This window comes from Aquarana catesbeiana, linkage group LG01 (genome assembly GCF_042186555.1).
Source record: "Aquarana catesbeiana isolate 2022-GZ linkage group LG01, ASM4218655v1, whole genome shotgun sequence".
NCBI classification, from domain to species: domain Eukaryota; kingdom Metazoa; phylum Chordata; class Amphibia; order Anura; family Ranidae; genus Aquarana; species Aquarana catesbeiana.
Genome location: NC_133324.1, coordinates 172,048,173 through 172,336,530, shown reverse-complemented (window position 1 = coordinate 172,336,530; position 288,358 = coordinate 172,048,173). Strand labels below are relative to the sequence as shown.

The following is a 288,358-nucleotide window of genomic DNA, read 5'->3' as shown; positions in this document are numbered from 1 at the left end:
TTAGTGATCTACAGTATGTTGATGTGTACAGTTTCAGACATTGCATGGATGGTATACTAAGCTGCTTCATTGCAATAAGGGCAATCTCATTTGTAAAAATAATGACAAAGAAGGGTGTAGATCATTGAATCTGGCATCTGAAGACAGGTCATATACCTTTGATATATGTATGGAGGAGCCACCATTCACAGGTTCAAAGGGTGTTTCTTTCTGCTAAATATGTGTCAGTAAAAACAATATTTCAAACATATCTGTGTGGGTATTTTTACTATTTAAAAACATAAAGATTAGACTAAAAGCATTTTAATAGGATTAAGAAATATGCACATTATTATTATTATACAGGATTTATATAGCATCAACAGTCTGCGCAACGCTTAACAAAATAAAGCAGACATTACAGTTACACTACAATTTGGTACATGAAGAGGGAACTTAAAGTGGTTGTAAACCAGTGGTGACTGGTGCTCTAATATTTGGAGGGGCGGCAAACAAACCACCCCGCCAACCCCACCCCCCCACCAGGTCCGCACTTACCCCATCCAGGTCGTGGGCGGCTTCCCTGGCTTCTTCTCCCAGCCAATCTGGTCTTAAGACCCGCTTCCTGTCCTGATTGGCCAGGAGGAGAAGCAGGAGGACAACAGCTAATGTTGATTCACTAATGGCACAAGTGGGTGGGCTCGGGGGTGCAGTGCTCTGCGCTCCGAGTCAAACCTTTTTGAAGCCAATTAGAGCCTCAGGCTCTACTCAAGTGCTTAAAAAAAAAGCTTGTGGAAAAATCTATGCGTCCAACGCACCACATGGAGATTAGGGGGGGCTGCGCCCCTGTGCCCCTTATGGACCGGCTGCCGCTGGAAGGGACTATCTTCAGTTTTTACACAGAGATGACAGAAATCCTCCTATATAAGTTATGTCTGTCTATCTGCAGTTTTCTCTTCTCTACATCCCTTCAAAGTGCAATTTATAACCTTGTCTAAGAGTTCAGAAAAAGTGGGTGCAGAGCTGAAGTTACACTTTGCAAAGCTCAGTGAGGGGAGAGCACACAGCAACAGAGCTGAGGCTGTCAAACACCTGGTGATCCCTCCCCTGTCACCATTTTCCTCTTGGTGTCAGGGACAATTGTCAGAAGTGATTCAAATGAAGGAATGAAGCAGCAAACAGAAATGACACTTTACACACTATAGAAGGATATGCTTTGTTCATATTTCATGTTTGAGGTTTACAACCACTTAAAAGCCAAACTCTGTGCTCCATGCCCAAACCCCAAAAATGACCCCCTTTGTGCCCTGCCAGTGTTTATAGTTTTTTTTCTTTCACCCCCAAAAGAGACACTGAGTTGGACAGGCTCTTTTGTCCTGCTCCAGCAATGACCTACCCAGAACTGACCCAGGACTCACTGACTCACCTTGTGGGTTTCAATGGGCTTTATTAAAGAACAAGGCCAGTATAATACTACAATATAATGCAGTGTAAATGTAAATAACCATTATGTAAACAGTCAATTTTACCAAGAAAGCCTAACTCAAGGATACCAAGCCCCTTGATACCCTACTGGCCAGTAGTACTAAACCCAGTACAGCTGGCATTGGGGCTTACAACAATAGCATTGCCAGGGCAGCAGCAGCCAGTGTTATTCAACAGCACTACCAGCACACCACTGGTCTCAGAGCAGCAGCCTGTCTCTCATCAGCACCACTTTCTGCAGGCTTTATGGTGCTCTCTCTCTCCTCTCTCTCTCCCAGCTGATCCCTCCTCTTTCTAGCCATTTGACAGATGTAGTCCTCATCTGCCTCTCTCCCTGGGCCATGCTCATCTAGTGGTTACATCCCCCATCAGTCCCTGCGTTTCTTTCCATTCTTGGATGCAGCATTGTCCAGTGGCAGTTCTCTCCATCTCTCTTCTATTGCGCAGCCACCCAGTCTCACAGCAGCAGCAGAGATGCTGCTCTTGAAAGCTGAAGCTGTGTGACAGCCACATCCTTAAAGTGCCAGTGGTTGAGCTTCATTTACTTTTTTCCTGTTATCTTTAGGCTGATCACCTAATACCACAGGTTCCACTTAATCTTTTGTCAGCTGGGTGGTCCTCGCTGATGCAGAAAGCAATGATGACATGCAGATGTCAGCACAGCTCTCTGTATCAATACACAAGGAATGAAGGGCACCCAGTTGATGACCTCTCAGGGGGCTGGCCCATGAGACACTGTCATCTCAGTACGTCCTCAGTCTTCCCAGCATGACTAGACCTGGAGCACTAAGGTGCTGTGGGGGACAGCTCCAAATTAAAGATAAGTACTGCAGCCTGATCTGTCTGCTTTTAAGAAAAAACATTTGTCTGGAGTTAGGCTTTTACATAATCTTATAGCATAGAATTTATGGTGAACAAAACATTGCACATTGTGAAGAGAGGTACAAAGTTGTAAAATACTTGTATACTTTAAACCCAAATATTGATCTGAGGTGGTCAATTTATTATTAGTAGCAGTCTAAGGAGAGTGTGGTAACAAGGAACAGATGCCAATGTATGTAATTCTGTTTTAACACTTTTCATGTGCCAAGATATTGTCGAAGGGCTGTCTGTTGTCCATCTTACAAAATCACTAAATTTGTTATTCATTTCACAGAACAAATGTGATTTGAAATGTCTCTCCTGGACACAATGCAGCGTAAGTCGTTTCTATGGAAACATACATCACATGGAGCAGATCAACATGATAGAATGGCTTTATTTACTGATATATGTTTTTATTCTCTGATTACAAAGTGGATCCATGTAGTTCTGTCTTATTTGTAACACCCTTAGTGGTTCCTTTTACTGTATATGCACATTTGTTTTGTCTAATGAAAACGGTGGTTTAAAAAGAACTCTTCTACCAAGGACAATTTGCATCTAAACTAACAGGCCCCCTGTGTTACTTCACAAAAAAACAACAACTCTTTCTGTGAATAAGCACTTGAGCCTCTTAGCTATCACACACGGAATATTTGAAACAGGTCTTCCAATGGTATCACACCTCCTCATTATGATTCCATAGCCGTAAATGGTGGGGATGGGCATAGACATCCCATACCTTCAATACATCCCAGTGATCTTAAACCTAAACTTCAGTCATGGAATCTGAACAAAGCACAAAGCTCTAGGTGTTGTTTCTCTCTGGTGCTTTGTTTCTCTGTTATCAGCATGAGTCACTTCTAAGAAGTTTTCCTGACACATGAGATAAATTTGTGTCAGGGGGGAGCTCAGAACAGAGCTTGTCTATTCAGAACACAGTTTTTCTGCTGAATGAACGGGGGGGGGTGTCTTTCCTCCAATCAGCTCTTACATAGTGTAACTGCAGTCTCCCCGTCCCCTCCTCTGTGCTCCTGAGAGATCAAGAAAGGTTTTTAACACTTTTCTATCCTTTTGAAGGGTCGTAAAGAGGAGAATAAACAAATAAAACCTATGTAGGAGGATTTGTTTCATCTCTGTGTATCACTTCACTGGGTATATGTGAGGGTTTGCATCCACTTTATTCATATGCAAGTAAAATAAATAAACAGCATTTTTGCTTGTACATGATTGGATGATAGAAGTCAGCAGAGCTTCTACTCAGATCTACAACAAATGCACTTGCAGTATATTTGCCTTTAGAAAAACAACCTCCCATGATAACAGAGGGGAGTTCAGGCACTTCAGAAAAATCACCCAACTGCTCCTAAAAGTCAGTTTAGCAGCTGCAGTGTTTACTTCACTGGGTTTACAGTATGTAAGGGTTTACAACCACTTTAACCACTTCAGCCTCGGAAGGATTTGCCGCCTTCCTGACCAGGCCATTTTTTGCGATACGGCACTGCGTCGCTTTAACTGACAATTATGCGGTCATGCGACGTTGTACCCAAATAAAATGTATGCCCTCTTTTCCCCACAAATAGAGCTTTCTTTTAGTGGCATTTGATCACCTCTGTGGGTTTTATTTTTGCACTATAAACAAAAAAAGACTGACAATTTTGAAAAGAAAAACAATATTTTGTACTTTTTGCTATAATAAATATAAAAAAAAAAACTCTTCATCAGTTTAGGCCGATATATATTCTTCTACATTTTTTTGTAAGAAAAAAATCACAATAAGCGTATATTGATTGGTTTGCGCAAAAGTTATAGCATCTACAAAATAGGGGATAGATTTATGTAATTTTTATTATTATTTTTTTTTTTGCTAGTAATGGCAGCAATCTGCGATTTTTATCAGGACTGCGACAGATCAGACACTTTTGACACTATTTTGAGACCAGTAACATTTATACAGCTATCAGAGCTTATAATAGCCACTGATTACTGTATAAATGTCACTGGCAGGGAAGGGATTAACACTAGGGGGTGATCAAGGGGTTAACTGTGTTCCCTAGGTGTGTTCTAATTGTAGGGGGATGGGACTGACTAGGAGAGGAGACCGATCAGTGTTCCTACTTAGTATGAACACACCATCTGTCTCCTCTCCCCTGAGAGAACCGGGATTTGTGCGTTTACACACACACAACCCCGTTCTTGTTCTGTCACGAGCGATCGTGGGTGCCCGGTGGATATCACGCCACCAGGCATGCACATCGGCTCCGGGGACACGCGGCAGGTGTGTGTGCGAGCCTCCGGTGGCGCGTACGCCTACTATGACATCTTAAAGGTGCGACGTATAGCTATGGCGATTTGCTCAACCGTGCCAAGCTGCTGCAGTATAACTGCGGCGCTGGTCGGCTAGCGGTTAAAGTAAGATGGGTACAATTAAAAAATTATTCTGGTTGTCTGCTTAGGGAGATCAGTTAAACTATTTAACAGCTATTCTTCCAATATCAAAATATGACACGTAATTGTCAGTATGTTGTATTTCGATATGTGAACATCCCTGCAGTTAGAAACATAGCACATGACAGCTTGTTCAATAAAGCTTTAATAATAAAACCTATCAGCTAATTGGTTACTATGCACAACTGCACCAGATTCTGTGTGCACCAGTTTTAGTAAGTCTCCCCAATGATGTACTGCCCCGTACACACGGTCGGATTTTCCGACGGAAAGTGTTCAATGGGAGCTTGTTGTCAGAAATTCCAACCGTCGGACATTTTCCATCGGAATTTTCGTCACACAAAATTTGAGATCTGGATCTCAAATTTTCCGACAACAAAATCCGTTGTCGTAAATTCCGATCGTGTGTACACAATTCCGATGCAGAAAGTTCCACGCATGCTCAGAATCAAGCAGAAGAGCCGCACTGGCTATTGAACTTTTTCTCGGCTCGTCGTACGTGTTGTACGTCACCACGTTCTTGACGTTCGGAATTTCCGACAAGATTTGTGTGACCGTGTATATGCAAGACAAGTTTGAGCCAACATCCGTTGGAAAAAATCCATGGATATTGTTGTCGGAATGTCCGATCGTGTGTACGCGGCATACGAGATTATGAATGGGGCTGTTTTTCCCAGTGGTAACCTGTGCAGGGATATTGCTTCTTAAATTGATGTTTTGGATAATAACATCCAGGTAATGAAAATATGCAAGTGAAAATTTAAATCGTATACAGTATATTATACAGCTAATTTCATAATGACAAAGTATATATCAGATATAAAGCAATATACAAGTCCTACAGAAAGGTGAATGTCATTAGATTTCATGTGACTAATGTACCTGACATCTACAGTATATTTATTAAAATATTAAAACCTGCTTGGTACAGCCGAACGCATGAAACAATGTTTGGTGTTTTATTAATTTAAATTCAGACACTAGAGAATTCACTAAAGTTTATAAAGAAACAGTTCTTCCCCAAGGCGTTCACATTCAAGCATGAAGTGTGCCAGTTGTTCAGGAGCTGCAAAGCACACTTGAGTAACAAAAATTTCACATGTTTAAATAACTAATTTTAATGTACTTTTTTTTGCTTGCTATTTATATACTTGATATTAATTTATATTCCTTTCCATAGAAACTACAACCTATACAGTAAAGTATTATAGGTTTTGGAAGTATGTTATGACTAACTAGTGCAACTTTTCCAAATATATATATACAGCTGTGCTCATAAGTTTGCATACCCTGGCAGAATTTATGATTTCTTAGACATTTTTCAGAGAGTATGAATGATAACACAAATACTTTTCTTTCACTCATGGTTAGTGTTTGGCTGAAGCCATTTATTATCAATCAACTGTGTTTACTCTTTTCTAACTTTATGGAGTTTAATTCTTTATTCCCTTTTTATTTATTTTTTCATCATGGTATTTATAGTTTGGGGAATTCCCCCTCTGATGGTTCTTTTTCCATGTATTATTTATTTTCCAGACGATCCCTACATTCTCCCTCCCCATCATCCTTTAGGGTTGGGATTTTTCTGTTTCATCCTGAATGGTTTGAATTTTGCCCCTCTTTTGGAGCAAATGCTGCCATATACTCCTTAATTGGGAGGTCGCAATTTGCAAAATTTCTTGTAAGTTTTTTTTTTTTTTTTTTTACCATGCTTTAGCACATGCTGTGCATTTCTCTCGTAGATTCCCACATTATTGCTGCTTTCAGTTTCGATAAGGCAGTTCTCTGCCTTTCTAATTTGGTGCCTCTCTTGGATCATAATATCCAGGGGTTCCTTTGCATGATAAAAGGCTTATACAGACCGAGTGGATGTCCAATGGAGCATTGGAAATTCTTATTTCAATCACTATTTTTGTAAGTTTTTTGTATATTTCAGTACAGGCTTCAGATGCATGTTATGAGATATATGTATATTTATATTATATTTTGTACTTTTCAGAAATGTAAAAATTGTCCCTGAGGAAGATTATATATTTAACTATTTCGAAACGCGTTGGATTCTCACTCATGGATAAGGAGCATCTGTGTAGTGGGATTTTTTGCCATCACTGTAATACACTGTAATTGTGCTATCTTGATGTTTGTTTTTTGTACAAAATTGTTTTTAATCTTTTTGTATGATAAAGTCTGTGTTTTTTAATCAATATAATTTTTTCAATTCAATTCGATTTTGCCTTTAAAATCCCATTTGTCTGAGGTTCTTCTTGTAATGACAACACAAACTACCCAAATGACCCTGATCAAAAGTGTACATACCCTGGTGATTTTGGCCTGATAACATGCACACAGTTGACAGAAAGGGGTTTGAATGGCTATTAAAGGTAACCATCCTCACCTGTGATCTGTTTGCTTGTTATTAGTGTGTGTGTATAAAAGGTTGATGAGTTTCTGGACTCCTAACAGACCCTTGCATCTTTCATCCAGTGCTACACTAACATTTCTGGATTCTGAGTCATGGGGAAAGCAAAAGAATTGTCAAAAGATCTGCAGGAAAAGGTAGTTGAACTGTATAAAACAGGAAAGGGATATAAAAAGATATCCAAGGAATTGAGAATGCCAATCAGCAGTGTTCAAACTCTAATCAAGAAGTGGAAAATGAGGGGTTCTGTTGAAACCAAACCACTGTCAGGTAGACCAACTAAAATTTCAGCCACAAATACCAGGAAAATTGTTCGGGATGCAAAGAAAAACCCACAAATAGCTTCAGGTGAAATACAGGACTCTCTGAAAACATGTGGTATGGCTGTTTCAAGATGCACAATAAGGAGGCACTTGAAGAAAAATGGGCTGCATGGTTGAGTCACCAGAAGAAAGCCATTACAATGCAAATGCCACAAAATATCCAGCTTACAATATGCCAAACAGCACAGAGACAAGCCTCAATCCTTCTGGCACAAAGTAATTTGGAGCGATGAGACCAAAATTTAGCTTTTTGGCCACAACCATAAATGCTTCATTTGGAGAGGAGTCAACAAAGCCTTTGATGAAAGGTACACCATTCCTACTGTGAAACACGGAGGTGGATCGCTGATGTTTTGGGGATGTGTGAGCTACAAAAGGCACAGGAAATTTGGTCAAAATTGATGGCAAGATGAATGCAGTATGTTATCAAAAAATACTGGAGGAACATTTGCATTCATCAGCCAGGAAGCTGCACATGAGACGTACTTGGACATTCCAACATAACAATGATCCAAAACACAAGGCCAAGTCAACCTGTCATTGGCTACAGCATAATAAATTGAAGGTTCTGGAGTGGCCATCTCAGTCTCCTGACCTCAATATCATTGAGCCACTCTGGGGAGATCTCAAACGTGCAGTTCAAGACAGCCCAAGTATTTACAGGAACTGGAGGCTTTTTGCCAAGAGGAATGGGCAGCTTTACCATCTGAGAAGATGAAGAGCCTCATCCACAAATACCACAAAATACTTGGTATTATGAACTGGGGTATGTAAACTTTTGATCAGGGTCATTTGGGTAGTTTGTGTTGTCATTATGATTTAAAAAGAGTAAACACAGTTGATTAATAATACATGGCTTCAGCCAAACACTAACCATGAGTGAAAGAAAAGTTTTTGTGTTATCATTCATATTCTCTGAAAAATGGCCAAGAAATCATATGTCAGAAATCAGGGTATGTAAACTTATGAGCACAAAGCACAACTGTATATATATATATATATATATATATATATATACAAGTGGTGAACATCAGCAATCTCCCAGTGCAATGCAATCAGACCATCCCAAGCGGTCATATATAGAAAATAAGTTCAGTGGATTGCTGCACAAAAATTTATTGAAATGAAAAACATACAAAGAACATACAAAAAATGTATCAAAAACGTTCCATAGTTACAGTTTCGAGCTATATTGATAGCACCCTTCCTCAGACTGGAACATGTCACAATTGAGTATTCTTTTCACATGTCAACCTGTCAACATGTCAACCTGTCAACCTGTAATATAAAATAGAAAAAATAGAAAAAATAAAAAACAAACTTACTAAACTTCTACTAGCTGTAGACAGTATTTTGGAAAAAAATCTACCAAAAGCTTTGCAAGGATCATCTTCATCTGTAGAAGAAGAGATATTGCCAACCTTGCAGTGAAAGATATTCTATTATCCTATCCTGCTTCTGACTCCTAAGGCAGGGCTAAACCCAGGGTCCAATAAGCCCTCTGCTCTTGGCTTCAGACTATTTATGGGCTCTCCAGTCATCTTCTGGACATACTTTCCTAGGGATTGGCAGATTGGCTGAAAAGTTAAACAGCTTTAATATACTATAACTAATGTAGTGATTATTATACATGACCTGGAAAAAAGCTCTTGTATAGCAGTCCGAAGGGTATATCGACAACAGCATGAAGTTGATTAGATAATACCAACATATGCCTAAATCACATTCTACAATCTGCTATAAAGCAAACTCCATGAAGTAGTATCTTTATATGAATGCAGGCAAAATCTCTATATAGATAAAACTAAGGGCAGAGTGGTCAGAATGGCAAAGGAAGGTGGTCACAATAGCTGAGGAACAAAATATGATGGTGACATTTGACATAAACTTTGGTGTGCAACGATGAAAGCACCAAAAGCAGAATGTATAAAGTTTATAGTTCCTCCTTTATTGAAATTTTGTATTGAACAAAGTTTGTACTGAATTGTAGTGAATTGAACTGAAATAACACCAATTGTTCTGACTCAACTACAAAGCAATAAACTTTATCTGCAGCTTCATATAAAGCTTACATGACCTGGTGTTCTATTTATCCCTTGCATCAATTCAGACAGCTTAACTCAATGAATAACTCACTGTTAGAGAGACAGACAATGTATCCTTTTGAATGTTCCGTTTAATGATGGATATTCATAGATAGAAAAACGTTGGTGTTGTAAGCCACATGTAAAGATGTTACAGCATGAGGTATACTGAGCACAATGAATAAGAGAGAGGAAGGGGAGGGGAAATACAGAACTACAGTGGAAGAGAGAGTTCAGCTAGACAGAAGGGAACAAAGCTTAAAGACATAGAGCATAATAAATAATAGTGTAATACAACACTCCCCATATGAAATCTTTAGATTTCATAACCATAAACTACATATATATATTCAATAAGTTCAATACTGTTAAATGTCCTGGAACCTGTAATGAAAAACATGCAACAAGCAAGCATAAAGTCCAACAGGATTGAAGAACATGTAGTCCGACGTCTTCAAGAATTCCAAAGTTCCGAGTAGAACCTGAAGATAGCAGCAATGTACTCCCTGCCGTGCCAACAGCATGGCTAGTCCTTGCATAAGTCCCTCACCTAGCAAAAGGAGTACTAACTCTGTAACTGGTTGAGTAAAGGTACGTGTCGATCCTCCCTTGGTTACCTTGACTTCTACCTTCCGGACCTTGTTATCGTCACTGGGCATAACTTTAGTAATAAGACTCATAGGCCACTCATTCCGACAAACTTCCTTGTCTTTTAGAAGGATGAGATCTCCAACCTTAAGATTAGGCTTAGATGTTTGCCATTTGTTACGACCTTGAAGGTGATGAAGATACTCCTTCCTCCAACGATGCCAAAACACATTGGCTAGATGCTGCACCTGCTTCCATTGACGCCTGTAGATATCCTTGGGTTCAATCTCACTTGAAGATATTATAGCAGTCCCAATATTTTGCATAAGAAGCGAAGCTGGAGTAAGGATCACTGTAGCATCAGGATCTGAAGATACTGGCACTAAAGATCTTGCATTCACTATGGCCGACACTTCAGCAAGAAAGTTAGACAAAGTATCATGGGTGAGTGGTAAAAACTTGTGAGTCTGCAACATGGAGTCAACAGGGGGTGAGTAGGACTCCTCACACAAAAACCTTGGACTTGACAGCCATAAGCTGTCCTGAAGAACAGCAGATGACACGGCTCTGGTCCCACAGTCAGCTGGGTTGAGTTCGGTAGGAACATGATGCCATTGACTTGGTAAAGAGAATCTCTTAATATGTTCAACCCTGTTGCTGACGTATACATAAAACTGTTTTGTTTGGTTGTATATGTAACCAAGTACTATCTTACTGTCTGTATATAAGGTGAAAGAATCAATTCTAGTGTCCATTTCACTTTGTATGACTTCGGCAATTTCATACTCCTAGCACGGCTGCACAAAGTTCAAGTCTTGGTATGGTATGTGCAGGTTTGGGAGTGAGTTTTGCCTTGCCTAGGACGAAACTACAGTGTGATTCTCCATTTATTTCAGAGGTCTTCAAATAGGCTACTGTAGCAATAGCTATAACTGATGCATCAGAGAAAATATGAATTTCTGTCCGGTTAACAGATGAAATGGAACCTGGAACATAGCTACGGGAGATCTGAAGTTTTTCTAATGACTTCAAAGAATATCCCCACCTTTCCCACTTGTGTTGATTCCCACTAGGTAAGGGAGTATCCCAGTCTATGTTCTCAGTAGATAACTGTCTTAGTAGAATCTTTCCTTGAATGGTAACTGGAGTAAGGAAACCTAGTGGGTCATAGATGCTATTCACCACCGACAGGACTCCTCTCTTAGAGAAGGGTTTGTCACAAGTTGACACTTGGAAGGTGAATGTGTCTTGTTTGATGTTACACAACAAACCCAGACTTCGCTGTACAGGAGGCACATTTGTACTCAAATCGAGGTTTTTTAGACTTAATGGCATAGTCCTCAGAGTGAAAGGCATTCATAAGTTCCTGGCTGTTGGATATAATCTTGTGCAGTCTAAGGTTTGCTATAGACAGTATCTCCTTTGTTCTGGTGAGGAGTTCAATCCCTTCTTTAGCAGTTGGAAAAGACTTGAGTGCGTTGTCAACGTAGAAGTTTCTTTAAACAAATTGATGGGCATGAGATCCATATTCTTTTTCTCCAGTCTGAGCTGTTCTCCTTAGTCCATAAGTTGCCACTGCAGGGGAAGGACTGTTACTGAAAACATGTACCTTCATTCGATAGTCTATAACTTCCTTGATGATGTCATTGTCTTTGTGCCATAGAAACCTGAGGTAGTTTCTGTTGTCTTCTCTGACAATGAAGCAGTGAAACATCTGTTGAATGTCTGCCATTACTGCTACAAGCTCTTGTCTGAAGCAAATCAAGACTCCTATTAGACTGTTGTTCAAGTTGGGCCCTGTAAGGAGCATGTTGTTAAGAGAAACACCTTCATGCTGAGCACTGGAATCAAAGACAACTCTGATTTGGTCTGGTTTGCGTGGGTGATACACGGCAAAGAATGGAAGGTACCAGCATTCTTTTCCATCCTTTAGTGGGGGTGCAGGCTCTGCATGATCTCTGTCAAATATATTTTGCATAAAGTCCACAAACTGCTTTTGCATCTCTGAATTTCTGCTTAAGTTTCACTTTAAGAAGGAGAATCTACTGATGGCCTGCTGCAATTTGTTGGGCAATCTCTCTCTTGGGAGACGAAAAGGTTGGGGTGCTACCCAGTTATTGGAGTCATCTTGAAAGAACTCATTGTCCATTACCTTGATGAATTCTTTGTCTTCCATTGAAGGAGCCAGTATGTCATCTTCACTGGTTGTAATAAACACTGTAGAGCCGAAGTCGTCATCGTGGCAGGAGAAAGAGCTTGTGTTACCTGAGATACCATGTTGCCATCCGTGGCTGGCTATCTTCTCTTTCACCCAGTAGTGATGTGGGCATGGCTCAAAGTAAGTGTTTCGGCCATTTGGCAGAACATTTGTCTTGAATAACGAAATGTTGGTAGGTCTCTTAATTTTGCCTATACAGACATTGCCTATGATGACCCAACCTAGATCCATGCGCTGGGCAAATGGGGCATCTGGGGGTCCACTGACTTGTCTGTTTACCTTGTGAACTCTTATGCCCCGTACACACTGTCGGACATTGATCGGACATTCCAACAACAATATCCATGGATTTTTTCTGACGGATGTTGGCTCAAACTTGTCTTGCATACACATGGTCACACAAAGTTATCGGAAAATCCAATCATTCTGAACACGGTGACGTAAAACACGTACGTCGGGACTATAAACGGGGCAGTAGCCAACAGCTTTCGTCTCTTAATTTATTCTGAGCATGCGTGGCACTTTGTCCGTCGGATTTGTGTACACACGATCGGAATTTCCAACAACGGATTTTGTTGTCGGAAAATTTTATAGCAAGCTCTCAAACTTTCTGTGTCGGGAATTCCGATGGAAAATGTGTGATGGAGCCCACACACGGTCGGAATTTCCGACAACAAGGTCCTATCACACATTTTCCATCGGAAAATTCGTCCGTGTGTACAGGGCATAAGAATGTCTCTTCCTAACAGAAGAAGGATCTGAGCATCTTTGTCAAGCAGCGGTATCTCATTTGCTATTACCTTCAGGTGAGGGTGGTGGAAAGCAGCAGCTGGAGTAGGGATTTCTTCCCTGTTAGCAGGTATCTGATTGCACTCCACAAGTGTCGGTAGGGGTAATTGCAAGTTACCTTTGAGAGAATATACCATGAGTCCATAAGCTCTTCTTCCAGAAACCTCTGTATTTCCACTACAGGTACCCAAGGTGTAAGGATGAGCTTCTCCTTTTATTTCCAATAGATTAAACAGTTCTGATTTTGCAAGCGATCTATTGCTCTGATTGTCTAAGATAGCATATGCCTTTAGAGTCTTTTCTGGTTGGTCTTTGTGGTATATGTTCACCAAGCATATTTTAGCACAGGATTTATCACAGCTGTCTTCTCCACAAACTTCAGTGCAGGATGAAGAAATTATGGTAGAATTAGGCACTTGGTCTGTATTCTCCCCGCCATGCATTAACCTGGGAGGAGAGTTAGCAGGTTGTGCGGAGCTGGGCTTAAGCGGATGGAGTGCTTGCACATGTTCTTCGAAGCCACACTATATGCACTTGATGGATACATTACAGTCCCTTGCAAAATGTTCTGTAGAAGCACAACACCTGAAACATACCCTAAATGTCTTTAAAAGCTCCTTACGCTCTTCAAGAGGCTTTTTCCTAAAGCCGATACATTTTTTGAGGGGATGTGGCTTCTTGTGAATGGGACACTCTCTGTTAGGGTTTTCAATCTTCCTACTTTGTCCGTGGCCACAACTGTGGTAGGAGTGGGAAAGATGTCAGTCTTTTTCATGGATACTGGGCCTCTACGGCTTCTATAGTTGCCCTGAAGACTGGTACTCTTAGGAAAGGGTGAGAAGAGACTGTACTCACTGTAGGAAAAACTTGGAACGTTCTTGGTCTCTGCAATTTTCCTGATGAATTTGCAGAAAAAAGAAAATGGAGGGAAGGAAACCATGTTCTCTTTTTGTATGATGACCCTAGTGCAGACCAATTCTCTTGTAAACCATACGGGAGCTTGGAGACGCTTGGGCTTACCCCTCTTGCAGTGTCAAAGTAACTGAGTCCAGGTAATTTTGGGTCTGCCTTGGCTAGCTGAAGCTCAAGAAGAAGGTCACTCAGTCTCTAGAACTTCTTGTTGTCCTTACCAGATATCTTTGGGAAAGTTTCCAGACGCATGAACAAGGCATTTTCTATAGCCTCTGGACTGCCACAACTTTGCTCTAGTCACTCCCATGCAGCTGTGAGGCCTGCTGTAGGATTGTCCATGATAACTGATCTTAATGGCTTAACACGTGCAGCAGATAGAGGATCAAGCCATCTAATCAGCAGATCCAATTCTTCAGCATCTGTAATGCCAAGATCGCTGATTGCAGTTCTGAAAGCACATTTCCAACTTCTGTAGTTCTCAGGTTGGTCATCAAAACTTGTAAGACCAGTCTTTGTGAGCTCTCTGCGAAGTATGTACCTCACATACTCTGCTGTCTCAGTTGTCTCTGCCTTTATGCGAGATGATGTTGGCTGAATGGTGCTGATTGCGCTATCTTTGACGTTGTTAAAGGACACAGGGAAATATGGTGCAGTAGATGCATTCAGGCAAGTTGCTTGCTTGAAGTCGGTTGTTCCAATGGTACGTTGATTCAAGGCTGTACCGATGACCGAAGATTGATGACTTGCTTGCAGCTCGCTCTGATGCTCCATGACGTAAGAAGGAAGGTTAGGTAGGCAGACAGGAAATGCATATGAGTGATTTTGCGTGCAGGAAGTTGCTAGAACCTCTTTAACTTGAAGCTGTGAAGGAGTCTCTATGTTGTCAGGAGCATTGCAGATGATGGAGTGTACACTGCAGTGGCTTAGGATGTAGTCTTTAGTGCATTTGAGGGGATCTTCCATATCTGCTAAGTTTAGGTTGATGCTGTCTTTCTCACTTGCACCTTCGTCTGCACTGATAGCTTGCTCTAGGACCCTTAGCTTTGCCATAGCTGCATCATGTTTACACTGTTCGTTTAAGATTTCTATTGTCGCTCTTTGATTTTTGGTCTGAGCTTCCAATTCTGCTCTCTTTTCTGCATATGCGACCTGCTCCTTGCTGGCTTCCATTTCAGCGCGGACACTAATAAGTCGCTTACTGAGTGTTGAATATTTTGAACTATAACTTCTAGAAGACTTTTTAGAATGTCTGGTGGAAACAGATCTGTGAATGCAGTGTCCTGTAGCAGTTCTATCTTTGCTTCTGCCTTTAATTTGGTTTGCTGGATGAAACTGTCTCTTTCTAGATTAAGAGCCTTGAAATTCTTTAATTCCTCCAGCGAACCTGCTGTGTTCATATTTTGTAAGACAAAGAGGGGGGCTTCCATCACAACAAGTGTAGAGCATGGAGGTCCCATCCCTTTCATAGTAGACCATAGAAAAAGAATCCCCCTAGGATTAGGACTTTGACAGACCACCAGGTCTTAGAATAAAAACTATGTTTTATTGGTATACTTAAAAAAGACGTGAAAGCGTCTATAACATACAAAATAAAAAATCATTCCATACAAAATTGATACAAAATCAAAACAGAGAATATATACAAGGTGAAAATGGTAAATGTACTCTCATGGGGGTAGTGTACCCCAATACCCGACGCGTTTCCAGTATTCTGGTACCTTCATCAGGGGTTTGAGAGTTGTAAGTGTTTTATGCATGTATGGATTCCCATGGAAAGACTCTGTGTTCAAGAAGCACCCATGGCCCCTAAGATCAATAGCGTATTTTCATATGCGCCAGACCAAGATCGTATGAGAATAGTACGTGTATTGTATTGCCGATATCAAAGAACAGTAAGTGACCCAACTGGGGAAGAGCGTTCGTTAGAACCTGTAATAAGCCGGCTGCATACCGAAAGGATCAATATCCAGAGACAGTCCCATAATGGTTGGCTCCTACGTGTGCCCCCTAAAGTATTCGGGTCCAGTGAGGGGTGCTTTCCCCTACTTGTGCTCAATCTTCTCCCAAAATAGTTTCAAGCTATTAAACAATTCAGTTCTTAAAGCTTGATAATTCTCCATTACTTTCCAAGTTGGTTTGACTGAGCGTTTGAGGAACTCAGTTGGCTCAGGATCTTGCGCTGGGTTTGCTGTGTGTTCATATTCAGAGCTGGGGTGACTCAAGGCAGACAATGACTGAGTGATAAGCAGGCAGGATCTGTGTGCTGTAATATGACACCATGCAGCCTGGACTCAGGTTATGAGGATTCCACGTGTCTGTATTAGTACTGTCATGCAGAAATCTTGTAATTATGCTGTGGAACTCTGTTTTTCTTCTGTTCTGACTCAACTACAAAGCAATAAACTTTATCTCCAGCTTCATATAGAGCTTACATGACCTGGTGTTCTATTTATCCCTTGCATCCATTCAGACAGCTTAACTTAATGAATAACTCACTGTTAGAGAGACAGACGATGTATCCTTTCTAATGTTCCATTTAATGATGGATATTCATAGGTAGAAAAATGTTGGTGTTGTAAGCCACAGGTAAAGATCTTACAGCATGAGGTATACTGAGCACAATGAATCAGAGAGAGGAAGGGGAGAGGAAAATAAAGAACTACGGCGGGAGAGAGAGTTCAGTTAGACAGAAGGGAACAAAGCTTAAAGACACAGAGCATTATAAATCACATAGTGTAACACAACACCAATCTTCCAAGCTAAAATAAAAATTCCTCTGCCCCCTATAATGAAGATGAAAAGAATAAGATGTGGTTGTAGTCCAAATCAGGAAAGCAGCCTAGGATGACAATCATGGCACCCACCACAGATACAATAGTGTAGCCACCCTAGGACAGGAAATGTGTTATTTTCAGGATTACAAACAGAAAATAAACAGGATTGGTAAACTGCAAACGATTTATTCAGTTAAACCCGCCCCTGTGCTTTCCAGCAACCTTTAGCCCTTTTAATATCTAATGTAAGCAAACAGTAAGTGCTCTCAAGGGGGGACCAGGGTAAGCTGAGTTGCTAAGAGAATGCCTTGAATTAATCCATCACCTGAAGCTACTGAGGGTATTTAGGCCTTGTTAAAAAGTGAATCTACTTTCTGCCACTAAAATCAAATAAGCCTAAAAATTTCTCCCACTGCCCGTGCTACTGATTGCCACCCGAGTGATGAGATCAGTGAAACTGACGCTTATGGGAGTGTAAATTTCTTGATTCCCCACTGCACTCAGGGGCTCCTCCCACCAACATGTCATTATTATATCCTGTAGTAACCCAGGGGTCAGCAGAAGGAGCCACTGAAAACATTGGGGGAACAATGGATTGACTCTCCTAAAAGTGTTTCTGAAGAGGCCCTGAGAGGTTTTTGGAAAGTCAAGTAGCTTGCTTCCTATGTCTCAGAGACAAATTTGGGGCAATCTGGCTGTGACAGATTTGTTTAAATATACATATAAATATAGCCTGGTCACAAGTTCAGTTTAAAGCAAATAATTGTACATAATTTTGTGCAAATCAGTTTTTATTAGTAGGAGGCAAACAAGAAAAAAAATGTCCAGTACAGGTCATGTCTGAAAACACTGGGAATGCATCAGCATTATAAAAACAAGAAGGTACAAAAGATTATAAATAAAACAGATAACCTATGAAATAACCTATGAAATACATACGACATGGTATCTCAGTGGAAGGACCTGAAATAAAATGTAATCTCAAAGGAACCTCCACATGTCAAACGGCAGTGTTAGAGAAGGGAAGCAGAGAAAACAAAAGTTGGAAAGAAGAGAGAATAGAGGGGGAAAAAAGGGGAGGCTGAAAGAGGGGGGAAAGGGGGAACATCCAGCTTAGGTCCCATGATCGCATCCAAAGGCAAACCAACCTTACAAGAGAACAGAGTGTTTAAAGCGGTTGTAAAGGTAATTTTTTTAAAAAAAAAAAATAACAAACATATCATACTTACCTTCACTGTGCAGCTCGTTCTGCACAGAGTGGCCCTGAACCTAGTCTTCTGGGGTCCCTCGGCGGCTGTTTCAGCTCCTCCCCGCAAGCATTCACCACCTTAATGCGAGCTCCCTCGCATGGTGGTGAGTGCTTGCGGGCGCGCTCCCGTGATACAGCCGGCGGCTATAGCCGCTGGCTGTATCACTCGGCCCCGCCCCCCGGCGCGCCGCGTCATCGGATGTGATTGACAGCAGCGCGAGCCAATGGCTGCGCTGCTTTCAATCCATCCACTGCAGCCAATCAGCGACCAGGCTGAGCTGCAGCGAAGATGACAAGAACGTGCAGCGAAGATTCGAGGCGTCAGGTAAGTAAAACGGGGGGGCTGGGGGCGGCGGTACTGTCAAAAGTTTTTTCACCTTAATGCATAGAATGCATTAAGGTGAAAAAATTTTTACCTTTACAACCCCTTTTAAGAAAAATATTGTTTCAATTTAGGCGTTTCAACAAACACTCACCAAGCCATCCATGCTGCACTAAACTGCTTTGTTGTACCAGTATCTTGAGCAATCATACATTCCATCAGTATAAGTTAGCTCAAAATTTCAAACCATTCTACCAGTGAAGGGCCAACCTGTGCCTTCCAATGCAGAGGGATAAGTTTCCGGGCAGCAATTAGAAAAGAGTCGAAAATCTGAGCATTTCACCGATTTCCCTGTACCAAGAATCATAGTCAGCAATGCTGCCTTTGGGGTATTTTGATAATTTGTGAGTTAACAATCATTATACAGATCAAAATAAAATAAATGAAAAAATAGAAGTCTTTTCCCAGAAGGGGCAGGCAACTCCACTAAAACATGGATAAAAGTACCCTCATGTCTATTGCACCGACAGCAGATATTTGTTATAGTTGGAAACATCTTTGAGAGTGTAGATGGAGAATAATACCAATGTGTTAAAATGTTGTAATTACGTTCCTGTGCATTGCAGGGCATAGAAAGGTAATGCGTCAGATTGAATGCCTTTAAGGATAAGTTCACTTTTTCTAACATGTTACACTCGTATTCAGGGTGTAACATGTAACATGTTACTGCTGCAACTGCGTACCCCCCCCCGAGTCCCCGCTGTGATAGCAGATCGGGAATCTTCTCCCTGTGTCTGTTGTCACAATTCAAAAAAGACATGGCTATGCGGGGCTCCACCCAGCCACGTCATTCATTCACAGAGTTCTGTGGATGTCAAACTACAACTACCGACAGCCTTTGCAGATGTCGGGTTGTAGTTCTCCATGAACTACCAGGGCGCTGTTGAGCACTCTAGGTAGTTCATTGAGGCTTCCTGTTAGTGTGTAACTGCCTGCCCATACGAGGTACAAGCAGACAGCTTACACACAGAGTCTGCAAGAGCCCTGCATAGCACCCACCATCTGCTCATCGTGGGTACAATGCTTTACAGGCTCCCAAAAAAATAATAAATTGACACTTTTACTAAAGATGCGTATGTAATATTTTTTTGAAACGGTGAACTTATTCTTTAAGCCAATCCTCCGCTGCAAAGTATGCATCACAGTCACACTCCCATTGGGCCAAAAATGGGAATTTCTTACATGTGGTCAAACTGGAATGCTTTGTCCTAGGGTGAGTGTTATGCCAGATGAACCTAGAAACCATGTCAGGAAAGAGGCAAGTACTCCGGCGCATCCCTGGGCACAATACAGCGAAACGGCTAATGTTTGTGTGCACCTCAGCGAAACGGCTAATGCGCATGCACGATTCAGCGGAACGGCGAACGCATGTACGCAATAGCACGCACAACATGAGCCTCCCACTGGCCTATAAAAGCCACTCTGTGCCATGACCAGATTGCTGGTTTGTCTTTCAGCTCCCCATGTGTTTCCTGCTTGTTTCCTGATTCTTGATTACCTGTTGTGACCCGGATTGACCTTGACCTGCTCTGATCTCTACCTGCATCTGACCCTCGGCTTGCCTCCCAGAATTCTCCACTTGCTTACTGTGTTTGACCCTTGGCCTGTCTACGGATATTTCTTCCTGTCTCCAGTGATTGACCCTAAGCCTGCTCCTGGACTTTGCTACTGTCTTCAGTGCTCGACCACTGGCTTGTTCACAGACTTTGCTTCCAGTTACCTGTGTTTGACCCTCTGCCTGTTTTACGGACTTTGCTATCAATCTTCTGTACTAAGTCATCAGCCTGCTGACAGACCTGCTAACAGTCCTTTGCACTAGACTGTTTTTGCCTATCTAGAGACTCTTACTAGTCAACGGTGTTTGACCCCCAGCCTGTTGTTGGATCAGCTGTTCATCCTCCTTCTTGAGCTTCAGCATCTTCCAGTCCTGCACAGCTGTCTCCCTGCCGGTGACCTTCACGCAAGACCTGCCCAGCCTGCTGGTGACTCGTGCCTCTTTGTGCCCTTCACCCCCTGTAGCATCTCCAGGAGTGGCGTGCGCTTAGTCACAAGAGGTTACCGCTCTCAGCATCTCGGCCTCGGTGAGTACCCTTATCTGACAAACCAGATGTTGTCATTTTATGCAAATAAGCCTTCAGAAGAAGGATAGATACCGTCTGCACCGCATACAAAAACGTGGGTAAAACATCAATTTTGATGTCTAGAAATATAAGAAAATGTTCACTGTTCTACAAATGATCATTTGAAATCATAATTAAAAAAAAGATTTTAAAGCAAATATTCTTCAAGCTGAGGAATAATCCCCACGTTTATACTGGTCAGGAGAAAATGCCTTTGGCCTTATTTGTTATTTTTTTATTACATTTCTTATTTTTTATAGGTGTATTTTATTGTCCTTTAGATCCACTCATGAAAGCTGTTTATTGATAGTGTAAATAGGATATAGCTTTATCACACCTCAAACAGTTTTGTCATTTTTCTTTATTATACAATGCGTCTGTAGAAGATTTTCTTGACCGTGCATTTTATCATGGCGTCTATTTCTTTTATTCCTCTGGATGGTAAATATTCTAAGCAAAAACAGCACTGTGCTTTGCTTAATTATGATTATAAAGATACATGGAAACCATAATCATTTTGTACATTGTAGGAATTAAAACTTTTAAATGTGATGTTTCTCTTTTCTTTTTTTTTTTAACACTATGAGGTTGATTTAATAATGCCAAATAGGCTGTTCGCTTTGCAAGAAAACGTTTCAGCAGCTTAGTGAATGAGCTGAAGCTCTGCTGACTTCCATCATCCAATCATGTGCAAACATAATCACTATTTTCTTTTTTCCTTTGCACGGGATTGTGTATTTTGTTAATTTTCACCACATTCCATAGTAACAATGTTCTTGCAAAGTGAATAGCCTATTGTCCTTTAGTGAATTGACCTATATTTGTTTTGTTTTTTTTCTATCAGCCAAGAATACTAACATTTTCTCAGGTAATTTAAAAATAAAAACATAAATGGTAAATTTATAATTTTCTGGCGATGTGTGAACAGTGTGCAGACAATACAATTTCATATTCATATCAGCCTCCAACTGTAATCTCTGGAGTCTTAGTTGGGAAATAAAACAGTTGCTGACTGGTTACTATGGGTAAAAAGAAACTACCTTTTTTGAACACTTTTTATACATCTGTCCCTTGGTTTATGTTAAAAGGAACAATTAAGAACAATGACATAGTAGAGAGCAAAGTAAAGTCAAAGAGGATTCGATTACTTGAAAGGTATGTGGATAGTATTCTAAATTCTATTTCAGTAGTTTTCATAAATGTCCCATATTCACTATTTGAGGAACCTTCTTACATAGCAAGTTTCTATATTCAACAGGAGCTCATTGGATCTGCAAGCTCTTGCTGTGTGACTCATTCTTTAAAGCTGTGCACTTATTGACATTGTGACAGCCACCTGCATTTCTCCCTATGAATTCACCAGTTCTCATAGATTCACCATTGCATACTTGTGATGTTGTGCCTCTTTTACAGACAACAGAATACTTTATTAATGCCAAAGGGAAATTGGGAAATTGGGCTCTATCCTTCTTCCACCCTCCACAATACTTTGCTGTCTCAAATTTAAAGTATGATAGAACAAGCTAGTATCAGGTATATCCTTATGCAAGATATGATAGGGTACCCACAGATTGACCGCTTAAGGACCGCCCCATGTACATATACTGTGGCAGAGTGGCCCTTATGTGCGAAATCACTTACCTGTACTCTGGGGTGCGTGTGCGCGCGCCGCCGGAGCCCCGTTCCCGCTGTGATTGGACACAGCAGGAGCCAATCAGTGGGTCCGGCGGACCCGATGTCTGCCGGAAACCCGCCGATCATTCGGAGAGAGGCAGAACAGCGGTTTGCCTTTGTAAACAAGTAAGGAAGACAGAGATATTGGGGGAGAGATATTTACGAAAGCCAAATCCACTTTGCACTACAAATGCAAAGTGAACTTGAAATTGCACTGAAAGTGCACTTGGAAGTGCAGTCATTGTAGATCTGAGGGGGACATGCAAGGAAAATAAAAAAACAGCATTTTAGCTTGCACATGATTGGATGACAAAATCAGCAGAGCTTCCCCTCATTTCAGATCTAACCCTCAAATTTACAGCAACTGCACTTCCAAGTGCACTTTCAGTTCAATTTCAAGTGCACTTTGCACTTGTAGTTTGCACCAGGGGCGGACTGACCATTCGGGCACTCGGGCACTGCCCAAGGGCCCCATGCCACTAAGGGGCCCCATCAGGGTTGCCAGCTTCAATAAAACCAGGGACAGTATGTAAAAATCTGTGTTTTTTTTAAATCCCAAGATTATAGCTGCCCTGCCTCTCCAGTACCTTTTCAGTGTGTGTATGTGTATTCTGTGTGTGTATACTGTGTGTGTATAGTGTGTGTCTGTGTGTGTATACTGTATGTGTGTGTGTGTGTTTATACTGTGTGACCCCATCATCTATTGCCTGGGGGCCCCATAATCTCCTATTGCCTGGGGGAACCCATAATCTCCTATTGCCCAGGGCCCCATAATCTTCTCCTATTGCCCGGGGGCCCCATGAGTTGTCAGTCCACCCCTGGTTTGCACTTGTAGTGCAAAGTGGATTTGCCTTTCCGAAATAACCCCCATTTTTGTTTCTGCTAAGTTGGAACATGGATCTCTGTCTTCCTACAGTTAAACCATCCCCCGCACAGTTAGAAAGCACTCCCAGGAAACACATTTAACCCTTTGTTTGCCCCTGACATTAACCCCTTCCTTGCCAATGTCTATAGTACAGTCACAGCGCTTTTTTTTTTATCATTGATCACTGTTTTGGTGTCACTGGTCCACAAAAAGTGTCAAAATTGTCAGTTAGGTGTCCAATTTGTTCCGCCACAATGTTGTAGCTAAAAATCGCTGATCGATGCCATTGCTAGTAAAAAAAAATAAAATAAAAAGTCCATAAATCTATCCCATAGTTTGTAGACGCTAAAACTTTTGTGCAAACCAATCAATACACGCTTATTGGGATTTTTTTTTTTTTATACCAAAAACATGTAGCAGAATACATATTGGCCTAAATTGATGAAGAAATTAGATTTTTTACTTTTTTATTGCATATGTTCTATAGCAGAAAGTAAAAAATATTGTTTTTTTTTTTTTTTTATCATCAGTCTTTTTTTGTTTATATCGCAAAAAACAAAAACCGCAGAGGTGATCAAATACCACCAAAAGAAAGCTCTATTTGTGGGAAAAAAAGGACATCAATTTCATTTGGGTACAGTGTCGCACAACTGCGCAATTGTAAGTTAAAGTGCAGTATCGCAAAAAATGGCCTGGTCAGGAATGGGGTAAAACCTTCCAGAGCTGAAGTGGTTAAAGTCCAAGACTTATATGGAGTTTATTTAATGCCACAATGAATAGAGTCATTGCACTTACATAAAACTACTGGTCCAACCTACTCACACTTTTCTGACTGATTGCTGACACACTACATTATGGGATAGTACAAAGGTAGAAGCCAGAGGTTGAAATCCAATACAGTGCCTTGAAAAAGTATTCCTACCCCTTGGAATTTTCCACATTTTATCATGTTACAATCAAAAATGTAAATGTATTTTTTTGGGGTTTTGCTTTTAGGCCAAAAAAGTAAAATTTTGGTCTCATCTGACCAGAGCACCTTCTTTCATGTTTGCTGTATCCCCCACATGGCTTCTCGTAAACTTCAAACAGGACTTCTTATGGCTTTCTTTCAACAATGCCTTTCTTCTTTGCTCTCTTTCCTAAAGGCCAGATTTATTGAGTGCATGACTAATAGTTGTCAGTTTAGGTGGACGGCCATGTTTTGCAGTTGTGCCATACTCTTTCCATTTTCAGGTGATGGATTGAACAGTGCTCCATCAGATGTTCATAGCTTGGGATATTTTTGTATGACCTAACCCTGCTTTAAACTTCTCCACAACGTTATCCCTGACCTGTCTTGGCCTTTATGATGCTGTTTGTTCACTAAGGTTCTCTAACAAAGCTCTAAGGGGTTTACAGAACAGCTGTATTTTTACTGAGATTAAGTTACACACAGGTGGACTCTATTTACTAATTAGGTGACTTCTGAAAACAATTGGTTCCACTGGATTTTAGTTAGGGATATTGGAGTAAAGGGGGATGAATACAAGTGCACGTCATACTTTTCAGATATTTATTTGTAAAAAAATTTTAAACCCATATATCATTTTCCTTCCACTTCACAATTATGTGCCACTTTGTGTTGGTCTATCACATAAAATCCCAATAAAATACATTTACGCTTTTGGAACGTGACAAAATGTGGAAAATTTCAAGGGGTATGAATACTTTTTCAATGCACTGTGTGTTGCCAATACAGACCTTACCCTATGTATGCTGTACCTTACCAGCCTATATTTTATAATACAGGATCAACATTAAATGTGCACTAGCCACACAGACATCTAAAGACACTAGTAGCATTATTGAACATCTGAACATCCTCTGATGTCTTTGGTCACAGTTTGCCTGATAAAGGGGCTCTTAAACATTCTCAAACATGGTGAGATTCAATCTTCTAAAAACTGATAAGACAGATTTTTGTTTGAGTTCTGAGCTGTGGTTAACAAAATTAGCAACAAAAATCAGCAACAATTATGTAGTATGAGAGCTTACAACTAGAATCATTTTATCCTTTTAGGTAGATCCTCATATAGACAGTTTTTGGTGCATGTTAAATAGTGAATCAAAAAATGTGTCAGCGCCTAGTGGTATTCAAAAGCTGCATGCAATGAGTGAACAACCCTTACTTAACACAAATTAGAAATTTGCAGCGCTCACAAAACATATAACAACACAAAAGGATATTACACCCATGCACAAAGAATATATCCAACTTTGTAAAGTAAATTATAAGTAGTATAAATGTCCAGTGATATTAAAATCCTGAGAAAATCCTTCACCACAATAGTGGATCCACCGTGTGTTGCCTCCACCTCAGATAAGAATGCAAACTCACCAGATATTATTGCTGTCTATGAAATAGCCCAGCAAAATGCACTCATTACTGGAATGTCACCTCTTTCAGGGAATAGATTGATCCATCCGTCAAACATCCAATCAATTCAGCCAATATACCATACTTCTCTTTCCTTTATAACTATGCTTGGTCCCAAGGAACCCAACACTCCCAAGCAAAGCGAATTACCAACCATAAAGGAAAAGATCTTGTAGTGTAGTATTTATTGGTGATAACATAGTTATATAAAAACAAAAATCCATAAAAAGACTCTAAAGGACAAATGCTGCTGTTGTCACTTACATCTAATGAGGCCAATCTGGAAAAGAATGGCAGCAGAACCTTAGGCATCAAACAGGTACCTTTTGATTTGGCTTTCACCCAAGAGTCACACATTTTTATCACAATTTTAGTTAGAAAGATGGGTAAAAGTTGTGTGAATCCTAGGTGACAATGTTGATAAATAGGTCCATTTATTAATTTGCTTGATTTTAAACATTGTTTAAATCAAAACATATACTGAACATGAAATAAAAAAAATCCAGAATGTACAAAAGAATTATATTCCATTGATTTCACATAGAAGAAAAGAGGTATCAAATATTGGTTAAATAAAGCTTTGGGAAAAATATTTATATTAAATTATTCTCTATATAAACAGATCATATATAATATACCCCCCCCCCCCTTGGCATTTTTCTGGTTTTGTTGCCTCACAACCTGGAATTAACATGGATTGTTTAAGGATTTGCATCATTTAATTTACAGAACATGCCCACAACTTTGAAGATGTTTTCTTTTTTTATTGTGAAGCAAACAACAAATAGGACAAAATAACATAAAAAGTCAATGTGCATAACTATTCACCCCCCTAAAGTCAATACTTTGTAGAGCCACCTTTTGCGGCTATCACAGCTCCAAGTCGCTTTGGATAAGTCTCTATGAGCTTGGCACATCTTACCACTGGGATTTTTGCTCATTCATCCTCACAAAACTGCTCCAGCTCCTTCAAGTTGGATGGTTTGCGCTTGTGGCCAGCAATCTTTAAGTCTGACCACAGATTTTCTATTGGATTGAGGTCTGGGCTTTGACTAGGCCATTCCAACACATTTACATGTTTCCCCTTAAACTACTCAAGTGTCATTGTCCTGCTGGAAAGTGAACCTCCGTCCTAGCCTCAAATCACACACTGATACGGGTTTTGCTCAAGAATATCCCTGTATTTAGCACCATCCATCTTTCCCTCAACTCCGACCAGTTTCCCAGTCCTGACTGCTGAAAAACATCCCCACAGCATGATGCTGCCACCACTAGGTTTCCCTGTGGGGATGGTGTTCTTTGGGTGATGTGATGTGTTGGGTTTGTGCCAGACATAGCATTTTCTTTGATGGCCAAAAAGTTCAATTTTAGTTTCATCAGACCAGAGCACCTTCCTCCATACATTTTGGGAGTCTCCCACATGCCTTTTTGCAAACTCAAAACGTGCCATTTTGTTTTTTGGCTTTCTTCTGGCCACTCTGCCATAAAGCCCAACTCTATGGAGCATGCAGCTTATTGTCATCCTATGTACGGATACTCCAGTCTATGCTGTGGAACTCTGCAGGTCCACCAGGGTTATCTTAGATCTCTATGCTGCCTCTCTGATTAATGCCCTCCTTGCCCGGTCCGTGAGTTTTGGTTTGCAGCCATCTCTTGGCAGGTTTGCTGTTGTGCCATGTTCTTTCCATTTGGTTATGATAGATTTAATGGTGCTCCTAGGGATCATCAAAGATTTGGATTTTTTTTATAACCTAACCCTGACTTGTACTTCTTAACAACATTGTCCCTTACTTGTTTGGAGAGTTCCTTGGTCTTCATGGCAGTGTTTGATTAGTGGTGCCTCTTTCTTAGGTGTTGCAGTCTCTGGGGCCTTTCAAAAAGGTGTGTATATGTAATGACAGATCATGTGACACTTAGATTGCACACAGGGGGACATAATTTCACTAATTATGTGACTTCTTAAGGTAATTGGTTGCACCAGAGCTTTTTATGGGCTTCATAACAAAGAGGGTAAATACATACGCACATGCCAATTATCAGCTTTTTATTTCTGAAAAATAGTATTATTTATATATATTTCTAATTTTACTTCACCAACTTATACTATTGTGTTCTGATCCATCACATATAATTCAGATTAAAAAAACATTGAACTAAAGGCTGTAATGTAACAAAATAGGTAAAAAGCCAAGGGGGTGAATACTTTTGCAAGGCACAGTATTTTACTATATTATACTATACTATAATTATATTATATCTAATTATTTCAAAATTGAAAACAAAGTGAGGTATTTTCTCAAGGCATTTAAATTTCTCAGGGAGAATTTTTATTGGAATGCTGTACAAATAGAAAAATTTTCCTTTTCTTAAAACTTTATTTGTAAAAAAAGAAAAAACTTTTTAAAAGAATGTGCACATTTCAGCTGATGAACATTATGACTTCTATTTTGGCATGACACATAGAACAAAGCACCAAATTAACATGATGAATATTTATTAATATTCATGAAATCTAGCTACACTTAATAGAAGCGGTATGCATTTTTAAGAATCCAGAACCGTACTGATTACCATATGAAAAACGCCCATACTTGAAATAAATTTCTTTCATATTAAGCATTAACATTTTGCACTGTATCACTTACTGAACAAGTTATTTCTCATTGTGAATTCCGGCAAGATTTTTGAAGAACAAAACTTAATCTTGCCTTAAAATATTATTTAGATCTTTAAGGATGACAATGTCATGAGAGTTACAATGAAAAATACTGAAGTTTTTCTTATTATTTTTCAAAAACATACAATTAGACAAAAATTTGAAAATACAAAAAGGAGTGTCCCATCTAAAGTTGGCCATAAGCTTTAAAAAAAAAAAATTTAGCTTCACAAAGTTACAAGGTAAAAATTTGAAGGAAAGGCCCTTAGGGCTAAAAAAAAATAACTACCAAACATAACTAATATAAATTGATCCCAGTGTTGTGTAAAGAGCTTTGTCATTTTTTGGCAATGAAAACAATACACTGGAAGTAAATATATCTTCACTTATGTACCCTGGTGAAATGTATTGAATTTGATCATTTTTTTTCTAAATGACTGAGTCTTGTGGTCATTAGGGACCCTAAGCTTTACTACACAAACTAGTTCAAAACAGATTTGTTTTACTAATGGAAATCCTCTTTAAAGCAAATTTGTGGAAGCTTCCATGGTTGTGCTCTGGCCTGTCCCCTCCAAAACTGCATGTCTCCATGCTATGGGAGAAGGTCAGAATAGAACTATAAAAGAACTGTTCATAATTTATTTAAAGAGCACCCTATGTTTTGGAGCTTCCAAGGTGCTTTGGACATAAGCTTAACAGATATGCGGACAGCTGGAGTTGCTTGTTCTGCACCCTCTCAGCCATTTCACAAGACTGAAAATTATATATTCTAAGAGTCTCTTTACATGATCATAAAAAGGGAGGTAGAAGGGAAGCAAAACCAGTTGTTTTATGGGATAAGTAGCCCTCTAGCACCAACATCCATTAGGTTGCTTGTTGCGTATAGCCAGTTATTCACAGATAAAGTGTGGCTTGAACAAAAAGGCATTTTATTTAGGTATACAGTATAACAAACTGGACATGATATTTTGTATTCATCACTGTCTGTTTACATCATTAGGCATTTTGGAAATAATTGGGAATTCATTATGGGAACTATATATTTTAATTTGTAAAGATGCATAATTTGAATGATGTGGTGAGCTACTATAAATAGATATATATATATATATACATATATATATATATATATATATACACACACATTGCTGTGAAAAAGTATTTGCCCCTTCCTGTTTTTTTTTGCATATTTGTCACACATAAATGATTCAGATCATCAGACTAATTTTAATATTACACAAAGATAACCCAAGTAAATACAAATGCAGTTTTTAAATGATGATTTCAATTATTAGGGAAAAAAGCTGTCCAACCCTGCCTGGACCTATGTGAAAAAGTAATTGCCCCCTTCCCTTTGCTAAATCATGAAAGAACTGTGATTAACCACATTTTTTTTTTGGAAAGCTGAGTTTAATCTCACTTGCCACGCCTGATTATTACCAGACCTGTTAAATCACTTAAAGTAGAACTATACCCAAAACTTTTTTGTTCATTTTGTATAGAGTAAGGGAGGGTAATAACCCCTGTCGGATTTTTTTTTTCACCTCCTGTGTCCCATTGTGGAGATTTCCCTTCACTTCCTGTCCCATAGCCAAACAAGAAGTGAGAGGAAATCCATGCAAAATTTGAACTTTTTGGAAGGTGTGCGTCCTGTCACATCTGGCATAAAGCTAACACAGCATTTCATAAAAAGAACATCATACCAACAGTCAAACATGGTGGTGATAGTGTGATGATCTGGGGCTGTTTTGCAACTTGCCATAATAGATGGAACCACAAATTCTGTGCTCTACCAAAAAATCTTGAATGAGAATGTACGGCCATCACTTTGTGACCTCAACCCCAAGTGCACTTGAGTTATGCAGCAGCACAATGATCCAAAACATACAAGCAAGTCCATCTCTGAATGACTCAAAAAAACAAAATTAAGGTTTTGGAATGGCCTAGTCAAAGTCTGGACTTAAATCCGACTGAGATGCTAGGCATCCACTTAAACAGGCCAATAATGCTTGAAAACCCTCCAATGTGGCTGAATTAAAACAATTACTGTATGCAAAGAAGAGTGGGCCAAAATTCCTCCACAATAGTTATTATTGAAAATCAGCTATAAGTTTACTTGAAAAATCTTTCATGTTGTGAGTGCTGCCTGTCTGCTGACCATCTCTTTTCATAACATCATGAATTCCCTGCATTCCTTGCAATGTCACCAAACATAGGGGTACGTTTCCCAAGCATCAACCGAGTTTGTAAATTAATAAGACAGAGGTTTTACCACTATTCTAGAGGAAAAAAAAACTTTTGGCTTTACATAAACTCTAACAGCAAATATAAATACTATTTATCAGCTTGGGGCATGCATCTCTTTTGTTTTAAAGTGTATCTATGGTCAAAATACAATATATTCATTTCCACATTGTATTTCAATTAACTCCTTGGTGCCAACATAACACAAATATCCTGCCCCACTGCACTGGGCTTATTTGTGTACCACCCTCTGTGCTAAGAGCATTGACTGGGGTCTCACGAAGAGCCCTGGGCCCCGTTCTAATGATCAGGATCTGTAACGTCCGATTCCAGGTCACCTGATCGCTGTGATAGCCTCTGATTGGTGATTGGTGATCAGTCTCTGTGAAGCCCGTCCCCTTGTTTTCTGTCTCTATGAATGGACAAGAAAGATGCATTGGGGGTTATTTACAAAAGGCAAATCCACTTTGCACTGCAAGTGCACATGAAAGTGCACTGAAAGTGCACTTGGAAGTGCAGTCACTCTAAATCTAAGGGGTAGATCTGAAATGAGTGGAAGCTCTGCTGATTTTATCATCCAATCATGTGCAAGCTAAAATGCTGTTTTTATTTTCCTTACATGTCCCCCTCGGATCTACAGCGACTTTACTTCCAAGTGCACTTTCAGTGCAAAGTGGATTTTCCTTTAGTAAATAACCCCCATTGCGTGTGTCGGGAAAATAAATAAATAAATAAATAAATAAATAAATAAATAAATAAAATTTAAAAAATGTAAAAGAATACCTAGATCAAGGCTTGATCTAGGTCAATACCAGGGTTAGTGTTTGGGTCAAGGTCAGGGTCAAATATCAAGGTCAAAGGTTTTTTTATTAGTATAAGTGTCAGTTAGTGTTAGTGTCAGTGTGTTTTAGGTAGAATAAAAAAATGTGTACTATTTTTTCTGGGCTGTACTACAGTACATACAATAACTAACATACACATATACAGAGGAGAAACTGAAAAGCAAGCAGGGAATCCAGGAAGTTGTGGAAAAAGATGGTCAACAGACAGGCAGTATTGACAACACAAAAGGAGATATTTTAAATAAGCTTATGCTAGATTGTCAAAAACAACTACTGTTTGTATTGCTATTACCATGCTGTTATAATATGAAAGTGTATGCTGTGACCAAAGCGAGAGCCATTGGCTGTTGCTGTCAGTCAAAACCTGTGAGGAGGGACACACTGTATGTGTCAATACAGCCCGGCTTGGGATTGAGCTTGCACAATTGCTCCCATAGCAAAAGGCTCACTATGGGGACACTTGGAAAAGAGGAGGAGTTGAAAACACTGGCGGGAGTTCCCAGAAGAGGTGGTTCAGGGCAGCTCTGTGCAATACCATTGCACAAAGCAGGTAAGTATAACATGTTTATTACTTTAATTACAAAAAAAATAGCTTTGCAATCAGTTTAACCACTTCGTACCCGGGCCGTTTCTGACACTTTTTCTCCTACATGTAAAAATCTACTTTTTTTGCAAGAAAATTACTTAGAACCCCCAAACATTATATATTTTATTTTAGCTGAGACCCTATAGAATAAAAGTGTGGGTGTTGCAATTTTTTATGTCACACGGTATTTGCCCAGCATTTTTTAAATGCAATTTTTTGGGAAAGAAAACACTTTCATGAATTAAAAAAAAAAAGGTAAAGTTAGATGATTTTACGTCAAGTAAGTAGATACCCAACATGTCACGCTTTAAAATTGTGTCTGCCCATGAGATGACGGCAAACTACGGTGCTTAAAATTCCAGAAAAGATGTAGAAAAGGAATCATTAATGCGAACACTGGTCGTAAGGTGCTAGTATAAAGCCATGATCTGTTGGCGCTATATAAATCCTGTATAATAATAATAATAATAAATTAGGGTGGAGAGGTGGGGTTATTGTTTAGGGTGGAGAGGTGGGGTTTAATGTTTAGGGTGGAGAGGTGGTGATTATTGTTTTGGGCGGAGAAGGGGGTTATTGTTTTGGGCAGAGAGGGGGAAGGGGGGTATTTGGGAACCCAATTACTGCACTACAACACCCAGCAGACCCCCCTCCAAGATCTTCTGCAACAGCAAAGCCTGGCTCAGTGCAGGACACACTACTCACCAGGCAGGCAGATCTGTAACCCCGCAACCACACGCAGAGGAGCCCGAGGAAGAAAAGCACATCACCCGAGGACACAAAAAACCGGAGCGGGAGGGGGCGGAGTCACTTTGGGATGGGGGGTCACCGCAAGAGGGGGAGGAGCCAGGGCAAGTCCACTGCGACGAAGGGAAATCCCCACTGACAGCTGGAACGTCATTGGTTGTTAAGGATGCAGCGGCTCCACTCCTTAACAACTAATGACTGCCTGTATTCTTTTGTATACATTTCATCTGTCAGCCGGGGAATAGCGCTGACAGATAAAAGAGCCAGATCTGAAGGTATCGTTTCAGGTATCGGCGCATTTGCACGAGTACCGATGCTTGTGCAAATGCTTAGTATCGACACCGATACCAATACTAGTATCAGTGCAACCCTAATAATAATAATAATAATAATGATCTAAGACATCATATGAGTCCCTAGACCTATGTGAGTCATAGTAGTGAGGATGAAGTTCCAGTTAACTCTGTCAGAAGCTTTTCCTGCATCTGCAAAAAACAGTACAAAGGGGATGTTCTTCTTTTTAGCAGAGTGTATGGCATTTAAGACTCGCTGGTTATTGTCCCTTGCGTCTCTTTCTGGTATAAAACCTGATTGGTCTGGGGGTATGAGGAGAAGAATATGTGGTAGTAGGTGACTGGCCAAGATTTTAGTTAAAATGTTATTAAGTTAATAGGTCTATAACTTTGGCAGCAAAGAGGATCTTCACTTTCTTTAGGATTTACTGTGATCGTGGCCTGGAGAGTGTCACGTGGGACATGTTCATCTTTCAAGATGGAATTGAAAGCCAATAATAGGATCGAAATATGGAAGCTACTGAAGGGGAATCATTAAAAATAGTTCCCGTTGTGTTTTTTGTGGCATGTAATTCCTAGTTCTTATATACTGTATGTGTATGTTTACTATGTATTTTTTTGTGAATGATTAACAAGGGGTACTATATACCCTTTACCCTTTTGGAGGGTTGGAGGGGACTGCTTAATCTTTTTGGAAGTGTCCAGGTTATGATGAGTCCTTTCTCTGCCAACTCCCACATTTACCAGGCCAGGGATGTAGGGATAAGGTTTTTGTCCTCATCAACTTAGAGACAAGGTGTTTTGCCAGGGGGGGCCACATACTTGCTGCCCTTCCCATTCCTAGCCAGCCAGGTTGCATGCCTTGATAAGGGTCTGGTATATTGGAGTCCCCCTACAAATTCATACTAGATCTCTATCTAAAATAAGTGTTTGGTATGATTTTTTTTGGGTGGGGGGGGGCATTATTTGTTTTTACAAGGGGCCACCTTTAAGAATCCACATCAGACCTCTATCTAGGAAAAGGGTCTAGTATGAACTTCCTTTTACTTTGGCAGAGCATGGGACCTGGTATCGGTCAGTACAAAATAAGAGGTGGGGGCACATGCTCATGGCCTCCTCCTTTCCAGGCAATCCAGGTTGAATGGCTGGATTAGGGTCAGGTATGGGTTTTCAAGGAGCACCTCATGCAAACAAGGACATCCTCACATCTCTCCCATATTTAATGTTGTGGCATTCTGCAGGGGGGGTAACTTATTAGAAATCTTAAAAAGCCACCTTATTTAGGTGCACCAACTTTTGGGTTAATGACCTCAATCTCTTCTTTTACGGTTGAGCCTTCTGACACTGTAATCAGTATTTGTTTCCTTCACACCACAACATTTTTAACTCTCTTGTGGATTGTGGGCAAAACCTCTGCTGTGCACTCGTCCATACTTGGTCCTTCCATCTTGTGAGAGATATCTGTTGCTGCAGCAAGCGTGCTCTCGCTTATAAACTGCCCTGCATCACTGTATCTGGCACAGAAGTAATAGTCTCCACCCCACTGATAAACACAGAGACCTCTTTCAATAATTATAATACATTTTTGGCCAATGGCTCGCTAAGAGGCTGAGCCAGGTGCCAGTCCAGGGTTGTGGGCAGATCCAAACCATATTGTTGCAATCTTGTCCCAGCCTAGATCGGCTCTGTGACCTCAGCAGACAGCGGGCTTCAGCCCACTGTTAGTTGAAAACGGGTCACAGGAGTGCAGAAGTACAGCCAAACAAGCTTTGGCTGTATTTCTCCTTTAAACACAACAGATTATATTACCACAGTCTTATCACTGTGAGCTGGTGGCATTTCTTTAAACAGAAAATATTTTCATCCATTTAATTTTCAATTTTGGCAGACTGCATTAACTCCTTCCTATTATTAGTTGTAAGACACCAGCTAGGATGACACCATGTCACCTTGTCCTAGGAAATCAATTGCTCCAGCATACCAAGCTCTAGGAGGTTTCCAAGGACACATCTGCTGTCTTAGACACCACTGATATGGGATACAACACATTTTGCTTGGTCACCAATGCCACAATAATTTGGGAATGTTGTTTATATGACAAAGGTGCAGTAAACTTCACGTTGATATTTTCATAATCAGTAATAAATTTCAAGCTTGCACGTGCATCTTTAACTCTTGCTTCCCCAGTATACAGTGCACTGTGTAAAGGTAAACCTCTCTCAGAACACTTAAGCCTCATACACACGATCAGACTTTCTGATGGGAAATGTGTGATGACAGGCTGTTGGCGTTAAATCCGACAGTGTGTATGCTCCATCGGACAATTGTCAGATTTTCCTCGGACAAATGTTGGCTAGCGTGTTTTAAAATTTTCCGCAAACAAATAGCTGTTGTCCGATTTTCCAAGCGTGTGTACACAAGTCCATCGGAAAAAAGTCCAAAGTACAAACACGCATGTTCAGAAGCATGGAGGAGCCAGAAGCTGTCGGTCTTGTAAACTAGCATTCATAATGGAGAATTAACATTCACGAGGTGGCAAATTATGAAATCTCGAAATGCAGTGCACAATTCTCTTCTTCTTTAATGGGATAATAATGAAGCTGCTTTGCTGGTGATACTGATGGAGTTAATGCAAATGCATTTTCAAAGGCTTTTTTTTTCTAGTGATATCAAGAATAATATTATTATGCTTTTTTTTTTTTGGTCAAGTTACCACAACACCATTATCCCATAGTTTTTAAGATCAAAGATACAACTATGTTGGCGTCCCTTGTCAATTTTACATTGTATTTTTTTAAATGTAACTTCCTACTCCCAAACTATCATTTGAAGTAAAACACATAGCCAAGTATTATTCTCCACATTTTTGTTATTGTGCACTAAAAAAAGAAAACAAATAAAATTAGACATGCTATCTGCCAATAGAACTTAAAGCGGAGTTCCACCCAAATTTTGAACAATATCTGTATGTATTCTCTTCCTTGCCTAGATGCTGACATGCCGTTTAAAAAAATTTAAATTCCCGTAATTACCTTTTATTTTTCTATTCTTCTTTACACTTCCTGGTTCTCCTCCCGTGGGAGTAGGCGTGTTTCTAGCCTCTCCCAGACTCCTGGGAGCTAGTCTCAGGCTTCCCAGGATGCCACTGAGCATGTGCGGGAACGAGCAGTGAATGCTGGGAGCACAGCATTCACCACATCCAGGAAATAAATGCTTGTGGGCTTCAAATGCCCACAATGAAGATGGAAACCGCCTGCAGTGAATAATATAAGTTATTCTTTCCGACGGAATCTGACACAGGCGGACATATTATACACAATATGTGAGTATGTAATGCTGAGAAGAAAAGTTTGTGAATGAACTCAAAAAAAAAAAAAAAAGGATAGATAGGTGGACCCCCGCTTTAACCAAAAAGTGCATTCTATGCATCCAAAAATATAGAAAATATAACAAATCAAATCATTATTCAACCAAAAAAAAATGTCAAAGCAATAACTCCAAGGCCAATTATAAATAACACATTGGGGGTTATTTGCAAAAGGCAAATCCACTGAAAGTGCACTTGGGTGTGCAGTTGCTTTAAATCTGAGGGGGACATGCAAGGAAAATAAAAAACAGCATTTTAGCTTGCACATGATTGGATGATAAAATCAGCAGAGCTTCCCCTAATTTCAGATCTTCCCCTCAGATCTACAGCGACTGCACTTCCAAGTGCACTTGTAGTGCAAAGTGGATTTGCCTTTCATAAATAACCCCCATTATCTCCTCCGATTCCGCAACATGGCTGGTTGACGTCCATGAAAAGAAATGAAAAGTACGAAATGAAAAGTGCAAATCAACACTCACCAAACTTCTACTAACACAAAATTAGCAGAAGGAGCCCAAAGGGTGGCACTAAAGAGCTGAAAAACAATGTAGTATGTCACTACGTTCGTATTTGTTGGCCGACAATTCCTTGTCGTTTGTATGCCAACGCCCTTCGAAAAAAAGTCCATGGTTTTGTTGGCCAACAATCCGATCATGTGTACGAGGCTTTAGTCCCAGCAAAACAACTCATTAAATTCAGGTTTATCCACCAATGTAGTAGATGTTGCCACCTCTGTTTGAATGCGTCGAGTCTGAAACATTTCTTCGACTTCTCTTGCTTCACTTGGAACTGCTGTTTCACCCATCCATGTGGTGAAACATTAGCAGGCACAATATGCATTTTTGCAACCCCTGCAGGCTCAACCGTAACATGCAGGTTCTTCTAAACCACTTTTACTTTAGAGTTGCCACAATTCTTTTTAGCCCAATTTCTTGACACATGGACAGCAGGACTGGCTCTTCTGGTGTTGCTATGAGTAACCACACTCCATTTTTCCTCCTGATCATCCTTGTGCTCTCTCCTGGCACTAAGTGTGGGCTTCCCCCACTGTAACCACAACATTCTTTCAATCATTTATTTGAAGTAGTTTTTCTTTCTCAAATGTACCATATAGCACTCTTTCCATTGCACAGATCATAGCACTTGATACAGCCAAAAAATACTGTCTATACCAGACTGGTATCCTAGATGAGAGTCTGGTATATGTGTAATTGGGATGCAACACAAAAAAATAAATAATGGTGTGGGGTTATCCTGGATATGGTCCGGTATGGATTTTAAGGGAAACCCCACAAAAAATGGCATATCCCCCAAAAATAGATTTAAAGAAGGAACCTCACAATAAAACCTCAGAAAAAGCATGTCCCCCCATGCCTGCAGTCTCTCTAGTGACGAAAGGAGGTGCAGCAGCAAGCAAGCAGCAATATATTACATTTTTGCTTTTAATATTAGATATGCTTTAGAGGTTAATTTTCTCAGGAGGATGTTAGTAGAAAAAAATTATAACACCTGTTAATATTATATGTCCTGTATTTAGCTGTTTGTTAGCTGCTTATAAGAATGCTTTAAAAACCTGATTTTATTAAATGTTTGCACCTGCACTATCTAACTGGAGACAGCATCATTGGTTGTTGTGATGCCAGTGGCTGGCTGGTGGGCATTGTGCGAGATATCATTGATCAAAGGTAATAAAACATATTTAGTCAATGACATCGGACAGCAGTCATTTGCAGTGATTCTCTGTCGGGATTGTCACGCATGGTCAATATTATTTCTTTGAATTGGTCATCGTGGGGATCGTCATTAATTGTGATTGATGTGAATAAAATTGCATCGCTGGATGGTGTGATTGACAATTGGTTTGCATTTTGGGACTATTTTAAAATAAAGGAATTTGGCAAGGTTGTGTATGTTTCTTTTGTGAATGAGTAACCAGGGGTACTATTTAAGGGAGAGGGGAGATATCTGGAGCCTTCTTATTTTTAAGAAGGCTTCCAGATTTTGATAATTCCCCATCTGCTTATACCCCACAACCACCAAACCAGGGTTGTAGGGTAAAGGGGAAGAAGCCTTTGTCTTCCTTGACATAGGTGCATGGTGTTTTACCAGGCAAGGTACCCTCTCCATATTGAAGGCATATAGTCTGATTCAGGAGGATGTGTGTGGTGGGGGGGTGCATGCACAATGAAACACCTAAACAATTAATACTCAAAAAATTATATTGTTTACAGGTGTTTCATCGTATATTGTTTGCAGTAGATACATGCAACTTTATTCCCACACTAGTATATCTTTTTTGGTTGTATACCATTGCTAGTTAAATTCCATAGTTGTATGATAATTGCATATTGTTGTAAGTCTAATACTGTTTTGCTATGGTGGGGCTGATCATTGTAGTCCCACGGCTGTCAGTTTTCTATAAATAGCCCTGGAGGACCATTTCCTCCTTAGGCCTGTAGAAGGAGTTGGAACTCCGAGGACGTAGTCTGAGCCCCCAGCCTAATTTCCCAACAGCCAAGCCCGGCCATCTCTTGTCTGGTGACATAATTTCCACCCGCGTTCCATACAGGTTTGCTTCCTGGTGGCCACAGGACGCTCAGAGGACTTGGCAACAACTCACACAAACCACGTGGACGATGCCAAATCCTGAGGATGCTATGGCATGGCCTCCTACCTTCCCTGCTTTTGATGAGCCCTTTTATACTCAATGATCTTAAAGTGGTTGTAAACCCTAGGACAAAAAAAACCTGCATACTAAGCTCATTATGAATTACTTACCTGAGATCGAAGCTGTCAGGGCTGGGCTCAGCCCTTCCTTCTCTGAGCTGGCCACTCAGCTGTCAGCTAGTTGCCAGCTCCCATCTCTCTCCACAGTTACCCAGCTGTTGTTGATTCTGCTTGTCAGTCCTGCCTACTTAAAGCTGTCCAGCTCACTTGATCTCTGCCTTCGCCTTTGTCAACATCACAGAGACTTTGTTCTGCATTCCTGTTGAAGACTTGCTCGGCTGACGTCCCTTCTGGCTCCTGATCCTGCTTGCTGTACTACTACGTTCATCTCTGGCTCTCTGACATTGGCTTGTCTGACTACCCGATCCAGTTACTGAACTCTGGCTTGTTTTGACCACGCTTACTCTGTTTACCTTTTTATTATTATAATTAAACAAGTGTGATTTAACTATACTTCTGTCTCGGTCTGATTCATGGTTCCTGATAGAAGCCCCTGCAGCCGTCCTCGTACACCGCTACTGGGGCCCGATGTTGCTTCCGGAGTTACTTCCGGGTATCGCAGGCTCCCGCACTGTGATTGGCCAGAGCCGCAATGACGTCACTCCCATGCATGGGCACGGGGGCCTCCAGTAATGACACACTCACTGAAGCAACAGCACGTACATGCCATTGCTTCAGTTTGTTTCAGTGCACATGTGCCGATGATGTCGGCACATGCAAATACAGGGGATATCTCCTAAAACTGAACGGGGTCTGTAATCGGCAAGGAAATGTCACTGTAGCAGCAATTGCTGATTTGCAATTGGGTCCCCGTAAAGACGCCCAAGGGCATTCACGGGATTGTCCTATTGTGGGCTTCCTATGTGCGCCCTCTGTGAGTGGAGGGCCTTTGCGGCGTGGACTTCTAGTTTTGCATCACCCCTGTCATGCACGGAGGAGTGGCCTGTGGTCCCTGCCCCAAGGGGCGTGAGCTTCATGACGCTTTCTGTGTATGGGGTATGTGTCCCGGAACATGCACAGGCGCCGGATGTCCGGGACCTTTGCGCCGCGCGGCCACTCCCCTCTTCTTGAGTCCGCGGTGTATCATCACAGCACGACACTTCGCGCAGTGCTCTGACGCAGCGGGGAGGGGTATTTAAGGACCCACGTGGCAGTGGCCATATTGTTGGGATCCCTGGGAGCCTCACATCGAGCTACACAGGAAAATAGGTATATACATTCACTAAAATATGGATGAAATCTTTTTGTTTCTTTTCCTTTTGATAAACATCAGTAATGGGAAATTCATAATTGGATTTTCTTAAACATACACAGGCATCGTTGGTTGATTGGGGGTCCATCTTATCTCCCTTTGTCTCTTGATTGGAACATATGCCCTAACTTATGGAAGGGTTGTTTTTTAACCCACAGTTGAGGCAAGTATGTCTGGATTTTGCTTTACCTTTCTAATGCCGCGTACACACGGTCAGACTTTTCGTCTACAAAAGTCCGACAGCCTGTCCGACAGACTTCCGGCGGACTTTCGGCGGACTTGCAGCAGACTTTCTAACGAACGGACTTGCCTACACACGACCACACAAAAGTCCGACGGATTCGTACGTGATGACGTACACTGGACTAAAATAAGGAAGTTCATAGCCAGTAGCCAATAGCTGCCCTAGCATGGGTTTTTGTCCGTCGGACTAGCACACAGACGAGCGGATTTCGGGGTCCGTCGTAGTTACGACGTAAAGATTTGAAGCATGTTTCAAATCTAAAGTCCGTCGGATTTGAGGCTGAAAAAGTCTGCTGAAAGTCCGGAGAAGCCCACACACGATCGGATTACCAGCCAGCTTTAGTCCGTCGGTGTCCGTTGGACTTTTGTAGACGAAAAGTCCGACCGTGTGTACGCGGCATTAGACAATTTACTATACCATCAATATTGTATGTTAAGGTTCTCCCTTTTTTCCTTGTATGATTCCAGAGCTGTGAAATGATCTTTTTCCCTTTTGCGATACAACTTCTGTTGTCTTTTTGACGTTTGAGGCTCTCAGTTTAACAGTCCATTACTTCCAGATATACTATATTCCCAGTGAGTTAAATATAGGCTTATATCCCTGCCATGGAATTTATTCTAAAATTACTCTATTCATATTTGATATGGCTTTGATATGGCTTTATTGAGTTGAATACATATTCATATTTATTGGCAGGATACCTGTAAACATCTGATATTATATCATCTTTTCACCCCTCCCTATGGGTGACCTGGCAATATTCGGTGGTTTATGATTATGTGGATGCAGTACAGTGCCGGATCTCATTCTTCTAAATTTAACACTGTTCAGGCCCTCACACTCATAACATGAGGTAGGGCTTTTTGGTTTCTGTTTCAATGAATGTCTCTTGCCTTTGATTCAAGTGCAGCCATAAATATACAAAAGACATCATTTGTTTATAACTGATGTATTAATCTGTTTCCTTTTTTTGCTTTTGTTGCACAACCAAAGTTGTCGAATTATAGGTTCTTATATCTAAAACAAACAAACCCCCGTGTTCTTTCCTGAAGAAGCCATACGGCGAAACATGTGGAAAACATGAACATGACTACAGTAAATCATTGTCATTAATAGGATGTTTTGCACACACCTATGGCTATGATTATATTGTATGCATTGCTTTTATGATATTGTTCATCGAATAAAATTTGTATATATTTTTTACATATTGTTATTCCAATGCTTTGCACCTATAAAGTCCCATATCTCCCAAATGTTTCCCCTTATCTAAACGGGATGTTGGTGCCTTATCTTGTATAGATTCTGATACTGATCTCTGACCACATAATTTGAATTTGATTTGAGGATCCCCTTGTCACATGACTGGAGGGAGGAAGGAGACCCTTCTCACTGTCTATCATCGGAAGAGGAACCCATGTTACTGCTCGTGATCGGGGATCCATGCAAGACCCTCTACTACGGACCAAGAGTAGCCGTAACCTTACCATTAAAACAGTGTAAGCCTATACGACTCACCGCCAACGGCCTGTGAGTCCACCATGTCCGGTAAGGGCATTTTATACTATTTTCTGCCTTGTTGAATATATGAAAAGTCTACTGGGGATACGTTTGGATACCACTGTGAGATTTATATCTATGCTCCAGGATGCATTCGTCTGATTGAACGAACCGGTCAATACCCCAGAGACTCGCTACCCAATTCCACACCAATTTGTATCGCATATGCTTATTTTTGGTGGAAGTTTTGGGATCATTTTACTGTGTATATACAGTCTGTATTAACGTTTACTACATAGTAGGTTATTGCAATGTATTTTGTATACCACTAAATTTTTACATATATGGTGATAATATATTTTTACATGATTAGTAGGACCTAATATAGATGTACACACGGGTGTTTCACACAAAGGTTGTTACAACGAATTTTTTTTATATACCACTAGATTTTTGTTTATATGGTGTTATTACATTACTTTATTTAATTATTCCTGCAGGATTAGCAGGACCGAGTATAGATGTATACACGGGTGTTTGACAGGTTCACATTAATGTCCATTAGTATAATATAGCGCTACACTTTTTCTTTTTCATATTTACTTACACAATTAGTCTAATTGGTGGTGTTGGCTGCTTGATATATTGTGTGGGCGCAGCAGTTTTTCCCCCATTTTCTGTATTTAGTCTTTAAGTGGTTAAACTTCCCTCATCTACAGGCAGAAGTTCATTCTTTTGATCTAAGAAGAAATGTTACTTTGTTTATACTTATCTGCTATGTTGTGATAAAACTTGTCAGGGTGCTTGGATTTTTTATTTTTATTTTCAGCTGTGAAAACTCCTTGCACTTGTTAGGCACCTTTCACAGGAACGGACCTTTCAGGTCCGCCTGTCAGTTTTGTCGGCGGACCTGAACGGGCGCTCCACGTAAGGCTATGGAGCAACGGATGTCAAACGGATGGCCCTACGTTCACATTTGTCCCTGGCGGATCGGATCGGGTGAGATCTGACAAAAACGGACATACTGTCCGTTTTCGTCTGATCTCTCCATAGCAACCAGCGGCACTTGACAAGCCCCTCCCCGGTCAGTGAGCAGAGAGGGAACTGTCATCCACCGGCTCAGCGGAGATCAACGCAGAGATCTCCCGCTGAGCCGGTAGACAGAGGCGGACTCCGTGGCAGCGAATCCACCTCGTGGGAATGAGGGCTTAGAAAGAATCATCATCAATGCTGATTTGAAGATCAGAAAGAGAATTAACGATTAATCATGCAGCTCTAGTATGAATGTATTTATATACGCTTGATGGAAGTTGTAGGATGGATACATGCAAGTATTTTATAAACTTCAAATTTCCCTTTACAATTTGAAATATGTTAATATGCATCTAAAAAAAATACATAGCACTTTAAAATATAAAAGTACTAAAAGGAGAATGGCATTTCTCTGCAAATTAATTATCCTGAGCAAATAATCACAATAATGATACTATTCTGCAAATGCAAAATATAAGAGCTTTATCCAGGAATAAAAGATAAAACTAAAAAATCTCTCTGGTAAAGTAGTTCTCTGGTTTCATACATTTCAAAGTATATTTATTAGAGTACTTTTTTTTTTTTTTTTTTTTTTTTTTTGAGTCTTTAAACACTTTTTACATACATCTTACAATTGTTCACAAATTACTGCATATTCTTGGAAGATACTATGCTGCCATCTAGTGGCCAGTAAACATATTCATCTCATCAACGCATAGCTGTTGATTTAGGGAAGGAGTACACTAGAGGAGTACACCCTTTGTAAATAGTATCTTAACTAAACTTTTTAAATTTACTGCACATAACTAGATATTCACAGTAAACACAGATTCACTAAATGTATTAAAGTGGAACTTCACTCTCTCAATCAACATGGATTGTTTCTAATCGTTTTGCTGCTAGCATTAGTAAATAGATAGGAAAGTATACCATACTTCTTGGTTTCCATGCCTAGGCAAATGATGTCATACATCCCAGGACTTTTAAGGAGGGGAGGGAGGTTAGCCATATTGCATTGCATTAACAGAAAAAAACAGCTGCAGATTGAAAAGGAAAGGTAATTTTTAATAACACTGAATTCTAATATGACTTCTGTTGCAATTGTATATGCTATATTTTTATATATTATACTTTTTATTTATTTTCTGTATTTTCCCCCACAAAAGTGGAGTTATCCTTTAGGTAATATTATTTATTATATTGTTCTGCAACTGCAATACATAGGAGCTTTATCCAAGTTATTGGACTAAATAAAGACAAAAAAAAAACACTGGTAGTAACAATAAACATGTAAACACTGTTCCAAAGTTTTAACCACCTCAGCTCATTTTTACCTCCTTCATGACCAGGCCATTTCTTGCTATTCAGCATTGCCCTACTTTAACTGGCAGAAGATATGGGACAAATGTAGAGCAAACTCAGGACTTCAGAGAAAACAAACTTTAATGCATAAAATCCACAAGAGACATCACAAACCCATGATACAAAAACAGCAGCATGGTTAACGCATTTCATTACTTTAACTGGCGATTGTCATCATGCAACACTGTATGCAAATTTAATTTATATACATTTTTTTTACAAATATAGCTTTTATTTGGTGGTATTTGATTACCACTGTTTTTTTTATTTTATTTTTATTTTATTTGCTATATAAATGAAAAAAAGATAGAACATTTTGAAAAAAAATAAATAATATTTTTGACTTACTGTTATAAAACATATCCAAAAAAAAATCAATTTTCTTCATGAATTTAGGCCAAAAAATATTGTACTAAATGTCTTTGGTAGAAAAAAAAATTGTCTAGAAACTATGGTATACATGTATATACCGTATTTGAAAACTGATCAATCCTGATGTATTGACGGCCTTCTCTGTTTTTTAAGGCCCTTAAAATTCCAGGACAGTACAAATACCCCCAAATGACCCCTTTATGGAAAGTAGACAGTCTGAGGTATTTAGTAAGAGGCATGGTAAGTTTTCTGACGTTGTATTTTTGTCACAATTTCTTGGAAAATGAAGAAATTAAATATTTCTTTTACATACTGTCACCAGCACAGTAAAGCATGCCAGTGATCAGGGATAATGACTGGTGACAGTATGTTAAAATAAATAATTTTTTATTCATTTTTTAAAAACTTTTTTTAACATTTTATTTACTTTTTTTTTTTTTTTTTTTACATACTCTCATCAGAGTAGTTCTGTGCCACCATAGTCAAATTGTACTACTCTAGGGAGTGATCGGGATTTTGTTTTTCTTTTCTTTTACACTTTGAATGTGATTACTGATGATCATTGTAACAGCAATGTTTTGAACTGCCATGAATGGGTTACATTCATAACAGCTGGGATTACTACTGATTTGTGATTGGCTACAGCTAATCACATGGTACAGGGTGCTGTGATTGGCCCAGGCACCATGTGATAGCCGTGGGCCAATCAGAGCATTATTCAATAGGAAACACAGCTGTTATGAATGAAATTCATTCATAACAGCTTTGTTGACATGGTGATCATGTGATTGCATAGTGATCACATGATAACCTGGCCGCCAAAAGTGACCAGGTACGGGATCCGCAATCCACCGGACACAGCAGTCATGGGAGCGGCGTGCTGCATGTGCTTAACCCAGAACAGGCTGGATGACGTACATGTATGTGACCCAGCCTGCCCTTGCAAGTGGTTAAAGTTGGACCAGGGGCATTACCTACACTATATTACCAAAAGTATTGGGACACTGCCTTTACACGCATATGAGCTTTAATGGCATCCTAGTCCGTAGGGTTCAATATTGAGTTGGCCCACCCTTTGCAGCTATAACAGCTTCAACTCTTCTTTAGGAGTGTGTCTATGGGAATGTTTGACCATTCTTCCAGAAGCGTATTTGTGAGGTCATGCACTGATGTTGCACGAAAAGGCCTGGCTCTGCTCTAATTCATCCCAAAGGTGTTCTATTTGGTTGAGGTTAGGACTCTGTGCAAGCAAGCCAGTCAAGTTCCTCCACCTCAAACTCGCTCATCCATGTCTTTATGGACCTTGCTCTGTGCACTGGTCCAAATCATTTGGTGGAAGGGGGATTGTGGTGTGGGATTGTGTAGCACCCTGATGTTTAGGCTGGGTTTCTCCTAAATTTACCTGCCAGATGTATTTGCCCTGGCCAATTGTTAGGGATCAATTCAGTTCACTCTAAGTTTGGAATTGCTGCACTTCTTTTTTTCTGCCACTAGGTGGCCGGATACCTAGTGACATTATATAAGACAAGGACAAAGCAAGGGCACATTAGGAGTATATGGGGTATCTCAGCCAATGGGCAGGGGTTTTCTTAAATCCCTTGGCCTGCTGGGAGTACCTATATATTCGGGTGGAGTCAGGTGATCCATGTTCTGTGCCACCTGGACAGCTGTCTAAGTGGCCGTGTGTTGTGCTGCCCGGGCTGCTAGGCCAGAGGTCGGGCCTATCCTGGGCACATCTGGCTGCTAGGCTGTCTGAGGGCCTATCCAGAAGCAAGAGAGCAGCATAGGGTTGGGATTGCAGCTTGAAGTCCAACCAGAAGTGACGGTTCTGCTGGCTGGAGAACCTTTTGTGGTCGGAGGTAGAGGGGAAGCTCTAAAGCTCCGAAGACCTCCCAGCCCAGGACCGATAGACAGGCTGACCGGAGAAAGTGGACGGGCGGCCAGGAGGTGCAGGCAGTCAGGGACAGCAGCAAACAGATCTGCTGGATGGAGCAGCTGTGTGACCTCCTGTCCTCACCCAGCTATACGAATGGCCTGCCCACTGCATGGAAGGTACTGCGTCACATACACCTTCCCACAGGAGGGACTGCAGACAGGACTAGGATCGATCTCTCTCTCTCTCTCTCTCCCTCTCTCCCTCTCAACCCTCCCCCTCCTCCTCTCTCTCTTACCCCCTCCTCTCCCCTCTCTCTCTCTCCCTGTCCTCTCTCCCTCCCCCCTCTTTCACTCACCCTCCCCCGCCTCTCCTCTCTCTCCCCTCCCCCCTCTCTCTCCCTCCATCTCACCCCCCTTCCCCTCCATCTCTCCCCCCTCCCCCTCTCTCTCCCCCCACAACCCTGCACTCTGTACATAGCGCACCCCTCAACCCTACAATCTTTATGTAGCTCAACCCTGCACTCTGCACATAGCGCACCCTTCAAACCTGCACTCTGTATGTAGCGCACCCCTCAACCATGCACTCAGTACATAGCGCACCCCACAACCATGCACTCAGTACATAGCGCACCCCACAACCCTGCACCCAGTGCATAGCGCACTCACAATCCTGCACTCAGTATGTAGTGCACCCCACAACCCTGGACTCCATATGTAGCACAACCCTGCACTCAGTACGTAGTGCACCCCGCAACCCTGCACTCAGTACATAGCACACCCCGCAACTCTGCACTCAGTACATAGCGCAACCCTGCACCCCACAACCCTTTATTCTTTATGTAGTGCACCCTGCACCCCGCAACCCTTCACTCTTTATGTAGTGCACCCAGCAAATCTGAACTCTTTATGTAGTAAAAGAATGTAGTAAAAAATGCAGACTCCAAACACTCCTGACCCCTGCATTCTGTGCATTACACACTCCTGACCCCTGCATTATGTGCATTACACCCTCCTGACTCCTGTGTTTTATGCATTACACACTCCCAACCCCTGCGTTCCGTGCATTACACACTTCTGACCCCTGCATTCTGTGCATTCTGGGCAGCCTGACTAATCGAGTTCTGCCCTGGGCAAGCATGCGGACTGTGGCAGCAGGTGCGGGGAGTGGGACAGCACCTGGCTAAGGGCTCCAGGTGGGGACGAAGAGCCGCAAGGGCGGCCAAAACCTATTGCCCTGGAGCAGGGAGAAAAGCTCCAAAGACCTCCCAGCCTAGGACCAATGGACAGGCTGACCAGAGAAAGTGGACGGGCGGGCAGGAAATGCAGGCAGCCAGGGACAGCAGCAAACAGATCTGCTGAATGGAGCAGCTCTGTGACCTCCTGTCCTCACCCAGCTATACGAACGGGCCTGCCCACTGCATGGAAGGTACTGTATCACATACACCTTCCCACAGGAGGGACTGCAGACAGGACTAGGATCTCTCTCACTTCCCTCCCCCTTCTCCCCCCTCCCTCTCCCCCTCCTCTCTCTCTCTTTCGCTCTCTCTCTCGTGCTCTCTCTCTCTCCCCCCTCCCTCTTTCCCTCTGCCCCCTCTCTCTCACCCTCTCAACCCTCCCCCTCCTTCTCTCACTCTTACCCCCTCCTCTCCCCTCCCTCTCTGTCCCCGTCCTCTATCCCTCCCCCCCTCTCTCTCCCCCTCCCCTCCTCTTTCACTCACCCTCCCCGTCCTCTCTCCCTCTCCCCCCTCTCTCCTCTCCCTCCCCCCTCTCTCCTCTCCCTCCCCCCTCTCTCCTCTCCCTCCCCCCTCTCTCTCTCTCCCCCTCCATCTCACCCCCCTTGCCCTCATCTCTCCCCCCTACCCCTCTCTCCCCTCTCCCCCCACAACCCTGCACTCTGTACATAGCGCACCCCTCAACCCTACAATGTTTATGTAGCGCAACCCTGCACTCTGTACATAGCGCACCCTTCAACACTGCACTCTGTACATAGCGCACCCCTCAACCCTGCACTCTGTACATAGAGCACCCCTCAACCCCACACTCGTAGCACGCCCTGAAACCCTACACTCAGTACATAGCACGCCCCGCAACCTTGCACTCAGTATATAGCACACTCCACAACCCTGCGCTCAGTACGTAGTGCACCCCGCAACCTTGCACTCAATACGTAGCGCAACCCTGCTCTCAGTACATAGCACCCCGCAACCCTGCTCTCAGTATGTAGCGCAACCCTGCACTCAGTACGTAGTGCACCCCGCAACCCTTCACTCTTTATGTAGTAAAAGAATGTAGTAAAAAAAAAATGCAGATTCCAAACACTCCTGACTCTTTCATTCTGTGCATTACACATTCCCGACCCCTGCATACTGTGCGTTACACCCTCCTGACCCCTACATTTTGTGCATTACACACTCCTGACCTCTGCATTCTCTGCATTACATACTCCTGACCCCTGCATTCTGTGCATTACACCTTCCTAACCCCTGCATTCTGCGCATTACACCTTCCTAACCCCTGCATTCTGCGCATTACACTCTCCTGACCCCTGTGTTCTATGCATTACACAGTCCCGCCCCTGCGTTCTGTGCATTACACACGCCTGACCCCTGCATTCTGTGTATTATGTACTCCCAACCCTTGCATTCTTTGCACTACATACTCCTGACCCCTGCATTCTGTGCATTACACACTCCTGACCTCTGCATTCTGTGCATTACATACTGCTGACCCCTACATTCTGTGCATTGCACACTCCTGACCCTTGCATTCTGTGCATTACACCCACCCGACCCCTGCGTTCTGTGCAAAAAACCCTCCTGACCCCTGCACTCTGTACATTACACCCTCCTGACCCCTGCACTCTGTACATTACACCCTCCTAACCCCTGCTCTCTTTACATTACACCCTCCCAACCTCTGCATTCTGTGCAATGTACTTGCCTGACCCATGCATTCTGTGCATTACATACTCCTGACCCCTGCACCCTGTGAATTGCACACTGCTGACCCATGCATTCTGTGCATAACTTACTGCTGACCCCTGGATTCTGTGCATTACACCCTCCTGACCCCTGCATTTTGTGCATTACACACTCCTGACCACTGCATTCTGTGCATTATGTACTCCCAACCCCTGCATTCTTTGCATTACACACTACTGACCTCTGCATTCTCTGGATTACATACTCCTGACCCCTGCATTCTGTGCATTACACCCTCCTGACCCCTGTGTTCTATGCATTACACAGTCCCGACCCCTGTGTTCTATGCATTACACAGTCCCGACCCCTGTGTTCTATGCATTACACAGTCCCGACCCCTGTGTTCTGTGCATTACACACTCCTGACCCCTGCATTCTGAGCATTACACACTCCTGACCCCTGCATTCTGTGCATTACACACTCCTGACCTCTGCATTCTGTGCATTACATACTGCTGACCCCTGCATTCTGTGCATTACACACTCCTGACCCCTGCATTCTATGCATTACACACTCCCGACCACTGTATTCTGTGCATTATGTACTCCCGACCTCTGCATTCTTTGCATTACACACTCCTGACCTCTGCATTCTCTGCATTACATACTCCCGACCCCTGTGTTCTATGCATTACACAGTCCTGCCCCTGCGTTCTATGCATTACACACGCCTGACCCCTGCATTCTGTCTATTATGTACTCCCGACCCTTGCATTCTTTGCACTACATACTCCTGACCCCTGCATTCTGTGCATTACACCCTCCTGACCCCTGCATTCTGTGCATTACACCCTCCTGACCCCTGTGTTCTATGCATTACACAGTCCCGACCCCTGTGTTCTATGCATTACACAGTTCTGCCCCTGCATTCTGTGCATTACACACTGCTGACCCCTGCATTCTGTGCATTACACACTGCTGACCCCTGCATTCTGTGCATTACATACTGCTGACCCCTGCATTCTGTGCATTACATACTGCTGACCCCTGCATTCTGTGCATTACACCCTCCTGACCCCTGCAATCTATGCATTACACCCTCCTGACCCTTGAATTCTGTCCATTACACCCTCCTGACCCCTGCGTTCTATGCATTACACACTCCCGACCACTGCATTCTGTGCATTATGTATTCCCGACCTCTGCATTCCTTGCATTACACACTCCTGACCCCTGCATTCTGTGCATTATACACTCCTGACCCCTGCGCTCTGTGCATAAAACCCTCCTGACCCCTGCGCTTTGTACATTACACCCTCCTGACCCCTGCTCTCTGTACACTACACCCTCCCGACCCTGCATTCTGTGCAATGCACTTGCCTGACCCCTGCATTCTGTGCATTACATAATCCTGACCCCTGCATCCTGTGAATTGCACACTCCTGACCCCTGCATTCTTTGAATTACACACTTCTGACCCCTGCATTCTGTGCATTACATACTCCTGACCCCTGGATTCTGTGCATTACACCCTCCTGACCCCTGCATTTTGTGCATTACACACTCCTGACCACTGCATTCTGTGCATTATGTACTCCCGACCCCTGCATTCTTTGCATTACACACTCCTGACCTCTGCATTCTGTGCATTACACACTCCTGACCCTTGCATTCTGTGCATTACACCCTCCTGACCCCTGTGTTCTATGCATTACACACTCCTGACCCTTGCATTCTGTGCATTACACCTTCCTGACCCCTGCGTTCTATGCATTACACACTCCTGACCACTGCATTCTGTGCATTATGTACTCCCGACCTCTGCATTCTTTGCATTACACACTCCTGACCTCTGCATTCTCTGCATTACATACTCCTGACCCCTGCATTCTGTGCATTACACCCTCCTGACCCCTGTGGTCTATGCATTACACAGTCCCGACCCCTGTGTTCTGTGCATTACACATTCCTGACCCCTGCATTCTGTGCATTAAGTACTCCCAACCCCTGCATTCTTTGCACTACACACTCCTGACCCCTGCATTCTGTGCATTACACACTCCTGACCTCTGCATTCTGTGCATTACATACTGCTGACCCCTGCATTCTGTGCATTACACACTGCTGACCCTTGCATTCTGTGCATTACACCCTCCTGACCCCTGCGTTCTATGCATTACACACTCCTGACCCTTGCATTCTGTGCATTACACCCTCCTGACCCCTGCGTTCTATGCATTACACACTCCCGACCACTGCATTCTGTGCATTATGTACTCCCGACCTCTGCATTCTTTGCATTACATACTGCTGACCCCTGCATTCTGTGCATTATACACTCCTGACCCTTGCATTCTGTGCATTACACCCTCCTGACCCCTGCGTTCTATGCATTACACACTCCCGACCCCTGCATTCTGTGCATTACACACTCCCGACCCTTCCATTCTGTGCATTACACCCTCCTGACCCCTGCGTTCTATACATTACACACTCCCGACTCCTGGATTCTGTGCATTACTCCCTCCTGACCCCTGCATTCTGTGCATTATGTACTCCCAAACCCTGCATTCTTTGCATTACACACTCTTGACCTCTGCATTCTCTGCATTACATACTCCTGACCCCTGCATTCTGTGCATTACACCCTCCTGACCCCTGCATTCTGTGCATTACACCCTCCTGACCCCTGTGTTCTATGCATTACACAGTCCCGACCCCTGCATTCTGTGCATTATGTACTCCAGACCCCTGAATTCTTTGCACTACACACTCTTGACCCCTGCATTCTGTGCAATACTCACTCCTGACCTCTGCATTCTGTGCATTACACACTCCTGACCCTTGCATTCTGTGTATTACACCCTCCTGACCCCTGCGTTCTATGCATTACGCACTCCCGACCCCTGTGTTCTGTGCATTACACGCTCCTGACCCCTACGCTCTGTGCATTACACCCTCCTGACACCTCCGATCTTTGCATTACACCCTCCTGACCCCTGCGCTCTGTACATTACACCCTCCTGACCCATGCATTCTGTGCAATGCACCCTCCTGAACCCTGCATTCTGTGCATTACATACTCCTGACCCCTGCATTTTGTGAATAACACACTTCTGACCCCTGCATTCTGTGCATTACACACTCCTGACCCCTGGATTGTGTGCATTATGCACCCCTGACCCCTTCATTCTGTGCATTATGTACTCCTGGACCATGCTCTCTGTGTGTCATGTGCTCCTAAACCCAGCACTGACTACGGCACTTTGAATGTTAAATACTCCTGATCCTTAAACATGTTGCATTACACGCCCTGGGCCCCTGCAGCCCATGTTATGCATTCTAAACCCAACACTGACTGCAGCACTCTGTGAATTAGACATCCCCGACCCTTGTGCTCTGCCTCATACACTCCTACACTATGAAAACAATACTGTACATTATATAGTTCTCACCAAAGTCTTCATTGTCTCAACAGTTGCTGGTTGCTATGCAGTCCCTGACTATTTTAATGAAGTCCTTCTTTAATGTAGGCTCAGACAAAGCAATGAAAGCATATTTTATACAAGGAAGCCTGGGTTTTGATTAACCACGCCCCGTAAGCCCCTCACACTGGTAAGAGTTTGGTTACACCCACATTTTGCCACTGTGCGCGCTGCAGGTTGTCCCTTGCCCCAAGTGATCCTCATTGGGAAGTTTAAAAGTTGGGAGGTATGTAAGTGGTGCAAAGGGACACCTGTTTGGACGCACTCCCGAGCCAGGCTATATGCGTCTATACACACAGTGCCGTTAAGTCACAGAATGCACTAAGGTAAGAACATTTAGACTTTAGAACCACTTTAGGTAACAAAGCTGTCCCACAAATACAATACCTTCTGTATTAGTGCCTGCTCAGGTCTAAATGAAAGAGGAGCCGTAGCCAATGGTGGGTGTGGCCACACTGTGCTCACAGTGGTTGAAACTTAAATTGTTGAATAGAACCTGAGGCTACTTGCTGTATACACAACACATACAGTGCCTTGGAAAAGTATTCATAGCCCTTGAAATTTTCCACGTTTTGTCATGTTACAATCAAAAACGTAAATGTATTTTATTGGGATTTTATGTGATAGACCAACTCAAAGTGGTATATAATTGTGAAGTGGAAGGAAAATGATAAATGGTTTTCAAAATTATTTTACAAATAAATATCTGAAAAGTGTGTCGTGCATTTGTATTCAGCCCCCTTTACTCTGATACTCCTAACAAAAATCTAGAGTAACCAACCGCTTTCAGAAGTCACCTAATTAGTAAATAGAGTCCACCTGTGTGAAACTTATTCTTAGTATAAATACAGCTGTGTTATGAAGCCCTCAGAGGTTTGTTAGAGAACCTTAGTGAACAAACAGCATCATGAAGGCCAAGGAACACACCAGACAGGTCAGGGATAAAGTTGTGAAGAAGTTTAAATCAGGTCTAGGTTTTAAAAAAATATGCCAAGCTTTGAACATCTCACAGAGCACTGTTCAATCCATCATCAGAAAATGGAGAGTATGGCACAACTGTAAACCTACCAAGACATGGCCGTCCACCTAAACTGTCAGGCCGGGCAAGGAGAGCATAAATCAGAGAAGCAGAGGCCCATGGTAACTCTGAAGGAGCTGCAGAAATCCACAGCTCAGGTGGGAGAATCTGTCCCCCGGACAACTATTAGTCGCGCACTTCACAAATCTGCCCTTTATGGAGCAGTGGCAAAAAGAAAGCCAATGTTGAAAGAAAGCCATAAAAAATTCCTGTTTGCAGTTTGCGAGAAGCCATGTGGGGGACACAACAAACATGTGGAAGAAGGTACTCTGGTCAGATGAGACCAAAATTTAACTTTTTGGCCTAAAAGCAAAACGCTATGTTTGGTGGAAAACTAACATTGCACATCACCCTGAACACATCATACCCACCATAAAACATGGTGGTGGCAGCATCATGTTGTGGGGATGTTTTTCTACAGTAGGGACAGGGAAGCTGGTCAAAGTTGATGGGAAGATGGATGGAGCCAAATACAGGGCAATCTTAGAAGAAAACCTGTTATGCAGCGTACACACGGTCAGAATTTCGGCCCGCAAAAGACCGATGAGATTTTTTCATTGGAAAATGCGACCGTGTGTATGCTCCATCGGTCTTTGAATTCCAGCCAGCGAAAGATTGAGAGCAGGCTCTCAATTTTTCGGTCAGAAAAAGTTCCTATCCAGAATGCGATCGTCTGTGGCAATTCTGACACGCAAAATCCCTACGCATGCTCGGAAACAATTTGACGCATGCTCGGAAGCATTGAACGTCATTTTCTCAGCTCGTCGTAGTGTTGTACGTCACCGCGTTCTTGACGGTCATAATTTCAGCGAACTTTTGCATGACCGTGTGTATGCAAGGCAAACTTAAACAGAATCCCGTCGGAAAAGCCGTCATATCTTTTTCCGACAAGAAAACCGATCGTGTGTACACCGCATTAGAGTCTGTAAAAGACTTGAGACTGGGGCGGAAGTTCCCCTTCCAGCAGAGCAACGACCTTAAACATACAGCCAGAGCTACAATGGAATGGTTTAGATCAAAGCATATTCATGTGTTAGAATGGCCCAGTCAAAGTCCAGACCTAAATCCAATTGAGAATCTGTGGCAAGACTTGAAAATTGCTGTTCACAGATGCCCTCCATCCAATCTGACAGAGCTTGAGCTATTTTGCAAAGAAAATGGACAAACATTTCACTCTCTAGATGTGTAAAGCTGGTAGAGATATACCCAAAAAGACTTGCAGCTATAATTGCAGCGAAAGCTGGTTCTACAAAGTATTGACTCAGGGGGCTGAATACAAATGCACGCCATTTTCAGATATTTATTTGTAAAAAATGTTGGAAACCATTTATCATTTTCCTTCCACTTAACAATTATGTGCCACTTTGTGTTGGTCTATCACATAAAATCCCAATAAAATACATTTACATTTTTGGTTATAACATGACAATATGTGGTAAATGTCAAGGGGTATGAATACTTTTTCAAGACACTGTATATGCCACAGATCTTGTAACCACAAAATATTCTTTAATTACTGTGAGAGAGTCTCAAAGACAAATATAAACCTCAGCACCATAATTTTTAAACTGCATGTCCAACAAACCTTTTTTCTTTTTTTATATCTGGGTATGGATTAAAAATCCAGTTAGGTTTTTGGTGCTATCTGGGACTTCATGTTCTACTAACAGCATTTTAATAGACAGAAAGTGATGGAAAATCTCCAATAGCGACACAAACAGAAATTTTTAAAAAAGATTTATTTTAGTAGGGTAGAGGAAGACCAGATCCTGTAATGCAGCATACACATGGGCGGACTTTTCGACCGGACTGGTCCGACGGACCGAGTCCGGCGAACAATCCGATCATGTGTGGGCTTCATCGGACCTTCAGCGGACTTTTCCAGTCGAAAATCTGACGGACTTTAGATTTGGAACTTGCTTCAAATCTTTACGTTGCAACTCCGCCGGACCCAGAAATCCGCTCGTATATATGCTAGTCCGACGAACAAAAAAAACAAAAAAACAACGCACGCTCAGAAGCAAATACGAAACGGAAGCGCTCGGTCTGGTAAAACTAGTGTTCGTATTGTAGGTAGCACATTCCTCACGCTGCAAATTCTGTGATCATTGAATGCAGCACATTAATTGTCTTCTTTATAATGCTAGAAGAACAAAGTTGTTTTGCTGTTCATATTCACACAGAGTTCTCACAAACTGATTTCTGGATTATTTCTCTTGATCTCATGAATGATATTGTATTTGTTAAAAGCCATATCTTCATACTAATGTTTACACAATTGCTTTTTGGAGTCATCTTTTATTTCATCAAGATCTTTTTTTTTTGTTTGTAAAGTTACCACAAAGAACCATTTCTTTTTATTTGTTTCTATTTGTATTTTTTGTTGTAAATTTATCACAAAGAACCATTTCTTTTTATTTCTTTTTATTTTTTGTTGTAAATTTACCACAAAGAACCATTCATTTTTTTTTTTTGTAAAGTTACCACAAAGAACCATTTCTTTTTATTTGTTTCTATTTTTATTTTTTGCTGTAAATTTACCACAAAGAACCTTTTTTTTTTTTTTTTGTAAAGTTACCACAAAGAACCATTTCTTTTGTACATTTTTAATTTTTGTTTTGGTATAAAGTTACCACAAAGTTCCTTTTTTGGTATATTTTTTTCATTTTTTTTTTTTATAAAGTTACCAAGTTACCACAAGAACATTATATATTTTTTTGTTTTTGGAACCTCAAGGAGGTTGTTGTCTCTTGTTAATTTGACATGGTCTATAAAAAATGTATGTTAATAAAAACACAAAGTATTTTCCTAAAATAAAATATCCATTTATTTATGGTAAACAAAATAAAGATGAAGTCAACGCTGGAGAAACTTTTTGAATTTGTGAAGACTTTTGGTCCCAGGGCACACATCAAGTCTGTGGAAAAGAAAATTGGGATCTTGAGGAGTCCATATAACAGGGAGAACAATCTGGTCCAGGAATCCCAGAGATCAAGAGCAGCAGCAGATGACATATATGTCCCCAGGCTGTGATACCACACCAGCCTGCGTCTTCTGTCAGACCAGACTGAAGCCAGGTCATCACTTTCTTCTCTTCGTTGCAGTCTTCCCTCCACGCTGGCCTGCACCCTTCCCTGAAGCCTTCCTTGTAGGCTGGGGCTCTGGTGGTTGACTTGTGGCAGGAGGAGTAGGAGGGGCTTGCTCATTTATTTGTGTGTTGACAGTTAACTCTCCCTTCAGCCCCTTGTGAAGGACATCAGAAAAAAGTTTTTCACACAGGAGGCGTTGTCCCTACTCCATTTCCAGCAACCTGCTGGCTATATAGGAGCCATAGGCCTCTTTAGCTTTGGAGGGGCTCTTGAGGAAATTAGTTGCTTCTCTCATGAGGCACAGTGATGCCTCCTCTGTCACCGTCCCCTTTCTGGGCCTTTTTGTATGAAGGCGAAGGGGAGGAACCTGTGATTGTGTGAGGCTCCTACTGGGCCCGGCCACCTCCTGGCTGACACTAACCCCTGCCTCTTCCTGGATGACACTGGGCCTGGCCTCCTCCTGGATGACACTTTTCACACCTTCCCCCTGGCTGATCTCATCCTGTGTATAAAAAAGGGACATAGTTTGAGTTGTTGTTTCATCAATGACACAGAATTTTCAGCTCATGACTTGCAAATTCAGTGTTACTACATATAAAAGAGTATTAATCTGACACCAGCATTTTTTAAAGCTGGTGACAAACATTTTTGGCCACTACTGTCAATTGATATGTATACATCATTTTTTGGATAAAATCACTAATAGTTAATCAATTATAACATCTAGTTAACATCATTAATATTAGGACACTAAATATGTCTAAAAATAATTTACCTGACTCCAGATGGTTACATCTGGTTCTTCCAGGATGGAAGACCCAGCTTGGTCCTCATCAGCCTCTGCTGGGGTGGAGGGAAGTGTGGAGGGAAGGGTGCATGGAAGGGTGGAGGGAAGGGTTGAAAGCGATGCCCTGGCTTCAGTCTGGTCATCAAGAAAACGTAGTTTATCGTAGTACCACAGCCTGGGTACATATACATCATCTGCTGATGCTCTTGATCTCAGGGAATTCTGGATCTTGTTATGCTCCCTCCTATACATATTTCGCAAGATCCCAATTTTATTTTCCACAAACTTAAAGGTTGCTTCTGGGATAAAAGTGTGCACAAATGCGAGAAGTTTCTCCAGTGTTGCCTTCCTTGTTGTTTTAATATAATATGCAGGGTGTTTGACCTCCCATAAATTCCTCATCTCCCTGTATTTCTCAATAAATGGTATCAGAAATTCAGGGTCCTTAAATTTGGCATTCATGTTTTCTGTAAAACATAATACACAAGACAAAAACACTAATGTTTAGGCTAAACTCTCCTAATCTTATCCCAACATAGGCCTCATCAATCTTTAAGCTGTATAGGCTGCTACAAAGTTACAAAAATGTACCTTCGTTTTGGACGTTCGCAACTTCAGTTCCTCTATCCTCCACGCACAGAATGTATGTACGGCACATGCGTAATAGCTTTATATACACTGCGCATGCGTGAAACTCCGCCTGCATCACCCGCCCCTGATGTTCTTTTTTAACAAATATTCTCCGCCCCTTCTCTCTACGGTGCGAAGTAAGAGCAACATTGGCGGAGACACAGCAGGTGTATATTACCTCAGGTAGCGAGGAAAGCCCGGAGCCCGGAATGTCCCGATCCGGGAAGCGGAGATTTAAGGCCAACAATATGGCCTTTGAAGAGATGGTGGAGATGGTGGCAATTTTGAGAAAAAAAGATTATGATGGGAAGCATGGACCATATGCCCGGCCTAATTTAAGAAAGGCAAAAATAATGGCGAAAGTGGTGAAGACCTTGCATCTTCGTTTTGGGGTATGGCACTCTAAAGATCAGATGAGGAAACGATGGTCCGACCTCAAACTCCGGGAGCCTGATCAGTACAGACGAATCCAGAAAGTGCTTAAAAAAAGTAAGTACTTGTCGTGTGTTCATATTCTGTTTATTACCTTGCATACTGCTCCATGTGCTTTTCTTTAACGTACAAGTTTAGAACGTTTAACGATCGTAGTAAACATTAGATATATATATATATATCTATATATATTATATATAGATATATATATATATATATATATATAGATATATATATCTCTATCGATAGATAGAGATATGTATATCTATATATAGATATATATATATTTTTTTTATCATCTATTTTAGGTTATCTGGTTGGGGAAGGAGAAGAAGCAAGTACCAGCTCCACCCCCAAGGATGTGTACGAAGGAGAGGTGGAGGAAGTAGGCGACATGGACACCCCACCAGGTGAGTGTCTGACACCCCAGCTTATGGTAAGGTAATCTATGTATGCCTGCATATTTCTAAATACATCTTTTTTTCCTTAATTTTAGGTGATGTGGAAGGGGAACCATTTAGCACAGACAGTGCACAATGCTTAATTGGACAGATCGTGGCCTGGAATGGGGATATTGATGCCATGCGCACTACCTTAGACCTAATGCGTAATCGGCTGGACAATATGCAGCAGGAAATGAAGAACATGATCGATGTTTTGGGGAGAATCTATATCCCTTTTTCAGAAAAAAAAAAATTGATCGTGTTCTTCATTTCCTTGTTTGCTGACCCCATTCTGGGCCTTTGATTTTTTTATAAAGAGGGAGAGGGAGAGGGAGAGGGAGAGGGAGAGAGACCTGTCAAAATAAAAAAAAAATATTAAATAATTTTTAAACTAAAAAAAAAATATATTGTTTAAAACTAAAATATATATATTTTTCATTCTAAAATTTTACCAAACGCACATGTGAATGTGCACAGATTAAAAATTCTGTTATTAATTAACAAGATGTGTGGCTTCTTCTTTCAATGCTCAATACCAGTTTTGGAAGTTATTTGGTGTTTACAGTGACAATGGTGCTTTTTTACTAAAGGAAAATACACTTGGCACTACAAGTGCTCTAGGATAACCTAGGAGAAAGCCAAAAAAAGGCAAGCAATAAATATAATTTGAGATTTTATCTGATCAGTGTTGTTTAATAAAAAAATTATAGATTGTGTGGCATTGCAATGCCCCCCTACCAGTAAAAAAATCAACATATTGATCCCGAACTTGCAGTTGCTCCAGAGTTTAGTAAATGAGGTAAGGCTTCATGTTGCAGAGTACCCAATCACATGCAAGGAAAATTAAAAAAACAGCATTTTTGCTTGCACATGATTGGATGATGGAAAACAGCAGAGCTTCTGCTCATTTACAGAACTTATATGTACAGAACTTTTCATTGTACATAGCTGCAGGGAAATATTTTGTTTTTAAATTACTAATTTATACATTACAAGGGATTACTTTTTGGTAACAAAATGTTGTAACTGTCCTAGTGATATATCTCAGTTTATACACATAAGAATGTGAAATAACATTTGACGAATATTAACTGACATAGGCTATTGCAAAAAAAAAAAAAAAAGCACACACAGTAAAACTTTAAAACTTTTGAATCACTCAGACTTATCCCATCAGGGTTTACTTCCTCTTTAGGCTGGGTTCACACTGCTGCGGTGCGAGAACGCAGCAAATTTACTGCGGATTCCCGCATCGCACCAACTCGCACGGCAGTTCACACTGCCATATGCGAACTGCTGGGGAGTGTCATACAATGTTAATGACACCCCCCAGTTCAGCCTGCATATCGCACTGCGAACTAACAATTCGGACATGTATCGGATCGCATAGGTGTGAACACCCATGCGATCCGATTCTGGTCCGAACAAAAAAAAGGGTCCTGTGCGAGTTTGGACCGGATGCGGTGCGATATCAGCCATACTATCTGTATGGCTGATATCGCACAGCACAGACATCGCATGTGATGTGAACAGCAGTGCGCTGCGAATCACATACGATGTCTGCCACCGCAGCAGTGTGAACCCAGCCTTAAGATACAATAACATATCCCTTAGTATGGCCCCTCATGATTACATTTACATTAATCATGTAATTAATCAGTTCAATCAAACACAATGCAGTCCACTATTTTAACTTCACTTGACTGATTAAGCAATATCCAAAACATGATTACTTATAACTCTATCTGCATAATTATTTGTTCTCATTAAGGCTGCTTTCACACTGAGGCGCTTTACAGGCACTATACTGCTAAAAATAGCGCCTGCATAGCGCCTGTAAAGAGCCTCTCCTCTCACTCCAGTGTGAAAGCCCGAGTGCTTTCAAACTGAAATCAATAGGCAGCTCCCGCATAGCGCCGCAGGAGTGGCGCTTTGCGGGCGGTTTTTAAAAAAACTACTGTAAAGTGCTGCTAAAAATAGTTTAGAGTAACTTTGGAGTCGCACAAGTGTGAATGGAGCCTTATTCCCTTTGTAGCATTGGCTACAATAAGCTGTATAGAAACTTACTGTAAAGTGCTGCTAAAAATAGCAGCGCTTTACCACCGACGTCCCCAACGTCCCAGTGTGAAAGTAGCCTAAGATATTACTGATGAGTTTACTTCCTTTTTGTTTCCCTGAAAAGCTAAAGCATAATGGGCTACTATGCATCATCTGTTAGGGTTTACAACCACTTTAACTGCTACCACTTCACATATTTAATTTTATTTTTTTTTTTTTTTACAATAACATCTCAGGACATAGTACATTTTTGGCGGACATCGTATCGTCAGTACACAAGTCCGTCACACAAAAGTCGAAAGTACAAACACGCATGCTCGGAATCAATGCTCACCAAACCAAAAATTAGCAGAAGGGGCTCAAAGGGTGGCGCTCAAGTGCTGAAATTCCTCATAGTACGTCACTATGTTCGTGTTTGTTGGCCGACAATTGTGCACCGTCAGTATGCAAGACAAGTTCCTGGCACATTCCCTTTGGACAAAAGTCAGACGCTTGGTTGGCCAACAATTGTACCGCGTGTACGAGGCTTAAGTCCTTTATCCTAACATTAAAAACTCAAGTAGGACCTGTGCTTTTTTTAAGCAGACCTAAAGTCTAAAAGTAGATATTCAGTACATGCCCATGGGTGTATTAAAGATTGCAACTTCTTGTTTGTACGGGGTCATCTGGACAGGGCCGATCCTAGGGTCACAGACGCGGAAGGATGAAGAGATCTGGACAGCCACACACCGGGATAAATTGAATAAATTCTTCTTTTATTCGTGAAACAGGATCATAGGGTACATTAGACACCACTGGAGTGGTACAGCACAACAGCTGACGTGTTTCACACTTACACAACTGTGCCCATCATATGCAGCCACTGTGCCCATCATATGCAGCCAACTGTGCCCATCATATGCAGCCAACGGTGCCCATCATATGCAGCCAACGGTGCCCCATCAATTGCAGCCTCTGTGCCCATAATATGCAGCCACTGAGCCCAGCAAATTCAGCAAACTAGGCCCATCAATTGCAGCCTCTGTGCCCATAATATGCACCCAACTGTGCCCATCATATGCATTCACTGTGCCCAGCAAATGCAGCCAACTGTGGTAATCAATTGCAGCCTCTGTGCCCATAATATGCAGCCAACCGTGACCATAATATGAAGCCATTGTGCCCAGCAAATGCAGCCACTGTTCCCAGCAAATGCAGCCAACTGTGCCCCATCAATTGCAGCCTCTGTGCCCCCCGCCCGCTGTCTGCCTGGCACTTACCCCATCGTGGTGGCAGGTCAGGCAGCGGTCAGACGGCAAGCTGTGGGACGGGTAGCGCGGCGATGGCTCCTGTGTCATCTGTGCGTCTCTTCTTCCTATTCTGCTAGGCGGGCAATGGGATCGCCTCTGCCTTCAGCCAATCAGGTGACCGGTATTACATCCGCGCCTCCTGATTGGCTGAGAGGCAGTTCTGTGTTAGAAAAGCAAATATTAATTGCTTTGCTACCACACCTGCGTGGACTGCAAGCGCAATGGTTTGCGCTCGCAGTTCACCTTTTTTGAAGCCTATTAGAGCCTATGGCTCTAATAAGGTGTTTAAAAACAATCCCGCCGCTGTAATTCAGGCGCCTGGCTACAGCAGCCATGGATAAATTCATGCGATGCATGAATCTATTCATACTACACAGAGGGAGTGACTGGAGAGATGGGGCGGCACCCGTGCGCCCTTAATGGATGCACCCCACTGCACACACCTGTTTGCAGGCACAGGTCCACTCTTTAGACATGCTCTAATCTCCCTTCCCTCAGGCTCTGAGAGGCGCATGTAGCCTGGCTGGAGAAGATGGAAGGAGGAGGTGGGTGGAGCCAAAATTCACTAGACGTGGAGGAGGAAGAAGTTAAATCCTCCTCCGCTCTGAATGCTGGGACCTCCACCTCGCTCTCCTCCTCATGACGTTACTGGTTGCTAGATGCCAGGTGATCCTAGCAACCAGTCCGGGCAGCAGAGGCCAGCAGTGCAACTAGAGGGTCTCGGCTGGCCAGAACATATACTGAAGCACTGTAAGAGTAAATCAGAGCTGCTGCTGCTGAATGTAAGTAAGTGCCACTTGAGCTTTGGAGCCCCCCCACCTCAGCTTGCAACGCCTGGGCACAGTGCACCCACCCAGGATTGGCCTTACATTGGATCTACCACTTGTTTCTTATGAGTGTTCAGTGCATCAAGCTCAGTCCCAATCACTTCTCTACACAATCAGCTGTCACTTTGCCTCCTCAATCCCTGGTCCAAAGCAAGTTAGCAAATTCCCTTTCTACCTCCTCTCTCTCTCATCATCTGCCCCGTCTCTTTTTTACCCAATGGTCAGCTCCTGTTTTGTCTTCCTTCAGAATGTTCTATGCCCCACTCCCACTCCTCTCTTCCCTCCACCTTCTGCCATGCTCAGCTTACACTCTGTTTCCTGTATGCCACACTTGTGCACAGTGATTTGCAGCTCTGATTTGACAAACTTCAGACTGAGCAGCGCTATTGGTGATAACTAAATTTAAAGCTGTGAAAAAATACCTCTTCTGCAATAATGAGCCTGCCTGTTTTGCATTTTTTTTTGCATGCCTTTTCTGCAATAAAATACACTTACCTACCTGTTCATAATTCCCTGCACTCCTGTGCATGTCATCAAGACAGCCGAAGACCTGCACCTAGAAGAAGAAGTGACATTCTAGCTAATAGCCCCTGGATACCACATGTTTTACCAACACATCCAAAATTCTTTAGGTCCAGTTGGTCACAAAGACTAACACATGAACCAACACTTCAGAAATGTGGGCATCCCCTCATTGTGAGGAGCAGGCATGTACTGGCCATCGGGACTACCGGGAGTTTCCCGGTGGGCCGATGGCTCAGTGGGCAGGTTTCAGTGACAGCCAGTGGTATAGCTAGGGGGTGGCTTTTGAGGCTATACCCCTGAATATGGGGCCCATAGCCCTGAGTCCCAGGGGTTCCCAACCACAGGGCCACGGTCCACTACTGGGCCATGGCCTCTCTGCAGCCATGTGGCGGGCAGCACGGGAGAGCCAGAGAGCAGGCAGGCAGCACGGGAGAGCCGGGCTGGTGAGAGAACAGAGAGATGACATTATCTCTCACAGCCCGCCCTGCATCACCGCTGTTCCACCCTCACTGTGCAGCCGTGGGCAGCAGAGAGATTACATAATCTCTCACTGCCCGTCCTCTCTCTGGTGACCCCGATGTAGGAAGCGGCTCTCTGGGGACTCTGAGTTAAGGAGGGGCTCTCTGGGGACCCTGAAGTAAGTGGGGGGCTCTCTGGGGACCCTGATGTAAGTGGGGGGCTCTCTGGGGACCTTGATGTAAGTGGAGGCTCTCTGGGGACCCTGATGTAAGGGGGAGGCTCTCTGGGGACCCTGATGTAAGGGGGAGGCTCTCTGGGGACCCTGATGTAAGGGGGAGGCTCTCTGGGGACCCTGATGTAAGGGGGAGGCTCTCTGGGGACCCTGATGTAAGGGGGAGGCTCTCTGGGGACCCTGATGTAAGGGGGAGGCTCTCTGGGGACCCTGATGTAAGGGGGAGGCTCTCTGGGGACCCTGATGTAAGGGGAGGCTCTCTGGGGACCCAGATGTAAGGGAGAGGCTCTCTGGGGATCCTGATGTAAGTGGGAGGCTCTCTGGGGACCCGAATGCAAGACTGAGGCTCTCTGGGGACTCTGATATAAGGGGGGGCTCTCTGGGGACTCTGATGTAAGCAGGGGCTCTCTGGGGACCCTGATGTAAGGGGGGGGCTCTCTAGGGACCCTGATGCAAGACTGAGGCTCTCTGGGGACCCCGATGCAAGACTGAGGCTCTCTGATGTAAGGGGGGCTCTCTTGGGACCCTGATGCAAGACTGAGGCTCTCTGATGTAAGGGGGGTGCTCTGGAAACTCTAATGTAAGGCGGGCTCTCTGTGGACTCTGATGTAAGGGGGGCTCTGACATAAGAGGGGCTCTCTGGGGACCCTGATGTAAGAGGGAGGCTCTCTGGGGACCCTGATGTAATGGGGAGGCTCTCTGGGGACCCTGATATAAGGAGGGGCTCTCTGGGGACCCTAATGTAAGGAGGAGGCTCTCTGGGGACCCTAATGTAAGGGGGATGCTCTCTGGGGATCCTGATGTAAGAGGGAGGCTCTCTGGGGACCCTGATATAAGGAGGGGCTCTCTGGGGACCCTGATGCAAGGGGGAGGCTCTCCAGGGACCCTAATGTAAGGGGGCATCTCTGGGGACCCTGATGTAAGGGGGGCTCTCTGGGAACCCTGATGTAAGTCATTCATTCAATTCATGTAATGCTAAAGGTGTCTGTAATGTTGGAATGCATCCTTTTCTCTAAATAAAGAGTTTAAGCTGTTTATACTTACAGTGGAATGTTTTTACTTATGGTTTTTTTTTTGCAATTGCGTATAGTTTATATACTGTTTCTGTGTGTTTTTGCAAAATTAAAGTGGGACGGTCTGGATGAAGTCCAGGGCCAAATTTTTGTCCCAGTCCAGCCCTGGTGGGGAGTGCTTACTGGCAGGTTTGAGGGTCCAAGGTTTGCAATGGAACTAAGTCCCAGACTTGAGACTTTGAGATCTGGGAGAAATACTACTTCACATCAGAGGTAGCTTGCCTCAGGCTTACATTCCCTTTTTAGTTTTTTTTAGGTTTATTCCACTCTTAAGCTGGCCATATGCTTTTTCCTTTATCCTGCAGGCTGAACAAAAAAAAGTAACAGGTTCTTCCATCTATGCTACAGTATATAGTGTGGATGGACAACTCTCCCGGAGTTCCTATTGTGTATGTTAATAAATGTACAGCGACTGCATTTCATAGGATAAAGTCACATTTCATCCAACAATTTTCTGTCTGGCTCCTTTCAATTTTTCAATTGAGGGGTATTGGATGGGAGGCAGCCAACAGGGGCTCCCACCGACCGAATTCTGTACAATGTATGGCCAGTTTTAAAGGCTAAGTTCACCTTTTAGGAGAAATTTTTTTTTTTTTTCTGCAGGAAAAAGAATGTGCATCTGTTAATTTTTCCTGTACTCCTGCGTATATCAATCAAGATGGCTGAAGACTGTCACCCAGAAGAAGCTTGTGAGAAGATACCGGCGAGGGACCTTATGGGTATTGCACTGTTGGAACTAAGGTAAGTATTTTTGCCCCTTTAAGAACAAAAATTTAAAGCTAAACTCCAGCCTTACATTTTTTCCCTAAACTTGTAGCAAGTCACTTTCTGTGTTGAAACTGTTGCTTTCAATACCCTCCAAACTGCTTTTAACCCCTTCTCAACCAGGCCATTTTTTGCGACACGGCACTGTTACTTTAACTGACAATTGCATGGTCGTGCGAAGCTGTACCAAAATAAATGTTTTGTCCTTTTTTCCCCACAAATAGAGCTTTCTTTTGGTGGTATTTGATCACCTCTGTGGTTTTTATTTTTTGCGCCATAAACAAAAAAAGGCCGACAATTTAAAAAAAAAAAAACAACAATTTTTACTTTCTGCTATAAAACACACCCAATAAAATTTAAAAAAATCTAATTTCTTTATCAATTTAGGACAATATGTATTCTGCTACATATTTTTGGTAAAAAAAATACCAATAAGCTTATATTGATTGGTTTGCGCAAAAGTTATAGCGTCTACAAACTATGGGATATTTACATTTTTTTTTTTTTTTTTTTTACCAGTAATGGCGGCGATCAGTGACTTATAGCGGGACTGCGATATTGCGGCGGACAAATCGGACACCTGACACTTTCGACACCTTTTGGGGACCAATGATATTAATACAGTGATCACTGGTAAAACCTATGCACTGTCACTGTACTAATGGCTGGGAAGGGGTTAAATGTATGCCTAGGTTGTGCTTACTCACTGTGGGGGAGGTGCTTTGACTAGAGAAAGGCAAAGAACTGTGTTCCTGCTAGGGATGAGCCGATGTTCGAGTCAAACGTAAGTTCGACTCGAACATCGGGTGTTCGCCGAATAGTGAACAATTTGGGGTGTTCGCAGCAAATTCGAAAGCCGCGGAACACCCTTGAAAAGTCTATGGGAGAAATCAAAAGTGCTAATTTTAAAGGCTTATATGCATGGTATTGTCATAAAAAGTGTTTGGGGACCTGAGTCCTGCCCCAGGGGACATGTATCAATGCAAAAAAAAGTTTTAAAAGTGGCCGTTTTTTTGGGAGCAGTGATTTTAATAATGCTTAAAGTGAAACAATACAAGTGAAATATTCCTTTAAATTTCATACCTGGGGGGTGTCTATAGTATGCCTGTAAAGTGTCACATGTTTACCGTGTTTAGAACAGTCCGAGAGCAAAATTACATTTCTAAAGGAAAAAATTCATTTTAAAAGTACTTGCGGCTATAATGAATTGTTTGTCCCGGCAATACACATAAAAGACATTGAAAAAACGGTCCACAGTCCATTACCAGGCCCTTCAGGTCTGGTATGGATATTAAGGGGAACCCCACGCCAAAATTTGAAAAAAAATGGCGTGGGAGTCCCTCTTAAGATCCATACCAGACCTGAGGGTCTAGTATGGATTTTAAGGGGAACCCCGCACCAAAATTTTTGAAAAAAAATGATGTGGGGTGTCCCCCCAAAAATCCATACCAGACCCTTATCCGAGCACAGAATCTGGCAGGCTGCCACCAATCTGCCTCCATGGGAGGCACCCGCCGTAATGACTGGCCTCTCAGGTGACAGTTCTTTTATAACTGAGGGTGGGGCCATGCGGTGACATCGCCGGGAGACCCTGCCCCCCTCTGACGCACGGGGACATCCCTATGGCTTCCCCGTAGCGTCAGAGGGGGCGGGATCACTAGTTTACATCACCAGATGGCCCCGCCCTCAGTTATAAAAGGCAGATCGGTGGTGGCGTGCAGCTTTTTTTTTTTTTCGGTCCGTCGGAGCGAGAGAAGAAGATGAATGGACTTCGTGGGACACTTATTTTTTAATAAAGGACTTGTAAATAAAGCCCCAAGCCGTGTATTGTAATTTTTACCATTTGCACACTTTTTTTGTGAAATGGTAGGGGTACATTTGTACCCCGTTACCATTTCACACAGGGGGGGGGGAGGTCGGGATCTGGGGGTCCTCTTGTTAAAGGGAGCTTCCAGATTCTGCTTTGGGGGGCCGCTACCCCGAAGCACCCTCCCCATGTTGAGGGCATGTGGCCTGGTACGGTTCAGGAAGGGGGGCGCTCTCTCATCCCCCCCTCTTTTCCTGCGGCCTGCCAGGTTGCGTGCTCGGATAAGGGTCTGGTATGGATTTTTGGGGGGACCACATGACAATTTTTTTTTTAATTTTGGCACGGGGTTCCCCTTAAAATCCATACCAGTTCTGGTATGGATTTTGAGGGGGACCCCAACGCCATTTTGTTTTTAAATTTTGGCGCAGGGTTCCCCTTAATATCCATACCAGACCTGAAGGGCCTGGTATGGAATTTGGGGGGACCCCACGCAATTTAAAAAAAAAAAAAAATTTGTTTCAGGGTTCACCTCAATACTCATACCAGACCCAAAGGGCCTGGTAATGGACTGTGGGGGAATCCCATGCTGTTTTTTTCAATGACTTTTATGTGTATTGCCGGGACCGACAATTCATTATAGCCGCAAGTACTTTTAAATTACTTTTTTTTCTTTAGAAATATAATTTTGCTCTTGGACTGTTCTAAACACGGGAAACATGTGCCACTTTACAAGCATACTATAGACAACCCCCAAGTACAAAATTTAAAGGAATATTTCACTTGTATTTCACTTTAAGCATTATTAAAATCACTGCTCCCGAAAAAACGGCCACTTTTAAAACTTTTTTTTGCATTGAAACATGTCCCCTGGGGCAGGACCCAGGCCTCCAAACACTTTTTATGACAATAACTTGCATATAAGCCTTTAAAATTTAGCACTTTTGATTAATCATGTTCGTGTCCCATAGACGTTAACGGTGTTCGGCTCATCCCTAGTTCCTGCTTTGCAGAAACACAGGATCAAAGCCTTCCCCGCTGATAGAACGACAAACTACCTTGTCTACATAGGCAGACTGCGGTTCTGTTTGTGTCCTGTTCACATCTGTATGTTTTGACGCCTGTAGCATAATGCCTGTTGCTTTAAAAAATACATGAGCTTTTTTTCAGGCAGTTTGGAACATTTTGGCCCCATAAACTTTAACTATAATGCCTAAAAATGTGCGACATGAGCATTCTACGAGCATTGTGCCACGCGTTTTCTAGCCAAACAGCAGCTCTTCATCCCTTATCTCCTCCCCTTGTACTTTCTATTGGCTGAAACTAAAACACCTGAAGCTTGAATACACATGAAAAAAACGCCTGTAAAACTCTCAAATAAAAATGGCTGAAAATTGCTGTGCTCGGGTATGAATGCAGCCTTAGGAATTGGTATGTTGCAATATATAACATACAGTATACAGTGGGTAAAATAAGTATTGAGCACATCACCATTTTCCTAGGTAAATATATTTCTAAAGGTGCTACAGGCAGTCCCCTACTTACAAACGACTCCTACTTACAAACAGAGGGAGACAACAGGAAGTGAGAGGAAATAAGTTAATATGGGAAAAAGGTGTCTCCACTGATGCTTTATCACCAATCTTTCTTTCCCTAATAACCCAAAATTTTCTAAATCCAATTGTCATTGGGACAGAAAGTGAGGTGAAATCTTCTGAACAGGGGCACAGACAGCAAAACAAATGTTACATGGGTGATAACCCTTCCCTATGCTATCCAAAAAGCTTAAAAATAGTTTTTTTGGCTGGAGCTACACTTAAAAAAAATGTACCTGTTCCAACTTACAAACAGATTCAACTTAAGGCTGGGTTCACACTGCTGCGGTGGCAGACATCGCATGTGATTCGCAGCGCACTGCTGTTCACATCACATGCAATGTCTGTGCTGTGCGATATCAGCCATACAGATAGTATGGCTGATATCGCACCGCATTCGGTCCAAACTCGCACAGGACCCTTTTTTTTGTTCGGACCAGAATCGGATCGCATGGGCATTCACACCTATGCGATCCGAAAATGTCCGAATTGTCAGTTCGCAGTGCGATATGCGGGCTGAACTGGGGGTGTCATTAACATTGTATGACACTCCCCAGCAGTTCGCATATGGCAGTGTGAACTGCCGTGCGAGTTGGTGCGATGCGGGAACCCGCAGTAAATTCGCTGCGTTCCCGCACCGCAGCAGTGTGAACCCAGCCTAAGTCTCAAGCCTACAGTCCCTATCTTGTTTGTAACCCGGGGACCCGCCTGTATTGACATGAAATTTTCACCACGTCAGTAACAGCCCATGCAATCCATACATACAAAGAGATCAAAACAAATAAGTTCCAAAATTAAGTTATGTGTGATAAAAAGGAATGACATGGGGAAAAAAGTATTGAACACATGAAGAAAGGGACAACAGCTGAAATCTATCAGTAATTAGAAAGCAATCCTGCCCCTTGTCAATGCAAATTAATATCAGCTGGTACACTCTCAACTAGGGATGAGCTTCGAGTTCGAGTCGAACTCATGTTCGACTCGAACATTGGCTGTTCGCAAGTTCGCCGAACAGCGAACAATTTGGGGTGTTCGCGGCAAATTCGAATGCCGCGGAACACCCTTTAAAAGTCTATGGGAGAAATCAAAAGTGCTAATTTTAAAGGCTAATATGCAAGTTATTGTCATAAAAAGTGTTTGGGGACCCAGGTCCTGCCCCAGGGGACATGGATCAATGCAAAAAAAAGTTTTAAAAACGGCCGTTTTTTCAGGAGCAGTGATTTTAATAATGCTTAAAGTCAAACAATAAAAGTGTAATATCCCTTTAAATTTCGTACCTGGGGGGTGTCTATAGTATGCCTATAAAGGGGCGCATGTTTCCTGTGTTTAGAACAGTCTGACAGCAAAATGACATTTTGAAGGAAAAAACTCATTTAAAACTACCCGTGGCTATTGCATTGCCGACAATACACATAGAAGTTCATTGATAAAAACGGCATGGGAATTCCCCAAAGGGGAACCCCGAACCAAAATTAAAAAAAAAAAGACGTGGGAGTCCCCCTAAATTCCATACCAGGCCCTTCAGGTCTGGTATGGATTTTAAGGGGAACCCCGCGCCAAAAAAAAAAAAAAAAAACGGCGTGGGGTCCCCCCAAAAATCCATACCAGACCCTTATCCGAGCACGCAACCTGGCAGGCCGCAGGAAAAGAGGGGGGGACGAGAGTGCGGCCCCCCCCTCCTGAACCGTACCAGGCCACATGCCCTCAACATTGGGAGGGTGCTTTGGGGTAGCCCCCCAAAACACCTTGTCCCCATGTTGATGAGGACAAGGGCCTCATCCCCACAACCCTGGCCGGTGGTTGTGGGGGTCTGCGGGCGGGGGGCTTATCGGAATCTGGAAGCCCCCTTTAACAAGGGGACCCCCAGATCCCGGCCCCCCCCTGTGTGAAATGGTAAGGGGGTACAAAAGTACCCCTACCATTTCACTAAAAAACTGTCAAAAATGTTAAAAATGACAAGAGACAGTTTTTGACAATTCCTTTATTTAAATACTTCTTCTTTCTTCTATCTTCCTTCATCTTCTGGTTCTTCCTCCGGTGTTCTCGTCCAGCATCTCCTCCGCGGCGTCTTCTATCTTCTTCTCCTCGGGCCGCTCCGCACCCATGGCATGGGGGGAGGCTCCCGCTCTTCTCTTCTTCTTCTTCTTCATCTTCTTCTCTTCTTCATTTTCTTCTCCGGGCCGCTCCTCACACATGCTAGCATGGCAGGAGGCTCCCGTTGTGTGACGGCGCTCCTCGTCTGACAGTTCTTAAATAACGCGGGGCGGGGCCACCCGGTGACCTCGCCCCCCTCTGACGCACGGTGACTTGACGGGACTTCCCTGTGACGTCACGGGGAATGCCACAGGGAAGTCCCGTCATGTCCCGTGCGTCAGAGGGGGGCGGGGTCACCGGGTGGCCCCGCCCCCCGTTATTTAAGAACTGTCAGACGAGGAGCGCCGTCACACAGCGGGAGCCTCCCTTCATGCCAGCATGGATGCGGAGCGGCCCGGAGAAGAAAATGAAGAAGAGAAGAAGAGAAGAAGATGAAGAAGAAGAGAAGAGCGGGAGCCTCCCCCCATGCCATGGGTGCGGAGCGGCCCGAGGAGAAGAAGATAGAAGACGCCGCGGAGGAGATGCTGGACGAGAACGCCGGAGGAAGAACCAGAAGAGCCAGAAGATGAAGGAAGATAGAAGAAAGAAGAAGTATTTAAATAAAGGAATTGTCAAAAACTGTCTCTTGTCATTTTTAACATTTTTGACAGTTTTTTTAGTGAAATGGTAGGGGTACTTTTGTACCCCCTTACCATTTTACACAGGGGGGGGGCCGGGATCTAGGGGTCCCCTTGTTAAAGGGGGCTTCCAGATTCCGATAAGCCCCCCGCCCGCAGACCCCCACAACCACCGGCCAGGGTTGTGGGGATGAGGCCCTTGTCCTCATCAACATGGGGACAAGGTGTTTTGGGGGGCTACCCCAAAGCACCCTCCCAACGTTGAGGGCATGTGGCCTGGTACGGTTCAGGAGGGGGGGCGCACTCTCGTCCCCCCCCTCTTTTCCTGCGGCCTGCCAGGTTGCGTGCTCGGATAAGGGTCTGGTATGGATTTTTGGGGGGACCCCACGCCGGTTTTTTTTTTTTTTTTTGGCGCGGGGTTCCCCTTAAAATCCATACCAGACCTGAAGGGCCTGGTATGGAATTTAGGGGGACTCCCATGTCATTTTTTTTTTTTAAATTTTGGTTCGGGGTTCCCCTTTGGCGAATTCCCATGCCGTTTTTATCAATGAACTTCTATGTGTATTGTCGGCAATGCAATAGCCACGGGTAGTTTTAAATGAGTTTTTTCCTTCAAAATGTCATTTTGCTGTCAGACTGTTCTAAACACAGGAAACATGCGCCCCTTTACAGGCATACTATAGACACCCCCCAGGTACGAAATTTAAAGGGATATTACAGTTTTATTGTTTGACTTTAAGCATTATTAAAATCACTGCTCCTGAAAAAACGGCCGTTTTTAAAACTTTTTTTTGCATTGATCCATGTCCCCTGGGGCAGGACCCAGGTCCCCAAATACTTTTTATGACAATAACTTGCATATTAGCCTTTAAAATTAGCACTTTTGATTATTCATGTTCGTGTCCCATAGACTTTAACGGTGTTCGAACGAACTTTTTCCTGTTCGCATGTTCTGGTGCGAACCGAACAGGGGGGTGTTCGGCTCATCCCTACTCTCAACTGATGGAATATAAAAAAGGTATCTCATTACCAAGGTGACACACAAGAAACATCATATGATGAGTAAAAGCAAAGATCTCTCTCAAGACCTTAACAACTTTATTGTTGCAAAACATACTGAAGGCATTGAATGCAGAAGAATTTCTAAACATTTGAATGCTCCAGTGAGCACTGTTGGGGCCATAATCCAGAAGTGGAAAGAGCATCATTTCACCATAAACTGGCCACGACCAGGTGTTCCTCGCAAGATTTCTGACAGAGGAGTGAAAAGAATTATCAGAAGAGTTGTCCAAGAGCCAATGGCCACTCGTGGAGAGCTTCAGAAAGACCTGGAATTATCAGGTACAATTGTTTCAAAGAAAACAATAAATAATGCACTTAACCGCCATTGCCTGTATGCACGCTGACCACGCAAGACTGCATTTGCTGAAGAAAAAGCATATTGAAACTTGTTTAAATTTTGCTGTACAACATTTAGACAAGCCTGTGAAATACTGGGAGAATATAGTCTGGTCAGATATGACCAAAATTGAAATCTTTGGATGCCATAATACACATCATGTTTGGAGGTCAAATGACACTGCACATCACCCTAAAAACACTATACTAACAGTGAAGTTTGGAGATAGGAACATTATGGTGTGGGGCTGTTTTTTAGCATATGGTACTTGCAAAGTTCATATCATTAAGGGAAGGATGAATGGACAAATGTACCAAGACCTTCTTGATAAAAATCTGCTGCCATCTACCAGGATAATGAAGATGAAACGAGGTTGGACATTTCAGGAAGACAATGATCCCAAACACAATGCCAAGGAAATTCTCAATTGGTTTCAAATATAGAAAATAAAGCTGCTAGAATGCCAAAGCCAATCACCTGACTTGAATAGAAAATCTATGGAAAGAACTAAAGTTCAGAGTTCATAGAAGAGGCTCACAGAACCTTCAAGATTTGAAGACTGTGTGGAAGAATGGGTCAAGATCATACCCGAGCAATGCATGTGACTAGTTTCTCCATACAGGAGGCGTATTGAAGCTGTCATTACCAACAAAGGATTTTGTACGTGTAGCGCTACCTCTGTAAGGGCCGCTGGTGAATGTGGTCATCTCCCACCCTGCACAGCCACATGAATTTCCAGTCGCTCAGAAACAAGAAACGGTCCTTGTAGCTTTTGTTTTTTATTAGGGGATTTAAACTTGGATGGGGAAGGGTACATATGGGATGCCCATTTGATCAATGAAACTCTGTAGGGGCTTGAACTATATCCTGTTCTACCTTCAGAACACACTTGCTTGCAGATTATCACTCCCAGGACCAGCTAGCACAGGTTTCAGGGCCAACACAATCTCAGCTGGGTCTGGTTGAATGCCGTTTGCAGGCAGGGACCGTGGGCCCCTATGGTGTAGCAAAAAATTGAAAGTCTTGGTGCTAGCTGTCCTATCTGTGGCTACTGTTCTCAGTACCACCTCTTCAAGCACTGCCATCCCTCCTGGCTGCAGCTGCCTCTTTCCACTGCCCGTGCCACCACAGTTCTCCTGACTGGCTTTGCACCCATCCCAGTCCTCCCAGGCTTGCCTCCTAGTCCTCCTGACTATGTGTCATTTATCAGCCCTCTTGGCTGTTACTGTTCCTCCTGGAGACTTGCCCGGATATGTTCTCCTGCTGTACTTTTCTTGCTCCCAGTGCCCCCAGACCAGGACACCTTTGTGGGTTTTGAGAAGTTCCCGTCCGCACGCGAGCACAGGCCCTCAAAGGCCACGACAGCCTAACACTCCATCTCCAGCTTGCACGTTGGTAAGGGCCCTCAGAATACTCCAGGCATCTCCACATTACTTCCCCTCCCATTTTTCTAGAAGGTTGCAGTACATTCTAGAAATAGGAGGGAGGTCTCAGTGATGCTGCCTGTGAGTCATCCAGCTCTCCCTGGATCTCTGCCCAACCCAGGAAAAACACAGACAGGCTTGGCTGCCAGCCTGCACAAATTTACCTACACTAAACACACAAAAAAAAAAAAAAAACTAACTACACTTTTAGCACTAGAGGGTATTTTAACTATTAAATACATGTCAGTTAGCGTGTTCAATACTTGTTACCTGTGTCATTCAATTTTATTACACAGAACATAATTTCTGAACTTATTTGCTTTCTTTGTATGTGTGGATTGCATAGGTTGTTACCGACATGTGGTGAAAATTTAATGTCACTAGCAACTTTACAAATATATTTTACGTGTTGCGGGTTCCAGAATGCAGGCTACATAGGTAGGTGGGCAGGTTTAAAGTGGTTTTAAACCCTTACAGACCACTTTTTGCTACAGGTAAGCCTATAATAAGGCTTACCTGTAGCTGCACAGTTTAGGAGATATCCCCTGTATTTCAATGTGCCGACATCATCAGCAGATGCGCACTGAAGCAATGGCATGTATGTTTGCTTCAGTGGGTGTGCCATTACTGGCAGCGTGCATGAGTGACGTCATCGTGGCTCCAGGCCAATCACAGCGCTGGAGCCGCGATACCCAGAAGTAGCCCCTGGGAGTGATGTTGCCGGCCGGTGCTGTGCATGGGTACTGCAGCGAGGGCTTCGATTGCTAGCTGCCATAACCCCGGTATTTAAAATAAAAAAAAAAAAAAAAAAATAGGCGGCGGTCCTCTTAACAGCGCATTCGCCGCAAGATCACTTTTATCGGTGTCGGGAGAGGGGCCCCCCTTCTGCCATGCTCCGCGCTTACCGGAGCCATCGGTAGCGGCGGAGATGACCGCTCCCCTGTGAGGCTGGATGCTGAGTGAGGGAAAGATGGCCCCACTCGGCTCAATAGCATAAATAAAAAAATTCCCCTTTAAGAGCATTGGGCGGAAGTGACGTTTGACGTCACTTCTGCCCAATGCTCTTAAAGGGGAAATTTTTTATTTATTTTTCTTTTTATTGCATTTTAGTGTACATATAAGATCTGAGGTCTTTTTGACCCCAGATCTCACATTTAAGAGCTCCTGTCATGCTTTTTTTCTATAACAAGGGATGTTTATATTCCTTGTAGTAAAAAAAAAAGTGGATCACTTTTATTCCTAAAAGGGCAGTGTAAAAATAAAAAGTAAAATAAATAAGAAAAAAAAAAAAATTAAAGCACCTCGCAAATTAAAGCGAACGCATACGTAAGTCACGCCTGCATATGAAAGCGGTGATCAAACGACACATGTGAGGTATCGCCGCGATCGTTAGAGCAAGAGCAATAATTCTAGCCCTAGACCACCTCTGTAACTCAAAACTGGTAACCTGTAGAAATTTTTAAATGTTGCCTATGGAGATTTTTAACAGTAAAAGTTTGTCACCATTCCACGAGCGGGCGCAATTTTGAAGCATGACATGTTGGGTATCAATTTACTTGGCGTAACTATCTTTCACAATATAAAAAACTTTGGGCTACCTTTACTGTTGTCTTATTTTTTTAAGTCAAAATTGTTTTATTTTTTCCCAAAAAATTGCGCTTGTAAGACCGCTGCGCAAATACGGTGTGACAAAGTGTTGCAAGTACCCCCATTTTATTCTCTAGGGTAAAAGTATATGTGAACTCCCACGCTTATGGTATAAAACAAATGAAGAGAACTGCAGCCTCTACCAATAAATCCACCATGAGGTGAAAATAGAAAAGATTAGAGGAAGAAGGGTTAGAAGTGGCGCTGTTCTGGACTTGGGGTACTTGAAACCGCCTGCTGACGTAGTGGATTCCTAATATAGTGCCTATGCAAAAAAAATGCAATAAAAAAGTGCAAAAATGCAAATCAAGTGCAAAATATGCAAATGTTCTAAATATGTGCAAAAATTTGAATTATTACAACCTAATATGCTGTTGCTACAAAATGCTACTATGAGAACTGGCAAATGAAGCAAAAGTGCAAAAAAATGTATGATTGAGTCCACAAACTCATATGCTAATCCTAAACGACAGATTAGTGCCAACACAATGATGCGTGCCTCCTGTGCAGGTGACCACAATCTAAATCAAATTGTCCAATGTTATAATAGATCAAAAGCATAAATCATAAAAACAGTATTGGTGCACTGAAAGGTATGACTGCAAATGAAACCAATATTCTACTGTGATAAAGGTATATTGCACTGGGCTCAGCATATTATATATATATATATATATATATATATATATATATATATATATATATATATATATATATATTATATATATAGTCCTCTAATAAACTGTGCTGGTGCACTGCAAAGTCTAAATATCGTGCAAATAATAAAGTGACAAAGTGCTCTTCACAACTGTTATTTGGCACTTCTTAAAAAGGTGCCCCATAGGAAACGCACTCACCGCAATTATTCATCCCACAAGGAGGTATTTCACCTTCACAGTATTTGCTACTCTGTAGCACACGGGAAAAGCCTGTCGTACTGTATCAGCGGTTTGCTTCCATGTTTGCGGTGTAAGTGATCTCCTTGCAGCTAGCCTCTTATTGCTCCCACATGTAGAGAAGGAAAAAGCTCCATAGTGTATTACCGTAAACACTATGTGTGTTTATTCATATAGACAAAAAGGTACTCACATTTAGTCTGTAAATACAAAGCGAAAGTTTAAAGTCAGGAAGCCAGAACGATCTGCGCTCCACGGCCCAAAAAACAGAAGTGATGCAATGACGCTGTTAGCCCCGCCCTACTTTTGCTTCATTTGCCAGTTACCATAGTAGCATTTTGTAGCAACAGCATATTAGGTTGTAATAATTATTCAGATTTTTGCACAACTTGCACATATTTAGAACATTTGCATTTTGTGCACTTTTTTATTGCTTTTTTTGCATAGGCACTATATTAGGATCCCACTACGTCAGCAGAGGGTTTCAAGTACCCCAAGTCCAGAACAGCGCCACTTCTACCCCTCCGTCCTCTAATCTTATTCTCTAGGGTGTCTGTAAAAAAAATATATAATGTTTGGGGGTTCTAAGTAATTTTCTAACAAAATAAACAGATTTTAACTTGTAAACACCGAGTCTAAAAAACAGGCCAGGTCCATAAGTAGTTAATGAGCCTGTATCCTCGAAAGAGAGTTCCTCTCCCTTCGAGACTTTCGATAAGGAGGTGCCTAACTTGGGACAATTCTCCCATAGACTCGTATCCTCTTCTTTGAAAGGGACCCTCCCTTTGAGGTTTTTAGGAAGAAAGAATCTTTTTTCCACTCCTGCAACACAGTTTTTTTTAATAAAGTGTGAACTGGAAAGGCTCTGGCCTGTTTGGCTTGGAGGCCTGCATATAACAGGTCATGCACAGATAGTTCTTTATCTTCTGGCTCCTCCAACTCCAGGGTATCATATATGGCCTTTAATAACTCATCTGTCTCCTCTGAGGGAGACAGATGCGTTTTATCTGGCTTGTCCTCCTTAAACTCCTCTTCATTGGAATCCAAAGCCGACTGCGAGCTTTCCTCCAGCTCCTCCGATATACTCCCATCAGGGGTCACCTGGCTGATAGAAGGAGTTATCGCCCTTGTGCTGGCGCCAGATGTGCTGGGAATGGGATCTGCCCAGGAATCCTGTGCACAGGGTTTGAATAACTTTAGAGTCTGCTTCATCTCCTTTTTCATTAAATCCATGAAATTTTTGAATAGCGGGGTTGTTGTTTTTTTGACCAGGTTATCAATGCAATCTTGACATGTGTCCCTTTTCCAACCAGAGGGCATTTTCCTAGTACAGACTGGGCATCTCTTCCTAGAAATATCTGTCTTGCTTTCTTTGGGCTCTTGATTTTTGTCTTGGAAATAACCAAAAGGACAAACCAAACCAGTGTTACTTCAACTGAAGTACAAACTGAATGGAAAGAAAACACCCAGGTGGATAGCAGAAATTCCTGCCTTAGCATTTTTAAAAACACCCACCACCAGGACCTGTAATGCTATATGAGACTCAACCCTATAACTAGAGGGAGGTTACACCTGTGCATCTGCAAAAAGGCCCCTACAATCCCCCTGTGCCTCCACCACAGGAGGGTAAGAAAAGAAGATAGGAGCACCCTAGCCCCCCCTTTTTCTTACCTTAGGGCCAAAGTCAACTGATGGCGCCTCCAGACCTGCATTCGCAATCCCTGGCTCTTCCATGTTCACTGTCCAGGAAGTAACCCAGTGCCATCTTCTGCCAGTGCCCTTTATTTAAACTGGCACGGAGGACCTGGCACAGCGCTGTGGATCTAGCGCCATCCCTGTGGATAGCGTGCCTGCCTTCCTCTCCCTGGTACAGGCTGGGATTTCCCCCTGTGGATGTACCAAGATGACCAGTCAGCGCCCGTGAGACTGATTCGGTCACACGAGGATGCCAGGCATGAGATGTCATGAGAGGTCTACCGTGCTCCCCACGCTCCAGCAACAGTAGGAATGGCCAGGGAAAAGCAGGGTACCCCCTGCCATGAGAGACAAGCCTGCAGTCGGTACGCCACCACCAGGGATGGACTCATCTGGGCACACATCCTCCTGCAACCAAGAAGGAACCTTACACTAAAAGTGTACAAACAGGGAGATGAGAGGTGGTCCCTTCTTACTTATTCATGAGTCCCTAGCAGAAGGGCCCAGGATGACCCAAGGCAACCAGCTCCCCAGAAGCATTGCCCCTGTTAGAGGGACTCGGTCACTGGGACTTCCCTGCTACCTAGCATGTAGGTCAGGCAGAATAACAAACAACTTGCTTGAAGTTCCTGTCTGCTCGGAGGAAACACACAATACTGAGGGGACACAGCCTATGGGCAGTCTTTTATCATGTGGATCATGTGTTTCCTGTGCTAGGTGGGAGGAGCCTCTTTCTCTGTAAGCCGTCCTGGAAGATGACCGGAAAAACACTGGTTTAAGTCCACAGCGGGGATGACTGCTGACTATAACAACCAAACACATTTTATCTTTTTTTTTTCTTGGAAAAGGAAACTAGGAATGCAATAGATTGGTGCTATTTCCTTCACTTCACAGAGTAATTAAAAGGGATCAAAGCAAATCTGTCACTTGGCAGGCATAATCTCTGTGTTATTGGAGGTAATTATCTATACAGCAGTGCTTTGAGCAAGCCTAGTATTATGTTGTAACATTAATCCCAAAGGAAATTTGTTATTTTATCTAATCACTCAATTACTACACATCAAAGTATTTTATTGCTGGCTTTGGTCTGAGGAAAACTCATATATATGGGTATGACAAAAATTATCCAAATAGAATAAATGTGCTTATATTTAGGATTCCATTATTCCCCTTTTTATCTCATCAACACACTATTAATATTTTTTTTTTAAAAATCCATTATTTTATTTTATTTACTTCAGGTACCTTTGCAGTTTGCATATTCCAGGTGCATTCTGCGTTTTTTTTAATACACGTTTTTGATCTATTGAAGTCTATGGAACCAAAAACCAAAAAAAAGTTCCTGGCCCTTTCCATAAAATGCACAGATGTAAACTACATCCATAGGAAACCGTGTTACATGGACTGTAGTGTGTTTCTCACATAAACATACTGGGGCCAATTTAGACAGGATCCAATTAACCTACCAGCACGTCTTTGGAGTGTGGGAGGAACCCTGAGTACCCGCAGGAATCCCATGCAGGCACAGGGATTTTATTTAGATGCCTTATTTTAAAGCCAGTGAAATCAGTACTTGGTCTCTATGCCATATAGACAGATTAAAAGCCTAACAAGAACCTTCAGGGCTACAGTGCAAGAAACCATGAAGGGACCCCCGACCCCTGCTGGGGCCCTTCCCACTGATCCAGGGACCCTTTACTCCCGTGGCAGAGCCTTTTATTACAGCCCCACAGAGGAACCCTTTCACATGTTCTGCATCAGGCCCCCTTTCTGCCATCTTGGGGGATCCCCACAAATCCTTTGCAACCCTGGTAGTTATGCCACTGTTGTCAGTAGGACTGTGAATAATGTCAGTCAGTAGAGCAGTGGATGGTGTCATTATGGCAGTGGACTTTCTCAGTAGGGCAGTGGATGAGGTCAGTAGATTTTAATTTTTCTTACCTTATTTTTTTATATTATTTTTTTACCATTTTATTTATTTATTTTTACAATTGTATTTTTTATTATTGTAGTGGCATCCCCAACCTCCAAAGGCCCAACGGTGACCTCCATAATCGGGAAGAGCTGACATCCTTCCTGATAGTGTGGCTTATTAGGCATGGTAGGTGTATTGTAAGCTGGAAACATGGGTGCCAGTCACTTTTTGGAATGCAAGAAAAGAGATTATTGTCTCTTAAACAGAACTGGGGGAGAGAGTGTTAGGGCCAGGATACCCTTAGGCAGATGCAATAACAATTGTCAGACTCCGAGACAAAAATAAGCAGACAGGTATAGAGGTAGAGGGCCTTTAAGCTGGATGCAGCAACTGTATATGTAGAACTGCTGTCTCCTATGGCAACCGAACTTTGAACAGTCAACAGAGATCCATACACGTAACTCACAGTAACCCGTTATAGATCTTTTCTCACATCTCACAGTATCCCACTGTAGATCTTCACTTACTGAGCTTGCGGTCTCTCTCTAGACTTCAAGATCCCATTCCTCTTTGGATCCCCTAAGCTCTTCCACAGCTAAACTTCTGAATTCTCCTCAAGCGTCACCCCTGCTAACCCGCTGGGTCCCTGGCTTGGCACTCTGCTGAAGCTTTCCCACTTTCACCGTCCCTGGCTGGTGAAAAGGCTGCTCTGGTACTTCTTAAGACTTCCACACACTGGCCTCTGATAACAGGAATGGTTGTCCCTTGCTGGTGACTATTCCTCCCTTTACCTCTGGCCTTGATCATCACTTGCCCCTGGCGAAAGGAGTGGTGGTCCCTTGTGGCAACTGCTTCTCCCTCACTGCTGGCAATGGTGGTCCCCCGTCCAGTGGAACCCCTGCAACTTGGTTGGGTTTCCAGCCAAAAGCCCCAAACCCGCACTGCTTCTCTCAAACCTGGATAGGCCTCAGGCAGCCTAGCAGCCAGGTGCTCCCAGGATAGGCCTCAGGCTTCTGGCCTAGCAACCCGGAGTCTTGTATCACACGTCCACCTGGACAGAAGTCCAGGTAGCATAGAACCCCGATTACCTGACTCCTCCTGAAGAAACTCCTGCCAATTGGCTGAGACAACCCATCCACTCCTAGTCTGAATTCACTATGCCCTAGTCATTCCAATGCCACCTAGTGACAGAAGAGAGAGGTGCATCAAATCCAGGGTTAAGGAAAAGCCAATGAATTCCCTATCAGCCAGACTAGTTACCACCTGGCAAGCTACATTTGTTAGAAACCCTGCCTACTATCAGGGTGCTAAATTCTCCCCCTGCCAAGGAAAACTATGTCTCAGAGTCTGCAAATAAAAAAAGATATATATTCTCAATCCTGAGAATCAATGTCCTGGAAAAACTTGGATAGGTTGGGTAATAGGGAAAAATGAAAAATGTTAACAACACATGTGGCGTACCACATGAAATGAGTACACATAACCTATGTACAAAGGCAAGTGGCAGTTCACACAAGGGCAATAAATATAAGACAGTATTTACAGTTTTACGTGTGGCAGACCACCCAAACAAATGAGGGCAAAATGCAATAACAATAACCTTATATCCTAACTATCTATCTAATATATATACACCTATAAAGAGGAGAAAGTTTAGTGCTATCAAACAAGCTGAGGTCATGGTCTCTCCTTAACCAAGGAAGACGCCATGGGTACTGGAAAACCTGAAAGAGAAGAAAATAGACAACATAGAAAGACATCCTATTGCTACAGCAATACAGTGCAATATGTATATAAGTGAAGTTTATTTTATCTCAGTAATGCAAAAAAAAAAATGAACAGTGTTATATCTCAGTCTACATATAAACATTTAGCAATGACTATATCTAGACATATCTACAGTTGAAAATGGGCCCCACCCCCCAAGGATGCCACCCCTTTTCCATAACAATTCTAAAGAAATCTCATTTTGCAACCTATTCAGGAACTTTAGCAAAACTGAACTTAGGACTCACTCAGGCTGACACTCTCATGCCACCTGCTGGTGGGTATCAGAGAACAGTCCTTTTGTAATATTTCAGTCCAATAACCCATTTTAGGGTAAGAACTTGTCCCTTTTGCCACAGGACATGCAACCTAATTAAACACCCCATTGTCCTCGGAGCCCCAAAGTCCAACAGGCAGTTCACTAGAGGTGCAACAACTTGGTCAACAACTTTCATTTCCCATCAGCTTCCCTTCTTCACAGGGACAACTCCGGGGACAGATGCATGGCCATTTACAGGCAACACATTTAGCCATGCCAACATGCAAGGGACCATAATTCTTGAATAACTGTCCATCCTCCTGGTCAACAAGGTCCCCTTGCTTTTTAAGTATGTCTGTCTTAGCACAGCCGTGGACTGAGACAAACTTTCTTCACTGATGAAGCTCAAACATGCTGAAATTCCACAACTTCGGATCAGTATGTCACTTTTCAGAGGGAGGCACACTGGCAATTTCAGGGCAAAGATCAGCATGACTCTTTTAGGGCACTCCCTGCAAGTGCTGGGATTCACGAGCACAGTCCAGCAGAACAGTACAACAGGAAAGTCACCAACAGGGGTGTACCTAGAGCATTTGGCACCCAGGGCGGATCCTATATCTGCCCCCCCCCCCCAGGCAGGCAGGCAGCACACCGCACGTTGGCGTCAGGGTAGTATAGTAGCAGGTTAGGTGATATAGTGCCAGGTTAGAGTGGTATATAGTGCCAGGTTAGGGAGGTATATAGTGCCAGGTTAGGGAGGTATATAGTGCCAGGTTAGGTCTGCATGTAGTGACATTGTGCACTGCTCAGTCACTTACAGCATGTCATGTGATGAAGAGTCCTGGGCTGCTGTGGTCTCTCCTCTCTTTCTTCTGCCTGAGGGGAGGATTCTGTAGGAGTGGAGGAGGCAGACAGACCAACCCCTCCCACCAACTACAGCTGCCTCGGGAGATTGAGGGACAGCCTAACTTTAGGAGATGACAGGGGAGTTACAGACAGCCTCCCCCGCACCGCTGGGCTCTGTGCTGATCCAATAAACTTTTAACAAAGTTGCGATGACAGGGAAAATGCAGGGGCCTCACATGCACCCGGAGTCCCTGACACCCCAAAATGTGTGTCTCCCGGGGTGAACCGCCCCCCCCCCCTTGGTACACCACTGGTCCCCATCTCAACATTTTCTAGGGGTGGAGCAGCTTCCAGCAAACTCAAGAGAATGCAGCTGTACGGAGGAGAGTGAGAGAGCCGGTGTGACACCCTGCAGAGTCAGGGGTCTGAAACCCCTCTGTCTTCAGCGCTGGTCTCTTCATTGTCCTCAGCACAAACAGAATTAAATTCTATGGCTATCGTGTGACGAGGGAGTGGAGCGGACTCTCTAGAAGTGGAAATCTGCTTAAAGGAAAGGGCTGACCTGCCTCTGTATTTAACCTGCTGAATTCACTGCCCTGGAACGTCCGTTTGGAGGTTGTGTCCATACAGTGAACCTGTGCCTTTCTGGTTATCCCTTAAAGCTTAATTGACTCATCAGGTGTATACCTGTATGAGTTCAATCTTTCTGGTAAGCGACTGGTGCTTCTGGTGGTGGATTCTTTCATTCATGTCATTCACATTACTTTCTGAGGCAAACTCAAGATTTCAGTGACCAGGGCTGGACTGGGACAAAAATTTGGCCCTGGACTTCATGACTGGCCCACTTTAATTTTGAGTGTCCCCCAACAGCGTCCCCTTATATCAGTGTCCCAATCAGCAGCTCCCTTCACATCAGAGTCTCCACCAGCAGCTCACTTCACATCACAGTCCCCACCAGCAGCCCACTTCACATCACAGTCCCCACCAGCAGCCCACTTCACATCACAGTCCCCACCAGCAGCCCACTTCACATCACAGTCCCCACCAGCAGCTCCCTTCACATCACGCAGCCCACTTCACATCACGCAGCCCACTTCACATCACAGTCCCCACCAGCAGCCCACTTCACATCACGCAGCCCACTTCACATCACAGTCCCCACCAGCAGCCCACTTCACATCACAGTCCCCACCAGCAGCCCACTTCACATCACAGTCCCCACCAGCAGCCCACTTCACATCACAGTCCCCACCAGCAGCCCACTTCACATCATAGTCCCCACCAGCAGCCCACTTCACATCATAGTCCCCACCAGCTGCCCACTTCACATCATAGTCCCCACCAGCAGCTCCCTTCACATCACGCAGCCCACTTCACATCACGCAGCCCACTTCACATCACAGTCCCCACCAGCAGCCCACTTCACATCACGCAGCCCACTTCACATCACAGTCCCCACCAGCAGCCCACTTCACATCACAGTCCCCACCAGCAGCCCACTTCACATCACAGTCCCCACCAGCAGCCCACTTCACATCATAGTCCCCACCAGCAGCCCACTTCACATCATAGTCCCCACCAGCTGCCCACTTCACATCATAGTCCCCATCAGAGAGCCCCCATCAGCAGCCCTTCACATCATTGTCCTCCCTCTCCTCCCCCTCTCACATGTACTCACCGTTTTGAAGGCAGCTTCTCGTTCCTCTCTCCAGTCATGTGATAACAAGTGATAGGGGAGAGAGGAAGGAAAGTCTGCCGTTGGTCTATCTCCCCCTGCAGGCTGGAGGGAGCATAACGCCTAATGCTCTCTCCAGCATATGACGGAAGCTGCTCCTCCTGAAACAAGTGAAATTGCGATCACTCACTGTCAGAGAGGAGCGGCTCCAGGACCACACCTGACTGGCCCACTGAGCCAACGGCCCACTTGGAATCTACCGGTAGTTCCGATGGCCAGTACATGCCTGTCAGTGACTGTCATCCATTTTATTGGATCACATACTTTGGAACATATTAGGACCTCTCAGAGGTCCCTTATGCTTACATATGGACATTATTCTTTATTGAATATATGCTATTATATTTGTAAATATTTTTTCACAATTTCATGTTTTTGACATCAGTCATTTGTTAGCGCTGCACATTCTATTTTTCTTTTTGTTCACTTTTACACTGCCATGCTGGCTGCTTGTATGTGTTTAGACAGCGCGGTATATTTGCTTTTATAGCCTGGCAAACTCAACACACAGCCCCACTGAACTCAACATTGTAATTCACATTGGTTAGATTGGTTGAACTTGTTACAGTCTGAAGATATCACCAGTAACACCTGGGGTCAGGCAATTGCAAAAGGCTTTCCTTTTGAATCAGGGGTGGTGATATAGGGCTGTAGATACTTTTGGTTAGGCCGACGACTAATCACACAGTCAAAGTAAATGCGTCGACCGTACTCCCTGTCTGTAGGATGTTTAAATACTTCTCCACACACCGCAGTGATAACCCCTTCAATTCACCACAAAGACAGAGGTGTAATTAGCTCCAAATGGCAGCATCAATCCATTGCATTCTCTTCTCTTGAATCACCTCTTCCAAAATGGGCAGGCGCATAAGGATACAGACAGCCGTACTCTTCAGCTACCTTTTTTATGACAAATTCTCTGAAGTTTAGAGAGCCTGGGCAACATTTTGGGATCTCCACACCCAGGTAGAACCTGAGTGTCAGCAGAATGTTGGACCCAATGCCCAGCAAGAGTATCAGGCCTGCAGGGTAGTCTGACTGATATGAATGACTTAGTCTTATCAGTCTTAGGGATTTGGGCCCAGTTTGCCCATTGCTCTTCCTCGAATAATTTTGTAAGGCACAAGTGTGGTATCACACCAGCAGACAGTTCAATTTTGAAACTGGAGGCTTTAACAGGGATGATCTCATCCTTTTCCACATTACAAGGTTGCTCTTCATCACTATCAGTCCACTTTTCAGGCCAGGACAAAGTGTCTGAAAACAGTTCAAAAATCCGGTCAGACGGAATGTCTGAATCAGATATGGTGGAGCACTCTTCGGCCGGGAGCAGGTTGCGTTTAGGACTAGCAACCGCGGGCACTTCCAACTGAGCTCCCTTACTGGCCGCAGGTTTTACAGTTCCCACAAGCACACCACTTTCACCCGCATTAGGCTTACCAGTCTCTGATGTCTTCTCCCTAGGAGGCCCTGTCGTCGAGCGCAGTTGGGCCCGACTGGAGTACCTGGCCTTGGAGCAGCCACAAGGGACAGAGGAGCAGCGTCTCTGGTAGGCCAGGTGATGACGGCTGAACTTTTGGTGGTTCCTTGAACAGGGATGGCAACATTCTTGTCCCAATCCACCTCCAATGCCTGTGGGGGCAGGGCTGGCAACACTACCTCGAGTAGGGGTTCTCCGCATTGTCCGCAGACGATCCAGGGCCATACATTGGTAGTGTAGCACTGCCCCCTTGAGGACTGCTTGAATTTACTGGCTCATCTGCACCTTCATGAGCTTGGGAAATAATACAAGTTACAAAATCTGGAGATAATGTCTTATATACACGTATGTACAATGGTGTTCCACTTGAACATGACCTGAAAGGATAAGCAAGCATTAAGACATTAATTCTGGCAAGACTTCTAAAGGGGAAACCCAGGCCAGCCTTTTCATGTTTAATCCTAATGAGAGATCAATTAAACAAGAACAGTATACTGGTCCTATAAGTAATAATGACAGTAACATCCCCATTGCAGGCCTGATGATCTTCGCTAGCAGTTGGAGCTCGTTAACTATATCCAATAAGGTGCAGTAACAAGGCAATGGTATTTCTTGTAAAGGTTGATGTAATAGGTGTATATGTACAGGGTTAGAGATGCAGTAAAGTGTTTTCCCAGGGTAAAGCTGTCTGTGCATAGTGTCCCAGTGAAGCAGCAAAGAAAGGTTTGTAAAGGTGGGCAATTGCCCTCTCACCAACGACCCGGCTGATTCAATGCCTTCTGATCAGCGGTTCCACGCCCGATGATCATCCGATGGACAGGACAAAGCGCGGGTTGTCGGCTTATCAGGGTGATGCTGGATAGGTGCCTGATGAGCAAGCAGGGATCTGCCCTTCACGGCTGGGTTGAAATGTCATACACTGCGTGGTAGGCCGCGACCTCACCCTCTCAGAACAGAGAGGTCCATCACACGCCAAGCCCAGGAGGACCGCGTAGCTTGCGTCTCTAACCTTTTTATGCTCTTCCCAGCATTCTTTCTGATGATAGCAAATATCCCTGGGATATGAAGTCTGGGTGCATAGTCATACAGAGTAATTGCCATTCTGAGGAACTACTAATCCCACAATCCCTTTTGGTCGACTCACAGATATGATTTCAGTTAGTGATGCTGGGCACTAGAGGGACAAGAGTACATAAAAATGACAGGGAATCACTATGCTTTGTAATTGTAGTCCACATGGCTACAGTAGCAAGGCTGGAACATTTCTCACAGACTAGCCCAATAGCTTTATAGACCCCCCCCCGCGGTGTAGAGCATGAGGCTACCTTTGGGTGCATACCGCACTCCGGTAACGGTCAAGCTGCTTTTCGGTCGACTCAGACTGGGACCAATACTGGAACATACATCTTCCAATCTGCCATATCCTCCACGCAGTATCAACACCGCAACACGTGTTCAAGTAATGGCGGAGTTCTCAGCAGCGTCTTTCTCCTCCTCTGCAGGGCAACAACTCCTCCCCCTGCCAAGGGATTGGTTCACAGGCTCTCCTAGAACTACAGTGCCCGCCTCCTTCCTTGTGAGGCACGCCAAATCTTTAATGGAGTCTGCCTTAGCCGCTGCAGCACTGCCATAAAGTGAAAAAAGACCAGGCTGACACCCTCCCATGAGACACGTTGGTTCTTCCCCACATAGCTTAGATGGATAACAGTCTATGAGAAACAGAGATGTTAGTTGCCACCTTCCGAAGGAGCCAGGCAAAATCCCAATGTAGTTGCAGTCTGTTGCTAGGGACGACCACTGTAGGAATAACGCCTTTGCCCTACATTGGGCACCAAGTGTAGTGGCATCCCCGACCTCCAAAGGGCTAATGGTGACCTCCAGAGTCAGGGAGAGCTGACATCCTTCCTTGTAGTGTAGGTTATTAGGCATGGTGGGTGTATTGCAAGTTGGAAACATGGGTGTCAGTCACTTTTTGGAATGTAAGAAAAGAGATTTATTGTCTCTTAAGCAGAACTGGGGGAGAGAGGGTTAGGGCCAGGACACCCTTAGGCAGATGCAATAGCTATACAGGTAGAGGGCCTGCTGGATGCAGCAGCTGTATATGCAGAACTGCTGTCTCCTATGGCAACTGAACTTTGAACAGGCACCAGAGATCTATACACCTAACTCACAGTAACCCATTATAGATCTTTTCTCACATCTCACAGTATCCCACTGTGAGATGGGCCACTCATCCCCCCACAAACACCACCACCACCATTTTTCTACCAAACCCTCCACACACATTAACACACCTCCTGTATTAGCGTGCCCCCACTCTGGATGCCCTCTTTCAGTCTGGGGGGAGGGGAGTGTTAAATATAGTAGCAGATCTAAATACACCAACAAACTGAAGCCAAACTCCGGCTAACACTTTATAATCAGTTACAACAAACATTTGTTTTCCATTTGGGATAAAGGTTTTACATACATAAATAAATACTGATCATTTTAAGCACCTCTGTCAGTGGGAGATGGTTTGTCATATCCCTCTAGCTGCTACATCTGCAGTAGAGCTTGTTCTGTTGAAAAATAACAGACTTACTGGCCAGATTACCAGAAGAAAATAAAAGAAAGTCTAAAAAAGAAAGCTAATGCAGCCATCCCATTAAAGAAGGGTACCTGGGCAGTGTGACAGGAGGAGGGCAGTGTGAGAGGAGGAGGGGGGGGCACTGTGAAAAAGAGGGGAGCAGTGTGGTGAGGGAGCAATGTGACAGGAGGGGGACAGTGTAACAGGAGGGGGCAGTGTGATGGGGGAGCAGTATGACAGGAGGGGGGCAGTGTTACAGGAGGGAAGCAGTGTGATGGGGAGCAGTGTGACAGGTGGGTAGCAGTGTGATGGGGAAGCAGTATGACGGGAGGGGGGGCAGTGTGAGTGGGAGAGCAGTGTGACAGGAGAGGGCAGTGTGTTGGGGGAGCATTATGACAGGAGAGGGGCTGTGTGATAGGAGGGCAGCAGTGTGATGGGGGAGCAGTATGACAGGGGGGTAGCAGTGTGACAGGAGGGCAGCAGTGTGGTGGGGGGAGCAGTGTGAAAGGAGGTGGGCAGTATGACAAGAGGTGGGGCAGTGCAACAGGACACCTGGACACATGGTTTACTGGCTCAGGTGCTGGGCACTGCACATTCTTTCAGACTCAGGGATCGGCTGTGGCAGAGAATGTATTTGTAGGCTTGGGGCAGAAGCAGCCTGGAGGCAAGAAATGGGAGCTGGCATTGGGGGGGGGGGGGGTGGACCGATGACCTCTTGTTAATAATGTGGACCAGGGCTGCCAGAAACACTTAGCACCAGGCTGGATAGGAAGGGTGGCATATAGAAGAACTGCTTCATTTTCTCCTGGCTCCTGCAGCTGCTGAATGCGGGCAGGAGGGAGAGGAAAAGAAGTGGGCCTTCAGCAGCTGCAGGAGCCAGGAGGAAAATGGGGCGATTCTTCTATATGCTGCCCCTCCTTTCCAGAAGTAGACAAATGTGACAGGGGAGCTGCTTGGGGCCGGGTCTCAATTGTCACCCCTATAGTTGCACCCGAGATGAATCATGGCTGGTGCAAGGAGGCTGTAGGGTGCTGTACATAGCTTCTAGAAAACATCACAGCATCCTGTCTCAGTACACCTCTCAACAGCCCTCAGCCCTGATGCAAACAGAGGGCTGTAGAGTTATGTCAATACCAAAATGGATGTCAGTTTAAGAAAGTGGGTATTCATAAGCAGACTGCATAAAAGGGGTGGGCCAGGGACAGTAAAGCTAGGTAAACAAAACAGCTAGATGATGCTGGACATCCTCCGGCCAGGAAATGAGGTGGACTTTGACTTGTTGCAGCTTCTAATGCACACTATGAGTGTGCAGTGAAATCAGTGTAATGCAATTTCTGTACAGAAATCAAGCGCAGGATAGGAACCTTTTTACTGAAGGCCGAAATTGCCGCATTTTCCAGCGGCAGGCAATCAAAGTAGTTCAAGTGTACATGAAGCCTAACAGGGGTGCATACAATGATCCGTTTTTATTTATGTAAAGAAAACAAAATGCTCCATTCCCACTTGTGCGACTTGTCCTGCAACTTTGGACATCAAAGTTGCATGACAAGTTGTACCCCATTTTTTCCAATGATAACTATATATGGTTGACTTAAACTTGCAGCAACTTCAAAGTAGTATGTGCACTACTTTGGTCTGACTTTCATGCAACTTGACGGCCATAGACTTCAATATTAACCCTCAGAAGTTGCATGAAAGTCATACCCGAATGTTATACAATGCAACTCGTGTGCAACAGTTGTCCATTATCACTAGTCAAAGTCGTATCCAAGTTGCACCCATCCAAAGTTGCGTCAAAGTTCCCTTTCAAAGTCGGCATAACTGTGGCCTTCGTACAAGTGTGAATGGAGCCCAAGCTGGAGTTTGGCTACAATTTGTTAATGTATCTAAATCTGCTAGCATTTGTAACATTCCCCTCTCCCAAAACGGACAATGCTGCTGCCCAAAGGTGTCTTTATTGCTTCTTCATCCAGAGTGGGGGCACTTTAATACAAGTGTGTTACTGGTCAGATCCCCAGGAGAAAATTAATGCAGCCACCACATCTAATGATTGGTAAGCTGCACCTTAAAGCGGTATTTTTTTTAAATTTAATGCAGGGAATGTGATTGTGGTTGCCTTCCTCTCTCAAGTTTACTGCATTGCCTGTGGGTATGATTCCAGTTGTTCCCTTACTGAAGAGTTTCCCAGGTCTGTACTCTGTACATGGACAGAGGTGTAGACTGACTCCAGAAGCCTCTTGAGTTTAGCCCTTGGAGGTCTCAGCGGCGCATTCCGGTACAATGCTGGAGTCCCAAGATGGAAGTGGCTTCCGATAATGGGGCAACAATGTAAGGGGAACTCAGCTCATTTTTTCCTGTTGAGTAAAGAGAGTGAGGGGTTTGCTTTTAGGGCAGATGTACAAGCTATATACTAATTATCTATTGTGGTTTTCAGCTGAGTTCCTGGGCTTCCTCCACATATGAGGCGCACCAAAATGGCAACCAATTGTCACTTCCAGGGGTGGTACTTCTGGTTCTTGATGGGCGTCGATTCTGGGTGTGCTACCAGCTGAGTTTTTTCCACAGATGACGCACATCCGGCGCCATCTGGACATGCCAGGGGTTTCAAAAAGAGGGGCCACTGTGGAGGGAACATTCTGGTAGAAGGCCCCCCTTACAAGCATTGCCTACATCTTCTTGGAGGAAACAGCACATTTAACCCCCATCTTTGCCCTGGTATAGGAGGGGGCAATCGGTGGAGCATCACAAGATGTCACAGTATGCAGGAAGGATATGCCGTAGATATGAAAACGGTCACTCCTAAGAAAAAGAGGAGTGCATCCTCAAATAAGTCTAAAACCCCTCCCCCTAATGTCTGAAGTTAATGCAGAACTACCTCGCAAACCTAAAATGTGGAAACTGCAGCTCCAAGCTCTCAGACTCTTGCACTACAAGCAATGCAGGAAGCGTAGGTTCAGTTTTCTTAAAGCGGCGTTCCGGTCATATTTTTGTTTATGAAAAGTCTGCAGCTACAAAAAGTGTAACTGCTGACTTTTAACCACTTGACGACCGCCTCACGCCGATTTACGTCGGCAAGGTGGCACGGACAGGCAAAATCACGTACATATACGTGATTTGCCTTCCGCGGGTGGGGGGTCCGATCGGACCCCCCCCCCCCCAGTGCCCGAGGCGGTCGTCTTTTGTCCAGCGGCGATCAGAGGTGAGGGGGAGGCCATCCGTTCGTGGCCCCCCCCCTCGCGATCGCCGCCGGCCAATCACATCATTCCTTTGCTGCTGTATGCTAAACAGCAGCAAAGGAAATGATGTCATCTCTCCTCGGCTCGGTAATTTCCGTTCCGGCCCGAGGAGAGAAGACAGGTATGTGAGTGCACAACACACACACACACACAGTAGAACATGCCAGGCACACAAAACACCCCGATCCCCCCCCCCGTCACAAACTGACACCAGCAGTTTTTTTTTTCTTCTGATTACTGCATTGGTGTCAGTTTGTGACAGTTACAGTGTTGGGACAGTTAGTATTACCCCCCTGTAGGTCTAGGATACCCCCCTAACCCCCCCCCCTAATAAAGTTTTAACCCCTTGATCACCCCGTCACCAGTGTCGCTAAGCGATCATTTTTCTGATCGCTGTATTAGTGTCGCTGGTGACGCTAGTTAGGGACCTAAATATTTAGGTTCGCCGTCAGTGTTTCATAGCGACAGGGACCCCCATATACTACCGAATAAATGTTTTAACCCCTTGATTGCCCCCTAGTTAACCTTTTCACCACTGATCACCGTATAACTGTTACGGGTGACGCTGGTTAGTTTGTTTATTTTTTTATAGTGTCAGGGCACCCGCCGTTTATTACCGAATAAAGGTTTAGCCCCCTGACCGCCCGGCGGTGATATGCGTCGCCCCAGGCAGCGTCAGATTAGCGCCAGTACCGCTAACACCCACGCACGCAGCATACGCCTCCCTTAGTGGTATAGTATCTGATCGGATCGGATCAATATCTGATCCGATCAGATCTATACTAGCGTCCCCAGCAGTTTAGGGTTCCCAAAAACAGTGTTAGCGGGATCAGCCCAGATACCTGCAAGCACCTGCGTTTTGCCCCTCCGCCCGGCCCAGCCCAAGTGCAGTATCGATCGATCACTGTCACTTACAAAACACTAAACGCATAACTGCAGCGTTCGCAGAGTCAGGCCTGATCCCTGCGATTGCTAACAGTTTTTTTGGTAGCATTTTGGTGAACTGGCAAGCACCAGCCCCAGGCAGCGTCAGGTTAGCGCCAGTAGCGCTAACACCCACGCACGCACCGTACAGCTCCCTTAGTGGTATAGTATCTGATCGGATCAATATCTGATCCGATCAGATCTATACTAGCGTCCCCAGCAGTTTAGGGTTCCCAAAAACGCAGTGTTAGCGGGATCAGCCCAGATACCTGCTAGCACCTGCATTTTGCCCCTCCGCCCGGCCCAGCCCACCCAAGTGCAGTATCGATCGATCACTGTCACTTACAAAACACTAAACGCATAACTGCAGCGTTCGCAGAGTCAGGCCTGATCCCTGCGATCGCTAACAGTTTTTTTGGTAGCTTTTTATTGAACTGGCAAGCGCCAGCGGCCTAGTACACCCCGGTCGTAGTCAAACCAGCACTGCAGTAACACTTGGTGACGTGGCGAGTCCCATAAGTGCAGTTCAAGCTGGTGAGGTGGCAAGCACAAGTAGTGTCCCGCTGCCACCAAGAAGACAAACACAGGCCCGTCGTGCCCATAGTGCCCTTCCTGCTGCATTCGCCAATCCTAATTGGGAACCCACTGCTTCTGCAGCACCCGTACTTCCCCCATTCACATCCCCAACCAAATGCAGTCGGCTGCATGAGAGGCATTTTCTTTATGTCCTCCCGAGTACCCCTACCCAACGAACCCCCAAAAAAGATGTTGTGTCTGCAGCAAGCGCGAATATAGGCGTGACACCCTCTAATATTGTCCCTCCTGTCCTGACAATCCTGGTCTTTGCATTGGTGAATGTTTTGAACGCTACCATTCACTAGTTGAGTATTAGCGTAGGGTACAGCATTGCACAGACTAGGCACACTTTCACAGGGTCTCCCAAGATGCCATCGCATTTTGAGAGACCCGAACCTGGAACCGGTTACCGTTATAAAAGTTAGTTACAAAAAAAGTGTAAAAAAAAAAAAAAAAAAAAAAAAATAATATATAAAATAAAAAAAAATAGTTGTCGTTTTATTGTTCTCTCTCTCTCTATTCTCTCTCTCTTGTTCTGCTCTTTTTTACTGTATTCTATTCTGCAATGTTTTATTGTTATTATGTTTTATCATGTTTGCTTTTCAGGTATGCAATTTTTTATACTTTACCGTTTACTGTGCTTTATTGTTAACCATTTTTTTGTCTTCAGGTACGCCATTCATGACTTTGAATGGTTATACCAGAATGATGCCTGCAGGTTTAGGTATCATCTTGGTATCATTCTTTTCAGCCAGCGGTCGGCTTTCATTTAAAAGCAATTCTAGTGGCTAATTAGCCTCTAGACTGCTTTTACAAGCCGTGGGAGGGAAAGCCCCCCCCTCCGTCTTCCGTGTTTTTCTCTGGCTCTCCTGTCTCAACAGGGAACCTGAGAATGCAGCCGGTGATTCAGCCAGCTGACCATAGAGCTGATCAGAGACCAGAGTGGCTCCAAACATCTCTATGGCCTAAGAAACCGGAAGCTACGAGCATTTTATGACTTAGATTTCGCCGGATGTAAATAGCGCCATTGGGAAATTGGGGAAGCATTTTATCACACCGATCTTGGTGTCATCAGATCCTTTGAGGGCAGAGGAGAGATCTAGGGTCTAATAGACCCCAATTTTTTCAAAAAAGGAGTACCTGTCACTACCTATTGCTATCATAGGGGATATTTACATTCCCCGAGATAACAATAAAAATGAAAAAAAAAAAAAAAAATGAAAGGAACAGTTTAAAAATAAGATAAAAAAGCAAAAAAAATAATAAAGCACCCGTCGCCCCCTGCTCTCGCGCTAAGGCGAACGCAAGCGGCGGTCTGTCGTCAAACGTAAACAGCAATTGCACCATGCATGTGAGGTATCGCCGCGAAGGTCAGATCGAGGGCAGTAATTTTTGCAGTAGACCTCCTCTGTAAATCTAAAGTGGTAACCTGTAAAGGCTTTTAAAAATGTATTTATTTTGTTGCCACTGCAGGTTTCTGCGCAATTTTAAAGCATGTCATGTTTGGTATCCATGTACTCGGCCTAAGATCATCTTTTTTATTTCATCAAACATTTGGGCAATATAGTGTGTTTTAGTGCATTAAAATTTAAAAAAGTGTGTTTTTTCCCCCAAAAAATGCGTTTGAAAAATCGCTGCGCAAATACTGTGTGAAAAAAAAAAAATGAAACACCCACCATTTTAATCTGTAGGGCATTTGCTTTAAAAAAAATATATAATGTTTGGGGGTTCAAAGTAATTTTTTTGCAAAAAAAAATAACTTTTTCATGTAAACAATGAGTGTCAGAAAGGGCTTTGTCTTCAAGTGGTTAGAAGAGTTGGTGATGTGTGACATAAGCTTCTAAATGTTGTGCATAAAATGCCAGGACAGTTCAAAACCCCCCCAAATGACCCCATTTTGGAAAGTAGACACCCCAAGCTATTTGCTGAGAGGCATGTCGAGTCCATGGAATATTTTATATTGCGACACAAGTTGCGGGAAAGAGACAAATTTTTTTATTTTTTTTTTTGCACAAAGTTGTCACTAAATGATATATTGCTCAAACATGCCATGGGAATATGTGAAATTACACCCCAAAATACATTCTGCTGCTTCTCCCGAGTACGGGGATACCACATGTGTGAGACTTTTTGGGAGCCTAGCCGCGTACGGGACCCCGAAAACCAAGCACCGCCTTCAGGCTTTCTAAGGGCGTGAATTTTTGATTTCACTCTTCACTGCCTATCACAGTTTCGGAGGCCATGGAAAGCCCAGGTGGCACAAACCCCCCCCCAAATGACCCCATTTTGGAAAGTAGACACCCAAAGCTATTTGCTGAGAGGTATAGTGAGTATTTTGCAGACCTCACTTTTTGTCACAAAGTTTTGAAAAAAAAAAAAAAAGTTTTTTCTTGTCTTTCTTCATTTTCAAAAACAAATGAGAGCTGCAAAATACTCACCATGCCTCTCAGCAAATAGCTTGGGGTGTCTACTTTCCAAAATGGGGTCATTTGGGGGGGTTTTGTGCCACCTGGGCATTCCATGGCCTCCGAAACTGTGATAGGCAGTGAAGAGTGAAATCAAAAATTTTCACCCTTAGAAATCCTGAAGGCGGTGCTTGGTTTTCGGGGCCCCGTACGCGGCTAGGCTCCCAAAAAGTCCCACACATGTGGTATCCCCATACTCAGGAGAAGCAGCTAAATGTATTTTGGGGTGCAATTCCACATAGGCCCATGGCCTGTGTGAGCAATATATCATTTAGTGACAACTTTTTGTAAATATTTTTTTTTTCTTTTTTGTCATTATTCAATCACTTGGGACAAAAAAAATAAATATTCAATGAGTTCAACACGCCTCTCAGCAATTTCCTTGGGGTGTCTACTTTCCAAAATGGGGTCATTTGGGGGGGTTTTGTACTGCCCTGCCATTTTAGCACCTCAAGAAATGACATAGGCAGTCAAACTAAAAGCTGTGTAAATTACAGAAAATGTACCCTAGTTTGTAGACGCTATAACTTTTGCACAAACCAATAAATATATGCTTATTGACATTTTTTTTACCAAAGACATGTGGCCGAATACATTTTGGCCTAAATGTATGACTAAAATTTAGTTTATTGGATTTTTTTTATAACAAAAAGTAGAAAATATCATTTTTTTTCAAAATTTTCGGTCTTTTTCCGTTTATAGCGCAAAAAATAACTGCAGAGGTGATCAAATACCATCAAAAGAAAGCTCTATTTGTGGGAAGAAAAGGACGCAAATTTCGTTTAGGTACAGCATTGCTTGACTGCGCAATTAGCAGTTAAAGCGACGCAGTGCCAAATTGGAAAAAGACCTCTGGTCCTTAGGCAGCATAATGGTCCGGGGCTCAAGTGGTTAATAAACAGCCACTCACCTGTCCCAGGATCCAGAGGTGCACTTAACCTCGCTGTGTTCTCCCTCGGCCACGCCAACATCTCTACTATGGGCACCCAGTTGTGACAGCTTGCGGCTTCATAGCCAGTTGCCCACTGCGCATGTGCAGGAGGGAGAAATTCCGCTTTCAACCACCTAAGACAACCAGAACGGAAGTGGGAGCAGGTACCTGTCAAAATTTTTGGACTTTCTTTTTTTTTTTTTGTAAAAAATAAAAAACCCAGCAGCGATTAAATACCACCAAAAAAAAAACTATTTGTGTGAAGAAAATGATAAAAAAAATTTGTTTGGGTACAGTGTAGCATGGCCGCGCAATTGTCATTCAAAGTGCAACAGCGCTGAAAGCTGAAAAATGGCTTGGGCAGGAAAGGGGTGTAAGTGCCTGGTAGGCAAGTAGTTAATAGATTCCTTTTTCCCCGTTTAGGAAACTAAGGAGTTGTTAAAAGCCATTTCTGCATCTGAACATACTGAGGAGGTGCAGCCACCCCACTCAGTGCAGGACCTTATGTATAGAGGACTACCAGAAAAGAAGGGTAGAACTTTCTTTGTTCAAAAGTCCCTGAGAGATAAGATTCTAAAGAAGGGGATAGACCCAGAAGAGAAATTTCTGTCAAGAACACATAAATGTAGGTTTCCCTTCAGTTCCAAAGAAGTGCCCGAGAGTGGATGCCCCCCTATCCCAAGTCTCAAAAGAAACTGGCCTCTCTTTTGGAGAATAAGAGTTGATTAGGGACCATATGGATAGGAAGTTAATCATTGTTAAAGTGATATTAAACGCTGACATTTTTGTTTTAAAAATAGCAAACATGTTATACTTACCTGTGCAGTGGTTTTGCACAAAGCAGCCCCAATCTTCCTCTTCTCAGGTCCTCCGCCAGCGCTCCTGGCCCCTCCCTCCTTCCAACTGGCCCCACAGCAAGCAACTTGCTATGGGGGCACCCAAGCAGGCTCGCTCCCAAGCCGCTGCTCTACGTGTCCATTCACACACAGAGCCATGGCTCGGCTCCGACCCCTCTCTCTCATTGGGAGGAGGGAGTGTCCCTGGAGAGCCAAGGCTCTCATGCACATCGCTGGATTGCAATGGAGCTCAGGTAAGTATGAGGAGGCGCTTCTGCACAGAGAAGGCTTTCTACTTTCATGCATGAAAGTAAAAAACCTGGATCCTTTAGCCACTTTAAAGGGAGCTTGGGATGCTTCTGCCTCCTCCTTGGTTATGGCCTTGGCCTCCACCCACTTGGCCAGGCATCTGAATGTGTGGGTCAATAGATTAGGTGAGCTGCTTTCATCCCAAACTCCCCAAGCTCAGATTTAAGAGGCTCTTTCTCTAATATTTTATTGTTTAATTCTGGCAGATGCAACAGTGGAAAGCATTAAGGATCCTACTACTAGAACTACGACACTCATAAATTTCACCCGTAAGGCTATATGGTTTAGGCCCCTTTCACACAGAACGTATCCACTTAGTGGAGACCGCCAGCTCAGCAGGAGATCGCTCCGTTGATCTCCGCTGAGCCGGCTAATGACAGGTCCCTCTCTGCTCACTGAGCAGGGAGTGACCTGTCAGAGCCCCGCTGATCTTTGTGGGGAGAACGTACGAAAAACGGACAGCATGTCAGTTTTCATCGGTCCTCATCCAATCCGCCAAGACGGATGGCAGATGTATTGCCATACGTCTGTCTTGAGCGCATCGGATGGCAGACGGGTGTCAGCGGACACATCACCGCTGACATCCATCTTGCCCACAGGAGTCAATGGATGGCCCTCTTGGATCTGCCTGAAAAAAAAAACAAAAACAAACAGGTGGATCTGAGCGGGCTTATCGCATGAAAGGGGCCTTAAAAGTATAACTAAAAGGCAAAAAACTTTGTTTTTGTTTTGGATAGAATGGAGAGGGATAAGAACACCTGTCAGGTTTTTATTGCAGTCTGTGTCCATGTTGGGGAGATTAACCCTATTTGTCCTGTTTACCACTGAATAGAATTTTTTTTTTTTTTTTTTTTAACTTTCACAGATTTTGGGTTGTCCCCAGAACAGTAATAAGGGGGAAATCTTCCAATGGGGACACTAGTTCTGGTAATCTGGGAGACCCCAAGGCATTCCCTTAATTTTCCCAGGATTTCCTTGCACTTCTTGTTTTGGCTATGGGACAGGAAGTGAAGGTAAATCTCTGCAACGAGACACAGATGGCAGAAAAGGAAAAAAATAAAAAAATAAATAAAAAAAATAAAAAAAAAAATAAAATAAAAAATCTGACAAGGGTTATAACCCTCCCTTACTCTATCCAAGATAAAAAAAAAAAAAATAAAAAAAAATAAAAGAAAAATAAAAGTTTTGCCCACAGTTCTACTTAGAGGGGTAGGACAGAGATTTAGCTTCCAAGACCAAGCTTTGTGGCAACCTGTTTGAGGGGATTGTTTTTTTAAACCCATTCAACAGAGAAAGGTGGCAAATTCCTGTTTTAAGAAAAAAAGAGTTTTCAAAATAGGAGAACAAGTCCCTGTTTGATTCCAAGAAGGCCCAGGCAGCCAGGAAAAGCTGGTCCTTTGACAAAGGCAAGGAGGAAGGGGCAATCTATTCACTTCTAATGATCCGGCCAATAAAAGCGACAAGTGATGCCAGATCAGGGGTATGTTTTTCCTTTTTAACAGAGATTGGTAACAAATGGGCGCAAGGCTGTTTGTTCTGCAAATCATCAGGGAAGGTTACAATCTGGAGTTTGCTACATCTCCCTGACATTTTTTTGGCACAAACCTGCTGTGGGGTGGGTGAGATCAGAAGCTTTTTTGTCAATAGTTTCGCATTTGGCAGATCAGAGAGCCTTTGTGCTGGTACCAGCATGTCAATACTTCAGGAGTTATCGTCTCATGTGTTTTTGGTCGAGCGTTTGGGAATATACAGGATGGGAATATACAGCCTCCCTGGATATTCAAAATGCCTGTTTCCACATGCCCATACATGGGTCTCACCAGAAATACCTAAGATTCATGATTCAAACAAGGGAAGGGCTGCAACATTGGCATTTTCAAGCGCCCCCCCCCCCCCCCCCCCTTTGCCTTCAGGGTGTTGTGATAGATCCTTACTTACCTTTTTTATCTTTTCTCAGTCAAACGTTGTCCTCTGACCTAGAATTGGTTTTGAAAACCTTGAAGTCTCCAAGTTGGATAGTCAATTTAGAACTATCCAACCTAGGTCCATCCTAGTCTGGGGAGTTCCTAGGATAGACTATCTCACAAAGGATATTTCTCACAGAGGCAAACATGGACAGGCTTATTTCTTCAGTGCAGAATCTCACAGACCTCAGGCAGGCCTTATGCACCCTTCAGGTCTAATGACAGTGGTCATCCTAGGGGTAACCTGGGCACAGCTGCACTCAGGGAATTTTTGCTAACCAATAGGGATCACAGCCAGAAATCCCTAGATCTAGTAGTGGTCATTTCCGGAAAGAGATTTGCTGGGCCTCTCTTGGTAGAAGAATCCACTGAATTTAATGGAAGGCCATCCCTGGGCTCAAGGGGCCTCATACAAGATCACTACAAATGCCAGAACCTGAGGTTGGGGGGCTCAGGCTGGGCTACTCCAGACTCAGGGGGTCTCTTGTTTAGAGTTGGCTGGAGCCTCCTCTAGCTACTGAGAACTCCTGCTGGTAGGCTATGCCTTAAAAGGCATTTTCAGAGAGCATCTGTTTTTCTCAGATAACACCGCCACCGTGATCTAAATAAAACAAACAAGGAGGCACAAAATCTTCTGTCCTCCCTACCTTATTGCAGGAGATCTTGTTTTGGGTGGAAGAAAACTTGGGTTCTCTGAACTTCAATTCATAGGGTCAGAGAAGATTCTAGCAGAATACATTAGCTATGTTCCAGTAAGACAGGGGGAGTGGGAACCAAATGCAGAGGTCTTTGCAAAGAACTCTGAAGGTGCAGGTGGCAGCCCCGTATTTTCCTAGACTGGCGGAGGATCCCTGGTCAGAAGATGGTTGTTAGCAAGGCAATGGTACACTTCCAGAGTTTTAAAGACAGTGGCCCCCTGGGATTTGTCGCTCATCTTGAAAGCCCTGTCTACCTGTTCCCCAAAATAGTTGACCTTTAAAATGACTTTGTTAGACATACCTGCAGCCAGAAGAATAGAAGGTTTGCAGCCACAGCCAGATCCCATGTATCCACTGATGTTCACTGTTCTCAGGTAGTAGTACTCTCAGAAAAGGAGTTGCTGGTAAGTCTAACTCCACTTTTCTCCAAGCATCTTCCAGGACAGCCCATGAGACGATGTGCCAGAACTTACCAGTCTAGGGAGGGACAACTGCCTGAAAGGAACTTACGACCAAACGCCTGCTCCTGAGCTGATAGGAGATCCAGGCGATAATGTTTAATGAAGGTCGAGTAACTGGACCATGTGGCATCCCTGCAAATTTGTTCTGGTGAGGCACCAGCCCTCTCAGCCCAAGACGTAGACAAGGCTCTAGTTGAGTGCGCAGTAACAAAAGGTGGAGGAACTTCCCTAATTTTTTAAGTTTCAGAGATAGCTTGCTTTATCCATCTAGCCAGAGTGGCTTTAGATGCACTAATTCCCTTGTGAACTCCAGAAGAGAGGACAAACAAGGCATCAGTTTTTCTAAAAGGTCTTGGTGACCTCAAGATAGACTAGGAGAATCCTTCTCACGTCTTAAAAAACGAAACTTTCTTTCTAGGTCGCCTTGTGGTGAACTACAAAAAGGTTGGCAGTACAATGTCCTGAGATCAGTGGAATGTACTGGCCACCTTGGGCAAAAAACCTGGATCGGTACTTAAAACAACTCGATCCTCAAAAATCGCGAGGAAAGGCTCCCTCACTGATAGGGCCTGCAACTCACTTACCCTACAGGCTGCGGTAACAGCTACAAGAGAAAAAAAACAAACAAACAAAAAAAAAAAACACTCTGGCTATAGTGGGATTTTCCAGGAGAGAAAACTGGAGGAACACACTGATAGCTGCCGTCTGTACCTTTAAGGTATAACCGAAAGACCTTTGTCGACACTCTTGAAAAAAAATTCCAAAATTGAAGGAATATGAGTTAATCTTTGATTTTCAGATAACCATGAGTTAAATCTTTTCCAAACCTTGGAATATATGGCTCTAGTGACTGGTTTTCTGCAATTCACTAGTCTTGACTACCTTGTCAGAGAACCCCTGGGCGTTCAGTATGTTTTCTTCAGATACCAAGCCGTTAAGTTTAAGGAAACCACCCTGTGGGTGTGACACTGGACCCTGCGATAGTAAGTCTTCTCTCTTCAGAAGACTCAGTGGAGGCTCCGAGACCAGAGTCTGAAGTAGGGAAAACCATGGCCTCTTGGGCCAGAAAGGGGCGATTGGATGAGATCCGTTTCCTCTAGAAGAAACTTCCAGAGGACTTCGGGAACAAGGTCGGATCGGCGGGAAGGTGTAACTGAGGCCGAATGATTGATCTGCTGGGTTCAAGGAAAAGAACCCCTCTGTCTTGTGGTTTTTCCGATTTGCGAACAGGTCCACTTCGGGACATCCCCATCTGTTGGTGAGATCCGCAAAAACTTCGCGATGAAGGGACCAGTTGTCCCGATCTACCTGGAAGCGGCTGAGATAATCTGCCAGACAATTTTGTGTCCCCTTCAGGTGCACGGCTGAAATTGAAGCCAGGTTCCCTTCTGCCCAAAATAAAATCTCCTGAGCAATAGATTGAAGTATCCAGCTTCTCGTGCCTCCCTGTTTGTTGAGGTACGCGACTGTCGCGATATTGACGGAAAGAATTTGGAGATTGTGACCCTTGATTTCCGTGTGAAATGCCTGCAGGGCTCTCAGAACTGCAAGCAGCTCTCTCTGATTGGATGAAGCACTTGCTTCCCTTGGGGTCCACTCTCCTTGTGCCACTGCATTGCTGAGGTGAGCTCCCCATCCCCAGGAACTCGCATCCGTAGTGATTTTATGGGATATGGGAATGGACTATGGGAGACCTCTTGTTAGGTGCAGTATTGTCCTCCACCACCACAAGCTTCTCTTTACCTGGCAGATAACCAGACCCTTGACTCCAGGGACCCTGCGTCTCCGTCCCAGTTCCCTAATAGAAACAGTTGCAATGGACGTTGGTGAAATCTCACCCATGGTACTGCAGGAAAGCATGAGGTCATCAGACCCACTGCTCTTGAAACCTGTCTCAGCGATATCAACTGGTTGGTCTGTAATGCTGGCATAGTTTGGATCATTTTTGTAATTTTCTCCTGCGGAAGATCAAAACGTTTTGGTCTACTGAGCAAAAATCGTATCCCAGATGTCACTTTCTGGGCCGGAACTAAGGACGACTTCTCTACGTTTATCAACCAGCCCAGGGACTGTAGGAAGTCTTGCACCATCTGGAGATCCACCAACAACCTCTGGTATGATTCTGTCACTACAAGGAGGTCGTCCAGGTAAGGCATAATAGTTATCGCCTTTAACCTTAGCAGAGCCAGCACCTCCCCCAACACCTTTGTAAAAATGCGTGGGGCTGGAGGACAGACTGAAGGGGAGGGCTTGAAACTGAAAGTGCCGAGTCTCTGTTCCCATCTTGACTGCTAATCTCAAGAATCTCTGGCAGGATGGATGGATAGGGATGTGAAGGTAAGCATCCCTCAAATCCAAAGTGACCATGAAGCAGTTTGGGTAAAGCAGATTTCTGATTGTGAACACAGTCTCCATACGGAAATGCTTGTACCTGATTGAACGGTTTAAAGACCGGAGGTCCAGGATAAGCCGATACTTCCCTGATGGTTTTTTGATGACAAATGTATGGGAGTAAAACCCCTTGCCCTGGTCTGGCCGGGGAACAGGGATCAGGACTTTTTGATGTAGTAAGTCTCCAATTTGGAGACCCAGAGCCTTTGCTTTCTCTCGATCTTGGGGATGAAAGGTGACCAAAAACCGCTCCGGTGGTTGGCAAGAAAACTCCAGCCTGTACCCATTGGTCGCTAGGTCCAGGATGAAGGGACTTGAGGTGACTGCTGCCCATTGTGGGAGAAAGGACCTCAATCTTCCTCTCAGTGGGGGACCCGAGTCACTGTGGCTTGGCGGGTTGTTGAGGAGGATTAAACAAGACTCCCCCTTTACCTCTGCCTTTGTGTCCCAGCCAATGCTTTTTGGGCCTGTTGTGCTTTTCTTTAGGACCTTGCTGCCTATCTTGGCCACAGAAAAAAAAGGGGGGGGGGGGGGGCGGGGGCTGGGGACACTTTCTGGCCGTCAGGTTTTTCTTTTTCTCTGGAAAGGCCTTTTTCCAGTGCCTCCTGCAGTCCTGGGCCAAAAAGATGATCACCCGTAAGGGGAAGACCACAAAGGCGCAACTTGGAGGCTGAAACACCTGACCAGGTTTTAAGCCAGAGGCTTCCTCTGGCCGAATTCACTAAGGCCGAAGTCCTGGCTGTCATTCTTACCGACTCAGCGGAAAAAGGAGAGGACTTCAAAATCTGCTCTCTAGAAGTACCAGCTGACAATTGTATTTGAATCTGAGTGAACCATACCTCCAGATTTCTGGCTACACATGTGGAGGCCAGAGTGGGTTTGAGATTCCCAATAGCAGAATCCCAGGCTCTGTGGAGAAGGATATCCCCTCTTTTGTCCATCAGATCCCTAAGCGCGCCCATATCATCAAACGCTAGGTCCGAGTTTTTTGAAACCTTTGAAAGAGGTACGTCCAACTTAGGATTCTTGTTCCACAGCTGCGCTGTCCTCAAAAGGAAACCTCCTTTTTAGGTTACCAGAAAAGAAAGGTTTTCTCTCTGGATTCTGCCACTCCAGTTTGATAGCATCAATCAGGGAACTATGTACTGGAAAAACTCTAGACTTCTTATACAAACCCTTATACATAAGATCATGTTTGGATAATTGAACCCCCTCCTCTTTTTATTCAAGAGTAGTATAGATAGCCTTTAATAAGTCATCCACATCCTCTAAAGATAACTTAAACCTTGAGCCCCTTGTGGAATGTCTATCCCTGGGCTCCCTATCTGACCCGGATTCTTCCGGAGAAGAACGGGTAGATCTGACTTCAGCTTCAGTCTTCACTCTCCGCCTGCCGTGGAGTGCTACTGACTGAAGCTCTAATTGAAGATGGACCCTCAGCTGGCGTCTGAAGCTTGTCAATTAGTGTTTTAAATGAGCTGAAGGTAGACGTAAGCTCATCTCTAACAGAAAACAACATTTTCTGACAGGAGGTTACTGGGTCATCTTTTACTAGGCCTTCTATACAGGTGCGACAAACTGCTTTGCTCCATGAGGAGCTCAGTTTGTTTGCGCAAACTGCACATTTCCTTTTTTGTGGCTGCGCTTGGGCCTTGTCCTGAGTCCTGGTCTGCAAGACAAAATAAATGACCCACAATGTAATTAAAAGCCACCCAATCACTCCGTAACACCACGTGCAGGAGGGAGGAAATGCGTCCCCTTACACCGCCTACTACTGAGGGGGGAGGGAACACTCACAGGGATAGTAAGCTGGTGACAAAAACACCCCAGGCTTACCTTTGAGGTGCTGGTGTTGGGAACCGCATCCACTGCCTGTGCAGGTACTGCTGAAGGATCCATCCTGCCCCTCTTGCTCGTCCACAGCCTGGCTGCTTTAAACCAAGAGAACCAAAGCAACCAGCGTTCTCTGTTCCCGCCATTTATGGAGACTGGAACTGTGTCTCCGGCGCCCGATGATGTCATATGCCCTGGAAATAACTCCAGGCACTTCCTGTGGGCCAGCTTGGAGCGCAGTAGCTCCGCCCCCTCGAGCGCCGCGGCTTCCTCTACTCCCTGCACAGATCAGCCACGCTGTCGGCAGGGAAAGGACACCGCCGCTGAGCTTTTAGTGCAATGCACCACGCTTGGGGCCCGACATCACACTGGTCCTGGCCCTCTCCAGGCACTGAGGACAGGGAACAGCAGCACAGCCAACTTCCCCAGCGGTGCTGCTGCTTCTGGCAGAGGAAAAGGTTAGTAATATGCCCCCAAAATAGCCATACAGAGCCCCTGCTCATGAGACCTATAGGAGCAGGTTCCAGACTGACATGGGGCCTGGAGGACCGCCCTTTTATCTGGTGGTGGTAACGTGTTCTCTGTCCTGGAAGACGCTTGGAGAAAACATTTTGCTTTTATAACCACTTTAGGGTTTTTTCTCACTGCTCCATTGCAAAAATGCAGGTAAAATGCATGCGTTTTTGCCACATTTTCAGTGCCTTGTGTGTTTTTCCACGTTTATTAAATATCAAGGTGTTTTTTTTGTTTGTTTTTTTTTTTTTTTTTTTTTTAAACATAGCACCAAAAATGCAGCATGCAGGAATTTTTAAAACATAACTGACTGGTTTGAAGCGTTGCATAATATTTAATGGTCGTTCCTGCTTCTGCTTTTGAGAAGGCAAAAATGGAAGAAAAACTGATTAGTGAGAAAGGCTCCATGCACACTGGTTTCTTGTAAATGCTGTTTATCCTGACAGGAGAAAAACAGCGGTAAAAACTCACCTTATGCCCCGTACACAGCAAAAGTCCGATGCGAGCTTTTGGTCGGAAAGTCTAACCATGTGAATGCTCCATCGGAATTTCCGCCAGCAAAAGATTGAGAGCAGGTTCTCTATTTTACAGACGAAAAAAGTTCCTATCGGAAATTCCGATCGTCTGTAGCAATTCCGACGTGCAAAATTCCTACGCATGCTCGGAAGCATTGAACTTCATTTTCTCGGTTTGTCGTAGTGTTGTACGTCACCGCGTTCTTGGCGGTCAAAAGTTCAGAAAACTTGTGTGACCGTGTGTATGCAAGGCAAGCTTGAGTGGAATTCCGTCAGAAAAACCATCCAAGGTTTTTCTGACGGAAATTCCAAGCGTGTGTATGGGGCATAAGCTGCATTTTTTCAAAGCAGTTTAGCAACATTTCATAGTTTATTACATTGGTCATAATTTTTATTTATTCTGGCCATTGGAATGAATAAATGCTGCAGTGCTAAACGCGCCTAGCCTTTTAAATGCTGGTAAGCTCTTGTCCTGAACACAGTTTTTGTGCTTTCAGAGAAATGCCAGTAAACCTAACTACCTGTAAACTACTCTAAAAGGAGTATGTGTACATGGACACCAAGGATGGGCTCAGGCAACTGCACATGCCCAAGCCCACCAGGAAGTCAGCACTGCACAGCGCTATACATAGGCAGTGAGACATTTCCCGATCTGTGCAGCCACAGATCGGGAAACGTCGCACTGCCCGAGATTAGCGATGTGCAGTGGGAGCTTTCTGGTAGGTTCTGTTTACAGCTCCACATGCCCGAGCCCATCCTTAATGGACACATAGGGGTCGATTTACTGAATGAACAATATACTGTGCAGTTGCTCCTGGAGCTTGATAAATGAGGTAAAGATTCCCTTTGCCAAGAATACCCAAAGTGGTTGTAAACCTCAGTCATGGAATCTGAGCAAAGCACATACAGCTGCATCTCAAAGTTAAAAAAAAAAAAAAAAAAAAAAAAAAAAAAAGTAACATTTATTTCAGTAATTCAATTCAAAAAGTGAAACTCATTTTATATACTGTAGATGCATTACACACAGAGTGATAGGTTTCAAGCATTTCTTTATTTTAAGGATTATGGCTTACAGCTAGAGAAAACCCAAAATGCAGTATCTCAGAAAATTTGATTACATAAGACCAATAAAAAAAAAAAAAAAAAAAAAAAAAAAAAAAAGATTTTTAATACAGAAATGTTGGCTTATTGAAAATTATGTCCATGTACAGTATAGTATGCACTCAATACTTTTGCATGAATTACTGCATCAACATGGCACGTCATGGAGGCAATCAGCCTGTGGCACTGCTGAGGTGTTATGGAAGCCCAGGTTGCTTTGATAGCAGCCTTCAGCTCATCTGCATTGTTGGGTCTGGTGTCATCTTCTTTTTGACAATAACCCACAGATTCTCTATGCGAGTTTGCTGGCCAATCAAGCACAGCGATACCATGATCATTAAACCAGGTATTGGTACTTTTGGCAGTGTGGGTAGGTGCCAAGTTCTGCTGGAAAATGAAATCAGCATCTCCATAAAGCTGGTCAGCAAAGGGAAGCATGAAGTGCTCTAGATTGTCCTGGTAGAGGGCTTGGCTGACTTTGGACTTGATAAAACACAGTGGACCAACGCCAGCAGATGACATAGCTCCCCAAATGTGGAAAATGTTGCATTTCATTTGGAAATCAAGTTCACAGAATCTGAAGGAAGAGTGGAGAGGCACAGAATCCAAGTTGCATGAGGTCCAGTGTGAAGTTTCCACAGTCAGTGATGATTTGGGGAGCCATGTCCGCTGTGTTTTATAAAAGTACCAACACCTAGTTTAATGATCATGGTATCACTGTGCTTGATTTGCCAGAAAACTCACCTTACCTAAACCCTATAGAGAATCTGTGGGGTACAATCAAGAGGAAGATGAAAAACACCAGACCCAACAATGCAGATGAGCTGAAAGCCACTATCAAAGAAACCTGGGCTTCCATAACACCTCAGCAGTGCCACAGACTGATCGCCTTCATGCCACGCCGCACTGAAGCAGTAATTAATGCAAAAGGAGCCCTGACCAAGTATTTAGTGCATACTATATTGTACGTGGACATACAGAAATGTTGGCTTACTGAAAAAGTATTAAAAATCTTTTTCTATTGGTCTTACGTAATATTCAAATTTTCTGAGATACTGAATTTTGGGTTTTTACTGGCTGTAAGCCATAATCAAAATTAAAAAGAAATGCTTGAAATGTATGACCCTGTGTGTGTAACGCATCTAAAATATATGAGTTTCACTTTTTGAATTGAATTACTGAAATAAATGAAAGTGGTTGTAAAAGGCAGAATGTTTTTTATCTTAATGCATTCTATGCATTAAGATAAAAATCCTTCTGTGTGCAGCAGCCTCCCTAATACCTACCTGAGGTCCCTCTTTGTCCAGTGATGTCCACAAGTGTCTCAGCCGACCCAGATTCTTCTTCTTGATTGGCTGTGACACAGCAGCAGCGCCATTGGATATCTGACTTTGACAGCAGCGGAGCCAATCAAGGGAGAGATGGGGTGGGGCTCATATCTGAATGGACACAGGGAGCTGTGACTCGGCTCGGGTGCCCCCATAGCAAGCAGCTTGCTGTGGGGGCACTGAACAGAAGGGAGGGAGGGGCCATGAGCAGCGAAGAGGCACCCCAGAAGAGGAGAACTCGGGCTGCTCTGTGCAAATCCACTGCACAGAGGAGGCAAGTATAACATGTTTGTCATTTTATTTTTTAGGAAAAAAACAAGACTTTACAATCACTAACCTTTTGATGATATTCTAATTTTATGAGATGCACCTGTATATCTGTAGGGTTTACTTATCTCTCTCCAAAGCTCCGTTCACATCTTGGCGTATTGCACGACAATCACGGTATTAAAAAAAAAATAAAAAAATAATAAAAATCGCTCAACGGAATCGCGGGACGCCTGTCGCCCAAAAGGGCAACAGGCGTCCTGCGAGTCTGTTTGCGCGATTTTACAGCGATTGTCACCCGATGAATCGCAGCAACATTGAGCCATGTTTGGGGTGATATTGGTGACAGGGATTGCACGGGCTTCCTGTGAGTTGATGCCATTTAGAATTGCAGCAATTCCGCCTGTGATTTGGAACGCGGAGATGTAAACGGAGCCCTAGTCTCGTTTCTCTCTGGTACTTCGTTCTTTTTATCAGCGCTTCTGGAGAAGTTTTCCCAACAAATAAGATAAAAGTGTCAGGAGGGACAGCTCAAAACAGAGCTCATCTATTCACAACACAGCTCCGTCATGTGAAAGGGGGCATGTTCCTTTCCTCGAGTCAGCTCTCACACACGAACTGCAGTCTCTCCACCCCCTCCTCTCTGCTCCTGCAGATGAAGAAAGATTCTTTTAACACCATCTACCCTTTTGAAATGGTGTAGGAAAAAGAAGAAAGCAGAAAAAACATGTACAGCCTACGTAGGAGGATTTGTTTAATCTCTGTGCATCATCTGAGGCTGTTCACTTCACTGGGTATATGTGAGGGTTTACAACCACTTGACCTCCAAAAGATTTACCCGCTTTGTGACCAGGCCATTTTTTGCGATACTGCACTGCGTTACTTTAACCACTTGCCAACCACCTTTCGACGTACCTGTATGTCGGTTTGTGCACGTGGTACAGCGGGAGCTCGCCCGTGGGCTCTATGTCCGCCAGGCCACTCGCGATGTAGAGGCAGAACAGGGATCTGCCCATGTAAACAAGGCGGATCCCCGTTCTAACAGAGGAGGGAGGGAGGGAGAGCGCGCGAGAGCAGCTGTTCCTAGTGATTAGGAACAGTGATCTCTCTACTCCCAGTCAGCCGTCCCCCTGACAGTTAGAAACCCTTAACCCCTTCCCTGCCAGTGCCATTTATACAGTGATCAGAGCATTTTTATAGCAAAGATCACTGTACTGGTGTCACTGGTCAGGAAAAAGTGTGACTAAATCTTTCCCCCATTGTGTAGACGCTATAACTTTTGCGTAAACCAATCAATATATGCTTATTGCGATTTTTTTTTAACCAAAAATATGAAGCAAAATACATACTGACCTAAACTGATGAATAAAGTTTTTTTTTTTTTTTTTGGATATGTATTCTATAGCAGAAAGTAAAAAATTGATTTTTTTCCCTCAAATTGTTTATAGCAAAAAAAAAAAAAAAAAACCAGAGGTGATCAAATACCACCAAAAGAAAGCTCTATTTGTGGAGGAAAACCGGGAGTTAGATTTACCGGTAACTCTTTTTCTAGGAGTCTTCCAGGACAGCCTCTGAGACATAGGGCTCCTCCCTCCGGGACAGGAAACACATTCACCCAAATGGTTAAAAGGAGTTCCTCCAGGCCTTCCCCTTCAGTTTCCACAAGAACCGCCGGAAGGCTCTGAAAGACATAACACACTGGCATAACATTAGTACAGGGCCGATCCTAGGGTCACAGACGCCTGGGTGCAGAAATATTTCTGGCGCCCCCAACATGGGCGTGGTCATCTTACCAACTCCTCCCCTTTACAAATGATTCTGACAACGACTCAAACACAGAGCTGCTCCCCTAAGAAGTCTTTGTTACCCTAGGATCCTCCCACGATCTTTTAACAATGAAGAAAATACAGGAAGAGAGTACACTAATGAGACCTGGAGGGCAGTCTCTCTGATGCACACAGAAAGGGCTGTCTGTTAGAAAGAGTCCCCAGACATAATACAGAATGCGGTCAAAGACTGCAGACATGATACAAGAGACAGTCGGTCAGAGACTGCAGACATAATACAGGAGACGGTCAGAGACTGCAGACATAATACAGGAGACGGTCAGAGACTGCAGACATAATACAGGAGACGGTCAGAGACTGCAGACATAATACAGGAGACGGTCAGAGACTGCAGACATAATACAGGAGACGGTCAGAGACTGCAGACATAATACAGGAGACGGTCAGAGACTGCAGACATAATACAGGAGACGGTCAGAGACTGCAGTTCCTATGGACGTTAGTAGATAATGGCCGATCGGCCCTCTCACCTGACCCAGCGATACAGCAACGGTTCCTCTGATCAGGAGTCAGCTCACTCAGAATTGCCCGTGGCGACTCCGCTGGGTAGCACCCAGATCTGTATTCCGGCAATGACTCCATTCCTTTCTCCACCAGGGATGGCGCTAGGCTGTGTGTCTTTCCCTCTGGTGGTGCAGGGCAGTGGGGTTCCCTCTCTGATGGTGTTCCCTCAGCACTGCCCTCTCCCTCTGGAGTCCTGGGTGTACTTCCCTGAAAGCTTTCCCAGGCTCCTGTCTCTCTCTCTCCCATTCAGCTGAGCATGCTGTGTGGGCTGCAGTTTCCATGTTACAGTGGGGCTGTCAGTCCTCTGGACTACGTGTCCCACAATCCTCTATGCTCCTTATTCTATTGTATTTTTTCCCTGGCTGATATGAAGGCAGGGGAAAAAACATAGTGGGAGGCTGTGCCGGCCAGCACCGCTCACTAGTATAGCAGTGCACGTGCGGAGGAGAGGGAGGGGAAGGGGCAAAAGAAGAGCCCCCAGCTGCAGTGACGTCACTAAACCCCCTCCATTAGTACAGACCCCCCAGGAGAACCCCCCCCTCCACTAGTACAGACCCCCCACCAGGACAAACCCCCCTCCATTAGTACAGACCCCCCACCAGGACAAACCCCCCCCCCGACAAACACCCCCCCTCCATTAGTACAGACCCCCCCAGGACAAACCCCCTCCATTAGTACAGACCCCCCCAGGACAAATCCCCCCTCCATTAGTACAGACCCCCCCCAGGACAAATCCCCCCTCCATTAGTACAGACCCCCCCCAGGACAAATCCCCCCTCCATTAGTACAGACCCCCCCAGGACAAATCCCCCCTCCATTAGTAGGCCACCCCCCAGGACAACCCCCCCTCCATTAGTACAGACCCCCCAAGGACAAATCCCCCATTCATTAGTACAGACCCCCCCAGGACAACCCCCTTCATTAGTACAGACCCCCCCAGGACAACCCCCTTCATTAGTACAGACCCCCCCCAGGACAACCACCCTCTATTAATACAGACCCCCCCCAGGACAACCCCCCCTCCATTAGTACAGACCCCAACAGGACAAACCTCCCCTCCATTAGTACAGACCCCCCAGGATAAACCCCCCCTCCATTAGTACAGACCCCCTAGGACAAATCCCAGCCATTAGTACAGACCCCCCCCCCAGGACAACCCCCCCTCCATTAGTACAGACCCCCACCAGGACAAAACCCCCTCCATTAGTACAGACCCCCCCAGGAGAACCCCCCCTCCATTAGGACAACCCCCCCCCCCAGGACAACCCCCCCATTAGTGCAGACCCCCCCAGGACAAGATCCCTCCATTAGTACAGCCACCCCCAGGACAAATCCCCCTTCATTAGTACAGACCCCTCCCCCCAGGACAACCCCCCCTCCATTAGTACAGGCCCCCCCAGGACAAGCCCCCCTTCATTAGTACAGACCCCCCCAGGACAAACCCCCTCCATTAGTACAGACCCCCCCAGGACAATGCCCCCCCTCTATTGGTACAGACCCCCCACTAGGACAACCCCCCCCCCCCCATTAGTACAGATCCCCCAGGACAAACCCCCCTCGATTAGTACAGACCGCCCCAGAGACAAACCTCCCTCTATTAGTACTCTAGAGACCCAGTTGTGAAGAGCAGTTGTCTAGACAGGCTTGGGCGGGCCGCGGGAGTGAGAGACAGAGGAGAAGCTCTGTCAGCCTGCAGGCACGGACCGCTCTCCCCCTCAGCGAAGTCACTGAGCGGCTGCTCTCCTTCTCTGACAGGAGAAGGGGGGGGGGGGGGGGGGACGGGCTCTAGCAGCAGTGAAAAACACAGTGGCCGCTCAGCGGCCGTGACCTGCAGAGAGCCTGCTCTGGACACAGAGGAGGAGGAGGAGGGAGGGGAGCACTCTGGCGCTTCAGCGCCCCCAGCTCTCTGGCGCCCGGGTGCACTGCACCCCGTGCACCCGCCTGGGATCGGCCCTGCATTAGTTTATCCCCTTTGCACCAGCTATAAAAACTGTGGGGTGGGAAACCAGGCTGTCCTGGAAGACTCCTAGAAAAAGAGTTACCGGTAAGTCTAACGCCGGTTTTCTCTTATCGCCTTCCAGGACAGCCTATGAGATGATAAGCAAGAAACTTACTCTGTTCGGGCGGGACCACTGCCTGGGAGGACCTTTCGTCCAAATGCCTGTTCTTTAACAGCAACCAGGTCCAAGCGGTAATGCTTTGCGAACGTGGAGTAGCTTGACCACGTCGCTGCTCTGCAGATCTTCTCCAGAGTGGCACTGGCTTTCTCTGCCCACGAAGCTGAAACCGCCCTAGTTGCATGTGCCTTAACTAGAGGCGCTTGCCTCCCTGCCAACCTGTATGCCTCTAAAACTGTCATCCTTATCCATCTAGCGATGGTGGATTTTGACGCTTTGAATCCTTTGCGTGACCCTGCAAAATTCACAAAGATTCTGTCTTCCTGAAGTCTTTGCTGATATCTAAATAAACTAAAAGGCTATGGCCGACGTCAACTAAACTGAGTTCTCCTGCCTCATCAACTTCTGAGGAGGAATAAAATGTTGGCAGGATAATGTCCTGAGTTCTATGAAAAGTAGAGGACACTTTGGGGAGGAAACTAGGATCTGTTTCAAGCACAACCCTCCTCCAAAAATCAACAAAAATGGCTCTCTAATCAAGAGCGCCTGCAACTCACTCTTCTGAGCGGAGGTGACTGCAATCAGAAAAGCTGTCTTTAGAACCACCCACTTAACATCAGATTTTTCCAGAGGTTTGAAGGGATACTTTGTAAGGGTGTTGAGTACCAAGGATAAATACCATGAGGGACAGGCTCTGACCTTCACTGGCCTGGACTTGGAGAGGGCTTTAAAGAAACCCTTTACAAAGCGATCTTGCTGCAGGGAGACCTGGAGATAAATGCTCAAGGCGGCTGCCTGTACCTTCAGGGTACTGATAAAGAGCCTTAATTCCACTCCTGCCTGGAAAAAGTCCAACACTGCTGGGATTCCTTGTTCTTCCTGCCCCTGTTCCGCTAACCAGAAATTGAACCTCGTCCAGACCTTGGCGTAGATGGCCCTGGTTACTGGTTTACGACATTGCAAGAGGGTCTTAATGACTCTTTCTGAAAACCCTTGAGCCCTTAACGGCTGTTTCTCAGATACCACGCTGTAAGCTTGAGGGTCTATGAGGATGCCCGATAGGACCCTGTGTGACCAGATCCTCCCTCATTGGAAGAGGAATCGGAGGATATATGGCCAATCTCTTTAGGACTGCAAACCAGGCCCTCCTTGGCCAAAAACGGGGCTATCAAAATGAGATCAGTTTCCTGGGTCAGAAACTTTTGAAGGACCGCCGCAACTAGCCTTACTGGGGGTAAGGCATAGCAAAGATGGAAGTGCCAAGCATTGGCGAAGGCATCCACCCCCCTGGCTTGATCCAGCGAGTGCAGGTAGAAGAACTGAGCAACTTTCTTGTTGTTTTCCGAGGCAAACAGATCCACCTCTGGTATGCCGCAGGCCTTCACAACCTGCTCGAACACTTCCTGGTTGAGTAACCATTCGTCCTGCTTCACTCGCTGAGGACTGAGAAAGTCTGCCAGAGTTCTGAGTCCCCTTTAAGTGTACTGCTAAGAGAGAAGCCAAGTTTGATTCCGCCCAAGTGGAAATTTCGCCTGCTATCATCTGCAGTGCAGGGCTCCTGGTTCCACCCTGCTTGTTTATGTATGCGACTGTGGCCGCATTGTCTGACCTTACTTGAGGATGCCGTCCCTTTATATTTTGCTGGAAGGCTTCTATCGCCCTTTGGACTGCCTGTAGCTCCCTCTGATTTGAGGTCCGTCTGGCTTCCACTTGAGACCAGGATCCTTGAGCCAGATCCCTTTCCAGGTGTGCACCCCAGCCGAAAGAGCTGGCGTCTGTTGTTACCACTAAAACGTATGGTCTGGACCACAACAGACCCCTGTTCAGCTTGTGATTGGTTCGCCACCACCACAGTGTCCTTTTGACCCTGGTGGAAATAGGCATGGCTGCCATCCCAGCACTTCAGAAGGAGAGCCTGTAACGGGCGCTGGTGGAACCTTGCCCAAGGGACTGCTGGAAAACAGGCTGTCATTAAACCTATCACTCTCATGACATCTCTGACCTGGGCTTCCCGATTGGTCTAAAGCTGCGCTGCTGCTAGACCTACTTTATCCTTTCTGATGGGAGAAAGACCTTCCTCTCTACTGAAGAAATTCTGATTGATCAACCAACCAAGAGAACGCAGGAAAAACTTTGTGCCTCCTGTAGGTTTTCTTCTAGTTGCTGGTAAGACTGGGCGATAAACAGAAGATCGTCCAGATAGGGGATCACTGTAATGGCCCTGACACGCAGCAGGGCTAGGGCCTCTGCCAGGACCTTCGTGAAGATCCTCCGAGAGGAAGCCAGTCCAAAAGGGAAGTGCCCTGAATTGGAAGTGAAGAACTTCCGAATTCACCCTGACTACCAGCCTGAGGAATTTTTAGAATTCCCGGTGTATCGGCATATGCAAATATGTGTCCCTGAGGTCGATCGTCGCCATATAGCAATCGGGAAACAGGAGACTTGTTACCGTGAAGATAGACTCCATCCTGAAACGCTTGTACCTGATAAACTTGTTCAGGGGCCGGAGATTTAGAATCAACCTGAACTTGCCTGACGGCTTTCGGACTACGAACACATGGGAATATACTCCCTGTCAGTTTTCCTCCAGAGGTACTGGGCTGATGACCTGTTGATCCAACAACTCTCCCAACAGCAAACTCAGAGCTTCTGCTTTCTCCCGGTCTCTGGGTAACTAAAAAGGTAGGAGGAATGGCATTGAACTCCAACTTGTAGCCGTTTTCTATTATGTTTAATATAAACGGGCTTGAAGTTGCGTTGGTCCATTGCGGGAGGAAGTCCTCCAACCTTCCTCCCACCGGAATACAAGAGTCATTGGGACTTTGGGGTGGTTTGAGGAGGATTGAACAATATTCCTCCTCTGCCACATTCCTTGTGACCTGTCCAGTGTTTTTTTAGGACGACCTTCTCTCTCCTGTTGGATCTGTTGCCTGAAACCTTGAAAAAGACATCTACCCTCAGGTTTCTTCTTTTTCTCTGGGAAAGCCTTTTTCTTGTCCTGGGTACGTTCTAAGGCCTCCTGAAGCCCAGGTCCAAAGAGGCGATCGCCTGAGAAAGGCAATCCACACAGCCCGAGCTTTGATGCTGCATCCCCCAACCAAGCTTTCAACCATACAGCCCTTCTTGTGGCATTCGCCAAAGCTGCAGAACTGGCTACTAGTTTTACGGATTCCGCAGAAGCTTCAGCTAAGAACCAACTGCTTTAAATAATAAAGGAAAAGATTTTAGCAGCTGTTGTCGGGATGTGCCTGCAGAAATGTGAGACTTCAACTGGGTTAACCAGCACTCTAAATTTCTAGAAACACAGGTAGCTGCAAGGGCTGGTTTAAGCCCGATAGAGGAGGCATCCAAAGCCCTTTTTAGCAGCACATCACCCCTTTTGTCCATAGGGTCCTTAAGAGATCCCAGGTCATTGAAGGCCAAATCTGTCTTTTTGGAAACCTTCACCAGCGGTGCATCCAGTTTAGGAACCTTGTTCCAAGGATGGGCAGTGTCCTTTTCAAAGGGAAATCTACATTTAAGACTGCCTAAGAAGAACGGTCTTCTCTCAGGGTGCTCCCACTCCAGCAAAATCACCTCCACTACAGATTTATGCACGGGAAAAACTCTGGATTTCTGTGCAGAGACCCCCTGATACATAAGGTCATGCTTAGAAAGTTGTACTGACTCCTCTCTGATCTCTAAGGTGTCATAGATCGCCTTAAGTAAGTCCCCACATCGTCCAGAGTCAATCTGTACCTGGACCCTCTGGAGCAATCTTCCTCTTCTTCAGAATCAGACCTTGAGTCCACTCGAGAAGAGGCAAGCGATCTGGGTTCCCTCTCCCTATCCCCCTGACTAGGTTTGGATAGGGAGGGCAAACTTGCAGTTCTAGAAATGGGCACATAGGCATCCTATCCATCATGCCTCTAAATGATTTGAAAGTGGATGCAATTTCATCTTTCACAGACGTAAGCATTTTATGACACTCCGTCGTAGAATCATCCTTAGTTAAACTGCTAACACATTCTTGACAAAGAGGTTTCTCCCAATTGGAGCCTAGTTTTGTCCCACAAACGGCACACTTTCTCCTGGGAGGCTGCATCTGGGACCGTCTTGTGTTTTACCCTGAAAACAAAACAAAAGACGACAGAAAACATCCCATGAGAGCCTGTCCCAAACCCCACCACCACTGTGCTCAGGGGGAAGATAAGTGCCCAGCCCTTCACCTGTGGTTCCCCAGGGAAGGGCTCTGGCCACAAGGACCCAAACCCCCTCCCAGAGTAAGCTATGGTCTGCACTCACCATGCTTACCTGAGAGGTGCCAGAAGAACCGAAATTGACCGCCTGAACTGCTGCAGTGCTCTCCATGGCTCCTCAGCTGGATCCACACAGGCTCCGGACGCCCAACAAGCCACACGCTGCGCCTGGAGACTGGAACCTTTGTCTCATGGCGCCCCCTGAAGCCGTACCACTTCCGTTTGTTGGAACGCAGACATCCCTCCTCCTATGCCACCTTCATATACCTGGAAGAGTCGGGTAACATGCACCCCTGCAATGGACGCTGCCTGAAACAGAGAACAGAGGGTAGGATGTGCACGGTGAAATAGAGGTAGGGACCCACCGCTCTACAGGGGTCAGGCTCTCTCCGAGTCCTTAGGCAGCAGTGCTTCACTGCTCTTAGAGGGGCGCTTTGGGCAGAGGAGAGGTATTCAGAAGCTCATCCAGGACAGTCTTGGGACATAGAGCTCCCCAGGTTCCTCATATGCTTCCTTCCCGTCCGGCAGGAAACACAAAACTGAAGGGGAAGGCCTGGAGGACCTCCTTTTAACCATTTGGGTGAATGCGTTTCCTGTCTCGGAGGGAGGTGCCCTATGTCTCAGAGGCTGTCCTGGAAAACGATGAGAAAAAAGGACATCAATTTTGCTTGCGCAACACGTCGCACGACCGTGCAATTGTTAGCGCAAGCGACACAGTGCTGCATCGCAAAAAATGGCCTGGTCATTAAGGGGGTAAATCCTTCCGGGGCTAAAGTGGTTAATTGACAATTGCACAGTCATCCCACCGCTGTACCCAAATAATATGTATATATACAAATAGAGCTTTCTTTTGGTGCCATTTGATCACCACAGCATCTTTTGATTTTGTGTGCTATTTGTTTACACAAATAAAAAAAAAAGAACATTTTGAAAAAAAAAAAAATTAATAATAATATATATATTTTTTTTACTTTCTGCTCTAAAACATATCCAATAGGGAAAAAAAAAAAAATCTAATATGTATTCTGCTACATAATTTTGTTAAAATCCCAATAAGCGTACATTGATTGGTTTGAGCAAAAGTTATAGCATATACAAACTATGGGATATTTTAATTTTTTTTTACTAGTAATGGCGGCGTCCAGCGACTTATAGCAGGACTGAGATATTGCGGCGGACATTGACACTTTTTGGGGACCAGTGACACCAATACGGTGATCAGTGCTAAAAATATACACTCTCACTGTACTAATGACACTGTCTGAGAAGGGGTTAACAGCAGGGGCGAACAATAGGTTAAAGTGAGAAGTAATTTTTTTTTTTTTTTTAAACATGTATATACTTACCTGCAATGGAATTGCACAGGGCAGTCACGAACCTCCTCTTTTCGGGTCCCCTGCCAGCGCTCCTGGCCCCTTCCCTTTTTCCAGTGCCTCCATGAAAAACGCAGCTATTCAGTAACAGCGTTTTTTTAAGCTATAAGCTTTTGTGGGATTTTAGTTTTGTTAACAAATGCAGCAAGACTCATTCAACGGCTTTCTAGAGCTAACGCTACTGGCGTTTATATAACGTCCAGTGTGCATGAGGCCTAACCACTATTTATGTGAACTGTGTGAGGTGCTTTTACTAGGGGAAGAGATGACTTTTTTTCCTGTTTTGCAGGGACACAGACTCCATCCCTTCCCACCATCAGAACTGAGATCTGCCTTGTTTACATAAGCAGAACAGAGTTCTGTGTCTCTGCCTGACGACTGGTGGGTGCTGGAGGACATTGAGTCTCTGGTACCCGTCAAACAGCTCCCGCTCACAGCGGGAGTGAGCCGCAGTTAGCACGCCTCCTACCCAAGAGTCAGATCACACACACACAATCTGGCACAGAGGTGCCACCCTGTAGCAGTAAAACTGCTATAGGGTGGACCTTAAGCGCTTCCGGACCAGCCGTCGCAGTTATACTGCAGCAGGTTGGCTCCCCTGCGTGAGCCGTCGTAGCTGTACGTCGGCTCTTTAAGACGCCTCCGGTGGCATGCGCAGCGTGTCTCCAGAGTCGATGCGAGTGCCCGACGGGGACACACGATTGCTCATTACAGAACGAGAATGGGGATGTGTGTGTGTGTGTGTGTGTGTGTGTGTGTGTGTAAACACACAAATCCCAGTTCTCCCGGGGAGAGGAGACAGATCGTGTATGTAACCAAGTATGAACACTGATCTCTCTCTTCCCTTAGTCAGTCCCATTCCCCATACAGTTAGAACACACCTAGGGAACAGAGTTAATTCCTTGATCACCCCCTAGTGCTAACCCCTTCCCTGCCAGCGTCATTTATACAGTAATCAGTGCATTTTTATAGCACTGATCGCTGTATAAAAGGTCACTGGTCCCAAAATTGGCCGATTTGTCTGCTGCAATATCTCAGTCCCGATAAAAAGTGCTGATCGCCGCCATTACTAGAAAAAAAAAAAAAAAGAAGAAGAAAACTTACTAAAAATAACTTTTGCGCAAACTTATTGCGATTTTTTTTAACCAAAAATATGTAGAATACGTATCGGCCTAAACTGGGGAAAAAATTTTTTTTTTTTTTTTTTTTTTAAATTTGGGATATTTATTTATTATAGCAAAAAGAAAAAGAGATAGAGAGATTATATATATATATATATATATATATATATATATATATATCTCTTTTTTTTTTTTCCCCAAAATTGTCACTCGTTTATAGCGCAAAAAATTAAAAAAAAAAAAAAAAAATGCAGGAGGTGATCAAATGCCACCAGAAGGGCAGCACAGTGGTGTAATGGGTAGCATTCTTGCCTAGCAGTAAGAAGGGTCACTGGTTCGAATCCCAATCACGACACTACCTGCCTGGTGTTTGCATGTTCTCCCTGTGCCTGCGTGGGTTTTGGCTCTAGTATATGAATGCGAGTTAGGGACCTTAGATTGAAAGCTCTTTGAGGGTAGGGACTGATGTGAATCTATAATGTATATGTAAAAGCGCTGCATAAATTGACGGCGCTATAGAGCACCTTAAATAATAATAATAATAATAATAATAATAATAATGTCAGCTATGCTTCAATAGAGAACAATGAACATTCTCCCTCTCCCTGTGCAGCATATGGCAGGATCCATCTCATAGCTAACAGTCCCACAGAAGACCCCGGGCCTTTCCAATCCTCCTGTATTGTAGATGAGAAGCACACAACATATACATAACATAATACAGTCATCAGGGAGACATGACAGGCAGAGCTTTGTTCTCTGCAATGAACTTAAGGTGAATAACTTCTAGCTCTCTTTTGGGATGGTTGAGAATTATCCTCCCCAAACAGGATATTGCACTAATAGCAGATAAAAATAAAGATAATGGAGTTCTTCTGAATGCTTAAATTTTTGGATACCAACTGATGCGCAGTAATCGTGAAATCAAATCACAGACAGGATAATCGTAATACCAGTGAAGATGCGCACCCCCGGCAGCTATATTATGTGTAGCTGCTGACTTTATTTTTTTTGAGTCACGCTGCGCTCTCCTAGCGGACAGGCAATCTTCTGGGACCTGTGACGTGTCCCAGAAGATTGCAGCGAGAGAGGGACCGCCTAGGGGGAGAGGAGTCGCCGCCTAGGCGGCCAATCGATGGAAGTACCTGTCAAAACCAGGTACCCCCCCAAATAAATTACATGCCACATTTGGCATGTAAGAGGGTGAGGAGTGCTTAAGCGGTAGTAAACCCGCAGATTTTTTTTTTAAACCTGTAAGGCAAAAGGCATAACGAGCTAGTATGCACCGCATACTAGCTCATTATGAAATACCTTAGAACGAGGCGACGGCAGGTGATCTTGGACCATGCCGAGGGAGCAGACATTTTCCCTTGGCGTGTCTTCCGGGTATCCCGGCTCGTCTGAGTGGCCGGAGCCGCGATATCGTCACTCCCGCGCAAGCGCACAGGAAACTTCTTTCCGGCGTCTGCCGGATCTTTCAGCCAGGAAACTCAGAGTGCATGCGCCGCTGAAGTCAGTGGCTGCATGCAAAGGGAATATCTCCTAAACCATACAGGTTTAGGAGATATTCTTTTTACCTACAGGTAAGCCTCATTATAGGCTTACCTGTAGGTCAAAGTGAAAAAAAAGGTTATACAACCGCTTTAAAAGCAGAAGTCCCACTTTTGGGTGGAACTCCACTTTAAGGCTTGTACACAAGATCAGAATATTGAAAGTAATAATTTCACATGAACGGGCTGCCGATTTTCTGATCATTGGTATGGTACTTTCCACAGCCGATTCCAAATTTTCGCACGACTAAAACTGGAAGTGCAGGCTCTAAAATCTTTGTCATATGTGAACACAAACGTCCGATTTTTTGCATAATTGACAGTTTTCATCCGGGGGAAAAAAAAAACCCTAAGGAGGAAGACAAGGCATGCTCAGAAACAAAAGAATACATACAAAAACTATTCAACTACATCACTTCTGAAGTTGTATTCTGTCATACAAGAATTTTCATATATTTTAGTAATCTTTTCACTTTTAATATAAGATTAGCATGCTACAAAAAAAAAAAAAAAAAAAAACCCACGGACAAACGTTCGTCCAAAAATCTGATCGTGTGTACCCGGCTTTAGTCTTTACCTGAACAAGCTAAAAGCTGATTGGTTACTATGCACAGCTACTCTAATTTTGAAAACAGTAGAAGGAGCTCAGAGCATGGAGGGAAGGAACGTAGCACACCGAGCAGCAGCCCTCCTCATGCAGACTGTGTTCTATCCGAGACTCACACCAGGGTCCCCAGTGCTATAAAACACAAGAGCTAACCGTTAAACTGTGCACGGCCCTCCCCTCACAAGCGCCCCACGACTCCCATGTAGAGAGGCAGCGAACACAACGTGACTCACAAGCACTGCCGAGAACACAGCAGCAGACTACACCTGCATACCGCCCTGAACCTCTAACAATTTCACCGACAGCAGCCACTTCCGGCAGGCAGCTTCCATCCTCACAGCCCAGCGCGCACACAGCGGAAGTATGCAGAGCGCCTCACTTTCTAGGACTGGCCTCAAAGCCCCGCCTTCCCTACCTCACCAGCACGCTCCCGCCGCTGCGTGGGTGGGGCCGAAACCCGAGCGACCACGCCCCCCAGTTACGCTTGCTGAGTGTTGTGGGGGAAGGAGGCGGGGCTCGATGCTTTCGTCTGATTCTACGGCCCGAGTTACGCGCTCTGCAGCGCTGCCGTGACGTCACGCCCGGGGTTTCCATCCATCGTGAGGAGTTTCTGAGGAGCTCGGCGGCGTCATGGCGGCTGCCTGGAGATAAGGAGCTACTTGGTGGCCGAGGGGGATATCGAGTCACCGTGAGGCAGCCAGCGGCGGGAGGGGCGTTCACCTTCCCCGGGGCTCCGGTCGGTGTTGAGGAAAGGCAGCGCGAGGCCGGCCTGCTCCGGCGCTACTGTAAACAAAGGCACGATAGAAGTCTCCTTGAGCGGGGATAGGAGGGGGAGCCGGAAGGAGGCGCAGGCCCCGGGCCGCACGCACACAGCCAGGCCTCTATGTGAGCCGAGCGCACAGAACAGGGTAAGAGGAATGTGCGGGGAGGAGGGACACAGAAAGGAGCGGGCACGGCCAGACCCGCCGCTCTGTCTTACAGCTGCCCACACTACGAGGTGAGGGCGGCCCGTATGATGGAACAGGAGAGGCCGAGGCTTCTTCCACCATCCCCAGGCCTAGCGGGAACCAAACACCCCCCCGGGGCTTACCCACTCTATGGCTTCCCATCCCTGGGCATATCCCCCTGTGTGTGCCCCCCCATCTCACCAATGTCTGACACTTAGAATATAAACCGTCCAAATCGCTCGCCCCCCGTCCACATCGCTCGCCCCATACGTCAGCCATGTGACCGTAAGACTGCGTTCACACCTGCGCCTTCTGGGAACACTCGCAGTTTGGAATGCGTCAGCACCCAAGTGACAGCGTAGGACGACTCGCTCACCTGAATGGGCTGCCCTACGCCTGACAAACACGCCACTGTAGCTCATGTACCTTTTTTGGGGGCCAAGCGCAGTTTGCCACCCACATTTGGGGTACTATTAGGAATTAACAGCACCGCAAGCATTTTGCTGTGATTTTCTCTCTGTTCTGGAATGCTGAGGTGTGAACGTGGCCTAATTATAAGGCATCATGCACATAGGCGTATGAATTTACCAACTTCCCTCAGAAGAAGCTCCCGTACATCTTCTGGTTGAAGGGGTTATGCTGGGGCCATGGCGACTGCTGCAGTCCTGACCCAGTACAGGGGTTTTTTTTTTTCCCTGCAGGTTTAGCTCCTTTTTTATGTAAAGGCTATCCTAGCTACTAAAAAGACAGCTTTTACATGTGGCGTAAGGGGTCCCTGTCCTGCAACCTTCCCATGCTCTTCTGTTCCTCTGTGGGGCCCGGGCCTGAAGGTGGCATTTCTGAGGGCTTACCATAGAGATGACCGAGGACCATAACATCCCTGATCATCTCTATGGTCTAAGAAACCAGAAGCAATGAGTATTTTGTCACTTCCCGCTTACCATAGAGATGACCAAGGACCAGAAGATGGCTTACCATAAAGATGACCAGCTTACCATAGAGATGACCGAGGACCCGAACGTTCCTGATCATCTCTATGGTCTAAGAAACCAGAAGCAGTGAGTATTTTGTCACTTCCGTTTTCGGTCTAATGTAAATAGGCCATTACTGGCCTGTGAAAGCATCTGATCAAACCGATCTGAGTTTGATCAGATGCTTTTAAGGGCAAAGTAGAGATTTGGGGTCTAATAGACTCAGATGTCTCAGTAAAGGGTACCTGTCACTGCCCATGCTATCACAAGGGATGTTCATCCCTTGTGATAGCAATAAAGTTGATAAAAAAATGTAAAGAGACAGAGTAAAAATAGAAAAAGTAAATAAGAAAACATTTTTTAAAGCGGCCCTTCCCCCTGTGCTCACGCGTAAAGACAAACATATAGGTAGGTCACACATGAAAACTGTATTTGCAGCACACATGTGAGGTATCGTCGTGGACATTATAGTGAGAGCAATAATTCTTGCTCCAGACCTCCTGTGTAACACTAAACTGGTAACCTATAAAGGCTTATAAAGCATTGCATATGGAGATTTTTAGGTACTGTAGTTTGGTGGTGTTCCATAAGCGTGCACAGTTTTAAAGCGTGACATGTTTGGTATCTTTTTACTCGACATGACATCCATCTTTTATACTTTACCAAACAATTGGGTGTTACATTGTGTTTTTGTGCATTACAATTCACTAAAGTGTGTATTTTCCCCCCAAAAAAATACGTTTGAAAAACCTCCAAGCAAATCTGCCATTTTTTTTTCTCTAGGGCCTCTGCTTAAAAAAAAAATTATAGGTGTGAGGGTTCTAGGTAATCTTTTAGCAAAAAAAAAAAAAAAAAAAAGGGAGTGGACAGTGTTTGTGTTTTTTTTGTTTTTATTTTTTATTAATTTTCTCTTACAATTTTAACTTTTAAATGTTTATTACAATTTTTTTTTATCAGCCCTGTTAGTGGCTTTGGTGAGATATCCGGGTTCTAAACAGATCCCTGACATCTCCCCTTTGAGACAGGGAAAAGGACTGAGCACAAAGATTCCCCAGTCCCTTTCTTTGCAGCCTCAACTGCACTTAGGCTCTGTTCACACCTAGGTGTTTTTGGGCGTTTTTCTGCTGTAAGCCTCAGTTCTAAAAACACCCAACAAGTTCAAACCCATTCATTTCAATAGCCCGGGGGAGCGGCAGCGGCTGTGAGCTGCTTTACTGAAATCTATACAGGGAGATCGGTGCTTGTAACCCCCTCTACCGCCGCTCTGATCATCCCTGACTGCCCAGGTATCGAGTCAAATATCGGTGCATCCCTACCTCTAATGTCATGGTTGTGCACATATATGGCATCCTACAGGCCAGAATATTCATTTATTCTGGCCATTGGTGTACATTTGTGTTCATATGCGCACGTTTATGCTTGTTTACATGTGTACACACGTAATATATGCTCACGAGCTTCTCTCAGAATGCACCTTTGGTACGTTTTTTTTTTTTTTTTTTTTTATATGCCGCTAAATGCAGCTCTTGAAGTAGAACTAAAGATATTTGTTTTATTTTAGATAGAGTAAGGGAGGTTTATAACCTTACCAGTTTTTTTTTGCCATCTGTGTGCCATTGGGGAGATTTCCCTTCATTTCCAGTCCTGTAGCCAAAACTGGAAGTGAGCGAAAATCCCAACCCAAAATGTGGGATTTCCTTTTACTTTCACTTTCAATGATAATGGTAAACAGCACAAATGGAGAGGGTGAATCCGCCTAATGGGTGCACAGAAACAATAAAAACTGACAGGCGTTTTAATCCCTCTCCACTCTATCCAAAACAAAAAACTTCAAATACTGTTCTAAACACTTGATATAGGCTAACATAAAACTGCGTTTAGATGCTTTTAGGCTACATTCATACAAGGGTAAATCTTTTACTGATCTTATTATTGTGTTTTTTCTCTAGCACAAAAGTTCCTGTGTAATGATCATTAAATACTTGTGTATTGCTTGTAAACATTTGTCCTCAGACACAGATTTTGTGTTACAGATCTGAATGCAGTTCATGCTTAAGCACCTGTGTGAAAGTCTCTGTTGAAAGCAATGTAGCTGCGTTCAGATTTGTAATGGAAAAAAAAACGCTTGTAAATGCGCTTTTTTTATGTAACAGAATATGCTGAATACCTGTAAAAGTGGATTTTTTTATGCCTGTGTGCATGGGGCAATAATGGCTAGCAAATGCATAGTGCTCAGTGCTGGAAAGGGTCCTGAGGCTTCTTTTGATGCATCTAGGGAACCCCAATAAAATGAATTGTTTGCCCTGTACTGCTGCATAAAAAATGTGCAAAAAAAGCACAAATGCAGCAGTGTGAATGGTAGGGCTGCGCATCTTCACTGGTCTCACGATTCGATTACGATTATCTGGTCAACGATTCGATTCGATTCCGCGATGCATCACGATTACCGACGAGCTCCCACTTCCGCTTGGGCCGCCTAGGTGGCCCTTCCACCCTGCAATCTTCTAGGACACATCACAGTTCCCAAAAGATTGCCCGGCTATGCAGGACAGCGCAGTGAGACATGCGCACCCGGCTGTGAAGCTGCAAGCTGTCACAGCCGGATGCCCACAGTAGTATTGCCAGCGCTGTGGACAGGTGGGGGAGAGAAGGGAGGGTTTGGGTGGCCACGTCGCTGGATTGTGGGACAGGTGAGTGTCTTTTTATTAAAAGTCAGAAGATGCACTTTTTTTGTAGCTGCTGACTTCTAATAAACAAAAAATTGACTGGAACTCCGCTTTGAATTAAAAATAACCTCACTCCCTAAAAAAGTGCACTAATCCGGTGCACTACAGGGTAGTGCCCGCCCGCCAAACGCAGCCACCTGTGCCCAAATGCAGCCACCTGTGCCCAAACACAGCCACCTGTGCCCGCCAAACGCAGCCATCACTGACCCCCCCCCCCCCATTACTTTCTTTTAATAAATATATTACAAAGGATGGTGTGCCCCCGCTGTATGTGCTTTTAAAAAACGATGTCACTTCATACCAAATTTTGCCGGTATACGATCATGTGACTCCCGGCCGTCCCGCCCCTCTCCGCTCTCCTCTTCCCTCTCCGCTCTCCGCTCACGTGTCTCCTGAGTCCTGACGTCAGCGGGGAATTCTCAGTCCCGCCCGCTGACTATAGTTATCGTATCAGAAGAGAGGCGGGCGGGACTGAGAAATCCCCGCTGACGTCAGGACTCAGGAGGCGGAAGCGGAGAGCGAAGAAAAGAGCGGAGAGGGGCGGGGCGGGCCGGGAGTCACATGATCGTATACTGGCGAAGTTCGGTATGAAGTGACATTGTTTTTTAAAAAAGCACATACAGCGGGGGCACACCATCCTTTGTAATATATTTATTAAAATAAAGACGGTTTAAAAATTTTCTCGAGCGCTTTCCCGGGAGGGGCGGGGCTACTAATGACGTCACCAAACATCGATTTTTGGGGTTTTATGCATCGATGCCGCCTCGGGGACACCCGAATCGCGATGCATCGATGCAACGATTAATTTCAGCACCCCTAGTGAATGGGGTCTCGCGGCTAATTTTAGACCTGTGCGTGTGTCTTTTGGTGTGTTTTTGCAGTGCATGTTCATGCATTTTTTTTTTTTTTTTTTTACTGGAGGAGGAGACCCAATTGTTAAAATTTGTAACTTATTATTTAAGGTACTTCTATAGCGCCATCAGTTTACGCAGTGCTTTACATATATATATTGTACATTCACCTTGCTACCCTCAAGGAGCTTACAATCTAAGGTCCCTAACTCACATTCATATACTAGGGCCAATTTAGACAGAAGCCAATTAACCTACCAACATGTCTTTGGAGTGTGGGAGGAAACCGGAGTACCCGGAGGAAACCCTTGCAGGCACAGGGAGAACATGCAAACTCCAGGCAGGTGGTGTCGTGAATGGGAATCGAACCAGCGACCCTTTTTACTGCAAGGCGAAAGTGCTATCCACTACACCATTGTGCCGCCCTGCTACAAATTTGTCTATGCTTAGGTTCCCCACTGGCGCTCTTGGCTTCTCCTTTCTTGATGATGCCTCTAATAGGAAGCCGATCCCTATTGGGGCGCTTGGGCAGCCTCACTCCCAAGACCTGCTGCTGCGTCCATTGACACAGATAGTGGGATTTGGCCCCCCCCTCTCATCGCTGGAGTTGATTGACAGGAGCTGCTATTGAATTGCCCGTGGAGGAGGGACAAACACATTAGAGCTGCAGCTCTCATGCACAGCGGTGGATCGGGATGGGGCTCAGGTAAGTATAAAGGTGGGTGTCTGTGACCCAGAAGCATTTTTACCTTAATGCATAGAATGCATTAACCTTGAGGCTTTAGAATCACAAAACTCTACCAAAAACGCACATACATGCATTATTCACGTGCTTCCATTGAAGCCTATGAACCCAAAAAACGCACCTTCCTGAATGAAAAAAATCCCTACACACTGCAGGAAGCTACATAGATGTAGGCCAAGCGGCAAAAGTGATCAATTCCTATTTTAGCACTGTAAAGAAAAAAATCTTGCCGGGTGTTTTGGGGAGTGCTGCTTGACATGACTTGAACATCTGTGCAATGCGTTCCGAAAGGCACATTAACGCTATAGGCATTGTAATGTGCTTTAAGGGCCAGTTCACACCACATGCAGTCCAGTGTGTTTTTTTTTCTGCATCAGAAACGCATGGAAAGTAGGTTATATGGTTTTCAATGGCATAGTTCACACCAGTGCTTGCAGTTCCAGAAAAAATAGTAGAACATGCTGCATTTTTCCTGCACTGTACTGGAACGCAGTAAAACACACACCACAAATGCACTGGAACACACATCCTCATTTAAGGTTCAGAAAAAAGGGGGGAAAAAATGCTGAACTGCACCAAAAACGCACTGGAATGCGTCCAAAACGCGCATGCATCCGGAATGGATCTGAAGGATGTTTTTGTGGTGTGAACTAGCCTTAAGGCTCCGTTCACATCTTGGCGTATCAGGCGTCAATCGCAGTAAACTCGCACAGACAGAATCGAGGAATGTTGGGCAACAGGCATCCCACGATTCTGTTTGCGTGATTTTACCGCGATTGTCGCCCGACGAATCGAAACATCGAGCTGCGTTTGGAGTGCTATTAAACTTGACAAGGAATGCATGGGCGGCCCACGATTTTCTGCTATTGACGCCGGCAGATCAGGTTCACTTGTATATGGACAATGTTGGGAGAAGGCTGTCGGCGAGGTGTGGGATTTGTTTGGCTGGTTTGCCTCCCTAAAGGACAAGTTCAGCCAAAGCTTGTTTGCCTGGGTTTCTCCTAAGGGTCACAGGAGTGCAGTTAGTTTTGCACTTCTGTCCGCTCACTGCTGACGTCACTGATATCAGTCCAGGTACCGCGTCATCCCGACAATGCAAGTCTTGATCCGCCAGGTGCCTGGACTGATACCCCTCTCAGCGAGCCGCTGAGATGGCCGCTCCCTGCCCCTCCACAGCTCAGCGCTCCATGGAGCGTGGAGGAGCGGAGAGCTGCTGATTGACAGCAGCTCTCTGCTCAGGGAGCTGTGCGAACCGAGCCATCAGCGGTGTTCGATCGCTCGGCTCTCAGTGCAGAGGCGCCAGGGGACAGATGCAGCATCGGGCCAATCCTGCATCCGTCTAGGTAAATATGATTGAGGAAAGAACCCAAAACCCATAATTCTTCTTTAAGCGGTTCCACCATTCTTCTGGACGCACACTATTTGATTAGCAAAATAAACCCCAGTGATGATCAAATACCACCAAAAGAAAGCTCTATTTGTGGGAAAAAATTATAAAAATGTTGTTTGTGTACAATGTTGCATGACCGCGCAATTGTCATTCAAAGCGCGACAGCGATGAAAGCTGAAAATTGGTCTGGGCAGGAAGGGGGGAGAGTGCCCTGTATTAAAGTGGTTAAGCACACGGGAGCAGGCCCCATCCTCCATAAAAAAGAAAGTTCTTGTCTTGTTTTGTAATTGTACTTTCTCGCTTTTATTTTGTGAAGCCCCACACAAACTGTTTGCACCATAAGGTTCTGTATAGTATGAGTAAGCTTGAATTTACCCATGCGCCTTTTCGTGTCATTTCAGATCTTTTATTCTGTACCGTTATGTATGATTTTTAGGTGCTCACATTAAAACGTGTGATCATGTCCCAAAGCAGCTCCTGCACTTTTTCTGAACGTTGAGTAACATTATATCATTTAGATATGAACAGGCACAATAAAATATAGAAATCTGTTGCCTTGCATTGAAGCTTCTCTGGAAATGCACTGCAAATCACTCAGGTGTGACTTGGGCCCCTAAGCACAATATTCTAGCATACATTGCATATCAGCACATTAAGCAGATCTGTCAGACAATGCTTTCTGTTCTCACGGGTGCGTTCATTTTCTGGTCTTTCAGGTTCGGTCTGTTCAACCACTTGAATGGCCAGGCTGCGATGGCGTCACTAATGTTTAAAGCCAAACTCCAGACAATATTTTTTTTTTTTCACAAGTTTTGAAATTTAAAGAAGTACAGCCACATCTCGTTTGGCTGTACTTCCCCTGTAGATCCGTTTTCAGTAAAGGGTGGGCTGAAGCCTGCTGTCGGCTAATATCACAGAGCTGGTCCAGGCTCAGGAGGGATCGCGACTATGTGGTCGGGATCCACCCACATACCTGGACAGAGCCTGGCCCAGCCAGCTTATGAGAGCCTGAGCCATCTGCTCCCGCCCCCTCCACAGCCCAGCACTCCAGTGAGTAAAGGGGGGGGGAGCAGAGAGCTGCTGACTGATCATCACCAGCTTTCTGCTCAGGGAGCTCTGAGAACCAAGCGATTAGCGGTGTTTGATCACTCTTTTCTCAGTGATAAGACCGCTGAGCAAATACAGTATGACAAACTATTGCAATTACTGCCATTTTATTCTCTATGGTCTCTGCTAAAAAATATATATATATATATATATATATATATATATATATATATATATATATATATATAATGTTTGGGAGTTCTAAGTAATTTTCTAGCAAAAAATACTGATTTTAACTTGTAAGCGACAAGTATCAGAAAAAGGCTTAGTCTTTTAACTACTTAAGGACCAGCAGCCGCAGTTGTACTGCGGCAGGTTAGCTCTTCTAGGCGAATCACCGCCATTGTACGCTGCCCGCTTTAAAACCACTAGGGGGTGCACGGGCCCCCGACACTGGAGCCAATGCACGCCAATGTCCGCTGGCCACCCGCGATCGCTCCTGACAGAACGGCGATCTGTCAATGTAAACGGACAGATCTCCATTCTGTCAGGGGAGGAGATTAGGAACAGGGATCTGTCTCCTCCTGTCAATACACTGCCCCCACAGTTAGAGACACTCCCTAGGGAACACTTAACCCCTTGATCGCGCCCTAGTGTTAACTCCTTCCCCGCCAGTGACATTTATACAGTAATCAGTGGATATTTTTAGCACTGATCGCTGTATAAATGTCACTGGTCCCAAAAGTGTCCGATCTGTCTGCTGCAATGTTGCAGTTCCGCTAAAAATCGTTGATCACCGATCATTACTAGTAAAAAAATAAATAAAATAAAAAATGCCACAAATATATTCCCATTTTGTAGACACTATATATAACCTTTGTGCAAACCAAGATTGCGATTTTTATACCAAAAATATGTAGAAGAATGCATATCGGCCTAAACTGATGAAGACAAAAGAAAGCTCTATTTGTGGGGGGAAAAAAAGGACATACATTTTGTTTGAGTACAACGTCGCACGACTACGCAATTGTCAGTTAAAGCGACGTAGTGCTGTATCGCAAAAAATGGCCTGGTCATTAAGGGGCAAAAATCATTTGGGTCCTTAATCACTTCAATAACCGACCATAGTAAAATGACGTCCTCTACTTTGTGCAGGGATATCTGAATGATGCCTGTAGCTACAGGCATCATTCGGATATCATTCTAGTCAGCCGGCGATTCTGTGCACGATAAGAACGATCATAGCGGCAGTTCCGCCGCTTGATCGTCCTTATAGGCGTCAGGAGGGGACACCACCCCCTCCTGCCGCTGTCCAGTGCTTCTCCGGGCTCTCCTGTGCTACGGGGGGCCCGGAGAAAGAATCGGCTGACGCCGGATCACGACAGAGATTTCCAGTGACCAGATGGTCACCAGTCATCTCTATGATCGTCGGAGGCCCACGTTATGACGTCACGTCCGGGTTCCCGGATGTCAACAAAGCCGCGATCGCAGCTGTCAGCATGAGATCGGTGAATTTTTTTTTTTCTCGATCTCATGCTTTCCAGCCTGGAGGAGAGATGCGGGGTCTTATTGACCCCCACATCTCTCCATAAAGAGGACCTGTCACAATAGATTCTTATTACAAGGGATGTTTACATTCTTTGTAATAGGAATAAAAGTGATAAAAAAAGTAAAAGTGTAAAAATAAAAACAAGTAAAAAAAAAAAATTTTAAACGCCCCTGTCCCCGGTAGCTGGCACTCAGAAACGAACGCACACGCAAGTCCTGCCCACATATGTAAACGCTGTTCAAACCACACGTGAGGTATTGCTGCGTGCGTTAAGAGTGTGTGCAATAATTCTAGCACTAGACCACCTCTGTAACTCTAAACTGTTAACCTGTAATTTTCGCCTATGGAGATTTTTAAGTACCAAAGTTTGGCGCCATTCCATGACTGCGCAATTTTAAAGCGTGACATGTTAGGTATCTATTTATTCGGCGTAACATCATCTTTCACATTCTACAAAAAAATTGGGCAAACTTTACTGTTTTGTTAAAAAAAAAAAAAAAGGCGTTTGAAAAATTATTGCGCAAATACCGTGCGAGATAAAAAGTTGCAATGACCTCCATTTTATTACCCAGGGCACAGGTGTCAAACACAAGGCCCCGCGGGCTGAATCCGGCCCTCCAGACCATTTCATGTGGCCCTCGCACCTCTGCTGCAGCTGCAGGAGAGCTCCAGCCCTCCTCTGGTCCTCCTCCAGACCCTTACTTTCTGCTTTCAAGCAATGCATCCAGCTTATTCCCAGCAGCAGCATAAGGAAAGGGGGGGTGCACTGTGATGTTAGAGAGGGTGGGGCACTCAACTTCTGATGGTGGGGTGGCTTTTGACATCTAATGTAAGGGGAGGGGATGTGCTGGACATCTAATCTTACAGATATAACTGGCCCTTTTGAGGGCAATCATAATGCTGATGCGGGCCCACAATGAAATTGAGTTTGACACCCCTGCCCTAGGGTGTCTGCTAAAAAAATATATATATAATGTTTGGGGGTTCTGAGTAATTTTCTAGCAAAAAAATGATGATTTTTACATGTAGGAGAGAATTCCCAGAATAGGCCCGGTATTGAAGTGGTTAAAATGACTGTAAAGTCTTTGTTTTTTTTCCCCCAGTAAGAATAACAAACATTTTATACTTGCCTGCTCCATTGCAGTGGATTTGCACAGAGCAGCTCTGATCCTCCTCTTTTCTGGTCTCTCTTCTGTGCTCCTGGCCCCTCCCTCCCGTTGAGTGCTCCCACAGCAAGCAGCTTGCTATGGGGCAGCCGAGTCGCAACTCCCTGTGTCCATTCAGACATGAAGCCCATACCTGGCCCCACCCCCCCTCTCCCCTGGTTGGCTAGCTGACTTTGACAGCAGCGGCAGCAAAATGGCTCCACTGCTATGCCTCAGCCAATCAGGAGGGAGAATCTTGGATGGCTGAGACACTCGTGGACATCGCTGGACAGAGAAGGGGCCTCAGGTAAGAATGCATTAATGCATTAAGATAAAAAACCTTCTGCCTTTACAACCCCTTTAAGTGGTTAAAATGACCTCATTTACCTAAGTTCATCCCTTTGACCTGTAAATGAACAGAAAGATGGTGTGTTTTTTTTTTTTTTTATCTCTCTTGCTGTCTGCTTTTTTTTTTTTTTTTTTTTTTTTTTTTTTTTTTTTTTGTCGTCTTGTTTTTTGACAGCTGTGAGCAGGGAACTGCTCTGCACTTGTTACATGAATCGTGGAAATGCTTGATTAAGATCATGGGGGGGGGGGGTTAAATTGATATTGCAATTTATTTATTTTTTTTTTTTTTAAACGATTAATCATGCAGTTCTGCTACATGCTCAAATGTGCCAACATCCTAAAAATCTCACCCGAACTTTCTTCTGCATTATAGATTCATGGAAAGTAATGCATTCAAGAATACTATAGTGAATGGTTTTGATTAAGAATGTATTTTATAAAAAGGCATACTATGTTCTAGATCAGTGGTTCTCAAATACCCTCCAACAGGTCATGGTTTCAGGTTTTCCTTTACTTTGCACAGCTGCTTTAAATCAAAATCCATGACATGGTATGGATAAGAGCTATTTTATCTAAGGGAAGTTCCCAAAACATTGCCCGTTGGGGATACTTGAGGACTGTGGTTGGGAACCACTGCTCTAGATAATCTACCATTTGTATTCCTAAAGAAGGCAATTGTTCGAAATGCATTGGGTTACTCCACATGCATTCTGCCATTCTGAGGCAAGAGATATTTGTGATCTATCTCATATGTGGAGAATATAATATCACAAATCGTTGGTTTAGGACATTAATACAAAATTAGCCATGTGATTGTGATTTTAATTTGTTATATCTATCCATGCAGTGCCTATGAAAATTCTAGCTACATGTATTAAGTTGATGCTGTTGAGTATCCTGATAAAAGTTACAACTATAATCCATTTTAGGAAATGGGAAAATGAGAAGAAATCTCTCCAGTGGGGTCACAGTCCATAGTTAAAACATGACAGGACTTCTCTCACCTTCTCGCTCTGTGGTAAATGTGTGTAAGTTGGGCTTGAATACTTCTCAGGATTGTCACAAGTGATGCTGTAATCTGTTACCTCAGTAGCAAAACACGTACTTTATGACTGGCATAAAACAGTCCTACAAACATAAAATACAAATAAACTAGTCTGAAGATGATAGTTTTGCATGCTTTTTTTTCTACATGGTAATACATGCAGTTTGACCCTGTTGCACTTTCCAGGCTCTATTTTTAACATTAGTATAGTACTGTATTGTTTTTTTGTTTTTTGTATAACTGGTCATCCAGTAGTTATCTGCTTGCCTCCCGCCTCATGTAGGAGTACAACGGCAGAGCAGCTCTACTGTGCTGGATCATATATCTAGTACGTGATCCAGCACTTCCGAGTAGGAGGTGCGCGCGTTGGCTGTGCTGTTATTGGTCACAACACAAGCTGATCAGCGGTTCCTGGCCAATGATTGACTGCCGGCATCAGCTGATTGGTGAAGAGGATGATGGGACAGAGCTCTGTAAATGTAAACAATATAGAGCTCTGTCTGGTCAGCGGGGAAGTGCTGTTTTTTTTTTTTTTTTTTGTTTGTTTCCCTGCAAAGCAGTGAGAAAAAAAACAACAGATCCGCTAGTAAAAACACCACACAGTGAATGCACTAATCACTGTTAGGCACACACTTTAACCATTTCATCGCCCTAGATATTAACCCCTTCCCAGCCAGTGTCAGTACAGTGACAGTGCATATTTTTAGCACTGATCACTGTATTTGTGTCACTGGTTCCTGCAAATTGTCAGATTGCCCACCATACTATTAGCCCCTCTACAAGTTGCTGATTGTGCCATTACTAGAATAAAAAACAATAAATAAAAATTCCAGTGTGTGTGTCTCTCATAGTTTGTAGACACTATAATTTTCACACTAACCAATCATTATACGCTTATTGGGATTTTTTTTCTACTGAAAACATGTGGCAGAACACATATTGGCCCGAATTTATGAAGAAATTTGATTGATTACATTTTTTTAATTTGATATGTTTTATAGCAGAAAGTGAAAAAAATTATAATGTATTTATTTTCATTTTCCTCCTTTTTTTTTATTTTTGTTTGTTTGTTTTGTTTTATAGCGTAAAAAAATAAAAACCTCCAATTGTGATCAAGTGGCACCAAAAGAAAGCTATATTTGTGGGGAAAAAAATTATATAAATTTAATTTTCTACAGCATTACCTGTCCGCAATTGTCAGTTAAAGTAACAAAGTAACAGTGCCAAAAAGCAAGAAATGACCTGGTCATGGGGGGAGGGGGGGATCTTCCGGGGGTCAGGTAGTTACGTTACCTAATTAGTGCTTCAGTTGCTTTACAAGTGTTTAGTAACTGATGGATTACATTGAAGCAGCTGCCTGCATTTGAGACATATTTGCATTGATCTTAAACCAGCAAACAGTTCTTATATTTGCATGTCATGCTCTGGCTTTCACACTGGTGGCTCTAGTAGTTTTGAGGAATCTCTATTTCTAGTATGAGGCAAGTAGTGAAGGTGTTCTACATTTCTGAAACTTTGAGGTGCAATTATTTTTTTTTTCTGGTTTATCATGAACTGGCATAGGCTTAGTTCACACCTTGGCATCTGCATTGTCACCTGTTTTGAATGTTTTCAATGCAGGTTTTTCATGGTTTTTGTGTGCCTCCCATTGAAGTCTGTATGGCCCAAAATGTGCATTGATGCACCAGAAAAGCACCTGTATTTTCCCAGATGTACGGGTGGGAACAGGCCCCCATAGCAGCGCTTTCACCGTTACTTTTTTCAACTTCCTATTAGAGAACTACAGTATAGGTAAATGGCCAATAGACATTTGAAATATATGCATATTGTTTTTAAAGCGTTACTCGTTTGTAAGTTTATTAAAAGTCAACAGCTACTAAGTGTAGCTGCTGACTTTTAATAAACAGATGCTTACCTGTCTCACAGTCTAGCGCAGGGCTTGACAAATTTGCTTGGAATCTAGGAGCCAGCTAAAAAAGTTAGGAGCCAGGTTTTTTTTTTTTTTTTTTTTTTTAAACGACCGACAAAGCTTTATTTTCAATATAAAAATTAACCAATCTTAAATTTACACAGAGACGACTAGAACGAATGTGACTGCTTTTATTTCCTGCCATGCAGGGACACAAGACCGCCATATTCCCGCTAAGGAGCCAATCAGGTCCGCCTGAAAAACTGACAGGTAGACTGACCGCCGCGCTTCGGTGCCCTTCACCGCTTACCGTGGCCGTCGGTAACGGCGGAGGCGATCCGGATCTATCCCTGGCCTGACATGGAGACGAGTGAGAGGAAGATGGCCCTGCCCATCTCCAAGTCATTGCAGGGCGGAAACGACGTCAAATCGTCACTTCCACCCATAGCTCTTAAAGGGACATTTTATTATTTTTTTTTTTCAAATGACAATTTTTTTTTATTTTTTTTTTTTTAATGCATTTTAGTGTAAATTATGAGATGTGAGGTCTTTTTGACCCCCAGATCTCATATTTAAGAGGTCCTGTCATGTTTTTTTTCTATTACAAGGGATTTTTACATTCCTTGTAATAGGAATAAAAGTGACTTTTTTTTTTTTTTTTTAAAAGAACAGTGAAAAAAAAAGTTAAAATAAGAAAAAAAAAAAAATTTAAATGTGCCTCATCCCTTGTAATAGAAATAAAAGTGACACCATTTTTTTTTTTTTTTTAAACAGTGTAAAAATACAAAATAAAAAGTAAAATATATAAGAAAAAAAAAAAATTTTTGTAAACGCGCCCTGTCCCTCCGAGCTCGTTTGCAGAAGCAAAACGCATATGTGAGTAGCGCCCGCATATGAAAGTGGTGTTCAAACCACACGTGAGGTATCGCCACGATCGTTAAAGCGAGAGCAATAATCCTAGTCCTGGACCTCCTCTGTAACTCAAAACATGCAACCTGTAGAATTTTTTTAAACGTCGCCTATGGAGATTTTAAAGGGTAAAAGTTTGTCGCCATTCCACGAGCGGGCGCAATTTTGAAGCGTGACATGTTGGGAATCAATTTACTCGGCGTAACATTATCTTTCACAATATAAAAAAAATTGGGCTAACTTTACTGTTTTCTTATTTTTTAATTAAAAAAAGTATTTTTTCCCAAAAAAGTGCGCTTGTAAATCCGCTGCGCAAATACGGTGTGACAGAAAGTATTGCAATGACCGCCATTTTATTCTCTAGGGTGTTAGAATAAAAAATATAATGTTTGAGGGTTCTAAGTAAAGGGAAGGAGATGAGCAGGCAGTGAAAACAGGCAGGGGAAGCTCCATTAGCATTGGTGGATGTCTTGTCATACCAACGGCCACCACCAGAGGGCGCCCGATTACAGAAGGAACCATAGGACTGCAGTAGGCCGCAAAGCCGGGGCCTCAATTACCGGCGCGGCCCAACGCGATCGCCGGGAGGTGGGGGGGGTGTCGAACGGACACAGGACACCCCAGCTGTGCCGCCCCAGGCGCCAGGTCGCTAATTCTAGTCGCAAATGCGACCTGGCGCCCGGGGTTTGTCGAGCCCTGGTCTAGCGATGCACCTGTCTGAATCCTTGATCCTCTCTGCGGCGCCGGCATTGCAAGTTTGGGCATTCATAGCTGGATGCACATGCGCGAGTTGTGGCCAGGCAATCTAGGTACTTGCACGCCCCCCCACAAAAAAATTACTTGCCAAATGTGGCATGTAAGGGGGGGCGAGGAGTGCTTAAAGCGGAAGTCTCACTTTTGGGTGGAACTCCGCTTTAAATAATTTTTAAATTCAGTTAGTGCTAACCCAAAAAAAAAAAGTTTCTTTAACCACTTCAGCCCTGGAATTTACCCCCTTCCTGCCCGGGCCATTTTTTGCGATACGTCACTGCGTCGCTTTAACTGACAATTGCGTGGTCCTGCAACGTTGTACCCAAACAAATTTGCTTTCTTTTGGTGGTATTTGATCATCTCTGTGGTTTTTATTTTTTGCGCTATAAACAAAAAAAGAGCGATAATTTTGAAAAAAACACAATTTTTTTGCTGTTTTGCTATAAAGAATATCCCAATTTTTAGAAAAAAAAAAAATTTCCTCAGTCTAGGCCAATATGTATTCCTCTACATACTTTTGGTTAATAAAAAATCGCAAAAAGTATTAGTTGATTGGTTTGTGCAAAAGTTATAGCACCTACAAAATAGGTTATTGACTTATGGCTTTTTTATTTATCCGGCGGACAGATCACACTTTTTTTTAAACCATTGACATTTATACAGCGATCAGAGCTATAAATATGCACTGATTGCTGTGTAAATGTCACTGGCAGGGAAGGGGTTAACGTGGCGATCAAGGGATTAATTGTTCCTTCATTGTGTGTTCTAACGGGGGGGGGGGGGTGGTACTTGTAGAGGAGTGTTCCTATACACTAGGAACACACGATCCATCTCCTCTCCCCTGACAGGACGTGGATCTGTGTGTTTACACACACAGATCCCTGTTCCTGCTCTGTCACAAACGATCGCGGGTGCCCGGCGGCCGTCGGGCAAGCGCATCGGCTCCTCGGACGTCATATGATGCCCGCCCAGGATGGGAGATCCCACCTGCGGCAACCTTGAAAAAGTCACGTGGCTGTGACGTAACGCGTAGGGAGGAGGAGCCTGTGACGTTCCCAGCACTTGCAGTGTGTGAGCAGTGGCGATGGATGAATAGCCTCAGCGATGAGCTCCGTGCAGCTGATCAATGTAAATGCGTTCGTGTGGAGTTGGAAATGTGAGTGAAACTGAGTAGTCTGACACTTAGTATTCAACTGGTATGATCTCTGCGCAATGGATGTATATTTTTTTATCTTTTCATGTCCTGGATATGAGCGGATTAGCCGAGTAAAACGAAACGAGAGAAGGAGTGAAAGTAAAACTTTTTGTTGACACTATTTATTGATTCACATTTTGTTACATTGAAACCGGCACTGATTGAACTCATTATATGCACAAAATACTAGATGGATTCTGAGCACTATATGCTGATGATTTTTTCACTTATTCAGTCACCTGTTTATATATTGATTCAAGTTTATGATATATTTTTAGCAAAATTGGCACTGAATATATTCACACTTTTATATAACTCAGCAGATATAATTTTGAGCATTTTATGTTAATAGTCTTAATTCATTTATTTATTCACGTTTATGATGGTGGGGTAATTTTAATTTTGGCAATTGTATTCAATTTTCAGTAATTTTAAGATTTCTTAGATCACTTTGAGGTGTTCATACATGATATATTATTAATTAGGAGGATTGATTTAGCCAATCACTGATTTAAGTATTCACATTGATGTAGTAATAAGAGGATAATAGCGCAATTAACCACTTAAATTATTTACTGATCCAATCACTCATTTCGTTGCAGCTATATTATTTGGCCATCTCTTGTTAAATATTAAGTATCAGCATTGAGTTTATCCACGTCAGCGCTTTAGTATCCTACAATCATTTGTTTATATCTTTCTCCCCTGCATGGAGAGAAAGATGCAATGTATTTTTCTCTTTCTTCAGAAGAGGGAAAAAAAACACATGAGCAGGCTGCACCGTGATTGATCACTGCGATAGCCACTTAGAGGTTATCACAGCGATCAGGTGACTGGGAACCAGCATTCTTAGTACAAGTACCAGGGCTCTTGATGAGAGGCCTCTGTGCTGTGTGGCATTCAGTCTCACTGATGATGATCCACTTCAATGAGGACACATATAGGCATCGGCGGGAAGGGTTCACTTTTGTACCTGGAGATTTGCCAGTAACCCGCATCCTATCCCCTCACTGCACTGTTTCTATGGAGGAGGAGCATTGTTGACATAGCCTGCTATTCTGTTTTGGGCAACAAACACCACCTTCCTTCTCATCTTTATTACATTATGTAGAGTAGTGGGAAGGCATGTTGTGCTAAAGGTTAAATTTGGCTATAACCCGCTGTCCTCCTCTGTCCCCCTCCATGTCCCCCTCCATGTCCCCCTCCATGTCCTCCTCCTTCCTTTGTAAATGGACAGTCAGCTGACTCTGTCCATTCACATAACTGAAACATTGTAATCTCCTGTGATTACGATGTCTCCGTTTATGAATGGAGAGGAGCCGTTGTCTTTTCTCCATTCGTTCTCAGTGCAGCTGAGGCTGCAGAGAAAGGGACTGGAAAATGTCTATCCTCTGTCTCTTTCTCTGTCCCCCAACAGGGCTGATTAAAAAAAAAAAAACACATATTGCAATAAATAATAAAAAAAAATATTATTGTAAAAAATAATAAAAATGTAAATAAACACACCGTTCACCCCCCCCCCCCAAAAAAAAGAAAAAAAAGAAAGCATTGTTAAAAAAAAAAAAAAAAAAAACACTGTCACGTGACATTAAAAAAAAAAAAAAAAAGTATCGGTAATCGATATCGGCGAGTACTTGAAAAAAAGTATTGGTACTTGTACTCGGTCCTAAAAAAGTGGTATCGGGACAACTCTAGTATCCACTTGCCTACTCAATGAGCCTGTTTTTAGAACAGTTTCCCAAGTCGGCATGACCTACCTTTTGTTTGCCGGTCTTTTAAAAGAGAAGTATGTTTCCTTTTTTTAAGAGTTATACTTACCTAGGTAGATGCTGCAGCTGTCCCCCAGTGTGTCTGCACTGAGAACCGAGCCACCGAACATCGCCAATGACTCGGTTCTCACTCCTCCCCAAGCGTAGAGATGCTTACTGTCAGTCGGCATCTCTCCTGCACTGTTCCTCCACACTCATTGGAGCGCTGAGGCGGGGAGCGGCCATCTTGGCAGCTCGCTGAGATTGCCATCAGTCAAGGCAGCTGGCAGATCCGGACTTCTGAAGTTGGGATGACGCGCTGCCTCGACTGATTGCAGTGACGTCAGCGGAGAGTGGACTTCAGACCGCTCTCCGCTGAAAACGGGTCACAGGAGTGCAAAATGAATTGCACTCCTGTGACCCATAGGAGAAGCCCACCCTAAAAAAACTCAGGCTGAACTTCTCCTTTAGGCCCCTTTCACACTACTGTAACTTCAAACTTGCCCGATTTTTGCTGTGACTTCGCAGCTGCAATTGTGACACAATTTTTGCTACGATTTCAGGGAATGCCTGTGTAACTCATATCAAAGTCAGACCAAAGTACTGCAGGGACTACTTTGAAGTCGGCATGACTTGAAGTTGTACTAATATGAATGGTAGTCATTGGAAATCATGGGGAACGACTTGTCGTGCGACTTTACAGTCCCAAGTCGTAGGACAAGTCTTGCAAGTGTGAAAGAGGCCCTGATCTTACCAGGCCTTTGTCGGACCATGTTATTGGAAGATACTGTACAGTAGAGCTGCACGATTCTGGGAAAAATGAGATTCACAATTTTTTTTGCTTAGACTAAAGATCACAATTCTCATGGCGTAACATCTTTCACATTATACAAAAAAATTGGGCTAACTTTACTGATGAGTTTTTTTTAATATATTAAAGTGTATGTTTTTCCCAAAATATTGCATTTGAAAGACTGTTGCGCAAATACACTGTGACATAAAATATTGCAGTGACCACCATTTTATTCTCTAGGGTCTCTGCTAAAAAACGTATATAATGTTTGGGGGTTCTAAGTAATCTAGCAAAAATAATGATTTTTAAATTGAAACCAACAAGTGTCAGAAAAAGGTTTAGTCTTCAAGTGGTTAAACTTCCCTCATTTACAGACCAAGTTTATTCCTTTGGGCTCTTTCACACTTGCGGATCCGTATTCAGCCATCCGCTTGCTCAGCAGGGATCGCTCCGTTGATCCCCGCTGAGCCGGCAGATGACAAGTCTGTCTGTGCACGCTGTGCAGGGACGGACCTGTCAGATCTCTGCTGTCCTCTATGGGGGATCGGATGATTACAGACCGCCTGTCCGTTTTCATCCGATCCGCCAGACGGCTGGAAAATAGAGTTTCAATATGTCTGGATTTTGTGGATCGGATGTCAGCGGACATGTCACCGCTGACATCCGTCGCTCCACAGAGATGTATGGAGCGACCTTTCAGATCCGCTGAAAAAACGGAAAGGCAGATCTGAACGGTCCGCATGTGTGAAAGAGCCCTATGATCTAAAGAACAAATGTTACAATGTTTATAGTTGGCTCAGGGCTGAGGAATGTTGTGAAACTTGGCAGACTGCCTGTGTGTGTTTTTTTTTTTTTTTTTGTTTGTTTTTGACAGCTGTCAGCTTGAGCAGAGAACTCTGCATAGAATTCGGGAAAATGCTTTAAGATCGTGAGGGGGAAAGAATCGCGATCTCGATTCTTAACGATTATTCGTGCAGCTCTACTGTACAATGGAGATAAAAAGTCTACACACCCCTGTTTAAATGTCAGTTTTCTGTGATGTAAAAAAATAAGACCAAGGTAAATCATTTCAGAACTTTTTCCATCTTTTAACCTCCCTGGTGGTATGATTGTCAGATATTTGCGTCTCAAAGCGGTACATTTGTTTCGCAGGAAAATTTTGCCGTCTACAGGCCTGTAATTCTTAGGAATAACTTAAATCTGTCCAAACAAGAGTCTAGTATACATTCCGGGTATGATAAAGGTTGAACCACGAAATCATAAATTATAATAACTATAATTATAACAAATAATATAATTTTATTATTAAATGTAATCAAATCACTGAAGTTTGCTCAGTTGCAGAATTGTCGCTGTCGTTACTTTCAGTGTTTGATGAATTTCCCCACGAATTACTATCGCTCAATTCTGCAAGTGTTTCTAATTTACGATCGCTGTTTTCTAGCTGGTCTAAAATCGCTTTTGACGTAAAGGGACGCTTTTTGGTTGCCATGGAGAATCTCACGTTTCCAGGCAGAAAGAGCAGTATATATAATATAAAACTGCATGCAGGGCACTGGACAAAACATTAGGGACAAAAGGGATGTGAAATAATTTGATACAGTAATGTAATCTGTAGATTACAGTGTACTGTATGTTTTGTTTTTATAGCGCTTTTTGAATTTGGTGCCGGGGTCTGTCCCCATGCGTCGCGACGCTCGCAGGGAACGGAGCCCAGCACACAGTACATCGGTCAGAGGACACAGCCCGCGCACACAGTGGGAGAACATCGAAGGATCCTGGGGACAAGGTAAGTAACTTTCCCAGGTTACTGCATCGCAATCCCGAGTGTGGTTCGGGGTTACCGCTTTTGGGAATGAAAATTCACTCTGAGCCAGACTTGAGATTACCGCCAGGGAGGTTAATGTGACCTATATAAACGGTACAACAAACCTGAAATCTTTTAGGTGGAGGGAAGTAAAAATAAACTAAAATAATATGGTTGCATAAGTGTGCACACCTTTAAACTAATACTTTGTTGAGGTACCTTTTGATTTTATTGCAGCACTCAGTCTTTTTGGGTATGCGTCTATCAGCATGGGACATCTTGATTTGGCAAATTTTGTCCACTCTTCTTTGCAAAAACCCTCCAAATCTGTCAGTTTGCAAGGGCATCTCCTGTGCAAAGCCCTCTTGAGATCACCCTACAGATTTTCAATCTGATTCAGGTCTGGGCTCTGGCTGTGCCATTCCAAAACTTAAATTTTCTTCTGGTGAAGCCATTCGTTTGTTGATTTGGATGTATGCTTTGGGTCGTTGTCATGCTGAAAGATGAAGTTCCTCTTCATGTTCAGCTTTCTAGCAGAAGTCTGAAGGTTTTTTGCCAATATTGACCGGTATTTGGAACTGTCCATAATTCCCTCTACCTTGACTAAGGCCCCTGTTCCAGCTGAAGAAAAACAGCTCAAAGCATGATGTTGCCACCACCTTGCTTCATTGTGGGTACGATGGTGTTTTTACGCCAAACATATCTTTTGGAATTATGGCCAAAAAGTTCAACCTTGGTTTTATCAGACCATAACACGTTTTCCCGCATGCTTTTGGGAGACTTCAGATGTGTTTTTGAAAAATGTATCCAGGCTTGGATGTTTTTCTTTGTAAGAAAAAACACTCTACCCCATAGCCCAGACATATGAAGAATACAGGTGATTGTTGTCTCATGTACCACACAGCCAGTACTTGCCAGATATTCCTGCAGCTCCTTTAATGTTGCTGTAGGTCTCTTGGCAGTCTCCCTGACCAGTTTTCTTCTTGTCTTTTCATCAGTTTTGGAGGGACGTTCAGTTCTTGGTAATGTCACTGTTGTGCCATATTTTCTCCACTTGATGATGACTGTCTTCACTGTGTTCCATGGTATATCTAACGCCTTGGAAATTCTTTTGTACCCTTCTCCTGACTGATACCCTTTAACAATGAGATCCCTCTGATGCTTTGGAAGTTGTCTGCGGACAATCTCTTTGGCTGTAGGATGCGACTAAGAAAATGTCAGAAAAGGCCTACTAGAACAGCTGGACTTTATTTGGGGTTATTTGGAAACATAAATAAATGATGGCAGGTGTGTACTGACTACTATTTAACATGAGTTTGAATGTGATTGCTGTATTCTGAACACAGCTACATCCCTAGTTATAAGAGGGTGTGCACACTTATGCAACCACATTATTTTAGTTTTTAAAAGATTTCAGTTTTGTATTTAAACTGAGTTGCTCAGTTTATAGGTCACATTAAAGGTGGAAAAATAAAGTTCTCAGATTCTTTTTATATTAAATTTAAATACTGTTGCTTGAGGGACAATAAATAGCAGGATCAACCAGGTTTTTTTTTTGCAGTATACAGAAAATGAATGCTCTAGTGGTAAAGTGAGTATGAACACAATGTAATAGAACATGTATTGACAGTCTATGATTTGGGTTTAATGACACTTTTAGCCCACATTCACATTGGGAGGATTTGGTATGCGATTTGACATTTCCTGTAATACTTTTGGCAACTTCAGGGGCGAATTCAATAGACATCTGTGCATGAATCCACACAGATGTCTCTTCTCAAATCGCCTCAAGTCGGACTGCATTGCCAGTTCAGCTGAACTTGTACAATTTCAAACCCGCATCACTGTAAACCTAGGCTAAATCAGAAAGCGATTTAAAAAAAAAAAAAGCAGAATAAAACTTAATAGCGGTTTCTCTCTTTGACCTGGTAAGCATCAGTGTGTCAATACGTAGCCATGAGAAATTGTTTTGTAAAGCTGCATCTAGCACAACCCATTAGTTTCCTAGGTGTGGAATTGCTGGAATTTGTTAAAGTATTACTTTATGATCTATGCAGCAGAAAATAATTGTAATTTTTTTTTTTTTGCAGGTTTTCTGGAAATTGTCACTCTTCTAGCAGTGTTTTTCTTAACAAACAAGCATTCTAATGATCAAGTATTAACGCCTGGATTTGTACATATTTCATTTAAACCTGTGAATATTTGACAATGAACGGGCACAGTGATGAAGAAAGTAATAGCAGTGGAAAATCAAGGTATGAATTTGTGTTTTTTGTTTTTTTTTCTTCTTTAACTGCTTCCCGATCTGCCGCCGCAGGTATACTGCGGCATGTTGGCTCCCCTGGGCGAGCCGTCATAGCTGTACGTCAGGCACTTTAAGACCAGGTCAATGTAAATAGACAGATCTCCGTTATGTCAGGGGAGAGGAGACTGATCAGTTGTTTCTAATGCTTAGGAACAACAATCTGTCTCCTCCCCCAGGCAGCCCCATCCCCCCTACAGTTAGAACACACTGAGGGAACGCATTTAACCCCTTGATCGCCCCCCCCCCCCCTTAATGTTATCCCCTTCCCTGCCAATGACATTTATACAGTAGTCAGTGCTAAAAAATAGCTAATGATTACTATATAAATGTCAGTGGTCCCAAAAAAGTGTCAGAAGTGCCCGATCTGTCCACCGCAATATTGCAGTCCTGATAAAAATCGCAGGTCACCGCCATTACTAGTAAAAAAAAAAAATAACAATAATAAAAATGCCACAAATCTATTCCCTATTTGTAGACGCTATAACTTTTGTGCAAACCAGTCAATATACGCTTATTGCAATATTTTTAGGGGAAAAAAAAATGTAGAATACATAAACTGAGGAAGAAATCTTTTTTTTTTTTTTTTTTTTTTTTTTTTTTAATTGGGGGATATTTATTATAGCAAAAAGTAAAAAAAATTGTATTTTTTTTTTTTTTTAATTGTCTTTTTTTTGTTTATAGCGCAAAAAATTAAAATCGCAGAGGTGACCTTCCTGACCAGAGCACTTTTTGCGATTCGGCACTGCGTTGCTTTACCTGAGAATTGCGTGGTCGTGCGACATTACGCACAAACAAAATTGATGTCCTTTTTTTTCACCACAAATAGAGCTTTCTTTTGGTGGTATTTGTTCTCCCCTGCGATTTTAATTTTTTGCGATATAAACAAAAAAAGCGTCAATTTTGAAAAAAATGCACGATTTCGTTTTTGCTATAATATCCCCCAAAAATATGTAAAAAAAACAATTTATTTTCCTCAGTTTAGGCCGATTATTTATTTATTCTTCTACATATTTTTGGTAAAAAAAAATATCGCAATAAGCGTATATTGATTGGTTTGCGCAAACGTTATAGCGGCTACAAAACAGGGGATAGTTTTATGGCATATTATTATTATTTTTTTTTCTGCCGCAGTAAAACTGCCGCGGCTGGTCGGCAAGTGGTTAAGGGGCCAAATCTTCCGGGGCATAAGTGGTTAAAATAGAGCTATAGCACAGGGGTAGATTCACATTTGAGATACAAATGTATAAACTTTGTTGAACACATAAGTTAGAATTCTGTGTTGTGACCTGGGCACCCTGCCAGAGAATATATTCACATCCCTGATCTTGGTCAATGCTCCTCTACAGCTCATGATTGGGCAGTGAGGGACTTTCAGCTCACTGGTAAAGTCATCCTTTTGCTCTCCTTCTTTCAGCATGTTATCACTGCTAGATTAATAACACTGTGGAATACAGTAGGACCTGATTGTCTCCTCTTGTGATCCACTGTGCAGGGGATTACAGAAGGTTATTCTATAGACTGACTATTGTACTGGCTATATTTTGAAATATAAGGGTTTGTTTTTTTTTTTTTTGTTTATGAATACATAACAATATTAAAGGTGAACTCCAGTCTTAGTGGAAAAATTAAATGCAGCATGCTGCCTGCTGAGTAGGTCCATTTTTTTTTTTTTTTAGTCAAATATTACCTGTCAATGGTATAGTAAGATGGGGGAGGGGTAAGTGGCTCTGTCAAAAAATGTTATAGAAAAGTGTATGGTGCCTTACATAAGAGTACTGTACATGCTCATGTGATATAAATTCATGCAAAATCATCAAATACAAATATTGACAAATGTGAAAAGTGCAATGTGCTTAATAGTGCAAAAATTGACCATCAAATAATTCCAATCAAGCTAGAGTAAACTTCATAGGGTTAAAATATATATGCTCTGGTGCAAATAATTCACAGTCCAAAAACCACTTCAGCCCCGGAAGATTTGGCTGCTCAATGACCAGGCCATTTTTTTTTGCAATACATCACTGCATCGTTTTAATTGACAATTGCGCGGTCGTGCAACACTGTACCCAAACTAAATTTACGTCCTTTTTTTTTCTTTATCGTACATCATGGGACACAGAGCCTTAAGTAATTAATGGGTTATGGGCTACCTTCAGGTTTCGACACTGGTATACCCAATCAAAGAAGTTCACTCCCCTATTTAACACCTCCTCCTTCCAGGAGCACATCAGTTTTTTCGCTAGTGTCTAAGGTGTTGGTCATGAGTGAAGATGTGCTCTGAGGAGCTCCAGGAGGGATCAATGCTGGATTTAAAAAGCCTCCACAACTGGATCCATCCATGCCACTGCGGCCACAGGTTGGTACCCGGGCCTCGCATAGAAGAACGAGGTTTTGCCTGTAACTCTTCTCTTTGAGAGCTGGACCCTAGGAACCAGGGCTCTTTTTGGTCTTGCTACATTACCTAAAGTTGTCCTGAGGGGTGCTATACAGGTCCAAAGGAGTGGAACCCCTATTAAAAGGGACCCGGTCTTTGATGGTTTAACTACGCTGCCCGCCGTCATGGGTGAAATTTGGATCTGTCTGTTTACAGCAGTATCCTGCAGCGAGGAAAAGGTAGGAGAAAAGCTTAGGAACTGCAAAGTCCACCTATGACTTTTCTTTTAACATATGTTGTAATGCCTTAAGACTCCTCTAGAGGGAGTAAGAATGTGTGTACCCTGTTGAATCTGTGCTACAAACAAGCGTGTTTTCTTGCAGCTGGAGGGGGGTTCTCCTCTCCCCCCAATTGGGGAAACTGAGTGGCTGGGGGTACAGGTACTATGTACATTAATTTATAACAGTATTATACATGCTTATAAAACAGTGTGATAAACACTAAAAAGCTAAACTGCTGAGTGCGCCCAACCCCCCCCCCCTTGGGGTGCGGGATGGCGTTTTCAGCTAAAAAAGCATTTACTTGCAATAAAGTGTAAAGCGAGGGGGTGATCAGGAGACACGCCACATGGCGACCGCAGCCTCTTCTCCTCCTGGCTGTGTCCGAAGCCGTTCGCTTGCGCACGAGGCTGACAATTTTCATTGAAGGGGGAGGGAGGTTCGGGCAAGGGACGTGGCATAAACAATGGCGCCGTGTGCGGACTCAGCGTCCTAAGAAAGCATACAGCGAACAAACAATCGGGTTCACACCCGAGGGGCTTTAAAGCTAACACTCTGAGAACACAAAGCTGTTTACCAGAACAGCTGAAGCAAGGCTGTCACAGGACACAGGAACGCTGGAGCATGTGAGGGGTTTACACAGGCATTGTCAGTACAGGAAAAGACATTGTTTAGCATTAGTTTAATCTATTCTGTCATTGTTTTTACTACTATTGCTCAGTAAATAGAACAGTTCTTAGAGTACCTCTGCTTTTGTGCTTAGCACTATGGCTTTCAAGGTTACTACTAAGGCACCAAAAGTTCCACCCCCCAGGCACTTGGAACTCCAGTTATGCCCCCACACTGTCATCCTCTCCGGAGATGCATGACATGGCAAGCCAGGGTGAGTCTTTGGAACCGATTGGTGGTGCAACTGCTTTTCACACTTCAGTTCCTGTATACGTGACTGAAGATGCATTTTCCTCTGCCTTGCAAGGCTTAGAAGGAAGATTAGCGGCTTTAATCGCATCTTCCATCCAAGGGGATAGGAAGCGTGCTAGATCCCCCTTCCCCACCTCAAACCCTTTACAAGGGAAAAGTGGGCACAGGATGAGGTATTGCCCTCAGGCGATCACGTAGAAAAATAAGCCAATTTTTCCACTGCGGAGGAAACAATTGATGAACCTTATGCAACCTTGCAATCTGAGAGATTGATGGTACAAACTCTTACGGAGTTGGTTCATGCCACTTTCATGCTACCCTTAAGAGTCAGCTGAAAGTTTGGTCCCTTCCTTGGGTTCTTTAAAACCTTTCAGATTTTTCATACATTACTAGAAAAGCTTTTTTATGCCGAATGGGATCATCCGAATAAGCATTTTTTCCCTCCAAAGAGTTTTTCAGTTCTCTATCCCATGGAGGAGAAATTCACAAAAGATGGAAAGTACCAGCAATAGGTGCTGCGATTTCCAGCATAACTTGTCCAGTAGACAATGCACAAATGCTTAAAGATAAGAAGTCGTTTTTTTTTGTTAAAATTCTCTTTTTCCTGGCAGGTACTGTTCTCAGCCTGCAATCGCTGCAACAGGCACCTTTCAGCAAGGACCAGTTCAAGAGGCCCTTAGTGAGGTCCCTGCACAACAGGCCCATGACTAGCCAAACTACCAAGGGCGCTATGTTTTGCCATAGATGCCATAAAGGGACTCTATCCACCTAGCGTTCCGCTTTGCGCTTGTGCTACTACACATGAGTAGGACCCTGTGGTTAAGGGGTTGGTAAACCTAAGCATCTTGCAAAAAACTTCTTTCCCCTTTCATGGGGAGCGACTATTTGGGGAGAATTTGGTCAAATACATCCAAATGATTTCTAGCAGGAAAGGTATTCTTTTGCCCAAAAAGAAGGTATAAACGTCCTTTTATTTAAAACGGACTCGTTCCCCTGCGCCAGGGGCAGCTGCCTCTAGGCAGTGGCGACGGCCTCCACCGTCAGACTCTAGAGGAGAAAAACATTCAGCCCCTCTATACATGATTGAAAATGCGTTTTTCCTCCGCCCTGCATGGTCTAGAAGAAAAATTAGCGACTTTAACCGCATCCACTATCCAAGGATAGGAAGCGTGTTAGATCCCCCTCCCCCACCTAGATCCCTTATCAAGGGAACAGTGGGTAGAGGATGAAGGGTTACCCTCAGGTGATCAGGAAAGAAAGTCAAACCGATTACTCCTCTGCGGAGGAGACAACTGGAGTTAAACCATTTTTCAGCCTTGCAATCTGAGAAATTGCTGGTACAAATCTCTTACAGAGATGATTCATGCCACTTTCAAGCTACCTCCTAGTAGAGTCAGCTGATCTGTTATTTGTTTGGTTCCTTAAAACCTTCACTGCCTTTTTCATGCGTTTCCTGTACAGATCCATGCAGAAATTCAACAGATCCATTCTAGATCTAAAAGAATCTAAATCAGTCCTGAATATCCTCTCCTTTCTAGGGAATCGATCAGGTCAATAGTTGCTATCCTACAAGGAGGAAAACTTCTAGCGCCTATCGGCATCTGGGATGCATATCTGCATGTCTAGATATTTCCCCTCACCAAAGGTTTCTGCAGTTCGAAGTAGAACAGCAGCATTTCAGTTTGTAGCCTTGCCCTTCGGGCCAGCTACAGCGCCCCGAGTGTTCACAAAAGTGCTAGCCCCACCTCTAGCCAGGTCTAGGGCACCGGACTTAAACAGTCTTGGCATACCTAGAAGATCTATTGCTAATAGACCAATCTGTGTTTGAAGTAAGGTGTACGCATTACAACCAGTTACCTGGAAAAGTCTGGGTTGCGTTCTCAACCTAGTTAAGTCTCCCTTAACCACTTCAGCCCCGGAAGAATTTACCCCCTTCTTGACCAGTGCGTTTTTTGTGATTCGGCACTGCATCCCTTTAACTGACAATTGCGCGGTCGTGCGACGTGGCTCCCAAACAAAATCGACGTTCTTTTTTCCCACAAATAGAGCTTTCTTTTGGTGGTATTTGATCACCTCTGTGGTTTTTATTTTTTGCGCTATAAACAAAAAAAGCGACAATTTTGGAAAAAAAACGCATTTTTACTTTTTGCTATAATAAATATCCCCCAAAAATATAAAAAAAAAAAAAAAAACATTTTTTTTCCTCAGTTTAGGCCGATATGTATTCTTCTTCTACATATTTTTGGTAAAAAAAAAATCGCAATAAGCGTTTGATTGGTTTGCGCAAAAGTTATAGCGTTTACAAAATAGGGGTTAGTTTTATGGCATTTTTATTAATAATTATTTTTTTTTTTTTTATTTTTTTTTTACTACTAATGGTGGCGTTCAGCGATTTATATTGTGACTGCGACATGGTGGACATGTCGGACATTTTTGACACATTTTTGGGACCATTGTCATTTATACAGCAATCAATGCTATAAAAAAACGCACTGATTCCTGTGAAAATGTCACTGGCAGTGAAGGGGTTAACCACTAGGGGGCGGGGAGGGGTTAAGTCAGTACTAGGGATGTTCTAACTGTAGGGGGATGGGCTGTGTGTGACACGTCACTGATCTCTGCTCCCGATGACAGGGAGCAGAGATCAGTGACACTGTCACTAGGCAGAACGGGGAGATGCTTGTTTACATCAGCATCTCCCCTTTCGTCCTCTCCGTGAGGTGATCGCAGGTATCCCTGCAGCGATCGGGACCCTACTCACGGAGCTCGCGGCAGGCGCGTGCACACGGTGGCAAATTCAGAGTAACGTACGGGTACGTTACTTTGCACAGTCGTGCCATTCTGCCGACGTATATCTACAGGAGCTGGTCGGGAAGCGGTTAAAACAGCTAAAAAAAAAAGCTGGAGTATTTGGGTCTGATCATAGATACAGCCCAGAAAAGGGTGTGTTCTTTCCCAGGCAAAAGATAACTCCATAACAGAGTTGGTGTGGATGGTCAGGTTAAAAGGAGATCCCTCCATTCACCTTTGCATGAGGTTGTTAGAAAGGATGGTGGCTTCATTCGATGCAGTTCCCTATGCCCAGTTCCATTCGAGACTGTTACAAAACAGTATTCTATCTGCTAACAAGACTAACCAAGCTTTTGGACTTGCCAATACGGCTGTCCTCAAGGGTGTCTCAAAGCCTCAATTGCTGGTTACTAACCAGGATCTGCTGAAAGGAAAATCCTTCAGACCTGTTATCTGACAAGTGGTAACGACAGATGCCGGCCTTTCAAGCTGGGGAGCAGTACTAAAGTAGACAACTGTCCAAGGACAGTGGTCAAGAACCGAAAGAGCCTTGCCCATCAACATCCTAGAGATTCGGGCAGTGCGTCTGGCTCTAAAGACCTGGACTTCCAGGTTAAGGGATTGTCCTGTCAGGATCCAATCCGTCAATGCTGTGGCCTATATCAATCACCAAGGGGGCACCAAGAGTCTCTCGGCACAGAGAGAGGTGAACCATATTCTAACTTGGGCAGAAAGAAATATTCCGTGCCTATCGGCAGTCTTCATTCTCGGAATAGAAGATTGGCATGCGGATTACTTACGTCGCCAGCAGATTATTCCCAGGGGAATGGTTTCTTCACCACGACGTGTTTGGGCTGTTTGTCAAAGATGGGGTACTCCGGACTTAGATCTTCTAGCGTCCAGTTCAACATAAAGTTAGTTAATCTTGTGTCCAGAACAAAGTATCCAGTCGCATGCAGAACAGATGCGTTGGTGTTACCGTGGGATCAGTTCTCTCTGATCTATGCATTTCCCTTTTATTCAATTTCTGCCTCGACTTCTTTTCAGGATCAAGCTGGAAAGAAAAACGGTAATTCTGGCAGCACCAGCATGGCCCAGAAGGTCATGGTATGCAGAAATCGTAAAGATGGTAGTGGAGGATCCATGGTCCCTTCCACTAAGGCCAGACCTGCTCTCACAGGGGCCGATATTCCATCCTACTTTACGAGCGCTAAATTTAATGGTTTGACTATTGAAACCCACATTCTGAGGAAATGTGGGCTTTCAGGGTCCGTTATCTCTACTTTGATTAATGCAAGGAAACCAGCTTCCAGAACTATATATTATAGAGTCTGGGCGGCTTATGTTTCCTGGTGTGAATCCAAGAGTTGACACCCACGGAGATCTATCATAGGCCAAATTCTTGCCTTTCTACAAATAGGCATAGAGATGAAATTAGCCCCGAGTACTTTTAAGGGCCAAGTCTCAGCCTTATCGATCTTATTTCAAAGACAGCTTGCTATGCCTTCTTTAGTCTGGGGTTTTCTAGGGAGGTGCTTTATCTGTCAGGGGGACGGACTGACGGGAAGTAGAGAGATTGCTGTTCCTGATCACTAGATCAATGATCTCTTTGTCTGTCTCTCTCTCAGAACGGGAATCCGCCTTGTTTACATAGGTACATAGGCAGGTCCCTGTTCTGCCTCTTTTTACTGCGATCATGGGTGGCCAGCGAACATAGTCTGTCAGACCCAGGGGCTACCAGCTACAAAAACTGTAGTTGCTGACTTTTAATAGGATGCTCACCTACCCCAGGAACCAGCGATCTCATCACCCAGCTAGTTTCTTCATGGGGCTTTGATCGCCGGAATACAAACTCTGGGAAGCTGGCTGCTTACTGTGCATGCACGAGCTGCACTGCGCTATTTGATTGGTCCCGCAGCTTTCATGGACCCGTAACATATCACAGAAAGCTGCAAGGGAACGAGGGGGGCCGAATTTAAGCTCAGATCACCATGGTGATCTGACCGGAAGTGGGGGAGCGGGTAGCTGTCAAAACCAGGTGACCGCTCCCAACCCCCAAAAAAATGTCCCAAATGTTAAGCAGGGGGGGGGGGGGGGGGGGGGGGGTGTGAAGGAGTGGAACTTTCCCTTTTGGGTGAAGTTCCGCTCTAAGTTACACCATGCAGGCTAAAGGGAATATACTTTTACTTGATCCATGTGTGTGGTTATTCCGTACGGGATTATGAAGAACTCAGATTCTGATAAATTGAGCCAGTTTTTTGACTTGTTACTGTATTTATTGGATTGAATTAGTAGCTCACTGAATGCTTTCAATTCATCTGGTGTTGCTCTTATAATGGAATCCTTGTATATCTACCTACAGTTCTGTCTCAAACAAATGTAAGCATGATGCACACAACCATCTACAGCAGTGGTTCTCAATCTGGGGGTCAAATTATGATTTGCCAGGGGTCACCAAATCCTGGGCTGTTCCTGAAGCCAGCACTGCTGTCCCAGCCTTTTCGTGGCCTCCCAGCAGGGCTGTCCCTGGAGCCTGTGGCCGCCCAGCTGGGCTGTTCCTGGTGCCCACGGCCGCCCACTCAGCCGCCCTTTCAGTTCATGGCATGACTGGGGGGCAGAGACTAGAGGTCAGCTGACTGGTGAGGAATGTGAAGTGGGAGGGGCTGGAGGAGACCCTATCTCCTGATTTCGGCATAGTTGTCACTGCTCCGAGACACCACAAAGTTGGAGAGACAGTGAGTAACACTACCTGTGATTATAGTTGCCAATAAAAGTCCCCACTACAGTTCTCAGATCAGCAGATGACCTTGATCAAGGCTGAAGTTGGCTTATCGGAACTCCCCCCAGCACTGCCAATCATTTCAACTCCCCGCCAGCACTGCCACTCATCCCATTCCCCCCACCAAGGAGTAAGAGATGGAATAAAAATAGAGAATACATGGAAGGGAGAGGGAAAGAGGGGGAGGAACAAAGAAAAAGGGGGAGAAGGAATAAGAGAACAAGAAAGATGGCTAGAGAGAGGGATGGGGGAAAAAAACAAAATTAGAATAGAGAGATAAAATGGAAAGAAAGGAGAAAAAAGAGAGAGTGGTACATCCTAAAATGTACCATAAGGGGTTTTAATACTGTACGAGTGGAAGCGTCTCAGGGAGCGCTAAATTTCCGTTGGTTAGGGGTGCAAATTACTTGTCTTGCCTTGGGTGCTGAAAACCCATGCTACAAAAATAATTTTACTGTTAGGGGCCCCCACAACTTGGGAAATTTTATCATGGGGTCACGACACTAGTAAGGTTGAGAACCACTGATTTACAGCATACTAGAATATTATTGGTTTTATTTGCATAGCAACATGTTTTGTCATGCTGTCATTGTTTTCCTAAAATTTAAAACGGATATTATTACATTGTTAGGAATAACAACCCTGTCATCTTTTTATTTTTTCTTATTTCTTTTTTATTATTTCTGCAGTAGCCGATCAGATGATGAATCTGGTTCTGGCTCAGGGTCCTCCTCTGGCAGCAGCGATGGAAGCAGTAGCCAGTCTGGGAGCAGTGATTCTGATAGTGGTTCAGAATCTGGAAGCCAGTCTGACTCTGAATCGGACAGTTCAGAACAAAAGCCAACTGTTCAGTCAAAGCCACTAAGGATGGATGGGGCTGAGGTAATGTACCATTATAAAAGAAACGCCGAAGTTTGTATAAGTCCTGTGTGCTGAGGTAAAAAATCCCAGGTGTGCCACATACAGCTGCCAAGCAAATGGTTGTACACTTGTGTGCTTGTTTAACCACTTCCCGACCGCTGCACGACTATGTACGTCCTAATTTTGAACGGGGATATTGTTGTTATGGCAGCAGCTAGCTGCCATAACCCCGGTATCCCCGTTTTCTTGCGGCAGCCGGCTTTTAGATAAAAGTGGTCCCTGCGGCGGATTCGCCACGAGATCACTTTTATTGGTGGCGGGAGAGGGCCCCCTCCCGCCGCGATCCGGTGCCCTCCGCCGCTTACCGGAGCCGTCGAGAGCGGCGGAGGCGATTGCGTCCTGTTCTCTGGTGTGTCTGGAGACGAGTGAGGCCAAGATGGCGCTCACTCGTCTCCATGACACTGCTGGGTGGAAGAGACGTCAAAACGTCACTTCTGTCCACGCCTCTTAAAGGCATATTTTTTCAAATGTCATTTTTCTAAATGACTTTTTTTTTTTTTTTTTTTTTTTTTTTTTTTTTATTGCATTTTAGTGTAAATATGAGATCTGAGGTCTTTTTGACCCCAGATCTCATATTTAAGAGGTCCTGCCATGCTTTTTTCTATTACAAGGGATGTTTACATTCCTTGTAATAGGAATAAAAGTGACACTTTTTTTTTTTTTTTTTAACAGTGTAAAAATTAATAAAATATTGTAAAATAAATAATAAAAATAAAAAAAAAAATTTTTAAAAACCCCCTGTCCCGACGAGCTCGCGCGCAGAAGCGAACGCATACGCGAGTAGCGCCCGCATATGAAAACGGTGGTCAAACCACACATGTGAGGTATCACAGTGACCGGTAGAGCGAGAGCAATAATTCTAGCCCTAGACCTCCTCTGTAGCGCAAAATATGCAACCTGTAGAATTTTTTAAACGTCGCCTATGGAGATTTTTGAGGGTAAAAGTTTGACGCCATTCCACAAGCGGCCGCAATTTTCAAGCATGACATGTTGGGTATCAATTTACTTGGCGTAACAAATTATATTTCACAATATAAAAAAAAATTGGGATAACTTTACTGTTTTATTTTTTTATTCAAAAAAGTGAATTTTTTCCAAAAAAAGTGCGCTTATAAGACCGCTGCGCAAATACGGTGCAAAAAAAAGTATTGCAATGACCGCCATTGTATTCTCTAGGGTGTTAGAAGAAAAACCATATATAATGTTTGGGGGTTCTAAGTAATTTTCTAGCAGAAAAACCTGTTTTAAACATGTAAACACCTAAAATCCAAAACGAGGCTGGTCCTTAAGTGGTTAAATGCCAGTCGCTTCTGCGTTTGTGTTTACAGGTGCATGCACATAGGGGGCTTCTCCCTGAACACATCACTCTTTTATTTGGGGGAAAAGTGCCATACACACATGCACAGATAAACGCTGAAACAGAAACTATCTGCATTTACCCGGAGCACAGCCACATACAGAAATTCACTTGTATTGGCGGCTGCTCACAGAACGTATAGGGCGCACTGGAAGCGCTGGGAATTTTATACCTTGGCACATAGCAGCTGCTAAGTGTCTTTGTGCACGAGGCCTGAAGTTTCAGATGGAACATATGTAAGTGATCTGAAGAGTAGTTTTTGCCATGCAGTTCAACAATTACTTGTGGTTGATCAAATTCTCTTTTATACGTTGTTTTTTGACTGCCAGAGAGCAATTTACCTGTACTAAATCCACTAGTGTAGAGGGGCTTACAGCCAAAATGCAATGAACAATTGTTTCAAATTGTCTAAGGTGCAGAATATCAACATATTGTGTAACAAGTGTTTTGAGATCAGATATGTACCGCAAATGTATTATTTTGTCAAAATGACCTGTATGGCTGAGCTTTTTTGATGTGAGCTGCTTACACTGTGTATTTTTGTGTATGCAAAATACTTGCACATGCTTTTTCTGTAACCCAAAAAGCTCTAATATGACAGTACCAACTTCCATTAATAAGTCTGCACTTGCACAAGAGCAGCTGCCTAATAGTTAATCCATCAATGTGATGGGTGGCCTCACTGACCAATCAAGAGGTCTGAAAAGTTCAGGGAGTCCAACTATATTGTTAATGGATGTGTGTGTTTTTGCATAATGGGGCATCTAGATTTTTGGGTTCCCAACATACCCTGAAAGAAATGTATGGTTATTACCATAGTGTCTGCACATTCATTCTAATGCTCGTGTATGCAGTAATGATAACAATCACTTTACATTTTTCAAATTTTATTTCTTCAACTATTATAGATTTTCAAGCTGTGCTTTCAATACACTTCTTATGTTAAAATACGCTACATTTTAAGGGAGACGTTCTGTTAAGTTCAAAAACAGCATGTCATAATGCCGGAAAGCTTTATTTATATAATCTTAACATTCTGACTCCTGTCAAGCTAGACACAGCATATCACATGGTATTGCCACATCACCCAATAGGATAAGTTCATCTCTGAAGGTGGGCAAAGTGTTTCTGAGCGGCGTGTGGCTTTCTCCTTCAACACTTTAATTTTACCTTGTTCAACATGTGCACCCTGTCTGAAAATCCCCATCTGTTTCTGTCACACCTCACTGTCTTAGCCTGTGTGTGTATAGTCATGTATTATAATTAATCATGCAGGTGGTAATACACTAAGGATATTTGCTTTATTAAGGGGTTCATTGTCCAAATGCATGAACCTTGAGGTTTATGTGAATCCTAATACCCTTATAATTGACAGCAGGAATTCATAGCTTATAAAATGCACTATTTTTACCTCTTATTTACAGTTCTGGAAATCAAATCCCAGTATTCTTGCTGTGCAGAAATCAGCGATGTTGAGAAAACAGCAGCAGCAACTACTACAGCAGAAACCACCAGCATCTTCAAATAGTGGCTCAGAAGAGGTGTGTTTTGATTTTTGCCGTGTGTGTGTGTGTGTGTGTGTGTATGTGTATGTATATATATATATATATATATATATATATATATATATATATATATATGTATATGTGTGTGGGTGTGTGTGCATATTAGCTGCATATACAGTTGGTTTAAAGGGTAGGTCCACATGAAGCTGACCGGATTACACTCTGCCTTCTAATATCTCCGTGCGCATTCATTGTCCGCCCCCCCCCCCCGGTGTCGTCGCCTTTCCTGGGCTCTGCTGTCTGATCGAGGAGCCCGGAAGCAATGTGACCGGTGGCGAAAGCTGCACAGCATAGAGCGAGAGGAAGTGATGATGTTCCTCCCTCTCTGTGACCTCCCCGTAAATCTGCAAGCGATGAGTATGTCGTCAGTTCCAGTTCCACCCTCCTGTTTACCTGGCCATTACCGGCCATGGAAGCAGCCGATCAGACTGATCTCTCTGCATTGGAGGCCAGAGGAGAGCTTTTGGGTCTAATAGTGGGGTCTATCCCAGATTTCTTCATAAAGAGGACCTGTCACGGCTCATGCTGTAACAAGGGATATTGCTTATCTTTTGTCTCTCCCCCCTGCTTACGAGCAAATGCGAATGCATATGTTACTCCCATGCGCATATGTAAACAGTGATCGCACCAGACATTTGTGAGGTATTGTCACGAACGTTAGAGCGAGAGCAATAATTTTAGCACCAGACTTCCTGTGTATCTTTAAACTGGTAACCTGTAAATGAGTCTAACGTGTCGCCTATGGAGAATTTTAAGTACTGTCGTTTGATGTCAGACGCGGTTTTAAAGCGTAACATGTTGGTTATCTATCTGCTTGGCGTAACATCTTTTGTTTTACAAAAAAATTAGGTATTGTGTTTGTGTGCAATAAAGTTCATTTAAAGTGTGTTTTTTTTTTTTTTTCCCCCAAAAGTTTGGGTGTTGTAAGTAAATTTCTAGCAAAAAAAAATGTAGAAGAGAAATGTCAAAATTGGCCACTTGGCAAGCGGTCAAGCACTGTTTGTTTCTTCATTGTTGGGTTTCCTGTAATTTTGGTTTTCTTTTGTAGGACTCATCTAGTAGTGATGGCTCCGATGAGGAATCTTCAAATGACCATAAAAAGAAGAAACGCAAAGAGTATGTAGATTTTTTTTTTTTTTTTTTTAATCTACATTTGTGCTTCCAATCTAAATGTGCTGACTTCTTGTCCTTTGTCTAAATGTTTCTTGGTGCTGGTGTTATTTTCATTGCTTCATACCCAAATCTTTGTTCACTGCCAAGATCTTGTTTATCTTCCAAAATGAGTGCTTTTGATAATAACCCTGAGTATCCTTGTACCTACAAAAGATTTCATTTAGAGAAAATCTGCGTGCTTGTTATATAATTTAACATAATTCAATGCCAATCATTCTGGGCTTTTCCTAACCGTGGCAGTTTACATGAAACTTAAGCCTTTCAGTGTCTTAGGTTTGCACTTAGCTGTGTTAGTCTGAAGTCTCTGGAATTAGTATTTCTTCTGGTATTTCAGCTGCTGTGCCTTGGTCTTTGTTCTGCCAGTGCTAACCTGAATCCTTGCTTGCATATTTGTGGTTAATTCTGCAGTAGCTTCTTGTTATGTGTGTCACTTGTTTTGCTGTTCGGTTTATAGTGCAATTTACTGTCATACAATTACATGGGGTGCTGTATGTATGTTGGTGAGAGGTAGAGGTTGCTTGTTTATAGCTTTGAAAGATTATCTTCTGTATGACTAAAAAGGCTAAACCCATTCAAAATGAATATTTCAGTTTTTTGGATAGTGGCAGTGAGTTAAGTCATTCAGAAATTTCTGAAATATCTACGATTTTTCTCAATTTTATCTGTTGAAATCAAGGCTCAATTCTTCTTCAACCAATACAAGTACATCTTACTATTGCCACTGGGTTCAATTATTTTACCCATCTATGGTTTAGCCTTTTGTTTACCGAAGTACTGGGTGGGGTGGGGGTTGGGATTGCTTTGACAGCTCCATCTTGATTTTTCTCTCCCCAGGTAATACAAAAATCTGTTGGGTCACATTTTGGCTCATTTGTTACTCTGAAATATTCTTGGACGGACTTAGCCTTTTTTTTTTTTCCCGACCAGAGTGTCCCCTGTCAGAAGGTTTTTCCTGTGTGTACTTTTTTTCTTATCATTTACAAAGCATTCAGGCTCAGCACATGTGCTGTAACAATAAGGAGTAGAAGGAATTGTGATAAAAAAACACTACATTAGTTTAAGGAACTAGTGTTCAACAACTCTACTTTGGATGTTTTCTCTCAAGTGGCGAGCTTTTGAGAGTTGGTGCTTTATTTACAAGTTCCTTTGCTGTAACAGTGGCTGTTACTAACAGTTTGGCCACTAAAGAAGTGTATATGAATATGACCATTCATGTGCACCCTCCTACATATCTGCCACATGGAAAGGAAAATGGAAGCCATGTTTACCAGCATGGGTCTAAATGCAGATGCAGGAAGAACTGTCTAATCAGGGCCTATTAACACTGGATGATAGTTTTATTATAAAAGTTAATGTTTTGTGTGTATATGAAGTAGTTTTCCTTTTGCAAGTGAGAGTAGGAATGGGTGTTTCAATGGGGCGTTGCTCCCTATTTTTTGTGGTATGGATGTGTGTTTGAAGCAAGCTTGCATGTTATAACTTTATATCATTTCCGCCCTCTCAATATGTGCAGTGAAGATTGGCAGATGTCCGGCTCAGGTTCTCATAGTGGCTCTTCATCGACCAGTTCCAGTTCAGATTCTGACTCAGGGGGGGATAGACAGAAAAGCAGCAGTAGGGACAGCGAATCTGATTATGAACCGAGCCATAAAGTAAAAAACAAGAAATCTCAAAACAGGTAAGGGCTAGACTCTGATGGTTTTCCTCTATGTAATCTCTATATAACTGGATAGTTCCAGAACTGTAGTAATAAACATTTAATGCAACTGCATTTCACTTTCATAGCTTTACATAGAACATTGTACCCTTCTTCTTTTTTTTTTTAATACTATTTCTTGAATGAAAATACATCAGCACATGTAAGCTTGGTGCAACTGTATTAGCTATGCAGACTTGCTTTTCTTTCACAGACAAAGAATGGTTTGTAAGTATGGTGCTGCTTTTAATGATCAATTATGGAGACATATATATATATTTCTGCCAATTTTTTTATTTTGAGCAGCCAACTAGACAGTTATTATGCTGTTCTTTGGCCACTCTTTCACTGGATTCTCGATTATTGTAACTGTACAGTCTATCAGACTGTTGTTAAAAATCTTACCTTGCACGTTACGATTTGCTCAAATTAAAATCGTTTTTAGAAATCTGTTAGTTTCATATAGGCTCATCAAATGGTTAGGATTGATTTCTATGTGAAATAGCACAGCATTGTTTTGTGTACAACTAATAGTAGATTGTACATGTGGATAGTAATGGTGATGGCAGACTGGGCACTACATTAACCACTTCAGCTCCGGAAGGTTTTTCCCCCTTCATGACCAGGTCATTTTATGCTATGCGGCACTGCGTTACTTTAACTGGCAATTGTGTGGTCGTGCAACACTGTACCCAAACAAAATTAATATCTTTTTTTTAAGCAAATATAGCTTTCTTTTGGTGGAAAACGAATCAAATTGCTTAATACATTTTTGGCCAAATGTTGCATGTCTTTGGTAAAAACAAAATCCCAATAAGTGTATATTGATTGGTTTGTGTGAAATTTATAGTGTCTACAAACTATGGGATATATACTGGAATTTTTATGTAATTTTTTTATACTCGTAATGGTGGCAATCAGCGACTTATAATGGGACTGCGATTAGTACGACGGGCAATCTGACGCTGAGGGGAACTAATGAACTGCCGCTGACATCACCAGTGACATTATTAGGTCTCATATCCATGGGCGTTTTTACAGCTTAAAAAGCCTCTCCATGTTGTTCTATGGCCTCATGCCCACACAAACATTGAGGAGCTGTAAGTGGCATAGGCGTGTTTAAGTTCCAAAAAAAATCCCAGGACCAGCACGTTCTAAGGCTCCAGCGCTAGAGCTGTAAAAACGCCAGACGCCGGTAAAAGCTGTTAAATGCGGTTTAACGATGTATACAGAGGGTTAAGCCTCCTCAGGCGTTTCTCTACCTCTATTCAAAAATCAGTGGTTCCCTATGGGAGCCCATTGATTTAAATAGAAGTCGCACCAGAAGTTGGATCATGATGATCTAACTTGTATGCTGAGGTTCTTAAAGGGGAACCCCCCCACCAAAATGAAAAAAAAAAAAAACCCTGGTATGGATTTTAAGGGGAACCCCCACACCAAAAAATATTGGCATGGGGGGGGGGTCACCCCAAGAACAATACCAGACCCTTATCCGAGCACGCAGCCCGGCAGGTCTGGAAAGGGTGGGGGAAGAGCGAGCGGTGGTCTGCTTGTCTTCAGAAAACTGTTTGCGGGCTTCCTTTTGCATCATCTTTAGAAAAGGCTTCCTTCTGGGACGACAGCCATGCAGACCAATTTGATGCAGTGTGCGGCGTATGGTCTAAGCACTGACAGTCTGACCCCCCCCCACCCCCTCAACCTCTGCAGCAATGCTGGCAGCACTCGTACGTTTATTTTCCAAAGACAACCTCTGGATATGACGCTGGGCACATGCACTCAACTACTTTGGTCGACCATGGTGAGGCCTGTTCTAAGTGGAACCTTTCCTGTTAAACCACTGTATGGTCTTGGCCACCGTGCTGCAGCTCACTTTTGGGGTCTTGACAAGCTTCTTATAGCCTGGGCCATCTTTTTATGTATAGCAACAATTCTTTTTTTTTAGATCCTCAGAGTTCTTTGCCATGACGTGCCATGTTGAACTTCCAGTGACCAGTATGAGAGAGTGAGAGCAAAAACAGCTAATTTAACACACCTGCTCCCCATTCACACCTGAGACCTTGTAACACTAACAAGTCACATGACAGCGGAGATGGAAAATGGCTAATTGGGCCCAATTTGGACATTCACTTGGGGTGTAGTCCCTTTTGTTGCCAGCAGTTTGGACTTTAATGTGTGAGTTATTTTGAGGGGACAGCAAATTGACACTGTTATACAAGCTGTACACTCTCACTACTTTACATTGTAGCAAAGTGTAATTTCTTCAGTGAAAAAATAAAATATTTACGAAAATGTGAGGGGTGTACTCACTTTTGTTGGATACTGTATAATATGTGATTCTGCGGACTATAGAAGTAAATCTACAGTGCGCATTCGGCAAGTTGTTAGAGATCTCAACGCTGAAACCAAGACCGGAGGCAGTCAGCAGTGCTGAGATTGATAAAAGGAGGAAAACTATTTTCTAAAAGGGAAAATTATATAGCTATTGTGTGATACACAGTGCGTTAACCAGCTAAAAGTCCAGCAAGGGTTTACATCTACTTTGAAATATGTTCCAAATCAATCCACATCATAGTGTTTAAAGAAGCAGTTCAGGTTTTTCTGAGTGCTCAAACTCTGCCAGTCTCTGTTTTCAACTGGCATCTCTCCCCACCAATGTACTGTGATTATCCTCACATCGGATAGGTTAGTGGAGGAAAAAAAAAGTTATGATGTGACCGTTCCGCTGTTTTACATCCAGCGGTGCAGATCTGCACTGTCCTGGCCGCATTACAGCCACTAAAAATTGTATGAGATCGTCTCCGGTCTCAGGACCCAACTCCATAGAAATCTAAGGGTACTAATACGCATGCATGGCCAGAACAGTGAAGACTTGCTGAATAAAAACAAGGTAAACAATGGAGTTTGTACTAGCATATTTTATCTACAATGTTTTTATCGCTGATCAAAAACCAAATACTTTTGCCATGTAAAGTTACAACAGACATGCGTTATTTTCAAGGTGCAATTGGTTTTCCCTTAACCCAAAAGCAGAAATGTATTTTCTTTCTCCTTCATTGATGCACACAGTCATTAACTATCGGGTTATACTGTCGCCTAAGGAATTGGACACTGGCAAACAAAAAAATTGTAAGCTAGCCCAGGATATTCTCATTCTCTCCTACAATGGGCATGCCTCAGGTTTTGGCTGCTGTCTTATCAGGATGGATGTTATATGCCTTGCCTCATTATAGGAATTCATCTTGGCTCCACTGTGTGAAGCAGAGTCCCCTGCCTTATTGACTGGGGCTTCTATTACACACTCTCAAGACTTTGGCCATTTTTACCCCATTCCTCACTGGTTTTGACCTCCTCATAGGTCCTAAATACACTCCTGCGCTTTCCCCTGCCGAATCTATAGAGATTTGCCTATAGCTGTAGAGACAGCTTGGATACTCCATTCTGGTCTCTGGCAGGTCAATTTTCACCAACTGTCTACTTTTGGATATGGGGCAGTGATCTGGGTGCTTAAGCGCATTTCTGATCCTGCTTTCCAGGAGGAATATGTTGAAAAGCGGCTCCATAATACCCTGAGCCTTCTGCCTAAACAAGCTTGTTTTTTAGCACCTGAAATCCCTGACAGCAACAAGAAATGGGATCTGCATACCCAAATCTAGGTTCTTCCTACTTTCAGAACTCAAGAGACTCTTTGGCACCCTCTTGCTTTGAATCAGCTCAGATATGTTCTTTGTCATCTCAGTAGATGTCCTGACTGTTTTACTAAGGATCCAGATGCATTGTGGCATCTGGTGAATAATAGCCACTTTGGGATTTTGTTGATACTCTTTGAAACCTGTTAAAGGCAATCTTGGCTCACTGCTCCTGCCTTAAAACTGGAAATTGCCTAAATGTCAATTTTGTCAGACTGTTGCCAACTGGACAAATAGAGAGCACAATCCTGTGTTCGAGGGCCCCCTTCTTCTGGAACTATTGCAGTTCATGTCCATGGATCTGCTATTTTGTGTTGATGTCCGAGAATGTACTTGTGCCTGGATTCTAGGATGAACATGCACAGAATTTTGTGGTTAAAGGCTTGGTCTGGAGAGCCTGCTTGGAAAAGACGTCTTGCCTTTGTGATAGCGAATTCCTATTACTGGGGGCAAGGTGCTTCTATCCCACAAAAAAAAAAAACAGCTCTTCTCACTGAAAGGGGTCCTTTCTTTCATCCAAAGCCTTGGACCCCAAAACACTCCAAGCCTACCTAAAGGCCCTCTTCACGATAAAAGGATGCCCTCACTCTCCGGGGGGGGGGGGCCACGCACGCATGCATCTGTTGCCATTAGCACCAGTCTGGCCTCTTAGGCATAGATGTCCTGGACCACTGGATTCAATTTGTCATTTCCAGGATCTTTAAAACTGAATTTGTATCACTGCCACCCTCCAACCCCCCCCCCCCCCCCCCCAAAGGGAGATTTGTGGGCTTCCCTGAGTCGATCACAGGCACACGGAGTAGTAATCCCATTTCCTGCATAGAAAAGGCTTAAAAGTTTTTGCTGAAAATATTTTCAGTCCTGATGTAAACAATCTGTCATCGCTTCTCTGATTAGGGAAATTTTTGGTATCCGTAGGCATCCAGGACTCTTGTCTTCACCTTTTACATCTTTCCCATGCATCAACACTTTGCTGAGACCCAACGCTTGAAATTTGTTGCCCTGCTATTTGGGCTATGTGCTGCACCAAGAATCTTCACAAAAGTACTGGCTCTGCCCCTGACCCTGCTAAGATCACGAATGTCACTGGGTATATGGGCGACCACCTGCTGAAAGATTCCATATGAGATGACGGAGGTTCTCTCTACACATGAGTTCAAGTAGTATTAAAGCCAAAACAAAAATGTAATATATTGCAGCTTACCAATCATTAGATGTGGTGATTGCATCAGTTTTCTTAGGCTTTTTCACCTGGTGATCTTGTCAGTAACACACCTCCTGTATTAGAGTGCCCCCACTCTGGATGAAGGAAAACAGAGGGCACCTTTGGACATCAGTGTGTCAGTCTGGGGGTAGAGAGTGTTATAATTTAAATACACTAACAAATTGAAGCAGTACTCCAGCTAATACTTCTTAGGCAGTTACAGCAAGCAGTGCTTTATACTTTTGAGATAACGTTTTTACATAAAGATCATCATTGTAAGAACCCCTGTCAGTGCTAATTTGTTTCTTGACTCTGTAAACTAATACATTCTGCTGGAGAGCTTTTTCTTTTGAAAAACAGACTTGCTGGCTAGATCACCAGATGAAAATAGAAGGGTAAAAAAGAAAATAAAGCCATCATATATAGGAGTTGGTAGGGTGCAATATAATAAAATGTTTGCTTTTGGGTTTAATACTGTTTGTTTTAACAGAGGAATGCTTTCAGATCGCACTGTGCAGGATTTTATCTCATTTTGCCTGCGGAGCCCCGGTTGGAAAACACTGTTTTAGAGTATAGTACAAGACACAAATATGCAGTCCCACAGAATAGGTAGGATTATATGAGGGATCACTGGGGGTGTTCTCAGCAAAGCTTTTGCCAGTATCCTATCACCTGAAGGTAGTAGCATATAACTTGTGGTCCGAGTACAAGTCCTGTACCCCAAAATATGGAATTTAGAGGTAAGGCAAAATTCCCATTTTTAATTTTACATACCATTTTTATTGTAAATCTGTTACAAACCTAGTCAGTTTTAAACTGAGCATATTGTTAGAAACTGTGTGCAAAAATGTATAAACTTTAATATTTCAAAACTGTTTCAAATGATCAGCAATCCTGAGGTATTAGCAAGTGAATGTTATATACAAGTCTCGGCATTTCCTGGTACAATAATGTATAGTGGTGTTGAATACTTTCTTTTATTTAAACTCCAGACACATAGTAAAGATACTGATTAATGCAACTCTGTGTTCACTAATATCCAAAAAAACAGCAGCTTATCTGAGCCAGCCCCTCCCTCCACAGCCCGGCACTTCAGTGGGTGCTGGAGGGGCAGAACGGCAAGTGACTTGACAGCCTCTGCTCATTGAAAACCAAGAACTGAGCGATCAGCGGTCATGTGATTGCTCAGTTCTCAGTCTTACAGCCGGCAGGAGTCAGCCATATCGGTTGAGTATGTTTGTTTTGCTATCCCACACTTCTATAAGCTGTAATATGTATGTTTGTCTTGTGTTTAGTCCTCCTTTTTATTACATCCTTATATTTATATTTTTAATGCAGGAACTGTAGTTACCTGAATTTTGAATTGTTGGCTCCTTGCTGTCTCTGTACAGCAGAGTTCAGACTGGGGTGAGGTAGACATAGCACATTTAAACCAATCAGTTGTGCTGCTGTGCAAATACCAGGAGTTGATAGTGACAAAAAGGCTCATCAGTTTGCTGCTTCTCCTTTCATACTCCAGTCAGAGATTTGGAGCACCGAACTGCAGCAGAAAGATCATGTCTCTGGCTTGCCAGACAGATGTGCTGCATGACAACTGTGTAACTCTCAGGACTGGATGGATAAAACTACAAATGTTTTGGCAGGAACTTTCATATGTGTTTCACATTGCTTGTAGTTTGGGGTTTAATCATTTCAGTTGGTAAATATGTTGAATTGTTCTTTTTTATATTGCTGCCTACAAGCCTACACTTCCTTTTCAAATGTCTATACAGACCAACCTTATTTGCTTTAGTAAAAAGTTAATGCTGAGCTCCAGGCTTCTTCAGAAAAAAAATACTGTAGCTGCTGACTTTTTTAATATTAGGACATTACCTGTCCATGAATCCAGCGGTGTCTTCACCTGAGCCAAATTTTCACTTGGCTCAAAGGTGCTGCTGCCATCACCATCTCGGCTAAAGCGGAGCAGCAGTGAAGCCTTGCAAATTCACAGCCGGTTCCCTACTGCATTTGCATGAAGCGCACTGCGCTTTGTGAATGGCCCGGTGGCGGATGACTTCGCCGTGGTGAAGTCAGCCGGAAGTGGGAGCTGGTACCTTTCAAAACCAAGCACCTGCTCCCATCCGAAAGGTGCCAAATGTGGCAGCAGAGGGGAGGAGGAGGCAAATAAGCAGAACTTCCCCTTTTGGGTCGAACTCCACTTTAAAAGATCTGTATCTCAAGTTTGCACAGAGAACTGCATGAATAAGAGGTATGACTCAATAACCTACTTGGCTGCCCTGTTTTTATATAGGGAACCTATGAAGTTAAAGTCCTAAAGAAATTGACTTCTACAGTGATACCGTTTAGAAAACCCTTCATGCTATGCATTCACTTTAAAATGTTTATTTGCATTATTAGTTGAACTATAACACTGAAAAGCTTAAACACAATTGACCCAAAATTAGTTCCTGAAAGTGGAGCTTGTCTAACCCCCTCTTCTTTCTTAAAACACCTGCTTGGCACTAAATTGTTTGGACAAAGATTCAGGAACCTTTTTTCTTTTTTTCCTATTTACCTCCATTTTTCCTCCAGCCTTTCTCTATGCCTATGATGAAAGTAGTTCTTCCCTGAACAGCGGGGAGTGCTTACTTCCATCAGAGCCTAATCTCATAAGTCTTTTACCTTGTGATGCAAACATTTTATTTGGATTCCGTCCAGTGGGAGGAGGTTTTGGAGGTGAACATGACAGAATATTTGTGTGGATTCTGTTAGAACGGAACTAAAGTAAAAAAAAAACTTCTGTTCTGACACCCACGAGGTCCCTCACCAGCATCTTCTCCCCAGCTTTTTTCGGGTGCTGTTCTTTGGCAGCCTTGATTGGCTTGCATGGGATGACGTCTCTCACGCACATGTGTATGAGTGCAGTCCTCTCAGCACACAGGCACTGTGCCAAAATGCAAACTGAGCGGTGCAAAGTACATTGTACAGAGAATTGCAAACGGTCAGGTAAGTATTTATATTTGCAGAAGAACCTGCCCGTTCTCGACTATAGTTCTGTGTTAAGGTGGACCACAGTTTATGTATATCTTTTTTTTTTTTTTTTTGTAACTCGGAGATGCCAGTTGAACTGGTATGCACGTGTACAACTGGTAAGAGGCGCAAGGACATACCGGAACATATGCTGGCAGGATACTATCTTTCATTTAGGATAGAGTAAGGGAGGGATATAACCCCTGTTGGTTTATTTTTTTGCCATCTGTGCCCCACTGGGGAGATTTACCTTCACTTCTTGTCCATAGCTAAAACAGGAAGTGAGGAAATCACTGCAAATTAAGAGAATTCCTTGGGGACCCCCAGGCCTCCAGACCTAGTGTCCCCATTGGAAGATTTCCCATGTATTACTCTTTTTGGAGACAACCCAAAACTGGGTATTTTACTTTTACTTTCACTTTCAATGATAATGGTAAACGGGACAAATAGAGAGGGTGATTCTCACTAATGGGCACAGACAGCAATAAAAACTGACAGGTGTTCCAACCCCTCTCCACTTTATCCAAAATCTAAAGAAAAAGTTTTGCCTTTTAGTTATTTTAAAGTCTTTCCTTAAAGTATGTCTCCAGAAAGAGCCGGTGTCTGAAAACCAAGAGAAAGGACAAGTCAGAGTGTGTCTTTCAGAAAATTAGGATGGTTTTGGTTTAAACAATCTGCGTGGTCTTGCCATTTGTGTGTGTGTTTTTCTCCCTCTGTTTGTCCTATTGACTATGAAGTATTATGTATTTGTTTTCAGGTCCAAAGCTAAAAATGGGAAGAAGAGTATTGGTCAAAAACAAGATGCAGATTCCTCAGATGATGATGATGATGACTATGATAAGCGAGCATCTAGGCGACAGGCCACTGTTAATGTCAGTTATAAGGAAGATGAGGAGATGAAAACAGACTCTGATGATTTGTTGGAAGTATGTGGTGAAGATGTTCCTCAACCAGAAGAAGATGAGTTTGAAACAATTGAAAGAGTGATGGACTCTCGTTTTGGGCGAAAAGGAGGTAAAATGGCTTCAGGCCATTGAAAGTGTATTTTCAGTCTTTCTTGCTGGTGTTAAACACTAGCTCCCACTCTTTTTTTCTGCATGTTCTGATGGCATATCTCTACTGTAAAGGAACTATGTAGCAATATGTGAGAGGAGGCTGAGACAGTAATCCTCACTAGGAAGTGTCAAGATTTGGCTTTGGGGCTCTTGAGCTGTAGTATAGACTTAGAGGTTTTTTTTGGGGGGGGGGGGGCTGCATATTGCCCTGACAGGGCTATACTTGATGTAAACCTGATTCATGAAATTTGAGCTAGGCACATATATCTGTAGTGTTTTTTTTTTTTTTTTTATCTCTCTTCAAAGCACTGTGTCCCATAGCTTTGTCCTGCTCCATTCTTCTGTTATCAGCCAGATAACTTTTGACAAGCTCTCCAAGACGGGAGATAGAAGTGTGTATAGGGGTAGGTTGCTATAAATTGGCAGACTGCTAAAACTATTCACAGGCAAACTCTGCATGGGTGTGGGGGGGTAGGTGTGTGTGTGTGTGTGTGTGTGTGTGTGTGTGTGTGTGTGTGTGTGTGTGCGCGCGCCTTTCATCAGCTGTCTCACAGTGTATAGCAATAATCCACTCCTATAGATGCATGAGGAAGTGGAAAAATCTAACAGACTGTGCACTTTCTAAACAGTATATAAAGCTGAAGACTGCAGATATACATGTAAAGCTTGTATAGGGAGATTTGTTTCATCCCTGTTTATCATCTAAAGGCTATTCATTTCACTGGATACATGTGAGGGTTTACATCCGCTTTAAGTACCAAGATGCTATAATTTTTCTGCAATTAAGTACGTATCATTTTCCGTAGCCTTTTAGGCCCACTGTTTTTGTACATTTTTTTTATAATATATAATAAAGTGTACATTTTAATGTTAAAGTGTTAGTAAACCCAGGACCCTGCATTCACTATATTTGGTCTCCCACAGTACACAGTAAATATAAACTGCTAAATACCCTTTCTCATTGGCAGTTCAGTCTTGAGACTGCTTCTATCAGTGTCTGGTTAAAGCTTGTAGGAGGAGTTTTCATTCTCACATGATTGTCCAATGAGGCTGCAGTACCCCCGACTGGACCTCTGTCTAGACAGCGCCGATTCACTCTCCCCAGAGAAAAAAACTCTCTAGCAATGCACACCAAACTGAGCATGTTTGGCTTGCCCCTAAAGCTCTGTTCTATCAGGAGATGGTTTTTGAGACAGTGGAAGAAGGGGAGGATCAGAGTAGGCAGGATCAAACAGCCTTTTTTACACAATGCACAGGATTAACCCCTTGGGTTCCACAGTGAGTATAACAAGCTTGCTTTACTGCATTTACAGACTGATTTTACTGTTGTGGGTTTATTAACACTTTAAAATTTGAATTTAACATTCTAAAAAGTAGAAATAAGGGTTTGAGTTATTTTGTTGTGAATGGCCTAAAAAATAGCACGTGTAAGAGGTATAGGTGCAAGAGGATTTCTACCGTCAACTATATTCCCAAAGCACTAAAGGGTTCCGTAAGTAAACTGCACAGGTGTATCGGCCTGCTTTTAGGCTGGCTTTGTTTGGCTAAAATGCTTGATGAGGCTGTTGTGTGAGTGTGTCATTGCTCTAAAGTGTGTTTGTGTAAATTTCTTTTTACAATGGGCCAGCCAGTGTCTAGAAAACGTGAAAAAAGACTGAAACTCCACTAGTTGATTCCACAGTTTTGCAGAATTTGTAGTCTTTATTTTATATTTTTACCCAACTGAAGAAAATATTTCATATTTTAAAATGTACCCTGACAAGAAGGATTATTTTAACACCTGTGGAGATGAGGAAGCAGAGCCTGAATATGTAATGGACAAATACTACATTCCTCTTGTGCTTACACTACGCTTGTCAAACTTCCTTTTGCAAATGTGTTTGTTGTTTTTATGTTTTAGGTAAGCCAGTAATACTGAAATCAGGTGTTGCAATTATTTTCAATTGGTGTGTAACTTTTATATCTACTTCACAGTTACTGGTGGTACTACAACCATTTATGCAATAGAAGCTGATGGTGATCCTAATACTGGTTTTGAAAAGACAAAAGAGCCTGGAGAAGGCCAGTATTTAATTAAATGGAAAGGTTGGTCTCATATTCACAATACATGGGAAACGGAAGAAACACTAAAGCAGCAAAATGTAAAAGGAATGAAAAAGATGGAGAACTACAAGAAAAAGGAGCAGGAAACCAAGAAATGGTACAGGCCTTAAACAATTTCTAACTCCCTTTTTATTCAAGTTGTGTTTAAAGTGGAAGTCTAGACTAAAATCTGTAAATGTACTTGCAAGCACAATCCAAAACTAACCTATCTAGCCCTGTAAAGCAAAACTCACTATACATACCTTTTCTAAAGCGGATCTGATTCTACGCTGAGCTGTCAGCGGCAGCTTCTCTGTGTAGGCGGGTGCAGAAGAGGCAGTGACAATGGAAACCCCATGGTAAGTCTATGGGTGATGTCAGTTCCCAGGCATTTCACAGCTGTTGTTGGCTGTGTCCTGGATAGAGCTTCCGCCTCTGGAGACCAGACTGGATTGGCTTCAGAAAAGGTATGTATAGCGAGTTTTGATTACAGGGTTAGATAGGCTCGTCATAGACCTCTTTCACATCGAGCCGTCCATAGCGTCGGCGGTAAAACTCAGCTATTTTTAGCGGCGTTTTACAGTCGGATTTGCGGCGCAATCCGGCCGCTAGCGGGGCGCTTTTACCCCCCACCCCCCTCGGGCTGTCACACTGGAGACAATGGAGCAGCTGTTGAGGGCGGATTGCAGGCGCTATTTTTAATGCTATAGCGCCTGCAAAACACCCTCGGTGTGAAAGGGGTCTTAGATTGTGCCTGCAAGTAGATTTAGAGATTTTAGTTTTAGGCTTTACTTCCACTTTAATGTAAACTCATTGCACTGAACCACATTGGTAATTGGTTTCCTCCTTGAAGTGCCTAAGGATTAGTGCAGGGTAGATTCTAATGTATAATAGAGGCACAGAACAATGTAGCCGTATTAGACTCATTCTACTTACTTTGTCGTTACATTTAAAGCCATTAATAAACTGTTACACAGACGTCAAACTTGGTTAGGTGTAAATGGAACAGATTCAGCATGCTTTCACGGTTAAAGTGGTTGTAAACCTCCAACATGAAAGATGAAAAAAGCACATTGTCTATACTGTGCACTTGTCTTTTCTCCAGTGTAATTTCTTTCTGTTGCCTTGTTCTTTTTTGTTTATCATGAGTCTTTTCTGGTAGCTTTCCCTGACCCCAGAGTTAAATGATGGGGAGGGAGCTGCAGCATGCAGCCATGATGCATATTTGCTAATGTGCTTATTCCCCCACTGTGTGTAGGGATGTGTCCCTTCCCTCCAATTAAGACTCAGACCTGTTGGCTCTGTGAAGACTTCAGATGCCCGCCCCCTGCTCCTAGATCTAAGAAGAAATCCTTTTATCTTTGTGTACCAGAACGATCTACAGAAGAAATGGCTGTAGATACACAGCTACACCTTCTACAAAGATGAAACTACGTATCAATTTATGCTGGTTACTTCACTGGGTATACAGTCGTATGCAAAAGTTTAGGAACCTCTGACAATTTCCATGATTGTCATTTATAAATATTTGGGTGTTTGGATCAGCAATTTCATTTTGATCTATCAAATAACTTAGGGACACAGTAATATTTCAGTAGTGAAATGAGGTTTATTGGATTAACAGAAAATGCGCAATATGCATCAAAACGAAATTAGACAGGTGCATAAATGTGGGTACCCCAACAGAAAAATCACATCAATATTTAGTAGAGCCTCCTTTAGCAGAAATAACAGCCTCTAGACGCTTCCTATAGCCTGTAATTAGTGTCTGGATTCTGGATGAATGTATTTTGGACCATTCCTCCTTACAAAACATCTCCAGTTCAGTTAGGTTTAATGGTTGCTGAGCATGGACAGCCTGCTTCAAATCACCCCACAGATGTTCAATGATATTCAGGTCTGGGGACTGGGATGGCCATTCCAGAACATTGTACTTGTTCCTCTGCATAAATGCCGGAGTAGATTTAGAGCATTGTTTTGGTCGTTGTCTTGTTGAAATATCCAGCCTCAGTGTAACTTCAACTTTGACCGATTCCTCAACATTATTCTCAAGAATCTGCTGATATTGAGTGGAATCCATGCGACCCTCAACTTTAACCAGATTCCCAGTACCCGCGCTGGCCATACAGCCCCACAGCATGATGGAACCTCCACCAAATTTTACTGTGGGTAGCAAGTGTTTTTCTTGGAATGCTTTGTTCTTTTTCCGCCATGCATAATGCCCCTTGTTATGACCAAATAACTCAAACTTTGTTTCATCAGTCCACAGCACCTTATTCCAAAATGAAGCTGGCTTGTCCAAATGTGCGTTTGCATACCTCAAGCAACTCCGTTTGTGGTGTGTGTGTGTGTAGAAAAGGCTTCTTTCGCATCACTCTCCCATACAGCTTCTCCCTGTGCAAAGTGCGCTGAATTGTTGAAGGATGCACAGTGACACCATTTGCAGCAAGTTGATGTTGTAGGTCTTTGGAGGTGATCCATGGGCTGTTTTTGACCGTTCTCGCCATCCTTCGCCTTTGCCTCTCCTATATTTTATGTGGCCTGCCACTTCTGGCCTTAACAAGAACTGTGCTTGTGGTCTTCCATTCCCTATGTTCCTCACAGTGGACACTGACAGCTTATATCTCTGCGATAACTTTTTTTAGCCTTCTCCTAAACCATAATGTAGAACAATCTTTGTTTTCAGGTCATGAGTGTTGTTTTGAGGCCCCCCCATGTTGCCTCTCTTCAGAGGAGAGTCAAAGACAACTTGCAATTGGCCACCTTAAATACCTTTTCTCATGATTGGATGCACTTGTTTATGAAGTTCAAGGCTTAATGAGCTCACCAAACCAATTGTGTGTTCCAATTAATCAGTGCTAAGTAGTTACAGGTATTCAAATCAACAAAATGACACGGGTGCCCAAATTTATGCACCTGTCTAATTTCGTTTTGATGCATATTGCGCATTTTCTGTTAATCCAATAAACCTCATTTCACTACTGAAATATTACTGTGACCCTAAGTTATTTGATAGATCAAAATGAAATTGCTGATCCAAACACCCAAATATTTATAAATGACAATCGTGGAAATTGTCAGGGGTTCCTAAACTTTTGCATATGACTGTATGTACAGGTTTAGAGCCACTTTAAATGGAAGTTAATGAAATAGTCATACCTATTGTTTTCTGTGTATACGTTGAGATTCTGTCATTGGAGGGAAAACTGCTGAAGAGGCAAAGTACAGTCATGAAGGGGTGCCTGCACATAACTGCAGCAGACTCACAAACCTTCCCTTAACAGCCAAAGGGGTGGGTAAGTTGTGGCGTTCTCATAAAGTGCGAAAGCTTTGACTGTATAAACGACCTGAGATTTGGCAAGACACCTATGTGTGGGCACCTTAAAGTGCCAGAATGTCATATCTGCAGCAGTTTGCCTACCCCCTTGGTGACCTCTTTTAACCCATTTAGTAAGTTTCTTTCTTTCCTTTTTGTAATTCTAAAGGCTAAAAGCAGCATCACCTGAAGATATTGAGTATTACAATTGTCAACAAGAACTTACTGATGACCTTCACAAACAGTATCAGATTGTGGAGAGAATCATAGGTAAGTTTTTATTTATTTTTTAATTTGCAATGTATATGAATGGCATACTTGATTATGGAGGGGTGTTTTTGATGAACAAAAAAATGCACACAAATCTGATGTGGGAGGAAAGTAAAACTGCCTATTCACATGAACACACACACACCCCTGTAAAAATGCCAGGTTTTTGAAATGTGAAGACAGACCAAGATAAATCACGTCACAATTTTTTATTTTTTTTCCTAACACTTTAATGTAACCTATAATCTGTGCAATTCAATTAAAAACCAACTGAAATCTTTAAAAGGGTAAAAAATACAAATTTTAATTTTGGTTGCTCAAATATGTACAACCTTAAAGCGGTAGTAAAATCTGCTTTGTGATTTGTACCTACAGGTAAGTCTATAATGAGGCTTACCTGTAGGTAAAATCAATATTCACCCTGGATGCAGCCAGTGACATCGCTGTAACCGAGGGCTCCCGGGCGTAAGCGTGACGCCATTGTGGCTGTGGCCACTCACACAGCCAGAGTCCGAACCTGGAAGGAAGACCGGAAGAAGATGGAAGCCCTCTCAGCAATGACAGTGTGCCGCTGGAGGGTTTTATTTTAAGATCAGTATTTCTTAATGTGCTAAAATGAGATGCATACTAGCACATTATGCTGCTATTTTGCAGGGGGAGGTTTTTTTGTTTTTTTATATTACAGTGGTTTACTACCGTTTTAAACGAATACTTTGTTGGAAGTACCGTTTTTGATTTTATGACTGCATTCAGTCTTTTGGGGCAGGAGTCTAACAGCATGGCACATCTTCACATCTTGCCTTGATGAAGTTTTTTGCAAAATGTACTGGGCTTAGATGTTTTTCTTAGTAAGAAGAGGCTCCTGTCTTATCACCCTACCCCACAGCCCAGACCTATGAAGAATATCGGAGAGTGTTATATGTAGTATATAACCTGTACTTGCCAGAAATTCTTACAGCTTTTGTAACTTTTCCTGACTAATACCTTCCAAAAATGAGATCCCTTTGATGCTTTGTAAGCTGTTTGCGGACCATGGCTTTTACTGTAAGAGGCAACTGAGTAAATGTCAGAAAAATCCTACTAGCACACCTGAACATTGTAGGCTTAACCATTTGCGGACCGCCCACCGTAGATATACTGTGGCAGGGCAGCCGCTCTGTGCAAGATCGCGTACCCAGTGCGTGATCTGACACTTCTTGGTCTGGGGTGCGTGTGCGTGCCGCCGGCGACCGACTCCTGCTGTGATTATGCACAGTGGGAGCTGATCGGCTGATTCGTCAGTACAGAGGGAAAACTGCAATCTGCCAATGTAAACAAGGCAGATCGCCATTCTGTCAGTACAGAAGGTACAGTACAGATCCTGTGTCTCTGCAAAGCAGGGGCACCGATCCATACCTTCCCCTAGTAGAAGCACCTCCCTTACAGTAAGAAAACACCAGCTAGGCACACCGTTAACCCTTTGATCCCCCTGATATTAACCCCTTCCCAGCCAGTGTCATTAGTACAGTGACAGTGCATATTTTTTAGCATTGATCACTGTATTAGTTTCACTGGTCCCCAAAAAGTGTCAGTGTCCAATTTGTCTGCCGCAATATCGCAGTCCTGCTAAAAGTCGCTGATTGCCGTCATTGCTGGTAAAACATTTTTAAAAATAAAAACCTCCCATAGTTTGTAGATGCTATGACTTTTGCGCAAACCACTCAATATACATTTTTATTTTTTTACCATACATATGTAAAAGAAGAAACATTGGCCTAAATTGATGGAGACATTTTGATTTGTTTTTTTTTTTTTTTTTCAAATTTTTTTTTTTTTTATTGGATTTTTTTTTTGTGTTTTTTGGTTTATAGCACAAAAAATAACTTTATTTTTAAATACACCCAAAAGAAAGCTCAGTGTGTGTGTGTGTGGGGGGGGGCGCGCGCATACATTTTATTTGGGCACAGCATCACATGACTGTGCAATTGTCAGTTTAAGCAATGCAGTGCTGTATTGCAAAAAAAAAAAATATATAGCCTGGTCATTAAAGGAGGTAAATCTTCCTGAGTGCAAGTGGTTACTTAGTTATTTTAATTGATGGCAGGTGTGTATGGACTACTATTTAGCCCACGTTCAGACTGAGGGCGGTTTTGAAATCGCGCAAGTTCAGCTGTGAACTCTCACTATTTCAAACCGGCATTTCAGTCTTACTTCGGGGGGAGCATTGACAGACATCTGTGCCAGTTCATGCACAGATGTCTATTGAAATCGTCACCAAAAGTAGTACAGAAACTACTTTTGGGATTCGGTGTAGTGCTGCAAAGTCAGCATTGTACCGATTCGGACGGTGCCATTGCCGGCAATAGGCTCAGATTTGACATGTCAAACCGCATGCCAAATCAGCCCAATATGAATGTGGGCTTAACATCAATTTTGAATGTGATTGGTTAATTGTGAACACAACCACATCCCTAATTATAAGAGGGCGTGCACACCTATGCAGCCACTTTTTTATTTTTAATTTATTTTTTCGCCACTAAACAATTTCAGTTTTTTTTTTATCGAGTTGCGCATTTTTTAGTTCACATGGAAAAAATTATGAAATGATTTATCTTGGTCTGATTTTTTTTTTTTTTTTCCCCCAAAACTTACCGTTTTTACTGTGGTGTGTAGACTTCTTATATCAACTGTGTGTGTGTGTGTGTGTGTGTGTGTATATGGTGTAGGGCTGAAAAAAACAATCGATTATGAAAATAATTATAAAAATAGTTGACAACTGTTTAATTGGTCAGCTGGTTAGTTGGCCCGCATACAGAATGCATTATTTGTTTGCATATCAGGAAATATAGTGCAACACACATACAGCTCATTACACCAACCATAATATGTCAGTAAGTGCCTGAGAACTTTTCAATCTGTGAGGAGCAATGCCTTATGGGACTTGTAGTCCTGGGCAGGGAAGTGTGTGGTTCTAAAGGGCTCTTTCACACGTGCGGACCGTTCAGATCCGCCTGTCAGTTTTTTCCGCGAATCTGAAAAATTTGAATCTGCTCTATACAGCTCTATGGAGCGATGGATGTCAGCGGTGACTTGTCCGATGACATCCGATCCGCCCCACCCCGATTTCGCAAAATCCAGGCGGATGGATGTCCTATTTTTCATCCGTCTGGCGGATCGGATGAAAACAGACAGGTGGTCCGTAATCATCCGTTTCCCCCCAATAGAAAAGAAAAGAGATCTGACAGGTCCATCCCTGCACAGTGTGCAGAGATGGACTTGTCATCTGCCGGCTCAGCGGGGATCAACAGAGCAATCCCTGCTGAGCAAGCAGATGGCTGGATACGGATCCGCACATCTGAAAGGGCCCAAAGGCAGAAGTGTTTTTTTTTTTTTTTTTTTTTTTTTTTTTTTTTTTTTACTTTGCTATAGGTGCACTCTATACTATAAAAGGAAAACGAATGCTCCTGCGGCTGGTTAAAATCATGAGTCTTCGCTACTCAAGCCACCACATTAGCTGTGCTGCCACTCTCCTCAGGTCAGGGGAAACCCAAAAAGAAACTCTAAAAGAAAAAAGAACAGAAGGCGCTCCAGCAAATTGTATAAATCCACCATTAGTTACATCCAGCAAGTTACAGCCAGTAACAGTTGTGGGATGTAGAGTCCAAAGAAAGCTGACTTGTTTCGAGGGGTGTCCCCTCTTCAGAGTTCAGTTTTTTTGAAGGAAGACCTGTTTGTTTTGTGTTTTTTTTTTTTTTTTTTTTTTATGGCCAGCATTAGTGACAGCAGGCGCAGGGAGCTTTTATCAAGCCATCTGCCTATGACAAGAGAGTCTGTCATACATAATATATTACAGTTCTGTCTGAAAATCTGCAAAACAGTCATTTTTTTATTTAAAGAAAAAACTAAATAAATTAATCCCTTAAGTCTCATACACACAATCGGACTTTATACAAACTTTCCCGTGGATTTCTGTACAAAGGGCGTTGACCGTGAACTTGTTAAGCATACACACGGCAGGACTTTTTAGGCCACAAACGTAGTGACGTTTCAACGTACTGCCGACACTTCTCCGGCGCCACCCTTTGGTCAACTTCTGTATTGTTGTCTGATCTTTTGCATTGGTTCTGAGCAATTTTGTTTGTATTTTGTACTAAAGTCCAATGGTTTTGTGTACACACGATCGGACTTTTGTTGCCACCAAGTTTGTCTGTTCGCACAGCCAACATTTGTCCGATGAAAACTGAAAAAGTTTGTCCGATGGAGCGTACACACGGTCGGATGTTGCTGTAAAACCGCTAATTTGCATGTTTGTTGTCAAAAAGTCCGATCGTGTGTATGGGCCTTAAGTCTGATGATATTTACTAGATTGAACCTCTAATAGTATATACAGTATATCTCTTCTGTCTGTTATTCTCAGAGTGGATTAGAGATTTTGCTCCCTTACCATATAGTTGGTTATTTATATTTACCATTGCATATAGATATTTAAAAACTAAATTTAAGTAACTAAATTATACACCACACTTTTGTTAAGGTTATTATCCGATTAATCTGTACAATAATCATCCAACTAATCGATTATAAAAGTAATCGTTAGTTGCAGCCCTAATATAGTGTGTGCGCAAAGTATTATACAAAAGAAGGAATGTTTGTAGAGTTGCGGTTTTCAGGTCTAAGCGCTTATTTATTTCATGCTGTGTGTATGTGTGTGTGTATATATATATATATATATATATATATATATATATATATATATATATATATTACACATTTTTACCGGTATAAGCTCACTAAACTATATTTAATGCTTATCTATACTGTCATAATAGATTTTGTTTAAATACTAAGGAAAATTACTTTGCTCTGATTTTGTTCATTGAGTGAAACACTCGATTTCTGTAATTTTGCAGCTCATTCAAATCAGAAATCTGCAGCTGGATACCCAGATTATTTCTGCAAGTGGCAAGGTCTTCCGTATTCAGAGTGCAGTTGGGAGGATGGAGCACTTATTGCTAGAAAATTTCAGACACGCATCGATGAATACTTTAGCCGAAATCAGTCCAAAACTATTCCTTTTAAGGAGTGCAAGGTAAGGAAAGATGGGTTGCATAAATGAGAAAAATCTACAATCACTGGATATAGGGCATTGGGGGCTGCAATATTTTTAACCCCTTCGCTGCCATTTTTCTTTCTTTTTTTTTTTTCAGAAATGTTTGAAAAAAAAAATATATATATATATATATATGTAATTTTAGGTGTGAAAATTGGTTAAAATCCCCAAACAATATAGATTTTATGAAAGCAGACAAGTTGTAAAATAAATTGGTGGTAGTTCCAATTTATGTCACATGATATTTGTGCAACTGTTTATCAAGTGTAAAATTTCTGTTAAAACTGCATTAGGTTAATTTTAGTACACACAAACACTATATATTTCCCAATTTTTGGGGAAAATATAAAAATGATGTTGCACCAAGTAAATAGATACCAAACATGTCAAGCTTTAACTTTTAATGCCCCATAAAATGATGAACTTCAGTACCCTATATTTTTCAGGGGCTTTAAAAGTTGTGTTTGTGTGTGTGTGTGTGTACACAATATGGTTTAGAAAAAAAAAAAATTTGTGTGTGTGGACTGGGATTAATTTCTTGGGTATTATGTCACATAGGGGAACAAAAGTCCCCTATGTGATATGTTTTTCAGGTTCTCTTTAATATGAAATTGGGTCTTTCAAAACCCCGACCTTCCTTTAAAGCTAATGGAGCACACTCATTGGCTTCTTTCCAGCCCGCAAGCGCCAGGGAAAGGGGCACCTGAAACCGGAACTGACATTTTACACATCGTTCTAGGTTAATTCTAACTAGCAGAGATTAGATAACAGATGTTCCGCTCAGGTGGGACAGTGAAGCCCAGGAAGCCAGCCAAAGGGATTGGGCACACTCCGGGAGCTATAGAGAATGATCCAGTCGCTGTACAGCCTGTGGTTTTGTATTGTAAAGTTGGCTCGTGGAGTGTACACACGATCCTCAAGGGTGTGTGTATATCCCCCTGCTGCCACTGCTGTAAGATTCTATGGCAGTAAAACGATTAAAAGATCTCTGCACACTTAATATTAATGATTGATACCGGCACTAAATAAAAATGAATAGGAATAAAGAAATGCGCTAATACATACCTAATAGTGCAAGCAGCAACTCTCCTGCGAGAGATAAGCAGTCCCAGTATTATATAACTTTTGAGAGTTGCGCTAAATACTAAAAAAATGTCCACAAGTGATGTAATAATAATAATTCCTGGTGAGTATCACTGCCATCCACCACCTTGAAATGTAATCCTGTGCATCAGCACCACCACCAGAGGCTGAAAGACTAGCTTACTTGCTCATATGGACCTCTCACCACAAGAGGTTAATAGCGCTTGTGGCTCTATACCCAGCCAGGGCCTTTTATGACTTCAGAGGGTCTTCCCGCATTGACTTCTCAATCTTCCTGAAAGTTGTCATAGGAGTACCCCAAAATGAAAAAAGGCTCCACATAGTGTAAAATCGTAAAAATGTATTCTACGTATGCTAAAAATTGCACTTACATCAAGCATCAAGTAACATCAGCACGTCGCTCCGCCCTAGCATCCTTCCATCTCTCCTTTCCACATAGCAGAGGAAAACTCTGGTTTGGAGTTTCAGAGAAGAGGGAAATAAAATGTAAGCAGCCTTGTTCAGCAATTCGGCTTTCTATGCTTTTTCTCTGCCTAAACCTCATCATTGTCACCAATGTGCAGTGAGTTTGAGCTGATTCTGAAAACAGTAATTTTAACAACTTTTTGGTTGGAAATGTTGTTTCACAGGGATGGCTGACAAAAACTAGAAAACATTTGGCAGGTAAGAGTAAGCACAGATGTATTTAGCCAGTCTTTAATTTTAAGCTTTTAAATGTTTTTACAGGTTTTGAAACTGAGGCCAAGGTTTGTTGCTCTGAAGAAACAGCCATCATATATTGGAGGGACGGATGTACTGGAGCTTAGGGACTACCAGCTTGATGGCTTAAACTGGCTTGCTCACTCATGGTGCAAGTAAGATTATTTTTTTTTCTCCCTCTTTAGTTCTGCTTATTAAAGCTACATTCACACCTGAGTGTTTCGAAGTTGTGCGTGTTTTACTGCGATTTTGCCGTTTTTACAGCGTTTTTACCGCGATTTTGTTCAGGTCACCAATGTAAAAGGCACAAAAACGCCTGTAATCTGCCCCAAAGAAACTTATGTTCTTTTTTGAGCTTAGGGCGTTTTTCAGGTGTTTTGCTTCAAAAGACAAAACGCTCAGATGTGAACAGGTGCCATTGAAATGAATGGGATTTTGCTTGTTGGGAGTTTTATGAGCTGAAAAGGCTCAGGTGTGAATGCAGCCTTAAAGTTTGATGTATTTCCTAATTACTTTAATATTTTCCATTCAGAAGTCAACTATGCTTTCATAAACACAATCACACCTTATAAAATGTTATGCTCAATTAACAATATCATTGCTTCATTTGCTATTTAACTGGTAATTGCACAGCCATGCAACACAGTACGCAAACAAAACTTATAAATGTTTTCACACAAATCGAGCTTTCTTTAATTGGTATTTAATCAGTACTGGGTGTTTTTTATTTTTTATTATATAAACAACAATTTAAAAAAAAACAAACACATTTTTTACTTTCTGCTATAAAACCTACTCAATTAAAAAAAAAAATCAAATTTCTTCATAAATTTAGACCAAAATGTATTCTGCTTACATGTCTTTGGTTAAAAAAAAAAAAAAATCTCCTAAGTGTATATTGATTGCTTTGGGTGAAAGTTATAACGTGTACAACCTTTAATGTGTATATATACTGGAGAGTGTGTGTGTGTGTGTGTGTGTATATCTATATATATCTGTATATATATATATAGATATAGATATAGATATAGATATATATCTATATATATATATAGAGAGAGAGAGAGATAAATATATATACAGAGAGAGAGAGAGATATATCTATAGAGATATATATATATATATACACTTGTAATGTCGGTGATCAGCGACTTATACTGGGATTGTGATAGTGTGGAGGAGGACAATCAGACACTGGGTGGGAACTAACCAACTGCTACTGACCTCACCAGTGACACGACTGGTAATCCTATACTCTCGCTGTACTAATGACTCTGGCTGCGAAGGGGTTAAGCTCTCCAGTAATCAACGTGTTAAATGCCTAACAAGTGTTAATTTGTGTAATGTGTGCTGCTTTTCACTAAAGAAAAGGGGGGGGGCCATCTATGCAGGTGCCCTAAACCCAGAAACAGGCAGCGATGTACCAGTCAGTACCGTACTTTGCTATGGTATGGGTCCACGGTACATTGCGGGCAGTCCAGAAGTAGTTACAAATTGTAGTATATTTTTTTTATTTTAAAAGCGGTTGAATCTCAAGGAGGAATCTTTGAAGATGGTAAGAGCACTGAGTAAAGTCCTGATGCAGATGATGTGCTTTACAAACTCCTCTGCCCAAAATCCTTGGGTCCGTGCATATCTTGTTCTTAAGCATGCTAGGTAGTTGAAATATTCCTACCTAGACTTCTATGGAGTTGACTGCTTCATTTGAAGTGCTGCAGAGCACCAGGACCAGACCTGCCCCCAGCATTGGGAGTACAGAAGGGCAAGACGAGTTTTTAAAGCTTTAGCTCTTCCAAAGTATAAAATGTAAATGATCTTCGTAGGGTAGGTAGAGCACTCTGGCACACCAACAGCTGAGGTCTGCAGTCACATACTTGGGGAAAAAAACAGGTAAAAAAGTTTAACAGCTATTGTAACCGACTGTATTTGACGTTTCTTCTCTCTTCTTTCCAGAGGAAACAGTTGCATTCTGGCTGATGAAATGGGATTGGGAAAAACAATTCAGACTATTTCTTTCTTAAATTACTTATTCCATGAACACCAACTGTATGGACCTTTTCTGATTGTTGTTCCCCTTTCAACATTAACCTCCTGGCAAAGAGAAATTCAGATCTGGGCTCCTTTAATGAATGCTGTTGTGTATTTGGGGGATATTAGTAGCCGGAATGTGGTACGTTTATCAAACATCCTTCCATATGCAGTCTTTATGGTGGATATCACATTATCCTTTGTGGATCTTCAGAGTTAAAAACATGTATGCTTGTAAAAGATGTACCTGTCACTCTGTGCACTATAAAAACCAATAAGATTAAGGCTGAATTTAAGTGACATTAACCTGATTTGTTGCCTGTATTCAAATAGTTGCACAAACTATGTATACATTCCCATATCTGTGGAGCCAAGTTCAGACTAAGCTTTCGTGTGCTCACCTATTTTGCACTGAAAGATGCTTACCAGAGGTGTTCTGCTTAAGCAGGAAAATGCACCCAGCTCTGAAAATGCATTGAGGTTCTTCATTTTGCAAGTAAATCCTGAAGCTGTTTTTGGTGCAAAATGGTAAAACAAAATTGCCACTGACCTGTCTTGAGAGAGACTTAAAAGCTGTAATTGGAGATCTCTCCCTCAAACTCCTTCCTAAATTGCCTCGCCTCAATTTTTTCAGTGGAGAAGGAGCAGTTGAATGACAGATCTTTACTGTCCATTCACAGAATGCAATGAGTTATGGGAGAATAGTAGTAGAAGTTTTGTGAACGGTGGAGGGGGCAAAAGGGGTTTGGTAAATGGCACTGCTTTTCAGACAAGCAGCGGTGCCTGTTATCTCTTAGTTCCAGAAGATAGTCACTCTGGGCAATATCTGGCAGCTATGAAGGAGGTGCCGAATGGGATCATTTTTACAAGAAGCAATACTGCAGCACTGTTAGCTTTCATTTTTGTCTTCTTTTTTTTTTTTTGTGGGGGGGAAGCTGCTTAGAGACTAAGGCGTGGATTTCAACAGGACCAAGTGCAACATGCATATTCCAAATCTGTGTCTGGTAACTGCATATGGACAGTGCCTGCCATGGCCTCACTTATAGAGTGATTGCTTACCTGAGGCAGAGCCCAGCCACTTACAGTGCCTTGCAAAAGTATTCGCCCCCCTTTGCTTTTTACCTATTTTGTTACAGCCTTTAGTTCAATGTTTTTTATCTGAATTATATGTAATGGATCAGAACACAATAGTCTAAGTTGGTGAAGTAAAATTAGAAAATTATATACATAAAACTATTTTTCAGAGATAAAAAAAATGATAATTGGCATGTGCGTATGTATTCACCCCCTTTGTTATGAAGCCCATTAAAAGCTCTGGTGCAACCAATTACCTTCAGAAGTCACATAATTAGTGAAATGATGTCCACCTGTGTGCAATCTGTGTCACATGATCTGTCATTACATATACCAGGGGTCTTCAAACTATTGCCCTCCAGTTGTTCAGGAACTACAATTCCCATCATGCCTAGTCATGTCTGTGAATGTCAGAGTTTTACAATGCCTCATGGGATGTGTAGTTCCGTAACATCTGGAGGGCCGTAGTTTGAGGATCCCTGACATATACACACCTTTTTGAAAGGCCCCAGAGGCTGCAACACCTAAGCAAGAGTTTGAATAAATACTTTTGTAAGGCACTGTATCTGAATCAAGCGGACCTGATGTACAGTATATAAATCTGTTTGGTTGTTTTAGTGAGCTATGCATCTTAATAATGTTATTGAGCACCCTTGGAAAAAGGTCCACGTCCGCAACACTGCATGCATGTGTAAATGGGTTTTAATCATTTTGAAAATGCCCAGGGTCTGTTCTGTTTTTATAGATTTTGTTATTTTGTTTCAGATCAGAACTCATGAGTGGATGCACTTGCCGAACAAGAGGTTAAAATTCAATGTTTTATTAACAACCTATGAGATCCTTCTTAAAGATAAAGTAAGTAACTTGTCACATTTTGTTAGTAATAAATCCAAAAACAAACATTTATTATATTCCAGCTTACCAATTCTAAGATCTGTATTGGAATTCATTTTTTATTTTTATTTTTTTTTAGGCTAGCTTTCTTCTGTTTTCATCTGGTGACGCACCCAGTGGGTTTGTTGTTTTTCAAAAGAACAAGCTCTCTTGCAATATGTATCAGTTATAGAGATGAGGCAAACCTTTTAATACTGGCAGAGGTGTTCACAATGATCAGCTTTTCATTATGTAAAACTTATCACAAAGAGAATTTTTTTTTGCTGCAACTGCTTATAAAGTATTAGCTGGAGTTAAGCTTCAGTTTGTTAGCATATTTAAATCTACTAATACATTTAACACTACCCTCCCTCCACAACTGACAATGCTGCTCTGTAAAGGTGCCCCCTGTGCTCATTCATTGAGTGGGGGTGCTCTAATACAGGAGGTGTGTTACTGGCCAGATCACCAGATGAAAACAGGAGAAAAAAAATTGGTGCATCCAACACATGGAATGTTTGGTAAGCTGCTATATATTAGGTTTTTGGTTTAATACCACTTTAAACTTCTTTTTTTTTTTTTTTGATGTATGTCTAGTTAATTCTAGTAATTCTATATTTTCCTTATGAATTACTTAGATAACCAAATAGGAATTTTTAAATATGTGAATATCTTCCATTTACTTGAATTCTGTTCCCTGTCAGAGTAGGGTGACAGAATGCAATGAAATCCGAAAGATCTTCAGAGACTTTCTTTCTTGTCCTTTTGAAGGTCACAGGTATTTAGTTACAGTTGGGTAATACAGCCATCTACAGGAGGAATGGACACTGGCAAACAGTGTGTCTTGGTTTCTTCAATCAAGATTTCTCACTACAACCGCTACTTGAGCTCGTCTCTATATAGTAACCATACAGTTCAGCGTTTCCTTAGCAATCGCTGTGGATGCTGTACCTAGACCTTGCAGGCCTGGACAGTTGTGGAACCTAGGGCCCTCTGCATTATGGTGCTTTTCAAACCTGAGTGTATTGGTCATGGTAGCTGCAGAGCGCTCTCCCATGTCCCAAGCTTTGGCACAGACTCGGGGGTGACCCTACCTCTGCAGATGTAGGCTTCTGGACTTTTCAAGGCTACGTTTTTCATTGTGATGTTTTTCATTTCCAGAGCCATGGCACAGCCTCTGGTCTGACCCTGTCTCTGGAGAATCACTTTGTGAGTTGGATCGGTTGTGCTTAGGCACCCGGAGCTACCTATGTATCTTTATCATTTTCTGCCGCTTCTGAATTTCCCTGCTTCTTACTCGTTGTCTCAACATTTAGCAAAAAAGAAGCTTTATCCCACTGCTGTTCCTGCATTTCAAAATACCACAAGGAACCCTAATCTCTAGCTTTGAGTGTGCCAGCACTGCAAAACAGGCTTTTTTTAACGGTTGTCTATACCCAAACTTTTGTTTCTACTGAATCTGTTAGTGACTCGCTTTAACAGAAAAACGACTTGCTCTCATCTGCCAGGCAAAGATGTCTGGAGTTTTATACTTAAGCTACCAACATCTAACTTCCTACAAACATTTAACTTAAGGTGTTGTCTCTTGTAGAGAGCATCTGACTTGCATGGCCTTCGAGAGACTTTGTCTCTTCGGGTCTGTTCTGGATAACACTTTCATGGGTCACAAGGGACTCTAGAGCACGCTCCTGCTTCAATGCAGGTACTGCAAGGAGAGGTTGGCTGAGTCAGTGGTGGCCCTAGACCTTGGAGCCTGACACTGACTGCCCACATGTCTAAAAACCAAAACCAGCTAAAACTGCTGATCAATCTTGTGCACAATGTTGCACCCCCACGTTTTGAAAGTAGCTTTTTTTGTGTGAATCCTTCTGGGCCCAAGGAAAGCTAGTCCTTCAGGCATTTGAGTGCGTAGTACCCACTTGGGACTCCCTCTTCAGTTGTGCCTCCTGCCTTCCCTTATGATACTGCATGAAATTGTTCCTTTTCTGGTTCCCTTGTTTTCCTTTCACCCCTGGACCCCTTTCTCTAGGCCAGGGATATGCAATTAGCGGACATCCAACTGTTGCAGAACTACAAGTACCATTAGGCATAGCAAGACTCTGACAGCCACAAGCATGACATCCAGAGGCTGAGGCATGATGGGACTTGTAGTTTTGCAACAGCTGGAGGTCCGCTAATTGCATATCCCTGCTCTAGGCTGTGTGTCAGCTAGTTCTGAAGCTGGGTAATTTTTCTGTCTCAGAAGATTTGCTCTGGAACATGGTAGTTCCCCAGTGTTACCTGGTATCACTCCATGTCTTCTCTCTCCCAAGGGACCTTTTTGTCTCACTAGGTCCTCTGGGACCAGGCTTGACTGTTCCTCACCTTGTTTGCAATCTGAATTACCAGTGCACCTAATACTCTTTTGAGTCAGGACTCTTGTGTTAAAGTTAGTGCCCTTTTCTGACACCCTCTTTATGGGATATTCTGACCCTTTTGTGAAGAGGTGTAAGCTTCAGGGAATTTAGTGGGCAGCACCTCTCTGCTGGGCCTAGTGCCTGCAAAATTTTATCACATTTTGCCTGGTCTGGGTTCATCTCCTGGATCTTGGTGTGCATTAAGACCCTGCACAACAGGCTAAGCTCATTTCTTTCATACCATAGAGGATTTTTAAGTCTTGGTTCTACTGGTCATTTCCAGCTTGCCAGTCTGGTAGCAGAGTTTGTATTTCCCTTGCCTACCTTTCTGGTGGTGTTTACTCTTCGCTTCCCCTTTAATCAATCTGTGGGACAACATTTCTGAACACTGGTAGATTTGACGGTCATAGCGATAGGACATTCACCTTCAGCTTGCGGTCCATGGCTCCACCATCCCCAGAGGTTTCCGCCCGGTTCCGTGGCGTCATCGCCAGCCACCTTCCTTGTACACAGTGTCTTCACAGATTGAACACTGCAGGTTCCACTGTTTTCACCCCCCAAACCAACTCACCCCCCCCCCCCCCATCGTTTTCGACGGAGGACCCATCTGTAACATCTCTACATATGGGCAAGTAGGCTGTTTAGCCCCTGGTTGTTTTACATATGAACATTGGTGGTTTTACAGCAATTATTTTATTTAACCATTGAAGTTCTATGGATTTTGTTTATCAGTCCAATAAACTGCCTGTTTAGTGACTGACTTTTGCCCTCCCAAGACTTGTTTAAATAGAGGTGCCTGCACACCCATAACGCATACAGCCTTGTTCCCAAGCGCTATAGAGACCTTTGGTTTTACATTTATCCCCCCCTCCCCAGGGGTTGTCTCCAGCTGCTAGTTACAGCAATGCTGTCATCAATAACTCCCCCTAGTAATTCAATTTTGGAGGGGGGGGGGGGACCGATTTCTTGAACTTCCAGGATGTAGATGGAGAATGGTCTCCTACAGAGAATAATGGCCCTATATGGATAAATGATTCATCACTTTTCCACCCGAAGAGACTTGTGTCTCTGGTGATGTTCCGCCATTTACTCCTGTAGATGGCAACAACAAACCCAACTTTGATGAGGTATGGCTGTGTCCTTCAGTGAAGGAAAGAGAAAAAAATAAATAGGTTACTAGAAAATGGCACCTGTCTGCACTCAAAGCCGGCACACAGTAAACTTATTCGTAAAGCTAGATAAACATAAATGGCTTCAGCTCATTAGGAATCCCTAACACATTTCACCCATTTTGGGCTTAAAGTGGTTGTAAACCCATAAAAAAAAAAAACCTGCAAGACAAACGCATAGCATATTGGCTCATTATGAAATACTAGCCTACATCGAAGTCACCGTACACGGCTCCGGCCGGTGACATTGCTCCCAGAGTTTTTTGCGGGTATCGCAGGCTGCGACGCTGTGATTGGCCGGAATTGCAATGACATCACTCCCCGCGCATGCGTGCAGGAGCGGCCGGTAGAGGCACATTAGCTGAAGCAACGGCACGGGCGTGCCATTGCTTCAGTGCGCCGATGACGTCGGCACATGCTGATACAGGGGGATATCTCCTAAACGTGAAGGTTCAGGAGATATCCAGGGTAGCTACAGGTAAGCCTTATTATTGGCTTACCTGTAGTAAAAAGTGGTCTGTAAGGATTTACAACCTCTTTAATAGAGGCCAATATAGGAAATATGAATTCATTTTTCACATGATTGGATAATCAATGTGAATGTGCACAATTTACTGTGAAAAATCTCAGCTCCTCTAGTAAATTGGCCACGTTGCATCTGAAAACCCATGTAAATGCACAGCAGGGCTCATATTACAATACTACCAAAAGAAGGGAAAGACAAAGTTAACTGCTCAAGCTACAGGCCAATAGCCCTATTGAACGCTGATACGAAGCTGTACTCCAAGATCCTGGCCACTAGGATAAAAAAAACTAATCCCACAGTGGATCAACCCGGACCAGACTGGTTTTGTCCCGGGGAGAGAGGGGCGGGACAACAGCCTAAAATCATTACTGATGATGCACAAGAAGGTGCAGAATGAGACCCCAGTTCTATTCCTGTCATTGGATGCAGAAAAAGCATTCGACAGGGTAGACTGGGGTTTCATGATGGATACATTGCGGCACTTGGGTATCGGGACAAAAATGATGAAGTGGATAACAAATTTGTATAATGGCCCGACAGCAGTCGTAAAAGTAAACGGTAGACTCTCTCCAAAAATTAAGATGCAGAACGGAACACGGCAAGGCACTGTCTCCACTATTATACGTATTGGCTTTAGAACCATTATTAGCAACACTCCGCAATAACAAAGAAGTAGAAGGAGCGAGACTAGGAGGAAAAGAGCATAAGATCGCAGCTTACGCGGACGACATCTTGATGTACGTATCCAACCCAAGAGTGTCACTCCCAAACATATTGAAAGAAATAAAAAAATACGGAGAACTGTCAAACTTCAAAATTAATCCAATAAAAACGGAAATATTAAACATAGGACTAGAGAAAAAGGAAGTTCAGTTTTTACAAAAAGAATTCCCATTTACGTGGGTAAAAGAACTAAATTACCTTGGAATTAAAATAACTCCTAGAGTGGAAAAAATTTACCAGGCAAATTTTATCCCATTGATCAATGAGGTCAAAGAAGAAATGAAAAAGTTAAGAATACAGCCACTTTCATGGATTGGAAGAATAAATATGTTCAAGATGATGATACTACCCAAAATAAATTACAGATTACAGATGTTACCAGTAAAGATCCCGCAGAGCTTTTTTAAAATAATTAAAACAATTTTGTTAAAATACATATGGTTTAATAAAAAACCAAGAATCAAATACACGCTGATTACAAGGAAAAAGGAGCACGGAGGTCTGGCCGCTCCAGATATAAGTAGGTACTATAAAGCCATAGTTTTAACACGAATGTTAGAGTGGACAAATGAGAAAAATGAAAAAAAATGGGTGGAAATGGAAAACATAATAAGCGGAGTCACATTACATAAGAATATTTGGATTCCACGGAAATATAGAACATTGGACACTGACACACACGAAATAACAAAAAATGTATTTAAAATTTGGGACACCATTCAATTAAAGAATGAATGGAAATATAATTCACCACTATTAGCACTCACAGGATCGAATTTCTTCACCCCTGGGAAGGAAATATTTGGAATTCAAGGAATACGTAACCCACAATTGAAAGATATCACTAGAAATGGCAAAATAAGAACACGAGTAGAAAGAGGAAAGGAATGGATGGAAGATGAATGAATGGAATTATAATCAACTAAGGCACTTAGTAAGCACAATACCACACCCACTGAGAGACGAAACGAAATTAACCGCACTGGAAAAGCTATGTAGCAATGAAATACCATTGAAAAACGGAACATCAAAAATTTATAGTACACTGACAGATTTGGAAGCACAAGAAAGACCAGAATACATAAATCAATGGGAAAAAGAAATGAATATAAAAATAGATAACCAAAAAGTGGAAAAAATGATAGAAATGGGATATAATAAGGCCTGGGACATGAAGACTATTGAAATGAATTATAAACTAGTATCAAGATGGTATATGACCCCAGTAAGAATACACAGATTTCATCAAGACAAAACCTCTTTGTGTTGGAGAAAATGTGGCCAAATAGCAACGATCATACACATATGGTGGGAATGCCCAATAATAATGGAGTACTGGAAGGAAGTGTTAAATAACATAAAAGAAATAACTGAAGAAGAAATAGAACAAAACATCTGGACTTGCCTCTTCCATATCTATAATAAACCTAAGAAACAATATAGAAAATCAATAGTACCTAACCTCCTGAATGCGGCCAAGGCCTTAATTTCCAAGATTCGGCTAAAAAGTGGAAAACCAGACATTAGAAACTGGCTAAAGGAAATAGATTATCACTACAAAATGGAAGGAGGAGAGAAAAGGGATAATAGTAGATGGGAAAGTTGGAAAAAATACAAAGTCTCAGACATTTATTTAGATATGATAAAAGAAAGAATAGGTGCAGAGCCAAGTGGATAAATAAATAACATAAAGGAACGGACCAAACACAGGGAGGGGGGGTGGGGGGAAATAAGAGGGACTGAGAGAGAATAAGATAATAGTGGGTTCATATTTATAGGAGGCCTTTTGTCGTCGATTTTTAAAATTATTAAATAATATCCTAGAAGGGAAAAACAATAAAGATGTGACGGAAACAATCCACAATGATGTGAAAAATGAGAAGAGATAAAGTTTGACATATAAAGTTGAAATAATGTCTCTCAGAAAAATTTTCGCTGAAGTGGAAAAAAAGAAAAAAAAGAAAAAAAAAAGAGAAAGAAAAAAAAAAAAAAAAAGAAAAAAAGGAAAAAAAAAAAAATGCACAGCAGGGCAACATGTGCATGTTCTTATGTATACCATATTCATATAACCTATTTTTGTGTAATTTACCTGAAATGACCGCTTTTCATTTGTGTGACTTAAAGGTTTAGACGTTTTAAATTGTATGTGGCATGTCTTGGCAATTTTATTGAGAATCCATGTGCTGTATCGATAGAGTACACTACTGACCATTTCTTTCGTCAATATTGGACTGACCTAGAGAGAATGGACTTTAATGGCACCACAAACACGCCACAAACACACAAACTGTTAATATGGTTATAATGCATACATAATAGTTTGTGGTGCCATAAAAGTCCATTTTCTGTCAATTCGATATCATTCAAATTAGTACGAGGCACAGTTTTATCGATGTATGTCCACAGTACCACCCTGTACTGACAAAGAAAAAAACCTGACCTTTTCTTTCATTAGTCTTTTCTAGGAGGCGTTAACTGGGCTTTCATAGGAGTTGATGAAGCTCATCGGTTGAAGAATGATGATTCCCTTTTGTATAAGACCATGATAGATTTCAAGTCTAACCATCGGCTTCTTATCACTGGAACACCATTGCAGAACTCACTCAAAGAGCTATGGTCCCTGCTTCATTTCATCATGCCGGAAAAGTATGTTATGAAGGGACTTGTGTTTATCTATAAAACCCGAAACAATATTTTGAGAACTGAACTGACAGTGTTGCTTTATTTTCTAGATTTTCCTCCTGGGAAGACTTTGAAGAGGAACACGGTAAAGGCAGAGAATATGGCTATGCCAGCCTACACAGAGAACTTGAGCCATTCCTTCTAAGAAGAGTTAAAAAAGATGTGGAGAAGTCATTACCAGCAAAGGTGGAGCAAATTTTAAGGGTGGAGATGAGTGCGCTGCAGAAACAGTACTATAAGTAAGTAGAACTGGTACAGTGGGGACGTAAAGTATTCGGACCCCCTTACATTTTTCACTCTTTGTTATATTGCAGCCATTTGCTAAAATCATTTAAGTTCATTTTTTTTCCTCAATAATGTACACACAGCACCCCATATTGACAGAAAAACACAGAATTGTTGAAATTTTTGCAGATTTATTAAAAAAGAAAAACTGAAATATCACATGGTCCTAAGTATTCAGACCCTTTGCTCAGTATTTAGTAGAAGCACCCTTTTGATCTAATACAGCCATGAGTCTTTTTGGGAAAGATGCAACAAGTTTTTCACACCTGGATTTGGGGATCCTCTGCCATTCCTACTTGCAGATCCTCTCCAGTTCTGTCAGGCTGCATGGTAAAGGTTGGTGGACAGCCATTTTTAGGTCTCTCCATAGATACTCAATTGGGTTTAAACCAGGGCTCTCGCTGGGCCATTCAAGAACAGTCACAGAGTTGTTGTGAAGCCACTCCTTCGTTATTTTAGCTGTGTGCTTAGGGTCATTGTCTTGTTGGAAGGTAAACCTTCGGCCCAGTCTGAGGTCCTGAGCTCTCTGGAGAAGGTTTTCGTCCAGGATATCCCTGCACTTGGCCGCATTCATCTTTCCCTCGATTGCAACCAGTTGTCCTGTCCCTGCAGCTGAAAAACACTACCACAGCATGATGCTGCCACCACCATGCTTCACTGTTGGGACTGTATTGGACAGGTGATGAGCAGTGCTTGGTTTTCTCCACACATACCGCTTAGAATTAAGGCCAAAAAGTTCTCTCTTGGTCTCATCAGAACAGAGAATCTTTTTTCTCACCATCTTGGAGTCCTTCAGATGTTTTTTTTTAGCAAACTCCATGCAGGCTTTCATGTTTCTTGCACTGAGGAGAGGCTTCCGTCAGGCCACTCTGCCATAAAGCCCCGGCTGGTGGAGGGCTGCAGTGATGATTGACTTTCTACAACTTTCTCCCATCTCCCGACTGCGTCTCTGGAGCTCAGCCGCAGTGATCTTTGGGTTCTTCTTTACCTCTCTCACCAAGGCTCTTCTCCCCCGATAGCTCAGTTTGGCCAGATGGCCAGCTTTAGGAAGGGTTCTAGTCATCCCAAACGTCTTCCATTTAAGGATTATGGAGGCCACTATGCACTTAGGAACCTTTTAAGTAGCAGAAATTTTTTTGTAACCTTGGCCAGATCTGTGCCTTGCCACAATTCTGTCTCTGCTCTTCAGGCAGTTCCTTTTTGACCTCATGATTCTCATTTGCTCTGACATGCACTGTGAGCTGTAAGGTCTTATATAGACAGGTGTGTGGCTTTCCTAATCGGGTCCAATCAGTATAATCAAACACAGCTGGACTCAAATGAACATGTAAAACCATCTCTAGGATCTTCAGAAGAAATGCACAGCACCTGAATTAAATATGAGTGTCACAGTAAAGGGTCTGAATACTTGTACCATGTGATATTTCACTTTTTCTTTTTTAATAAATCTGCAAAAATGTCAACTATTCTGTGTTTTTCTGTCACTATGGGGTGCTGTGTGTACAATAATGAGGGAAAAAATGAACTTAAATGATTTTAGCAAATGGCTGCAATATAACAGAGTGAAAAATTTAAGGGGGTCTGAATACTTTACGTCCCCACTGTAATTCTCCTTTTTTTTTTTTTTCCCTCCTAAAGGATCATTTCATCCAAAGTGGTAATTTTAACTAGACGTTATGGCTGCAGAAGTCTTTAGGGTTTATGCACACTGCTGCTCCTAAACTGACATTTTTGGGGCTTTGGACATATTTTGCACCTGCCCTCCCCTCACTTAAAGCCTATCTATCCATGTGCACACAGGCTTTTTGAGGAGTTTGGGAGCAGAAGTGTTTAGAGGTGGTCTAAGCTCCTCTCCTGAAGGCAGAAAAATCACATTCAGGAGCAGAGCGTTCGAGCATAATAAAAAACCCACCAAATGCATATAGTGCCCAAGCGCTAGGAGTGTTTAGTGATTGAACGTTTATTCTTTTCAGTGACCAGACTAATTGACAATTCTGACCAATGATATAAAAGGTGCATTTTGAATGCAGATTTTTTTCCTGTAAGGCGAAATAAACTAGTTTGCATGAGACCTAACAAGGGATAGAACAGGTTGTCTGTTTTCTTTCCGGCATTCGTAAGATATAGAAATTTTACCACATTAACAAACCTCTTGTTAAAAAAACTGAAGTGCTTAATTAATGCAGAATTCATATTTCCATGCTATCAAATGTTTCTTTATTGTACACCACAGGACACGGGGTTTATTTTTTACTTCTTGGGTTATGCTTCTACTTTCAGCAGAATGGACACTGGCCCTCAAAAAGCTTTCCTTCCCCTTCACTAGAAAGTATTAACAGATGGCAATTTTTCATGCTGGGAGTGTTCCAGTCTCGCACAGTCCAGGAAAACATGGTCACTGGTGGAAGCCAAGTTACCCATCAACATCCTTGCTCGGAGCAGTTTGGATGGCTCTGCAACACTGGACCCTCATTTCTGCGAGGGCACCCTATAAGAGAGCAGTTAGATTGTGCCAAGGCTGGGGATTACATCAGGCACTGGGGGGGCACCAGGAGTCTTGCAGCCTTGAAGGAAGCAAACCAGTTAATGTTATTGGCAAAAACTCGCTGTCAAGTGATCTCTGCAGTTCACATCACAGAATTGGGAAACTGGAAAGCGGACTACCTCAGCGGCCACCACCTGGATCAATGGAAATGGGCCCTTCAGCCAGACATCTTCAATCTCATGTCAGAAAGAGAAAACTCTGGATGTCTACATCCTAGCCTCTAGATTCAACAACCAACTATCTTTCTTTTTTTTTTTTTTTTGTAACCAGAGCCAAGGATCCTCATTAATGCGGAGTGCTGGCCTCAGATGCCTTGATAATTCCCTGGTCTCTGTTCAGGCTAATCTGCGCCCTCCCTCCAGTCCAAATGCTCAAAGAGATGACACAAAAGAGGAAAATGGTGGTTCTCACCAATATGGCCCACAAAACCTGGTACACAGACAAACTTGGACTTCTTGCAGACCACTCCTTGCCTCTTCTTAAAGTGGGAGTAAACTCCCATCTCTGATTCTCACCACCTAATAGGTAATGTAACAAACTCCTAAACGTGCATAGTTTAGAAGATATTTACCATACATGCAGCCAGTGACATCGCTGGTGCATGCGCACTGAAAGAACGGCCACCCGGGCCGTTCCTTCAGGACCCTGTGCCGTAAACTGCGGCTCCCATGCGCATGTGTGGGAGTGACCTGTTCGCACCTACAGCCAGTCACACTGCCATAGTCTGCAAACCTAGAATGAAGACTAGGTGAAAATTGGAACACCAGCAGTGGTGGCAGCTCTGCCCTGGAAGGGCTTCGTTTTAAGGCAAGTTTAACATAATGTGCTAGTATGCGATACATCCTAGCACATTATGCCTTTACCTCGCAGGATGCAAAAAAAAAATATCTAGCAGTTTACTACCGCTTTAACAGGCCAGATCCACTGTCCCAGAGCCCTCTATTCCACCCTGCTTCTCATTCTCTGGCTTTAAGGCCTCATGTTCACTGCTGCTGATAAACGGATGTTCAGAGGCAGTTGGCTGCTTTTTTCAGCTGCCCCTGAACTCATCCAATGTTATCTTATGTGTACATGTACACAGGTTCATTTAATGTCGTTTTAAGGCAGTTGAGTTGAGGCCTTTTTTGAAAAGCAAAAAAAATGAGTTCAGACGCTGAGTTTAGAGGCAGTTCAAGCGCCAAACGCTTCTAAACGCGGTAACTTTTATAGGCGTTTTTCATTTTTGGCTATTTAGCCAAAATTTTTTCTAAACACAGCATGTAAACATGGCAAAACTGACGTTTTTAAACGTGGGTTACTATCTGTCAAGTTAAATGGTTCAGGAGAGGTTGTAAAAACGTCCCGTGTACATTAAGCCTAACAGCATGAGGATTCAAGCTTGGGTCTTAAGAGTCTCTAAACCCTGTTATTCCTACGGCCTCATGTACACTGCGGCTGGTAAACGGACGTTTAGGAGCAGTTGGGCATTTTTTTCAACTGCTCCTGAACTCTCCTCTGTTATCTTATCAGTACATGTACACAGGGTTGTTTATAGTCGTTTCTAGGCAGTTGAGTTTAGAGGCATTTCAAGCGCCAAACGCTTCTAAACGTGTCAACTCACATTTAGCCACATTTTGTTTTACGGGCGTTTTTCAGAGGTTGTAAAAGCGTCCAGTGTACATTAAGCCTACCTTGCTGAAAGCAAAAAAAAACACTTGTGGTAAGATCTACTTGCGCACGTGGAAATCCTCCTTTGTCTGGTGTGAACACTGGCACTTCAATCCCAGATATTGCTCTGTGCTTCTAATTCTGGCCTTCCTACAATCAAGTCTTGACCAGAGCTTGGCCTTAAGCACTTTAAAAGAACAGGTATTAGCCTTGTCTAGTCTTTCAAAGACTTAAGGCTTTGTTCCTCATGCTGTGCATTGCATTAGGCCCCCATTGCAGTACACGGTGCTTCCTTGGGATCTCAACTTGGATCTCTCTGCCCTGCAGAAACCACCCTTTGAACCATTCAGGGATATTCCCCTTAGATGACCTCCTCTGCAAAGTAGCCTTTTGGTTCCTATCACATCTGTCAGACATACTGTATCTGAGTAGCCGGCTGTCTCCCACAAGAAGCAGTTTCTTATAAATCACACAGACAAGGTTGTCTTGCCCCCAAGACCATCCTTTATTCCCAAGGTGGTATCGGTCTTCTATTGCAGTAAGGATATTGTACTTTTCTATGTACTACACCAAAGCATCTAAAGGAAATCTCTGTTCATTGTCTGGACATAATCGGTAGTCTACCTCCAAAGCTACAGCTTTGATCACTGAAACGGATTCCTGATTTGTCCTGACCTCAGGACCTCACAAGGGACACCCTGCTTTTAAGTCCACCATCACAAGGTGGTTCAGAAATGTTATCTTTAGTGCTTACACTCTTAAGGAAAAATCTCCTGCACTTTTACGTGCCCATTCCACCAGAATAGTGGGCCTTTCCAGGGCATTTTGGTACCAAGCCTCTGTAGATCAGTTGTGCTTCCACCTGGTCCTCTGTTCAAAAGGATACCCAGTCTTCTGCGAATCCTGCTTTTGACTGCAAAGCCTTGCAGGCACTCTCTGAAGTTGAGCCTGTTGGCACAATTCTGTTTGCCTAGTTGTTGTCCACCCTTTTCATTCATTGCTTGAGGATGTTGCAGTGGCAATGACTACTCAGCCTCTGTCCTGTACTGTACTGTAAATTCTATGTTTTGGCATGAAGTACAGGACATCCTCTTTCATTTCTTGGTTACTCTGTATTGCTTGCTACGATACTGAGGAATTGTTGAGTGCGGTAAAAATACGGGAAGTTCCCCAGTGGGTGCATCCTCAAGAGTGTCCAATCTGGCGAATAATACAGCACACAGGACCCTACCCACTCTTCTTACGATCTCCCTATTGCTTGCTACAAAGCTGAGCCTAACTGGAAGTCATATAGAGGGTGTGTCCCTGCACCTTTTTTTTCCCTTTTCTTTTTAAATTAGTATTTAGTGGTTAGCTGCATATAACCCAGGCTGCAATGATTTAAAGATGCTTGTGTCCTGTAATGTACTCCGAGAAACAGATTTTACTGCTCCTAATTTTGCCTGTAGGGGTTTTCATTTTACTGGACACTGAAGACCAAGTAAACCAACGATTACGAAGTCAGTTACGAGGCTACAGGTAACAGAAGGAATAGGGCCTCAAATATCTAATTCTCCATTTGTCTTTTTATAGCATTGTTTACTTATGTTAATAGTTTGAAGCCCATTTGTATGGAATTTGCTGGAATTCTTCTCTAAAGCTGAAACAAATTCATGCCATTTATGTATTCAATAAAAGTTTGTTTAGTTGCACCTAATGTAAATACCATTTTGACTAGGTAAGAGCCTCTCTTAGAGCGGCTAATAATGGGCAATCAGGTGTGCTGTGAGTGAATGTTCTAACATAATTTTTAAACAAAAAATAAACCATTGCACAACTGAAATCAGTTTTTTTTCTTAGGTGGATTTTAACAAGGAATTATAAGGCTTTAAGCAAAGGTTCCAAGGGCAGTACCTCAGGATTTTTAAACATCATGATGGAGCTAAAGAAGTGTTGTAATCATTGCTACCTCATTAAGCCACCAGATGATAATGAATTTTATAACAGACAAGAGGCTCTACAGGTGAGATTGTGTGGTGAATAATTTTGGATTTTTGACATAGTGAGGGCACTGTTGGGGTTTTGTGCTGTGCTCATATAACCTTCCTTGTGTACATGCTGTCCTATGATTTGTAGGGGTTCCCAGTCAAAAGGGCATTTTAGTTATTGTCCACAGGAATGAACTGGATTGTAGTAATGAAAGCAGATGTGTGGTGGGAGTGCCCATAGCAATGCCTCTGCCTCTATTTTCATTTCTTCCAGTATATCATAGAAGTTTAGTCGTGTGTGTGTGTGTGTGTGTGTGTGTGTTTTCCTTGCCAAATAATGATACACTGCCATTAGTGTAGAAAGCAGATTTCTATTCATTGAAGGGCGCAGGAGTTCAGAGACTGCTGGTTAAACCGCCTATTATTGGAGGACTGGACACTGGCAAACTAAAAAATTGTGGCCAGAGGTTGATCATGTGAGAGGAGGACGCTGCAACTCCGTGCACCTGCCGACAATCTGCTGGCTTTCAGTGAGAAAATAGGGAGGATACACCAGGGCTTTTCTGTCCCCTACTGTCTGTACTACCTGCCTTTCTGCCAGATTACTACCTGCCTCAGTGTGCACCCTGCAGTGCCATCCAATTACCAGAGTAATGGAGAAGCGTCTCAAGAAGGCTGGTGTGATCGGAACAGTGTGAGAGAAGGGTACACAGGAGAGTGCCATCCAGCCTGCGCTCCAGATAGCAAAGAAGGACAGAGGAAAGGAGGCAGCAGCAAGACTTGAAGGCTTCACCTGGAATGCGGACCGTGACTTACCTGGAGTGTCAAGTATGCATGGTATGTCTAATATGCTTACAGAAGCTCCAAGTGAAGCAGCAGAAATAGAGGCAGAGGAGACAGAGGAAATGACGAGATCTGAGAGATCAATGGATCCTGTCCTATGGGAGATACTGGAGTGGGGGAGACAAACTGAGAAAATTGCGGCTAGAGGAGTGAGTAAAGCCTCAGGTGCTGTTGCTCTGCTTTCCCAACCTGATTCAATGAGAGAGCCGACAATTAAGGATGTGTACTTGGCAGTACAGAACTGTAATTATACTTTGACTTCCTTATCTGCTCAGTTTAATCACCTTAGGGAGGATGTGATGATTATGCGACAGGATATGCAGAAAGTGCGTGAGCGAACATGCGGTAGAGGGACAGGTTGCCACTATGGAGGATGAGATGGGTCTTATTCAGAGACATTTCAAAGAAATGGGATTGCAATCTGGTCACTATGCAAATCGCATAGATGATCTCGAGAATAGACTCAGAAGGAACAATGTACGAATCCTTGGTATACCTGAACGCCTGGAAGGGGGGAAGCCCACTGAATTTATTGAACAATGGTTGTTGGAAGTATTTGATAAACAAAACTTTACTCCTTTTTTTTGCCGAGGAAAGAGTACACCATATCCCTGCTAGATCCCCACTTCCAGGCAAATATCCTAGGCAGTTTATTCTGAAAATGCTCCATTACAGGGATGGAGACAAAATTCTATAATTGGCCCGTATTAAGGGAAATATTGAAGTTAATGGATCAAAGATTTCTTTACGGATTATTCCGCTGAGGTTCAAAAGCAAAGAGCCCAATTTATAGATGTTAAGACGCCTCCGTGATATCCAAGTTCAATATGCTATGCTTTATCCTGCCAAACTAAGGATCATAGCTAGGGGAGAACCTTTTTTTTGATTATTCTAAGGCGGCAGCATCATGGCTTGATAATAATGAGCAACATTTGTCATCGCATATCAGCAGCACTCATGTTATGCAAAGAAATGGAACAGTTTAAGAAAGAAGAAAAGGAATAATCATTTAAGATGCGATAAATATGAAATAATGAGACGATTAGGAAATGTTTCTTTTCCCCCCTTTTTTTTTTTTTTTTTTTTCTTCTCCCCTCATTCCTCTTCTCTCCTATAGGCAGCTTTCTTTGGTTTGCACGGATGCTAACTGTACAAGCTGGTTACAGCTATACACAGATATAAACAACAAAAAAACTCCTGCACTGGTGGACTATATGCCCAGGCTCAAGCCTAGATGGATTTTTTTTTCTTCTCCCTTTTTTTACATCTTCCTATGGGAATGTGTTTGGCATCCAGAAGCCTGTGTGTGTGTGTGGTGGGTATGTAAAGGAGGGGATGATATTCATTTTTTTTTTTTTTTTTTTTTAACCGCCTTTTTGGGGAGTATTGGCTTAATATTTGCAGTTGACCATATATATAAAGCTAATAATGGCTACTGAGATTGTAATATGGTCATGCAATATTAGAGGGATCAAGAACCCTATTAAGAAACGTGCATTGTTTATTAAATTGTCTTAGCATGAACCCCTTATTGCTTGCCTGCAGGAAACGCTTAACTAAGGCTACTGTTAGCTTATTACAGAATAAAAGGTACCTTATCCAATATCATTCTGAATACTCAGCATATGCAAGAGGAGCAAGTATATTAATTTTTTCTAAGCTTCAGTTTTCCTGCAGGCAAGTAATGCTGGATTCACCGGGCAGGTTTGTCTTGTTGGTATGTGCATTATTCTCTACGCAATGTATTTTGTGGTCTATCTATATCCCTCCACCATATAATAGTGAAGTAATGCGACAGGTATGTTAATGGCAGATAACCCAGGGATCCCCTTTCTGATTATAGGGGATTTTAATAATGTATGTAATCCCAGCATGCATAGATACCCAGTAGGCCCTAATGTAGATACTACTTTTTCATAGTTCTATTCGGGAACTGGGACTACAGGATATATGGCATCTTAAGAACCCATTTTCTAAGGAATATTTCTGTTCTAGCACCTACCAGACCTTATCAATAATAGACACATCCCTGGGTTTCTAATATTCAATACTTAACTAGAGGTTTATCAGAACATTCACCTATAGTAGAAACACTAAATAAAATAAAGCCCAGAATTAGGACTAGCTGGCAGGTTCCTGCTTTTTGGTTTAAAGTTTTGCCCCAGGGGGACTCAACGAGTCAGGCCTTACTCAAATTTTTCAATATAAATAACTCAGCTTCACCTCAGGTGGTATGGGATACCATGAAAGCTTTATATTAAGGGGAACTCTGCTTAAAGCCATAAGTGTTTATAAAAAAAACTAGTAGGTAACGGGAATCCCTGTTAGCAGCCGATGTGCAGCAGAAAGAAGATCAGTATATTAAGGATCCTACCACCTCTAATAGAGGGGTCTGGAGGGATGCACAATTATGGTATAGACAGGCAATGATAAACAAAGCTGCACGATCTGGCTTTTTGTCCAGATGTCGCAGTTTTGAGGAGGGGGAAAGAACAGGTAGAATGCTATCCGTAATAGCAGTCTCAAGAAAATACTAAATTAATTTCCTCTATTCGTACAGCAGGGGGAGATATTTCTTATGAACAAAATGAAATACTGCAATCTTATTATAGCAATTTTATATCAAAATAAAGTTAAATACTCTAAAACAAGTCTTAAGGAATTTTTAGACCCTCTAAAACCCCCCTCTCTTGGTAACTTACAGGAACTTAATACCCCATTGACATTAGAGGAACTTGTCAGGGCAGTGGCAGAATCCCCAAACAATAAGGCCCCAGGTACTTGTGGTTTACCATAAGAAGTATACAAACAACATGGGGAGGTCTTGCTTCCAGGACTGTCTTGGGAAAAAATCCCAAGATAAAGCTATCAATCCTCCAGTGAGCTAGGGATGGGGGTGGACTGGCTGTGCCTCAGCCGAGACTTAATTTCATAGCCAACTTCAGCATTATGCCGGCTGGGGTGCTGTAAATTGGGAGGATCCCATACAGGCTCTATTGCTAGGTAAGAATTCTAGTTACAATCTTTTGGCTCAGCTGGAATCTGAAGCCTTGGCCGATACCTGTAAAGGTCCAACACTGTCACTTATGAATAGAGTCTGGAAGGAAATGAGTATAATGAAATATGAAGGGCCCTCGGAGTATTCTACACTTTGGGGGAATAGGCATTATAAAGAACTAGGTAAATTGGAGGGGTTTGAATGCTGGCGCTCTAAAGGGCTTCAAAATATAGCTCTGCTTTACTCACATAATGTTCTACATTCCTTTCAGGATTTGTAAGAATCTTTTCAACTGCCTCATAGTAATTTTTTTAAATACAATTATGACATGCGGTACAATGTCAGTTTAAGGGGGAAAAGATAGCAGTAAAACCAATGGCACTCTTAACCTCAATACCAGTGGCAACTGAGAAAAAGGGCATCATTTCATCGCTATATGGCCAACTCCCGAGGCCCTTTTATCAAGTGGATGTTCGAGCAGCCGAGGATTCAGCTTTCGTCTGCATTATACTGCGGGCTGCCATATTAAGTCTGGCTATTTTTTAGCAGGGTGTCTCCCTCCCCTCAAGGCTATTACTCTGGGACATCCCAGTAGGTAATGAATATTAGCCTGTGTCCCATGATGTATGAAAAAGAAAATGGGATTTTTTCGTCATACTTACCTGTAAAATCCTTTTTTCTTTGAGTACATCATGAGACACAGAGGTCCCTCCCCTCTTTTTTGAGGATTCAGTGCTTGCTACAAAACTGAAGTACTTCCTGTATGGGAGGGGTTATATAGGGGATCACTTCCTGTCTAAAGACCTTTGGTCTACCAGTGTTCATTCACCTGGAGATGAAGTATAACCCAGTAGGTAATGAATATTAGCCTAACTCTGTGTCCCATATAGTATTAAAAAAAGGATTTTACAGGCAAGTATGATGAAAAAATCCTATTTGAATCTGCTGGTGGCCTTCGAGACTCTATCTGATGTTGACTCTCAAGTCCTGAGGATTTACAAGCCACCCACTTATACACCATCTTGGCTCTTATTAAAATGGCTTGCATCCTTTTAAAACTCAATGAGTATTCTTCTACCAGTGCAGTTTCAGCCTTGCCTCCTTAAAAATTTCCCTATCCACCAAGATTTTTTCAGTGCGCCTGTTTCCACTTCTCCTTTACAGATACTGGAATTTATCCCACCTAAAATGCTTTCAGTCCTGTGCCTGTTTAAATACCCCATCAACAAGTGATTTGGAGGCCCTTTTCAATTACCTTGTTTTTTTCCTGCAGACCCTTCATTGCTGCCTGTTCTGGCTGTGATGCTAGCATGCCAAACTCTTGCTTACTGGGCTAAGCTAATAAGGAGAAATTCTTTTTTTTTTCCCAGCTGATCCCTTGCAGCTTTACTTACTGCATAGATATGTTATGGGATACAAGACTGGCAACCTCTGATTCTCCTGCCAGTGAACCTGAGGAGGACACAGCGCCTACTGTGCATGCCCTTTGAGGGACATCATCTCTTCAGAGCTTCCCTGGACACCCTTTTCAAGGATGTCAGCGGGGGGGCAAGAGTACCTCAGCAGAAGAAACCTAGAGCTCAGTCCAGAAAAGCTTGTCCCTCCTTTGTTACTTCTAGGCGTCAACACCCCCCCAGCTAGAATTCTGCTCTCCGCACCCTCAGTTTGTGTCTTCCCACCTACCTGGGTTGTCTCAAAGACTGGTGGTCTATACTGTATGATAAAGAGTAGAGGAATTTTGACTTGCTTGTAAATTCAATATATTGGAGCACAGTACAGGATGCAGGCCACCCTCCCTCCCATTCTTTGGTTTACTGTATATTGGTTTCAGAGTAGGGATATAGGGGAGGTTGCCCAAGGGTCATGTCCTCCAAAACTTTTCCGGAGTCTGATAACCTGAATGCGCATGCCTATATAAATCATGATGTATGGCTATTCTGCCGGTGTCTTGTACTGTAATTCGTAAATGTCATATCCTGGGTAAATTAAAATTCCTCTTTTTTTTTTTTTTTTTGCGTTCATTGAAGGACACAGTCCCACCTCTCTCTCTGATCACACTCTTGGAATTTATTTTTCACAGAACTAAGTCATGCTGAGAGTACAAAGTTTTATACTATGCTGCCCACAGTTTTTTTTTTGTTTACTGGTGTCCACATTTTCAATAAATTCCAATAAATTAATTTTGCTCTATGCACAACAATGCAATTATTTAGTACTTATAAGTAGTGGAAAATAAGTGTTATAATCACAGTAACACCAGGTAAGTTTAATTTTTATTCATATGGTCTACCAGTAATCTTTGGGCTCCATTTTCCAGCAGAATGCTACCTCTAGTTTATTCTGTGCGAGGGATGAAAAGAATTGCTTGCGTTTCTTAATGTAATATTTCTGTTTTGTTACCCTTTATCCTGTAAAGCACTTAATTCGGAGCAGTGGGAAACTTATTCTGTTGGACAAATTGTTAATACGTTTACGTGAACGTGGTAATCGAGTCTTGATCTTTTCTCAAATGGTGCGGATGCTGGACATCCTTGCAGACTATTTAAAGTCTCGACTGTTTCCTTTTCAGGTTAGTAGTTATTGAGTACTTCTGTGATGAAAAGTCAAATGCACATGTCAAGTCATTTTTTATCAGTTTCTGAAAATGTTTCTCTTCTAGAGGTTAGATGGGTCCATCAAAGGAGAAATAAGAAAGCAAGCACTTGATCATTTTAATGCTGAAGGCTCAGAGGTAATGTTTGTGTCCACAGTAAATTACTTTTTGCAAATAGTGTTTTGTAAGGGGCACTCTTTTGTTGAAGAGGCTCTCTATCATGTTATTAATATGGGTAGTTAATCTGTTGTCCATAGAGGGACACAACTTTATTTTATTTAAGCAATCTACAGTTCATACTTCCTCCTACTTGAGAAAAACACACTAGACACATAGAATACTGACAGCCAGCCCACCTTAAACTATAACTCCTCAACTTACACCTACCCAGTTGTGCTTTAGTATCCTTAGAAAAATATTTCATTTAGTGTACTATATTTCTTTAACCTTGGTAGATTTCTACTATCTATGGCTACAAGTAGATTCAGGCTGAATATTGGAATTCCTTTAACCCTTTCCCTGCCAGGCCTTGTGCTCCATTTTGTGCTCTCAGGTGGCCAGACCATTTTTGCAATTTTTCCTTTTGTTTTTTTTATGTTTCACTTATAGCTTTCAGAATTTGTGACCCCTAAACCCCCCCCCAACCATATGATTTCTGAAAGCATATGACCTCTAGAATAAAAAGGTGCTACTGATTTTTTTTTAGACCCCGCGGTATTTGCGCAAATGTTTATCAAACCAATGTATTTGCAAAAATGACACTGAAACCATTATTGGCAGATAAAAACACAGCAAATTTTACAAAATTCCTACTAAATATAAAAGCTTAACCTGTATTGAGTGAATAAATATTTGTAACTTTTAAATTGCGCCTTTTTGCGAAATGTTGAAAATTGAACAGACACAAAGGTATAAATATCCAAATTTCCCAATAAATCCGAAGGTTTTAATTTTTCCCTTACAGCTTTCAGAATTTGTGAAAGACCCCCAAAACCATATGTTTTCTAAAAAGCATATGACCTCTAGACTAAAGAAGGTGCTACGGATTTTTTAGACCTTGTGGTATTTGCGCAAATGTTTATCGAACCAATATATTGGCAAAAAATACACTAAAACCATTATTCGCAGATAACACACCTAATTTTTACAAAATTCTTGCTAAATCCCTACTAAATATAAAAGCCTAACCTGTATGGAGTTAATAAAAAGTTTTAATTTTTACATTGTGCCTTTTTTGCAAAATGGTGAAAATCGAACGTACCCAAAAATTTCTCTAAAAATCTTGAGGTTTTTATTTTTCACTTACAGCTTTCAGAATTTGAAAAGACCCCTCAAACTAGACATTTTCTAAAAGCACATGGCCAGTAGAATAAAAAAAGTGCTACTGATTTTTTTTTGGGCCCCGCAATAATTGCGCAAATGTTCATCATATCGCTGTTTTCACTAAAAATACATTAAATCATTAATATTGCGCACAAACACAATGTAATTTACAAAATTCCTGCTAAATTAGTACTAAAGCCTCGTTCACATGTGACATACTAAAGTGTACGCCCATGGGGGGCCATGTTTACCCGCACAGGTGTTCCGTGCATCCCCGTACAGGCAGTCCCATTTATGTAAATTGGGATGCAACGGCTGCACAGACATAGCTGCTGTTCCCAATCTGACATCCGTGTGGGTACATAACCCCGAACGCAGGCAGTGGGAGCACAGGGACATGCATTCGGACCTACATGGATGTAAAATTGGGAGCAGCGGCTCTGTTCGTGCAGGTGCTGCATCCCTAATGACATCAATGGGACTGTCTGCACAGATGCACGGAACACCTGTGCATCCCTGTAAAAGTACGCTGTGTATGCCCTGTATGAACAAGGCCTTAGGCCCCTTTCACGCAAGCACACCGATTGGGTCTGCCTGTCCATTTTTCAGGTGGGCCCAATAGGACCACCCATTGTTCTCTATAGAGAGACTGATGTAAATGGACATGTGTCCGTTTACACCCTCCTGCATCTGATCCAGTCTGCTAAAAGCCAATGGATGCGGATTCCGTTCCCCAGCCGTCTAGCGAGCTGTGTTCGTGTCCGCTCTGCATCAGTGGAGCGGACACAGACCTGTCATCCGCCTGCTCAGCGGGGATCAGACAGATCCCCTGTGAGCAAGCGGATCTGCTTTTTCAGAGTCCGCTCCATCTGAAAGGAGTCTTACCAGGAGCGGTCAGTCCATTAGGGGGTACTGGTGCGCCGCTCCCCTGCAGGGCGCCGGACTCATACGTGTGTATGAGGTTTTTTTTTTTCTTTTTCCAAGCCACATGTCTTCCGGCTTCTCCTCTTGGCCAATCAGGACAGATCAGGTTGGCCAGGAGGAAAGCTGAGGTATCCGTGGGGGGGGGGGGTGACTGCCACTGTGGAGGGGTAATTGCGGGCGGACCTGGGGGGTGGGGAGGTGGTCTTACTTTTTTTTTTTTTTTTTTTTTACAGTCATTTAAATTTTTTTTTGGGGGGGGGTGTCTTTGGTGAGATATTAGAGGTCTAAACAGTAGAGGTCGACCGATATATCGGCCGATATTTGTGCTGATAAAAAAGGCCGATATCAGCGAACTTGCAAATGACTTCTGTAATAGAAGTCAATACAAGTTGCCTGAAAACTTCTGTGAAGAGACTTCTCCCCTCCTCTGGGCAGCCTGCCAAATCTGATAAAAAGAACCTGAAGGATACAATGTTTACACTTATGAATGAACTGAGCTCTGTGTGTAGAAGCTCTCAGTTTAACCATTTAAAGACTAAATCTTTTCTGACATTTGTTGCTTACAAGTAAAAATCCTGTATTTTCTGCTAGAAAATCACTTAGAACCCCCAAACATTATATATATATTTTTTTAGCAGAGACCCTAGGGAATAAAATAGCGGTTGTTGCAATATTTTATGATTTTTACGGTATTTGCGCAGCGGTCTTTCAAACGCAATATTTTTTGAAAAAATACACTAATAAATTTTAAAAAAAACTAAGCAGTAAAGTTAGCCCATTTTTTTTCATCCAAAAGTTTTGATTACCTGTTTTTGTGTATTTAAGATATAGTTTTTTTTTTTTTTTTTTTTTTTAATCTAAATTCTACATACAAGTGAACTGGTTTGTTTTGTTTAATAAATGTTTAAATGTAAAAACTTTTCTGTATCATTTAAGGTTGCTTTCACGCTGGAGCAGGCATGCGTTGACGGTAAAACGCTGCTAGTTTTAGCGGCGCTTTACCATCATTTTAGCGGCGCTATTCGGCTGCTAGCAGGGCGCTTATAACCCAGCTAGCAGCCGAGGAAGGGGTTAAATGCGCCGCTGCCGAAACGCTTTGCAGGCGCTTCGGCAGCGGTGCGCATTCATTTCAATGGGCAGGAGTGGTGGAGGAGCGGTATACACCGCTCCAAAGATGCCGCTTGCACGACTTTTTTTTAACATTCTGCCAGCGCATTGCCTCAATGTGAAAGCCCGAGTGACTGCAGGGGAGCCGTTTTACAGGTGCTATTTTTAGCCCAAAAGCGCCTGAAAAATGCCCCAGTGTGAAAGGGGTCTAACTGTTAGATTTTACGAGATGAAGGGGAAAAAAAAAAAAAAAAATCGGCCTAATATATCGGCCCAAAAAAATCGGCATCACATATCGGCCATTGGCCACCGCGATTTCTAAATATCGGCATCGGCCAGAGAAAAACCCATATCGGTCGACCTCTACTAAACAGACCCCCATATCTCCTCCTTTTATTTGAGACAGAGAAAAGGACTGAAGACAGTCCCTTTTTTCTCTGCAGCACTTTACTTGAATGAATGAGAATCGGTATAGAGATTCCATTCATTCAGAAAATGACAGTCTGATACATTGCAACACTCGCGATTACAATATATCAGCTGTCAGTGGGCACATAGAAGCGATCAGTAGTGATCACTGCATGTGCCCTCTTTTCCAAGGGGGAGCTTAGTAAACACATTTACTAAAGCCCCCCAAGCACCAACTTCAGTCTGCTAAATGATTCTGATATAAGCTTATGGTCATTGAAGTGACCATAAGCTTATAGGAGAAATTAGGTCCTTACACCGTACTGACCTGGCCACCTGCAGGCACTTCTGTACAGCCCTGGCAGTGAAAGGGTTAAATCTCTCCAGTTAGCCATCGAGTGCAGGCTTTTCCCATTCATTAAGTATACTGGTGTTCTCTCTGCTATGGTTATGAATTTGGTAGCGACAACCCACCTGTGTTCCAGTTAGTGCAATACTCTGCTTTCAGATAAGGCCATTTTATCTGGGGATTCTTCGCCAAGTTATTGGGACCAGAGCTGTGGCAGTTTGTCTGTTCCTTATCTCTGAACACACACTTCTTGTGAGTAGCTAGCAGGTTATAGGCTGTCTTGAGGGTTTTTTCTGTTATTTCACTGAGGCTGTGTATGTCTGACTTCATGGATTAGGCTGTATTTCGCTGAGTTCTGTTAAGGATTTAGACCTCTTCCATTTCTCAGCGCTTGATTTTGGAATTCTCTTTTCTATTCAGTTTTGTGGGGCTGACATTTTAATTTTCCTGCCACTATCTTTTTTCTTTCGGCTTGATGCAGCACCGTGAAAAGGAAGCATACACATTCGTATGCTTGCAAACGCCTCTGTGGATTATTTCTCTGCTTAAGCTCCAGTGAAGCAATATTTCACACAGCATTTCAGACAGCCTTGTTACAAGGAGACTGCTGAGCATCATTCACATCCCTGGTGTGCCTAGCTTTCTTGCCTGCAATGATGGTAGTCACTTTCCATAACCTGCATCCCTCCTGGTGCTTCCTAGCTGGTAATGATTTTTCTGGAGAGTGTTTTGACTGTGTTTAATAAAGGCACCACTTTTTCTGATTTCCAATATATCTGACAATAGGTGGAAAAGGCGATGGCCCCATGACTGTGGGCAACCAACCTAATAAGGCAGCGTTTCTCAACGCCAGTCCTCAAGGCACCCAAACAGATCGTGTTTTCAGTATTTCCCCCTAGATGAAATGGCTGTGGTAATTACTAAGGCAGTGAAACTGATCAAATCACGTGTACAAAATAATGGAGAGCCTGAAAACATGACCTGTTGGGGCGCCTTGAGGGCTGGAGTTGAGAAACGCTGCTATAAGGGACCAAATTTATTGTGCATGGTTGAGTTTGTGGCAAGAAAGACTTGCGTCTCCTGCATTTTGCACAGATGCAGATCAGAATTGCTTTGGTGGTGGTTTTCGGACACCCCTCCTTTTTCTTCCTTGGACACTACTTTTTCTTTTACAGCAGAAACATTTTCTTCCATATGCCAGATCAGAGCAGAGATTCCGAATATCTTTCTGGCAGAGATCCACTGGAGGACTCATCGGATTACCTCCTTTACCTAGAAAAAAATTCAGTCAGCCAAATTTCAGGCAGTGGTTGCTTCACCCACACATAAGGCAAACTCTGTCCTTTCTAATCGAGGCAGTACATTTCACCCATAAATTGGGAGAACTCTGTTCTTTCTCCTAGCATGGTGTCTAGCCTTGGTTTTCTTAGTCTCAAACTTGCCAGGGTGTTTCCTCATCTACCTCTTTTTGAATTTTTATTACATTTTCCAGCAAAATAAGTAATACACAGTCAGCATACAAAAAAGAGGTTAACCGTGAAAGAGAAAACAAAACCTCCACCACTGGCAAAGGATGATAATGTTGCTTGGTTGTTGAAATAGGTGTTGACACCTTCTGGCTGACGCACTTCTGCCTGCCATTTATTCTAAGAATGCAAGAAGCATGCCTCCTCTCCTCTTTCACCATAGCTAAATGGCTTTGGCATCTAATTTCTAGGGTTTATGCCCTCCAGGAAAGGGTTCTCTCCTTCCAGTATAAACACCCACTCCACCAGATCTGTCAGTGTTTCTTCACCATTGGACATCCATTTTGTGGCTCTGCAAAGTCGGCACTTGGTCTTCTGTTCATACTTTCTCAAAGTGCCAGCATAACCCAAGGGTTATGATTCTGAAGATGTCCATTTTTTTGTACTACTGCTAAAATCCATTGAGGGACAGCTCCCAGCCCTTATATATTAATCTCTGTTTCTTAATTATCTAGATATGTCTCAGTGGACTAAGAAAAAGATTTTACGGTGATTACAAACATCCTGCTACCTTTTTCTATCTGTAAATATTTAATTTGCTGTAGATTATCAATTTATCTATTTTTAAGAAAGCTGAACTCTAAAGGGATTTTACACAAACCAATGCTACTTTGCAGTCTTAAAGCAGTATTAAACTCAAAACCAAACATGTAATATATTGCAGCTTACCGAATATTACAGTATCTCACAAAAGTGAGTACACCCCTCCCATTTTTTAAATATTTTATTATATCTTTTCATGTGGCAACACTGAAGAAATGACACTTTGCTACAATGTAAAGTAGTGAGTGTACAGCTTGTATAACAGTGTAAATTTGCTGTCCCCTCAGTACACCCCTAAGAGAAAATGTCCAAATTGGGCCCAAATTGTCAATATTGTGTGGCTATCATTATTTTCCAGCACTGCCTTAAACCTCTTGGGCATGGAGTTCACCAGGGCTTCACAGGTTGCCACAGAGTGCCTCTTCCACTTCTCCATGACTACTTCACAGAGCTGGTGGATGTTGGATACCTTGTGCTCCTCCACCTTCCATTTGAGGAAGCTCTACAGATGCTCAATAGGGTTTAGGTCTTTAGACATGCTTGGCCAGTCCATCACATTTACCTTCAGCTTCTTTAGCAAGGCAGTGATCATCTTGGAGGTGCGCACATGGCAAAGAAGTCTGTGAGAATCTGAAAAAAAAGTTTCTCTACATAATTATGACCTAGGGCCCTAGGCTATAAGAAGATTGCCAAGACCCTGAAACTGAGCTGCAGCACGGTTGCCAAGACCATACAGCGGTTTAACCGGACAGCTTCCACTCAGATCAGACCTCGCCATGGTTGACCAAAGAAGTTGAGTGCTCGTGCTCAAGTTGAGTCATATCCAGAGGTTGTATTGGGAAACGGATGTATGAGTGCTGCCAGCATTGCTGCAGAGGTTGAAGGGGTGGGGGGGTCAGCCTGTCAGTGCTCAGACCATACGCCGCACACTGTATCAAATTAGTCTGCCTGGCTGTCATCCCAGAAGGAATCCTCTGCTAAAGATGATGCGCAAGAAAGCCCACAAACAGTTTACTGAAGACAAGCAGACCAAGGACATGGATTACTGTAACCATGTCCCGTGGTCTGATGAGACCAAGATAAACGTATTTAGTTCAGATGGTGTCAAGCGTGTGTGGTGGAAACCAGGTGAGGAGTACAAAGAAAAGTGTGTCTGGCCTTCAGTCAAGCATGGTGGTGGGAGTGTCATGGTCTGGGGCTGCATGAGTACTGCCAGCACTGGGGAGCTACATTTCATTGAGGGAACCATGAAGGCCAACATGTACTGTGACATACTGAAGCAGAGCATGATCCCCCTCCCTTCGGAGACTGGGCCGCAGGGCAGTATTCCAACATGATGATAACCCCAAACGCACCTCCAAGATGATCACTGCCTTGCTAAAGAAGCTGAAGGTAAATGTGATGGACTGGCCAAGCATGTCTAAAGACCTAAACTCTATTGAGCATCCTTAGAGCATCCTCAAATGGAAGGTGGAGGAGCGCAAGGTCTCTGACATCCACCAGCTCTGTTATGTCGTCATGGAGAAGTGGAAGAGGACTCCAGTGGTAACCTGTGAAGCTCTGGTGAACTCCATGCCCAAGAGGTTTAAGGCAGTGCTGGAAAATGATGGCCACACAATATTGACAATTTGTGCCCAATTTGGACATTTTCACTTAGGGATGTACTCGCTTTTGTTGCCAGCGGTTTAGACATTAATGACTGTGTGTTGAGTTATTTTAGGGGACAGTAAATTTACACTGTTATACAAGCTGTACACTCGCTACTTTACATTGTAGCAAAGTGTCATTTCTTCAGTGTTGTCACATGAAAAGATAGAATAAAATATTTACAAAAATGTGAGGGGTGTACTCACTCTTGTGAGATACTGTAGCTGTAGTGGCTGCATTTGTTTTTCTTTTTCTTTTTTTACTTTTTTCCTCTCAATTTTCACCTGGTGATCTGGCCAGTAACATACCTCCTGTATTAGTATGCCCCCACTCTGGATGAAGCAGCACAACATACACGTTTTGGACAGCAGCTTCGTCAGTCTGGGGAGAGGGGAGTGTTGGATGCACTAGCAGATTTAGATACACTAAATAAATTGAAGCCAATCTACAGCTAACACTTTATAAGCAGTTACAGCAACAGTTTTCTTATTTCTGGGATAACGATTTTACATAAAAGCTGATCTTTGTAAGCACCCATGTTTTTAAATTGTTTGTCTCACCTCTCTAACTGCTACATATGCAAGGGACCTGGTTCTTTTTCAAAAACAGACTCGCTGACCAGATCACCAGGTGTAAATAAAGGAAAGAGAGCCTAAAAAAATCTAATGCAACCACCTAATCGAAGAATTGTATACTGCTTTAATCATTATGGCTTTTACACAGGTGCAAAGGTTGTGTTTTCATGCACCTGGGAGTTGCAGATATGTGCAGATGCCAGCAGCAGCCTATTAAAAATGATATCGCAAGCTGATAATTGCAGGAGCTGTACAGATTTTCCCATTCATTCAAGCACTTGTATCCATTCAGGGACAGATGCACAGCACTGGGTGCAGATAGACTGCATTCAGGGCTGTCCCTGTACAGATATAAACACTCAAAAGTGCAGGAAAAATCGCACATCCGCTCCTGTTATTGATTTTAATAGCTGCCTCCCCCAGGCCATTAACATCTAACATCTGTCAGTCCTGGGCACACAAACACGTTGTATGGACCTCTATGCCTGTGTGAATTAGCCCTAAAGCCAGGTTCGCATCTATTCATGTCTGGTTTTTGTTTGTTTTGTTTTTTTGTTTTGTTTTTTGGCAATTTTTAACATGTGTTGTGCGCTTTTTGCTGTACTTTCATTATTCTTTTGGCAATCACAGCAAATGAAAATGCACAGAAAAGACATCCCTCATTTTTACCAGCGCATAGATATGAGCAGCCTCATTGGATTTAATGCATTTTTATGACATACATGTTTTTATGTACTTTTAAATGCACATAACTCAAAGGTGTGAACAAGGCCTAAATGTTTGGTATATTAACTAGTGTAAAAGCCTAAATTTGATTTTGATATCTGCCTCCTCTGTACTGTAGAGCCAAGACTGGGAGAGGAAGGAACAGCACTGGTAGCTAGTCATGTGCACTTGCAAATGTGCTGAAAAGGAGCATGCTAATAGGAGTGAGCAGAGAGATGACTTCATCAGTCTACTGCTGCTTCTCTTTTACTGTCCTCTTAGCAGGCTGGAGGTGGAGAGAGGGCATCACTGTAACAAAAACTGGGTGTCACCCTGACTGGGATGTGTAAATTTTCAGGACAAAAAAGACAAATACAATTTTTGTCGTGTAATACAGTTCTGTTTTATGTAGTTCTGTGGTTATTTGCCTGGATTTCAGCTTTATGCACTAAGGCGTCCATGTGGTAAATAGAAAAGCCATTAATTTGTCTAACCACAATCTCTTTTCACTTGATAGGACTTTTGCTTCCTCCTCTCTACCAGAGCTGGTGGCCTGGGCATAAACTTGGCTTCGGCTGATACAGTTGTCATTTTTGATTCAGACTGGAATCCGCAGAATGACTTGCAGGCTCAAGCCAGAGCTCATCGAATAGGACAAAAGAAGCAGGTAACTTTATCTGTAGGCTCATGTTGGAGCTCTAATACATGCTATAAGATGTAAATACCGGGGCTTTTTAATAGTCTTCTGTGGCATTTTTAATCTTCCAATCATGTGACCTGCATGGGATGCATGAAGTAAGATAATAGGTTTGTTAACTTTGTATTAGTGTAGGTCTTGGCTCCTTTTAGAGTTTTACACTCACTCGCTCCAATACACACTCACACCAACTCGCACACTCACACCAACTCGCACTAACACACACTAATACACACACACAGTTGCCAAAATACTTGTTTGTATCTTTCTAAATAGTACATTACAGGACACACAGGACTTCATATTCATGGCTATTTGGCTATTCTGCCACCTTCAGGTGAATGTACACTGGGCAAAAAAGACAGAAATCCCCACCCAAGCATAACCCCTCCCAGCTCAACTAAGCAGCTAGTACCATTAGATGATGGATTTGCCTACAGATGACTCTCTGAAAATCTCTTTTAGTTCCCGGTTTCCTGGATTATTCTTAACAACCCTGCTAGGGAAGGGATGGCCTTCATCTGGATCAGTCACTACGGCCAGATGGCCAATAGCAATGGTACCCCGACCCCATATGTAAGAACGGCCGTGGTCTGTGTTGATGCCGATCGGCACTAAATCCTGTGGGCAATGATCTACTGGGTAAGGTACCCATGGACTAAAACTTACCCACACATGGGTGAGTACCAGGTGCAATGGGGTAACCTAGTAAGTATATAAGTACCCTATCCGTTGGTATGGGCAGAGCTAGGAAAATATTTTTAATGTTTCTCCAACACCAAAAGGAAGTTCTATTTTGAGCAGATAGTAAAAAGAGGAATCAAATCAGGTTATTTGCTGGTCTAAAATAGAAATTAACCTAAAGGAGAAATCCCCCAGCGACACAGGATGCAATGTGGGGAGGGCTTGAAATGTTGCCGGTCAGCACTGGACCCTGCATTTACAGTATCCTGCTCAATGATGTAGTTCCAAACTGTTTTTAAGTAGAGTATTATAAAGGTCCAGAGCGGTGAACCCTAGCTGAGGCCCTCAGGGCACAGCCCGCCATGATGGGTGAAAAGTTGGACCCCCCGTGTAAGGGGTTCTGCTACTGGACTCGTGAGTGCACCTGGGTAGCCCTGCTGATTACCTGAACAGCCTGGTGCCCCCACCCCATCCATCCTTGGGGCGATTATGAGGAAAAGTGGCCTGGGACTAAGTGGTAATTTTCTGCCTCAATTGCCGATGTGTCAGGATTTACTGAAAGTTGACTCGATTCCACAATCAGATACTCTTTGTACTTTCTGAGGGATCAAAGAGGTCACTCAGCTACCAAGTCTACCAATCTCCAGTGGATTTGGCAACTTATTTCTCAAGCTTACAGTTTGAAAGGGTAAGTTCCACTTTTCTTAGTGATGGTCCATTCTACCAGGAGTTGTAGGTGCTTCCTGGGCTATCCATCATCAAGCTTCAGTAGCTCAAGTTTTCAAAGCTGCTACTGGTCTTCAGGTTCTTTTTTTTTTTTTTTTTTCTACAAAGTTTTACCAGGTGGTTAGAGCCCCTAAGGACTCTAACTTTGTTGGCAGTGTTTTGCAGGCTGCTGCGTGAGATTCTTTCTTGTTTCTAGTTTGGTTCTCTTATGGGGCCTGTTGGCTTCTTGATGTGTTCTCCTCCCCTCGTTACTAAAGCCACTCTGTCCTGTGATGTATGATAATGAAAATGGGATTTTTGGCTTTCCTGTAAAATGTATTTCTTGGCGTACATCACAGGACAGAGATCGCTCCCCTCCCCTCTGTATTGTGGTCTTTGGCTTGCTACAAAACGCAAGTGTTTCCTATGGGGGAGGGGAATTCCTGTCTTTTTTGCCATTGTCCAATCACCTTTATGTGATTTATTACAGTTTGTAAGGATAACTAAAGCTACTCTGTGTCCTGTGATGTAATCGATTTTACAGGTAAACAAAAAAATCCCATTTTTGTTTGCCCATGTCTAATCCTTCTATAGGAGTCAGTATTTCCCGATGGGCAAGAGTCTATTTACAGTAAGTCGGTGACCTGCACATCTATACTTGATTTTGAATGCCAAAAATAAACTGATAACATTTTAAATACAGCATTTAAAGAAAATGTATAGTTTTTTTTTTTTTTTTTTTTTTTTAATTTTGTTTTGCTGTGTTTAGGTAAACATCTATCGGCTAGTGACCAAAAGCTCTGTAGAGGAAGAAATTATTGAAAGAGCAAAGAAAAAAATGGTGTTGGATCATCTGGTTATTCAAAGAATGGACACTACCGGCAAAACTGTTTTACACACCGGATCAACACCTTCTAGGTATATGTTGCCATAAGCCAGCCATCACTAAATAGAGGATCATGGTGCACACTCAGACCAAGTGACAGTCCTATCTGGAAATGTCAGCCAGCCCCCAGCGCAGATTCCCTCCTCCACTGCAGTCATTGGTTGCTAGGACCGCTGGTGTCCTAACCCAATGACCACACGTGCGTGGCCGGTCCCCAACTTCAAAGGAGTATGGAAGTGGGGCTTCCTCCATGCAAGGCCTGTAGGGTCTATTTGTTGTTTGGATATATGTAGTCATTGTCTATCTGAGTCATAGCAAGTCATAGCACAAGCGCGAGATTTGTACCTTTATTTCTATTTCATAGCCCTACAATAAGCCATTGTTTGTGTATTCTGCTAGTTGATAATTTGCGCTAACAAGTCTTCTCCTTTCAAAGCGCTACTCCTTTTAACAAAGAAGAGCTTTCTGCTATTTTAAAGTTTGGTGCTGAAGAATTATTCAAGGAACCTGAAGGAGAAGAGGAGGAGCCCCAGGTATAAAAGCAGCCAACTATATAGGTTTTCTGATTTTTAGCTTTTTGTCTTGTTATAAATGACTGTGCATTTTGAATACAGGAAATGGACATTGAAGAAATCTTGAACAGAGCAGAAACCCGCGAAAATGAAGGCGGACCAACGACTGTAGGAGATGAGCTGCTTTCACAATTTAAGGTATTGCCTTCTAGCATAACTACCTTAAGTTGATTGTAAAGGCTTAAGGGGTTTATTTTTTTTTTTACTCTAATGCATTCTTTGCATTAAGATAAAAACAAAACCTTCCATGGTCAACTCCCCAAACCCCCCCACCCTACCCTAAATACTTACCTGTGTCCAATCTCGATCCAGCGCTGTGCCCGAGAGCAGCAGTACACGCACAGCTCACAGTATGTGGAGGCAACAGCAGGAGCCGCTGTTAATTAAATCTTGTGAGGAAGGCGTTGGAGCTGAGCTGCGCTGTGTGACTATAGACACACGCAGCCCAGCTTGGGATTGAGCAGCTTGTTATGGGAGCACTCGAAAGGGAGGAGGAGCAGGGAACCCCACAAGAGATGGTTCGGGGCAGCTTATTGCAATACCATTGCACAGAGCAGGCAAGTTTAACATGTTTTTTAATTTAAAAAAAATGTACAAGTTTACAATCCGCTTAAAGGGTAAGTTTATGACTGGGGAAAAAAAAATAAATGCACATATTTTTGCTGTGAAAAAAAAAAATGCACATTTTATTATTTTTTATCCCCCCGCATGAGCCTGCAAAGCATTGCACCTGTGAAAAGTGGATCACCAGTGCAATGTCTGACTTTTGCAGACAAGCCCAACAGCTTTCAGGCCATACTTCTGTACAAGCTGTCAGTTGGAATGCTGCAGGGTATGTAAATGAACTATGTGCATGCTCGGCACTGCCCTCGCAGATAATTGAGAACTACAAGTAGTTAGCCATGACTTCCATTCACTGATCGTAAATGAATGACTTAGCCATGTGGGCGAGACTAATACTACATATATTTTGTGCCTTTCTGAGAGGTATGACAGGTGCAGGGTGGTATTTAATGCCACATTATTTTAATGTTAATTCACACATGTTTCCCACCACCACCTTTTATTTTTCCTATTAAAGCGGAGTTCCACCCAGAAATAGAACTTTTGCTGATCTGGTGTCACATTTGACACCTTTCAGGGGGAGCAGATACCTGTGAAATCCTGGTATTTGCTCCCACTTGCGGCGAAAGATGGGGACGCATAGGTCCCAGAAGACAGCAGGGACCATTCGGAACCCGCAGCGCAACTCGCACATGCACAGTAGGAAACAGGCTGTGAAGCCACAAGGCTTCACTTCCTGTTTCCCTTACTGAAGATGCCGGCGCCTGCACCCGGAGGGATGGGTCAACTTCGGGTGAGGACAGCGCAGGTGCCCTTTGACAGGTGAGTGTCCTTGTATTAAAAGTCAGCAGCTGTAATTTTGTAGCTGCTGACTTTTTTTTTTTTTTTTTCAGGCAGAACTCCGCTTTAAGTGTTTTATGTGTTTTTTATACAAGGTTGCTAACTTTGCTACAATGGAGGAAGATGATATTGTGGAAACGGATCGCAATTCAAAATCCTGGGAGGAATTAATTCCTTCAGACCAGAGACGAAGAATGGAGGAAGAGGAAAGGCAGAAAGAGCTTCAAGAAATCTATCTTCTTCCAAGGATGCGCAATTGTGCAAAACAGGTACTATATATTTGTTTTAGCAGAATCATTTGCATACTTTGGCATCCCTTTCTACTGTTGCAAACTTGATGCTTTAACACAGTGGTCATCAACCCTGTCCTCAGGGCCCATTAACAGGCCATGTTTTATGTATTACCTTGTGGAGCTGCAGACTAGAATACTGCAATCACTAAGCAGCAAATGATATCACCTGTGATGTATTTCAGTTATCTTGCAAACCTGGCTTGTTAGTGGGCCCTGAGGACAGGGTTGATGACCACTGCTTTAACAGGCTTGTATCTACAGTTTTGCATTGTATGGTCACTTTATCCATTTTAGGCTAGTTTCAATGGAAGCGAAGGCAGACGCAGTCGAAATAGAAGGTACTCTGGATCTGAAGACAGCGATTCAGGGTCTGACAGAAAACGCCCCAAAAAAAGAGGTCGGCCAAGAACAATTCCACGAGAGAACATTAAAGGCTTTAGTGATGCTGAAATAAGAAGGTATAATTACATAACCAAATTAGTTTAGTTTTCCTTCTTGAGTAAAATGTATGTCATCGCATAATAAGTTCTTAATATTAGCAGTATAAAATAAGTGCAGCGCTTATTCTGGTAGAAACCACATCCACCAAAAAAAATAAATTGATTGCAGTGTTTTAGACATGAATAAAGTCCATAACATTAGGAAATATAAAAGTTAATTTGACAAGGAGCCAGTGATTATATTTCCAGGTGACAGGTGCCAATGAAGAACCACCACCGATAGAAGGAACACACACTGACCCTGACCCCAAACGTCAGGCTACTCAAAAGGCAGTCAGTAAAGCATTTGTTGGTTAGCTTCAAGCTGTCAAACTCCTGGGGTCTCCTGGTAGCTACAGTCTTGGCCGAAATTGTTGGCACCCCAGAAATTTTTCCAGAAAATCAAATATTTTTCACAGAAACGTATTGCAGTAACACATGTTTTGCTATACACATGTTTATTCCCTTTGTGTGTATTGGAACAAAAAAAAAAGGGGAGCAAAAAAAGCAAATTGAACATAATGTCACACAAGTCCAAAAAATGGGCTGGTTAAAATTCTTGGCACCCTTAACTTAATATTTGGTTACACACCCTTTGGAAAAAATAACTGAAATCAGTCGCTTCCTATAACCATCAATAAGCTTCTTACACCTCTCACCCGGAATTTTGGACCTCTCTTCCTTTGCAAACTGGTCCAGGTCTCTTATTGGAAGGGCGCCTTTTCCCAACAGCAATTTTAAGATCTCTCCACAGGTGTTCAATGGGATTTAGATCTGGACTCATTGCTTGCCACTTTAGAACTCTCCAGTAAGGATGAGCTCCGGCGTGTTCGCATGCTGAACGTGCCGAGCCTGCCAGGAAGTCGGCACGGCGCAGCGCTAATCACAATCAGTGAGACATTTCCCAATGTGTGGCTGCAGAGATCGGGAAATGTCTCCCTACCTGTCATTAGCGCTGCGCCGTGCTGACTTCCTGGTGGGCTCGGCACGTTCAGCATGCGAACACGCCGGAGCCCATCCTTACTCTCCAGCACTTTGTTGAGATCCATTTATGGGTGCCATCCATTTGACGTATGTTTGGGGTCATTGTCCTGTTGGAAGACCCAAGATCTCGGATGAAAACCCAGCTTTCTGACACTGGGCTCTACAGTGCGATCCAAAATCCTTTGGTAATCCTCAGATTTCATGATGCCTTTCACACATTGAAGGCACCCAGTGCCAGAGGCAGCAAAACAAGCCCAAAACATCATTGAACCTCCACCATATTTCACTGTAGGTACTGTGTTCTTTTCTTTGTAGGCCTCATTCTGTTTTCGGTAAACAGTAGAATGATGTGCTTTACCAAAAAGCTCTATCTTGGTCTCATCTGTCCACTAGATGTTTTCCCAGAAGAATTTTGGCTTACTCAAGTACATTTTGGCCAACTGTAGTCTTGCTTTTTTATGTCTGTGTCAGCAGTGGGGTCCTCCTGGGTCTCCTGCCATAGGGTTTCATTTAATTTAAATGTCGACGGATAGTTCGTGCTGACACTGATGCTCCCTGAGCCTGCAGGACAGCTTGAATTTATTTGGAACTTGTTTGGGGCTGCTTATTTTTTTCTCTTCCGTCCACGCCCAGAGAGATTAGCTACAGTGCCATGGGTTGCAAACTTCTTGATAATGTTGCACACTGTGGACAAAGGCAAATCTAGATCTCTGGAGATGGACTTGTAACCTTGAGATTGTTGATATTTTTCCACAATTTTGGTTCTCAAGTCCTCAGACAGTTCTATTCTCCTCTTTCTTTTGTCCATGCTTAGTGTGGCACACACAGACACACACAATGCAAAGACTAAGTGAACTTCTCTCCTTTTTATCCGCTTTCAGGTGTGATTTTTATATTGCCCACACCTGTTACTTGCCCCAGGTGAGTTTAAAGGATCATCAAGCATGCTTGAAACAATCTTATTTATCCACAATTTTAAAAGGGTGCCAAGAATTTTGACCAGCCCATTTTTGGAATTTTGTGTGATATTATGTCCAATTTGCTTTTTTTTCCTCCCTTTTTTTGTTTTGTTCCAATACACACAAAGGGAATAAACGTGTATAGCAAAACATGTTACTGCAATACTTTTCTGTGAGAAATACTTAATTTTCTGGAAAAAATTCTGGGGTGCCAACTATTTCGGCCATGACTGTATATCCATCAAGCTGGAAACGGTGGTGGTGGTTCTTCATTGGCACCTGTCATCTGAATTAAAAATCACTGGCTCCTTGTCAAATTAACTTTTATATTTCCTAATGTTATTGACTTTATTCATGTCTAAAGCGCTGCATTCAATTTATTTTATTTGGTGGATGTAGTTTCTACCAGAATAAGCGCTGCACTTATTTTATACCGTTACTATTGTTTTTCCAGGAAATTGTGCTAGCTGCTTTTATTAGGTTATTTTATTTTGTTGTTTATAATGCACCTTATTACGAGCACAGGTATTTTGTGTTTTTCAATAAGTTCATAATATTCATTTCTCCTAGTGTGAACTTACATTTGTTTTCTTTTGTGCTTCTAGGTTTATTAAAAGTTATAAAAAGTTTGGTGGACCTTTAGAAAGGTAAATTGTTAAATTTTCACATGTATTTACTGTGTTTAACGACGGCTGTTTTCATGCAAAGATTAAAAATAAAGGCTTACCATATAGAATAAGCGTAGAGCAATTCCTACTGTATCTCTGACTGTACCCCCGCCTGCAAGGGCAGGGATGGCCTATAATGTTGCCAATTGGTGTTTGATTCTGTGGGCAGCTATGTCTGTTGTACTCCATATCCAGTGACCTCACTGGCTGGGTGCTCTGCAGGTCCACTTGGGGAAAGTTGAGCCATTGAAGGACCTGTGGGGTGCACCACCCAGGGGGGTGAAGGTCAGGCTTTTTTGGCCCTGCAACAAGAAATGATGAATGCCCCTGTATGTGGCAGGTCCCTAGTGGTTCTGGTACTTTGGGCAGTGAGTGCTGGTTAGAGTGCGAGATTGGAGCAATATACCACTGTAGTGATATTCAAAAGGGGCAGACTGGGAGTGTTGCAATTTTTGGTTCCCTTGGGCATGGAATCATGTGCGCTCAGCTGCTTCTGGGCAACTACAGAGCTATACAGCTCCAGGGCAGTTCTTGCAGTATTCTGGCATAGCCTAGCCTGCAACCCCAGTAATAACTTGCGAATCCTACTCAGATCCCACACTATGAGAACAGTTTGTAGTGGTGTTTTAAGCACTGGGTCCTGCTTGGCTGCACACCTTGGCACTTGGTGCAACACATTTAGTTAGCCACAGGGTGCTATACAGGTCCAGTGCCGTTGTCTATTCCTGTGATTACCAGACCCTGATGACCCCTCCAGGGGGGAATGTCCACTTATACAGGTGAAGCCTGAACACATACTGGGACCAGCAACATAAAAGTAAGACAGGTTTGTCTCTTTCTCAGACTGTTACTTTAGTCTTATAGGAAATATGAGACTTACAGCTGTATTCAACCCAAAACCAAAAATATAATGTGTTGCATCTCACCCGTCCATAAATTGTGGTGGCTGCATTAGGCTTCCATATCTCACTCTTCAGGGGCTTCTACCGCCTCAAAAATTAAAATTTAGCCCGTCTTTGACACCACACTTGGAATATATAGCTCACCAAGTCTACCCCAAAGCCTACGTCACATGATGGGACACACTCACTCTTAAGAGTGGGGGGTTGTCTGTTGCAGTTCTTTTAGGTCACGGGTGGCATGGATTCTCCACGATACCATGGTCAGTTATTGCATCTCTAGACCAGGGAAATGCTTGATATCTGTAGGCATTCAAGATGTCTACCTCCATATCCCAGTTTTACCCACTTTATATCAGTGCTTTCTGCGCTTTGCAGTACACTTAAACACTTAAGTTTTGTCAGAAAGGTGCTTGCACTCTCTACTTGCCCTGTTAAGAACTCGTAGCATCCAGGTTACAGGGTACCTAGATGACCTCTTACTGAATAATTAGCACACAGTATTTTGTCAGCCTGCAAAAAAAAAAAAAAACCTATTTTGAGCTTTTCTAAGCTTCTCTCCACCCAAGCAAGGAACTCCCTAGTTTGGTGGGTTGCCAATCCAACCTTGTAAAGGAGATAGTAGTTTCCCTCACTTTCATGTAAGGTGATCAGATGCCAGTTGGGAGGAATCGTACAATCCCATATACACAATCCTATAAACACAGTTTATCCAGAGGAAGGCAAAAAAAAAAAAAAAAACAGCAAAGCGTGATCCAGGGATGAGAAACGTAGGGGTCAGTTCCATACCATAGTTTGTAGGCGCTATAAACTTATCAATATACACTCACTGGGATTTTTTTTTTTTTTATCAAAAACATGTAGCAACATACATTTTGGCACAAATATATGCAGAAATTTGATTTTTTTTTTTTTTTCTTTTGGATTGGATGTTTTATAGCAGAAAGTAAAAAAAAAAATTTTAAATTCCCCCCAAAGTTTTCGGTCATTTTTCGTTTTGTATATCGCAAAAGATAAAAAAAAAACCCAGTGGTAATCAGATTGTATTTTAATCAAATAAAATTGTGTTCATTTCAACGACGAAAATATTTTAGTCAGCAAATTAACACTGATTCCAATATCTTCAATCTTCTATGTCAGAAATGGGGGGACTCCTGATATGAAAATCCTGGCCCTAAGGTTCAACAAGTTACCCTGCTTTTTGGCCAGAATAGGAACCTCTAGAGCTGGCCTTCTCTTCAGTGTAGGTTCTTCCTTGGTGGCTCTGCAAAATAGAGTAAGAGAAAACAATTTGATTCTCACAACACCAAATTGGCCCAAAAGAACCTGGTACACAAACATATACCCTGGGAGACAACCCCTGGCCTCTTTCAAACAGGCCAGACCTGCCGTCTCAAGCTCCCTTTTACTTACCTGCTTCTCCGCCACTTGCTTTAATGGCATGGCTGTTGAATCCCAGGTCCTTAAGGATAAATGGATATCTGACTTTCACAGTACCACATTTTGTAGGCCTTCCTGCAGTCAGGACTTAGCAAAAATCTGGTTCTAAGTATTCTTAAGGGGCAGGTTTTAGCATTGTCCATGCTATTTTAAAAACCTTTGGATTCACTCCTACTCGTAAAAAGCCTTTATACAAGGTGTCTCACGGATCATGGAACCTTGACCCTTATCTGTTTTGTTGGGTCTATTAGCTATGTTCTGTTTGCCTTGTTGTTGGCCACCCTTCTGATTTATTGCTTGGTGACATCCCAGGGTCTATAAATATCCAGCCTGTGTCATGTACCCCACCCCCCCACCCACCCCGCCCGGTCAGAAGCCAGCATTCTAGCCCCAAATTGCTCTCTAACATGTCTTAGCATGCATGATCTTACTGTATGTATTCTGTTGGATTGTATGTAAAATCTTCTTGTTCCAGCAAATATTAATTTTATCTATTCCAGGTTAGACGCAATTGCCCGAGATGCAGAACTTGTGGATAAATCGGAGACAGATCTCCGAAGACTTGGAGAACTTGTTCACAATGGCTGCATTAAAGCATTAAAGGACACTTCTGGTTCAGAGAGAACAGGTATGTTGAATTCATGTAAAGTAATAAAATACAAACAGAAAATTAGAAAAATATTTAGAAGTTTGTTTTTGGTCTTGGGAAGTTTATGTGAATCTTCAGATTTTGACTGCACTTATTGCATGTTTAAGGCTTCATGTACATGGGACGTTGTTCAACCTCTCCTGAAAGATTTAACTTGACAGCTAGAAACCAGCATCTAAAAACGGCTGTTTAGGCGCTTTTACATGCCGTGTTTAGTTGCGTTTGCGTCTAGAAGTGTCTGAAAAATAAATAAATATATTTATATTTATATATATAATTTTTTTTTTTCAAAATAGCCAGAAATGAAAAAAGCCTGTAAACGAAATGCTGCTAAACGCAAGTTGCCGCATTTAGCGTTTCAAGTGCCTCTAAACACAGATTCTGAACACATTTTTTTTGGCTTCCATAAAAAGCCTCTAAACACAACTGCCTAGAAACCACTATAAATGAACCAGTGTACATGTGCTGATAAGATAACAGGGGTTCAGGAGCAGTTGAAAAAAATGCCCAACTGCTCCTAAACATCTGCTTACCAGCAGCAGTGTACATGAGGTTTGGTAGCAAATGTATAACCTTTCTCCTAAGAAGTGTTTTATAATGGTTGGGCTCTGTAGCCCTCGACTTCCAACACTCAAATATAATGGTAGTGCACAAGTTCACTAAAGGATACAACATTCCTACTCTAAGGCCCCTTTCACACTGCCGCGACTTGAAAGTTGCGCGATTTTACCGCAATTTGGTGGCCGCGATTTTGACGCAATTTCAGGGAATATCTGTGTAAACATGAGGTCTATGGACCTCAACTTGCATCAAAGTCGGACCAAAGTAGTACAGGGACTACTTTGTAGTCAGTGCGACTTGAAGTTGCACAGATAAATGGTACTTATTAGAAATCATGGAGTACAACTTTTCATGCGACTTTGCAGTCCTAAGTTGCACAAGTGTGAAAGGGGCCTTAGGCAGTTGGATGTCACTGTGGTCTGAATGTTTAGCAGAGGTTAGGTCTACATGCGCACATTTTAATGGTACATTTACTTTTTTTTTCTGTGTTTTTTTTTTTTTTTTTTTCCCCCTCATTTATGAATATCACAGGGGGAAGGCGAGGAAAAATGAAAGGACCAACATTCCGTATTTCAGGAGTGCAAGTTAATGCAAAGTTGGTCAGCTCACACGAAGAGGAGCTGCTTCCATTGCATAAATCTATTCCTTTAGATCCCGAGGAAAGGAAAAGGTATGTGACATTATACATTATTCTTATATGCCGAGTGTCTGAAAGTAAGCTATTTTTGTCTGTAGGTTAAATCTGCTTGTGCACGATTTAAAGTTAGTTTACCTTGAAAATATTAGGTTCATTTTTGATAGGCAGCCAGCCAAATAATTTTAAAAATCACTAAAAACAGTACCCAATTCTGTCTCTATCAGCCTCCTGTAATCCCATGCTCAGCAAACTTCTGGTGAAGGGAAGATGGGTAGTATGGGAACTTGTTTTACAAGGTGTCCTCATCAATGTTCTGCTGCTCCTTCATTGTCCACTCCTTGACCATATTGTACTGCTTACCTGCAGTGTAATTTGCAGAAAGATTCAGAGCTTAGCTGTGCTGCCTGGCAAGGAGGGTCGGGGGAAGGGGGGTTGCTTTTCTCTTCTTGTACTAAGATAGCACTGTTTCATAAATATAGTATGGTGAATATTAGCGGTGTCAGCCTAGGTGTTCGGCTGAATTCACACCTATGCATTTTTAGTGCTTTTTGCATTTTGCAGATTTGCACAACAGAAAGTGTTCCATAGGAAAACATGGTAAATGGACTGTAGTGAAAATCTGCAAAATGCAAAAAGCACTAAAAATGCATAGGTGTGAATCCAGCCTTACTTTTCAAGATCACCAGGTAAAAATAAAGAAAATTGCCTGAGTAAAAGAAAATGGATGCAATCACCACATGTTAGGAGTTTTTAACTGTTGCTTCTTAAAGAGGAACTGGAGTCTTCTCACATAATTTGTAATAAAAACATCTTTGCCATTCTGAAGCTTCCCTCCAACCACTTTGCATATTTTATATATGCTGTAATTGCGTGCTTGCCAAATATGCTGCAGAAATCTCCCTCCACTAAGTCTGGCTGCAGCCATTTTAACTGTGGGTAGCTGAAGATGCTGCCTGTTCACTTCCTAGATTTACACAGAGGCACAGCTCCAGCTTTGCAGCCCCGCAGCTCTCATTGGGCCTCATGACTCATCCCCCCTCCTTTCCTGGCAAGACTCTCACAGCAAGAGAGCTGTGCATGATATCATATGCCTAGACTTTTTACCAGACAAACATTAAGTGGGCTGTATAAAGGTATTTACTGACAGAAAAAAAATGTTTTGCTATCCAAACTTAAAACAACAAGGGCAGAAGATTTAATAGATGGAAAGATGAAAAAATTACTGAAGGTCCACTTTAAATGGTTACTCTTGGATTTAGAAATGCTATAGAATAAGCACATTAGAACACTGATAGACACTTTCACAGTCCTCAAAAGAGGGACAGAGCCCAGGGCATGGCACATACAGGGGGGGGTCATCAAGGCAGAGCTCAGGGGGGTCATCATGGCATGGTACATGACCGAGTCCAGCAGTCTTTAGTGCAGAAGCAGTTTCCTTCACATGCAGAGCAGTGCAGGGAAGCTGTGTGACAGAATACTACCTGTTCTGGCGTGTAAATCCCCGCTGGCCATCCTTTCTCATCCAACACATGTAATTTCACATATAAGTGCTTGGACGGTTTGGTGGACAGAAGAGGTCTGGTGAAGATCAGCGCAGGGCAGTTAAGATGTTGCTTCCCTGCACTGCTCTTCAAACGAGGGAGGAGCGCATCAGATGGCGTGTCAGCTAAGTCAGGACACTCTAAGGGCATATTGTGGCGGAACCCTGGTTGGGAAACCCTGCATTAAAGAGACCTTTGTTTTTTGGCATTGGAAGATTATTCAAAATTGTAAATTCCATTCTTCTGCCTAATTGTTGGCGAGTGTCTCAGACGGCTTTTTTATGTTTTCCTAGCAGAGCTTGGACTGATGCTTTCCTATAAATTTGTGTGTGGTTTATGTGGGAATATCCTTAGCATGTAGACATAAGTACGTTCCCCCCTTTTTTTTTTTTTCTTTTTTTGTTTACCCTCATTACATTTATTTTTATGTCTGGATAGAGTCACTATCATTATTCCTATACCTATATGCCTGTTTAGTTGAATAAAGTTTTTGTTTCATTGCTGCATGTCTGTTTTTAACCACTTAAGGACCGGGCCTATTTTTCAGACTTGGTGTTTTAAGTTAAAATAATTTTTTTTTGCTAGAAAATTACTTAGAACCCCAAACATTATATATATTTTTTCAGACACCCTAGAGAATAAAATGGCGATTGTTGCAATACTTTGTTTTGCCGTATTTGTGCAGCGATCTTACAAGCACAGTTTTTTTTTTTTTTTTTTTTACAAAATACACTTTTTTGACTAAAATAAGACAACAGTAAAGTTAGCCCAATTTTTTTTTATATTGTGAAAGATAATGTTATGCTGAGTAAATTGATTCCCAACATGCCATGCTTCAAAATTGCGCCCGCTCGTGGAATGGCGACAAACTTTTACACTTAAAAATCTCCATAGGCAACGTTGAAAAATTTCTGCAGGTTACCAGTTTTGAGTTAGAGGAGGCCTTTTGCTAGAATTATTGCTCTTGCTCTAACGATCATGGCGATACCTCACATGTGTGGTTTGAACACCGTTTTCATATGCGTGCGTGACTTACGTATGCGTTCGCTTCTGCGCGAGAGCTCGGCAGGGCGGAGCACTTCAAATTTATTTTCTTTTTTCTTATTTTACTTTTTATTTTTACACTGTCCTTTAAAAAAAAAAAAGTCACTTTTATTCCTATTACAAGGAATGTAAACATCCCTTGCAATAGGAAAAAAGCATGATAGGACCTCTTAAATGTGAGATCTGGGGTCAAAAAGACCTCAGATCTCATATTTACTCTAAAATGTAACCAAAAAAAAAAAAATCAGATTTTAAGACTGAAGGGCAGAAGTGACGTTTGACGTTGCTTCCGCCCTCCAATGTTATGGAGCCAAGCTGGGGCCATCTTTCCCTCGGCATCCAGCCTGTAAGGGAAGAGGGCCCGATCGTCTCCCCCGCTACCGACGGCACCGGTAAGTGGCGGAGACCGGAGATGAAAGTGATCTCACGGCGAATCCGCCGATGAGGCCACTTTTTTCTGAAAGAGGACCGTCCGCTCTTGAAGAAGATACTGGTCTTATGGCAGCTAGCTACTGCCATAACAACTATATTCCTCTTCAAACAGCCGATGTAAAACGACGGCGGGCGGTCCTTAAGTGGTTAAACCTTATTTTGAAAACTAGTTTAGAAAAGAAATAGCTGTCATTAGGCTTTTTTTTTTGTTTCTTCTTGATCAGGAAAAACAGATGAAAAGTGTTTTGTATTTGTCTACTTTTTGTGAATGAACACAGTTCACCATTATTACATCCACAGTTGTGCAGAAATCCCTTTTTTGTGCTTGGAATGCCTTTGAATCCATCTAATTCATGTTTCCAAGACATTTTGAGATGATTTCATGGTGATATACCTCTCTTTGCATAACCCCAGATACGTTCTTCCATGCCACACAAAAGCTGCACATTTTGATATTGAATGGAACAAGCCAGATGACTCAAATCTTTTAATTGGCATTTATGAGTATGGATATGGCAGCTGGGAGATGATTAAAATGGACCCGGACCTCAATTTAACTCAAAAGGTATGTAATATATTTTAATATAGTTGTCTAGCAAGATAAGGTATTTACATTTTAAGTCCTAGGATGCCATACTCATTTTGAATCATTGTCTGTAAATCTTTACAAATTAGTATTCTCTGTAAACTACTTATTACTGGATACTTTGTTTTCTTCTTTTAATACTAGAACGATACATGTATGTAAATATTGGAAATTGTTTGATGGGGGGTTTTCCTTGTAATTTGTTAGATACGTGAACGCTAAGGATGAGCTCCGGCGTGTTCGCATGCTGAACGTGCCGAGCCTGCCAGGAAGTGGGCACGGCGCAGTGCTAATCACAAGCAGTGAGACATTTTCCGATGTGCGGCTGCAGAGATCAGGAAATGTCTCCCTACCTGTGATTAGCGCTGTGCCGTGCCGACTTCCTGGCGGGCTCGGCACGTTCAGCATGCGAACACGCCGGAGCTCATCCTTAATGAACACCATAAACGAAGGGGAATATCTGCATTTTTCTGAATAAGCTTTACTACTTTTTTTACATCCACCCTATAGTTTGCATCTGTAGTAGTCAGTGCTACAAACTATTTTCATGTTTCTGCTGCAAATAGTATGTGTACTAACTGGGTTATGGTGACAGCCATTAATAATATTTTTAATTCTCTGTTAGATATTACCAGATGATCCAGACAAAAAGCCCCAAGCTAAGCAGTTACAGACCAGAGCAGACTACCTCATTAAACTACTCAACAAGGACCTTGCAAGGAAAGAAGCACAAAGGCTTTCAGGCGGTGTAAGTAGTTTAGGTCTAATAATTTTATTCAAAAGAGATCTCCCATGGGACTTTGCAGCTATAGAAATCACACAATTACAAATTTGTATGTAAAACAAAATAGAAAAACTTTTTTATTGTACAAGCTTAAAAATTGTCTGGTCTAGACAATTCACGTCCTGATCTTGGGTTATTCCTACTATGCACATATACTGTAGGAATACATAAAATGTATTAAAATGCATATCCACCCAACGCATTTAAACTTATACAAAGCCTTCATCTAAAGCTAAGGAAGTGAAAGCAATTCTACATATATCAAAAGAGCAAGAAAAAATGCACAATGCAATTCATATAAAATTTTACCAGATTATGCATGATTTTATTATTTCATATGACATTCATAACAAGTATATTACACTTACAAAGAGGTGGACATGACCAAATGTCCAGACCGAAAAGAAATGGCTCGGTGGTGCAGACCACACGGGTCTCAACCCAACCCAGACCTCAAGCCCCACAGAGGATCAATGGCCATCAAGGAGAAGGCAACAAAGGCGGCTTGCTTGCAAATGTTTGCATGCAACAGATATGTCTATATAAGCATTGCCGCAGTTCTTGTTTGGTTTTACCAACATAGAACGAATTACAATCGCATGTGAACATGTATGCTACTCCTTGCGTGCGACAATTTGCAAAGTGTCTTAAATCAAAAGATTCACCATTGGGAAGAGTTAAATGGCTTTTCCCTAACATGTAGGTACAATAAGAGCACCCCACCACAGGCAAACGTGCCACCCTGTCAACATGGTTAACCCTATCTGTTCCAAAATTCACTACTCAAGTTTGTCCTTCAATGAAGCAGCCCTTCTGAAAGTAAAGGCTGGTCTTTCATTGAACTGCTTAATTACGATATCTTCAGCTAGAATAGGCCAATGCCTATTCAGAATTGTTTTGATTTCTGATTGTTGATTGGTATGTCTTAAAATTACACGTGTAGATGGAAGATCACTGGGGGCTTTTTTATGACACGAGGGAGTCTGCTTCCTTTTATTGAAAGCTTTTCGAAGGTTTTACTATAACCTCTTTAAGAAAATCTATTCTTTAATTCATCAGCTTCTAATTCGAAAGTGGAATCCATGGACCAATTCCTTCTCAGTCGTAAGTACTGATTGAAAGGTATTGAGTTAACAAGACTAGTGGGATGAAAGCTATGAGCATGGAGCATGGTATTAAAAGAGGTACTCTTGCGACAGAGGCCGCTGGTAAGATGTCCATTGGACATTTTAGTAATGCATGTATCCAAAAAGGTCACGGTGGTTAGGTCATAGGTCATCATAAATATTAGATTGAATTGTTCATAGCTTCAAGACATTGGTATAAAATGTCCTCTGGGCCCCCCCAGACAACATTGGTATAAAATGTCCTCTGGGCCCCCCCAGATGAGGAATATGTCATCTATGTACCTTTGCCATGTAGAGATATGGAAAGTGTACAGGGACAGTTCCTCGTCTGAGAAAATATTGCTCCCACTCCCCCAGGTACAGGTTGGCGTAGGATGGGGCTCAACATGTTCCCATTGCTACACTCTGCACCTGGAGGTAGTGGGAGCCAGGTCTAAATATTTTCTTCTGCATCACAGGACACAAAGGACTTGATATTTATGACTACTTGGGTTAGGTGAATTGACACTGGCAAAAAAAAGGCAGGAAACACACCATGCAGGCTTAACCCTTCCCAGCTCAGCTGAGGATTAGTTTTACCCAATCATCTTAAGTGATGAGTCTGCCTACAGCTGACTCTCAAAAGACCTTCTTTCAAGGGCTTAGTTTCCAATTTCCTAGCCTGTTCCTAACACCCCTGCTTTTGGTAGATCAGTTGCTACAACCTGATGGCTAAGAGAGACTGTACCCAGAGCAGGGACAACCTGTAATGTTGCCATTTGGCTCCCATGGACAGCAATCTCTAAAGTACACTGCATCTGGTGACCTCGTTGGCAGGGTGCTCTAAAATTTCAGTGCTATGATACCCCCGAAGGGAAGTAGAGTACCTAAAGGCTCTGTGGGGCACACCTGTTAAGGATGGAAGATACGGCCTTCTGGCCCTGCAGCAGGACTAGTGAGTAATGCTGATATGGTGGTCCATGTGATAGTCTTCCACTTACTGATTCTCTTGCTTAATCAGTGGTTTCTGCGATTCACAGTGAAGAATAATCACTTTCAGTTTGTGTAATTTTAATTCGGCCTGTCCACAACCCCCAGGGTGTTTACCAAGGTGTTGGATTCATTTTCTGGGATTGTTGGGTACCCGGATGATCAGCTTCTCAATTCGTTCAGATGTCGAGCAGAACAGTACAAATCCTAAATAGGTTATTCTGGGTGCTAAACATTCAGAAGTCATTCTTGGTTCCAACTCTGTATCTGGAGAACTTGGGATTCCTCCACAACGCGGTGCAGGCGAAGGGTACTGCTCCTGCTTGAGACATACCTGTTTCTTTGATCCCAGATGGAGTCCCTGAGGTTGTTGGAAAGTCTCTTAATTTGGGCCTGCATGAAGGTGCTAGGGAAGTTATTGGCCATCTTGGATTAGTTCCCCTATGTCCAGTTTCATTCCAGAGCACTGTAGCTCAGTATTGTGAGGCACAAAACATCAGGAGTCCCTGACTCTGCTAATGTGATGCCCAAGTCGGCTGTGGAATTTTGGATATCCACAGATGCTGGATACCAGGAAATCCTTCTTTCCAGTGTAAGGTCTTGGCGACAGACACCAGCCTGTCAGGTTGGGCATGTGCTTTGGAAAACCTCTCGGCTTAGGGGAATGTGCTTGTTGGAGGAGCAGACGTTGCCAGTCAACATCCTGAAGCTTTAGGTGATTCTGCTGGCTTTCCTACACTGTTTCCTCTACCTTTGGAGTCTACCCATAGGAGTGCATCAAAGAGGGTAAAAAAAATTGTTTGCTGAGGGAGTAGACTTCATCTTGTTTTGAGCAGAACTTCACATTTGGCTCTACTCAACTGTGCATATTCTCGGTGTGGAAAATTGACTGGCATCAAATGGGCAGGATAAAGGTTGAGAACATTCTTTAGGTAATTCTAATATCACCTGCTTGGCCAAGAAGAAGCTGGTATGCAAACATCCTAGGTCTCTCGGTGTTTAAGCCATGGTATTTTCTAGCTTGACCAAATTTACTGTCGCAGGGTCAAAGTGCTTTACAGTCACTGACATCAAAGCCCTGGCTATTGAACCCCAAGTCCTGAGGGTATAGCAGTATTTCTGACTCTCATTTCTACCCTCCTCAAGGCTAGAAAGTCGACCATTATACATGGATAAGAATCCAAAGAAAAGGTGCTTCACTCTATTGATGTGCTTGGAGCTGTTCGAGTTTGAAAAAAAAAGCTTCATATCAGCAGTCTAATTCTCTGTTTGTTCTGCCTGAAGGTCACTCCCAAGGGTCATTCTGCTACTCAATCCTCTATTTCTAGGTGGATTGGTCAGCTCTTTTCTCAGCCCTGTGGTTTTAAGGGCAAGAGTTTTCTTTTCCTGATCAATGCCCATTCCACCAGAAGTTTCAGTGCTTCCTGTGCTATTCAGCGTCAAGCAACACCCCTCCAAGTCCCAAATGCCCCTTGAACTGCACAGAAGTGTGGCTAGAGAGCCTGTTCTTGCTCCTAGTACTGTGAATTCAATAGATTGAGGGCCACATCACATCTTGATTAAATCTTTTTTTTGGCCCTTCCTCTCTCAAGCCAAGTTTGTGAGGCTGCTCCCTCTTCTTTTCACATGTTTACAAAGTTCTACCCAGTAGATATTTATGCATCTTTGGATGCCAGATTTGGGAGAAAGGTCTTGAGGCATTTTTCTAGTTCACTGTACCTTGCTAGACTAGAAGTTGGAAGTAACCTTTGGGCATTTGCTGCACTTGTTGCACTTTTTAGCGTCCAATAATGGTAAAAGTTAGCCGTGGAGTGCTTTTCAAGTCCAGCACCTTTGGTATTTCCTCGGCACTTGCACTGTCTCTAAATACTTAATCACTCTGTTGAGCCTACTGTTTGGGCTGAGCACCAGGAGTGTACCTCATTATTTGCTCTGTTGTGCCTTTTCATTTGTTATGCTACCACTGGTTTTACCACAGTTGATGCTGGAGCACGGAGTGCCTTTTTTAGGGATGCATCATACCGCTGCTGTTCGTGTTTCGCAAAAGAGCCACGTGGAACTTGCATATTTATTTGATTCATTCTTACTCCCTGCCTACAGCGACTCTGTTCTTTTGATACTTATCAGTCACCAGGTGCCTGGGTTTTTGCATACCTAAGGCCTTACCTTGAATGTTGCAAATGTGTGGCAGTGATGCAGCTAGGTTCAACATGTTTGTATCTAGACACTCCTCTAACTGATCAGCAAAGTTTACTCTGTACCCTCCGAGGACACCGACATCTGCCGTCTAGAATCCAGTGTCCCTATAGTTATTCCACCTCATCGCTTGTGCACAAATCTGATCTACCGAAGGCCTTAGAATAGACTGGGCCACCAGTTGCTCAGACCCATAGTATTCCACAGTTTATTTTTGAGTTAACAAGTCTCCCTTGCTATTACTTTCAAGAGGCTGTACCTGTTTATCTGCAGCCATCTCTTCGCTACAACCTCCTAAAGCACACATTTTACATAGCATCTATTAGCTCTAGCAGTCAGGGAATGGGGATCTGATTTCACATGCAGAGCACATAGCAGGGAGCCGACTGTAATCTGTTAACCGAGAGAGAATGGGTTAGATCCTTAAAAAGGATTGCTGCATCGCCAAGATGGACCACTTGCTAATAGGGCAAGTGGAGAAGATTTCTGCAGCCTTATATCTGTTATGACCTGTTAGAATTGCTAAAACGTGTGTCCCCTTATGGTGTGATGTCCAAATAAATGCACAAAGCACTCTGGTTGCTAATGCTAGGTGATGGTGGTAGTAGTTTTTTAGGTAGTTTGCCCTCTAGGCATTCGAGTGCAGAATGGCCCTTTAGACACACAGGCTTTTCCTTCCCTCTGATGCTTTTCTGCTGCTCATTCTCTGCTTCTCTGTACCACCACTCAATTTGCCAGATCTCCTACTCCCCCCGGGGTCTCCCCATCCTAGAGCCCCTTGCTGTAGTTCCCCTGTCAGCTTAACCTCGGAAGGTAGTGTCTATTCTGTGCACCACCATGTCAGTGATTTGCTTTCCTTGAGCTATGTAAAGTTATCAGTGGCACCTGGTTACCTCTGTGTTATCCTTCAGAGGGACTCTTGACCCACCAGGTCATCTGTCTCATACTTGGCCTGTTGTCTGTTCCAACGGAGATATAAACCCTTGTTGTCCTTTCCACACCGGATTCTAATTATAATGCTTGTGCAAGTCACTTGGCCTTCTGATCTGGTGGCTGATATATATACTCATCTCTCTGGCGCGGGAGGCTAGTTGCTCTTTTAATTGAAGAATTATCATCTCTTGGGCTCATTTCTAGTATTCCAGAACAAATGGTCACTTCTAAATTGAGGAATTCTACCCTGGATGGGTCTCCAGGCTCAGACACCACCTGAGTACTGCTTTGTCTTCACCACACGAATGATTGTGAGTTCTTTGAACATCAGGAGTAAGGCAGCCTGACTCTGGTTATGGGTGTACTGTGGGTCACAGTCTTACCCTTGCTGATATCCTTAAGAGTGCTCTCCTGGAAACTAGATCTCCCCCACTGGTACCTTCTGGACACAGGAGAGGTTCATGATGCATCTCAGACCCTGAGTCAGATATTGGAGGAGGGCCAGTGTTTGTGTTCCATCCGCAGGCAGAGCAATCTCTAGTCTGCTGATGGAGGTGTGTTCTGTCAGGAACAGGAATGCATTAAAGACTCCATGGGACTCGTACACCTTGGGTTAGGCTCTCTTCTTTGACTGCTCTGCAAATAGCGAAGGAGGCCTCTCTGGCACAGTTACCTGGTTTCTAGATTCACTCAGGCAGCTATTCTTAGCTGTTCTGTTAAGACTCCTGTCATTTGTGCCGTGGATCTTGCTGCTTCATTGGCTCTTGGGAGTCTGCAGCATTATTTGCCCTGTAACTCTTGAATCCAAGATAAGGCTGGATATTTTTTCAGCAATTTCTTCTTAGAGCTTGCCCCAGAGGTGCTTTTTGTGCCACTGTTGAGGGTTTGGCTTAAGGCGGCCATATATGGATCAAAAGTCGTCCAGTTTGGCAGGAACCTACCAAATTTCGATCCATGTATGGGCAGGCTGGTTGTATACAAATTGATCTATTGATCGACTTGTGTACAACCAACCTGTTGGAAAAAAACGGCAGTGCTGATCAGTGTATTCTGACGGCAGGGAAGTCTCCCCACTGTCAGAATACAATAGGTCAGTGGGAAGGATTTCCCCATCCACATTGAATGTGTGAATATGAGAATAGAGTCATTTTCTGCCTACCCTTGTTGAGAGGTTTTACAGGTATTAACCCTGCACTCGCGTTGGCATCATGGAATTAAAGCGGAGTTCCACCTGTTTTTTAGTTTATTAAAAGTCAGCAGCTACAAAAGCATAGCTGCTGACTTTTAATAAACCAACATTTACCTGCCCCATGGTCCAGCGATGTGGCTGCTCGGAGGCTAGCTCCTCTCCCCCTCCTCCGGCGCCGTCATGGTAACTGTGGGGACCTGGCCGTGACAGCTTACGGCATCATGGCCGGGCTCGTGCTGCGGTCTCCTATTGGCCGATCTTCTGGGACCTGCTTTGTGTCCCAGAAGACTGCTGGCAGGGCGGGGCCACCTAGGGCAAGAGGAGGAGTCGCCTAGGCGGCTGAAGATAGGAAGCAGGAAGTCCCATGAAAAAAGGGTACATACTCTCCCTCCCCCTCAAAAAATGACATGCCAAATGTGGCATGTCGGGGGGCGAGGAGTGCTTAAAGCGGAAGTTCCACTTTTGGGTGGAACTCTGCTTTAAATTCTGTTTTTTTTTTTTTTTTGCTGGACTCTTGAGTCCCTTTCAAATTCCTTGCATGTTGTGGTTCTAGTCAGTTAAGGGTCTTTCCCTTGGGCATCCTGTTTTGGTGAAGCATTGTTCTGTTCTGACTGTCTCCAGGTGAGGGCCAGGTTAGTAGGGACTTAGAACCTTCCTTCTAGACTGACATCTCCCAAGGACTTTCCCAGTTCCCTTGCCTGGTATCTGTTTTCACCAGTCATTTGTTCTCTCTCTTGTTAAGCAGGTTTGTTTTACCCTCCCAATTACACCACTTGGTGGGTTTAGGTTGCCTGGCTTCAGGCTTGCCCATGCTTCAATGCTCCCTTTATGCTGTAATTTGTTTCTGGTTGGTGGCATTTCTTCTTGATCTTGGGCATCAGGTTGTTTCTGTGGTTTCCCAATAGTCTTGCAGGATCCCCTAGTATATGATGACTTGTGTCCCTCAATGGACAAAGAGAAATTGCATTTTTGTGCCCGCTGTAAAATCCTTGAAGTCAGTTGAGGGAAATGGATCCCGCCCCAGATTTTTATTTGCCAGGGACCAATATCCTCCAGCAAGCATTGGTTAAATCTGATAATTAGGACTTCCTATGTCCCTCAATGGATTTTTTGTGTTTAGATCCTATAAAAAATAAAAAATAGCTATGCATACAGCTATGTATATCTGCAGTGGGTGTCTAAGACCGTGTTGCCTGACTGCTAGTCTTGGGTAATTAGGAGTGAGATCTCATGTCACTCCTGTTATGATTGATGTCTTCGGGGCTGGGGATTCTGAGGAACCAAAGCCCTGCCCACTACTAAGATGGCAGTCTCCACATAAAGTGCAGAACAAGGCATAGTAAGCCAATAATGGGAAATGATCAGGCAATACTGATGAATGGTCCTCTGCCCTCTCCCTCTGACTGCCTTTTTTGAGCACAGCTTCCAGAATTCAGTTCCTCTTCAAATAGTAGTGCAATAAAAATAGAAATTCGCTATCAGCAGTGTTGATGTGTTACTTCAGCTTTTCCCCAGATCCCATTTAGTGTTAAATGCTTACTATCAACTGTACATAGCAGAATTGTTGATTGTCAAAGAGGACTTATAATTCTCTATGTGAATCTTGATAAAAAGTGTGTGTAAGTATATATAATGTGTGTGTATATATGTGTATGTATGTATATGTGTGTATATGTGTATATATATATACACACACACACACACACACACACACACACACACACTTGTGCTCATAAGTTTACATACCCTGGCAGAATTTATACTTTCTTGGCCATTTTATAGAGAATATGAATAACACAAACTTTTCCTTCACTCATGGTTAGACGCCTTTCACACTGGGTCGTTTTGCAGGTGTTATGGCGCTAAAAATAACGCCTGAAATCCCCCCCCCCCCCCCCCCCCCCAGCGGCCGAATACTGCCGCTAAAACAACGCTAAATCGACGCTAAATATAGCGCCGCTTTATCCCGCCCGAGTGTGAAAGGGGCCTTAGTGTTTGGCTGAAGCCCTTTATTATCAACTGTGTTTTACTCTTTTTAAATCATAAAAGAAACTAGCCAAATGACCCTGATCAAAAGTTAAATACCCCCGTTCCTAATACCATGTATTGCCCCTTTAACATCAATGAGAGCTTGAAGTCTTTTGTGATATTTGTGGATGGATCTTCTCAGATGGTAAAGCTGCCCATTCCTCTTGGCAAAAAGCCTCCAGTTCCTGTAAATTCTTAGGCTGTCTTGCATGAACTGCACGTCTGAGATCTCCCCAGAGTGGCTGAATGATATTGAGGTCAGGAGACTGAGATGGCCACTCCAGAACCTTCACTTTATTCTGCTGTAGCCAATGACAGGTCGACTTGGCCTTGTGTTTTGGATCATTGTCATGTTGGAATGTCCAAGTATGTCACATGAGCAGCTTCCTGGTTGAATGCAAATGTTCCTCCAGTATTTTTTGATAACATACTGCATTCATCTTGCCATCAATTTTGACCAAATTTCCTGTGCCTTTTGTAGCTCACACATCCCCAAAACATCAGCGATCCACCTCTGTTTCACAGTAGGAATTGTGTACCTTTCATCACAGGCCTTGTTGACTCCTCTCCAAATGTAGCGTTTATGGTTGTGGCCAAAAAGCTCAATTTTGCTCTCATCACTCCAAATGACTTTGTGCCTGAAGGTTTGAGGCTTGTCTCTGTGCTGTTTGGGTATTGTAAGCAGGATACTTTGTGGCATTTGCGTAGTAATGGCTTTCTTCTGGCGACTCAACCATGCAGCCCATCTTTCTTAAAGTGCCTCCTTATTGTTCATCTTGAAATAGCCACTCCACATGTTTTCAGAGAGTCCTGTATTTCACCTGAAGTTATTTGTGGGTTTTTCTTTGCATCCCCAACAATTTTCCTGGCATTTGTGGCTGAAATTTTAGTTGGTCTACCTGACTGTGGTTTGGTTTCAACAGAATCCCTCATTTTCCACTTCTTGATTAGAGTTTGAACACTGCTGATTGGCATTCCAAATTCCTTGGATATCTTTTTATATCCCTTTCCTCTTTTATACAGTTCAACCACCTTTTCCCGCAGATCCTTTAACAATTCTTTTGCTTTCCCCATGACTCAGAATCCAGAAACGTCAGTGCAGCACTGGTTGAAAGATGCAAGGGTCTGTCAGGAGTCCAGAAACTCATTGACCTTTTATAGACACACACTAATTACAAGCAAACAGATCACAGGTGAGGATGGCTACCTTTAAAAGCCATTCAAACCCCTTTGTGTCAACTTGTGTGCATGTTATCAGCCAAACACTAACCATAAGTGAAAAATGTTTTTGTGTTATTCATATTCTCTGAAAAATGACCAAGAAATCATAAATTCTGCCAGGGGGTGTGTGTGTGTGTGTGTGTGTGTGTGTGTGTGTGTGTGTGTGTGTGTGTGTGTGTGTGTGTGTATATATATATATATATATATATATATGTTTTAATACTTGACATTTTCCTTTGTATACACAGGGGGGCTCTAAGCGGAGGAAAGCTAGAGGTAAGAAGAGTAAGGTTGTAAAACCAGTAAAAATTGAAGAGGAAATAAAAAGCGAATCTTCTCCACATACGTCTGAAAAATCTGAGGAAGAAGAGGAAGAAGACTATGAAGAAGAAAAGGTTAGAGCGAATAGATGTGTATAGTCCTGTATGAAAGTAGTATCAATTGTCCATTTTAAGCCTTCATTCACTGCACAGTCAAAATGTGCCAGTCAGGTATATTTCTTTCTCATCCAGTAAGGGATACGGGAATTCAGCTATTGTTTGGGTATACCGCCACTTATGGGAGGCTTGGACTGTGGCATAAAGCGTCGACATCTGCTGGGTGTGTGGAGTGGCACACACATGCTTTTTCCTGCCATTCAGCATAGAGGAAGCATTGTCCCGCTGCTGCTCCTGCTTTGTAAAGGCATGGCATTTTTAACTCTGATCTCTGGTACTTGCTTCCTGAATGCTTATAGTGACCTGATCCCCTCTGGCCATCCTACATGGGTTTAAGTATCTGAGACCTTGTCTTCTACCTTGAGCCTAGTTGCATTACTGCCACATAGTACCAATATGTCAGTATCTAAACACAGAGCACAGTCCTACTGCCAAGGGTGACCCCCCAGATCACATTCTTGCGGTTTCATGGATGTTTACTCTGTAACCTATGAGGGTACTCCTCTAATCTGAAATCGGGTGTGTTTGTGTCTACCACATCAGTTTCCCTTAGCTCTGTCAGGTGAGGTTGAGTCCCCTTACAGGCTTCCACTTCAGTCGCACAAGACTTTGTGGCAATTCAAATAATCCTGGATACTGACTGCTGAGGATGTAAGCACACTTTTGCAACATCCTCTGCAGAGTCCATCTCTAATCTACCAGGGACATTAGAGCGGGCCACTGGTCGTAGTGACCATCTCAGACCCAAAGTCCCCACAGTATGTCTCTGATGAACAGAACTTCACGTTCTAGCCTTGTCCCCTGTTTACATTATAGGCATGGATTTTTTGGCAAGCAGGCTTCCTCAACTGGCAATTCCTGGACCCAGGAGAGAGTGATCCTTATACCCTGAAATGTTCCAGGACATGTGTCAGAAGTGGGAAATGCCAGTTGTGGACCTCCTGGCTTCCAGCCTCAACAACAAACTGGACACGTTTGTCTCCAGATACAGGGATCCTGTAGCAGAAGCAGTGGGTGCTGTGGCTGCTCATATCTTAGTTGATTGCTTTGAAAATGGTGATCATTCTGGCAATCTTCAGCTCCAGATTGGTTTAGGCAAATGTGGTACTCTGACCTGACAAGACTCTTGGTAGTTTCTGGTTGGCTTTTCCCTCAAAGATGGCTTTACCATCCTGTATCAGTTGCTGGCTTTAATAGCATGGCTGTTGAAGCCCAGATTTTGAGGGACGGGCATTTCTAAATTCATTATTGCCATGATCAAAGGTAGAATGTTTACCTCCTTAAAAGGTATTTCACCATACATTGAAGGCATACTTTGCCTGTCACGAGGCTTTCATCCCAGGACATTTTCCATGATTTTACTCCTTCCTTTTTTTTTTTTAAGCTGAGTTTTGACCAGCATTTGATCATCCACGCCATTAGGGGCCAGATCTCTGCTCTTGCTATTTTTTTTCAGAAACCATTGGCTTCACATTTATTAAGGCCTTTGTTCAGTGTCTCCCATATGGATTCCCCTGTATGTTACCCCGTGACTGGATTTGAATTTGGTTCTCAGAAACCACCCTTTGAATCCATTAGAGTTCTGTCTTTCCTAACTCTTATCCTTGAGCTGGTGTTTCTTGCAGTCATTATTTTTGCGAGGTGAGTGGCCTTGCAGTATGCGTAGAAACCTTTCTGGTGTTGCACAAAGACAACATGGTGTTGCCTTCTTCCTTCTTAAGGTACTTTTGGCATTTCACCTCAACGTCCGGATATAATTTTTCCATTCCTCTCTCCAGCTCCAGTCCACCGTTCATTGCTTGGCTATGAGTCTCGACTACTGCTTTCTTCAGATAGACTGACTTTGTGTCATTCAGAACATTCATTTCCTGTCAAGGCACACTATTAGCTCTGTGAGTGCCTCTTTGGCATTGAGCCACCGTTTCCCAGATTTACAAAGCTGCGGCTTGGTCTTCTGTTCACATTGTCAGTGGTTCTAAGTTCTACCAGATGGATATTCAAGCCTCATCTGAATGCCAGCCATGAATGTAATGTCCTTCAGGTGGCTCTTTATGCTGCAGGTAGCCCCCAATTCTGTTGTTTTAGTTAGCCTGGTGGCATTTGTTCACCCCTCAGTCACAATTGGACTGTTTTTGAAAATCCCAATAGTTAATGACTACCTGTGCCCCTCAGGCTCTGAGCATGATTCATTAAAATATAGCTATAACATGAAATGGTCAGAAAGGTGGGCTTGGCTTTTAATGTGTAGGAGTATAGATTATTTTGTTTGCAAATGTGCTGTTTCCACCAACATCATAACAATTTGTGGATGTTTTTCAGGAAGAAGAGGTTTCCGTTAAAACAAATAATAAAAGGTCTAAAGCAGAAAAAGAAAATGATGAACGAATAGAACCTGAACCAGCTGTAAAAAAGGAGGTAGAGGATAAGAAAGAAATGAAGGACAGCAGCAAGAAGGATGTAAAGAAAGATAAGAGAGAAGAAAAAGATCTAAAGGACAAAAAAGATGCTAAAACAAAAGATTCTGTGAAAGATAAGGAAATCAAAGAGGAAAAGGTAAATGCAGTCACATCAAGATAATGACCACGTGCAGTTTACTTTGGAATAATATTGTACAGAACTCTGTGCATTATAACCATCAGCTCATTTGTAGGTTAATCATTTGATTTTTTTTTTTTTTTCTATGGTTAGCACTAATGTAAATTAGTGATTGTAAATTATTTTAAAAATAACACCGGTTTGTATTTACCTGTTCTGTGCGCTGGAATTGTAAAAAGCAGCCCCGAACCTCATTTTCTTGGGTCCTCCTTGGACGGTCTTGGCTCCTTCTCCCTGGCAAGTGCCACCATAGAAGGCCGATTCTTATGGGGCACTCCTGCAGGCTCACTCGTTAGTCTCGCAGTCTGTCTATTGACGCCCCCTCGTCACAGGTTTCGATTGACTGCTACAGGAGCCAATGGCTCTTGCTGCATCATCAAAGTCAGTGAAACCAGAAAGTGAGGGGAGAGAAGAGCTGCAGATGTGCACAGTGCTGGATCGATTGAGAGGTGAGGTAAGTAAAAGGGGGGGTGAGGGAAGATACCTATGCCTAAACATATTTTACCTTAATGCAAGGAGTGTATTAAGGTAAAAAATGTTTACACTTTAGAACCATTTTAACCACTTCAGCACCAGAAAAATTACCCCTTCCTGACTGGGCTGTCTCTTGTGATATGGCACTGCATCGCTTTAACTGACAATTGCGCGGTCATGCGACGCTGTACCCAAACAAAATCAATGTCCTTTTTTCCCCACAAATAGAGCTTTCTTTTGGTGGTATCTGATCACCTCTGCGTTTTTTATTTTTTGCGCTATAAACAAACAGAGCGACAATTTTGAAAAAAACACAATTTTTAACTTTTTGGTGTAATATCCCACTTTTGTTTAAATACTAAAAAAAAAAATTTCCTCAGTTTAGGCTGATATGTATTCTTCATATTTTTGGTTAAAAAAAAAAAAAAAATCGCAATAAGCGTATATTGATTGGTTTGCGCAAAAGTTATAGCGCCTACAAAATAGGTCATTGATTTATGGCATGTTTTAAATTTTTTTTTTTTCTTTTTACTAGTAATGACAGCGATCTGCGATTTTTATCGAGACTGCGACATTGTGGCGGACAGATCGGACACTTTTTTTTTTTTTTAAATCATTGACATTTATACAGAGACCAGTGCTATAAATAGCCACTGATTACTGTATAAATGTCACTGGCAGGGAAGGGGTTAACACTAGGGGGCAATCAAAGGGTTAAATGTGTTCCCTCACTGTATGTTCTAACTGTGGGGGGATGGGACTGACTGGGGGAGGAGATTGATCCATGTTCCTATGTACTAGGAACACATGATCTGTCTCCTCTCCCCTGACAGAACGTGAATTTGTGTGTTTACACATAGATCCACGTTCCTGCTCTGTCAGGAGTGATCGCGGGTGCCCAGTGGACTTCGCGGGCACACGCATCGGCTCCTCAGTGAAGCAGCGCGTGCGCCCCCCCTATAACGGCGGGAAGTGGAGGACTTCATATGATGCCTTCCCAGGGTGGGATATCCCATCTGTGGACGTCATTTGACAATACGCCGGGAATGAAGTGGTTACATTTCTTAATGTATTTCATATACAACCAGCAGGTGGATATGTTTTGGCCTTTCATAATTTTCAGGTTTTCTTTAGCCCCTTTGGGAAAAAATCTATTTGCAAAGCTCAATAACGCAAGCTGACAGGTGAATGCTTCAGAACAGTGTCCCTGCTCCCTTCAGACAGCTTCATTCAAAGTTGGGCTGCAAGGGAATGGCTTCAGCTGCTGCTCGGGTGGGTTTTACTTCCTCTTTTGCTCCCTGCAAATTAGAAGCATAATGGGCTAGTATGCATCGCATACTAGCCCATTATGTGACACCTGCAAACGAAGCCCGCACTGTCCCCTGTGCAGGCCGTGTACATCTTCGCCCCTCTTCCTTCCGGGGCTGTGGACTCCGGCTCTGTGACTGGCCGGAGCCCTGTGAAGTCACTCCCGCACATGCGCGCGGGAGCCGTCAGTCATGGCACAGGCTGTGGAAGAAACGGCACGGAGGTCCATTTCTTCACAGCACATGCGCCGTTGATGACATCGGTGCACTACAAGTGAAATACCTCCTAAACGGCACACGTTTAGGAGATATTTCCACTACCTATAGGTAAGCCTTATTCTAGGTTTACCTATAGGTAGAAGTCTCACAAAAGCGTTTACAACTATTTTAAAGTATAACTAAAGACAAAACTTCTTTTTTTTTTTTTTTTTTTTTTTGTTTATTTGGATAGAGTGGAGAGGTATTCCAACGCTTGTCAGTTTTTATTACATAGCTACTTAGTAGGTGAGGTTGAAAAAAGACACAAAGTCCATCAAGTCCAACCTATGTGTTTGATTATATGTCAGTTTGTATATCCCTATATGTTGTGGTCGTTCAGGTGCTTATCTAATACTTTCTTGAAACTATCGATGCTCCCAGCTGAGACCACCACCTGTGGAAGGGAATTCCACATCCTTGCCGAACCCTCTACGTAGTTTAAGGTTAAACCTCTTTTCTTCTAATTTTAATGAGTGGCCACGAATCTTGTTAAACTCCTCCCTTCCGCGAAATTTTTTTATCCCTATTGTGAGGTCACCAGTACAGTATTTGTAAATTGAAATCCTATCCCCTCTCAAGCGTCTCTTCTCCAGAGAGAATAAGTTCAGTGCTTGCAACCTTTCCTCATAACTAATATCCTCCAGTCCCTTTATTAGTTTTGTTACCCTTCTTTGTACTCCATTTCCAGTACATCCTTCCTGAGGACTGGTGCCCAGAACTGGACAGCATACTCTAGGTCATCCTCACACCAATATGAACATCACATATTGCATATACCGCCATCATTGCTGGGGCACTAGAGCTCGGTGGAGACTGAGTAGACCCCACCATGTGTCCTGTTCGCTTTCTTAGCTAGTTGGAAAATACACTTTAAAAATATAAATAAACAAAAATACTCCTCATCCTTTTGTGTAGTTGAGTAGCTTCTTGCAGTGGCTGGCCTGGTCTCGCCCCTCAAGCTTCTTTACAACGACCCAGTTACCTGGTTAGAAAGAATGTAAACTGGTTATCGTGTCAGGGTCCAGGAGGGGCTCATGAACCCTGTGTTGGACCTTTGGAAGTTCATGTTACAGTGACTGCACCTACCCCATCAGCTGAGAATGTTGACAGCTGCTGAGGAAAGTACAACTCTGGTTTTGGTTGACCTCCAAACAAACCTCATATGGCAATAACCCAGACATGTGGGAACTTAATGACTGTGGTCACTGCAATTTACCATCTGTGGTGTAATACCTGGAACTATTGAAAAAAAGGTTCCTATGGGAGCGTCCTTCACCAGACTGTCAATTCAAATTCCATCAAAGGAAAAAAGTTGCAGAACTTGTCATTCCTACCAGGTCACAAACTTGGCTAGAATTAGAGTGGTTGGCATCATTGGTTTGAAAATTTGTCATTCTCACCACTATCAACCACCACCCCCTTTTTTTTTTCCTCCTCTACAAACTGGAGGAAGCCAGGCAGGGTTTAGAATGGTGCAGAAAAAAACGATGAAACCGTGAAATAGCCTATGATACTTTTACCACCTTATATACACCTGCTTTCTATTTACATACACTTTCAGAAACCCCTTGGACCTGAAAAGATACTTATAAACAAGTTATTACTGTATCCTTCCTATTTTAACCTGCAAAGAATGGTAAACAATACAACATTCGTGTACATTGGTAAATTGTTACTGACATTCCTCAAAACCGACAATAACCAAACCCTCTGTAACCCTTACTTTCACATCCTTACTAAAATACAACACCCGCGACACGTAAGAGGGCTGTCGCGGTTCAAACGTATTCTTGTTACCACATACAAACAATGAGAAGACTAAAACATGAGACAAACATTTAGATACAAATGTGGGGGAGATATTTCATAGTTCCCAAAACAAAAATGAAAAAACAAAACCAGATGGAATGCTACTTTCCCTCTTTTAGTAATAGAAAAAAATACAATGAGAGAAACACGAGAGCATCTCAGAATCTTGTATAGACCAGCCACACAAAGTCCAAAAACAGGCATGATAATTTTTAACCACATAAACGTGTATTACACAGCCATCAACTTACTCATCAGATTTCTGGAGCCACAGCTGAACTACTTCCAAGGTATTTTTATTCTGGGGTCTCGTACCTTCAGACATCAAAGGTACCTTCCAAAGGAATACACCTTGTACCCTCAGACCATATATGCCAAACTTTAAGGGGTCTCATGTCCAGAGCCCCAAACCCAGACCTCATGTACTATGCAGCTGTCTGACTGGTGTGGAGACTCATTTTTTTTCTCCGCATGGACGGTCAACATTACCAATGGCGATTCGAATCGCTTATAACTGTCCCGGCGGCCAGGGCACCCTCGCGCTAACGTTCGGAGCAGTACTGCCTAGTGACTTATTTTTACAGTACTGGCACCCGGCGTTTCTGTTTAACTTACACGGCCTCCCGGTATGCTAGCGTACTACTCACATTTACATGCTCTCCAACCGATTATCGGCAGCCCTATAAATGTGTTGTCAGACAAACTACAAAGCACCATAAATACTCCACTATTCAAAACAATATTATGGCTTCTATCTGTACCTAGATATTACAACAAAAACATGGATGCCTGTTTACTCTCTACGCAAAACCGCATAAAACTTAATTACATTTAAAAATCAAAATGATTTTGTCATCTTCCATACACGAGTTAAAGGACCCCGAGCTTCTCCCACCAACTTCCCGTTGCATATCTGCAAAGAGCTTCCTATATTCGGGGGGGGGGCGCTAGCTTAATCTTTCCTGAAACAATGAATTGCCCTCTGAGAAACTCCCAAACATTTTAAAAAAAAAAAAAGCACACACCGCTAAAAGTACAAAAACTCAGTTAGTAAATTAAGTGCAAAGTAGACCGCATGGCTACACACACACAGAAATTGGAGCAGATTCCCCTTTAGGATGACCCACAGGCCAAACAACAACAAAATGGTGCCATTAACACATGAAATGCAGCGATCTACCTGTCACCTACAAACGGTCAACAGGTAACCAGCGTTATCGACCCCGGCTATAGGGAAATGCTCTTCTCTAGTAAATGCTCTTCATCACTAAGATTTCTTTGTAATAGGTTTTGCTGTTGGAAGGAATAGCATAGCACATATGACCGAGGAAAAGAGGAGTAAGAAAGGGGGGTGTTGGCATCAGGTGTTTGGCTCTCCTAGAGCTCCTATTAAACCAATACAGTATGTGAAACACACGCTGTTTTCTTTCTTTCCAAGGTTCCTGTTCACTCTAGGAGTTAAAGTAGTGTTAAACCCTCAGCATTTTTTTACCTTAACACATTGTGCACAATATAATATTTGCCAGTAAAGGATTTGTTTAATTTCCTATCCCAAGACTGGTAGTTAACAACTTTTAAAGGTGCTGCCTCCTGCTCTCTGCTACTTCGCTGTACTTCTGATCTTCACAGGAAAGCTTTAACACAGTAGTAGACAGTGCAGTCTCCAGTCAGTCTGTTAGCTTGGATGTGGAAGGAGCCCAGGACAGTGCCCTGCCATCCTGGGCTACAGAGGCTGTTTGTTTCTATTGATGCACACAGTGTAGGGATGTTTATATTGATGCACACATTGTAAGGAGATGTAGCTGTATTCCCTGCATGCAAGGATGGTGCCATACTGTGCTGCAAAAGAAGGAAGCCACCCTAAGATAGAAAACCTTGGGCAGCAGTCATGGCTCCAGCTTCAAGTGATTGTAAAGGAAACACTTTTTTTTTTATTTATTTTTTTTTTAATAACTTGCTATACTTGTCTGCTCTGTGCAGTGGTTTTGCACAGAGTAGTCCCAAGCCTCCTCTTCTTGGGTCCCCTGCTGGTGATCTGGGCCCCTTCCCCTAACCGTGTGCCCCCATAGCATGCTGCTTGCTGTGGGGGCACTCATGCGTGCTCGCTCCAGAGTGGCTCTCTGCGTCCATAAGACACAGAGCCACGCTTCCGCCTCACTGTACTGCCGGGTCTCTCCCTCCTGATTGACAGCAGTGGAAGCCAATGGCTCCTGCTGCTGCATCTCAACCAATCAGGAGGGAGAGACTCGGGAGTACCTCGGGTCTCATGCGAATCGCCGGATCGAGATCAGGCTTAGGCAAGTATGAGGGGGGAGCTGCACACTGAGGGTTTTTTACCTTCATGCATAGAATGCATGAAGGTAAAAAACCTTCAGCCTAGTTTGCAACCACTTTAAGCAGAAGCATAGACAAGTAAAATATAGAGAAAACGCATACTCAAGTGATTACCTCAGCTGCAAGAAAGTGCTTAAAAAACTGAGGGTTTAAGATCACTTTAATGCTGACATTCAGATTAAATCAAAAAGCGTGACAAAATGTTGGCATTTTGACCCTTACTATAAAGCTAGGATCTGTGTCAAGATTAAATTTAGATTTTCAGTGACTGGAAAGAAATATGTAATAGTAGTGTGAACCTCATTTGATTACATTCGGTGTTCGTATCTAGCAGTGTAAGTTTTCCACTTTTTCTGCTGAGCTATTTTCTCACCTCCTTATTTAAACCAGAAGCTTCTTGGGTAATATTGCTTAAAAGAAGAGCTTTGGCTAAAAGACTCGCCTCCTTTCTGGCACTCTCCCCTGCAATAATATTTCTGGCATTCGATATCTCCAAGAACATTCTGTGAGTCAGCTCCAAAGAAACCACAATGCTCTGCTAGCATACAGTAAAGCAGAGAGCAGCGCTGCCGTGAGCGCTGTTCTTTGCAACATCAAAGACCACCTAGGAGTTGACTGAAGGGGACCCTGCTTGACCTGCCAAGAGTCATATGGAAAAGGTAAGTATATATGTGTAGTAAAAATATATATATTTTCATATATTGTTTCTAACATTGTTCCTAAAATGTACACCCTTCATGTGTGTTGCAAAAAAATACAGAGAGTAGAAATTACAGGATCTAAACAAATCCTCTGTTTTCCAACCATTAAAAGTAAATTTATTATGTAGGTGAATGATGTGAAGCCTGAGAAGGAGAAACAGAAGAAAAACATTTCTGCTGAAACCCCTGTTCACATAACTGCCAGTAGTGAGCCTGTCCCAATTTCCGAAGAGGCAGAGGAGCTTGATCAGAAGACTTTCAGCGTTGTAAGTTGTTTTTTTTTTTTTTTTATCTTTGTAATATACCCTTACCATTTCTGAATTTGGTTTCATTTTCTGTGTGCTCTTGGGGGGAGAGAGGCATTAGCAGACATCTCAGATTTCAAATTTTAAGAGAGAATTATGGGTTTAACTTGGCCACCACAGGATAGGTTGTTGTCCATCAACACCCTGGAATTGAGGGATGGATTTTCTCAGCTGTCAGCACTGGGGGAGTGGGCACTTCACCCAGAGGTGTTTGAATTGGATGCCAGGATGATCCACATCCAGAATTCCCCACCTTCAACAGAGTTTTTCAATGTAAAGCTGTACAGATTCATATCCAGAACCAAGGACCCCTGTGTGTTCATGGTGGATGGTCTGGTGAGGCCATGGGGATTGGTTCTCCCTGATTTATGCCTTTCTGCTGTTACAGCTTCTTCCCCATCTGCTTTGCAGCATTCGGGTGGGAAGCATTCTGGTGATTCTGATGACCACGGCCTGGCTTTTGAACCCATCCAGGATAATCCCTTAGTCTTCCTGACACAGAAGATTATTTTTTCGGTTGCCATTACTTCAGCTCGCAGAGTTTGAGTTGGCTGCTCTTACCTGTAAGGAACCATTCCTGGTGATCCATCTTGACCAGGTGGTCTTGTGGCCTCAGGTGACCTTTTTGCTTAAGGTGGCTTTCTTCCATTTTAACCAGGATATCCCATTGCCTTATTTCGGTCAAAGTCTACCTGAAGGCAATTACTACAATTAGTCAGCCTGACTCCCTCTTTTTGCTTCCTGGAAGTGCACAAAAGGGTCACACAGCTTCCAAATGCAGTTTCTTGTTGGATCTCTTGGTTTACTTCCCAAGCTTACAGTCTGAAAGCAAAAGTTTCACTGTTCTCAGTGATGGCACATTTACCAGGTACATTGGTGCTTCGGTAGCTCAAGTTTGTAAGGATGCTACTTGGTCTTCAGTTCAAAATAAAGTGCTCCACTCGTGCGCCTCATAGAAACCCCTGTGCTTCAAGTGATCCCACAAAGGTTCTCCACCAAAGAGATGATATCGCCTCTTACCAGACAGTAAGACCTCTTTAAAAAGTCTGGCAATGCTCCGCTCAGGTTCTCCCATCATCACAGGAAGCTGTGCAGATCTGCTTTGGATGCTCCTCGGTCCACCAAGAGACAACCAGATCTACTTGCAGCCACAAGTGAGATCAGTCACATGTAGAGAGGGAGAGGAACGCTCATTGTGCAGTATCCAAAAACCAAGTTTAATAAAGTAATCTACTCTACTTTACTCATATCAGGTGGGCATGATGACGTCACCCCTGAAACTGGTTCTCTTGGCAGTCTGAGGAGCATCTAAGTGAGATTGTGCACAGCTGCATGTCATGCTATGAGATCCTAAGCCGAAGCGGAGCTGCACTTTGTTTATCTATCCATCCAAGTTTTTCTCACTAAGGTGCAGCCAGACCTTTAAAGAGGTCTTAGTGTCTGGTAATAGGCAATATTATCTTTTTGGTGGAGCACCTTTGTGTGATCACTTGAAGCACAAGAGCTGAGCCCCTTATCACATATTTTTCCTATTGCCTCATTGCCTTTCCTATTGATTCACTAATCCATGCATTTTATTGGTCTATGAATTACCGTATATACTCAAATATAAGCCGAAGTGCCTAATTTTACCACAAAAAACTGGGAAAACTTATTGACTCGAGTATAAGCCTAGGGTGGAAAATGCAGCACCTACTGATAAATATCACAGGCACGCACGCACATGTACACAGATGCACACACGTACACATGCACGCAGACACACACACAACTCCCCCTTGTAGAACAGCCCTTACTCGTTAGGTGGTGTTCCTTGTCCCACTCCCAGCTCTTGTGCAGGACACACGAGGGGTGCACATGCAGGAATTTACCGGAGGGGGCAGAGTCCGATGTCAGCTCGGTAAAAACTCACACACATCCCAAAAGCCACTGAGTTCTCCTGCACCCGCCCCTGCCTTCTCCCATCCCCGCCAGACAGCCGGGCCCTTCTGCCTCACTCGAGTATAAGCCGAGGGAGGCTTTTTCAGCATAAAAAATGTGCTAAAAAACTCGGCTTATACACGAGTATTTACGGTATGTAATGCAATTTATGCCCCCTTTTTTCTTTGTTCTATATTATGTGAGATAGAGTGCAGCTGTCTTTCAGACTGAGATTTTTCACATCTTGGGGGTTTCTCTTTATTGTTTTTTTACACACTGCGCACAGACAATTTTTTATATTGTCTTCAGCTCATACTTTTACTAGGTGGATATTTGGCCTCTGCAGACACGACCTTTGGTTGGTGGATGTTGCAGGCTGCTGCATGAGCTTCTAACCCTTTCTGGTTTTATTTTTTGGGGCATGTTGGCTTGTTGCTGTTACTTTTCCCTCCTTTTCAGTGCTGTGGGACAAGCCTATCATATTGGAGTACGACAAGGAAAATGGGATTTTTGGTTTATCTGTAAAAATTTTTTCTTGGAGTACATTGCAGGACACAGGTCCAGTCACTTAAAAGTGGCAGCATAACCCTATCATAATGGATATAAAGATATCGTGTCCTGTGATCTTCCAAGAAAAGGGTTTTACAGGTTAACCAAAGGTCCAGGTTTTTTTTCCCCCATTCATTAAAGTGGCTGTAAACCCTCACATATACCCAGTGAAGTGAACAGCCTCAGATGATACACAGAGATAAACCAAATCTCCCTACATAAGTTTTAAATATCTGTCTTTATCTTTTATATACTGTTTAGAATGTGCACATCCTGTTAGAAGATTTTCTCTTTTTAGTTAACACTGCAGTGAAGCCTGGGCATATAGCCAAGATAGCTGATTGGAGGAAAGGCACACACCCCCTCTCATAGGTAGAGACTTTCAGGTCTGTTCAATGAATGGTTCAGCTCTGTGCTAATCTGTGAAGACCCCTTTCACACTGAGGCAGTTTTCCAGAGTTTAAGCGCTAAAAATAGCGCCTGTAAAGTGCCTGAAAACTGCCTCTCATGTCTTCCCAGTGTGAAAGCACTCGGGGCTGTGTGCTTGTGGGGTGGGAAAAGTCCTGCAAGCAGCATCTTTGGGGTGGTGTAGGAGCACTGTATACAGCGCTCCTACACCGCCCCTGCCCATTGAAATGAATGCTTTTGACCCCTTCTTGAAGGTTAAAAGCGCCCTGCTAGCGGCCGAAAAGCACTGCTTAAACATCAGTAATGCACCACTAAAACTAACAGACCCACTGCCCCAGTGTTAAAGGGGTCTTATAGCATCCTCCCCAACACAAAACTCTGGCTGCTTTTATCATATGTGATGTAGAACTTGTCAAAAGTTAGGCTGATAACAGAAGAGATGGCTATGGGACATAGTGCTTTGAAGAGAGATAAGAAAGCACTGCAGATATGTGCCCAGCTTAAATTTCATGAATCGGGTTTACATCCACTTTAAGTAATTCTTTGCAGAGAGACACTAGAGTTCTGTCATTGCCAATCGCTTTCTGAAAATGCTAGTTGTTTGGCTAGTACACTGAACAAATAGGTGCAGTAAGAGGTTTGAGGCACAGATCTAGAACAGAAATGCATAGCTAAAGTCAGATATCTGTATTTGCATGCTTACCTCCACCTTCCAGCAATGTGACTGTTACATCCCTCCTTGGCTGCTGCTATCGTCTCCCAAGGCTTCTTCAGGGTGTCAGGTTTTTGGCTACTTGATTGGATAGCGGGGAATGAGGTTATCCCATGCATGCGCATGGGAATCAGTCATTTGGCACAGTTAGTGTGCCCAGAATGCACACAAATGCGCAGGCCAACGTACATTCAATAGAATGCTACAAGCAGGGGGGTAAGTGTGTCTTATTGCAAAAGAGACAAAGGCATGTCTCATCTGCAATAAAAAGCTGCTTGCAGTTTGTTTTAATTGTAGGCTTGCCTTACCTATGAAAGGATGGGTGCTAACAAAATTGGGTTATAAAATATACAGAATGGCAGTGCTGTTAAACCTAGCTAGAGGACCCATCATGAGGAATATAAATTCTGAATTTTTTTTTTTTAAACCTAGCTAGAGGACCCATCATGAGGAATATAAATTCTGAATTTTTTTTTTTTTTTTTTGAATATCGGTTCTAAGATTTAAGGCAGTTGCGCACACACACACTTCAGGATAATTTATTAATCGTACTAATCAGTTAATCATTATCCTAATAATCGCTATCCTGAAGTGATCATGTGTAACTCTGCTGAGGGCTATCATTGAAAATGATATTCAGAAAAAAGTGGACCCTCTCCATAGTGGTTCCTGTAGTTAAGAATGCATTCTGTATGTTCTTTATCTGATCTGTTCATTTTAAAGTGAAGTGGGCAAGCTGGCAGCTCTTGTATAGATTAAGCGCATTTTAACATTATTGTATTTGTAACATTGGGATATTCCTTGAGTATATAGTTTACCTGTGTACATAGGTACAGGTATGTGTTGTATCCTGTCTTGAAGACTTTACAACCTCCCATTCCTCTCCAACACCCATGTAGCAAAAATGATTCTTTAAGGTTACTCAAAAAATGACACAATAACACCTACTTTGTAGAAATGAAAAGCTTTGGGCTTCTTCTGACTCTGGTTCCAGTGCAGCAGGAAGCGCTACTAATTGGCTTCTCAGGTCAGCACAGGCAGTCGCAATCCCTGTCTACCCACACCATGGTGTTTGTCAGGTAAAAATGTAAGAGTAGTGTTTTTTTTGCACGTTATTGGAGAGGAAAAGGAGAAAGGTAATTGAGCTATGTTCACAAATAGATCTTGCTAACATTTTATATATTATCATTTAAAGTGTAAGGAGAGGATGAGGCCGGTTAAGGCAGCATTGAAACAACTGGATCGACCTGAAAAAGGACTCTCTGAGAGAGAACAGCTGGAGCACACCAGGCAGTGCCTCATCAGAATTGGGGATCACATTACAGAGTGCTTAAAAGAATATGCAAACCCTGAACTAATTAAACAGTGGAGGAAGTAAGTACTATCTATATCTTTATATTTGTCAAATATGTTTGTTCGAATCAGTGGTCTCCAAACTGCGGCCCGGCGGCCGGATGCTGCCCTTTGCTTTTTTTTTTCTGTCCCTTGTGACATTTCCCCCCACCGTCAGCAACAGTGGGACATAGTTTCTGCCACTGACACCAACAATGGGTCACTATTCTTCCCACTGACACCATTGATGGGGCACTATTCCTCAAATTGATACCATTGATGAGACACTATTCCTCTCACTGACACAAATGATGGCGCTCTCTCTCCCACTGATCCCAAAGATAGGGCACTATTCCTCCCACTGATACCAATATGGGGCATTGTTCAAATCCACTGATGTCAGGACACTTTCTTCTCCCACTGGCCACAGTTCGGCCCCCTAAATTTTCAAGGACAGTAAAGTGGCCCTTGGTTTATAAAGTATGGAGACCCCTGGTTTAGATGGTAGATGTCATTGAAACTATATAGTTAAGCTGCCATCAGTTGTCCTAACATGACTTAACCTGTAGGGACATTTTGTAAAGCCTATAGATCGAAAACTTAAATAAATCAGATATCTTTAAGGGGCTGAGGCATTCCCCAAGGCTGTTATGTATACTAGGGGCTTGTATATGTGTGGCTGTAGGAGGCAAGGAATGCCGCTGTTACTTATGATTGTGACAGCATCCTGGCAGGATCGTTTTAATTGGGTTCAGACTAAAGGCTAAACACTAGTCTTGAATGCACTTTAGCCTAACGGCTATTAACCCTTGCTGTGTCAGAAGTTAAGTGCCAGGAAGAGGACTGGGCACACTGCAGAGAGAATATCTCCACAAAGCAGCCGCCTACACGACGTTGGACATTACAGGTAAGTGGTGATGACTGTAGCTATAGGGGAAAAAAAATTTTAACTTAAAATTTTTAGCTTTAATAAGTGAGTTTATCTCTATATGTATAGATAAAAGTTACCATACCTTTTAAACAATACCAATTAACTCTAAGCATTTGATAACCACATGATAACCACACACTTAAAGCAGTAGTAAAGACAAATATTCCTTCCAGGTTCACGGGCTCCGGCTGGTTGAATGGCTGAGCCGCAATGATGTCACTCCCACACAGGCATGGACGCTATTCGTTGCTCATGCGCCGATAACATCACCAGCTGCAGAAATAGTGAATATCTCCTAAACGGTGCATATTTAGAAGATATACCTTGTACCTACAGGCAAGCTTTAGTATAAGCTTACTTGTAGGTACAAGTCACCAAGCGGTGTTTGCTACTGCTTTAACGTCTAATGTTGTGTAAGATGAGGGTAGGGGAGGTAAACGCTCCCATTGGTGCTTTTAGTGATGAAGTGTATGGATGACATTTCTGACCTCTTCCAAAACTACTAGTTTGTTTGCTTTATGCTGGCCATACACTATACGAAAAATCGTCCGAAATTCGGTCATTTAGATTGTTTTTTGGCCAGTTAATGGGCACAAAATCGATAATCGGGACTTTTTTGAGCTGAAAAAATGAAGGACAAGTTTGGAAACGAACGATAATTTGAAAGCTTAATGTGTTTCCCGTCCGAACTGTTTGCACTAGGTATATATTAAAAAACTAACAAAAAAATGCAATCATTTATGTCCACTGAACGATTTATCGGTCATTACATGATGGCCTTATCGTTTGCGCTCTCGGCCGAATGTTTATTTTCCGAAAATGGGTTTGGCGGATTTTTTGTATAGTGTATTGCCAGCATAAGGATCACTGGAACTTCTCTTTTGGCTCTTTCACACATGAGGCATTAGTTAAGTCACGTCAAAACGAATGAAGTATTCATCAGTGCTCATCAGTTTTTCTTCCATGCTCATCAGTTTTTGAGGTTTTTTTATGCTGGCCATACACCATACGAAAAATTGAGAGCAAACGATAGTGCCACCATATAATGACCGATAAATTGTTCAGTGGACATGAATCAATTTTTTGGTTTTTAACATATAACTAGTACAAACAGTTCGGACGTGAAACACAACCTTTCAATTTATCGTTCGTTTGGCAGAAAATTTCCAAACTTGTCCTTTGTTTTTTCGGCTCAAAAACGTCCCAGCGATTATTGTTTTTGTGCCTATTAACTGGCCGAAAAACAAACTGGCCAAATGACCAAATTTCAGCCGATTTTTCGTATCGTGTATGGCCATGATCGTACATCATGGGACACCGAGCCTTAAGTAATTACTTAATGGGTTATAGGCTACCTTCAGGTGTTGACACTGGTAAACCCAATGAAGGAAGTTTACTCCCTGTATAACCCCTCCTCCTTCCAGGAGCACATCAGTTTTTTCGCCAGTGTCTAAAGGTGTTGGTCATGAGTAAAGATGTGCTCTGAGGAGCTCCAGGAGGGATCCATGTTGGATTTAAATAGCCTCCATAGACCAGATCCATCCAAAGTGCCATTGAGGCCTTAAAGGATGGTATCTGGGGCCTTGTATCTGTAGCACAAGGTTTTGCCTGTAACGCCTCTTTGTAGGGCTGGATCCCAGGAATCCAGGGCTTAGGTCTTGCTACATTACCTAAACTTCCTGATGCGGTGCTTTTACAGGTCCAGGGCAGTTGGAACCCTGTTTTAGGGACCCAGTCCCTGAAGGTTTGTTACGCAGCCCACCAGGATGGGTGAAGGTTGGATTGTTTGTTCAGCAAATCCTGCGGCGAGGTTAAAGTAAGGGAAGAAACTTGGGTATTAAAAATATCTATGTATTTCTTCCTTTAGGAAAAAATGATGATGTGCCTTAAATCTCCACTAGAGGGAGTCTATGCACATACCTTTCTCTGTTGTCTTCACTGTAAGCTCAGTCCGTGTTGCAGCAGCTTGCAGAGGGAGACTCTGCAAGGTATGAGAAAGCTGCAAAAGTGTTTTCTTCTCCCTGATGGGACCAGAGGGTTAGGGGGACAGCAGCGATGTACCCCCCTTACATTACCGCGCCGCGGGGGTCGCGCGAATACCGCTAATTGTTTTTACTGTGGCTGATTTCATTGTTGTTTGTGCCTGCTGCTGGATGGGTCCCTGCTCCCCATACCCCCCCTCTCGTGTTGGGTTGGTGCACCCGAAATCGGGAACGTTTTAACAGTAAAAGGGGGCAGAATTTTTTCTCTGAGGGGAAGGGGCCTAAGCGCGATGCCGTGAACGTCCACGAGGACACACGGCAGGCTAAAAATAAATACAACACAGCTGTGACAGTCTCTCCTTGGCTGGCGAGGAGAAAACAAGCAGCCTGCAACACAAGGACACAAGCTGTGGGACATGTGAGGGTTGCTAACTGGCATTCCTGATACAGGAACGTCACCCTTTTTCCCGGTACTAGGCTGAATTTTATAGCGGCTTTAAATGTCATGACTATTTTCAGCGATTAAGTGCAATTTTAATAGTGCCTCTGTTTTTGTACTTAGGACTATGCCTACCAAAAAAAGACACCACATAAAGGTTTTACCCCCAGGAGCTAGGATCCCAGGCGCTAGGATCCCAAGTTGCATTTCCATGCTGTCATCCTCGCCTGAATTACCAGTTATGGCAAGCCAGGGTGAGCCATTTGGAACAAATTGATGGGAGTTGCATCCATCTCTGCCCCTGTATACTTGACTGAAGATGTCCTTTCCTCCTCCCTGCAGGGTCTGGAAGAAGGATTAGTGGCTTTAAACGCAATCCTCCATTCAAATGGATAGGAAGCGTGCTAGATCCATGAGGTGTTACCCTCAGTCGATCAGGAGGAGAAACAAACCGATGATGATTCCTCTGCGGAGGAAACAAAGGTAGATGAGCCTTTTTCAGCCTCTCAAATCTGAGGAATTGCTGATACAATCTCTTACGGAGATGGTTCTTCTACTTTCATGCTACCCCTAACGGAGTCTCCTGAAAGTTCAGTTTCTTCCTTGGGTTCCTTAAAACCCTCTCAACCTTTGCGTGTGTTTCCTGCGCATGCATTACTAGAACAGCTTATTTTTTTGCTGAATGGGATCACCCAGATAAGCATTTTCTCCCTCCTAAGAAAATTGCAATTCTCTATCCCCTGGAGGAGAAATTCTCCAAAAGATGGAAAATACCAGCAGTTGACACTGCGATTTCCAATGTGAATAAAGGCCTAACTTGTCCAGTAGACAATGCACAGATGCTTAAAGGATCCAACAGATAAAAAGTTGGAATCCCTGTTAAGATCTACTTTTTCCATGGCGGGTGCCATTACTCAGTCTGCAATAAGCGTCTGTCAATCCCTAAAGGATCAATTTAAACAGGCCTTTAGAGAGCTTCCTGCCCAACAAGCTCAGGATTTGGCTGAACTACCAAAAGCATTATGCTTTTCAATAGATGCTATTAAAGATTATTTTCACCAGGTGTCCCGCCTTATGCTTATGCTTATGCTTGTGCACATGCGTAGAATCCCGTGGTTGAAAATTTTTTTCAGCTTTTTTCAGCTGAAGCACCATGTAAAGATCTCCTAACTGGGCTCCCTTTTTATTTGGAGAAAACTTGGACATATATATCCAATCAATTTCTAGTGGGAAAAGTACTTTTGCCAGTCAAAATGTATAAACGCCTTTCATTTAAGTGGGCTCTTTCCCTTACAGCAGGGGTTACGGCCTCCGCCGTCACACTCTAGAGGAAAATATCAGAGTCAGACCCAGGTTCATAAGAAGTCCTGGGGGTCGGAAACCTGCAAAGCAGAATCCTAAAGCCTCATCATGAAGAGGCAACCCCCCTCACCAAGGTGGGGGGTAGACTTCTGCAGTTTTCAGAAGACTGGAAAGCAAGAAATTCAGGACAGATGGGTCATCTCCACAGTAATGCTGGGGTACAAGTTGAAATTTCGGGACTTTCTACCGTCTCACTTCCTAAGGTCAAGCATTCCCAAAGATCCAGAGAAAGGACAATCTCTGTTTCAAGCACTAGACCAATTAATTCTCAAAGGGTGATCATACAGATCAGATTTTTTTGCAATATACAGTGTTTCCCTCGACAGTAAGACCTACCCCGATTTTCCAGGAGGGCTGCAATATAAGCCCTACCCCGAAAATAAGCCCAAGTTTGAAGTGATTGTGGACTGCTGGAATCCTCTCTCTATTGCAGTTATGTGTGGAGGTTGTGTTTCTGTGGTATAGTTGACTAAGATGCCTTCTTATAACGCCACTCAGCTGACCTCCCGCAGATCTCCTCTTCTCCCAGCTGTCAGAGGGGGAATTCGCCCCACCCCCTGCAAGGCTCGTGTAAGAGCACAGAAGGGCCAGCGGAGGATCTCGGGGCCCCCCTTCCTCTACAAAGCTCTGAGCGGGTAACAGAAAGTGTCCCACTCAGCTGATCCCCACAGCTGTCTTCTGTCAGCGGGGGATCTAGGGGGCCCCCCTCCCTCTGCAGTGCTTGTGTCAGAAGACCAATCGGGGGGTCACGTATGCTCCAAGCTGTGCTATAGGAAGATATGTGGCACAACACAGATTGCAGACACATACTTTTTACATTACGTTCTACTGTGGTGGTGAGGATTCTAGCAGTTTGCAAGCACTTTTACTCTCTGTTCACGCTGGGGATTAAATGGCAAGCCCTACCCCGAAAATAAGCCCTAGTGTGTTTTTGGCTGCCAAAATTAATATAAGACCCGGGCTTATTTTCGGGGAAACACGGTAAACGAAAGACCAAAATTTTGTAAAAATTTTTTCTACTTTTTGTTATAAAAAAAATTCCAATAAACTCAATTTTAGTCATACATTTAGGCCAAAATGCATTCAGCCACATGTCTCGGGTAATTTCTTGAGGCGCTATAATGGAAGGGCAGTACAAAGCCCCCCAAATATCCCCATTTTGGAAAGTAGACCCCCCAAGGAATTTGCTGAGAGGCTTGTTGAGCACATTGAATATTTTATTTTTTTGTCACAAGTGATTGAATAATGCCAAAAGAAAAAAAAAAATAAAATTTGTACACAGTTGTCACTGAAATTATATATTGCTCAAATATGCCATGGGTATATGTGAAATTACACCCCAAAATACATTCTGCTGCTTCTAAGTACGGGGGATACCACATGTGTGGGACTTTTTGGCAGTCTAGCCACGTACAGGACCCCAAAAACCAATCGACACCTTCAGGCTATCTAAGGGTATACATTTTTTTATTTTACTCCTTATTACCTATCACAGTTTCGGAGGCCAAGCTAGCACAACACCAAGTTGTCACTAAATGATATATTGCTCAAACATGCCATGGGTATATGTGAAATTACACCCCAAAATACACTCTGCTGCTTCTAAGTACGGGGATACTTTCGAAGGCCATGAAATGCCCAGATAGCTCAACCCCACCCCATGACCATATTTTGGAAAGTAGACAAACCAAGCTATTTGCTGAGAGTCATGTTGAGTATTTTGCAGATCTCGCTTTTTGTCACAAAGTTTTGAAAATTGCAAATATAAAATACATTTTCCTTTTCCTCCATTTTCCAAAACAAACGAGCTGAAAAATACTCACCATGCCTCTTGGCAAATACCTTGGGGTGTCTACTTTCCAAAATGGGGTCAATGGGGGGGGGGTGCTATTTGACATTTCAGGGCTACGAAAAAAAAAGTTTGTCATTTTTAGGGATGCACCGATACCAATTACCGATACCTACCGCAACTGTTTTGTTTTCACTTCAGCTGTCAGTAAAAAGCATTGTAAAGTTATTTACAAATGAATTTTTTTTGCGCTTTTTCGATTAAGGGTTAATAAGGGGTTAAAAGAGTAACATTTGTTTATCCCTTTGATCTGCAGATGAAGAAACAAAGATACAAAAAGAAACAATGGGGGTTATTTACTAAAGGCAAATCCTCTCTGTGCTACAAGTGCACTGCAAGTACACTTGAAAGTGTACTTGGAAGTGCAGTCGCTATTGAAATGAGGGGAAGCACTTTTGATTTTATCACCCAATCACGTGCAAGCTAAAATGCTGTTTTTTGTTTTTTTATTTACCTTGCATCAGATCTACAATGACTGCACTTCCAAGTGTGCTTTCTTTTTTTAATTTATTTAATTTTTATTACCATTTCAAATACAAAACGAACCAAAAAAAAATAGGCATTTTATCTCTTACAAAAAAAGGGAACAATTCAAACAAACAGCAAATACAGTGCCTTGCAAAAGTATTCACCCCTTGGCTTTTTACCTATTTTGTTACATTACAGCCTTTAGTTCAATGTTTTTTGGATCAGAACACAATAGTCTAAGTTGGTGAAGTAAAATTTGAAAAATATATACATAAAACTATTTTTCAAAAATAAAAATCTGATAATTGGCATGTGCATATGTAGTTACCCCCTTTATGAAGCCCATAAAAAGCTCTGGTGCAGCCAATTACCTTCAGAAGTCACATAATTGGTGAAATGATGTCCACCTGTGTGCAATCTATGTCACATGATCTGTCATTACATATACACACACCTTTTTGAAAGGCCCCTGAGGCTGCAACACCTAAGAAAGAGGTACCACTAACCAAACACTGCCATGAAGACCAAGTAACTCTCCAAACAAGTAAGGGATAATGTTGTTGAGAAGTACAAGTCAGGGTTAGGTTATAAAAAAAAAAAAAAATATCCAAATCTTTGATGATCCCTAGGAGTACCATCAAATCTATCATAACCAAATTGAAAGAACATGGCACAACAGCAAACCTGCCAAGAGACGGCCGCACACCAAAACTCACGGACCGGGCAAGGAGGGCATTAATCAGAGAGGCAGCTCAGATACCTTAGGCAACCCCGGAGGAGCTGCAGAGTTCCACAGCAGAGACTGGAGTATCTGTACATAGGACGACGACAAGCTGTACGCTCCATAGAGTTGGGCTTTATGGCAGAGTGGCCAGAAGAAAGCCATTACTTTTAGCAAAAAACAAAATGACATGTTTTTGAGTTTGCGAAAAGGCACGTGGGAGACTCCCAAAATGTATGGAGGAAGGTGCTCTGGTAAGATTGAACTTTTTGGCCATCAAAGAAAATGTTGCGCTATGTCTGGCGCAAACCCAACACATCACATCACATCACCCAAAGAACACCATCCCCACAGTGAAACATGGTGGTGGCAGCATCATGCTGTGGGGATGTTTTTCAGAAGTCGGGACTAGGAAACTGGTCAGTGTTGAGGGAAAGATGGTTGGTGCTAAATACAGGGATATTCTTGAGCAAAACTTGTACCACTCTGTGTGTGATTTGAGGCTAGGACAGAAGTTCACCTTCCAGCATGACAATGACCCCAAACACACTGCTAAAGCAACACTTAAGTGGTTTATGGGGAAACATGTAAATGTGTTGGAATGGCCTAGTCAAAGCCCAGACCTCAATCCAATAGAAAATCTGTGGTCAGACTTAGATTGCTGTTCACAGGCAATCAACAGCACAAGTTCAACAGCTCTAATGATTGGCTGGCAAACATTCAAGGGTATACCCATTATCGCAAGGATAGAGAGGGTAAAAAGAGGGAGGGGTATGCCTATATATCAAGAATAATGTACAAGTGAATGTGAGAAAAGACATCACTAAGGGAGCTAGGGAGGAGGTGGAATCCTTATGGGTAGACCACCAAAGGGATGAAGCTAAGGGGAAAATAATACTGGGAGTATGCTATAGGCCCCCTAACCTGAGGGATGGAGCGTAGACAGATCTCCTATCACAATTTGGATTAGCAGTAAGGATTGGGAAGTGCTATCATAATGGGGGATTTTAATTATCCAGACATAGACTGGGCGGAGGGAAGGCTTGCCAGTTTTTAAATGTCTTGCAGGACAATTTTATGGGTCAGATGGTAGACGCACCAACTATAAATAAAGCGTTACTGTATCTACTGATTACCAACAATACAGACCTGATCACGGATGTGGAAATACGGGGCAATTTAGGTAACAGCGATCACAGGTCAATTAGCTTCAGTATAAATCACACAAATAGGAAACATAAGGGGAATACAAAGACACTGAATTTCAAAAGAGCCAACTTCCCTAAACTACAAACCTTGCTAGAAGGCATAAATTGGGATCAAATCTTAGGAACAAAATGTGGAAGTAAGATGGGTTTGCTTTAAGAGCATATTAAATAAGGACATTAGCCAGTACATCCCATTAGGTAATACATTTAAAAGAGCGAACAAAAGTCCTTGATGGCTTAACTCCAATGTAAAAATGCATATAAAAGCAAAGGAGAAGGCCTTCAAAAAAATACAAGGTTGAGGGATCATGATCAGCATTCAGACTTTATAAAGACTGCAAAAAGAAATGTAAGGGTACAATAAGCACGGCTAAGACAGAACATGAGACACACAGCGGAGGAGAGCAAAAAAAAAAAATCCCAAGAAATTCTTTACGTATGTAAAAAAGGGAGGACAGACCATATTGGCCCCATAAAGAATGAGGAAGGACATCTGGTTATAAAGGATGGGGAGATAGAGAAGGTATTGAATTTATTCTTCTCCTCGGTCTTCAAGAGGGAATCGGGGGGGCTTCAGTAACCAAAACTGCAGTGTTTATCCTCATGACACATCACAGGAAGCACCTCCATGGTTAACAGAGGACAGAATTAAAATTAGACTTGGGAAACTTAACATTAATAAATTACCAGGGCCAGATGGCTTGCACCCGAGGGTACTTGGGGAACTCAGTCAGGTAATTGCCAAACCATTGCTCCTAATTTTTATTGACTGACTGAAATGGTACCAGCTGATTGGAGAAAAGCCAATGTAGCACCACTATCTAAAAAGGGCCCAAAATACATCCCTGGGAATTAGACCAGTTAGCCTAACATCAATAGTATGTAAACTCTTGGAGGGGATGATAAGGGACTATATACAAGATTTTAGTAATGAGAACGGTATCATTAGCAGTAATCAGCATGGATTCATGAAGAATCATTCTTGCCAAACAAATCTATTAACCTTCTATGAGAAGGTGAGTTGCCATCTAGATAAAGGAAGGCCCGTAGACGTGGTGTATCTGGATTTTGCAAAAGCATTTGACATAGTTCCCCATAAATGTTTACTGGACAAAATTAGGTCCATTGGCATGGACCATAGGGTGAGTATATGGATTGAAAACTGGCTACAAGGGCGAGTTCAGAGGGTGGTGATAAATGGGGAGTACTCGGAATGGTCAGGGGTGGGTAGTGGGGTCCCCCAGGGTTCTGTGCTGGGACCAATCCTATTTAATTTGTTCATAAACGACCTTGAGGATGGGGTAAGCAGTTCAATCTCTGTATTTGTGGACAGTACTAAGCTGAGCAGGGCAATAACTTCTCCGCAGGATGTGGAAACCTTGCAAAAAAGATCTGAACAGATTAATGGGGTGGGCAACTACATGGCAAATGAGGTTCAATGTAGAAGAATGTAAAATAATGCATTTGGGTGGCAAAAATATGAATGCAATCCCTACACGGGGGGAGGGAGAACCTCTGGGGGAATCTAGGATGGAAAAGGATATGGGGGTCCTAGTAGATGAGGCTCAGCAATGGCATGCAATGCCAAGCTGCTGCTAACAAAGCAAACAGAATATTGGCATGCATTAAAAAGGGGATTAATTCCAGAGATAAAACGATAATTCTCCCGCTCTACAAGACTCTGGTCCGGCCACACCTAGAGTATGCTATCCGCTTCTGGGCACCAGTCCTCAGGAAGGATGTACTGGAAATGGAGCGAGTACAGAGAAGGGCAACAAAGCTAATAAAGGGTCCGGAGGATAATAGTTATGAGGAAAGGTTGCGAGCACTGAACTTATTCTCTCTGGAGAAGACGCTTGAGAGGGGATATGATTTCAATATACAAATACCATACTGGTGACCCCACAATAGGGATAAAACTTTTTCGCAGAAGGGAGTTTAACAACACATGTGGCCACTCATTATAATTAGAAGAAAAGAAGTTTAACCTTAAACTGCGTAGGGGGTTCGTAGCGGCAAGGATGTGGGATTCCCTTTCACAGGCCGTGGTCCCGGGGGGGGGGATGGGGGGGTTGGCGCATCAATAGTTTCAAGAAACTATTAGATAAGCACCTGAACGACCACAACATACAGGGATATACAATGTAATACTGACACATCACACACATAGGTTGGACTTGTGTCTTTTTCAACATCACCTACTATGTAACAAGCGCAAACCATGCCCATATCTTTAATATTTGTCAACCGTGCCCTTGGTATTGTGCCTAAATTCTTCTTTATGACTTATCGATTTTTCTTAACCATTGCGTATCGGTATTAAGGATTTTGCTGTGTTTAGCAAATGCAGGGTTATTGAGTTTTTATATCTAGATATTGATTGTAAAGTAAGGTGAAATAGAAAACCCAAGAGTTAAACTGAATTATAGCTTTGTATTATAGACGCCATATTAATAAATGTCTGACAATATTTTTGATTAAAAGGGCATGACCACCAGATAGAACCGTGAGTAGCACGGCCTCCACATTCTCTCCAGCATAGAGGAGAATTCGAAGAGAACATTGAATGCAACTTAACAGGTGTACAGTACCACCTAATAAGCAATTTATAGTTCTTTTCCTCTGTTCTGGAAGAAAGGGAGGTACAGGGGGTCCCCGGGTTACGAACAAGATGGGGACTATAGATTTCTTCTTAAGTTGAATTTGTTTGTAAGTCAGAACAGTACCTTTTTTAAGTGCAAATCCAGTCTCAGAGACAGGAAGTGAGATTAGATCCATCTAATGAGGATACAGACAGCAGTAAAAACTTCAGTGGCTCTATAAATAAATACAACGTAGACAGGTGTTTGGTTTAACATATTATTTATGTTTACCTGTGCATGTAGATGCAGATACATACATGTAAATTCTTAAACATTTTCAAACATTGTACAGTACTGTTCGGAACAGTACAACCTTAAAAAAATCATGCTAGAGGATGATGGGCTTGTTGAAGAGGATGGTACTGTTATTATAGAATCTGATTCAGCTGCTGGACTCTTGAAGTAGACCTCAAGGGATGTTTGCACAGCGCTTTTCTTTTTCTCATCATAAATAACCCTGTAGCATCTCTGGCCGTCAGTAACTGTACGATAAACCTTGGTAAACCTCTCTGTATCAGGATCTTGCTCCTCTAACTTTGCCATTCCTGCTTCAACAAGATGAAAAGCATCAGCTAACCGTTTTGTAGAAAACTTTTTCAATGTTGGAGTTTCTAGGTCCTGGTTTTCTTCCTTAAATGCTGTCATCTGCTGCTCTAGTTCCATAAGGTCGTCTTCATTGCTTAGTTCTTTGCCATGGGAGTCGAGTAACTCGATGATATCATTTTCACTGATGTCCAACTGCAGTTGATTACCAATAGTAACCACAGCTTGCCTGGTTGCTGCGATTTTTTTCATCTGTAAACCCCAGAAATTCTTCTGTGAATTGGGGGCACAAATTTTTCCAAACTCCTCTCATATTTGTTTCTTTCACTTCAGCCCAAGCATCAGCAATATTTTTGAAGGCATCATAAATTTGATAATTCTTCCAGAACTCGCTTAAGGTCATCTGATCCTTTTGGGTAGCCCTGATAGCTTGTGAGAATGTCCGTAAATAATAGGCCTTAAAGGAGGCTATGACTCCTTGATCCATAGGCTGAAGTAGTGATGTGGTGTTGGGGGGTAGAAATACCACCTTTACATGGGGGAGCAAGTCAGCTAAAGTGTTTGGATGTCCAGGGGCATTGTCAAGGACAAGAAGAATTTTGAAGCAAGCAATAACGTTCAACAGCAGGGACAAAATGGTTTGAAAACCAATCTTCAAAGATTTTAGCTGTAACCCAAGCCTTTGCATTTGCCCTCCAAATAACAGGAAGAGATGCCTTACTGACATTACGTAATGCCCTGGTATTTAAGAAGTGATGCACTAACAAAGGCTTGAGCTTTAAATCCCCAGATACTTTACCCCCCAAGTAATACAGTCAGCCTGTCCTTTAATGCCTTATGTCCTGGTGCAGGTTTCCTCTTTTGAAATGTAGGTCCTAGCTGGCATTTTTTTTCCAAAACAAGCCAGTTTCATCTATATTTAAAAATGTGTTCTGGCATATAACCTTCGTTGTCAATAATAGCTTTCAATATCTTGGGAAAATCATTTGCAGCACTTACATCGGCACTTGCTGCTTCACCTTGAACTCTAATGTTATGCAAATTAGCCTTTTCTTTAAAGCAATTGAACCAACCCCTACTTGCACCAAATTCTTCATTGCAATCATCTTCTCTTGGATGGGCAGCTTTTAAATCGTTGAAAAGGCTTCAAGGCTTTTCTTGAACAAAAGTAAGACTGATAAGTATATTACGCTGATTTTGGCCTTCTATCCAAATTGTCAGCAGCCTTTCCATCTCAACAATTAAACCACTGCATTGCTTGGTAATAATCGTAGCATGAATTGGGGTATGGCCTTTCACATGCTCCATTATTCTACCTTTTATCTTTTAAAATTGTTGCGATCGTTGACCGATTGTAGCCGAATGCTCTGCCAATAGATGATGGAGTTTCACCTTTTTCTGATCTTTTTATTATTTCTACTTTATTTTCCATGGTGATGGATCTTTTTTTCTTTGCTGTATCACCAGCACTTGCATCAGATTTGTTTTTCGGCATGTTGAAGACAAAAAATGTGGAATGAAGTGCACTCTAGAAAAGAAACAAGAAGGAAAAAAAGTGTAGCAGCCAGCCAATTTATTCTAGTTAGACTGGAACTGTATAAAAACACTCACTGTGGCAGCAAGATAGATACAGTATGCCCGCTTGTTGTGCGTCCTCAGAGCCGTCCAGCACTGTGGGATCCAGTACAGTACAAAAAAACAGGGCTAAAAGAGAACAGAAAGATACAGTAGTTACATTCAGGACCAAGCAAAGATGGTATATAAAACACACACGATTGAATGAGGTCTCCACATAGGTAGATGACATGAGCTCATGCTGGGACACAGGGATACATTCTATCCCTGTGTTCCAGCATGAGCTCATGTCATCTGCCTATTGTGGAGCTCTCACTCAATTGTGTGTGGTACAAGCAGGGCCGGATTTGCTCTCCCTGCCACCCCAAGACCAGGTTCCGCAATGCACCGCCAACCGAACCACCCACCCCCCCCAAATCAACAGGGGATGGCAGGGGCGACACAGTTCAAATATTTTTTGTTTCTTTTATTTCTTTACCTTATCACTTTTTTTTTTTATTTGTAGCTTGTTGTTTACTTTTATTTTTGCATAATTTTCTTATTTTTATTATTTCTTATTCTTTACTTTTTTTATTACTTTTTTATTTTATTTAATTTACTGTATTTCTTCTTATTTTTTTTTTTAATCAATTTTTTTTCACTTAACTTTATTGCTATCGCACAAGAGAAAACAATTCCCTGTGTGATAACAATTGGAGGCGACAGGTTCTCTTTATTGACCCTGTCTCCTCCAAAACAGGAGTCCTAGCACTGTGCTAGATTTCCTGTCACAGCTGAGAGGGGAGGAGCACAGCTCTCCCCTCTCGCTGTTTACATGGCGGCACCGACAGGAGACAGCAGAGAGATATGCTGTATACATAGGCATATTACAGTACTGCCGGGCAGCTCACCTGATGGCACAGCAGGGAGATGGATGGTGAAAGCAGCAGTGTCTGCGATCCGAGTCGCGGGGCAGCGGCACAGGAAAGACCGGGGATCCTGGAGGCTTCACTAGGCCGCACAAGGCCGCGGCCACGACGGGCAGTTTTAGCGGCCTGGCAGGCCACCGGACCATACCAGGCCTGTGGATGGGCAGGCAGGATGACGAGGGGGTCCCGCAGCCAGGCCAGGAATGGAGGAACGGCTCACTCCAGCAATGAGAGGAAGATTCGGCCGGCAGTGACGTCATTCGGGCCCCGTTCGTGAGTAGGAGTCGTTCGCAACTCCGATGTTTGGAAGTCGTGGACCCTCTGTAACATGAGAAAGTATCAGAATTTTGTCTCTTTGTGTATTATCAAGACTGGATTGTAGGTCTGTTTTCCAATGGGTTAGATACTCTGGATATCCAGTCTCTTGAGAAGACAGTAAAGCTTTATAAAATTGCGATGTACAATGCTGGGGAGAATCCGCCTGTTGAAATATTAAAGTATTAACTAATGCTTTAGTTAATTCATTTAATGATCGAATAGGTTTTGGTAAACTGCCTACAAAATGAGATAACTGAGTATATCGCCAAATATCCATGTACCTATCCATCTGTACCGACAACCTGGAATCCCCTGCATATTTCCAATCTGATATTTGGGTTAAGACTATTGCCTGGTAATATAGCTTAAAATTAGGAAGAGCTAAACCTCCAGCTCCTTTAGTGCGATACAGTACATCCTGGGAGATTCTAGAACACTGTCCTTTCCATATAAAATGGGAAATCAAGGATTGAAGGGTTTATAAAAAAAAAAAAAAAAAAAACAGAAGTGACTCCAAAGGGAATCATTTGAAACATGAATAAGATATGTGGTAGGATATTCAATTTAACTATATTTAATTTTCCCAACCAAGTATGAAAAATTTAAGTCCATTTAAGTAAATCAGATTTAATTTCTTTCAGGAGAGGAAGATAATTATATTGAAACGTGTCTGACAAGCGGGCTGTTAAATTAACTCCTAAATATTTTTAGGTTCTAGGCTGCCAAGTAAATGCACATAATCGACATAACTTCCTGGCTTCACTCAAAGGAATAGAGATATTAAGTACCTCAGATTTTAACATATTAATTTCAAAATTAGAAAAGGTTTGAAATGTCTGTAGGGAAGCCATTAGTTTGGAAGAGTAATTCTAGGTTGCTGAATGTAAAACAAAATATCATCTGCATACACGGCAAATTTATGCTCTACCACTTTAATTTTCGGAGACTTTTTGTTTACATGAAAAAATATTTTGTTTTTTGCTAGAAAATTACTTTGAACTCACAAATAGATAAATAGATATATATCTCATTTTAAAGCAAAGGCCCTACAGATTAACAGATTAAAATGGTGGTTGTTGCAATTTTTTTTTTTTTTTTTTACGCAGTTTGCGTAGCGATTTTTCAAATGGAATTTTTTTTGGTGGGGGGACACTTTTGAATTTGAAAGCATTATATTGTCCAAATGTTATATATAAAATGTTAAATATAAAAGATGATCTTATGCCGAATACCTAGATACCAAACATGGCATGCATTAAAATTGCGCACAAAATGTAGGCAGTTTGTAGCGGTGAAAAATTACCTACATTTTTAAAACCCTTTACAAGTTACCACTCTAGATTTACAGATGGGATCTACTGCAAAAATTACTGCCCTCAATCTGATGTTCAGTGATGCCTCACATGCTTGGTGCAATTGCTGTTTACATACGACACGAGACCGACGCTTGTGTTCGCCTTGGCACGCGAGCACGGGGGGACAGGGGTGCTTTTTTTATATATTTTTACTGTTCCTTTTCATATTATTTCATATATATTTTTTTTTATCACAGGGAATGTAAATTTCCCCTATGATAGCAATAGGTAGTGACAGGTACTTTTTTTGTTTTTTGTTTTTTTGTTTTTTGTTTTGTTTTTTTAAATGGGGTCTATTAGACTCTAGATCTCTCCTCTGCCCTCAAAGCATCTGACCACACCAAGATCGGTGTGATCAGATGCTTTCCAAATTTTCCAATGACGCTGTTTAAATCCAGCAAAAGCAAAGTCATGAAATGCTCGTAGCTTCCGGTTACTTAGGCGTGTCAAATGCAGCGAGAAGGGTACTATGGGCTCGATGGGCCTCTCTTTGTCTTCTTGGTGGCTGCAGGACACTACTTGTGCTAGCCGCCGCACCAGCTTGAACTGCACTTATGGGACTCGCCACATCACCAAGTGGTTACTGCAGTACTGGTTTGTCTACGACCAGGGTGTTCTAGGCTGCTGGTGCTTGCCAGTTCACCAGAAGGATGAGTAGCACTAGTACTGGCTCTCTGCTCCATATGAGAGCCCTGCAGTTGTTGCACCTCAGCAACAGAAGAACTGGGTTGGGTACACCTGACCTTAGCAGAGACCATCATCAGAGCTATCTGTTAGGATGCCGCTGCTCCCTACTGGTTCGTACACTGAGCCTGAATCTGAAAGTGAGGCAGCTTCCCCTTCGCTCATCTGTGATGCTCAGCAACGTGTAGGCCTCTTCACTAGTGTACCTCTGGATATTTTGGCCTCTAAATTTATAGGTACAACTAGTGTGACTCACAGGCAAAAGCACAGCACCAGATTGTCAGAGCAATCTCCCTAGGCGGCCGCACGCCCGACGTCCAGCTACAGCAATTTGCCCAGGAGAGTCAGCCTGCCGCAGTTTTACGGCGGCTGGTCGGCTACTGGTTAATAGAGGAGAAAGCAAATAGGATATATGTACTTATATTTTTTTTTTTTTCTGAGTCCTTTGAAAAGTAAAGGCCCCACCCCTGTGTATTGATGTGCATGCTCTTTACAGTAAGTAAAAAATATTTTTGCACAGGAGGAGTTCAACAGTAGCAGTTTTTCAACATTTCTTTCCAGACCTGTCCCTTTAAATTGATTGGATGGGAGGCAGCTGGTTTGAGTGGGGAAGTTTTTCATTCTCTTTAGTTAACCACTGATATGATCTTCTAATTGGACATTGATAGATACATTTGTAGCCAGTGTGTGAAATAAAACCAAAAATGGTTGTATTTAATGTTCCTTTTAATTATTCATTTCCTTGTTGCTTAGAAATTTATGGATATTTGTATCCAAGTTTACTGAATTTGATGCCCGGAAACTGCACAAGCTCTACAAACATGCTATCAAGAAGCGCCAGGAGTCTCAGGTAAACGGTTGCTTAGATGACTGTTTTTTTTTTTTTTTGTTGTTTTTTCCCATATTAGTTTTATGTGCATAATTCAAATGGTTTTCTTTTTCCCTAAAGCACAATGACCAGAACGTTGGCAGCAGCGTGAACACAATTGTACGGCATCCAGGTAAATGCTAATCAATTCTATTGTCATATAACAAGTCTATTTTTAGCCATAGCAATGTTGTATATTGGTTGCTTATAAAAGTCCCAAAAATAGGTAGATTGAAGTGGCAATACTAAACAATTTAACTCTGAACAGTTTACTCCATTAAAGCGGAGTTCCCCCTGCAAAAAAGTCAGCCGCTACAAATACTGCAGTTGCTGAGTTTTTTAAAATTCTCGCCCGAAGCCAACCCTTCCCTCAGCTCCGGGTGGATGCGCCAGCATCTTCAGGAAGTGAAGCCTTGCGGCTTCACAGCCTGTTTGCTACTGTGCATGCGCAAGTTGCACTGCATATTCTGAATGGTCCCTGCTGTCTTCCGGGACCTGTGTGTCTCTCAGAAGACAGCGGCGGGGTGGAGGAGGGGTCGGACATGGCGTAGTTCGCCGCGGATTCTGCGGCACGCTTTCGCCGGAAGTGGGAGCAAATACCTGGATTAGACAGATCTGCTCCCCCCTGAAAGGTGCCAAATGTGACACCGAAGGGGGGAGGAACCGGGTCAGCGGAAGTTCCAAGTACTTGTGAACCCCAACAAAGCTCGATGTGAATCTCCTCCATCAGTGTCTGTATAAAGAAGTCAATGTTCAGATTCCGCCAACAAGCCACTGCTGCTAAACCAATTTTACTGTTCTCTGAACTATTGATCTTGATATTTTGCTGCTTTTTTTTTTTTCAGATGTAGAAAGATTAAAAGAAAACACAAATCATGATGACAGCAGCAGAGATAGTTATTCCTCTGACAGGCACTTATCACAGTATCATGATCACCACCATAAGGACCGACACCAGAGTGATTCCTACAAGAAAAGTGACTCAAGGAAAAGGCCCTATTCCAGCTTCAGTAATGGAAAAGACCACAGAGATTGGGATCACCATTATAAGCAGGATAGGTGAGTGATCGCTTCACGTCTTTTTTTTTTTTTTTTTTTCCAGCCTTTCTGAATTAAAAATAAAAGAAATAAACCTTTCTCCATGGAAACATAAACTTGCTCTTCATCCAGAGGGAGGCAAAAAACAGGTGATCTAATATTCCGAGGATCAACTATCTACAGTGTTGTTTCTTATAAATGGTAATAGTCAGTTCTTGTATAGCTAGTATTGTTGGAGGGCAATAGGAGACAGTGCCTCTGAAAAATGAATTTCTTTGATGTCCATTGAGGGACACTGGAATTCCTTTACCTTTTGGTTTATACTAAACCATCTCTTGTTCCAGGGAGTAGTTGTGCCGGTTCCTCCACAAGACAAGCTCAAGGGATTCTTTGCAAACCTCTTTATGGTACCAAGTCCAATGTCCTATTATTCATCCTATTCTGGACTTAAAATCCTTCAACAAAAACCTTCAGATTCCAAATTTTCGCTTACAATCTGCAAGGGGGAATACATGGCATCTGTAGACCTCCAAGATGCCTATCTACATGTTCCCATTTATCCACATTATCAGTGTTTTCTGCAGTTCATAGAGGCAGATAATCACTGCTCTTTGGCCTATCCTCTGCTACTCTTTCCCCTTCAGAACTCAAGGCATCCAGGTTACAATCTATCTAGATCGTCTGAAGGACTCCTCTCCCATCTAGCTGTCAGCAAATGCCTGAAGGATTCACATGTCCTAGGCTTTTGGGCAGGTGGTCATTTTAAAAAAACAAAATGGAAAGTAAATGAACAGAAGGGAAATCCAAATCAGTATTTGGTGTGACTACCCTTTGCCTATTAAACAGCATCAGTTCTTTTAGGCACACTGTTTTTGAAGGAATTCGGCAGGTAGGTTGTTCCAAACATCTTGGAGAACTAACCACAGATCTTCCATGGATGTAGGCTGCCTCAGATCCTTCTGTCTATTCATGTAATCCCAGACTCGATGTTGAGATCAGGGCTCTATGGAGCAAGCCATTACTTCCAGGACTCCTTGTTCTTCTTTACGCTAAAGATAGCTCTTAATTACATTGCCTGTATGTTTGGGGTCACTGTGCTGCTGCAGAATAACTTTGGAGCCAATCACATGCCTCCCTGATGGTATGGCATGATGGATAAGTATCTGCCTGTATTTCTCAGCATTGAGCACACCATTGATTCTGACCAAACCACCACCCACTGCATCTGGACAGACTTCTCCATACAGTAGATGGTTGTACCTGGGTCCCACTGGTTTCTGCCAGTTCTGTGCTGATGGTACTGCTGGACATCTTCCGTTGAAGGGAGGTAAGCATGTGTCATCTGCTGCATTAGGTTTCCTTGGCTGACCACTGTGTCTACAGACCTCAATTTTGGCCAATAGTGTTTAAAACAGCCTACCTGTCGAGTTCCTTCAAAAACTGTGCAAGTGTACCTAGAAGAAAGGATGCGGTTTTGAAAACAAAGGGTGGTCACACCAAATACTGATTTTGATTTAGATTTTTCTTCTGTTTGCTCAATTTGCATTTTGTAAATTGATACGTGGACAATTCAAGTATATATTTTTGAAAGCATTTTTACTTTACAGCATTTCTTCACATCTGCCTAAAATGTTTGCACAGTACTGTGTCAAAAATATAAAATGAAACAAAAACACAACAAAGTTTATTAAAATTGATTAAAGACATCCACCCATAAACTCACATAATGACGTGCCCAGCCTGACACCCAGGAATGATGGTTTCAACATGTAATAGTTGCCAGCTCCACTAGTGCTTCCTACTAGCCCCAAGTGGACGCTCTGTGCAGGATGACTTTGCATATCTAAGCCCCGTTTTGCACATTTCGTCAATCAGGTGTCAGGGGATGGTTCAGACACAGATCTCCCATTGCTCTTCTTTATACCATATCTGTCTCTACTTCCATTTATAACCAACTTAAAAATACAAATAAAAATAGATATATCTTCCTACAATCCATGACTCTGGATAATAAATAAAATACTATTGTAATTCCCAGGGGGTTTCTCATTGGGATTGCTAATTCTCTTAAAGTGACCTACTCGTACTTCAAGCAACTGGTGATCCTTCCTTTGTTGCCTTTTTTCTCTTGGTGTCAGGAAAACTTGTCAAAAGTAATTCATGCTGATAGAGGAACAAAGCAGCTGGCTAAAATGACAGGGGTTGATTTACTAAAACTGGAGAATGCAAAATCTGGTGCAGCTCTGCATAGAAACCAATCAGCTTGCGCAAATATGATGTAACAAAGTATTGCAACGACCGCCATTTTATTCTCTAGGGTGTTAGAAAAAAAATGTATGTTTGGGGTTTCTAAGTAATTTTCTAGCAAAAAAAACTGTTTTTAACTTGTAAACAACCATTCTCAGAAATAGGCTCAGTCCTTAAGTGGTTAATTGAGACAATTACACACTATAGTATGATACGATTTATTTATATTTCATGTCTGAGGTTTACAACCACTTAAAAAAATTTTTTTGCTAGGATGCCCACTAATGTATATAACAGAATGTGTGTTATAGCAAAGGTACTGCAAAAGAGTGTACGTGTAGTGAGTACCATTTTCTATACTCCATAGTTAAATTTCTAGTGAAGTGGACAATTTTGTCTTTTAAGATATGAATATAGGTTTGACACACAAGTGTAATTTCTCTTGCCATTCGGGGCAGGGACAGCAGTCCTATAGGTGTATGTGCCCTGCTTTTAGAAGGTTGGCCAGCAGAACAGACATTCTTTCCCTTGATCTATACCTCTTTGCCATCCGATTTGTGTTCATCAGTGACCATACATAACTGATGTCTTCAACCATTTGGGGAACCTGCAACTTGCTGTTGCAAATGGGACAGAAGAAACAATGCATTGTCTTGTATGCAGCTCTAATGGTGTAGCTTGTGACAGGTATAGTTCACACATACCCCTGGAATCGGGCAGTGAGTCACCACAATTTTACACTGATGTGGCAACATATTGGTCATTAAAAAAAAAAAAAAAAAAAGAATGTGAATCCCTGCAGTGACCATTGTCTTTGTTTTTCTGTTGCAGATATCACAGTGAAAGCAAACACAGAAAGCTGGATGACCACAGAAACAGAGATCATTGGTCAAACATAGAAGGAAGCTTAAAAGATAGATCCCTTTCAGATCATCGATCCCATTCTGATCACCGTTCTCATTCAGACCACAGATCAAGTTCTGACTACAGCCATCACAAATCTTCCAGGGATTACCGGTACCATTCAGACTGGCAGATGGACCATAGGGCTTCTGGTAGTGGACCCAGATCACCTTTAGATCAGAGGTCTTCTTATGATTCTAGGTCTCCTTTGGGACACAGGTCACCCTTTGAGTGCTCATCAGATCACAAAAGCACCCCAGAACATTTATGGAGCGGGCGCAAAACATAACACATGGAGTGCAGTCCAGGACATTAGCCATATTCAGTAAAATTATCACGGTGATTGCCTTACATGACTTGAAAGAAATGGACTGCATCTGCCCAGGGCAGACGTTACTACTTTCCTGAATGCAAGGTCTATTATCACAAAAGAACAGAGAATATTTTTGTATTTAAGGTATATGCTGCACTGTGCTGCAATCGTGGCATTTTTTAACATAATTAAGAAATAGATGTTTACTATTTCGGAGACCTCAGCACTGCCCATTTTGACTGAATTTTAACAGAAAACATCAGATGCCTGTACTATGGATTACTTTGTGTTTGCCTATGGTCCTGTTCCACGAGTCAGAAGAAAGGGGTTTTATATTGTCTGGAAAATGCTCTCAAGGACTACGTTCACTTTCCAAAGCTATTTGTTTACATTGTACACTGCAACCACCTTGCCGCTTTTCATCATATGCTTGAATATTTAAATCCTGTACCTAAACCTGTAAAATAGCCTTTTTTTGTGATCAACTGTAATATTTTTTTTTATACAAAGTAAAACTGCTGTAAATTATTGTAAATTAATTAAATGAACATTTCCTTTCTCAGGCTTTCTTTGACTGTTCCTTTCCCCACCAACTCAGGCCTTCTCATTCAGTATGGAATATATATATATATATATATATATATATATATATATATATATTCATAACCTTTTTTTGTTTTCTTTATAGTTTTATGGAATCAATGTTCAGAATGTAAAAAAAATGTCGGGGAAAGTGAACACTAATTCCATGCTTATGTCTGGTGTTCCAGTTTATAGATTTATTTGTTTTTAATTTTAAACAGATATCAGTGTTGTGTTAAGCTCTGTGGATAACATGACTTTTATGCATCTAAAAAGCCGTTATGTACATGTTTTTATAAACCAGGTAGTGTGGTTGATTAGCAGCTCCACTGTCCAAACCAGCCAAAATTTTATTGTCGATCCATTTGTTTTCCCTAAAAAAATTATTTTATTTTTTGTTTAAGAAAATGGGCAATAATGTCAAATGTGCTATGCAGCCAGTATAATTTTCATTTTCATGATTGAATTTCTAAATTGTTTAAATGCACACTGATTGTATATAGATTTCTTCTATATATGGAAAATTAAAGAGAGAAACATGTGAATTATATTTTCTGCTTTCTTTGCCCTCTGTTTCTTTTGTATGTACAAATATATTCATTTTATACACTTATGTAATGTTGATATAGTCACTACTTACATCAGTCCCTTTCTAAATGGTTCTTACAATGTAATGTCCCCACCACATCCATGAACATACTGTGAGGTTAAAAAATTTAACTTCATTTTTTCTGCTAACATAGGCAGGAGGTCAGCTTAATATGAATGTGTTAATGTTTTAAAAATCCGGTTCAGATGTAATATAGCTATAATTGTTTTGTAAATGGTGGTGGTCATATCTGCCCATCATTTTTACATGCTTTTCTTCGTGATTGTATCTTGATGTACCTCATATCTCACTGCAGTTCTTTTAGACAAATTTTGTCCTATCGGAAAATCCCATTTGTGTACCTAGAAATGTTGGAAAAGCAGTATTTGTAGGGACACTGCTGAACTAGAGATGGTAACCTCTCCATTGTGCTTATTGAGCAAGGAATTAAGGGACATCGACATTTTCTAAAAATACTACACCAATTTATAAGTATACTCCAATTTGGAGACTTACAAATATAGTTAGGAACGCAGTGTACAAAGGAACCTTGACAAGACACTGCAGCATCCACATATATTTACAAATGTGTGCAGCTAAACCCTCTGTTTTTACCATGAATTGTTGGGGTCAATTGTGTTTTTGCGGGTAAGTGTGGTGGCCTTGCATGCATTTTTTCTTTAGTCCTCACAGAAATAGGATGTGACAACTGTGTATTCCATGCTTTTATCCCCATACTGTCTTTTCCCCTCTCCAGGTCTTGATTTTGGTTTTAATCCAGCAAATCCCGACATTTTTTTTTTAACCAGTATGACCTGGTTATTGAATTGGGAGTCAACCTTTAAAAGTACAGTATTGTGCAAAAAAAAAAAAGAAATATAAATCAAATCGCTGTTTGGTGTGACTACCCTTTGGCTTCAAACCAGCATCAATTCTTACACTTGCACAGTCAGTTTGTAAGACTGGAGGCAGGTGTATGATTAACAAATTATGCCAAGCAGGTGCTTATGATCGATTTCATATGCAAGTTGAAAACCGTCATTAATTGAAAAAGAAATGGCCATGCAGGAGGCTTAAAATTGGGTGAGGAACAGCCAAACTCTGCTACTAAGTTGAGGTTGTGGAAGGTGGTTTCATAACACAGGTCATATACCATGGCAAGACACAAGGTAGTTATACTGCATCAGCAATGTCTCTCCCAGGCAAAGATTCCCAAACAGACTGGGGTTTTAAGATATGCTGTTCAAGCTCTTTTGAAGAAGCACAAAGAAACAGGCGACGTTGAGGACCGTAGGTGCAGTGGTCGGTCGGCCAAGGAAACCTAATGCAGCAGATAAAACACAACATGCTTCCCTTCAACACCAGAAGATATCCAGTAGTGCCATCAGCACAGAACTGGCAGAAACCAGTGGGACCAAGATACACACATCTACTGTCTTGGGAAGTCTGGCCAAAAGTGGTCTTCATGGAAAAATTGCAGCCAAAAAGCCATACCTCCCACTCTGGAAATTAGACTAAGCGATGCAACTACGCACTTAGGAATTGGGTTGCAGAAACATGGCAGCAGGTGCTCTAGTTTGATGAGTCAAAATTTGAACTATTTGGCTGTAGCAGAAGGCAGTTTGTTCACCGAAGGGCTGGAGAGCTGTACAATGAGTGTCTTCAGCAGTGTTGCCAACTTCCCAAAGTTAAATTTACTGATGACCACCAACTTTTTTTTATTTAGACAGCCTAATTTTTTTTACTGGCACTTCAAAACAGTTTCAGTACAAATATCAATATTTTAAGCTACAAGCATGTAGCTAGTGCTATTAGCAATGTGTTTAAGGTATAACCAAAGGCAAAAACCTATTTCTCCATTTACATGAAGGTCAGGGTAATATAACCCAGCACATATAGTAAAAAATAATTTCTTTTTCATACATCATGGGACACAGAGTCAGGCTAATATTCATTACCTGCTGGGTTATACTTCATCTCCAGGTAAATGGACACTGGTAGAGACAAAGGTCTTTAGACAGGAAGTGATCCCCTATATAACCCCTCCCATACAGGAAGCACTTCAGTTTTTTACCAATGTGTGCAAGGTGGATGGCACGGTTTGTTTTAGCTCCAGTTTTTTAGTCCCACAAACAGTTCTTAAATGAATCACGGGATTGACCGGATCCATTTGACACAGGCTTAATATGCTTAGATAAATGGGAGCCTCGCAAAGAAGACTCAAGATCCTGCAAGGTTTTGCCTGTAATGCGGCCTCCGGGCGCTGGACCCTGCGAAGTGGAATGCTGAACACCACATCGCTAAGGCATTTCTACAGGTTGCTATACAGGTCCAAGGGAGCGGACCCTAAAAATAAAAAGGGTACCCAGTCCTTGAAGGTCCACAAGTGACAGGAACCCGCCGTGATGGGTGAAGTTTGGGCTCTTAGTTTCTAAGCTGCCCTGCACCTGGATGGGTAAGTTAAACCCTTTTACTTATGATTGTGGGGTGTCCCAGTGATTGTTACAAGCAGTCAAGCTAGCTAGAGGCGGTGTGCGGTGACCATACGGGGGAGTTTTGAGCTACCTGTGGGTGTTTGCAAAGTGTACCTTTTTTGCTTGTCTGGCTGTTTTTTACCTGTATGATGGCCGCCATTTCGCCTTAGTTTACCATGGCACACATGCATTCACAAGAGTGGCGCTATACTCATCAGTTTGGCGGCCATGGTGCACGTGCATTTGCAAAATCGCCGATTGACTTAGCAGTTTGTTTGGCGGCCATGGCGCACGCGGCTTCGCCACACATGCGCAGTAGCCTGTATCTGGGCACATGAAGATTTGCGTCATGCGAATACAGCCGCGCACATACATGCGTGCGCATGCACAGAACGTTCCGGCGCACAGCCAGCTTATTTAAGCTGTATATGCCAAGCATGCGGTGCTTCCAGAAAGCAGCTTTGGGACACAGAGCAGAATCTGAACAGGCACTTGCAGCGGTTCATTTCTCCTTATCCGGTTTACGTGAGTCGCCAAGTGTTGCTTGGCAGGCTAAGGTGCTTAGCAGGATTGTTGCATAGGGGCTTGGTGAGTCCTATTAAAGGGTCTCCCTTCTGAGGTGTTTTAATACTACACCCAAGTACCCTCTTTTGTGACTAGAAAAATGTCTTTAAAAAAAAAAGAGTGGGACTAACACTACAGGGAAGGGCACACCTATGTCATCAGTAGTTCCTGATGATCCTAGCTTATACCTAGTGTTGTATCAACTTAAGGACCAGAGGCTTCCAGGCAATCTGAGCCCTTGCGCCTATCTGATATTGTGCCTACAGTCAACGATGCGTCTTCACCCTTTATCACCAAGGATGAACTGTCCTCGGCCCTAGCCGGGTTAGAGCACAGGATTGCCTCCATCCCGCAGAGTGGCAAGAAGCGTGACAGCTCCCCCTCCCTGGAAGCCACCTTTGGAGCAGGAATGGGGAAGAGCTAACAGCTCAGGATTCTGTGGAGGGCCTGGCGGATGAGTCTGTTCCCGAGCAATCTGGACAAAAAGGATATCCAGTTGATGTCTGCCTCTCAGTCACAGAGGCTTTCATCCTGATTTTGACCAAAATGGTTCCTTTAAGTTGCCTCTTGCCAAGGTGACTGAGCCCCCCTGGTCCTCCTGGGATCCCTGAGGCCCTTTCAGGCCGCACAGGCTTTCCCCCTACACCCCCTGCTGGAACAGGCAGTGTATGCTGATTGGGAACATCCTGACAGGATTTTGTTCCCCTTAAGAGGTTTTCCCTTTTTATATACCATGGATGAAAAGTTTGTTAAAGTGGAGAATGCCAGCCGTAGATGCAGCAGTCTCTTCCTTAAACAAGAACTTAACTTGTCCGGTAGATAACGCACAGGGCTTGAAAGACCCTGTTGACAAGAAATTGG

The 288,358-nt window shown here is 42.8% G+C and overlaps 1 protein-coding gene across 2 annotated transcripts; it reads left to right on the top strand.

Annotated features, from left to right (window-relative positions):
* Window positions 1-124,720: 124,720 nt before the first annotated feature.
* CHD1 (chromodomain helicase DNA binding protein 1) lies at window positions 124,721-284,420 on the top strand. Of its 2 annotated transcripts, XM_073624565.1 has the most exons (37): window positions 124,721-125,130; window positions 148,188-148,352; window positions 158,234-158,426; window positions 161,247-161,363; window positions 162,436-162,503; window positions 164,074-164,238; window positions 172,913-173,169; window positions 175,185-175,410; window positions 178,778-178,878; window positions 183,768-183,946; window positions 185,798-185,925; window positions 187,724-187,940; window positions 189,638-189,727; window positions 197,015-197,205; window positions 197,292-197,480; window positions 203,558-203,720; window positions 209,943-210,095; window positions 210,186-210,257; window positions 219,744-219,893; window positions 222,082-222,230; window positions 222,635-222,731; window positions 222,813-222,908; window positions 224,270-224,443; window positions 224,762-224,925; window positions 227,495-227,536; window positions 230,397-230,524; window positions 231,638-231,776; window positions 235,175-235,325; window positions 235,972-236,094; window positions 246,042-246,188; window positions 248,550-248,783; window positions 255,837-255,974; window positions 260,798-260,976; window positions 278,673-278,769; window positions 278,869-278,920; window positions 279,633-279,846; window positions 282,904-284,420. In XM_073624565.1, the coding sequence occupies exons 2-37, from the start codon at window positions 148,306-148,308 to the stop codon at window positions 283,262-283,264; spliced, it is 5,391 nt and encodes a 1,796-aa protein (XP_073480666.1). In that variant the 5' UTR covers window positions 124,721-125,130; window positions 148,188-148,305; the 3' UTR covers window positions 283,265-284,420. The 2 variants fall into 2 exon arrangements, with proteins under 2 accessions (XP_073480666.1, XP_073480667.1); XM_073624566.1 differs by lacking the exon at window positions 164,074-164,238.
* The last annotated feature ends 3,938 nt before the right edge of the window (window positions 284,421-288,358 follow it).

Bases quoted from the DNA above. Each gene is read 5' to 3' on its own strand.
- CHD1 (XM_073624565.1), top strand. From the start codon at position 148,306: ATGAACGGGCACAGTGATGAAGAAAGTAATAGCAGTGGAAAATCAAG. The intron at 162,504-164,073 runs GTATGTAGATTT...CAATATGTGCAG, and splicing joins AAAAAGAAGAAACGCAAAGA to TGAAGATTGGCAGATGTCCG. The intron at 236,095-246,041 runs GTAAGTAGTTTA...TTGTATACACAG, and splicing joins CACAAAGGCTTTCAGGCGGT to GGGGGCTCTAAGCGGAGGAA.